At 38.0% G+C, this 251,191-nt stretch overlaps 6 protein-coding genes and 1 long non-coding RNA gene across 20 annotated transcripts; 6 read left to right on the top strand and 1 right to left on the bottom strand.

Annotated features, from left to right (window-relative positions):
* Positions 1-14,264: 14,264 nt before the first annotated feature.
* On the top strand, positions 14,265-21,325 carry LOC144030728 (uncharacterized). The gene is made up of 3 exons (XR_013287343.1): positions 14,265-14,406; positions 19,970-20,013; positions 20,613-21,325. It is a non-coding gene; the product is annotated as an uncharacterized LOC144030728 (long non-coding RNA).
* Positions 21,326-30,735: 9,410 nt separating this feature from the next.
* Positions 30,736-217,907, top strand: LOC144031002 (ephrin type-A receptor 6-like). 4 transcript variants are annotated; one of them, XM_077537683.1, is made up of 18 exons: positions 30,736-30,889; positions 46,808-46,935; positions 89,459-89,523; positions 107,259-107,922; positions 154,625-154,780; positions 158,363-158,698; positions 193,826-193,950; positions 194,356-194,518; positions 197,902-198,010; positions 201,738-201,808; positions 203,472-203,597; positions 203,953-204,138; positions 210,079-210,140; positions 210,254-210,463; positions 210,546-210,698; positions 213,725-213,918; positions 214,252-214,401; positions 215,875-217,907. In XM_077537683.1, exons 4-18 carry the CDS (start codon positions 107,277-107,279, stop codon positions 216,047-216,049), a joined length of 2,862 nt encoding a protein of 953 aa, XP_077393809.1. In that variant the 5' UTR covers positions 30,736-30,889; positions 46,808-46,935; positions 89,459-89,523; positions 107,259-107,276; the 3' UTR covers positions 216,050-217,907. The 4 variants fall into 4 exon arrangements, with proteins under 4 accessions (XP_077393809.1, XP_077393807.1, XP_077393806.1 ...); XM_077537681.1 differs by lacking the exon at positions 30,736-30,889 and adding an exon at positions 33,491-33,522 and having other exon boundaries at positions 210,549-210,698; positions 215,873-217,907; XM_077537680.1 differs by lacking the exon at positions 30,736-30,889 and adding an exon at positions 33,491-33,522 and having other exon boundaries at positions 215,873-217,907.
* On the top strand, positions 111,259-114,481 carry LOC144031003 (uncharacterized). The gene is made up of 2 exons (XM_077537684.1): positions 111,259-111,523; positions 112,083-114,481. The coding sequence occupies exon 2, from the start codon at positions 112,676-112,678 to the stop codon at positions 114,479-114,481; it is 1,806 nt and encodes a 601-aa protein (XP_077393810.1). The 5' UTR covers positions 111,259-111,523; positions 112,083-112,675.
* Positions 217,908-218,933: 1,026 nt separating the features above from the next.
* LOC144030646 (ADP-ribosylation factor-like protein 6) lies at positions 218,934-221,981 on the top strand. 5 transcript variants are annotated; one of them, XM_077537106.1, is made up of 9 exons: positions 218,939-219,276; positions 219,358-219,408; positions 219,498-219,559; positions 219,633-219,704; positions 219,780-219,874; positions 219,956-220,085; positions 220,388-220,443; positions 220,556-220,568; positions 221,602-221,981. In XM_077537106.1, the coding sequence occupies exons 1-9, from the start codon at positions 219,154-219,156 to the stop codon at positions 221,624-221,626; spliced, it is 627 nt and encodes a 208-aa protein (XP_077393232.1). In that variant the 5' UTR covers positions 218,939-219,153; the 3' UTR covers positions 221,627-221,981. The 5 variants fall into 5 exon arrangements, with proteins under 5 accessions (XP_077393233.1, XP_077393234.1, XP_077393232.1 ...); XM_077537104.1 differs by lacking the exon at positions 221,602-221,981 and adding an exon at positions 220,891-221,260 and having other exon boundaries at positions 218,940-219,276; XM_077537105.1 differs by lacking the exon at positions 221,602-221,981 and adding an exon at positions 220,891-221,260 and having other exon boundaries at positions 218,946-219,276; positions 219,636-219,704.
* Positions 221,259-226,171, bottom strand: LOC144030644 (F-box only protein 47-like). 3 transcript variants are annotated; one of them, XM_077537096.1, is made up of 11 exons: positions 225,914-226,171; positions 225,525-225,690; positions 224,980-225,141; positions 224,801-224,877; positions 224,652-224,726; positions 224,459-224,570; positions 223,645-223,818; positions 223,430-223,579; positions 223,198-223,340; positions 221,765-221,924; positions 221,259-221,690 (listed from the first exon to the last, which is right to left on the bottom strand). In XM_077537096.1, exons 2-11 carry the CDS (start codon positions 225,682-225,684, stop codon positions 221,593-221,595), a joined length of 1,311 nt encoding a protein of 436 aa, XP_077393222.1. In that variant the 5' UTR covers positions 225,685-225,690; positions 225,914-226,171; the 3' UTR covers positions 221,259-221,592. The 3 variants fall into 3 exon arrangements, with proteins under 3 accessions (XP_077393222.1, XP_077393224.1, XP_077393223.1); XM_077537098.1 differs by having other exon boundaries at positions 226,036-226,171; XM_077537097.1 differs by having other exon boundaries at positions 225,525-226,171.
* Positions 225,365-231,414, top strand: LOC144030645 (claudin-14-like). 5 transcript variants are annotated; one of them, XM_077537100.1, is made up of 6 exons: positions 225,365-225,627; positions 227,256-227,434; positions 227,528-227,655; positions 228,547-228,753; positions 230,268-230,520; positions 230,614-231,414. In XM_077537100.1, exons 5-6 carry the CDS (start codon positions 230,287-230,289, stop codon positions 231,103-231,105), a joined length of 726 nt encoding a protein of 241 aa, XP_077393226.1. In that variant the 5' UTR covers positions 225,365-225,627; positions 227,256-227,434; positions 227,528-227,655; positions 228,547-228,753; positions 230,268-230,286; the 3' UTR covers positions 231,106-231,414. The 5 variants fall into 5 exon arrangements, with proteins under 5 accessions (XP_077393226.1, XP_077393229.1, XP_077393228.1 ...); XM_077537103.1 differs by lacking the exon at positions 225,365-225,627 and having other exon boundaries at positions 226,987-227,434; positions 227,585-227,655; positions 228,553-228,753; XM_077537102.1 differs by lacking the exon at positions 225,365-225,627 and having other exon boundaries at positions 226,987-227,434; positions 227,585-227,655.
* A 1,545-nt stretch (positions 231,415-232,959) lies between these two features.
* On the top strand, positions 232,960-241,371 carry LOC144030979 (high-affinity choline transporter 1-like). Its single transcript, XM_077537647.1, has 10 exons — positions 232,960-233,447; positions 233,515-233,601; positions 234,783-235,003; positions 235,078-235,191; positions 236,377-236,532; positions 236,842-236,990; positions 237,083-237,226; positions 237,383-237,536; positions 238,226-238,443; positions 239,105-241,371. The coding sequence occupies exons 3-10, from the start codon at positions 234,820-234,822 to the stop codon at positions 239,753-239,755; spliced, it is 1,770 nt and encodes a 589-aa protein (XP_077393773.1). The 5' UTR covers positions 232,960-233,447; positions 233,515-233,601; positions 234,783-234,819; the 3' UTR covers positions 239,756-241,371.
* The last annotated feature ends 9,820 nt before the right edge of the window (positions 241,372-251,191 follow it).

Here is a 251,191-nt window from a genome sequence, read left to right as displayed (position 1 = left end):
AAGTTGATTTCGATGTGAAATGTCTGAGTTCTCGGGAAAAGCCCTCTGGGTCCGGGGTATTGTACTCCTTAGGCTCCAGTAAGTCCACTGAGTACTTTTGACAGATTTCAACTGACAAGCTCCCCGAAACCTCTGCGCTTTTTCAGCACGCCAAGCGACACACTCGGCTAAGCTGCTCCAAGTGTGGTGTCATGAGTTTGTGGATGAGACGAGTTTGGGGAGGTCAACACTTCTGTCTGGGTCACGTTAAACTTTGAAGGCCGCTTGCAATATTTCATTTTTTTTTCTTCTCCCTCTAGCCCCCTGTGTGTTCATAACCTTGCAGCAACCATATTGTTGGTGTGGTTGCTAAATATGCCTCTGAGGCAGTACATAGGTTAAAAGGTCAGTGAGTTAATTAACCTTAATGCATATTTTAGTCTGACTCTGAAGCTTAATTTACATTTTTTTTTTGTTGGCTTAATTGATTCATTTTTCCAGCACAATGTGGACCGATTAAACCTTTAAAAGTTTGGAAATCATCATTCAGTTCATTTCTAGTGGGTGGTATTGTTTTGCCGACAGTATGACAATTAAAAGACACATTAAATATATGATGACTCTGCCAAATGATCTTGGTGAAGATTAATTCCGCTATACCTCTGCGCATGTAATAAGGTTGCGTTGTTAGGTTAAGCATGAGTCAGTCGTCCCTAAAGGCAAGATATTATGACAACAAAGCAAAACCGGTTTTCTGAGCGTCAGAATTCACCATCATCAGCATCAGCTGTCTGCACTTCGTGTGAAACTCTTTGCTCAAGTTGTGAGCCGGATCCGTCATCTTTGCACATCTATAAGTCGGTAATTTAGAATAAATTAAGCCTTTCCCATACCTTGGGTCATAAAATTAAACCAAGTTAATTTTACTTTTGTTTGTTAGTTCATTATGAGCTCACACAGATGCACGATCAGTGGTGAAAGGCGGTCTCCAAGTGCCCACTTCATAGCGATCAACTTTACATCATCCCCAAGTAAAATCTCAATACTTTGAGCACGTGGATTTCCTACATGGCGAGTCAATTATGCTTTTTCTGTGTGGAATTCAAAAGGGAATGAAATAAGCAGTTTTAATTGGTCAGGAATCAAGTAGGTTGTGTTCACTCCCACAACGGCACAATTTCTACCGGAATGCATCTTTCAAAAATACCAAAAGAAAGAAAGCTCCACACATGCGCACAGTTAGACTATAAAACGACACTGCACGACTTCTTCAAAACATATATCCATTCACATAATACACCCCCTGGGCAGTTTTTAGTTTTCCATTTTCCCACAAGGCTAGTTATTTAAATAGGCTGCTCGCTAACCCTGTTGCCACAACATTGTAAAAAGGTCAATGATGTCAACAGCGTGTTTACGTCTTCTAAGACCTCATGCATAACTGCCACTATGAAACACCAGGGAATGTCTGTCTGTCTGTCTGTCTGTCAGAAGTGTTATGCTAACACGACCAAATTAGAGATGTCTTTTTTTAACTCATTCACTCCCAGCCATTTTCACAGAAGCAATCCCGTTCGCTCCCGACTGTTTTACTGAATTTTGACTGATTTTGCAAGGCCCACAGAATATTGTGTTCTATGGCTATAAAAGCATGGAACATATCAAAAGAAAGATTAAAGTCTCTTCTTTCATTAGGAAAAAAAAGTATGTTTCTATCTGTTTCCGTTTTGCAGCAATTAGCATTAGAAGAGAGCTAAGTTTCATCAGTTTTCACAAATCTATTTAAAATTCAAAGTAATTTAGCTTTTTTTTCTAGATGACCATTTCTGCAATCGTTCTTTGCAATTGAGAGGCTGCATCAAAGCGTTCTTATGCTCTAGCATAAAAAAAAAAAAAAAAAAAAAAAAAAAAAAAAAACAACAACGTATAAATACGTCTTTGGGACACTTAAAACATTAAAAAAACAACAACGTATTTACACGTTATTGGGCGCAAATGAGTTAATGAGTATGATAAAATGCAGACAATTGGCAAGCCAAAGTACAATTGCTCTATCAAAGTGAAAATTAACTGTAAAAAAAAAAATTATAATAAAGTAAAAGAATGGAAATGGACTGTCATTAAGCATAAACCTCTTCAAATTCAAAACTCCACCATCTGACCTGTAAGGCAGATGTGCTTGCCAGCTGGCTACTGTGCCTGAACTAAAAAAAATTCTTGCTAAAGAGCTGTTTTTGAAATCTTGCTTGAGTCAGACTACGGCGACACGGCACCAAAATGGCATCATAGCCGCTTCTAAACTTCACGTATGAGAAAGATGCGAGAGAAGATAAATGAGTATGGTGCTATAAGCTGGTCAGAGGGGCAAGGATAATGAGGGCAAAGCCACCGTCATTAAGCCAATGAGAGAGATTGATACTGAGGTTGTGGCCTTGCTTGGTCAAATGAAGAATTAAGAGTCTGTATAGATGTTCCCTTTGGTGCTATTTGAACTTATGACTAATGCAACTTAAGTAAGCAGGATGTAATTTTCTTACTTTTCTTTCCATATTAACCACTGTTGTACTCCAAGGGCCACAAATTTGGCGTATCCTGATTTTTGTAAAGTTTTACTGTACAGGTTTGCCAATTTGGCAGACAGCTCTGCGCCAAGACGGGCATTTGATGACAAATGTGGTAAAAACAAGAAAAAAAATGCCAACTAAAATTACGCCCGCTCATTTACACCAGTCACGAAAATTGAGACCAAAAGTGTCTGTTCACAAACAGACTCCTGTTTGGATGTGAGCCAGAAGATAGCTTGTGTAACACGATTCTATTTCTGGTTCATTTGCCGGGAAGCTGCATCGCTCATGGCAATGGAACACTTAACAAAATAAAGGCATTTCCTACAACATCATGCAAAGATGTAATTATAATACAATTTTGCAATGATCGCCATAATAATACTATTTGTGGGGACTGGGGATTTGTAATTTTCAGAAAAACACAAAACGGGTAGAGTTTATGAGTCTATGAGTTTCTTTATTTTCTGATTAATGACTCTTAATTGTAGGAATGCTGAAGCATTTTTTTGCCGCATAACAACTCCCATATAATACTTCCGATTTGTATTGTTCAAATTTCAACTAGCTTCAAACATTCACGCCTCCCGCGGTATATATCGTCTGATTCTACATTACTCACAGCGCAATTTAACATTTAATATCAACTTTTACGCATTAATTTTCAATGGGACAGACATTGAACTTTTTCTAAGTATCACTTTCCACACCCACTTACATACATTTAACTTATCATCATTACCAGGTATCTAATACTGCTCGGTGGCACAATTGGTAAAAGCACATTGTCCAGTAACCAGAGAGGTTATAATTTCACAATTTATCTCTCAAATGGCTTTATTAGCATTCCATATGCATTAGAATCTTAGCATTCAGCAATTAGCATTCAGCTTTCAGCATTCCCACGCAATTTCACTTAGTCCAGTTTGTAATGGAAAATGTACTGTTACGGTCACCAACGTCCAACATGAAAAACCACGAGTTAACTATGTAAATCATGATTACTTATGACATACACAAGCTATCTTCTGGATAGCTCACATCCAAAGAGGAGTCTGTTGTGAACAGACAATTTGGGATAATTTTTTGTGACTGGTGAAAATGAGCGGCATAATTTTATTTTTTTTATTTTTATTTTTTTATTTTTTTTTATTCTTACCAAATTGTCGTCTCCAAAGAAAAAACCTCGCTGTGATGAAATACCCAACTTGGCTCAGACCTGTCTGTCAAATTGGCAAACTCGTACAGTAAAAATGCTCTAAAATCAGCATACACTATATATATATATATATATATATATATATATATATATATATATATATATATATATATATATATATATATATATATGTATATATATACTGTATATATATAGTGTTCATAAGATTATTCCACACTATAACAATGTGATCGGTTAATTAATGACAAGAAATAAGAAGTGGGCGGTGTCACAGGACAGGTTAGCAACACAGTAGACTGCATCCCTGCATATCCCAGAGAAACACATACACATACACACACACACACAAACATGCCCACCCATACTCATCTCCAGCCAGCAGACCACCTCTAATCGAGATAGAGGCAGATCGAAATGCCTGCAGATGACAAGGTGCGAATGGATTGGCTTCCATGCCCTTGTCATGTTGCTCCATCTGCACCAAACAGAGAGGAAGACAGATGGAGCCTATGGCAGAAGTGCTGGGCGGTAAAGGAAGACAGGTAGGAGAAGGTAAAGTGATGAATTCAAAGACAAGATCAAACATTTTGTTAAATAAAAAATACATAGATCTTTGTTGGGCACAGTTGTTTCTTTGTGGCTTGTTTGGTCACATTTTCCTTTTTCACAATAAAATACTGTGTACAATGACATCATCACATTCCCCTTTGGAGATCAATATTCACTCACTCTTCCACTCATGTATCCTAATACCGGGTTTCCCAGCCATTTTTATGTAAAACTTGAATATTACGTAGTATATCTGGGTGTAGTAATAAAGAAAATATACATTTTAGCCAGTTTATTGAGTCATTTGCAAATGATTTTTATTTTCTGTGGATAGCCTAAACTGACTGGTTGAAATGTAACGTCACATACTCACTTAGCATCAAACCGTGGTCCATTTTGCACCCAAGCAGCCAGACTGATACTGCATTCCTCTATTGAAGTCACATGGCTTCATTCTTTGCCGTTAAACTGCATTGCATTTGTTCAAAATTAAAACGATTTGGATCTGTGATTCAACAAGTTTACCGATGATGTGAGCATTATTAGCTTCCCAGGTAAACATCATCTGTTTTTATTCGATAATTACAGTACTTGTACGTGGGAAATACCACAGAGCGTATAAAACCTTTATATGTGTAATTTACTGTTTGACCAATGTATTTTCTGCAAGGCGATGTGGTAGCAAATGCTGAGAGGCAGGTTAATGTTGTTTCCCCTCTCGGGCGGATTAATCACCTACCTACTACCTGCCAACATAATCTTTGTCAGGAGATAGGGAGACTCTGCCAACTGCTAAACTGCGAGACAGCAGGGGGAAGAGAGAGAGATGGCAGGGAAGAGAAATTAACCACATTAATTCACTTCATACTTCCCATAAACATTTTTGTCATCCTTGCTTTGTTATAGTGTTATAGTCTTTCTTTCTCCCTGTATCTGTAATTGATACCCTTTTTATTCGTAGCAAAGCCAAAATTTAGCATTATGTTTGAAGGTGTCTGACCTTTTTTGGGTTACTGTTAATCTTATGATGTTTGAACTTAATTTTTAGTTCATTGTAACGTCCTCACAAAAGCAATGATAGCATGATATTGTGTTGCAATATCATGTGTTTTTGTTACCTTTCAGTGAGCTTCACCAATAAACAACATTGTGTACAGATTGGAGGTCATATATGGGGAGACAAAAAGTGAATGCCAAGCGGAGCTTTTCGAAAAACAACACGTGAAAATGAGATCGAAGCAGTCCCATTTGTTCCTGTTAGCCGTGCGTCTCTCATTGACATCTGCTGATGGGAGTTTGTCTTGGACGACGTCCTTCATTTCACCTCCCGAGGTCTCTCCCCATTATTCCCTCCCCTATCCTTTCTTCCATACTCCTTTTTTCCTATGTTGAGATCATAAATTGCTGAATATAAAGCCTTGTTTCCAGTCCGTTAAACGCACCAGCCAAGGGCCTTCCATCCCCTGTTGCTCCTCTGAAGGCACTTAGGTGAAAAAAAAAAAAAAAAAAAATCGCTTTTGTCTCAGTGCGGTTTTGTCTATGGGTATGCGTCATTCGAGCAGAAAAACTAAACAATAGCCTAAACAACATCCCATCTCAAGGCCGTGCCACTGTTACATCCGCTGAGCAAGAAGGCCAGATGTATTGATTTTATTGCGCAGTTAAGATTCTTCAGATTTATTGTCCTTCTGCGGTCTACTAAGCCCGCTGTCCGCAACAGACAGTATCAATCTTCTGCCAACATTATATAGATTGTTATTACTGTACATGTACTATACGGTATGTATCAATCCATCCAACTATTTACTCATTCTATTCATTCTTACTCATCCTCATTTTGATTACTGTAAAAACAATATTTAAAAATACAGTCAAACCTCGGTTTTCGAACGCTTCCGTTCTCAACCAAATCAGTTTTCAACCAGAAAATTTGAGAGTTTTATGTCTCAGAACTCGTCCAAAAATTCGGCTCTCAACCAAACTGAAAAAAAGCCGAGCGTACCTGAACGCTACTCACTCGGGAGCCGAGCTAACTCGAATGCCCAGGATGCTTCCTCCGGAGCACTTTCGTGTTCAAAGTTCGTTTGGAGCAGACCTGTTCATTGTTATTTACGCAAATCTTTTTCTTTTTTTTTTTAGTTTTGCATCGTGTATGAGCCCCTAATCATGGGTCCAAAGAAAGCAAGTGCAAGTGGTAAAGCTGGTGAAGAAAAGAGCAAAGTAGTGCGCAGAACTATTGAATTTAAAAAAGAAATGTTTGCACTTTGTTTTTTGTTTTTTTTCATCATTTTAGATAGCATATCTACATAAAACTGTCTATTTCTACCCTTTTCTATTTATGGTAAACAGTACAGTGCAGTTTATGGTGTAAAATAGTAAAAAAATAAAATAAAATAAAAATTTAAAAAAAACTTGGAAAAAGTTTTTTTTAGACTTGGAACGGAATAAAATCATTTACGTTAATTATAATGGGAAAAATTGTTTCAGATTTCGAACAAATCACTTTTAGAACAGAATTCAAAAACTGAGGTTTGATGCCTGCTGAAATCTTATTTACACGTTTTTGACAAACAGGTGTTGGCAAATCCCCGCTTCACGCTGCAAACACAATGGAGTCAAACGTCTCTTTGGGACTTTTTTTTATGTCTATAGTTATGAAATTCACATTGCAAGGCAATTTAAGTGTGCCACTTGGGGACTTTGTCAGCTACTGGCTTGGTGGGCTTTGTTTTGAATATGTATCTATAAGTAAAAGGAGCATCTGACGTATTTATTTTTTTTCAAGTGCAGGCAAGTTAATTTAACCATCAATCCATCCATCCATCCATCCATCCATCCATCCATCCATCCATCCATTTTCTTAACCGCTTAGTCTTCACAAGGGTCGCCGGGGTGCTGGAGCCTATCTATCCCAGCTGGCTTCGGGCAGTAGGCGGGGTACACCCTGAATTGTTTGCCAGCCAATTAAAGGACACACAGAGACAAACAACCACTCATACTCACACACACAAGCCCACCTAGGGACAATTTGGAATGTGGGAGGAGACCGGAGTACCTGGAGAGGACCCACGCAGGCACGGGGAGAACATGCAAACTCCACCCAGGAAGGCCGAAGCCTGGAATAGATGTTGCGTCCTCAGTACTGGTAGGCGGACGTGCTAACCACTCATTCACAGTGCCGCCCCGTTAATTTAACCATGTAATATGAATGATATGTCTGTTACCTATTTCTTATCCAAAGAAGTCCCAAGTTAATTCAATTGTGTGTTACCAATTGAAGCATTTTTTTTTTTTTTTTTTTAAAGTTGGTCATCAATTCAGGTGGCAAAGTGGATGACTCGTACATCCGCCTCCCAGTACTGAGGACTCGGGTTCGAGTCCAGACTCCGTCCTTCCTGGGTGGAGTTTACGGGTCTGTGTGGGTCTTCTCCGGGTACTCCGGTCTCCTCCCACATTCCAAAGACATGCATGGCAGGTTAATTGGGTGCTCCGAATTGTCCCTAGGTGTGCGTGTGAGTGTGGATGGTTGTTCGTCTCTGTTCAGGGTGTACACTGCCCATTGCCAGCTGAGGTAGGCTCCAGCACCCCCCGCGACCCTTGTGAGGATTAAGCGGTTCAGAAAATGGATGGATGGTCATCAATTTACTTTGAAATCTTAAGTTGGTTCAACAATTCTCTTTTTAGACTGTTGCAATATTTACTGTACACAACTTTTGGGGTAGTTAGGCATAGATTTTTGCTTTACTTTTTGTTTTGCAGAAATCTTTTAAACCCTGCAGATGGTATCGTGGCAAAAAAAAAAAAAAAAATCTTCATCTTCCCAAAAAGAACAGCAGGTGAAATACAAATGTGTACCAGGTTCTGTCCAACCGTGGTAGAACTCCTCATCAAGTCATGCCTCCAGGCTATTTATGCTTCGTCTAAGCTTAGCAACAGAATGTCTGCAGCGCTCTGATTATTGATGTGTTATTTTGTTCGAGTAAGTTGTCATGCCCTGCATGTGAACTCCTGTAAAAGACAGGTGAAGAAGACAATTATTTGAAAGGAGCTTTGTTTGGGTTTTACTTACCCTCAGTAGAATACATGTACATGCCGTAGACTTTATCTGTATGCCGTTTGTGTTTGCAATTTCTATTAACCTCTCCTCAAAGTTAGACAGTGGTGTAAATGTAAGCAAGAAGACAATTAAAACAATTCTCCCTGTGAATGTACTGCAAATATATTCTTTTTGTTGTAGGTTAGAATCATGTGACGTGCCTGCTGGTTCACCTAAACCCGTTTCATTTTCAATCCCGGCGGAATTATTCATTTCCTCTCAATGATCGCCCCGCCGCTGTCATAAATTCTTGCGAAGAGTCTATTAAATTCATGTAGGACACAGGTAATTTAATTCATAAAAGAGACGAGATTACATCAGAGTTGTAATAGGCTAATGATGAAGCATGGTGTTTGAGTTTCAGCTAATAGGATTGCCGAATGGATGACAAAGGCCAGGCTATCGCCCACTCGGCTACTAAGGAAACACAAGACATTTCCAGTCACCTCTCGCTAGCATAAGAGCCGGGTGTAAGATTTACTGTCTGATTACAAAGGTTGGACATTGTAATTCGAAGGATGTTTGCCGCAGTTTTCCCCAGGTGCTGCGTTGATGTGATGGGAAGTGTGCGCACGAGGTGAGAGAGAGATTTAGAACTAAAATCCGAAGAAAAAAAAAACGCCATTGTTGTGCCTTCAGGTGTACAACGGTTATGGTCACTGGGGTGTTGTCTCCAAAGTTATTGCTTTTGTACCGCTGACGATTGACTCACTCTCCTGACTTTTCTAGCTTACCTGGTTTATATACTCTCTAAAAACGGAAAATGGATAGGTCTGTTTTTTTGTTATTTAAATTAAAATGCAGACTCCAAAACAACTGCCTTGTCACTCTGTGCTTTTTCTCCTAATTGGATTCATATCAGCTTCCTCCATTCCTATTAGTCCAACGTATAAGTAATAATTTATATGCTGAACAAATTAATTTTCATTCTCCCTCCTGCAAGTCTCTGCAATCCTTGCATACTTAAACTACTATGATGTTTCCTATGGGTCATTTCATGGAAATGACGACAGCTGCATTTCCAAGCCAGTCTCTCTGGTAAAAGCTAAAAAAAAAAAAAAAGTAAAAATAAAGTAAGGCACTGACACTGGATTCAGTCCAACAAAGTGTTGCCATTAAATGAGCAGTCTAATTAGTAGTAGTACAGTCTGACGTCGTATCCAAATAGACCCTTGAGAGGCAGCAATATGCCACAGTGCATGCAGACGGTCAATTCAAAGATTTAATAGTAGAAGATTTATTTTTATTTGTCTTTTTTTTTTTAGCTGTCGCATACAATATTATTGTTGTTGTTGTTGTTTATATGGAAACGTTAAATTGCCAATTTAGAGTAGACATTTTTTTGACTGAGAATTCATGTAATTACAAGTAGTCTACCATTGAACGTATTTGCAAATATGATTAAACGTACTTGTTAAAACGATTAAATGTATTTGAACATATGTTTGAACGTACAGTAGTTTAGGCTAAATGCTAAAAACCTTGCATTTGTTCCCATTATACCATTGGGTATTGATATTCACAAGTTTAAAAAATTGTACTTTTTTTAAGCATTTGGCATACATTATAGCAGCATGTTGGAAAGTTACAGTAAGTAAACACTGTTTACTGTACGTAGTTGTACATTCAAAAGTACTTCCCAGTCAAAAATTGGCAGTTCCATACGTCTGTGGGTTTAATACTTAGAGGATGCACTTTAAAAAATAAAAATAAATAAATGAGACTGTGACACCCTCATTGGCTGAATGGCATGGATGTGATTGTTTAAAACACATCAACAAAAGAGGTTTGAAGAAAGACATATTTTTCATCTACCAACCAAATAGATAGTAGAGTATGTAAACTGAAAGATTTTTCATTCTGGCTTGGACATCAAATATTCCAAGATCAATATTATACTATCCATCCATCCATCGTCTTGACCGTTTATTCCTCACAAGGGTTGCGGGGGGTGCTGGAGCCTATCTCCGTTGGCTTTGGGCAGTAGGCTGGGTACACCCTGAACTGGTTGCCAGCCAATCGCAGAATATTATACTATAAATAAAGAATTAAATAAATGGAAAAAAAATACCTCTATAAATAAATAAATATATTATACATATTCTGCGATTGGCTGGCGACCAGTTCTGGGTGTACCCCGCCTACTGCCCGAAGCCAGCTGGAATAGGCTCCAGCAACCCCCGCGACCCTTGTGAGGAGTAAGCGGTAAATACTTAAATACTCCATAGGCATGTTTTTCAAGCATTTACAGTACTTAACATATTTCTTTTTTTAATAGAAGCATTTAAGCACAATATATTGAGAGCAATTGATATCACAAAAATATTATACAACTGTAATAACTTAAAAAAGAATGCAATTTAGCAGGACTGTGAAGCGTGAACCAAAATATAGCTGGGGATTACATAACACCAATTTGTGTGGCACTTATAACGTTGATAGAATTCCAGTTATTTTTACCTTCTCAATTGGTATCAATTGCTAAAACACAGCGTACGGTAGCTATAACAAGCAATAAAGCTAATGAGAGTGATGCGCGACTCTATTACAGCGGGATGATGCGACTCGTTCCGGTGTCCTCTGTCTGAACCCTCTGTTTATCTCTGTACATTTCAAAGGAAGCAAGAGCTGCTGATTTGCATAATCTAGACCGTATTGGGCATGTGCTACTGTATTGGCAAGAGCGTTGACTTTTTCCCTGCATTCCCAAATCTAATTATCCCTTCTGGCCTGGGGACAAGGCCCACTCAGTGAGCAGGAGAAAGAAGTTGGTCTCAAAATGAAAATGAAACAGATATAAAGCCAATCCGGCGTCTGCACAGAATGAGAAAGAGTTTTTATCCGAACTAGGTCACTATTTTTAACAGCGCCATCCAATTTTGGAAGAGTCAACAGACTTGCTAACTTTCTCACCTAATTTACTGATGCCAAACAATCTATGATGTTTAGAATACAGCATTAGGACCCAAATGCAACATTTAAAAGCATTTCTAATACCGTATTTTCCGCACTATAAGGCGCACCTAAAAGCCTTCAATTTTTTGAAAAGCTGACCATGCGCCTTATAATCCAGTGCGCCTTATATATGGATCAATATTGAGCCGCAACAGGTCTCGCTAGCAAGACGCTATCGGTGACCCTGCACGATCGGTGACGCGCAGAAGATCCCGCCATCTTGGATCGCTAGCTAATACTAATACTTTACCTCAGAGAATATAATAAAACAGCTGTTGATTCATTTTGGGAGTGAATGGAGTTGTCAGAAAGCTGGTTTTAAAGTTTGACTGACCTTTCTGACTTTTGTTGACGTTTCCTTTAGCGCAGCACCATCTAATGGATACATAACGTAACCCCAGCCTCTACTGTAGCACCTTATATATGGAAAAAGTTTTAAAATATGTCATTCATTGAATGTGCGCCTTATAATGCGGTGCGCCTTATAGTGCGGAAAATACGGTACTCGTTTTCCAACATGCTCGTTGGTCTTAGTCACTAAGTGAATACAAGTGTTGTCAAATACAATCAACTTGTGTCACACATACTGTGTCAAAGTTCCAATTTAAAGTGCTCGCTAACTTCGTCCACTTTCAAACTTCCATTCAAAGAAGTTGTAAAAAGGGAGCACACGGACGACGCAAGTGCAAACTGGCAGCGACAGATAGACGGTTAGTCAGCTTTAAGCTGGAGCTTGGCAGCGTTTCGCCGCACATGAGAGCCTCGTAAGAACAAAGTCCTGCACTTAGGTATGCGGATCCACTCCTACCTCTCCTTTCCGTCACCAGAGCCTCCCTGTCATTAAAACTTTTAATTGACTCATTCACACCTGCTCATGCGCTGCCTCATTTGAGACATGCCACCTACATAGAGCAGATTATCTCTGCAATGGTGCGCTTAATCAAATATATTTTTGTAGTATCCTATTCATTATTATCATCATCAACATTAAAATGTGAAAATGTGCTGTCTAATTAGAAATTTTTGAAAAAGACGCTTATCTTGTTGCATTCTGAAAAAATTGTGTTAGACAAATAATATTTGCGCTTCAATTTACTTTACTTTACTTTAGTGTTTGTCGTGTCTCTTGCCTACTCAAAGGTAAACGTTTACCTTGACACTAAAAACGGTAGTCTTTCGAAATGGATTACAAAAATACGGAAACCTGGAACTGCCAATGTGGAGTGATTTAAAAAATAAATAAATAAAAACATTTGACTGGCAAATCCATTCAAAACTAAAGTATTTGCAGATAGAGTAAAACACATTTGCAATTTGCAAATAATAGGTTCAATTGTATTGGCAAAGTACGTTCAAACGTAGCATTCCCCCCCCCCCCCCTCCATAATGCTACGGAGTATAAAAAAAAAAAAAAAAATTTTTTTTTTTTTTTTTTTTTGTATTTTTCCTACATTGTTCCAACCCATTCCACAATTAAGTAGGTAAACAGTGTTCATTTAGAATTTTTATGATTTATAATTATGTGCAGGATTTCCATTCGGCACTTTTTCCATAATGTCACGGGGTACCGATTTGCGCATGTGCCTACCCTGTAGCATTATTGGAAAAAATGCAAAGTTTATAGCATTTATCCTAAAAGCACTTTTGAACGTATTTGCAATTATGTTTAAACTTATTTATGACCATGTTCAATTGTATTTGTAAGTTTGTTTTGAACGCACTTGCAAATATTGAACCATCTCAATGTGCATACTAATTATTAGACTGAAGCTATAAAAAAAAAAAAAAAAAAAAGATAATTAACTAAATATAGCCTATACCTGTAGAAGAAATGTTGTGACTTTGTTATGTACCGGTATATGTATTTATTTATCTTTATTTAAAGTATTGCTTTGCATGGCCTAAAACACAAAAGATTATTTGTCGATAATATAATCTAAATTAATTTAGAAGATGTCAGGAGTACTTAATTTATCATCATTGCTCACAGTAGGCCTGTTTTTTTTCTTTTCTTTTTTTTAAATACAGTATTTTGCATGAAAGTCCAGCACATTTATGGCACAATTAATAGCACATAATTAATGCAAGAAAAATACTATACCCAGCCCAGGCTTCAACGTGTTTGTGGTCTCCAAACAGACATTTTTCCCTTTTGGCCTGGCTCCTCCTTCATTAATAAAGGCTTAATCAAAATCACATTTCCTTTATGTAAATCATAACCTTTTGGAGCTGTCAGGAAATGAAACGTCTCCAAATTCACCACAGAAGCAGGTCAGTGGAAGCAAGTGGCCAGTTGTTAAGTGTCCAAATTGTAATCCATCACAGACAGACTGCCTTGGCAAGGCTTTTGTCAGCCATCATTATAACATTTAACTTTGGCGCTATTAGCAGCCATCTCAATGCGCACTATGCAGCTACTAATGGTCTTCCCTTCTTGATTTAACTTTTAATTCAGTTTTGTTTCCGGAAAATATGAATGGCCACTTAGAGTTAGACAGTAGTTATATTCCCTTTCCACTGACAGCAGCTATTCCATTACGTTTCACTTTTGCCAACCTTTTTCACAATGGTGCCTTTGCATATTGTGACTAATGAGACTTTGCGGTGATCCCTGAGTGTCAAAGGTCAGAATGCTAATGTTCAAGTGAATGTGTGTGCATGTATTTTGACAGGGAAGAGGAGCAAACTGCCTATGTGCGTAAAACAAGCTGCTCTCGAGAAAAAATACGCTCACTCTATAGACCAAGCAATATTTTGTAAGTATTTATTTATTTATTTATTTTTTTCTCCAGGGATAATCAATGTAAATGACCCTGCTATTATTTTTTGGTATTGCATTTTTGTACTACAGAATTGTTTTTGGTCCATTGTGAGATTGTAATATAAATGGCGCTTTTATTTTGAAGTTTACAGGAAATGGTGTCGATAGGAAGTGATGTAGCTAACCGACATACCGCCATTAGTAGCGTTGTCTTCCAGGGTCAAGGATGACGTGTGTGCGCCAGAGAGACAGAGAACAAAACCAAATAAAGTTAAGGATTCACTGACCGATTCATTAACCCCATGGTTGAAAAGGGAACGAGGTTCGTATCAGTCATGTTTATTGTTTATTAACTATTGCTACATTTTACGTTTTTTGTGTGAATTGCTGCATGGTGGGACACTCGTTTTCGTCCACTAGAGTGTGCTAACGCACATTGGTAAATGGCTAGCAACGCTATGGCTCAAGATTTTGTTTTGTTTACTGAGAATTTGTGTTTCTGTATGGTTTATTTTTGTTTTAAGGAAGTGACAAAGGGCAAGGCTAAAATTTCTCAAAGAAGATATTGTAAAGGCTATAAAACCATAATTTAAGGGAATTCATTTGTAGTATATAGCTTAAATAAGGTAAACTGGATGCACAGAACATGCCGTTTGTTAATGGCATTTTGTTTATTTTTTATTGTATCTTTTATGGTGTGTTCACACTAAAGGAAGGTAAAGGAGGAAATAAAGTTTGGAGAGACCACCTTTATTTCAACCCAGGATGCTACAATCAATGCAGTAGTAGTTTTACTCTTGGACCAATAACTTGATTGATTTACAGTCTTTAGTTTGCAAAATTACCCACTTATATGGAATAACATTTATCGACAACTCCAGTAGTTATTTATGATTGTTAATTTTGTTAAAAGGAGCAACAAAAAGTGAGGTCCGATAGATTCATATGGTATGTCTGCGATCTGATATTGAAGCACGTCTAACAATTCATCAAGCAGTTCAGTCATGTTATTTAAAATGAAATATTATTTACAAAATATGGAGGCATATCCCATTGCAAAAATGTTATCTTCTACAGTATTGCAAAGTGTCACAGAAAAGTTACTTTACAAAACTAATTGTTGTGCAATATCCACAACAGTCTTATATATTGAAGTCGTAATGAGACAAGACACGCTTTAATCAAGAATCGTTCGATGTCCAAAATATCAATTATCTCCATGTCAATGTATTATTTATGAGCAAAAGTGAAATCATTCAACGGGACGGGTTTTCCAGTGTGTACTGAAAGAGTACACTGTAATAATATTATATTTTTTAGGTGACTAAGGGTAAGAGGAAAGGAATTTTAATAATCTATTTTTGTAATAATGGGAAAACAATTTCAGCTGGAATTAAGATGGCTATTAAGACCGTACAAGCAGTATGTAAACATTATGTTTGACTGTGACTGTCTTTTTTTTTTTTTTTTTTTTTTTTTTTTAAGACATCTATTCTGTGTTCATTACTTTTCAGAATGTGTCCTGGTTTGCCTTTCCATTTTTCAAACTTTTTTGTTTTTGGGCTATTTTTTGCCTTCGTTGACTACGACCGTCTGCTTTGCCGCTCTATCCTCAAAGTGCCACTCTTTTTATCAATGCCAGTTTTGTGTTGCAAGGAGGGAACACCTTGTGAGATGAATAAGGCCCAGTTGACTTGGTTCAATCGAAAACCATAGGAATCCATTGCTACCTTAGTGTGCAGTTTGTTTTATTTATATGTATGTGGAATTGTACTTGTGATTTGAGGCACAGCATATATTGTTGGCTGTAATACCCGAGCCAGGTGTTTGTTTTTAACATTCAGATGTCTTGAAAATGTACTATGGATCTATCAAACCTTTATTTATTAATTATCATGAAATTATTCATAATAACCACTTTAAAATGATGGCTAAATTCAGTCTTTTGGTTAAAAAAATAAAAAATAAAAATCACAATGGTGTAGGTGCATTGTGGCAGTAGAAAACCTCATACAATTTCTTACTAAAGTCTTGTGGGGAAAAACAAAACAAAACAGGTGTGCGTGATCCTTCGATAGCCTGAAAGCAGACACAATCCATAAAAAACAAGAAGTCTTGCAGCCATTTTCCTACTCTCTGCCCCCTTGGACTTTCACACCAGAGATTAGTTCCCCTTGAGTGAACTTCGCTGCAGGAAAATGGCCTCATTAAGAGCCAGTGAAGCCACATTGAGGGCAATCTGACTCTGTCTGCGATTAGGCTGCACAAGACCCTTAATCTGTCGTGTGCATAATGGACACTGGCTGTGAAATTGAAACTGTCCATGGTGCAGTAGGTCAGCACAGTTGTGTAATATAAAGAACGGGAGTCTTGTAATATAACAGACGGCAAATATTTATCTACTCATGTACAATTTTCACATATCTCTACTGGTCTTGTAGGCGCACCGGTAGTATATCTTTATTCTAACCATACAATTAGAAAATAAATTGTACTTCAAGTACATTTACATTTTGGAAAAAATTACTTTTGTTTCTTAATGACCGTGTGTGAGCGGTGAACGTTAAATACCGCCAATGTCACAACTCGAGAATTGTCAGAATTATTACTTATTACTTTTCAAATGCTTTACACAAGACTGATGAACAATCATGGAAGACTGGACGTTTACAGAGTCAATTCTAAGCGTTGGGTTCGCCTGATTTTGTATAGAGTTTACTAGGGGTGTGAATTGCCTAGTACCTGACGATTCGATTCGTATCACGATTCACAGGTCACGATTCGATTCGATACCGATTAATCCCGATACGAATTTATAAGTCGATTGTTGCGATTTTTTTCATTCAAATTTAGAAAATACTAATCAGTAAGCTTGTAGAGTGTAAGATTTATATGAAAATGTATTATTTATTTATCTGAAATTTCAGTCTTATAGAGGTTGTAATCTGTTTCATGTTTGAACAGCATTAAAATAAAATATTAAGGCTTAATGTTCCGTTCATATAACATTCTTCCATGCTCAAGGTGTGAATCCTAAAAAAAATAAAAAAATAAAAAATCGATTCTGCCGATTATTGAATCGATTCGAGAATCGCGCGATGTAGTATTGCGATATATCGCCGAATCGATTTTTTTTAACACCCCTAGAGTTTACTAAATCTTTCCTAACCATAAACGCAGTTCCAAAACAACTGCGATTTGGAATTTAAACTTTTTGTGGTTATGTAACATGCCAGAAATTTTGTGCTTGAGCCAAATGAGAGAAGGTTTGCAGCAGAAATTCTTCCAAAAAATAGTTCATCTGGAGGTAGGGTGACCAGTATTCATACAATTAAAAGCAGAGACACTACAATTTAAAATCAAATATACAATAAATTGTAACCACAAACTATTTATAACAAATTAAATTTAGCAAATCCGTTACCTGTGTTTGTGTTATTGCTGTAGCCAATGCTAAATGCTATCTTGGTGGACAGTTCAACAGCGCTAAACAACCTTTTTTTTGCCCGGTACTGGCAGCTATTGGAAGATGACTGGGTCGTTTACTGGACCATGCACCGGTCCCATCGTTTGAATTTGAAACATTCGAAATATGCTACCAAAAAAGCTTAGTTTGTGTTGGGTCAGAATTAGGCTAGTAAGACTACATTTCCCATGATTCTTAGACACAGAAGCAGGAAGTGGTTGTAGTTCCAGTATGTCAAAAACACGCCTGTTTGCGAATACATACAGTTATAAAAGTTGTATTTATAAAAAAAACAACAACAACAAAAAAAACAGGACGAAACAATGGGGCTGTCGAAATCCCGTTTAAAACGGGATGTCTGCATGGTGACCCTATCTGGAAGTGTATGATATTATAAACCTAAAAAGTTGACATCCTCAGTGGCTCTTTAAAATCACAATCCTGTTAGAGTACATTATCCTCAAGGCTTTGGCAGTAATGTGCAGCATGCTATGGTCCCAACTTATCTGAGAATAGTTCGTTTAAGCCCCCTGCATCCTTGTGCCTTTTCAGATTGCTTAATTTGTCAACATGCCAAGGCCTTGCATGCAATGCATAATTATAAAATGATTAATGTGTGCAGCAACTGCCCTATAGAACCTTTCTTGCCATGATAAAATACTGTGTAAGTTATCGGGCTGTTGAAGATGCTTCTTAAGGTTGTCAGTCTGTATAGCAGTGACAGATTTGCTGTTGATCACCAAAAGAGTCTTACTCTCCCGATCAGAGTGCATCACAACGGTCACACTGCGTGATCGCAGATGAGTTATTGACCTCCCACAAAACAAAGGCTGTACAGCAACTGCAGCAATACATCAAATGCTCCGTGAACGATGATAAACATCTTGCAAGGCTTTGATGAATTAAACAGAAGTCAAACTTCCATTTTGCTTTTGCAAATCTTGAACTTGTTCTTTCGATTCCAAATGCATCCGTACAATAAATCCTACCTAAGTAAACAACGGAACTTGTAATCCATGAAATAAAATTAAATGGCATACTGTGAAGATTTTACACGTAAGCTATATTTGAAAAAATTTCTTTGTCATGGTGTTCGGCGTCAGGTTCTACTTTTGCTTACCGCTCTGGCTGATTTTTGATCTTCACTCATGACTTAAGGCAGAAGTTTATTGGCTGCCAAAGAGGTTCATCTTCCTTAGTAGTAACATACAATCTTGGCCAAAGTATTACATGGTATGTCAACCATTCACCCTGACCTGACTCTTTTCACAAACCTCCAAAGTCTGTATTGGCATAAGAAGCAAAGTGTGTCGTATAATAGAGGAACATTTACTTAGTTAGCCCCCCTAAAAAAAGAGGAAAAAGAAAAGAGTTTGCACACGGTTTTATTGTGAGATATACCGGATTTACCTTGATGCGAGACACCCGACTTCCTGTCCGGCTCGTGTCATTTCTTCAGCTTCATAAAAATCAGTAAAAAAGTTTCACTTGCAGAAACCTTCCGCATCGCCGCATCCGTTCCGCACCGTACCGCAGCTGGTGTCAATTGACACGCAGACTTGAATGTGTTCTATTCTTGTGGCATCCGGACGGCCACCATACGGAAAACGCACCGCGTCCGTCCCGAATTGGGCGTTATTTCATGGACTTCTGTGGTGCCTGTTCTACAAAATCCCCAGTTTTTATGTTGCTCGTATCATTCATAAACATTACCATAGTGACATCACTATATTAAAGTGTTTTGACCCTTGTTATGGTGTTTGTGCTGCTAGAAATACAAAGTGGATTTGTGTTAGTTGTAGCCTTTCTTAATCAGCCACTAAACAGCACGATACTTAAGAGACATAACACACATTTGGGAAAGTGTTTGCTTTGAGTGCGATACGACATGCAAAGATGCAGGTCCTGATGTGTCCAGAATTCAGATCCACTTATCTAATCTACTTGAAAACCCATTATTGATTATTACCACTATTTATTCAGAAAGTCGTGCGATTAACTCTCGCTCGTGTACAACATGTAAGCTCATTCACAGTTCTGTCAATATATTTATATAAGACAATAGTTTCTTCAGACCAATACACAAATATTACTGACGAATAATATTGGCTTCCGTTGTTTGTTGTTGCTTCCACAACGCTCATTTGGAAGTGTTTGTTTGTTTGTATACGCAAATACATGCTAGGATTAAAACAAGCATATACTGTATGCACTTTTTGCGTGTGTACATGCATGACGACTCCCCCACAAGGTGAACCCTGCTCAATTAGATAGAACAAATGAAATGTGCGTAATCCTCCCTGTTGGAGCGGGGACAGGTCCTGATCAATAGCTGCCTCTCTGGGCAGAGCTATTAGCAAACAGCGCCATGCCTAATAACTGAGCGATGACCTTTTAGTTTAATGCTTTCTGTCCTCAGCTCCTGCTTCAGCCGCGCTTTGTGCTGTGGGACAAGGAGAAAAGGTGAGTGTTGTTTTAGTAGTTTGTAAATGTAATGCAGATGGATCACTGTCTTGCAGCGGTTATTGCTGTTCGTCAAGGCTGCTGGGAATAAACGCGACAGGGCTGCAGGTTCTATGCGGAAGTGATTCACGGGCCTGGTTAAATTTATTTATATGCAGTCATGGTGTCTATAGAGGTGCTGGCATTTTTATATGTCACGTCATTTTCAGCTTTCACGCCTAACTGTGGGTCATATATCACTTATATATTTTTAGGGAAGACATTTTCTGAAGCCTGTTTTACCAACATTCATTCAGAATATACATTCTCAGAAACCTTTGACTCGTGTGAGGGTGAATTTTGTTTTACAATTTAACATTTACTCTAACTCTGTGAAGCTGCAACGTAATAACAGGTTGGTGTTGCAAATTAAAAAACCCCCACGTGCCTTCTTTGAATTCTTCTTGATCATCCAACTCACACCGTCTCCGTGGACGCTCTCCGTGTGAGCGCTTTGCATAACGCAGCAGATGCACATCTCCATTATGGACCCCTGACTGAGCCACTTCCACAGTCTGTCCATCAAGCTCTTGTTCTCTCTGATTCGCTCTCTCCTGCAGGGATGACAGAGGACGGTGAGGGCTGCAGTCCCCCTGCAGTGAACTCTTCTGCTTCCAGTCAAGCTGATACTTAGTGATGGTGTAAAACCCGCATTTATCTTTAGGATAAGTCTCTGAAACGTATTCGCTGATGTGAATCCCAGTCGAGGTAGTTCACAAAGGTTGAATAGAATGTCACCGGACTCCTTCTTGCATGGTTCCCTTTTATCCAAAAAACGTGTTTGTCTGGATTTAAACTCGATTGTCAATCTTAGATGAGGCTGGCGCCTACAATCTAATGTTCCAAAATGTCTCTGCTGAGTGTTGGTCAACTGATAAACTGCAAACAAACCAAAAACTGAGATCATCTTTTCCTTGTTTTTTTTGTAATTTGCATTTTTGTCCACTGTTGACAATATTATCATCCAAAATGTGTTTTGCACAATATGCAAATGAATGTTTGTTTTGATCTAAAGTTGTTGCTCTCCCATGTTTCTTTTTACTCTTCAGTGTAGAAGTTGCAGCATTTCACGTTGTCCTTTGGGTGAACCGACATTTATCTGAGGATGTTGCTAGGTTTCATTGTTTGGGATTTTGTAAATGTAGAAAATCCTCCCGTGTTTCTCTGCAAACCCAGAGGAACCGCGACATCATTGTCCTTCGATATTTTTGCAGGTTTTTGTGACATCTCAGCAAGTAAAAATAGCAAAATATAAAATACGGAATGTATTCAACACTTTTGTTGGGTCTTTTCTGTTTATCACACAATACATCACCAACGTCCAATCAGGTTGTGACTTCATGCATCTGTCTTTACTGTGCAGGCTGGATTGTGTGTGAATGCTAAGACAACCAAATCAAGTCAAGTCATCTTTATTTATATAGCGCTTTCAAACAGCCCTTAGCTGATTTAAAGAATCACAAATAAGAAAAGGTTTATGAAGTAATTTGGAAAAGGCTTTTTTAAAATGTTGCATCAACTTCAATTTCCATTTCAATTACACGGATAGTGTACACACAATAGTTTAAGATGCTTCATTATAATTTTTATTTTGATTTGACTTTTCTTTTTTTTTTAGTTAGTTTTAATTAGTTTTGAAAAGTTTGTTCATTTTTATTATTATTTTTTTTTAGAAAAAAAAAAGAAAGAAAAAAAAAGAAAAGAAAAAAAAAGATTATTTTTTTTTTACATTTTTATTTATTTATAGTTTTCCGAAATGGATAGCTTTAATAGGTTTAGTATTTGTTTTAGTTTTTCTTTTTAAATAAAATACATCAAATATTTGTTGAGTGTAAGATTTAAAAAAATAGTCACACAGTGTTACGAATAAAATACACTACAATTTTAGAACCATTGTTTGACCTTCCTTCTTTTGTACTGTACGTGCATACCGCAATATTGGAATAAATAATTATAAATTGAACCGGGAAAGCTCATGTATGATATTAACTGCCAAAGATAGATTGAAGATAGATGGATAGAAGAATGGACATGTTCGCTATAGTTATCGCTAGTTTTGTAAATATAAGATGTTGCTTCAGTTATTTTTTCATTTTTAAAAAGTATTGACACGTGCGTACACAAAGAATACATATTCCTGAATTGAGTAAAATGTTTGAGATAGAATTCATAACTTGCCTTAATTTTTCTCAAGTACAGTATGTGGAGCAGCAGGGCAGAGATTTAAAAAAAAAAAAAAAGATTAAAAGATAAAAAACTCTTCAACACTCAAAGTGTTAATAAATACACGTTTGTACTTCTAGAAAAGGCGCACTACAAAGAAAATACATCTAGGATACCCTGTTTATTAAGTTCATAAATTAAATTAGTCTTGAGTTGATAAAATCAAATCACTCATTTTGGCGGCACGGTGGATGACTTATTAGCACGTCCACCTCCCAGTACTGAGAACTCGGGTTCGAGTCCATGCTCTGGCCTTCCTGGGTGGAGTTTGCATGTTTTCCTTGTGCCTGCGTGGGTCTTCTCCGGGTACTCCGGTCTCCTCCCACATTCCAAAGACATGCATGGCAGGTTAATTGGGCGCTCCGAATTGTCCCTAGGTGTGCTTGTGGGTGTGGATGGTTGTTCGTCTCTGTGTGCCCTGTGATTGGCTGGTAATCAGTTCCGGGTGTACCCCGCCTCCTGCCGAAAGCCAGCTAAGATAGGCTCCAGCACCCCCCGCGACCCTTATGAGGAATAAGCGGTCAAGAAAATGGATGGAAATCACTCATTCCAAATATGGTGCATTTGTATTCTTGCATAGAGTAAGCTAATTTATTTACTATTTCTACTATTTAATAAAGCCGACTTGAATCAAAAACACAACAGGCAAACATTAAGTGTGTGATTACAGTTGACATTCACCCCTGAGATTCTGGCAGGTAAACAGCTCTTTGCCATCCGTGGAAAAATTTGTTAATTCAGCTCTCTTGCTTGGGGGACGCCTTGGGTTGTTTTCTGGTTTGTGGCACTAAATGAAAAGTAATTAGGCTTGGGCAAATCAGAGGTGTTCAAAACAAGCACAATCGCAGCAAATGCAGATGACCATTTCAGCAAAAACAGCAAAAGAGTGAGTACTATTTTGGGGGAGTTACGATTTATAAATCATACGCTGACTAAGAAAGAGAAGAAACATTTAATCTTGGGTGCATGTTGTGTACTGTAATTGCAGGTTGATTTTTTTTTTAAGGATTCATACACGTTTTTATTTTATCAAGACATTTTACGCAATGCCGTTTTGTCTATATGGGATTTTTTTTCATTATGACTGTGCCAATATGCTCAAACTCAACAAGGTTCGTAAAGGGCATGGTTGGGTGAATTTGATGTCAAACACGTTGAAATCCCTAACCTCCTCCCCATTAAACACCTATGGGATGAACTCGGAGATTATATGAAACTCTGACCTCACAAGTCACAAATGTTGATAAATGGACTAAAAGAAAAAAAAAAAATCCCCAGACACTTCGTAGGATCTTGTAAAAAGACTTCTCGGTAGAGGAGACACCGTTCCGTGCAATAATATTCCACTTTTTCCATACATTCTGGCTGGCGTCCAATCTCTTCCAGCCACAATTTACAGCTGATCTTCATGAAACGGCCACAGATTTTTCTTTCATGTCAAAGCAAGCGCTCTGTGGGTTATCTAAATAAAGAATCTTGAGGTTACTGAGGTTCGTGTATTGGTGCGCAATATTTTGTGCTGACAAATCAATTTCCTACACCGACAATTTATTTCAAATCAGCTCAGCACAACCAAACATTTTAAAGCTATTTATGTATTTATTTATTTATTTATTAGGTTATGCTGCTCATTCAAAAATACATTATATTCTTTATTCTACCAAATCCAAATTGAAGGAACATTCCATTCCATAAGAAAATTAAACAAACAAAAAAAAAAAACAGCTTGAGATTGAGTTGAGATGTCGAGAAGATGTTAGTGAAAAAATGCGAACATCCAAAAATAAAAAGCACAAACACAGCTGTGATAATCAAATACGCGCGTGAGTGTCTGTCCGGGAAGTAACGGCCAATGAATTGAAAGAGTGTCAGTTCAGCTGTAGTAGCAGCAGATGGGGATGAAAAAGCAGTGATAACACAGCTGGCCCTGTACTGCAGCGCTCATTGATCACCAGAAAGTGTGCTGTAATTTGTCCTGCAAGAGTCCTCTCTCTATCATCCTACCTTGGGTTTAAAGATAGAAAAAAATATCTCCTGATTAACATGTCAGCACTGGGTAATTACCGCCGTACTGGCTCTTGCTACAGCTGAGGCTTCGTTCGAACCATAAAGACTATAAATATGTTTGTGTTTAATTGTATTTCAAATAAACGTCCTAAATTGGTTATTTCTTTTTGGTCACGCCGCTTAATAATTAAAAAAAAATGGGCATCATCGGACAAACTTATCTATTAACTCATTTGCTCCCAAAGACGTATTTATACGTTTTCTATGTTGTTGTTTTTTTTATGCTAGAGCATACAGAAGGCTTTGACGCAGCCTCGGAACTGAAGAAAACGCTTGAAGCAATGGTAGTGATTAAAAAAAAACAGCCAGCAGGTGGCAGAAGAGTATAAGAGATCAAACAGAGCCATGTTGCAAAAAACTTTTCCCCACTGTTTTAAACAGATTTGGGATGAAACTTAGCTATATTCTAATGCTAATTGCTGCAAAACGGAAACAGATAGAAATATACTTTTTTTTTTTTTTTCCTGATGAAAGAAGAGATGCTAATTTTTCCTTTGGTAGATTCAATGATTTATAGCATTAGAATACAATACTCTGTGGGCCTTGCAAAAGCAGTCAAAATCCAGTAAAGGGGTTGCTTCAGTGAAAATGGTGAATGAGTTAATAACAGACATACAGTACACATTTTGAACATGTTCAAAATGTATCTGTGGCAGATAAACAACAAGTTGAGTCAACTGACAGGAAAATTAAATTTATCTCAGGCAGAACATGACATGGACAATGTTGTGAAATTTTAGTCAATAAACCAGGACAGAAAAATATCCTGTCACAACATTATCATAGCACTCATTTTACAAGTATCACCTCAGTCGGACTGATTAGAAATTATATTCAAGTACCTCAATTCAAGTTTGACATTCAGAATACTTCAACCGGTTTTCGTGTACTTAACCGCTCTTCTATATCCGCGTCATGAAAATCACCGCGCGTGGAATTTTTTTGCAGATGGGTTATTTAGGACATTTTTACACTGAAATGCTTCTGACCTAATGGCTCAGTTGTTGGTAATGCTGTTTCCCAGCAAGAAGTTTCTCGAATCACTCCCACAGCTGCTCCATTTGGAACACGCATATCTCTCCCACCCCTAACCCCCCACCGTGTCGCTGTATATTTGTTCTCACAGTCCGAGGGCACGCTGCTTGGGTTAATTAGATATTCTCCACAGGAGGGAATGTAATTGTGAATCATTTGTATTAGAAATGTCATAAACTAGCAACCTGTATCCTCGAAATTCTGCCGTTGCATCCACCGAGTGTGAACGTGGTTAGATAAATGAGGCCTGCTTACAAATTGACATGATCTATGATTGCGTGAAAAGCACAAATGGGCTGAAATATTATCTCCACTTTGAAGCGGGGGTAGGAGGGGAAATTCCACTTATTGTTCTGGAATCAGCACGGTGACAGATGGTGTGGTAAATGTGTGAATGCGTGATCAGGTATGCATGTGGGACAATGGATGTGAACATGTCACATCTTACAATGCTTTTGTTTTCGTTCACACTCTTTTGAAGTGCCAGTTTTTGACAACATGAATTATGTTTCTGTCCTAATCCAGATATGATATTCATCTGCACTAGTTTTCTGAAACTGTCTTCAAGAATGATGGCAATGTGCATAAATACAGAACGGTATATTCCATATGCATATTCCCCTTCTTTGTATATGCACAATGGTCAGCTGTCTGTGTCTGAAAACAAAATCCTGCCAAACAGCAAAATCTGCTCTGCCAGATTTTTTTTTTCTTTTTTTGCTTCCTTGCTCTGCAGATTCCTTGCAAATTATTCCACAATCCACATCTGGACAATCTGCATATATCCAAAGATTAAATCTGTGTTTTTCATGACTCTTTCATAGTAGTATATGCATTCTATGCATAGGGTTTGACCTCTGCTTTTTACACGTTATAGTAGTGAACACACGATTGTTGACACAGTGGAGGGGTGAGCAGCATGTGGAGAAATCAATAGTGAGTCCTGAAATTGTCGGTCAGGGAAACATTTAACACATCACACATCCATCGTGCATGGGTCAGGAAAACATGTTATAGTTTGAAAATTACTGTCACGACTTGGGTCATGTAAGGGTTATGTTTACTGTCATGACTAGGGTAATGCAAGGGTTATGCTTACTGTCACGACTAGGGTCATGTAAGAGTTATGTTTACTGTTATGACTAGGGTCATGCAAGGGTTATGCTTCCTGTCATGACTAGGGTCAATGTAAGGTTTATGTTATGATTACTGTCGTGACTAGGGTCATGCAAGGTTTATGTTTACTGTCATGACTCGGGTCATGCAGAGGTTATGTTTACTGTCATGACTAGAGTCATGTAAGGGTTATTTTATGCTTACTGCCATGACTAGGGTCATGCAAGGGTTATGTTTACTGTCGTGACTAGGGTCATGCAAGGGCTATGTTTACTGTCCAGACTAAGGTCATGTCAGGGTTATGTTTACTGTCATGACTAGGGTCATACAAGGGTTATGTTTGGGTCATGACCGTGAGGACAAGTGTCTGTTTTGAACTGATGTAATCTAGTTTCAACTGGTAAGACGCTATGTGATGTCAGGAGTTTTTAATCTATTTATCTGGTCAACAGCCAATCAGATAATTCCACGTCAGTCCTGTTACCCACATGTCTATGCACAACCAATCAGATCGATTCGCTGTCTATATATGCCAGGTCTGAGAAGGGTGTGTTTTTGTCAGATTACTACCTCTGTTCCTCTGGGCAACTCTTGTTGTTTCTCATCTAGTCAAGTTTGTTCCACGCCTCTCGATGTCAATAAGTTAGTCTTATTCGTGTCTGCGTTTTTCGGATCCAACTCCAGCACATAACAATTACTTAATTTCGAAATGACACATTTTGAGTGTTTTCTTAAAAACTCAAACATATCCAGAAATCTAAGAGATTCCTTTATAGCAGCGAGAGCTTTTTTCACTTGAGCTTGAGCCTCTTCCAATTTACTTTGGACAACAGGCCAAAACACACGGCACTACAAGATTTTCCTCCTCAAAAACTAACATTAAAAGTAAGTGCATGTTTAAAGCAAATAAATAAATCAATGTGCGTCATCATTCACCGCCATTTGCGGCCTATTGATTGCAGAAGGTCACTATTTTACCGTAGTTCCGCATGAGGAAAGCTATTGACTGCGTTGGAGCTGCTGTGTGTTGCGGCATTAAAGAGAAGCGATGAGTGTGTCTGTCTCGTTATGATGGATGTTTGCGGGCTGCGGAGGAGCTAATTGGACCTTGATGAGACTGGTGTTGCAGAGAGAAAATTTACCAGGCTAAATTAGCACATTAGCAGGGTTAATCAACGCCAGAATGGAGGTGTGCTCGTTCCCGTCTGCATGTTCGATCTCTTTCCGTTGTTATTGTCTGTCTTTAACCACATTGTTTCAGTTTATTGGGAACCCCTGTGGAATTTCATACGACAGGAGGAGTGATGTGTAATGAGAATTCTGCATTTACAAATTCACTGATGAGTGACACTGTTAAAGACAAATGTAGAAATGCAGAAGAAAAAAATGTTTAGCCTTTAATAATAAACATATTGGTAAATTAGACGGTGTCAATAATGAAAAAAAAAAAAATCTTTATATTGGATATAATTAAATTATGTAGCTGCACCTCATATTGCGCCATGAGTTTATACCTGCCAATTACGAACTGCCTTGTATGTTTATGCCCGGGTCCAGATGTCGAAGTTTGTAGCTAATTTTGCTGGTTTGCTTAATAAAACCGTATGCAAATAAGCAGCTGGTCCAGATTACGTATTTTACAACATAAATCAATTTAGTGTGGTGAATCATTTATTTTTGCAATGAATATTACACGGACCTTTGTCATAGTAAATCACGAGGGTGTAGTTCATATATTTTACATACACTTAGTGAAATAATACGGGTAATGAAAACCAAAAGGGCTCGGTAAAATAGAAAGTGGCAGATTTTGCAGTTGGTTGATGAAAGAAATGTGTCCTTGCTTTTCACCATTGTCTATACTGAGCCCCCCCCCCCAAAATACTGTCGCAGTATTCTGATTTCAACTCTGTGTGAACCCTGCATTGAAATTCTTTTGAAATCCTCTGGAGTCCTGTCATACAATTTTAAATACGCCTATAGTATAGTCGCCAACTTTCATGTCGATTTGCATATTCGCTTTTCCCGCACACCGTGGCTCATTTCAAAAGTAGATTTTGCTGAATTGTTATATTCTTGTCACATTCTTTCAGTGACTTTAACTATTTTCATATTTGTCGTGTACCCGTATGCATTAGAACCAAAAAGGTAGGCGCACATTTTTACGCTTTAAAATCAGCATCAACATGTTCAGCCCATGTTGTGGATATTCATATTTTTATGTTGTTATTCTTATGTGCTGATAATGTTCCCTATTTTGTTGTAAAATTGATAAAGTGTGTGCCCATTTTGGGACCATGAAGACATACTTTGTTAAGACGTTTACATTATAATATGTTGGGTGGTAAATGTTGTCTGGGGTATAAAACCTGACATTTTCACCATCAATTTGAGAATGATCAGTTAAGAGCTGGCAGATGTTTTGCTTGAATGCATCAATTTGCGATACCTTGATATGCAAATTTCAAAAGAAGTGGAAGCACGCCCCTGGACTCTGCTAGCTTTCCATAATCCTCAACTTTGTACTTCAGACTCTTTTTCGACTGTTTTATTCCCAGATGTGGATCAATTAGCTACATCAAAAAGGCCTTCATCATTCTGAGGAACCACCATTTGGCCTTTGGGACTAACCTTAGAATTAAGGTTGACCACGGATACGACATTTCTAAAAAGACATCGGTGAAAATCTGAGATGAATAAGGAAACTCCTCTGAGGCATTTCACTATTTTTTAAGCTATAGAATAGCGTGTGTTTGAAAGTTTTTAGTACAAGGTGTCCCTTATTTTAATTAAGCATGCTGATATTATGTGAACACTATTTTATTATCATTTATTTGTAATTGTAATTTACTATTTTTAAAGATTTTTTTTTTAGTTCATCCAAAAACAACCGATCAAAATATGTCTGTGGCCCAAGCAAATATTTGTTCCCAAATATTGGATCAGAAAGAGAGAATAATTGGTCAGATATGATATTGACACACATGTTGCAATTTTTGTGCTGTGTTGTAATGTACTAACCTCCACTAATTTTAGTGTTAAACACTTAACACATTCATTGCCAGACCAGCAAAAAAAAAAATACATCATTTGACGTCTTTTTCCGTCAATGGCAGTGAATGAGTTAAAGACCCTGGATTGGCTGGCAACCAGTTCAGGGTGTACCCCAACTGCTGACCGAAGCCAGCTGGGATAGGCTCCAGCACCCCCGCGACCCTAGTGAGGAAAAGCGGTTAAGAAAATGGATGGCTGGATGGATGGATAACACTTAAAGAGTAACTTTTAACATTGTGTCCGATCAACTCTCCCTCAAAGATGCTTTGACACTGCATTGAGTTATAGAAGATTAGCAATATGGACTAAAATAATAAATGTGTTAATTTAACACACTGCTGTATAGATGATTTAACTGTTGCAGTGGAGCGTCTTCATGTAATTCCTCCTTTGGCATTTCAACTCCGGAACAGCTTTTCCCCACATTCACACACACACAATTAACTCATTTACTCCCAATAACGTATAAATAAGTTTTTTTTATGCTCTTAGTGTCCCAAAGACGTATTTATACGTTTTTTTTGTTTTTGTTTTTTTTGTTTTTTTATGCTAGAGCATAAAGAACGCTTTGATGCAGCCTCTCAACTGCAAAGAACGGTTGCAGAAATGGTAGTTATTACACAAACGGCCAGCAGATGGCAGCAGAGAAAAGGAGATAAACCAGGGCCATGTTGAAAAAAAGCTCAATTACTTACAATTTTAAATAGATTTGCGAAAACTGATGAAACTTAGCTCTCTTCTAATGCTAATTGCTGCAAAACGGAAACAGATAGAAACATACTTTTTTTTTCCTGATGAAAGAAGAGACTTTAATCTTTCTTTTGATAGGTTCCATGCTTTTATAGCAATAGAACACAATATTCTGTGGGCCTTGCAAAATCAGTCAAAATCCAGTAAAACAGCCGGGAGCGAATGGGATTGCTTCTGTGAAAATGGCTGGGAGTGAATGAGTTAAGTGATTTGAAATTACTATTTTTTTTTCATGTTTAATAAATATTAAAAAGTAAGACAAACAAAACTTTAAATATTTTAATAAATGCAACTTGATTGATCTTGTAATGCACTGCATGTGTTGCAGCCGGGCCTGTGACAACCAAGTACTCGGTTGTGATTGGCTGCCACCGTACTGACTTTCTTTAGGGTTGACCCTTGTATGAACCAGCTGCTTTTCATTTGCATAATACGGATGACAGCCCATCAGTGCACCAGCTTCGTAAGCTCCCTATTTCCATCCTACATTGTCTCCCACGTGCAGTCTTTGCCGCCGTCTGCCTGCTGCCCCCGATTGTCTCACACTATACCGAAGGGCGGTATAATGGCTGCGGTGGTTGGCCTCATCAAGGTAGGAGGTATTCAATTGTGGTTTTAAGTTGGAGCATTGAGGAGTAATATTGGAAGTCTAGCAAATAGTTAAATTTGAGACAACAAATCTAATTATTTGCTGACGAAGTAGGCTCAAATTCAAGAGTTTTTGAGTTTATTGTGCTCACACAAACATTTTCAGATTAATTGTAGCCATTTAAAATGCTGCAAGGTCAATTGCAAAGTGTTTTCAGACAAATGCTTTGATTTTGTACGAATGGAAATGAACAGGGAGTTACTGTAAGTGATGCGGCAAACAACCAAGATTAATTTCACCCTGTACTGCATATTGTGCCAACACCTACAGCTGCATTTTGTTGTTGTTGTTAGAGTGGCCTTTAAAATGGAGGACAGGATGAGGGAAGAAAATACTTTTTTTCTCTCTCTCTCTCTTCATCTGTATTAAGTGACAACGGTAACTCAACTCAACTCAACTCAAGTTTATTTATATAGCGCTTTCAAACAGCCTGAGCTGTCACAAAGCACTTTACAGAAACACAGTTAGTTTTCATTTTTAAAAAATAACATTTTCATTTTGATTTTATTTCATTAATGAAACTGTTTTTTGAATGTTAGTTTTTTTTTTTTGTTTTTTTTTTTTGTTTTTTTTTTTTTTAGCTAAAGACATTTTTGCTGTAATTATAGTTAGATTTGTAAACGTAAAATTTTAGAGGGGCAGGTTGGAACACTGCACATTATCGTCTGCAATCATTTTGTGTGTACGTACATTTTAATCATGAATGTTGTAACAAAAGAATTTAAAAGTGATGCGCGAGCATGCACAACTGGCTTCAAATTGGTTGGCCTAAAGATCAAGTGGATCACAGCTGAAGGTCATTGTGAAGCTTTCCCTGGTTCGTCGTGCTGAATTCTATGCATTTTACAAAAATAGTGACAAAATAAAACTAATCTTCCACCAATGCGATACTGACTGACTGAAGTTTCCTGACGACCTATTTCTCTCGCACCCTTTCTCTTCAAGCGCCCTTTTTACTCATTCTTCCATTCTTTGCGTCAAATCAAATTGATTTTAAACTCTCCTGAGCATTCAAGTTGATTGACAAGTGGGAATTAGGCACGTGTAAACACTTCACGCATCCATTTGCATCCCATCATCCCGGGCGCCACGATCTCAAACACCCTCCAACCACATTGGCACATCATCTTTTTTTTTTTTCTGCTGTTTTCAACATTTTTCGAAAGAGAGGAGGGCAGAGGAAGAAATACAAAGGGAGATCGAGCGCTTCATTGTAAATAGGTGTTTTGACTTATTTCAAAATTATGGCATTTTGAAGTTGAAATAATAAGAACACTGGCACAGAAAATAGTGTGAACTGTAGCTCCAGTGCAGTGACCACTAGCAGTAAGCAAATACAGTGCAGACAATTTTTAACTTCATCAGCTAGCTGTCAAAATAAATAGGAAAGTTAAGTCTGATTGTTTCCGAGGCTAACTGTGGATTGAGTCTGTTGATTTGCATTCCATTGCAATAAATTGCATTTAATAAATGAAAGTAAGAGTAGAATATATTTTAGAACTCATTATTTTGTCAGCTTGTTATCGTCATTGCTTACTCATGCATAGGCCAGTAAAATGTTGTGGAAATGAGTAGGGAATGTGCAGTGATGAAATTAAAGCGATGTCCATTAAGATTCTGTATATGCACAAATTAGTGACTATGTCTCACAGCATAAATTAACTCGCAGATCTTTTGTAAAAGAAAATGGAAATGTCCACTTGAATGGTTTTAGTGATTGTCGCGGCGTCTTGTTTTGCCTTATTGCGTCAATGTGTAAATCATCCACATTTTTGCTCGGATACATTCTTTAATTTGCCTCATGATATTAATAACGTTTATCCCGACTGTAACTATGACCAACTGTTTCAGCGTCCGGAGTGCTGCAAGTCTGAGCACGTTCTAATGACTGACAACCGAGCAGCAGCTAATGCAAATTAGACAGTTGTACTAGAGATGAACCCATGCATCTGTCCTGGTGAATTTACGGCCGCGCTACTCAAAGTATTCATTTCCAAATGCCCTTCTGAGTGTAATCGTGTATGTCTGAGGTTTTAAGTAAATGAACACTTTAGTTCACTTTGTTTTAATGAACTAAGTGTCAACTACCCACTATTAGGAACATAATGATTTTATTTTTTATTTTTTTTTAACAATAACTGACAATAAAATACTATTGTCGCTGAAGTCTGATTTAATGCATGCAAATCGTAAGCTGGGGTCCACTGATAAACATTTGAAGTGTTTTTACAAGTTACACAGGTAGTTTTACCTCTGGCACAGGATTTCAGAGTTAGTGGGCTGCTCACAAATGTGTTTCCCGAGGCAGACTTGATGACTTGCTCTCGGGAACCTCCTCAAGGCTTAGGAAGTATACTGATGCTGTGAAAACCTGGACCAACCTGCAAGGCAAAAGCTGCCTGAGGATGGTGAATGCTGCACAATCATCAGTATTGATTTTCAGTTTCATCTATGTGGACAAAAGAAACTTCAGGTTGTATTTGGGGGGATGCTAGCCTGCTTCCTGACTGCATACTACCAAATGCCATATTTCTGAGCTGAAGGCCTTTCTTACCTTGCATGCCTTCGTTTGTATGGTATGTATATTTCCACCCTTGCTACGTCCCCGCTATTTGCCAAACTGCCAGAAAACTAATTCATTCATAGTACCTTCTGATGTTTGCTTGCATGACACGGCTCTAATAATGTATAAAAGAAACATTTATATGCTGGCTGTAGTAATATAAAATACTGTTACAGCATTTCTTATTTGCCTGCCATGTAATGAACAGTAGACTTAAGCTAGCATGCTAACTTTCGCGAGCTGACATGCTAAATGCTAGCTTAAAGGATAATCGCTAGCTCAATGCTAACTGCAACTTGCTAGTTATCTTACACGCCACCTAACCAGCTGCCCTTGAACATCACTGAGCTGAAAGCACTTTTTCCACCCCGGTACAGTATACAACAACAAAGATGTACGTTACATCAAATTTTCCCCTTTTGGTGAAACAATTTGATAAATTAAAATAACGTCTATAATATTGCAGGTGCTTGTGTAGACTATGCTTCTTTTGCCCTGGACATATGCTACAATACTTTACAAGTATTTGTTTTTGTTGAAATTCCACGGATACTTTCCAGCTCTAATCCCACATTGAACAACAAGCATCATTGCATCTGCACTTATGAGCCACTTACCGAAAATAACTATCAGCTCTAACAAGGATGATTGCAGCCAAAAAGTAGCCCCTTGTGTATCGTCTGCAATGTAAAGCTGCCATCTTATTGTCAACAGATGGCACACAATGCTCAGTATGACTGAATAGCAATCGCGCTACCCCATCTGTTTTCTCCTGCTTATATTATTTTTGATGACACGCGCTCAGTTTTTGTGAGATGTCCCGACATCCATTTTGTTGCAAATACACGACAAGGTATTTTCAGTCGCCATTTGTCATTTTTTTTCATCAGGTATGCACAGGTTAGATGCAAATAATAATCAGTGCTGCATGGAGATTCTTTGCTGATATGGTTATGTTGCTTGATGGCCTCCAAATGTGACTTGTGAACTTCTATAAAGGGAGAGGTTGGATATAAACTTGCAATAGAATCGCTTTTTTTCTGTAAAACTTTTAAAAAAAATCAATTTTCTATGTGTACTTAGTACAAAAACGCAAGTAATAAAGTATATCCTTTGACTTTTGGATTTTGAGCTGTGTACACCTCAAGGTCAAGGTAAAATATGATCTTTAAAAAATTTAAAAAAAAAAGTTCAGCACATCTGTAACTCTCAGCTTAATTCAGTTATTTATTTATTTATTTATTTCCAAGTGGTGCCATTTAGTTTTGGCCTATTTGGCCTAAAAATTAGTTGAGAAAAAAATCACAAATAATAAACGGATGCAAAGATGAACCAAAAACTATTGCATCACCTGTTGCACCGTTGATTTAATCTCAGTAGGGCAGTGGATGGCTTGGCCAGATGTGTTGAGAAATGTAGCTCTGGTTGTGTTTATTGGTTTGACTATATGGTCATATAGGCAATTCTAGTTCATGTAAAGTCAATGGGCAGGTAGCTAAACCTGCAATTGAAGCAGCCGGATGTGAAAGCAACGCCACAATGCGGAATACATTAACATGAAATTATGTTCATATCCATGCACAAACCAAAGACCACCTATCTCATCCATAAATGCACAACGGACATAAATGGAGCTGTTTCAGGGGAAGTGTCCCCACCGAGTATTAATGAGGGTATCATAAACCCTGAGAAGCCTCCATCTTCCAGAGTCCAGGGTCAGCACAGCCAGTCTTAAAGTCATGAATTATACATCAGTCTATCTGTCTGGCAGGTATAAATATTTCTGTTCCATTCCGACTGAAGTATTGTGATACAAGGTCACAGTCCTTCCACAGAGTCCCAACACAGTTTGACATCGTTGGGAATGATGATTGACAGGGTAATGGGATACGAGGTGAAGTGCAGTAGGTTTCCTATTAGGCACGTAGAATGATGTCCGACTGCAGAGGAGGGATGGACACGGCGTGCGCATCAGTGTTTGTGTTTGGAGGTGGCTATTGTGAAATGAACTTACAACTGCTCTTCAGCATGACAGCCTTTTAACTCATTCACTGCCATTGACGGAACAAGACGTCAAATGATGCATTTTTTGCTGGTCTGGCAATGAATGTGTGAATAAATAACTTTAAAAAAAAATCATTTTTCTGTATGTGGCCCTCAGAGGAAAAAGTTTGGACACCCCTGCTGTACATTATAACAACAATTTATAATTACTTCATTGATTTTTACTATGTTTAACTCATTCATTGCCATTGATGGAAAAAGACGTCAAATGATGCATTTTTTTTGCTGGTCTGGCAATGAATGTGTTATTAGTTTGCATACAGCACAGGAATGACAAACGTACTAAATCTAACTTCCTCAACATTGAAACTCATATTCATATATGAATGTTTCCTCACTTGTTATTTTTTTTTTATTTTTTACATTTTAAACTTATTTTAGATGAAATGCAAGTATAAACACTGCTAGCAAGACATGAATAGAGTCTCACTTCACTAATCTCTTACCTAACCTCTCTCTCACAAAGCCACGCCCCTCACTAACATGCACTGTATGTAACAGACGACAATGTGGTGGATGGTGCTCTTCAAGTGCCCTCTTGCGTTTGTTTGGGTATTTGGTTAATCTCTTAGCGCCATGCTGAGCAATTTGGTGGCAGAAAGTAGAACAAACTTGACGCCTGCTGGAACCATGTCTAAATATTGGCGCAGGTAGTGAAATGTGATTTTAGTGAATTTGATTATGGTGCAGGCAGACAGATTCTGAGCTCCGCGGATATGTGTTGGTGTAAGTCATTCTATTTGATTACTTAATATAACCGTGTGCTGCATCAAACCCTCTGAATCATTGGAGAAATCAATTCTGCTGTCAGAGTTCTACTCGAAGTCAGTTTGACTGCTAAATGAAGGGTCATTAGCAGTTCAAAAATCATTAGCACCAGAGATGTCAAACCAAACAACATGAACTTAAAGTATAATCTAAAAACCTATGGCCGGTATACGCTGTTTTGTATAATGACTTTTTTCATTAATTGGTCTCCTCCCCTTATTCCCTTCACTTCAAACATTAGCAGCAATCTGACACCTTCCTAAGGTCTGAGAAGAGACCAAAGGCCTTTGTTTCAACCCATGAGGTCGAAAAGGGGTCAGGCCAAAAGAGGATCAAAGCGTCTGTTCCCAGGCACTGAAGGGGAACCGTTCCCTTTGATCGCCACCTTGGCGTTGACAGGATGGTGAACTGCTGCTTGCCGCTTCGACCACTGTTTACTTTGCCTCAAATGTACTACCGCGGAAGGTATTTTTATACATACCGTTGTTAGTGGATGAAATGTGCTGACAGAGATTTGGCATGTAACTATACTATTACCAATATGATTATTTGTGCTTCTTTCACACATTTTCTTAATTTCTCCCCCCAGGAGATACGATTTGTATATTTTCTAAGTCGTCATTAAATCTGTAAGGGGACACTTCATGTCTGCCTGATAGCTTCCGCTCAGTATACAGGTGAGGAATGGTGTCAGATGTATGTCGCATGATTACACAGTCACGGTCAGTGTCACATTCCATCATCTGTTTCTGATCTTGAGGTTGCAACCAGTCGTTGTGATATTACTCTTGAACTGTTAGCTCACAAAGTTTGCCTGCTAAACACAGTTGTCATATTTGAAGCTTGATTATTATTCCAAACTATTTCTTTACATCTAAAGAGAACACAGTGATTCGACTGATAAGGTTAACTCTAAAAGTGTTGAGATAGTCGGCATCTCCCTTTCAAAGCTCAAATATGTGAATCACACAATACGCCAATGTTTGTACGACCTGCACACTGCCATAAAATGACATCAGTCATTGACATTCAAGTCAATATGCAAGAGACAGACTGTCAGCGAGGCTCATTCCAGATGACAATCATGATTGTGTTACGATGTTACAGAGTGCCATCTAAATATAACACGAGTTATAATTGCTCCACTCTGGTTTCACGTCAGGATTCACATCAGTGGGCTACAATAATGTCGCAAAAAGGTACCGTAATTATGTTCCATATCCATATATACGGTGTTGCCTTGATCTACAAGCTTAATTTGTTCAGTGATCACACTCAAAACACTATTTGAAATTATGTTTCTCCATTGAAATAAATAGAAGTGCTATTAATCCGTTCCAACACTAGACCAAAAACAAAATTTTGCATGCGTTTTTAACAATATTGTACTTTAGCTTAGTAAAATGTTTACCGGTACTTTTTTGCTTGTTTTACATATACAATTGCATTTGCAATTGTAATTGTCTGAGTTTTACATTGAGTTTGACAGTAAACTTCAAATACGAGTGGCATTAAACAGCTTGAGGCCCTGGGGGTGATTTTCCCAAAGTGCCCAATCAACTACTGACGCACATCTTTGTGCATGTGCGTTTGTTTTTTGAGCACCTATCGCTAAAAGCTATGTGGCTACGCCACCATTTTTCCAGCATGTGTGCATTCACACCCAATTCACACATCAAGAACGGTTGTTTTGCTTGCACCAGCAAACTGTCACCATCAGAAAGTGTGACATTGTAGGTGAGGTGAAGCCACGGTCCCAAAGCATCTGGTGCAAGAGGAGGAGAAACCTTGTTAAATTACTTTTTGTCACGCAAGTCACCACTGCGTTTCTGTTCTTGTCTTGTTTACAGTTTGTATGTTGCCGCAAATTGCTATTGTTACGAAGCAGCTCCTGGAAGTACTTCATATGATCTGGAGTGTTTTTTTTTAATACTGTACCATTTTAAAAGTACATACAATAACATTCAATTTCTATCCACTAGGGGTGTCAAAATTAGTGTGTTCATTTTGAGTTATTTCCTTTAACGCCACTTAATATTTTTAAGCCTGTACTGGGGGAATTCCAGTCTCAATGCAGCAGACACGTCCACGGCCAAATTTGTCAGTAATACATTTAATAATGCATATATTTGTGGAGACTGGGGACTAGTTGTATTTTACAATTTTAAAAAGGTGCAGAATTTCACAAGTTACTTCATGTTAAAGATTCGATAGCTCTCAATATGAAAAGAAAAATGCACTTGGCTGTCAATAACATTTTACATAATGCAGGTATGACATCTAGTGGCAGAAAAATGACCAACACAAATCAATATCACACCAATTTTTAACAGTACTGTATATCTTATTAATTTAAACTCAATTTTATGAATTTATATTAGTTTATAACATTTTTATTTTGCCTGACGCCCCTAATATCAACCAAATATTTGTTGGAAATGAAGGGAGCAGTCACTATTGGATAAAATAGAATGTACAGTCTTATATTTTATATGCTTTAAAAATAGTTATGAATAAAAATAAATCTGAAGAGCACAATTGGGAAACTGGCTAACCATCGGGCAGGAGTTTGTTTTAGTGGAAAAATGTGGAAAAATACCGTATATATATTTTTTTAACGCCTTTCCAGATGTGTGGACTGCCATTAAGATGTTCCCGTGTAACTGCAGTGACGCACGTGTCCTTTTTTTCAACTTCTGCCCCCTTCTCAAATTACAATATTCCTCAACTGATTAATTCGGTTGTATATATTACATATATTCATGTAAGAGGTTACATGCACAGGCTTCTTATAACTGCTGGGGGGAAAAAAATGCTGGAGGTAAATTCATTATGCATGCATAATTCCCACAGGGCTGAGACATATTTCCACATCCTCCTGAGAACAATTTTCTTAAAGCGAATTTCCGGAGGAACACTTTACAATTTTTGATTTAGGAACATGGATAGAATTCTAAAGTTATTTGCAGTAAGATCATGGCTTAAACGTGTTTCAAGTGTTTTACCACTTTTTGCTGGCCAATTATTAAGAACATTGTTTACAAGCATAATTAAACCTCCATGTGATGTGCGAGTTTTTGAGAAATCAGCTTTAGAAAAACAGTCGTGACCAAATACGGTTATATGCAAAACAGCCCTCTTTTGGTAAATGTTGTGGTCTATATATCTTCTTTAGATGCTGTTCAAAGTTAAACTTGCATTAAAGAAGCAGAAATACGTGTGGGGTATTTATATTCGTCAATATGGGGAGTAAACATTTTTGACTGGGCAATACGTTTACATATTTATGTACACGGTACATTTACATATGTTTCAACATATGTGCAAGTACATTTTAACATATTTAAATTTGTTTCAACATATTTGTAAATAGGTTTGAACGTACTTGCAAATTAAATATTTATTTATTTATTTATTTATTTATTTATTTATTTATTTACAGGGTATTTTAGGATTTGGCTTAAATTATACCAATACATTCTAAAATTAAGAAAGTACACATTGTTTATTTACACTTTTTCTGATTTATTATTTTGTCTGCAGTGAATGATTTCCGTTTGGCCTTTTTAACCAAGTATGTGCATGCACAAGTCAATGTAAATGCGTTCAAACGTGTTCAGCAGTCAAAAATGTTGACATCACATTAGCAGGTCCATGTTTGCATACAAAAAGGAATAACCTGAGGTGTAATTTCCTTTTAAATCACTGAACAGTTTAATATAATGGCCAACAAAAGGAAATGGAGATGTGGATTAAAGCTGCCATTTGATGTCAGAATTATTCCTGTCTTTCAATTTGCATTTATATTAGGAAAAGGAAAATAAGTAAGCTGCGTAGAGTTTTAAAGTATGATCTGGGGAAATTATCTCGTCATCTTACTTGACGAAGTCCAATATCGACTTCAGACATCTACTGCTTTTCACTACACATAAAATGCATTCATTTTTGCCTGATTGAGTGCATATCATTATACTTGAATACTAAAATCACCGGAATGCATTCACCAAGTATAAAGTCAAATTCCTTGAACACTGACCAGGTTGTTTCCTCCCTCTCGAGTTCTTTTCTCTCCGCTTTCCGCCTATCTGCACTCATCTGTCTCTGCTTTCACATGAGTGACTGAGTTGAAAGTGCAAATTATTCTCCCTGCATGTGCTTGCCCTTGTCGCCCGGTTTTGATTCTATCCTTCCTCTTGGACGTCATTCATTTTTCTTCACAATTTAGTGTTTAGTTTTGCCACTTCGAAATGAGCTGATCATGTGGCGTCGCTGGTACAAACCTCATTATAGCAATCAAGTGGCCTAATTGATTTTTTACAATGTTATTAGTCCTTTTTCTCTTCTTATTTAAGACAAGCCGCTTCTCATAGCTACATATTAAAAAGTAATATTGCCTGCAGCAAATATAAATCCAAATTAAAAGTCAAATTGTGCTCTCGTACTGCATAATATCATACAGCCATTTGTTCATTTTTGATTTTTTACGATGCTTTTGTTGTTTTTCCTCTGGGCAATGAATGTAGTTTTCCTATTAAGCAACGGCAATTTTGAGTTCCCTCGGTCATACTAACCAAGCACGCAAAATAAAACGGCTAAATATGTGCTGTGTTAGACAAAGTATAGTAGAAGCGGTGTGTGCGTGCGCGGCAGTCAATTTAGCGCCTGATGTTGAGCCTATTAGAACAAACAGCCATGGGGGGGTGTGGCTGTCAACATTCATTAGCGTTGCTGTCACTGTCGCCACTCGAATAATTACTCCCATTGTAAACGGTGCAGTGTCTCTAATCTCCGCAGCTACCTGAGGTGGCGTCAGCCTCGCACTGTACAGCCAGTTGGTCCGGTGCAACACAGATTAACGCGCACGCGATGCTCCTTTTCGAATAGCGGTCGCACTTGGAGGCCATTTTTTTTTTTTTTGGGGGGGGGTCAGCTTCAATTCATGTCAGTTGAGCATTGTGTGTGTCCATGTGTGTTTATATTTTGCTTTAAGGGAATCATCGTTTTCAATTAAATATTCAACAAGATGAGCTGCACTATTTATTCTTCTTTCACTTTAATTCATAGAAGGGATTGATAATTTTAATGGAAGAAACGGTCACATTATTATTATTTTTTTCAGTAAAGTTATATTAAATGCTGTGAGATAAACATGAAAGAATGTCAACCCGAAATTGACATGTAGGATCAGAACACAAGCTGATTTTCTTTTTTTGCTGTTATGTTTCCAATACATCTATTTTTTTTTCTTTCCCATTTGCCATTCTGTTTGGAACTGGCTGCATAGCAAATATATCCTATTAAGGAGAAGGTGTTTGACTTTGCCATAGCCTTTTTTTTTTTTTTTTTTTGGCTTCTCCTGTTATTGTTTTGCAAGGCATGCAATGTGCATTCTTAGTTTTTTGTAATCTGACATTTCTAATATGCGTGTTCTCAATTGTTATGGGATAATTGGTTGGCCCTGATGTGCAGCTTGCTCTAAATGCTTCGCCTGATGAATACAAATGTGGTATTTACAGCATGAGAAAACATGCAATCAGGGAGGCAATGTACTAACTTTATAGACTGGGATAGAATACTAGAAAAATACAGTACTATTTGTCATTCTATTCCCAATAACGTGTAAATACGTTTTTTTGATGTTCTAAGTGTCCCAAAGACGTATTTATACGTTTTTTTGTTTTGTTTTTATACTAGAGCATACAGAAGGCTTTGACGCAGCCTCTCAACTGCAAAGAACGGTTGCAGAAATGGTAGTTATTGCAAAAACGGCCAGCAGGTGGCAGCAGAGCAAAGGAGATCAACCAGGGCCATGTAGAAAAAAAGCTCAATTACAATTTTAAATAGATTTGTGAAAACTGATGAAACTTAGCTCTCTTCTAATGCTAATTGCTGCAAAACGGAAACAGATAGAAACATACTTTTTTTTCCTGATGAAAGAAGAGACTTTAATCTTTCGTTTATGTTCCATGCTTTTATAGCAATAGAACACAATATTCTGTGAGCCTTGCAAAATCAGTCAAAATCCAGTAAAACAGCCGGGAGCGAACGGGACTGCTTCTGTGAAAATGGCTGGGAGTGAATGAGTTAAAGTGTCCCAATGTTTTGTTTTGTTTTTTTAAGTAGTACAATATTGCTAATACATTTGAGTTGGATTATACAGACATCATCTCTGAAGAAATGCCGAGATCTGTCGGCCAATCAAAAGTCAGTGCTGTCACACATGTATGAAAAGAGATATTTGGTGTACACAGGATGGAAAATCTGCTGCTTTTGAAGCAACTACAGTATAAAAGCCTCATTTGGGCTCTGACATGTTTACCACCTGATCACAAAAAGATGGATGCTTTTCATTCCAAAAGCACTTTAGAATTTACATTTTTGTGCTTGTACGCAGGCTTGTTTGGAAACATACAATAGGCATGCCATTAACATTGGCAGCAAGGGGAACGTGAAAGATGGGAAGAAAAATGGCAGTTGGGTGAGTAAAACAGGCCAACAAGGTCGACTAAGGAAAACCAAGGAGAGGTCAATGCGGGGTCGCGGAAGGCCCGGCGGCCATGAATGTTTCTCTGTGAGGACAGTCACTGATAGGGTGCAGGTAGCTCACACCACGCTGAGGTTTAAGGGGGCACCAAGATAACAGCCTGCCGATAGCATGAAGCAACTCGGCTGGGCTGCAGATAAGAAGCAAGGACTTGTTGCCCTCAACGTAACAAGACTTTTAGTTTAATTTTTTTTTTTTTTTTTTTTTTTTTTTTTTTTTTGGAAAAAAAAAGTCAGCGCCAGCATCAGTATTGTGTTAAACATTACTGATTTATCACTATACAACATTACTGTGATTTCGGGTATTTTGTGAAATTGAAGTCTGAGTTGGTATTGTTGAGAGAAAGTGGAGATGATCAAAAAAATGTTTGTTGATCCATTTACAATATAGCAATCTATATTACTAACTAGCTCAATCTTTTCTCAATAGTGTGAAATTAAACATGTCTAAATGGTACGTTTATTCACTGTAAACAGTGAAATTGGGTGTCACTGTCTCATTAGTTTGCTTCTATTTCTGTTCCCTCCTGCCCTGCAGTCTTGTTGGATCATTTGTTTGCGTTCTCCAGTCTTTGTCAGTTGTCCTGTCTTTGCCCTAGTTAGACGTGTGCTTTGTTTGCTACTTTGTATCTGCTTTTGATCTTTTGTTAGTTGAGTAGTTGCAATTCCTAGTTCCTTGTTTGCTTTCTGTCTTTTTTTTTTCTTTTGGAAAGGAATCCCTTTTTTTTTTTTTTTTTTTTTTTTTTTTTTTGACATCCTGAAAACCTGCCTCGCCTACCAACTTCCTGCATTTGGGTCCTCCAAAAAAAAATAAAAATAAAAAGAAATATGGAAAGTCGATTTGTGAGCGTGTCATATGCATACTTAAATCCGCATAGTTAAGTCCATTTTGTATTCATGGTTGATGAAGAACGTACTCCAAAGAGTAGTTTTACACTACTAGTTACATCTGATCTATAATTTATGACAGTGCGAAGGTTTCAGCCAGGTGAGTCACGCGATGGAACAAGGACTCAAACTCAACACTTGATTTTAGTCGGCCAACGTTTGAATGAATCAGATGTAAATATGTCTCTTCAATGATAATGAAGGCTTGCGCTGTGTTTTCAAGTAAGATATTTAGTGAAGTAATTCTATCACAATATAGTGATATTGTATAAAATTATCTTCTACACAATAAGAACATTCTAACTGATCATGCAGATGTCCTGGTTATTCAAGGATTGTGAGTGGCTTTTCCCGAAATGTTATGAGAAACAGACAGCGAGACTAAGTGAGTTCCGTGTTTGTTTGTTTGGATATGATGCCCATAACGTACAAATATATGGATGTGGATTTTCTTGGCATTGCCATGCAGTGAATGCTCTGTGTTTGTTTGTGGTGTGTGTTAAGCTGCTTCGTCGTCTGTCATCTCCTTTGCTCTCTGATTGTTTCACCTCCTTTTGGATGCATGGCTGTTTAAATGAAAGAACTGATTCAGTATTACTTCATGTCAATTACACTACCAACTGCATTTACCATAGACTAATACTATAGTATAGATAACTGCTTATTTACATGTATCACAGTTATCATGTTGAATACAATTTATAGAGTTACCTAGGCTGCTGCGATTTTAAATCTTCAATGGAATACAATCACATTTCTGATAGTTGTGGGAATGCTGAAGCATTCCCACATATGTTATTGTGATTTTTATTCTCCACATTTTTTGCCGTGTAACAACTCCCTCATAATACTACCAATTTACACTGTCTTCAAAAATTCCCGCCTCCCGGGGTATATATCGTCTGATTCCACATTACTGACAGTATTTGCACAATTTAACATTTAATATCACTTTTTCACAATTCATTTTCAATGGGACAGACATTGAACTTTCTCTAAGTATCACTTTCTACACCCACTTCCATACATATAACTTATCATCATTACCAGGTGCTGATACTGCTCGGTGGCTCAGTAACCAGTAGGTCTTAATTTATCTCTCAATTTACTCCATAAGCATTCCACACGCATGCAAATCTTAGCATTCAGCTTTCAGCATTCCCACGCAATTTCTCCAGAAGTTGCACTTAGTGTGGTTCTCAGCTATTTTTTGGTGCTTTGCTGATCCCAAAGGAATGCAAACAATCATTAAAAGTCAAAAGGAAGTACCGTATCAATATCGAGCACTACTTAAAAGTCGGTTGTTGGCCTTGAGAATTGCTCCCGTCATGGTATTCCTCATATGACCATCTTCGTTTTTGTTCCTCCTCATCCATGCTGAAACCAATTTATCCATTACCGTTGTCACTTCCCTCACACTTCCTCTCCCCCCGGAGTCACCTTTACTCCTCCTCTTCTTCATCCTCATCCTCCTAACTCTGCTGTGTTTTATGAGTAAAAGCGGTTATTCCACCTGGCTGCAGACTGATTCCTCTCTGTACTATTTCATTCATCAGAATAATTAAAGCGGAACATTGGTTTCCCGGGTGATAATTAGGGTTTGATGAGTGAACCTGAACGGCACCAGGACAAGACAGCTTGATTACTCTCATTTGCTGGTGTCTGTGATATCGCTGGGTTATTATCCATTGTCTTGTCAAGCAATGAGATGATGAAAACAACCATGAAATGGAGAAAGGTGAACAGTAAAGAGATGTGTGCCGACGGAATAAAGTGAGGAATAGTTTGCTTGAGTTGGGAGATTTTTTCTTTTTGGGGTAGTGTTGCATCAACGTTGCATTACCTCTCCTGCAGATCTTCAGTATGAACAATCATGTCCTCTCCCTGAACTTGTCAGCACAATTAAAAATTTAGTTTGCCACTTCATTCTTTAGTCTGCCGATTAATTAGATTTATTAATATGTATACTGTTTACAGCTAATTTTGAAAACAAGTTAAAGATGGATGAGTTCAACCTCAGGCAGCCAGACACAGGGGATTTTTTTTTTTTTAAAGCTCAACAAGTAAGAATGTTTATCTTTAACATGTTCGGCATGAATTATAGGGATGGATTCTCTTGACTGGCAAGCTGCCAAAAAGTACTTGTAGGCTAAATGCTAGAAACATTTTTTTCCCCCCAGAATGCCACATAATTCCTTGGAATGCGCAAGTAAAAAAAAAAAAAAAAAAAAAAAAAAAAAAAGCTATTTTTAGCATTTGTATTACATTTTACCAGCATGTTTGAACATTAAATAGGCAAACATTGTTTGTTAGCAATTTATATAGGGTTTTATTATGACCACAAAAGTGCCATGGGCGCAAGTCAGTACCCCGAAATGCCGAATGGAAATCATGAACTGTGGACATAATAAAACTATTTAAAAAATGACCAATGAGCATTTACTTACTTAATTTTCGAATATATAAAGTAGGACAAATGCTAAGACATATATACATATATATATATATATATATATATATATATATATATAGCTTTTGTTTTACTTGCGCATGTAAAGTCAGAATGCCATGAGTTCATTATGGTGTTTTAAAAAAATAAAATAAAAATAAAAATGCTATATCATTTGGTCTACAAGTATGTGTTAAAATGTACGCATGTTCGAACTTACTTCCAAATATGTTCGAACGCCACAACTTAGACCTACCCACCGGTCCAATGGAACACCTAGCATTGTGCAAATGGTCATCCATTTTGTCAAACATGTTAAAGTAGCACAGACATTTATGATGCAGCAGTCTTTGCACGTGTGTGTGTCCAATGAGCATTTGAAGATTAGTGTTTTGTTTCCAGTTAATTTACGTAAATATTCCTTCAGATGGAATCACCAATCAGTTACTCAATAAGGTATTTCCAAATCAAGGTTATGACCTGGGGGGGAGGATAATACCATGTGAGAGTTGTTTAATCTTGACCTTCTCTATGATGAGCATCACTTTGTGTTCTCATGAATGGCAAATCTCTTTTCATTCTACAGGGAATGGAACTACTTCCTGCTTCCATGTCGAAGAATCTTGGGAAATGTCCTACTGCTGCGGTACCTGGTCAGAGCGAGCGCAAGCTTAGTTTTCTGGCTGTATGTTTCCACTGCGGGACTAACACAAGGTAAACTACACAGCCAGCTTCCAATAGGTGCCGGAACCGAGCAAAAACGGTAGAATAATGATGATTGCATTGTCTTGTTTAGTGCTGTTGAACTGCCAGACAAGATAGCATTTAGCATGAGTTAAAGTAGTACCTCCCTATTGAAGAAATGGATTTGGCACTTTTGTTTTAAGCACAGACCTAAAGGCACAGAAATAATAAACCGAAAGACTTGAAACTTTGTTACTTGTAAGACTGCAATATTGTTAAGGTAAGTTTTGACCAAATGTGACCAAAAAAACTACAATAGCTGTTATGAACCGTTTCAGACACCACAGGGTCACGCTTGGAATTATTGTCTTGGCGGAATTCTTTGTGTATATGTGTGCACACGCGACAGCTTTCCTGCCATGTGGAAGTAAACTGCTCCCAGAGCTTCTTCCGTCCTCTTTTTAGGGCAGCTGAGTGACATTTCATGGGGCTGTGCGTGGCACTTCCATCTCAATAGTAATCACTTCAAACTTGTGACGCTCCATTTGCTTCACGATTAAACAGAGAGGAGGCTGAATGAATGTTGCAACTAATTCAACGCTTTAATGAGCCTGGTAATTAGAGTTAAATGTTAATGAATACTAGCTACCGCAATTCCATGTCCAATCTGAATTTTGCTGCTAATTTTAAAGGACAAATGTTACTAAACAGTTGCATCCTGTGAGATAAATGGAAAACTGGAACGTGCCGTGATAAACTGTGTATTTTTATTGGGAGCTGATTGAGTAGAAAAGTGGTGGTAAAAGTTGTAGTGTACCCAATTGGGCATCAAAAGCTCAAATGGTTTAATGTTTTGTTTGCTAGCATGCATTGTGAGTCCAATCAAGCTGGTATTAACACCACATGTATTTATTTTTTTTCCAATCCAGAATGTAGGATACTTTCACAGGTCATTCTTGTAAATGTTAATTGTATTGTGGGGTCAATTAACTCTGAATACAGTAGCCAACCTTTCAGAATGATTAAACTGTACTCAACATTATCAGAGGCAGTAGGTTAAGAGGATAGTACAAAAGATGTATGGCAAAAAAATATAAATATAAAATTGTGTGGTCAGTAAGTGAAGAAAAAAAATGATGTGGATGATTATGCAGCCTGTGTGAATGTAGGGGAGACGGGGAGGGAGAAAGGAAGTGGTTCTCCCCCTGCAGCAGTCTGTCGGCTTGGCGTTCACGGTGGCTGAGCAGAGTGGAAGGCACAGCCAGCCCGCAGGGAGCACTTGGCACGCCATCAGCTCTGCACCGGGCACGCTCGCTCAGCCAGCGCAGCCCAAACACACAAGCACTGGCAATCAAAACAACGCCAAACAAACACACAGCAGACACACTGGATACATGCGCGCGCGCGTGTGTGGTGTGTAAGAGCGAGCGGAGTCGAGGGAAGGGGCTCAGGCGCAGCAGAGTGGCGGAGGAGAGTGTTCGCCGCCGAAGCTTCATCCTGCTCTAGCACGGGAGCAGCAGACATACAAGACAAATGAAGGAGACTGGGACTGTATTAGATGCAGTATTGAGATGTAGAATAATTTTGATGTCAGCAGTAAACTATGAAATAAAAGGCACGTTTGTTATTTCACTCTTACTTTGACGTCTTGAATAAGGGTATCATTCATACCATTTATTTCAATTTGACTTAACTAGACTAAGTGCAATTTCTGGAGAAATTGCGCGGGAATGCTGAAAGCTAAATGCTAAGATTTGAATGTATGTAGAATGCTGATGAAGTACATTGAGAGATACATTATGAAATGATGACCTCCTGGTTACTGGACAATGCACTTTACCAACTGTGCCAACGAGCAGTATCAAACACCTGGTAACGATGATAAGTTATATGTATGGAAGTGTGTGTGGAAAGTGACACATAGGAATAGTTCAATGTCTGTCCCATTGAAAATGAATGGGGAAGAGTTGATATTTATCATTAAATTGTGCAGATACTGTAAGTAACGTGGAATTAGACGATATATACTGCGGGAGTCGTGAATTTTTGAAGCAAGTTGAAATTTGAACAGTGTAAATCGGATGTATTATGTGGGAGTTGTAACATGGCAAAAAGTGTGGAGAATAAAAATCACAATAACATATGTGGGAATGCTTCAGCATCACCACAATTATGTGAATGCTTGAGCCTTCATTGTGTGAAGGCTGTTAATGGTTTGTCATTCAACTACTTGAATATTTCTTAACCAATTCTCAACATTACAACTTCATCACATTGCAGCAATTCATGCCTTTCGGGGCACTTTTTTTTTTTATTTGAAACTGTTCAGATCATTCCACGTCATTTTACAACATTCCATATCATTCATCATTGTTCAGTACTAGACTTTACACAGATCTGATCAGGATCAAACGACATTTAGCATTTTAGGCAAAATTGTTGATCCGCTGTAATGTCTTAATTTGTCCGATCGATCAACGACTTCATTGATCGGCTCAGCAAAAAAAGACTTTACTTTATATTTCATGTCTATTAGCTTTGCTTGAAGAATTTTTGGGGTTCATTGTTTTCTATGCATTTCAATTTGTGTAAATTATACATGATTTCCTAGTAATGTTGTAGATGAGACCATTTGAAAATGAATGTTGCTTTATTAATTTTTATAATGTTAAATCATAAGTTGACCTGTGTCTTCACATGCATGATTATTAAATAGCCTTCAACATAATTAATAATTAAACAAATCGTCACTGTCCTGGGAAAAACACTTATGTCCATTTTTTTTTCTCTGTTTTTGAAAGGTCTGCATTCAGTTTCATCCCGTAAATGTAAAAATGTAAAAATAAATAAATGAATGAATAAATAAATAATAAATGGACATGTTTTTCACAGGAAAGTGATGAAATGTTATTTTTATTTTTATTTTTAAGTGTATTTCAAACTGGTAGCCCCTTCACATGAACCAGTACCCAAGAAATGCCTCTCACTTTCAAATAGGCTGGTGACCCTTCGTCTGGAGACTACATCACTCCAGCTTTCAATAATCTTTACAAGCTTGCAGTTAGACACCAATCCCATTTCAAGATGCTCCTCATCACCTACAAGGCCTTTTTTACAATCTGGCTCCTGGGATTCAATATTTAATCATCAGCCTTTTGTGAGGGCTGAGAGAGCTGAATAAGCCTTCAAATGAATAACTCATTCATTTCATTAATAAATCACTGTCTAAAGGAAGAATAATGTATACACACGGAACAAAAGATGATCTTGAGCGTGCGCCACCACTTGTTAGAAGGTATAGTTCCAATTACTTTGACTACTAGTCAAAAGTTTAGACGCACTTTATTGTACTATTCACTGAGAAACTTCGTACATACTTTTTGACTTGTAGTGTTACCAGTGGTAAAGTTGTGACATGATTGATCTTCTCTCTCTCTTTTTTTTTTTTTTTTAACTCATTCACTGCCAATGACGACTATAGACGCCAAAAATCCAAGCAAACAGCCAGTGCAAATTTTGACAAGAAATTTGAATTTAGTTTTACTTATTCATTGTTTTCATTCATAGTTATTAATCATTGTTGTTATTAATAACAACAATGACAACAATTTCATTGCTAAGTGCTACCATTGTGCGTAGAACGGATTCCTGTTACCCTACAACACGGGCGTTGACGTTCTTGTGATCGGTCTTGGTCTTACTGAGACCACATACTGGGTCTCGGCCTCCAAAAGCCAATTTTAGTCGACTAAAATTGCTCTTTATTTTTGTTGACTAAAATTGGATTAAAACTAAAATACAATCAGGCGACTGAGTTATGACTAAGGCTTTAATTAAATTTAGTCAGAAGACTATAACTAAAACTAAATTAAAATGTATTTATTTTTTAATTAAAATTTTAATTTTTAATTTTCTTTCTTTTCTTTTTTTTTTTTTCCCTCCAAAATTAACACTGGCTGTTTGCTTGCATTTTTGACGTCTATAGTTGTCATTGGCAGTGAATGAGTTAATAACATTTGAACAGGGCTGTGTATACGTTTTATCAACTAAATGCATTGATGTGTACTTCTCAGTTCTGCTCAGAAATAAGAAAACACCTTTTGATTTTTAATCAGTGAAGTGTGATATATCTCCAATCAGGCCATCGTGCATTTTAAGATGCCTCAATTAAATGCAGTGGAGCTTAATAATGTTTTATAGTATATTTATATTCAAGCGCTTTCTTTAATTACCCTGGAAGCATAGTGTCCCTCCCTTTCCTGACACCCACGCATGACTTCTTACCAGGGACGGAAGGACAGAACTTATAGGATCTCCTTAGGTCAGTAAAACAATGTTTAGCCTCCACACAACCAGAAATTAAAGAAATGACAACAGAAGTCACATTTCAAAGGGTCAAATGTGTAAATCAGCCCTTTTTAATAAAAAATTTAATTAATTGAAGTGTAAAATGATTTAGAGTGATTGTACCATGCTGGTTTCATATTTATGAATAAAATGTGAACCATATGTCCGTCATAATCAGAATCTGTCTGCCTGCGCCACAACTTAGACCTGCTTTTTGCCGGTTCAAATACTAGTCTACTTTCTGTCACTAAATTGTCAGGTGCACTGGGGGTTGTTGGTCATGTTCCGAAAAATAAAAAAATAAAAAAATAAAAATTGCAATTTATACAGTAGAAAACGTTTTTGATCGGAGCAAATCTTTCTTAATGATTTAAATGTCTCATTGTCTCATTTTTGGTTGTGGATACAGAGACCACACTAATCCATTATTTATACAACTAAAAACTTCAAAATTTAATGAATTGATGGAGTTTAACCACCTTAAAATAATGTTAAGATGCTAACTCATTAGAAAAAAAAAGTAGCCTTACAGTTGATGACTTGGACAAATATGTTGAATAATTAACTCTTTGACCGCCAAAAACGTTTAATAACGTTTAGTGAAATCACAATGTATGCCGCCATAAACGTTAAGTGATGACAACTACTAACTATGACCAGCAGATGGCAGCGGTAGCTGCTCGGGCCCTAACTAGAGCTGCAAATTACAATGAAACATGACGAAATCTGATGAAATTGAATGTTTTTAAGGCTGACGTGAATGATTCAAAGCCTTTGTAACTTTAAACCTAATTTGACGGAGTGTCAACTAAACAAAAAATATTAGTATGAATGTCACTGTTGTGGAGAAAATGTATCTTTTCTTTTCAATTTTCGCTCAATGTCACTCAAATTACCTATTTTCAAATGGTGATTACTAAAGAACGGAATATGGTAGAAACATACTTTTTTTTTCTAATGAAAGAATGGAATGCGATCTTTCATGTGGTAGCCATGTTGTATATGTAGCAAAAGAACACAATATTCTGTTTGCTTTGAAAAATGAGTTAAAATGCTCCAAATTCGCTGGCATTGGGGGTTATTTTTATTATTATTATTTTTTTGATAACATGTTTCAGTAAAATAGTTCAAAGGGGTACGAAATAATAATAATTTAATAATAATTACCAATAATATCACAACCAAAAAACATACACAAATGTGAGTGAGAACAGGATTGGCCAGCACAAAGCTTCCTTTACTTTCAATGTTCATCACTGTGCTTCCTGAGTTGTCGCTATCCATGGTGCTGAATATTTGACGGTTATTATTGTTACACTGATTGTTTGCCTTAATGACTTTTTGGTGTAGGACATTGAGGCGAAATATCTTCTCCAAGCTGCCTTTAAAGAATAACATTGTGCACATTATGCTGTTCCTCAAGCCCTTCAGCATGTACAGTAGTGTGTGCTTTGACCCAGTCAGCATGTAGCGTGACCAAGAAATGCCATGAGAACAAGGGTGAGAAGTAGGAGGAGGAGACAAGAACACAAGCATGCACACGACTAACTTGATCAAGACAGAATACACATTGAATGGACCTATACAACTGTCAGTGACAGAAAATATAGAGTTGTTGCCACCTTGACAACTATAACAGCTTTCAATCCTCTGTGAATGATGTTGAAAGAGTAGCTCACAAATTCAGAGTTCGTTCCAACAGTTTTTTTTTCTTCTTCTTTTTTTATTTATTTTTTATTTTTTTTTATTTTTTATTTTTTTTATTTTCCTCTCCGTTCCAACAGTTTTTGAGGTTAGGGCTCTCGAGTTCTTTTGTACCAAACTCATTGAAGCACACCTTTTTTTTTATGAAGCTTACGTTTCGCAAAACGTTTTGCTTCAAAGGCAGAACTGAAATGTGCAAAATGTGAAACATCTGGACTCAATAACCTGTGATGAACCTCATCATTAATCACTTGATTAAGCGCTCCATCCAATCCGAGACTCGTTTCCCCTGAATTGTGCTGCATTGCAAAGTGTGACCAAAAACACTCCAATCAAAATGTGCAATAAAGCATAGATTTACATAAGAATATGAAATCGTCTGCGAAGTATCTGAATTCAATAGTACAATTTCATACTTTGCAATGCATGTAAGTGTTAAGAAAAATATGCTCTGACAGTTATTGACTCAGGCTGGACTGTAGCGCAGATTATTGACTGCACAGTCAGACATCTGAAGCCAAAGGCCTCTAAGTGGGAAGAGAGGGCACATTTCCTGGTGCTTTCAACTTGCCACATCACTAGGCTGATGCAATTTTAAAAAGTTCTGTCCCCGTCGAGCTTACTGTCTCCACCAAACATCTTGATCTGCGCTCTTCTGTTTGTATTAATTAATTCAGAACAATTTTATTGAAAGTGTTAGATTAGGTGTTTGGAATGTTACATTTATAATTTAGTTGCTACGAGTATATTCTTCCTACTTTTTCACACTTATCTGTGAAGTCCCAGTTTGCATCTACCGAGTGCAAATGTGCAAGGTTTCAATTAGACTCCTGTTGGCTCATTTGACGTTGCACGTTCTCTCTGTCTGTGTTTTGTGTCACTATTTCTGGGACTTTTCTGACAAACCTTACATAGGGCATACCATCACAAATGAGCTGGAACCTATGATATCAATAATGTCAAGTCCATCCATCCGTTTTCTTGACCGCTTATTCCTCACAGGGGTCGCGGGGGGTGCTGGAGCCTATCTCAGCTGACTCTGGGCAAGTAGGCAGCCAATCGCAGTAATGTCAAGTCATCTGTTCAATTAATTGCTTTGGGGGGTTCTGTTGTCACATTAATGAATACAATATAATGACATCCTCCACATATGTCCAAAGTACTCAGAATCTGTCTGCCTGCACCTGGATCAAATTTACAAAAATCACATTACACTACCTGTGCCAACATTTAGACATACTTCCAGCTGGTTGTAAAGTTTGTTCTACTTTTCCCAAACTTGCACATCGAGGCTTGTGCTGGATTTTTTTTTTTTTTTTAGCAGTTTACAAATAAACAGCCCCAGAAGTCAACCATAGTCAGATCAATGCATACTGTACATGTCAAAAGCCTGGTTTTAATTGGTTTAACGCAATTGTCCAGTTAGTGCTTGTAAAAGTTTTGTTTGTCCCTGTCAACATCATCACTACTGGTTTTGTAAAATGATCTCAGAGTTATGGTTAATGCCTCAAGGTTTGAATAACATGGACTTGTACCTGCATGGATAGCTTTTGGTGTGACTGCAGTTAAACCACAACTGTGTGTGTGCGTTTGTCTGCATGTGTCACTCAGCAGGTGGAGGCTTTTCCTGCTATTACCCGAAGGCTGTTATGTAGCCAGATGCCGACGCAGCAGGGAACAAGCGTCCGATGCACACTTACACACGTGGGGATGTCCTGACTCTCATCCAACTAGCTTCATTCGTTTTACACTCATAGGATGAGCCCATTATTTTTACATCATAGCAGACATGTACACAAAAATAAGACACACAACCACTCACACTAGTATAGTGTTAATTCAACACCTACAGAGAGTTACATTTTACATGCCAGTGACAAGTGAGGAAGAGGAGGAAAATGGCGCTTAATTTAACACTAGGTGATTGACGGTAAAATAGCACACACTCAAAAAATTGTTGCGTCAAAAATAACCCAATTTAAGAACAGATCAACCCAGATTTTCGAGTTATTTAACCCGTGAAGTTGGATCAAATGAATAACTCACAAATAACTGTATTGTGGGTTACTCAACTTTTTGGGTTAATTGAATTGGGCCAAAAAACGATTAACTTTCTAAGTTATTTAAACACAATAACTTGAGTCAAACTAAATTAATAACCCAACACAGAAACCAAATCTCTTTGGATTTTGTGGGTTATTCATTTGACCCAGTTTTTCTTTTTTTTTTTGGTTTAATTGAATGCCCCAATTTAATTGGGTCAAAAATGAACCGACCCAACTTTTTGAGTTATTTAACCCAAAAAGTTGTCTAATTAAATTAATAATCCACAAAGCAGCACAATTACAGTATATGTTTTTTTTTGTGGGTTAATTATATGACCCAACTTTTTGGGTCAATTGAATAACCCAAAAAGTTGGGTCAGTCACTTTTTGATCCAATTTGGTTTATTTTTGAGCCAACTCTTTTTAGAGTGTATACTCCAACTGCTGGGTCAAGAACCCAATTTGCGTCAAAATTTGAATGACCTATTAACTTTTTGAATTATTTTGTATTAAAAAACAAACAAACAAAACAACAACGAACAAACAGTTTGAAGTCTGTTGAAATTGACCCAAGTTAATTTCTGAATTGTTTTGTATAAAACAACCCAGTTTTGGGGATGTTTTGTGCAAGTCAACCCAAAGTTGGGTCAAATTGACCCAAGTTAGTGGGTCAGTCCAATTTTTGACCCGTTTTTAGAGTGCGTACACTCTGGACACGATTTAACTCTAAAAATTGTAAAATGACATTTCAGGAGTTAATTCTTCCAGTCGGCCGTGTGAGGAGTTTTTTTTTTTTTTTTTTCCCCTTCTCATAAAGTCAAGGGTAACTGATTGCAACTTCCTACACTTTCTCGAAATTCTTTCAGCTTCTTTTTTACTTTCTTCTGTTTCCCATTTCTCCCATAATTTAGTTACCTAGCGCCAAGACGAGACGAGCATTACTCTGGCTGCGAGAATTGCAAATTAGCTTTGAGTTAGCTCTTGAGGAGATGGGAGGAGACAGGAGTCGAAGGCGGAGGAGAGATAAGCTGATGAGTATGTCGGAATTAGACCTCGCTCGCAGTGGGAGAGACGCAATGCTGGCAATTTCCAAAAGGAGCTTTTGGTGACAATTTGCTCTGTTTTATTGTCACCAGTGACCGTTTCCATTTCCTTGCACGATGAGGACTTAAAAACAAACACATTACTGAGCATCTTAGTCAGACTGTACAATTAAATAGCTGTTGCACATCATTTCCAACACGTGTTTATGTATCATTAGTGTCTGTCAATGATTTCTTTTTAGTGCACATTGAAAAGAAAGTAAACACCGAATTCAAAAGAAATTTCTAAACAAATGCCTTTTTTATTCTAATCTTTGGAAAAACAAAACAAAACAAAACATGATTGTTTGGTTAAACACGCCTCCTTTTGATATTTGAACGTTTCTGCTGGTTGTTTTTCAGAAAGGCCAGATTAAATTTCAAGCATAAATAAATATTGTGAAAAGGTCACCTTCCATCTGTTATTTGTGCAACCTCTAAAAGTAATTACATACAGAATTGTGTCAGCAAAGCTGTTTGTGTGCTTTCCTTGTCTAAACAGCATATCTCCCAGAGCTCATTTCATATACAACTTTGGACTGCGCCATTGTAAACAGGTGAAGTCAACAAGGTTAAAAATGTGTGACATACGGCTTCATTTCCAAGTATTCATTTTAAAGTCACTGTGAGTTAATCTGGTTAAGTATTCACCCCCATAACCTCTTGGTGTGGCATCTTAATATTACCTATGCTTTTGAATTACAGTAGACCTTATGAACTTGGATGCAATAATGCATGTATTATAAATGACATAACCGGATGTGTCCTGGGCTGCCGCAGGATCGCGTGCGTGCCTCCTTTTTAGGAGAGGCAGCGGAAAGAGGTCAAACGTGACATGGGAGGAAGGCAAGTGATGCCACAGACGCGGCACTCCGAGGATGGAGAGAATGAGACAGACAGTGAAAGAGAGCGAGAAGGAAGCGAGGGGAATCTCTCGGGACAGCCTTTAAATGCCAGGAGACTGCGCAACTTTAAATTCAATTGCGTCGGCTTGTCCAGACTAAACAGTTCTGGGATCAAACTTTTTTTTTTTTGAAGTCAAAGCAATTGTACTGTCTATTAAACTCAGTTGCCCTGAATGTCATTAAATCCCAGCAACATTTTAGGGGTGGAAATCCCTGTCAAGATGGAAATGCTAAAGTACATAAAGTAGATGCAGGCTCCCAGGAGGAAAACAGAAGCAAATCTACAGAGGAGCAGAAAGCAACTCGGGCCTCTGCCGGGTACTTTCATCTGTGTTGAGGCTGAGAGACGTTTACTAAGCAAACTCCCACAAGAGAGAGCGCGCATCCACAATGTTTGTTTCTTCGCAACTCGGCACAGATATTAGACGTTGCACCACCAGGCTTTCGCCTCGTCTCTCTTAAGATCAACTACTCACACTGGAGAATTGTTATATTAACGTTATTTTTGATGTTACTGTTGTCACGTAATATACTCATCTTTGTGTGGTGGATTTACGATAGAGTACATTTTTTGATCCATACAGGAAATGGCTTTTTCCAAGAGTTACCTGTATAAACATTTCACAGTGCCTCGTTGTTGGCCATGAGTGCACGACAAGGCTCATTCCGAAACAAACTCTTTTTTTTTTTTTTTTTTTTTTTTTTAAGTTCATATATATATATATATATATATATATATATATATATATATATATATATATATATATATATATATATATAACATAAATACATACATAAATAAGTTGACATTAGGGTTAAGATGTGTTTATTGAAATTCAAGGTCTGTTATAAAGTACCTGTATTTGATTTGTGGATGGCTGTTTTGAATGTTTGTTTTTTAAATATTTTATTGAATTTTTCAACAATACATGATATTACATAAGACTTATATTATTACACAATCTTTACAGGTATATATTTTATAAAATCTTGTCCACAAAGTACACGTTTTTTGTTTTAAATAAATGAAAAAAGTAACATTATAACTAATTTAAACTAAACTAAAATGGAGCATTAAACTGCTTTTTTTTAATTATTTTTTTTATTGTATGTTTTTTGTTGTCTTTTTTGCCATATTGGAATGAAGTGCAATTACACATCCACTACAGTAGGTGGCAGTGGCAGTTTTTTTTCTTTTTTTTTTTTTTTAATCTTCTTGAAAATTGAGTTTTTGCTTTCTTTATTGTTAAGGATACAATGTTATGCAGAAGTACAATTTTAGAGACAAATGCTACTATTTATAGTCAAAGAGGAGAGTTGGGGTGGGGATGTGAAATGTTTGTTTTTTTTTGGGGGGGGGGGGTACTACTGGTGGGGGTACGCATAACAGAAAATAATTTAGATGTACTGGTGTATAGGCATAAGAAAGATTCCATAAACAGAGCTTTTTCCATTTTTCCAGGTTGAAGAATTGGTATTTGATTGACAAATGACAGTCGAGAGTGGTGACAGTCTTTTGTAGCCACATTTTATGTACATAGCATTTTTTTTAAATCATTTAAATTCGGCAGGATTGCTAACAACACTCTTCTGTGTTGTGTCAAATTCAGAAGACATTTTCACTTTCCAGGGACTTTATTGCAAAGTCATCTTGCTGTAACTCAGGGCGAGCACAATCCTTGTTAAAGTTGACTGTCTTAACAGGGGCCAGAGTTCAACCCTCAGTGATGTGAGTGGATCGACTCAGGCCATAGTGTAAAACAACATCTCAGATTGATGCTTTTGATGATGTGACACAACATGCGTGCACACACACAGTCTGCTGTTGCATCGTCGCTGTGCTGCTCGTCTGCCCCCCCCCCCTCGAGCTGAAACACTGTTAATGGGAATTTACTGCAGGACCTCTGGACCGCCTACCCCGTTGCTCACTTGTGAGATAAACAAGCGATTGATGAATCAGCCGTAATGCACGGGCTTACTGGCATAGACGGCACGCAGCCCGCAGTAAATATGCGCAGACGGGATCAGATTTCGACATTAGAAGCGAGGAGATGCATTTATTCGCCGCTCAGCCGGGCTCATAACAGTGCCGGACCTCAATTACCATGTCTGAGAGGTGTAGATAATACAAGCAATCGGCACCACTCTCAACCATTACCATCTGTGCGGTGTCTGTGTGAAGCTGCTGCACTTTTTTTTTTTTTTGGGTTTAACATCCACACTTTTGATCTCACCATGACAGTGTTTACTCAAGTCCTCCTAATGTTTGTTTTTACGTGTAAAAGGGTTCTTTCTAAATTGAAACGAAGACAAAGCAAAGTAAATGGCTCGTCTTTTAAGAATGGCATAATTACAGTATATTGGCAATCAAGGCAAGTGCCCCTTCATTTATGCAGCAAATGAATGTATTAGCATGAATCATCCATCCATCCATCCATCCACACAAGGAAGGCTGGAACCAGGATTCAAATGCTCAACTAGAGTACTGCGAGTCAGATGTGCTAACCAGTCGACCACTGTGCTGCCTCACATTCAGTCAGTTGCAGGAAAATTACGAGCTGAAAAAGGTTTTTAGAATATTTAAGAAATTAGGTTGGCTTTGTAACAAATTACAAATATGTTGTTCGGCTATTTCATTCATAAAAAAAGTGAACTCATTTCAAGGCAACAAACTACGATAAAATTTTAAATTTAGTGAAATATGGTGTTGCTTTTTTTATTGAAACGTGGAACTGACAATGTGGGGTAAACATTTCTGACTGATAAACTCGTACGGACGTATTGACTTGCGTATTTGTACATACCCTGTGGCATTATGGGGGGAAAAAAAATGCCAAAATGGATATCATGCACTGGCGCTTGCAATCATAATAAACCATAAAAATAAAAATGTTTACGTACTTAATTTTCATATTGATACAATGTAAACCAAACACATAAAAATAAATAAATAATTTAAAATTAATACATGGGCACAAAAAAAATGCTGTTTTTAGTGTTTAGGCTACAAGTATATTCAAATGTATTTACAATACAGCACGTTTGAACATACTTGTCAATACTTTGAACGTATCAATACATATTTCAATACTTTCAAAAGAGTTTTCCGGTCAAAAATGTTTTACTCCACATTGGCAGTTTCATACAGTTCTCAAAAAAAAAAAAAAAAAAAAAAAAAAGTTTACAAAAATGGTGTTCCTTGTATTATCCCCCCTACTGGAAGATACAAGTAAATGCAACTCGGCATTTTATTTTATTTTATTTTATTTTATTTTATTTTATTTTATTAGTTAGTTAGTTAGTTATTTTAGCAAAGAACTTGCTTGCTTTGTTGTGCTAACATTTTGGAATGACTGTTAATAATTTCTATTTTATAAGTTGTTTCAACCCAAATTACTGCTTTAGCCCCCCAAAAATTACAAGCTATGTGTATTTGTACAATTTCAAGCAAAAAAATTTAACAAAAAAAATCCAAGATTACTAAAGTGATAACTTGAACAATACAAAATATTTAACTGCACCTTCAAGTTTTTTTTAATGCCTCACTTGAATCTGGCTCTGAAAATTTGAATTACTCATCTTAAGTGTAAAATATCAAAGTTACAAGAATGACTTTTTCCACATTGCCTCTTTGGAAATCGTTGCCTTTTCATTCCAAGGACGCCCACAAGCACTCATTATCGAGCTCCAGGCCTTCCCGAGTCGGCATCTTTGCCCCGTGCAGTGCTTGTCGGCCGGCTCCTCTGTGAGCCTCCTCCCCTCTCTTTTCAACCACCCACTGGACGCAAGCCTTGAATTGTGTTTTGATGTTTTCACAGACCTACAATTGAGCCCGATTCCAAGCAGCCAAAACAGACATTTGTCAATTCATATGCATCAGAGCACAGTTTTCCTCTCCCTCACACCCACTCCCACTTTCTCGCCCCTCACTGTGTCTTCCCCTAGTTTTATCTCCGCCACTGCGCCCAGTAACATGAATCCAATATGAGGATGCCAGTGACCACGAGCCCCCCCCCCCCCCCACTCCCCGCTGCGAGTGGTGTCACATGCTATTACCATTATTTATAAAACTCTCTCAGGCTCGCTGGCGTTGTTGGCTCGGCCCAGCCCTCGGCCCTGCACACTACAGTCAATATTTGCACGCAATCCTGAACTGTTGAGAGTTTCCATGGTGGTGAGAGCCTCCATTACATGAAATATTCAGGACGCATGGAGGCTCCCGTGAGGCCCAGCGCAGGGTTTTTACTCCGATTTGATTATACGGCATGATTTTTTCATGAGCTATGACAGTCCTGTTGAATTAGAGTCAGCTTTGAATCCTTGTGATAGTCACGGAAACCAGAGTGAAGGAGGAGCAGGCGCTTCTCTTACCCGAGTCTCAGGGAAATAATGATTTCTTTTAAAACAAACAAGACGCGCGTCGGTGTGCTCATGTTACCAAGCAATGCCACGGTGTGATTTTTATCCAATAGTTTCTAATGGCAACATATGTCTCTGTTAGAAATATGTGTAACTGTGGCTTCTGGTGAATGATATCGTTATATCTTTGGCACATTTTAGGTTTATAAACGTTGGTGATATAGAAGTGGGATGGGCAACTTAATGCTGGATGGGGCCACAATTTTTCATCAGTGCGACTTGGGGGGCCACTTAGTACCACGCATTTACAAACCAAATGTTTGACAAAAATGCTATTTTAAATATGGGCAAAATACTGTATAATATGTGCGAAATACTACATATTTTCAATTTTTCACAATGCATTTCTCAATGCATACTATAAACATATCAACTAGCCAAACCCAACAGCAACAGTTTGAAGGTTTATTTTTTTATTTTTTTTATTTTTTATTTTTTTTACCCCCCCACCCGATAGAAAAGGCGCTCTTATAAATTTATAAATTACCACTGAAGGACGGCACAAAACTGCTGAACAGCAAACCAACATTAAATGAAAGAATCCATTCACTCAAAATGTTAATTTTTTTGAGGTGCTATGTTTGCCCTGCATAATGTTCAAAATCCACAAAAACAAATAAAATAAATAAAAATGAAATAAAATAAAATAAAAACAACCTCTCAGTTCAGCATCTGCAAACTCACATTCACAGATTTTTTTTCTTCTTTTTTTATTTTTCTTTTTAAACATTTTTCAATATTTTGCTTTTTTGTTTATTCTGGGTTATTTTTGTATATTTACCTCCAATTTGCATTAGAAAAATTAATATTGAATATTTAGCAGTGTTTATACATTTTCTAGAGAATTTATTGGATTTGCAAATAGATAAATAAATGTGAAATTTGGTACCCACAAATTCACATACCCAGAGATTTGATCCATTTAAAAAAAAAATATATATATTACTATTATAAATTATTACTATACTATTTTTGAAAAAAATATGTTTTGCTGTTATTCTTCATTTCTTATTATTTTTTTGCATATTTAGCACCATTTTGCAATAAAAACCTATATTGAATGTTTAGCAGCGTTTGTACAACATTTGATAGAATGCCTTTGTTTTGTATTAAAAAAGAGAGAGAGAGAGAGAAAGTAAATAAAAAAAATTGTTTAAAAAATATTTTTTGGTGAAATATTTTTTTATATAAAAATTAAAGAAATTTCAAAAATAGATTCCAAGAATTTTTGGGGGTGAACATTAATGAAGGGACCACTCAGAGCATTGGGTAGGTAAGACAGGGTAAATATTGAGTTAGTCACAGAAATAACTCTTCATACTTAAGGATACACTTTAATCTCATTACAACAGATAATGAAACTCACTATAGCAACTTCTTCATTCACTGAGTTAAGGTTTTGTGACATGCTAAAAAGTGTTTCTGATTTGTTTTGAAACATACAGCAAGTTGAAGTGTTTTTGGAAACATTGCGTGCATGAATACAGAAAGCGGTGCAAGTAGCAGAGGATGAGAGCGGGAGAACGCACGTAAGACATAATGAAGTATTTAACAGTGGTGCCTCAGATAGTCATGGTCTTATAAGCGTAAAATGATCATTAGGGGGCCTCTAATGGTAAAATCAGTCATGCTACCACACCCAGGCTGTGTTCAAGGAAGTTAACAATCTTGTGTTTCCACCGTGTGATGATTTTATGCTCCATAAAAAATGGGATCCATTTGATGTGATGGCCGTGAAGCAGAACCAGATCTCTTTTGGCACCTTGCAATGACTGAACGGCTTGTATCAAAACAACATCGTAAATTAAAAGGATGATGTCCAACTATTGACAAACTGAAAGATGTTTACTTAGCAGTCCATTGATAATGTGTAATCAGCCATAGCCGTGTTTTCCTGTTTTGATGTCAAGTCTACAATAATAGATTTGGCTGTCTTAATGTTAATGATACACGTTTCGTCCAGGGTGAGGAAATTATTTAGAACATATACAGTATTTAAGTGACTTTTTATCTATCTGACTTTGCTCTGTCTTATTATCACACCACAACACATGAGCCATCCATGCCTGGGTCGGAGGCGTGGTCCACTCTGAGCTTGTCACCAGCCAATTGCAGGTCACACATTTTTATACATATAGCCAATATGGGCAATTTCAAATCTTCAATAAACCTTTAACTCTTTTACTGCCGCACGTTATCAAAAAAATAAAAAATAACTTTGATATGACAAAGGCTTTGATCATTCACGTCATCCTTGAAAACGTTCTATTTCATCAGATTCCGTCATGTTTCATTGTAATTTCGTATACCGGCAGCCCATTGAAAAGAGATAAAATTCTGCCATCTGCTGGCCATAGTTTTTGATTCCACAATCCATTGAACAGGCAGTTAAAAAAAAAAAAAAAAAAAGTTGACGTCATTTACCGCTTATGGCGGCATACGTCGTGATTTTACTAATCGTTATTAAACGTTTTTGGCAGTCAAAGAGTTAATGAATGTGGGAGGAAGCTGGAATCTAGTAACTGAGTTTGGAATTCAATCGAAATGGACAAGTTTCTGAAAAATGAAAAAATATAACTTACAACAGATTAATATACAACCTTTTTTCACTCAATAGTCACAACATAGAAACATTAAGATTTTTTTTTTATTATATTGCATGCGTCTGTTCATTACATCCAGCATCTCCTTTTTTGTTTTTTTGTTTTTTCCACAATGAATTTACTGGAAAGACAATTCTTTGTATAGAAAATATTGCACTTAACCTTCCTATAATCATAAATGTTTTAATTGATTTTTCGTGGAAAACAAACTATCAAACAATCAACTAATTATGTTGTGAATATTTCTGCTAATGCTCTCATAATTAAACAAAAAAAATGTACAAACCTGAAGCATTAATTGTGAAAACAACATAATCCTTTGTGTATTATGTTCCTCAGTCTAAAACAAGCTAATTCTATTAATATTAAGACAATATGAACAAACATTCGCAACGTAGTCCCTGTTTACTATTCAGCGCGTTGAACGGCAACGTGGACTTGCTGTGCTTTCTCATATCTGCTGACACACGGATGGCCAAGGTCATTCCAGACACCTGCCTTTGGTTCAGTGCACCACATGATTGTCAGCTGAGTCCAACATTGTCAATTTGGCCTTTTGGATTCACACAAACACACCGAAGCGCGCACACACGCGTCCATACAGTGTGCCAGTGAGAGATAATTCAACTTAACCGGACTGAATTGGAGGCTCAACACAGAACTACTTATGTGCAATCCAGTTAAAAACAAAACATTGATCCAAAGCCAGAGCGGGTGATTGTGACCGCGTGTGTGTGTGTGTGTGTTAGTAAGAGTAATGACTGTGTCCACACAACAACACATAGTATTACCAAAACAATTTGATTTTTATTAAAATGCAATAACATAATTACAATAATGCAGCAACATTGCTAATGTGGATACTGAACGTGTTCATTCCCGGAGACAACTCACAGTCAGCTCAACGTGGAAGTTTTTTTTTTTTTTTTTTGCATTGAAGTCTGCATTTAAACAGCTATAAATGAATAAAATATGCATGGAAAGTTGTACATATTTGTATTTTTAATTCCAGCATCAATGATTTTCTGTAGCTGTTCTACTTATTAAGAGATGCAAGCGGCTGATGGTATATATACCGTATATATATATATATATATATATATATATATATATATATATATATTTTTTTTCCTGAATGGTTAATTTCCAAATAATGGTAAATGCCCACTTTTTTTGTGCAAAATTAGTCCTACAAAAATCATTAGAAAACTTTTTCCAACGTTGATATGACCAATAACGTTAAATAAATAAGTAAATGCATCAATAAATTAAGTGCTGGATCTATCCCAGCCGGCGTTGGGCCGTACACTGATAAAATAAATAAAATAAAAATAAATAAATAAATATAGATGTAAATAAAAATTAACTAGATTTTTTTTTTTTTACTTTAGAGATATGTGTTTTTCCTAAACTTGAAAACAAGGTTGAACAGGGTTGAACGGGGTGCATGTGCACTCTTACAACCACATTATGTTAAAATGCTTGTCCTCTCAAAAATATGATTTTCTCAGTTGAGTTGTACAGGTTATTAGCCAACTAAATGGTGGAAAAAAACTTTTGAGATGATTTATCCTTGGTCTTAGTTATTTTAGTAGCTGTTAAAGATGTTTCAATTTTAGTGCTCATTGAAATATTTCCTGGTGGAAACCAAATAAAAAGAGACGGTGAGGAGAGGATTGTTGACAGAGTGCATTAGTGAATTGTATCAGTAAGTTCCTCTTCCTCTCGAGCCTTGAACTGTCTTCTCTCCTTTTTGTGTCGCGTTTAATAGATGTCAAACAGGTAAACCTGACACTTCCTTTTCAATGAATGAAGTGTGTGAGGTTTAGTGTTCACCCAAATAAGGACCCACTATGCCTTCCTGAGGACCATTCAAGTGTTGCCCACTTGTCCATCACATACAGTATCATCTATCCAATGTTTTCACTGTGATCATCAGACCTAGCCATGCATATCTGAAATGAATCTATTTTGTCATGAGAAAAGGTCAGGTTTGCATATTTGCGTTTCTCATGTGTAGGAAGTCATCCTTACAGTTTAACCTCAAAGTGTAGTTGTGAAAAAGAAAAAAAAGAAAAAAGCATGCGTCTGTGGAACAAATCACTTTTATATGCTGCTCTTCCTTTATAAAAGTAAAGCGACCTCATTTTAGACCTCAAAATCCTCCTTTAGATGAATGTCACTTTACTACAGGGGTTTTACAACTACAATTAACCTTTACGATGAAAATGTGAAAAAATAAAATATATATATATATATATATATATATATATATATATATATATATATATATATATATATATATATATTAGGGTTGTTAAAAAATCGATTCGGCAATATATCGCGATATTACAGCACGCAATTCTCGAATCGATTCAATAGGTGGCCGAATCGATTTTCAAACATCCATTTTTGATGGAAAAATATTCAACAAAATGTCTGACTTATGGTTAGAGTTCACATCTTAAGCATGGAAAAATGGTATATTAATGGAACATTAACCCTTCATATTTTATTTCAATGTTGTTCAAACATGGAACTGTCTGTTAAATACAGTGGCTCATAGTTATAAAGCTGAAGTTTCAGATAAATAATACATTTTCATACAAATCTTACAGTGTGCAAGTTTACTGACTAGTATTTTCTAAATTTGAGTAAAAAAAACAAAACAAAAAGAAAGAAATCGCAACAATCAACTTATATCGGGATTAATCGGTATCAAATCGAATCGTGACCTATGAATCGTGATACAAGGCAATTCACACCCCTAATATATATATATATATATATATATATATATATATATATATATATATATATATATATATATATATATAGCATTTGCATCCACATGTGTTCAAGTGTTTCCACCTGCGTGTGCAAGCGTGTGAGGCTAATAATGACGTGACGGCTGCTGAGAGTGAGCCCAACTTGAAGGCGTGCGAAGAGGTCATAAATAAGGCAGGAGTACTCCAGACCGGCGTACGCATTCTCTTCCTGTGAAAAGCTGCAATTACCATGTCAGCTGTTCAAACGCTAACATGGAGGAAACTACCCCAGCTAATTATTCACTTGCTTGTTCAATCAGTAAAAAAGAATGAGGAAACTGTGACATTAGCAAAAGAGGACGATGGTACTCGAAAATATATCGTTAACTGTGGTCATTATTATTCAAGTTTTTACAGCTGTAAGAACTGGGGTTGTCACGATAAAGGCAATATCGTGATATTGTGATATTAAAACTGCCACAATATCGTCGTCGTCATGTTCACAATATTTAAAAGGAACACATCTGTTAAAAATAGTCAAGTTGATTTCCATTTGTGCAGTTCTAGCACCCTCTAGTGGCTCGTTTATTAGTGCAATTTAATTTTCATTAAGGATGTTTTGGCCTTCTATGTTTAAAATCTATGCGAATTGTCAGATGAAGGGGAACCTAATTTGCTTGTGATCAATTTTGATCAATGTGTGCTTGCATTAGCAAGTAAGTGCCTCAATATTGTTATTCGAGATTGTAGGTGGTTTATATGCATTGCTGTTATGAACAATCTACGTATCAAGTATGTATCCATGAAAGTGTACAATATCCACATCCACGGTTCACATTTTTGTGCCATTCTACTTAGTGTTAGAATAATGCTCATTTCCCAGAAGCAGTGCTAAGCAGACATTATAGCTCACCTGGTGAACTTGACCCCTGAAGCAGACATAAAACTGAATGTGGGCACCTCACTAGTCCAGGTGCTTTGGTGTCAACCATGAATCAAAATATCTCTATTTTTAGTTTGAGTGGGAACCTTTGCTGCAGTTTCTTCATTGCTGTTTTATATAGCGCAGTCTTTAATACAAGAATGCAAGATATGTGGATTTGAGCCTGACATTAATGATGATTCTTTAACTATAATGAAGTAAAAAAAAAAATATATATATATTTTATACAGGATTCTATCATTACATGACATTTTTGTCTAAATGTTTGTCCTGTTGAGAAATTGAGAGCTCTCTGTTTAGTTTTCTTGCCAAAAAGGGATCCTTGAAAGACTTTTTGAGCAAATACTACTGTTTGAAAAGTGCTTTTGTGAATAAAGTTGTGGGAGCGGTAACATTCTAAAATACATCTTTATTAGCACATGTGTCATCCACATAATACTAGATTTCACTCTAATATATATATTTTTTTGTTTCTTGACTTTACTCTCAGGAGAAGATGCTTCAAGTTTAACTGATCTCTCAATCATATCAAATCCTTTGTAATCTATTCTCATGTAATTTCAGTGAAAATACCTCTGGTAAAAAGATGGATGAACTACTATTAAAGCGTTATATTAGATTAGCTTCAACAAAATGTAAACGTAAATTTAGCTATCTAAGCAATTCCACTGAATTCTCTTTCCTTTCCAAAGTGTGATATGTTCCTGCTACCAAGCAATGGCCCAACATTCCGATGCAAGTTCAAGTACATTATTTATTATAGCTGCACTTAACTATGAGTGTGTTCTTTGACATCATATACACACACGTACACCCCCACACAGAAATGTGTGTTTGCATGCATGGTCCAAGACACGTGCAGATGCAGACACACACACGGTCGTCCACCTGTCTGCAACTGACAAATACTGCCATGTCATTGTTTATTGTGTTTCAAAAGGATATTACTGATTTTAATTGAATTGGACGGGCTCCCTTAATCCCCGGGGTTATTTGAATGTAGCGCACCAAAAATTGGAATGGACATGATTATTGTGAAGACAAAAAGTCTCTCACAATCCATCTTGTCATTGTATAAGCCGGCTGACATGTTTTGTGGGTCACACAAATACAAAATGGCAGGGGTATCATTTTTAAATTACATACACTTAAACTGATCACATTCATTGTCGCGCTATTCTGACGCAACAAAAGATAGTTCTAATATTGTCAAACAAAGAAATCGATGTAAAAAAAAAAAATATTGAGATGAGTACAGATGTCAACAGCATTTTGGTTTAAAAAAAAAACAAAAAAAAACGTACTTTTTGTCCGTCAATTTAAAATCGGTATGCTGAGAATATAGTCGGTAAGTTTTAGGTTCACAATTAAAGTGGTACTGTAATTTGAATTCAAAGATGAATATGGGAAATAAGTTCAAAATTCCAGCTTTTATGGTTTTTAATACTATAAAAACACACTATATAAATACAGGATGTATACCCATGAACTCCTTCTCTACACCTCTGGGCTTCTGTTAATGTGTGGTGGTGATTTTTTTTTTTCCACTACCCTCACACCCCCAGCCTGAATTTTGCCATTTTGTGTTTGTTTTGTCAACAGCGGGACGTTTCTGTGGACAGACAGTTGTTTACCCCTCCAGCCAATCGCAGAGCAGAGGGTCGCAGGGGAGGGGTGGGGGGGGGAGGTGGTCATGTCAGTCACTGTAGGCAGACGAGGCCGGGCGAATTTGGCGTGCAGTTTTTTTTTTTTCACTCACTCACTCACTCACTCACTCACTCACTCACTCACTCAAGTTTACTTCATTAAGTCACATGGTCTCCCAGGCTTGTGTGAGTGAGTGAGTGAGTGAGTGAGTGAGTGAGTGAGTGAGTGAGTGAGTGAGTGAGTGAGTGAGTGAGTGAGTGAGTGAGTGAGTTAAAAAATAAAAAAAAATAAAAAAAACAACAACCTGTGCGTGCTGTCAAGTTGAGGCGGGAGTGACATCATGCAGACAAAACAAACACAAAATGGCAAAATACAGGCTGGGGCGGTGGGGGTAGAGGAAAAAAATCACCACCACACATTAACAGAAGCCCAGATGTTTAGATTGAGAAGGAGTTCATGGATATACATCCTGTATTTATATAGTGCATTTTCCTGAGTGAAAACGGAAGACCCCGCCTTTAAGCCTCCAACTCACTCAGATGGTCACATTCTTCAGTTTAAATACTTTTTCAGGCCTTTATTGCAGCCTGTTTCGGTTTGTTTCTGGGAGATTTTTGCCTTCAATCTCCTCTTCAGGATGTAAAACGAATGTTCTATTGACTCCTTACTGACCCCTTTGCTGAGTACCTTTTACAAATTGCAATTTTTGAACACTTCACAATGTTTATTTCTGGAAAATGAAACTGACCAACTGAACCCTTATTGTATTCATCCATTCCCTTCACCATCGTGCTCAATGGCAACACCGCACAAGTGTGCCTCTCCGGTAATGCCTAAACACACATGCTATGAGCGTTTGAGGTCAACTATCTACTTGAAAAGAGATTCATGAGAACTTGCAACGAAACCCGTGAAGAGCCAAGCATATAAAAATAAGGGTTGTCAGACTCAACGGTGCTCTCTCGCCAAATTTAGCCTCAATGATGGATGGGTCATTTTATACACCATTAATCCATCCATTTGTCAATTACTAATGGAAATTTGGGGGTTAAGGATGGGAAGGCAGGATTCAGGAGCTGTCAAGTAGCTGTAAAGCCACCTTGCACTGCCGCCGAGTCGCTGACTGTGATTATGGTGTGTCTGCGAGCTAACTGAAAAGCTCCAAAAGAGGTGCAACGGGCGATAATGATGTTTATTACCCTTCATGCTCATTATCAATGCTGTCATTTCCTGTGGTGATTCATTGTGTGTTGTTTTTATTGTGAACAGCTTTGGCTGAGCGCCATGCATTGTTTTGCTGCCTAATGAGCATCCACTTCTTAACAAGTGCCTTGTTGATGACATGGAACATTACAATCAGAAGATAATACAGATGGATATGTTCCCAGACAAGTTTTAAACTAATAATGACATGAATGCCGGCTCATTTTGAGAGATTCTACCAATAAAGGTTTAATTGTGTAGACAGTGATTCTTTTTTTTTTTTTTTTTTTTATTGAGTCTTTGGAGAGTAAATTAGTGAGACGGAAGTATTTCAAAGCTCCCATGTTTTACTTTTTTTTTTTTTTTTTTTTTGGCTATTTGTTCAACATTAAACTTGTCAGCGGGCATTCTGGTCACCAATGCTAACATCTAAGTGTAGTTCAAAATAAAGATAGATCAAGAAAGAGAAACAAAACGATGTGAAGAAGGTTAATAAAGGGTTTATTATGACCTATTTGCTGTCAGTCCTCATGGATGACCACATAGTCATCCCATTTCCCGCGTTTCTGACTGATGGCCAGACATCTCTTTACCAGTCGGGGTTACTGGCATGCCCGCTTTCGGCTCTGATGATCTCCTCTCGCTATTTCCTCTGCTCACTCTCCCAAACACCGTGGCCATCCAGATTAAAGCCGACGGTCCATTAGGCACCTGGGGGGGGGGGGGTAACCACAGACATGCAGCTGGACTGCAAAGCTAAGGTTTGTGCGGTTCTCTGCACAGGTGGGCATTCAGTCAGTAGTGGCCGACTGTCCGTCACTCCGTCACTGATGGACGTCCATTTTGCTTTCTACTGATGAATGACAAGAAACTTTAACAAAATATGACGTACTAAGTCGTAGTATTGACGGAAGTGAGCGTAATCGTCACTAACCGGGTCAAGTACCGGCAGACTTCTCAGTCACTGACGGACACTTGTTTTAATGATTGACTAATGGAATGTCCAACTGTCTGTCTGTCCTAAAATAGTGGTGACGAATCGATGACAGAAGTGGTTAAAATATGACGGACTGATGATTACAGTTTGGTACGGTTTAAAAAAACAATGACGGACTGACGATGACGGGCCAGCAAAATTTTGTAAATTGCCCACCTCTGGTTCTCTGTTTCAATATTTGTATTGAACATATTTATCATTACCGTAATTTCCATGAATATGCAATGAATTAAAAAAACAAACAAAAATTACCCATATTATACAAACATCAACAAAAAATCCCCCCTCAAATTTGATAGTTGTTTACCAGTACCCTACTTTTTTTTTTTCTTTTTTTTTTCCATTCCAACATATTTAATGTCTAAAACAAATGTATGTAATGTAAAAATGTATATAATATAGACTGTCTGGCATTGCTGGAAACATTTTATTTAATCTTCCCGTTACAGTCACAGGAGTATACCTAAATAAGTGCTTACCTGTTGTTGCCTGTCCTTATATTGATGTTCTTCACAGCACTGGTTTATTGACCCAAACTAAGTTGATTTTCTGTGCTAGTATATTGTTGTTAGTCCATTATGCTCGTGCAACAGTTAGCTACATTAGCTTGCTAGCATTGGTCGTAAGCCGTTCACGGCATCTATTATGATCATGCGCATGTCGTTGGCAATTGGCATACTCTAGAGTCAACATTTTGGAAACCAAGATTTTAAAAATGCTTCGAATGACTATAATCATAGGTATGGTTAAAAAAAAAAATAATAACCTGGATTTACAAGCATTTGTCAGGTTTTTCTTAAGAATGCATTTTTAAAAAAATTATTTCTCCCAGATTCACTTCTCCTGGTTAAAGTGAAAACTTTCCAACAACCTGATTGATCACTCACCTTTTACTTCACTTAAGTCATAATTATCAAAATCATTTTAGAAAGTCATGATTTTAAAAAAAAAAATGTAAACGGTGTACATTATGATTCCTTGCTATGTTGAGGACTTTAGTGAACATGTTAGCGTTATAAAGTTTCATCCTCTCTGTCAGCTTTGCTGATGTGGTCTTGTTCCAGCTTTTTGCCAGTGATGAGTACAAATGGACGGTGCTCGTTCTATCGGCACAGGGGGAATAATAGCTCACAGTTAGGCCCTATACACAACAGTCACACCTCACTGGAAACCATTACGGCAACGGAAACCAAATCATTGCAGGGGGCAGCCAGAGAGGACTTCTTGTAAGTGGGTTATCTCCTTCAATCATCATTCTTGTGAGACTGCAGTCTTGTCACCAGTTTCACCTTCCAGAGGGATATAATCTGCTTTTATTGACATGTCTTTTTTTTTCTCCCTTTTTTTTTTTTATTGACCAAACAATGATGACGTATTGGAGGGAAATGTCGTTTTTGTGGAAGAGGAATAGCATCATGTTAGTTTAACTCTTTGACCGCCAAAAACGTTTAATGACGTATTCTGAAATCCTAACGAATGCCGCCCAAAACGTTAATTTACGTTTATTACTGTGTTTTTTTTTTTTTCTCTCAATGGGCAGCGCAATGTCTTGTGCAGCGCTGCCTTGTCAGTAAGCAAAAAATATTCGTGTCAAAGTCACTGTTGTGCAAAAAAAATGTATCTTTTCACAAAAAGCTTGTTTTTCTCTGAATATTTTTGTATTTTCGCTTATGTCACTCAAATGACCTAATTTCAAATGGTGATCGCTAAAGAACGGAATAAGGTAGAAACATACTTTTTTTTTCCTCATGAAAGAATGGATTTATGTCGTTTGCTTTGAAAGATGAGTAAAAATGCTCCAAATCGGCTGGCACCGGGGTTTTTTGGATAACGTCTGGCAGCCAAAGAGTTAAAAAGGGAAAAGGGAAAGTATCAGCTTTAGAAGACACTAATTAGGAAGGAAAGACGATTTTTAAGGTTTTTATGTCAAAATGTTGAATTTTGGCTGGAGCATGTACCTCTTTTTTTGTGGTTGCATTGAAAACGTCAGCTGGCAGTTCTTTCCCATCGTGTGTCGATTGGCTGGCAGCTAAGCACGCGAGACGACGGATCGTGATGTTGATGTATTTACCTTCGCTGTGCTGACAGCGAGCTGTTCCTATATGCCCTGATTGACTGGGTATCATCACGGCGGCCAACATAGCTTTGTTTAAGCCGGTGAGACGGCGGACGGTTTGCTTATTCACTCGTGAGCCGTCCATGAAGATGAGGGGAAGACCTTCGATCTTGGCTGACATTGCTGCCTTGGCAGTCCAAGCCGTTCACCCACCGGCGCACTGCATTTGGATAGAGAGAATTGATCGGAGTCGAAATGTGTACATTTGGATACTACTCTGCAACTATAAAAAAAAAAAAATGCTCGTGCAACTTTAACAATCATTCCCTGATTTCACGACATTGTGATATCTAAAACCATTTCATATAGAGTGGTAAAGTTGGACTCCATTCACTATCAAGATTTATTTATTTATTTATGTATTTATTTATTTATTTATTTCAATCTTATACGCCCTGGATGGCCTCTGTAACCAGTCGTGTTGTTCCGATACCGTTTTTTGGCCCCCGATATCGATTCCGATACCAGCTTTGCAGTATCGGCCGATACTGATCCCATAACGATACCTAAGGTTTTTGGTTTTTTTTCCTTTCCTCCACATGAAAATGCTGTCCTGCTATTGGTTCAGAGCATTCGAGGGCCAATAGGATATTTTAGATCAGCATGTAGTGAACATGTTACTTGTCACTGAATGTCGTGCGCAAGCAAGACACAAGATGCTGCATCCAAAATCCTATATTAGCGTTGGAATTAATGGTATCGGCATGTTACTTGTGAGTACTCACCGATACCACTTTTTTAATGCAGTATCAGGGCCTCTACAATACCAGTATCGGTAACGGAACAAAACTAGTAACCAGTCAATGTGACCTGGATATGCTAACCAAGTACACATTTCCAAAACTAGCTTCTGATGCTACCTTTTTTTACGCTAAAATGGTGCACTGACAGGCCAACATCTCGCTGTCAGGAGATTTCACAATGAGCACCTGCCAAACGGATTAATGGGCCGTGCTGGATAAGATGATCGGGTGTTCTGCAAGTGGCCTGCAACGTCAGCGGACCTAACGGGTTGTGACTTCTTTTTTTATAGAGTAAGGTTTATGCACCCCCCCCACTCCCTGAAACCCGAGACCAGCTGAAAAATTGTTCCATTGCTGTATGCATGATTATTTTGGGTATGCTGCAGAAAGTTGACAGAGTTGACAAATTGGGGGACTGTACGTTTAAAAAGTACATGTTATGTTGATAAATAGTTTTATGTCCATAAATCTTTTTTTTTTTTTTTTTTTTTACAAATAAAGCAACACTAAGGGACAGTTTTCGTTGATGATAGCGGCACCATATGGACAAAAGTGATAGTGTTTTGCCTAGGGGTGTGAATTGCCTCGTACCTGACGATTCGATTCGTATCACGATTCACAGGTCACGATTCGATTCGATACCGATTAATCCCGATACGAATTTCTAAGTCGATTGTTGCGATTTTTTTTCATTCAAATTTAGAAAATACTAATCAGTAAGCTTGTAGAGTGTAAGATTTATATGAAAATGTATTATTTATTTATCTGAAATTTCAGTCTTATAGAGGTTGTAATCTGTTTCATGTTTGAACAGCATTAAAATAAAATATTAAGGCTTAATGTTCCGTTCATATAACATTCTTCCATGCTTAAGGTGTGAATCCTAAAAAAAAAAAAAAAAAAAAAAAATCGATTTTGCCTATTATTGAATCGATTCGAGAATCGCGCGATGTAGTATCGCGATATATCGCCGAATCGATTTTTTTTTTTTAACACCCCTAGTTTTGCCTATAAGGAGACCACATTTCCCATGAGGACCAGTACATAGCATCGTTTTTTTTGTTTGTTTTTTTGTTGTTGTTTTTTTTCAACTCAAACCACGAGTGAAAAAGCTGGGCCAATGTTGATACTTGACTGCCCTTTTATCCGTTAGCCTCCTGTTTTCTTTTTTTGTCTCCTCAGATTAGGGACGTAACGATATCCAAACATCACGATGCGATATTATCACGATATGAACGTCACGATACGATAATTATCACGATATTTTGGGGGGTAAGATACACATACTAAAAAAAGCACACTATTGTGCTTTTGTACATAAAAGGAATGCATACAAACCACCTACAATCTCTAAGAACAATATTGAGACACTTACTTGCTAATGCAAGCGCACATTTATCGCTTTACAAGCAAATTAGGTTCCCCTTCATCTGACAATTTGCATAGATTTTAAACATAGAAGGCCAAAACATCCCTAATGAAAATTACATTGCACGAATAAACTAGCCACTAGAGGGTGCTAGAACTGCACAAACGGAAATCAACATGACTTTTTCAACACGTGTTCCTTTTAAATATTGTGAACACGACGACGACGATATTGTGGCAGTTTTAATATCACGATATCACGATATTGCCCTAATCGTTACATCCCTGCCTCAGATAAAACTTTTCAGTTGTTCTGCAGATTCTGCCATGACAGCATGACAACGCGGACTTGCATATGAACATTACGCAAGTCCATGAGCAGCAATCGTGCATAGACGTACAAATGGAATTTCGTCTTTGTGACAAATTGGGAAAGGGGGAAGTGACATATGCCATAAAGCAGTCCACAGGGTTCCTGCCACCCTCCTCAAAGTTGCTTAGTGGCAGTATAAGCGATACAGACCACCTCAAGGAATGACAACCATTCAACTAGCTGTAAGTCGTTTCATCAGAAAAGTTTTATATATGATTTTTTTTTATGAAGTTTGAAAAGTTTCTTATTCTTGCTTTAAATGAATTATTTTTGTATTTATATTTTTTAAGATCAGGAACTACAAATTAGAAGAATAGAAAATTGCTATTAATCAATGCAATTTTAAGGGAAAATGCTATATTGGATTATATAAGGCTTTCTTTAAAATTATCTGTCGTTACTTTTCTTTGGAAATTTCAGAATTACTAGTATTATTTACTGTAGGTATCAGTGACTACTCATGACTTAAGTACTTGTATACTGGTATCAGTCTGGGGGAAAAAAAGTGAATAAATGAAGAAAATTACAAGAAAAAAAACTAGTGCTGTCAAAGTTAAAGTGTTAACTAATTAATTAATCACAAAAAAAATTATCGCATTAATCATTGTATTACCACAGATTAATCACACTATTAATTTTGACCACAGATGATCCTTTTTAGCCGACAGTGGATGGTTACATTAAAGGTAGCTGTTGGAGTTTGAGCAATAAACATAACTACATGCATTAAAGTAAAGCATTCAATAAATGTTTACATATGCCGTAGGTCATTTTTTCCCCCATTTTAAATTATGATTTGACTTGATTGATTTGATTTTTTTTTATTTGATTTTTTTATTGAACATACAGCATAAACACACAAACAGAGAGACAGCAGAAAAGAAAAAATTAACATAGAAGAAACATAAAATCAGTCAATAACAATCTGCATGTTCAAAAGGGAGTAGGAAGAAGTTGAAAACTTATCTCGTCCTACCCCTTATTCATTATATCTTTTAACTTATTTCATTTATAATACAGTAGGTTATATTTCAATAAAAGAAAATATATGATCCTGCTCATATAGGGTATATACATAAAATTAATAGAAATAAACGATAATAATACATCCACATACTCACATATACAATTTTCATGACACTCATTCTGGTACATCGGGAAAAAAAAAATACATTGCTACAATTGTACTAGCTTATGTCAGACTTAAATAATGCTCTTGAACTTTTCTTTTAAACATTTTTTTAAACTCAGCAAGTGACTTGCATCTTTTCAGCTCATTAGATTAGAAAAAGCAGGATGAGCGTGTGCAGTGGTTATAAATTTTTGAAGACGTCCTCGTAACATTAAATGTCGAAAAAATTAACACATCTCTCTCAAAAAAAAAAAATAAAAAAATAAAAAATAAAACAGGTGAGCTTCAAATTTAGCGGGCAAAATATGTTGGGGGGGGGAAGCTTTTTTAAGTCAGTGATTAATCATGATTAATCAAAATTATAAGATGATTAATCTGATTAAAAAATGTAATCGTTTGACAATTCTAAAAAAAAAAAACACTTGTAAGTAGGCCCATATTTCAAATCACTGTCATTATATGTCCTTATTTGTGAAAGAGAAACTGTTTGTTTTTGTTTTAATGAAAATGACATACATCAATCATACACATTTTTTTTTTTTTTTTTTTTTTTTTCAACAATGCTTTTCAAAGTCACCCCTAAATTTTGAGAGGGTACGTGAGGCAGGCCTGAGTAGGGATTCAAACCCAAACATCAGAACTGTGAGACAGATTGTCTTAACCACACAATCATCTTTCTTCACGACTCCATTTGTGGTTTTAGTTATCTCGGCTATTCAGGTTGATGACATGACGCTAAGCACATGGCGTCAACGCGTGCCTCATAACGGTCTCCATGCAGACGGCACACAAACGCGCACACGCACGCACGCACGCACGCACGTTGCCTTGTCAGCTAACCCCCTCTAGTGCCGAGCCTTCTGTACAGATGCGCGCAGTCTCCGCCGCCGCCGCCGCGCGCTTCATCTCCTCCTCCTGCCTTCCTCCTCGTCATCCTTTCACAACCTCGCTCGCTGGCTTGCTGCAGCGGTCCGGAAGGGAGCACACCGGAGCACGATTTAGGGACCTCCACCGCGCGCGCGCGCGATGCCGCCTCGGGTGCGACGATTTTTGCGCAATGTTTAAAGTCATGCAGTAAACTTGAGAACCGGCAGGAAATGTGCGAAGTTTGTAGTGTTTCTTGACTGATAATTGATCTTTTATTTTTAATTTTTTTTTAAAGTTGCCCACACACGGCGAAGGGATGGATCACATAATGAGCAAGAAACGGAAGCAAATGTGATTCGGAGCAGAACCGGTGGTGCTTATTTTTTTTTTTTTTTTTTTTTTTTTTTTTTTGGGGACGACCCCGCCGCGCTTAATTCGCTGTCGGCTCCGCTGCAGCCGGTGACCGATGTTGCAGCAGAGATGAGTGTTGGACCAACATTTGTCCCTGTTGCACTTTTTCTTGGGATTTTCCTCGCTCGCCGTGGCCACTGCAACCAAGGTGAGACACAATACTTGATTCCAAAAAGTCACATCAACTCGCTTGCATGCCTTTCAAAAGAGCAAAAAACATATTAAATCTACATTTTGGATTATCTGTGCTTTATAAATCCAACTGCTGTTTTTGTTATAATAAATCTAAATATTTCGCCATAAACTGCTATTATGCAAAGGATGTCAAAATGTAATTACTTTAGAAGGGGTTTGTATCTCACTCAACTAAAATGCGTTCATTAAAAAAAATAACTTGCATTAAATGGTATAATTAAAAGTATACTTTGCATAAATATCATTTTGTTTCATTTCAAGCTATTCAAATATTGAGATTCAATATAATATAGAACATGTAAGACTTTTTAGATTTATTAGCAAAATAGCATGCTAAATATGACCAGCTTGACGACAAATAAAAATCACTAAAATAACTTGATGCGTTAAGAAGATGGCGTGCTACCTGATTTAATCGCATACACCGCAAAAGGACAAGCACAGATTGAATGATAAGTGGGTGACAGAGTGAGAACGTGCCGCGGGTGCAGGTGAAGCGCTACCAACAGGTAAAATTGCTCATTGGCGACATGCGCGTGCGTGGTTAACATCTAAACCTGTTTGCACGAAAGACGCATGACGTTTCAATGTGTTTCAGGCTGTGTGAATGTGCGAGTTAATGTGCAGTTTAAGGTCGCAGGCGCACGGTGTAAATTCGAGTGTCTGTGATTGTGTTCACACTCCCACACGTTCCTTTGTGTGTCTGCGTGAAAGTATATTGCCACTTCCATGCTCTCTTGTGGGTCGTCATAAGCACGAGAGCAATCAATCAGGTTATTGATGATTATTTTTTTCTCCTTATTTTCTGGCTTTACCCAATTTAATTTGAATGTGCGACTGTGCCCTGTTTGTCATAGTTGGGAAATAATCTATTAATTTTTCTGTCGACAATATGTCGATTAGTTTTGTTGGCGTGTCACTTCTTATCGAAAGTATTTCTATATTTGGTATTCTTCCAATATTTTCCAATGGGATGAGCATGATAATCGTTTGATTGTTAATAATTGTGCTGATTGCGTGGAAATGATTGTTGATGAATTGCGTCTTGAGGCAAACGTGACAAGTGCACCGCTCGCCTGCGCTGTCAGCACTGTTGATTCAGTCTCAATTAGTCGGCATGACATTAGTGAGCCAAGGCATCCATTCGGAAAAAGCTCGCCCGTACACCACCAAACAAAAACATCACAAAAAGCAAAACAATTAGGATCTCTATTTACCCACAAATTGAGCGACTGTGTGAAATCTGGGCCTGGTTAATTGAACACAAAGTTAATTCATTCGCAGGAAGCCATCACTTATTTTCTTTGTTTATTCTACCTAGGGATGTTCAATACCACTTTTTTTTTTTTAGATTGATACCAGTATGAGTACTCAACTCTTGAGTAGTCACCAATACCATGAACCGACACCACTATTACTAGTAATTATAAGGAAAGATCCATACAACAACATAACATTTTTTCTGATGAAATTAATGGCAATTTTCTATTCTTCTATTTTCTAGTTCCTGATCATAAAAATGCCACAGTTGCGAGCACTGAAATAACGGCGGGTATCGACCCAATATTGATATCTGGCATCTGTACTCGCCCACCCCTATTGCTTTCTAACAATACATAATTTTCAAGCATTTGTTGAAATTGGATAATTTTCCGTGGTTGCGAATCACTCGTCGGAGAAATTAAGCAACATTCACAGTCTCGTAACTTTTCCCGCCAGCGTAGTTTGGTTCAGGATGAAACTGCCATCAAGAGGCATTCGTAACATTCAGTGAGATTATTCTATTCCATTACATTGTATTGAAAGAAATAGGTCATTTGTTTCCTCCACAATCAAAAGCACATCACCTCACTAAGTATTGAATAATCATTATATTAAAAAAAAAAAAAAAAAAAAAAAAAGGGACATGGATTGTGTTTGACATTAGTTAATATTCTAGATCAAGGGTGTCCAAACTACGGCCCGGGGGCCATTTGTGGCCCGCCGTCCATTTTTCAGTGGCCCGCGACATATGCTAAAAATGGCATTTGACTCAGTTCAAATAAAATAAACAAAACGTAAAGTAAGAAGGGAGGGTATCGAAAAACTGGCGCCATTAAAGGTTATTTTAGTTAACTAAAACTAAATTTCAAAAAATATTGTTACCGAAATAAAATAAAAACAAAAAAAGCTTTTTAAAAAACGAAAACCAACTGAAACTACATTTTATGTTTACAAAACTAACTATAATTATAGCAAACATGTCCTTCGTTTTAGTCTTTGGTAATTAATTTAATGCATGAGCCTTTGGGGAAGATTTTAAATGTGATTTTTAGTAGATTTATTTTGATATAAACCGGAATAATGACGTTTGAAAGTATGTCACACAGAAGTGACGTCATCTAGCAGCAGCCAATAGACAAGAAACTTCAGATGACGTTGCTCCCATGGTGTTTTTTTAAATATTGCGCACAAGTAATACACATAAAAAATAAATTAAAAAATAATACTAATACTGAAACTAACAAATTACAAATTAAACTAAAACTAAGCACTTTTTTAAAGAACTAAACTAATAAAAACGAACAGAACCACCCTGAAAACTAATAAAAACGAACTAAAATGAAATATTCCAAAACTATAATAACCCTACTGCCATATTACAAATACATTGGTTTATATACTGTGGCATTTTTTCTAAATATGCAAAAACACAAATAAATTTTTGTACAATTATTAGTACTAAACAAAATTTCTCTTCACAACATTATGTGGCCCTTGCGTCCTTCTCATGTTCTGTATGTGGCCCTCAAATAAAAAAGTTTGGACACCCCTGTTCTACATGGTTGTAGTTCACTCTGGAATGTTATAGACGCCAAATGGTGGCTGTCTACTGCTTGCTGGATGTTATGATGAAGCCGCACAAAAGGAATATTTCCTTAAATCATGTTTTCCTGTCATTGGTTAGCTGTACTTTGTGCGCCTTTATGCTGATGGGGAAACAGAAGCCAACACTGTTCCACTCGGACATGCTTGTGTAAATTGATGCTTTTGAAATCAGCAACAAAGACTTCTGAAGGCCTGCGATTTCAAAGAAAAAAAAAATAAGCTGTTGGAGAACAATCAAAAGAAAAACGACATATAACAACGTCATCTGCAAGTTTAAACAGCATCGCCTTCACATAGGCAAACAGTCTATTATTGAGTCTCCGTTTTTTTTTTTTTTTTCATCCTCAAAAGGCGACAGCAGCAATCTTTCTCAATAATGAAAATTCATGAATCCAATTCACTAACCTGACTCCTTGAGAGCCTTTTGACACACAGGATAAAGGTAATCCAACGATGAGGTCTTTGTCCCTTATTTCCGGCATTGCCGCGGATGTGACTGTTCTTCGGGAGGCCGAGTTTCAGGAATTACAAATCAGAGATGTAATCCGTCCTTGGCCAACGTGTGAGTCATAGGGAAGATCTAACACACTGTGAGAAAGTCTAAAGGCGGCCACAGACGCATGCTGGGAATACTGTACGGTAATTTTCAAGCTGGCGGACCAGTATGAATTTTTGTAACAAAGAGCGCACATTCTTTTCTCTTTGTCGCCTCTTTCTTTACGTCCTTGACCTTGTATAGTATATACAGAAGGTGAATGCTTAGGAACCAGTTTTAGTCAGCTAGTGAACACTAAATCACACTTTATCACCGTGAATGTATACCCCTCTTTAGTCCAGGGGTCATCAACCGTTTTGAAAACGAGAGCTACCTATTTGACTCTTCGGAATTTGTTATTATTAACTCTTTGACCGCCAAAAACGTTTAATAACGATTAGTAAAATCACAATGTATGCCGCCATAAACGGTAAATGACGTCATCTACAATTTTTTTATTTATTTTTTTTAATCAATGTCAAGTGCAAGTGTGAAGTGCTAAGTGCAGCGCTGCCTGGTCAATGGGGTGTGGAATCAAAAATCAAACTAACTATGGCCAGCGGATGGCAGCATTGTGTCTCTTTTCAATGTGCTGCCGGTGTATGAAATAATCTGATGACTGCTCGTAATCGGCTGGCACTGTTTTTTTTTTTTTTTTTTTTTTTTTTTTTTTTTTTTTTACGTGTGGCAGTAAAAGAGTTAATAAGCAGCACCGATATTTCTCTATAAGTGAATACACTGATTAACTGGATCATTGTGATGATGTTGATGCTAATAAGTTGACCAATTAATTATAAAGATCATTAGGCAACACTTATTTCTAATTTCGGGGAAATAATTTCCTATCACTGGTGAGCTATTTTTAGAAATAGCTCACAGGTTACTTAGGTGGTGTTATTGTTGGTCCCTGCTTTAGCCTATATTAAATATTATTAAATGATTGATTTTATTGGCTGTCAAATGGCCTTTTCTATTCCAAAGCCTGCTAAGTGCTTTTATGTTGAACGGCATCTTGGATTTAAGCATTACATGACAAAATTGTTACTTGATAGTGTGCTGACATACTTAAAATCTGTTTCTTGTGATACCTTTTGAATTTGGAGTCGATTTTAATCACTGGATCAAGGCTATGCATCATATGACATCCTCTAAATTTCAGCCTTTCAGGGTAATTTTTTGGATTTCCGTAGACTTTAGTTCATTCAACTTTTTTGCATAAAAGTTTGCCATCTATTTGCATTCAGGACAGATTTTCTTTATGAGGACGCTTTATTCAAAAAGTATCATTAATATTGGGTGACGTGCTAAATTTACCGTAGACAGCACTGACCCGCAGTTTTCGGAATTGTGCAAATTTACATGAAATGAGAGCTGTAAGAGACTGCCGACGGATATGCTGCTATTTCAGGGTGTTTGCGAGGCATTCGAGGGCTCGAGGACAGACAGGAGATGTCATCATTCCGCTGGAGCTCCATTTATTTGCGAGTTGGCCGGCTCATGTTCTATTTATATCAAACCAGTGGAAGTCCCGACGGACCGTCCGCTCCAGGCAGAGGCTGTGGGTGCCCTCCTGAAAGATAACTCTATAGAGGATAGGGCAAAGTATTGATGGATATGTATTGTATGTCGAGGCATATCTAGTGCACGCTGTTGAGGTAATGTCCTCTTTCGGAAGTACAAGTGTAGATGTATGAAATACAAGTCATTGGAGAAATGTAAATCTGCATCCACAGAACAGATTAAGATTGTTACTGATATTGTCATTCTCTGGTTTCAACACCAAATAATTTTGTTGAACTTGATGAAGCCATTTCTGGAGAAATTGTGTGTGAATGCTGAAATGGTGAATGAAAGATAGAAATATAGAATGATGTTAAATGGGGTGGAATGTTGTTGAAGTATATGGAATGGTATTGAATGATTTGGACTGATATTAAATGGCATTGAACAATATAAAATATTTGAATGATATTTATTATGGAATTGGGTGAAATTATATTGGTGAAAATGTGCAAAATGACTGAAAAGTGTGTTTTTCTGTTATATAGGAATTCAATGATTTTAATAATATGGAATTAGGTGAAATTAAATTGTTTTGAATCAGAACAATATTGAATTATATTGAATAGGACTGATACGAGCCCCAACCCTAAAAATATTGAATTAGGAAGACTATGAATGTGCAGAATGATAAAACAGCTTGTGGAGCGTGAATTTTTGGAACATGTTAGAATGGTATGAATTAGTTGAAAAATGTAGAAGTAGTTGAATGGCAAAAAAAATCTGGTAAAATAATAATAATAATAATAATAAATAACTAGACTACGTGCAATTTCTGCAGAAATTGCTTGGGAATGCTTGAAGCTGAATGCTCAAATTTGAATGCATGTGGAATGCTTATGAATGTAAATTGAGAGCTAAATTATGAAATTATGACCTCCTGGTTACTGAGCAATGCATTTTACCAACTGTGCCGCCGAGCAGTATCAGACACCTGGCAATGACGGTAAGCTATATGTACGGAAGTGGGCGTGGAAAGTAATACCGAGAAAAAGTTCACTGTCTGTCCCATTGAAAATGAATGGCGAAAAGTTGATATTGAACGTTAAATTGTGCAAATACTGTTGGTAATGTGGAATCAGACGATAAATACTCTGGGAGGCGTGAATTTTTGAAGCTAGTTGATATGTGACCAGTGTAAATTGGAAGTATTATGTGGGAGTTGTTACGCGGCAAAAAAGTGTGGAGAATAAAAAATCACAATAACATATGTGGGAATGCTTCAGCATTCCCACAATAAAATAATAATAATAATAATACTAACAATAATAATAATAATAATAATAATAATAATAATAATAATAATGGTAATAATTAAGGTAGACTAGAAATAAATACATTGCAAACTGTCCCCAGGGGTGATTATTTGTGCCAGTCCAGTCCTGCCAACAAGTAACATTTACAAATGCGTTATAGTGTTCTCTTTCTCTGGAACCATGAATACAACCCCTCATATTCATCACATTTTTTTTTTTTAGTCAAAGAAATTGAAAGTGTCCACTGCAGTGTATGAGCAAGCGGGCCAACTTTCAGTAATCAGGCCATCCCCTTGAGGAAGTTACTGGACAGGTAAGCAGCACAACGTGGCCTAATGATGGCCAATTAAACAATTAGCTTTTGCCAGCTAGTCTGTTCAACCTGGCAGTGGCCCTGACGTGACATCCGCAGGCACGGAAAGACAGAGAGAGAAGGGAACGCTTCCAAATTCAGCCACCATGAAGCAAATATTAAACCGAGCTCAAAGAACACAGAGGAGAAAAGTAGAAGGGATTCAATTTTAAGGCTTACACGCCAGTCGAGATGCAGTGATTAATTGATATCATAATCTTACAGGGCATGTGTTTTCAAATGAATCAGTGCCCATTTATGGGCAAATTAAAAGTTTACTGCTAATTTGCAAGCCTGTTATTTGTTCTGTCATGATTAAAGACCCGATTGTAAAAAGTCTTCTGAATAAAATTGTGCATTTCAAGGTGAAATGTTACAATTAGAAGTTAGTCTTTTGAAATAACATGAGATTTGTTACTCTCTCTTCAGTGGCACCTCTAAAGGTGGATGATTGCGATGTTATGCATTGTAAGAGAAAGTCAAAGTAAATGACTACGTAATCACACAGCTGGCAGCCACTCTGTATGTTTCTGTTCCACTTAAGACCCATAAGTGTCTGTAGCAGACTTTCAAACTGTTTCTGACTGTCAAAACAACTCAAGATGGCATTTTCTCTGTGGACCAGAAAGTCAAACGCACGCCGACATGGCAGAAATGCATCCGGCCATCGTACGATCAGTCGCGAGCAGCCCGTCATCCCTCATATTCCCCTTTACGCCCGGCTAACAATTTTACACTTCAATCGGAATCAGATTTATTGGCCAAGGAATTTGTCCTCACAGACTACGTTTACATGCAGTCGGGTTAAGGTCAATATTCTGGTTGTTGATAACCCGTTTAAACGTGTGAATGGACAGTTACTCCCGTACACATAACTCGATCGAAACCGCGATGAAGAATGCTTTGCTCTGTTCCGACTCACATTCACATAGCCTGGCGAATTGAAGATGACTCAAGAAGCTGAAGAACCACAATATCTAATGCAGCAGAATGGTTCGAGCCAGTCTGCTGAGGCCGCCTGTTTTCTGTTAAGAAATGATTACAAACCTGACCACACGTACTGAGCAGTCTTCCACAAACAGGTTCACTGTGTTCCAACTCTGCCTTGCATTTGCATTTCTAGGGTTGGAACACCCATGTAACGGGGGGCGTGGCAACCAAATAAAAAGAGAGGGTGAGGAGAGGATTCTTCAGAGAGTGCAGGAGTGAATTGTATCAGTCAGTTCATCTCCTCTCTCCTCGCGAACCTTGAACTGAGTGTCTTCTCTCCTTTTTGAGTCGTGTTTAATAGATGTTAAAGATGTAAACCTGACACATGGACAATGAAATTACGTAAATATATTTAATTTCCGCTTTTAACTCTCTATAGTCAATCTAAAGACAGAACTAAAGAATGGACAGAACGAGAAGCCTGGTGGCATGTTAATTAGCACCACAAAATCAGCCTGATTAAAAAAAACAAAAAAAAACAATCAAGTCTGAACTGGACTTGAAACTGGCTTAATTTTATCTAATGTTACAGACCGCATTCATTGAGCATCAAAAAATGAAAGTTAACGGGGGGGAAAAAAAACAGGCAGTAAAATCATACCTCATTTGGAAAAGGAAAAATACTACATAAATAAATTGTGGGAACCAAAATGTAACAATATTCATGTCACAAAATCACATACGAGCGCAACCTAAGTTTGAGTAAAATGCTGATTTGTTGAAAACAAAACAAACATGTTGAGGCAGACGAGGGCTGATTTTTAAAATGAGATACAGATGCAGCAAAACAAAATGCGGGAAAAAAAGACACCCCTCTATTTTTTTTTTTTTTCCTGTACTGTTTCTCACATTTATAGATGTGGATGAGTTGGAGTTGCCAGCTGCATAAAAGTCAGATCAGATCCACTACAAATGGGCCACAAAAAGACAGTGAACAGTTTTGTCTAAAAGCAGCAAAGAAAGTACGACTGTGGAAACTTGAGTAGGGAAAAGTCTTTCCCATATCAGCATTTAAGAAGGTGAGCATACGTTGCACCACTCTTTAAGAGCTGGATTGGCTCATAACTGTTGCAAAAAAAAAAAAAAAAAAGTCCCATTTTCCTCTCTGCTTGCCTCAGTCTTGTCAGAGAAGCTCCACCAAGATGTAAATGTCACTTCCCTTCCACCCGAACGATAATAGTTGTTATTTGAAGCCCTGTCAGTTCCAATCCTGTAACACGCTAAGTGGAATGATTACGTGACTGGTGATTTTATACAGGAAATTTTGTCACTTAGAGAAGTTTGTTAGTATAATCAGCCGCACCCCTACAGGCCAGTTTCACAGCTCTACACGGACGTTGTTACTCATTAATGCTTTGACTTGCCAGAAGTGTGCGTGTGTGCGATTGTGCGTGTTTGTGTGCGGCTCGCAGTGTAATGTTATCAGTCAACGGTCGCTCAAGGACAGATTTAGGAAGTAAGCGGTCTGTTGCTTATCATCAGATTCTACATTGATGAGTCAAAATAGAAATTTGTTATTTGATTTAAACCACTTCAAGTTTAGTGTGCAGTATCATTTCTGCTATTTCTTCATCTCTCCCAGACCTTGACTTCAAAATATTTACCATCATTATTTGAAAAATACCAGAGTTGTTGCATACCACTTTTTTCAGACCGATACCAACACAAGTGTGCACTCTTAAATACTCACTAATGCTGATACAAGTACCCATACCACTAGTATTTCCAAGGATGTAACGATAAGCGCGATATCGTGATATTGTGATATCAAAACTGCCACAATATCGTCGTTGGCATGTTCACGATATTTCAATGCAACACATCTGTAAAAAAAAGTCAGGTTGATTTCCATTCGTGCAGTTTCACCCTCTGGTGGCTAGTTTTTGAGTGCAATTTAATTTTCGTTAGGGATGTTGTGGCCCTTCTATGTTTAAAATCTACGTTAATTGTCAGGTAATGGGGAACGTAATATGCCCGTGAAGCAAGCCATTATGTGGAGGAACTCAATGTGTGCATGCATTAACAACATAACATAATAATAATAACAATAATAATAGCGTAATAATAATAAAAAAATAACAATAATAATAGCATAACATTGATGTAATATACAAAAGCACAATATTGTACTTTTTTTTTTTTTTAGTATGAGCTCATTCCTTTTACAATATTGTGACCTTTTTTTTAAATATCGACCTCCCCAAAATATCGTGATAACTACTGTATCGTGCGTGAGCTTCATATTGTGATAATATCGTATTGTGATGTTTGGATATCGTTACATCCCTAATTTCCAATACATACAATTTCAATAAATTCACTCACAGATAATTCTGAGCAAAGATACACATGATCATTCACAGTTGTGTTAAATGGCCGCAGTGTTGCATCAACTACTAGCAAGTAAGACTAACTCAGTGGCAGACTTTTTTTTTTTTCTTCATTATTGGTGACTACTAGTATCAGCATTTATGTGAACCCAACACTTTGAAATAAGGGCCAATTTCAAGTTTTTATTTTTTATTTTATTTTATTTATTTTTTTAGGTGTCAGTGTAATGAAGTTCTGCCCCCACACGTGAAAATACAGTTTCTGATTTTACCGTCTGATAGTCTCATTTTTTCATCTGATTGTGTGACAAATGTGCTGTAATTCATGATCCTTGGGGTATTTTGATGAGAGCGTGTCATGTCAATTAAAACACATGGCAACTGTTTGAAATGATGAAACGATGCTTTTTTTTTTTTTCCATGGCAAGGTCGGACTCCAGCTGTATTTGTGTTTCTATCTCAGCCGCACAGCAAAGGCGGCAGCAGATATCGTGGCTGAAAATGACTAAAAACGGTGCACGGCGGCAGGAATGGACTGTTGACAGCAATTTGAGGGCAATCTATCAGTCCCAAAATTGTGTGGCAAGTGGCAGCACTGTTGTTCCTCGCGTTTGTGTTGCCACGCTGATAAATATTCATCCAAGAAAACTCATTCCTGTTATGATAAAATGCCTAAATGAACATGTTTATGACTGATATTTCAATTTCCAGTGTGAAAATGGAACTTTTGTGCGCTGACAGATGGATAATGGCTGGATTCCCCCCCCCCCCCCCCCCCCTCTTTTTCATTTCAGTTGTGCTGCTGGATACAACGTCTGTGCTGGGAGAGCTCGGATGGAAGACATATCCTATAAATGGGGTAAGGATTCCGTGCCCAACTATTACAGTTTCTGTATTTACTCTCAATGTTTTGTTTTGTTTTTGGGTGGGGAGGTCTTTGTTGCATCGACCGGATCGATTATAGTGACGTGTACGTCTTTGTTTTCGGTCAAACGCCTCTCTGGCCTCTTGGGAAATAAGGTAACTTGGAAACAAATAATGAGATAACATCTCTTAGGAGGCTTTTATAATGTGGTTCAATCTTTCCTTGTCAATTCCTTTCCGTTCCCGTCAACAGTCGAGCCACACAAATATTCTACTCCCTTAAAATGTGAACCGGTGGGAAGCAAATTGGGTGGCCATTAGTCCAAATGTCCAGCAGCAGTTATAATAATGTCATATTTTGAAGAAAAAAAAAAATCTTTAATACAGTATAAATACATACGGCATCTACAGGAGAGCATAGCAATGCTGAGTGAATAAAATTTCACTGTGCATTTGGACCTCATTTCACCTTTTGGTTGCCAGTGCTCCAATACAAAAGAAAAATGATTGCATGCACTGTGCCTAACACTGTATTTATGACAGTCTACTACTCAAAAATGATATTTCCATTTTGCTCAGACAGGGTGCCTCAAGCACAACAGCGGTATCCGACCTGACTGAAAATGTGAACACGAGTGTTATGCCATCTGAAGGTATTGCTATATTGAACTGTAAATGACAATTGAGACAATTTATAGTATACCAGGTCAACACTTAATATATATATTTTTTATTCTAATGAGTTAGATTTTTTAATATAATTGCAATTCGTTGAACATTTACTATCTAGGTCAATTATGGGTCCCTGTCATTTCTCCTCTGAACCTACAGCAACCAAAAGTCTAGAGGACTTATTTACGTACGTAAATAGTGCAAGTCTAGCACTAAATTGAGTTTACAGAGATGAGATTGATAGGTGCAAATTGCGTTTATACCGATAAACTGCAAGACCTCCCCTTGCAGATGAATGTAGTTGGCCGCACATGAGACGTGGTCAATTGGAGATTGCCTTTCTTGGTGACCAAACAAACCCCAACAACTCCCCCAAGACGTGACACAGTCAAGTCAGGGGGGTCATGTTCAAATATTTTTTAGATGTTAATCAAATTTATCAAATGCACCAAAATCTCATGACACCACCATTTAGACTTGTTTGTGCATGTCTAGTTTTTTATTTATTTTTTTTAATTTTTTTTTTTGTCAACAAATTGTGAGAATTGCCTCTGCCGGAATGTCCATCAAGGCACAATGTGTTCCCAAACATGACAGAATGAAGGTGAGCCCATTTTTATGCCAGGCGCATGGGCTCGATCTTGTTTATGCCCTTTTTAACATTTGTCATGTCACTGCTCTTCTGATGGTGCTCAATTCTCACAGCAAAAGTGTACCAATATAAATCATTGTCCCTTCAGCAGTACATGACATGTTTAGCCTCTCATATTTGCTGACAACGTTACTCGATGTAACAACAATTTATTACCGCTGTGCTCCCTAATTCCACTTCCACATTGTATAAATCTGTCTGTTGCAGTCCCCAAGTCTGCAAAATTTACTTTTAAGTACCCACCAGTTCTCAATAAATCTCAGTCTGTTTCGCTCCCCAAATTACTCTTACGTTTTCATTTGTTTTCATCTGTCATTCTCCCATGAGCCCTTGAAAAAACCTTTTGTTCTCATACCTCATTCTCTGTTTTATTTTTATTTTTCTGCCAGTGAGCAATTTTTCACATTTAAACCGCTACTTATCTTGCTGAGAACTTTTGATGAGGTAAACTATCACCTAAAAACACCAGCTTTCTCTCTGCCAAGTGGTAATATTCAAAGTTTTGACGGAAGAAGATATACGAAGGCAAGTTTCAAAAAATGCTACGCAAGTTCTTGTGACTGCAATTAGAACAATTTACTTCACAATGTTTTTATATAGTGTCTATTTAAATATAAAACTCAGTCTTGCATGCAGGCACTCCTCCCGCATCTGTAAGACCCGAGACGCTCTTTTTTTTCTCCCCGAGGTCCCCCCTTTCCTCTGTGTGCTCGTCTCCCTCCACGCGAGGTCCGCAGTAGCCCGTATCAGGGTTATGGGGGTGATTACATCATGTAGGTCGTGGTGACAGCCAGCCAGAGTATTGAGGAAAAGGCAGAGGGAGGCCACTACCTCCATGATTAAGCTGTCAGCCCTCTCCCCTCCTCACTCATCCACTATCCACGGATTTAGCATTAATATTTAAGGCATCAAGGTGAGAGGGCCTGAGGGAAGGTGTGAAGATCTTGGGAGGTAAAATAGTTTAAATCCCCTTCTCTTCCTGGGACCCGGCAAGAGGAAGTCAATCCCCACCATATTAGACACAGCCCGGTATCAGGCCAGTTGAGTAAGCCACCTTGTAGCTGCCTGCCGGGGGTGTTCCAGTGGTAACTTGACATTTAAACTGCGGCTCATGATTTGAAATGTATGAACATCCTTAGAATAAGAATACAGAGATAAAAAATAATAGTTCTGTCAAAATCAAAGAATTAACTCTGGAGATTCATTTTCATTATTTAAAGCGGAAAAAAAATAAACTCAATTAACTCATTTTTATTTACTTCCACTTAGCCACTGGCGTGAAGATGGACAGACACGGAATATAGGTACCGTATTTTCCGCACTATAAGGCGCAGCGCATTATAAGACGCACCTTCAATGAATGACATATTTTAAAACTTTTTTCATATATAATGCGCTACAATAGAGGCTGGTGATACGTTATGCATCCATTAGATGGTGATGCGCTAAAGGGAATGTCAACAAAACAGTCAGATAGGTCAGTCAAACTTTCTTAATAGATTACAAACCAGCTTTCTGACAACTCCATTCACTCCCAAAATAAATAAACAGCTGTTTTATTATTTTTTTCTGAGGTATAGTATTAGTATTAGCTAGCGATCCAAGATGGCGGGATCTTCTGTGCATGCGCGTCACCGATCGTGCAGGGTCACCGATAGCGTCTTGACAGCGAGACCTGTTGCGGCTCAATATGGATCCATATATAAGGCGCCCTGGATTATAAGGCGCATGGTCAGCTTTTGAAAAAAATGAAGACTTTTAGGTGCGCCTTATAGTGCGGAAAATACGGTAGTTTTACTTTCGGTTTTACTTGCTTGACGCTTGTTGGGGAAATCTCAAGTAATTTGCACACTTCACAAAACCAAATTCAAATAGCATATTAGTTGTACATCTTTGGCGAGATGTTTTGAGAATTGTTTTCTATGAGAAAAAAGATGGCCTGTGAAGCTGAGTCCATTTTGTTCAACAGCCGTATTTTACAGAAGAACTCTATTCAAGGATCAAAGAAAGCTTTTATTCTAAATATACTTTCTAGGTGATGATTTTAAATTAATTGCAAGATTTTACTCAAATATGTTACAAGTTTTGTAGATGAAAGTAGAAGCAGAAGTAGAAAAATGTGATTAATGGTGATTAATTATGGAAATTTGTGTGATTAATTAACTCATTCAAACCCCAAAATGTAGAAATACGTTTTTTAATACTTTGTCCTGCACTCCCAAAAACGGATTTATACGTTTTTTGTTTTTATGTTAGAGCAAGGCTTTTATACAGCTTCTGACATGAAGAGGACGCTTAAAGCAACTGTACTTATTACAAAAAAAACGGCCAACAGGTGGCAGAAGAGTATATGAGATCAGCCAGGGCCATGTTGCAACAAGCTCTTTTTGTCAGTGTTTTCAACAGGTTTGTGAATAATGAGGAAATATATTCTAATGCTAATTGCTGCAAAACAGAAAAATATACAAATATCATTTTTCTTTTCCTAATGTAAGAAGAGTTTCTTTTTTTTGGTAGGTTTCATGTTTTTATAGTGATAGAACAAAATATAATGTGGACCTTGCAAAATCAGTCAAAATCCAGTAAAATAGCCGGGAGCAAAGGTGATTGCGTCAGTCAAAATGGTTGGGAGTGGATGAGTTAATTAGTTTAGTTGACAACACTAAAAAAAAAATAAACAACAACAATAATAATAGCTATCAACTGTTTACAACCTGTACTTGGCCACTATTTGCAATGTAACATTCTATTTATGCTGATTGTCCATGTGAATTAAAGTGTCCCATTTTAATTTGCTGTCGGTAAAAACCATCAGCATGTCCCTTGTTGGCATGTTTATCAATGAAATTACTAAAGGAGGGTATTTCCACATCACTAGAGAACACATTCACCCGTGATGCTACAATGTAGTTTAGCAATTTAGTAGATTAGAAAATTCTGACTTTATTTATGCCTATTTGGTATAAATAGAGTGAAAATAAAGTTTACAAATAGGGACTTCACAAAATCAGTCAGGATAGAGATGTGTCACTTATTTCTATCACAGCAGGTGTTTCAAGAAATTATGCGCTGAAAATCTTTTTTTTTTTTTGCCAAGGTAATAATTGTACAAGTATGTGGAATTTCATAATTTTGGAGCAAATGAGGCGTATGACTCAAATTGCGGGTGCTCCCTCCATAATCAGAGCGATGACGAAAGTGAAGAAGCTCAGGGTGGATGGAGGAAAGACTGAGTGAGGTGAAGGCAGAGAGCTCTGATCTGGCGTCTGCATGGAGCCACATTAAGTCCCAGTCCGAATGGGCAAACACTCTGCTGAAATATGCATGAGTCATTTCCCATGTGCTGCTGGGTGGGTGAATCGTGAGGGAGGAGGGGGCGGGCCAGAGTGGAGCAAAGTCCGAAGCACCTTATTTTAGAAATGGAAGTCGTCTTTATGTAGGCAAATGCTCATTACTGACACCTTGTTACACTCATGTAAATATCAGGCACCTCAATACCTTGGATTTGTTATCCATTTGCATGCATTTTAACTCCTCCCACATGACAGGACTCATTTCTTCAAGAAAGCTTTGCAAGCAAGCGTATACAAGACCGAAAAGTGGTGCGAAAAGAACTCCAATGAGGCAAGTTCAGGGTAAACAGCAGGTCAAATTGTTTGCATGTTATTTCTGCAGCGGCATTCCCTCAAGAAAGTCTTTTTATCTCAATGTTTAACCAACCAGCATCTTATCTCAAAGCACTTTCTGCACACCTGACACGATTAGTGAGTGAGAGTGCAGTTCTTTGAAGGGGACTGACATATTTTTCCTCCGGCATATTGTGTGATGGCCAGCAGTGGGGGGGGGGAGAAAAAAGAGGAATAATCTGGAAACACTCAGCTTCCCCCAATGGAGGCTTTGAAAAAGGTAGGATGATTTAGCATGGCAGCGTTCATCCCAGTGACCTCTGCCATAACTGGGCTTAAGCAGTAGCGGGGGATTCCTTAATTGGCTTGTTTCTTTTCAGGGACACGCCGGGGCCGATAGCTAATGTGCTCCCATTCGGCATCTCGCTGACAGCTTTTTGGGCTAAACCTCACCACGTGAGGAGTACGGTGGGAAGTGAGTGGGAGGTACTGGAAAGAGTAAACATTGGCTTTTATTTAGGTTTGACAATCTACACAAATCTCTGATAACTAATTTTAATCGATTTCTTGTCCCTTTTGCAACCGTGGTTCAGATCCTGGCAAACAGAAGTTTTTGTGTTAGCCTTTGTCCCGCTCTGCTTTATTGTGAACCCTACGGTGTTCCACAGGGTTCAATTTTGGCGCCCCTGCATTTTTGGGTTCCATCTTAAGAAGGCATGCCATTTGTTTCCCCCCTGTTATGGAGATGATAGTCATATCTACACTATGTGCCCAAAAGCAAAAAAGGTGCTTTCTCATTTAAAACTATGTTTGTCCTTTCTGGAGGAAATGAAGGCCTGGATGGCACTGAAATTGTTTTAATTTAGGTGAAAGAAAAACAGAAATTGTGGTGTTGTAAGGTGTCCCAGTGACCATAAGAATGTGCTTTGCCACATGCTCACTTTTTTCCCCCTTTAAATAGGAGAGTAATTTTAAATTCTTGCTTTTGTTAAAGGGATACTTTACTTATTTCGCCATTTTTCTCAGTCAAACATTAATATTTTGCCTATAATAAATTTGATATTTTCATTAATTTTCATGTACAATTAATTAGTACTTTAAAAAGACATTTTGCAACTTGCTGTCGACTGAAAATGACATCACAAGGGCTCAGGTAACCAATCACAGCTAAGCTTGTGAATGTCACATGACCAAACCTACAAAACAGGTGAGCTGTGATTGGTCACCTGAGCCCTTGTGATGTCATTTTCAGTCGACAGCAAGTTGCAAAATGTCAGTCGAAAATATCTTTTTAAAAGGTACTAATTGTATGTGAAAAATAATGAAAGTTTCAAAGTAATTATAGACAAAATATGAAATTTTTATTGCTATAATGGGCGAAATAAGTGAAGTATCCCTTTAAAGAAAGCTTTTTTTAAAGTGCTCGATAAATAAAGTTGAGTTATATTTAAAAAGAACTAATGAAATGATTCAAACAAGCTAACTTTACAAAAAATAAATAATTAAAAATAAAACACTTAAGAGGGACAAAGAGGGTGCCCCACAAACTACAGGCAACGAGTCAGATGAAATCAAGCACTGAATATTTTCCAATGTCCTCATTCTCATTGAGGCCACAGTCTTCCTTCAATCGCTATCTTTGCTGTCTGAAACATCTTGTCATGTTTTCACAGATTAAGTGTGGTTGATTCAAACAGGATTTGTCTCTGCTGCCGCCTATATCGTCGAGTAATAGCCTTGCACCTAGCCGAGCAATCACAGCGCTCCATCAAGCTCTGACACATCCATTTGTCTCACTCTTTGCGGTCCGAGAGAAAACCAAAGGAAGACACTGGCAACGCCGTGGCTTTTATTGTATTTTGATTTCTTAAGAGAACAAAATGCTCAATCTTCACCTGTTGTATTGTTTTAACGCGCACATGTCAGGCCGCCAGCAAAAAAAAAAAGGAGTTTGATGAAAATGCAACCTGACACTTTCAAATGGGAGAGGAAAAATGGAAATATGGCAAAGCAAGATTGATCGATGCGATGTTGACGTTTTGTACCTGGTGGTCAATGTGATCAATAAAAAGCAAAATTGTGGATACATGGAAGCTGCATCATCACTCGCAGTCACTCCGAGTCATTGTTGTGCTATTTTACCCTTAATAATCACAGAAATTAAAAAACAAAATCTGGAATAAAGCAAAATGATGTGGAGTACTGACACTTTTTTCCTTTTTTGCCTTCCACATACGTAGCCTATTTTACAAGCAGTGACGGGAGTGAGAAACATCTTGTTTCCTTCCCAGCTCGCCGCTCTGACTTCTTGTGGGTCCTGCCTTCCACCAGGAAGTGGGCTTGGGGTCAGAGCGTGGTGCCTGTTGGACAGATACAATTTCACTGGGGTCGAACGATTAGTCTGGCAAGCTTTCTAAAATGCACTTAACATATTACATAGTCAGAAGATGCTGAAAGCTGCGCTTTACCACTTGTGTCTGCTGCTCCCTCTGGCCTAATTGATCGAATAGACCAGACAATCCCATATTGTCTGCAATCGTTTCCAGTCAAGCTGGTTTAGACACCGCACACTGGAGTCAGGTGGCGTCGGGAAGAAAAGACGTCTTATAATTTCACTAGAAAGACAGACGGGCATACGGTGTCACTGTAGGAAGAAAACATTTGTTAAAAAAGGGTTACAAATTTATCTGTTCCGTTAATATAAAACTTTGTAACGGTCATAACGGTCTCAGTTTTGTTTACTTCCTGGTAGATTTTTTTTTTTTTACATCAGCACTTCCAAATATGGGCATGCTGGCAACTAATTTTGCAATGCTAAGTGCAGGGTGAAAAGGGCTTTTATTGCCTTTTAACTCATTCACTCCCAAAAACGTATTTATACGTTTTTAGGTTTTTGTTTGCTAGAGATTTTGTATGAAGGCTTTGATGCAGTTTCTGACCTGAAGTGGTCGCTTAAAGCGATGGTAGTTATTACCAAAAAAAAACAAAAAAACAAAACAAAAAAAACGGCCAGCCGGTGGCAGCAAAGTATAAGAGATCAACCAGGTCCATGTTGCAACAAACTTAGCTACTTAGCTATTATTACTTAGCTAAAACTTAGCTAATTCTAACGCTAATTCTAACAGATAAAAAAATATTTTTTATTTTTTATTATTTATTTATTTATTTATTTATTTATTTATTTATTTTTCTAATGAAAGAAGAGACACATTTTTCTGTTGGTAAGTTCCATGTTTTATAGCAATATAACATGAAAATGGTTGGGAGTTGAATGAGTTAAGCACAATTTTGACAAGTCCCATCCACTGTGGCTCGGTTCAACTCTATTTGAAATACTTTCTGAAGAACCGATGGGGCAGTTTATTTCCAAAGCAGCTTCAAAGAAACTATCAGAACAACGGGTTGTTCTTCTGCCAAATTGCTGCACAACTACATATAAGAAAAATCTCGGAAGATGCCTGAAATTGCTTCATATTTTTGAACAATCTTTGGTCCTGTGATTGAATTTTTTTACATTTGTTTTTCTCCAGTATCGATTTTAACCTTCCGTTTGAATTGAATTCCAAGTAGCTTGTTTACTGTAACTGGAAAACCACTGTGCTTCAACTATTCAGCTTCTTAAAGCTTCACAGAATTTATTTATTTTTTTCCAATTATATCATTTTCTAAAAGTGTTTGTTTTTTCTTGTGTAATTATTTCCTCCAAAGAACACTTAGGCTTTTCACACACTGACAGTCTTGCGGTCTTTGGTTGCCTTCTGTGCCCATTTATCTTTGACTCTGTCCCTGTTTGCCTGCCACCTCCACATCGTTTTTTTCTTTTGTTTTCATTCCATCTTTCGCCTTCTCTCTGACTGCCTCTTCTCAACCGTGAGTGGCAGGTGGCGAGAACACAAAGACAGTACGCTGTGGATTTGTTTGTGTTGTCTTTTCAAAGCACTGTTGTAGTCAGGTGCACACCGAAGATACTGTACATAATGAGATGACCCTGAAACAAAGATACACACTGCGTCTTTAAAGATAGAACGTTGAATCAAAAGGTAAATGCCGGTATGAGATTTGGAAAGAGGGAACAATAAATTCAGGTAGAATGTTCATGTTTTTCTTATGGTCATATCATTTTAGAATGTGCGTCGCACAACCAACAGAACAGCTTTGACTATGAATATAATTTTGTGTCCAATTAAATTGAAATGATTAAGGTTTTAGAGGAAAGGAGAGAGAATGAGAAAGCAATGACCTTTTCAACACTTTAGGATGCCGAACTTGTCTTCATCATTGACTCTCGTGTTTGACTACACTTGCGAGTTACAAGTGCTGATTTGAAGATCTACTGTACATAAACGCTTTTTAAAGGTCTGCTGCAGGGTACGCTTGCTACGGGAAGTAGTCTCATATCAGTTTTTCTTGTTGTTTTTTTTAAATGCCAACACCATTAACATTCACAAAAAGCCCCAAGGAAACTTTTAATACGATACATGGATCCCTTTTTTTGTTTGTAATATGAAAAAAAAAGGATAACTCAACTTTTAATTAATGTTTTGTATCGACTGTGTGTGTTTGCGCTGCATGTTTTCCTCTACCTGGGAGGGTTGGTCTTATCTAAACTGTATAGTTGCACCCGCTCCTCCAGTGTGCGTAGCAGTTTGATCTCACATCAGTCAGAAGATGCTGAGCACACGTTGACATTCTTGCCTCTGCATTTCTGGCAAAAAATAGATATGTAAAACAATGAGCGCTTCCTTCCCATTTTTCCCACGCGTACTTTGTCAAAGCTGGTGGTGGGCGGGCAGTGGGCCGGGTGAAAGGTCTCTTGTCGCTATCCGCGGATGAGGAGTCACTCAGTTGGAGTGGAGATGAACGGCTCGTCACCGTTTAGGCAAATGAGATGAAGAATTCGCACAACAGTTGTGATTTTTCTGGAAGATTGGAATTAATGCAGTGATTGTAGCATGAATTTGTTCAGCAAAAAGCCTTTGTGTGGCTATTCCTGTTGTTAAATTATCCATTCATTATCATATGAACAAATTCCGCTCAGTCAAGTGGATCGTTTTGGTGAACGATAGGGCAGCTGTGATGTCATTGGCCAGGCTTTTAGTCACGGCTCATGAAATCATTGGCAATCTATATGGGAATCATCATAGAGGACGATCACTAATCATGATGCCATGTTAAAGTCCCTGTAAAGTGAAAACAAAATCAGTTCTGAATTGAACTCATTCACTGCCATTGACGGAAAAAGACGTCAAATGATGCATTTTTGCTGGGCTGGCAGTGAATGTGTGAACAACCCTGCCAATTTTTTTGGGGAAAAAAACAAAAATCATCTGTCAACTGTCATTAATTTAGACATTTTTAAGCAAGGATTGTGGTAAGTGGCTGTTTGGCAGCATTTTACAGATCGACTCAAGCCTTAACATATCTTTTACGATCTATGCGGTCAAAATGTGCAATGTGGTATCCAGTCCAGTTGTCGTTTGTTCACCGGATGCGGGCGCTTCATTGAATTTTGAGCGTCCGTCATTTGTCAACAGTCGGTAAACCCTTCCGTCATCCTCAATCCGTCAATATTTCAACTGGAACCGCTGTGTCATCGTCAATCTATCATTGGTCATTTGTCAACAAAATGGGCATTCCCTCATTGACGGACTGACGAGTTGATCAACGGGTTGCAATTAAATTGATGGATGTAAACCCACTTCCGGCAATGCTTAGCCTGTTAATTTTTCAAAGTTTGCCATCTATCATCAGCAGAACAGGCGTCCGTCATTGACGGATTTATGAGCCTTCCATCAATATGCCCTCCTTTGTTAATCGCAAAACTCGTCTTTGTCTTTTTATCGATATGCTGAAAAATCCACCCCCTCCAAACATAAACTTTTTTTTAATTCGAATTTCTAGCATTTACATTCAGGCTTATTTTCACATTTCTTGAAAATTTGAATAAAAATAGGTAGCTGGAAACCCACCTAGTCAAGTACTGCGACCTGGAACAATGGATGTACTTTTTCTAGCATCTTGCTTGTACACATAACTACATGTTTGAACTAGAGATAGACCAATATGTTTTTTCTCCAGGGCTGAGATCAAGGCCGATAAAGAATATTTGGAGCTGATATTCATTTTCAGTAAAAAGAGGGGAAAAAGGTGTTGGTGTCAATTTTTTTCTTAACTTTGTTGTAATGATAGAAAGCATGTTTATTTGACTTTTCGAAATGTAGAAGGTTTTTTTTTTTATCTTATACAAAATTCTTTTTAAATTTCTAGCAAAATGTTCAGTGAGTGCCTAAGATTATAAGTATGTGTTAAAAAGTTCTTTGGAAACCTAAACAATACCGTGTAAAGTGGCCCCACCGTCGTGAAATGTCTGTCTGGACACAGGCTATCACATCTCACTTCATTTTCTTTTTTTTTCCTGATTCTGGTTCTGGATTAATGAAAAAAGTTTACAGCTTTGTTAATCTTTCATTGTTTTGCCACTGTTGTCTTTGTAAAGTTCTGGGTGGCAACTTCCACTGGTTCTTGTAACTTAATGCTCACGATATTATACTAACAGTAATAACCAGACGGCTGCATTCTCTCAGTTGAATTGTTTACTGGATGCCAGAAAGATCGAGTACACAGCTGTGGAGCCCTCCTCCATTAGCATGCGGAAGAGGAACTGATCTATTCAAAATCGTCCCTGCACTTAATACTGTCTAGGTCGCCCGCCCACATGGGCGAACGGCTCAGCCTCGTGAGAATGTGTGGCCTGATGGCTTTAACTGGTCATCTAACTAGTCATCAAGAGCCCTAATCTAACATCTTGTTAAAGCATGTTTTTTTTTTTTCCTTTCTGGGTGGTATTGTAGCAGTTGACACAGAACTAATTATTTAGTATGAAAACTTGTTTTAATCAAGTACACAACGCAGTCACAAGGTCTAGCTGTCTAGCAAAGCCGCTATGCCGCTGTTAACTATGAAAGGGTACCTTGACTTGCTTTTGTTGTCATACTCCACAGCGTTTTAACTACGTCTGTGAAGCTGCAAGGCCAATTAATATTGAGTGGAATAGTTTTGCTGTGTAGGGATCAATAACATCTTGATAGGTGGTCGTGCTCATCGCCCTCGGCTGGTGACACACACTCAGCAGTGACCGGGCTTATGATTTCTTTTCTTGTCTCTGTTGTCTCTGAATGAAAACGAGGCGCAGAAAATGAGACGTCTGTTCAAATAATAAATTCTTTACTCAAGAGTTATACGCGGGAAGGTCGTTGGCAGGAACAAACCAGGACAGACAAAACAACACAAAAAATCCCTAAAATATGGATAAAGCAGTTAAGCTAATTTCCATAGATTTAACACCATAATCAAAATATGATCCGAGTGAAAATCATTTTTTCCTTGTCAGTTAGGTGCCATACAGCGAGAGAGGGAAAAAAACAAAACACTTAATATCAGCTCGAAAATATAAGTTCGACCTCAGCAGCTCTTAAAGCGTCACATGGGCTGAACTCTATCTTCAGTGCCCTTTGGAGGACGGCTGAGGCCTTGACCAACCAGGTGTCACTTTTGTGAGAACACTCTTGAGATCACCATGGCGATGACTGATGGCTGCTCCGGCTCCACCCTGCTGGCTAGCCATTTACGGTGATGGATGTTGGAATGAGAGGAGCGCAGGGTCTTTTGGATTTCATTTGCTCGCCGCTGTTCACTTGCCATTATTGATTTAGGGGTGTACTGGTAATAGGTAGTGGGACACCGCCTGTGTTTGGGTGTGCGGCCGTTTGTGTGTGTGTGTGTGTTCTAAAGAGAAAGTGATTTATTGATAAGCAGGATCCCTAAATGCCAGATCATCATCACATTTGAAACGCCAGACAATCATTTTACTGCCATTATGGAGCAGCTTTATTATTTTATTTCTTATTTGCAGTGTAGTTCTGACAGGGCTCAAAATCGGCCAGTCAAAACGCAGCGAGGGGCCATTTTGAGTTTCAGTTGAACCCTAACTCGTTTGGTGTAAAAAAAAAATCATTTAAGTCCGTTGATGCTGAAAATTCTTCTGATGTTGCTAGTTCTGTAGACGAGCACAGGCCGGTGGATCTGCGAGAGGGACGGGAGATCAACTTTATTGGGATCAATAATCAATAAATCAGTTGATTACTTTTGTTTAATCAACTCTTTATTCACAAATATTTTGAACTGGCAGTGCACAGAGGTTTCTGCATGAACATCCCAGAGGTCTTAAAGTAATCGATTATGAATCATTAAAAAGAAAAACATCACAACAAGCTTTACACAAAGTTTTTTTTAAAGCACGTTGGATTATTTTCATTTGCTGTCATTAAAATTGCATACACATTTTGTCTTCCTACCTCAAGGGGGCATTTTAGTTAACTCTTTTACTGCCACGCGTTATCAAAGAAAAACTTTGATATGACAGAGGCTTTGATCATTGACGAAAAAGAGATACAATGCTTCCATCTCCTGGCCATAGTTTAGAGTGTTTCAGATTCCACAACCCATTGACCAGGCAGCGCTGCACTTAGACGCACTGAGAAAAAAAAAAAAAAAAATTGTTGACGTTATTTAACGTTTATGGCAATATACGTGGTGATTTTACTGATCGTTATTAAACGTTTTTGGCAGTCAAAGAGTTAAAAGACTTCAGGGAGGTTCATTTGGTAAAATATTTAAAGGGATACTTTACTTATTTAGCCATTTTTTGACAGTCAAACATTAATATTTTGCCGATAATAAATTTAATATTTCATTAATTTTCATATACATTATATTAGTTCCTTTAACTCATTCACTGCCAGTCATTATAGAAAATTTGTACATTTCCAATACTCACGTGATATTCCATTCAATAATTATATATAAACCGAATCTACCAAATAACAGAATAGACTCCCTACTTTTTGTCCCGTCCCGTTCTTTTATAATTGACAGCAGAAAAATGTAGGTTTGCCAAAATACAGCCATTTCTCCCATGGACTCTGAAACTGTGTTTATTTCCTATAAAATGGGGCAATGATGTCATCTACCGGTGGTTGGGCATCAGTAAAGTTGTTTCCAAGTTTGATATTTACAGTGGAGCATGCTCAGATTCGCCCCCATTTCGCACCGCTCTAAAAAATACAATTGACAAGTATACTTGTCAAAGGCAGTGAATGAGTTAAAAACAATTTTTTTTAACTTGCTGTCGACTGAAAATGACATCACAAGGGCTCAGGTAACCAATCACAGCTCAGCTTGTGAATGTCACATGACCAAACCAAGAAAACAGCTGAGCTGTGATTGGTCACCGGAGCCTTTGTGATGTCATTTTCAGTCGACAGCAAGTTGCAAAATGTGTTTTTAAAGGTACTAATTGTACGTAAAAAATAATGAAAGTATCAAATTAATTATAGACAAAATATTCACTTTTTATTGCTATAATGGGCTAAATAAGTAAAGTAGCCTTTAAATGCAGTTAATATACATTGAATAAACAAGTCAAATATGGTATCTAATTGGCTAGCTATAAATTACGCTGATGTTTGTTCTTGACAAAGCCTTGTGGTAATTAATTTTTGATTCCACTGACTACATAAAAAAAAAATCTAATTCTTCTATAATATAAGTGACAAGTGATTCAAAGTATCTCCTTCCTTATGTCGCATATAGACAGCCATCTATCGAACATTACCAAGAAGTATAGCGTATCATCTTTTTACCATATTAATGGTTTTCTTCTATAGCACCAGTCATGTACAAGGTCACAAGGAAACGAGAGTCTGTCCCTACTGGCATTCCGCGAACAGATCATAAATCTACCACATAGGAACTTTTCACGCATGAGAGTGTCACCAGGGACTTGGGACCCCATAACAACATCTCACTTTTGCCCCATGCTACAAATTTACCGTTGCTGCGAGCCCCTGTCAGTCATCGGGTCTTAGGATCATGATCATCTGCAGTAATTGTGATCGTCCAGAAATGTGAAAAATGATAGCAAAATATCACTTAAAAGTCCTTTGTGAAGGTGCTCTGCAGACTCACATACGCCCGCATTTAATTCTCATTGTTTTTCTCATAAAGTCACACAGAGCTGACATCAAGTTCCCCAATGAGCGCACACTCTTCATCCATCTCCCTAATACCGATTACTGTACCGGTGGGTGTTTCCGTCGGCGCGTTCTAAAGGTTGCGAGTTTTTCATCCGTCACAGAGGGAGACTAGCGTTGAATAAAAATATCTCAATCGCGGTGACAGTAACACACATACACACACATCAGTGGGTCATGTGCGTGACAAAGACCGAGACTGAGTGAAGAAAGCTTCAGGTCGACACATGAGTTATGGGAAAGGAGATGAGAGAAACTGATGGATTAGAAAAGAGAAAATATATACCAAGGCAAACCTGAACATTTATACAACAATGATGATAATAATCCTTGGACTGGAACGGATTTGAAAATCTAAGGTCATAATTTGGAGGGTCATACATTCATGTGAACATTCGTGTGTGTGTATATATGAGGTGAAATTAACATGAAGCCATCAACTCACTATGCCAACAACACATTGTACTATGTGACAAAGAATTTGAAGATATGAAAAACTGGTTATCTATTTCATGCTCATGAATACACCTCAATATACACTGTACTGTATATTAACATGAATTCACGTTATTAGATATTAGGGAAGGCTTTTTACAGGCGCTTTTATGTGAAGTACCTGCCAGATGAAACGGGGGTAAAGAGGGCAGAAAACCATACTGTTTAACAAATGACTTTTTTTTAAAATTATTATTAAAGACCGCTGTCTAATAATAAGAATGACTCGACTTTTATAAGAACCTAGATGATATCCTCAACCCCCCTCTGACACAACCGTGATGCGCTATAATAAACTATTCTAAAGGAGAGTCGCTAAGGGCTCTGTCTGACATTGCTACATTGCTTTTTGGTTTGGGGGGGGGGGGGGGGGGTTTCACTGGCTTGCTCAGTTGTCCTTCAGCAACCGCTGGAGAACACACATTCGATTTACGCACTTTAGCGTACTGTGGACGTTAGTATCATGTCGTGGCGTTGGTTTGAAAACATTTGTAAAAATGTGTCATGTGACATTGCTCCTTTATCTGTTTTCAATTGAATAATTGATGGAGAGACTCAGCAAAAGCAAAAAGATGCAAATTCCTGTTATGGATGAGTGAATTTTTACAAGTTCCATGTCGTATGTTGTGTGTCCTTGAGTAAGCTGCCAACTTCCCTATATTATTTAATGTCTATTCATGAGTTTTATTAGCTTTTTTAAAAAGTGGATGATTGCATAGTTGCTTTTGAGTGTTCAAATTCCTCAAAGAGACAGTGTGTAGACATTTCTGCCAACTAGTGGTGAACTAAGAAAATGCGACGACCTAAGTTTGAAGCGTGCCTCATAGAGACCACATTTCGCAAGCCTGCCACCCATTACCACATTCGCTAAGTTTGTCTATTTGGGGTATCCGTAGCAGAAAGATGGCGGCAAAACATGTCAGCCTCCTGTAAAGTGAGGCACTGCCTATGTAATATAATTAGCGATTAATACTCAACTCAACTTTACAACTTAACTCAACCTTCGCTCCCGGCTGTTTTACTGGATTTTGGCTGATTTTGCAAGTCCCTGACAGAATATTGTATTCAATTGCTATAAAAACATGGAACCTATCAAAAGAAAGATTAAAGTCTCTTCTTTCATCAGGAAAAAAAAGTATGATTCTATCTGTTTCCGTTTTGCAGCAATTACCATTAGAAGAGAGCTAAGTTTAATCAGTTTTCACAAATCTATTCAAAATTGTAAGTAATTGAGCTTTTTTCCTACATGGCCCTGGTTGATCTCCTTTGCTCTGCTGCCACCTGCTGGCCGTTTGTGTAATAACTAGCATTTCTGCCACCGTTCTTTGCAGTTGAGAGGCTGCATCAAAGCCTTCTGTATGCTTTACCATAAAAAACAAAACAAAACAACAACAAAAAAACGTATAAGTACGTCTTTGGGACACTTAAAACATTTAAAAAAAACGTATTTACACGTTATTGGGAGCAAATGAGTTAATTGTTCATTAGCACGTCAGTGTCCAGCCCAGGTGAGCTATTTTTAGAACAATCAGTGTCCCACCACTGGTGAGTTATTTTTAGAACAGATCACAGTTACTCTACTCTCACTCCCACCCCTCCTTGAATGTGCACTGCAGGAGAAGTTAATTGAAGGCAATTAAGTCTAGTCAAGTCAACTTCAACGAGGCTTGTTTATGCAACTCATTAAGGTGACAGGCAGTATTAACAGTTATTGAAGGGAGGGAAAAAAACTTTTTTTTTTTTTTTTTTTTTTTTTAAATGACCTCTACTTTGTGAGTGGGCGTGGAACATATAAGACTGAAGTGAGGACACACTATCTGAAAAAATGTGCATAGATGTGATTGAACGCATTTTTTGCATATGATTGAAATTTATACAAGGTATTTAAAATTGGGGTGGGCTGACCAGCCCAAAAATTATGGAATTCCTCATGGCCAGTCCTCCTCTGGTGTTAAAGCTGGCCAATACTAAACAATATATGTGGACATAGGAGGTTTCCAGGCACCAATGGTAATAATATATCAAGGCAAATATCCAACAATATAAAATTGTCAACAAATCAGTCAATGAAATGAGCTCATAAAAATCAACATTTTATCCCCACATGACATTAGGGTGTGTTGTGCATTTAAATTTGTCATTTAAACAGTTTTCTTTTCATCTAACCCCAACCCTTTTTATATTCTCTCCATAGTGGGATGCCATCACAGAGATGGACGAGCACAATCGGCCCATTCACACCTTTCAGGTGTGCAACGTGATGGAGCCCAACCAGAACAACTGGCTTCGATCCAACTGGATTTCTCGACAGGCAGCCCAAAAAATCTACGTGGAGCTTCGCTTCACCTTACGCGACTGCAACTCCATCCCTTGGGTGTCGGGCACGTGCAAGGAGACCTTCAACCTCTTCTATCATGAGACGGACGAGGCGCACGGTGTCAAATTCAAACCTGCTCAGTACACCAAGATCGACACCATTGCCGCAGACGAGAGCTTCACTCAGATGGATCTGGGAGACCGCATTCTGAAGCTCAACACTGAGGTGCGTGAGGTGGGACCCATGACCAAGAACGGCTTCTATCTCGCATTCCAGGACATTGGGGCCTGCATTGCTTTGGTCTCGGTGAGAGTCTACTACAAGAAATGCCCGTTCACACTGAGAAACCTGGCCTCGTTTCCAGACACGGTGCCTCGCGTGGACTCATCCTCATTGGTGGAGGTGAGGGGGGCGTGTATTGACCATGCTGAAGAAAGGGACACACCCAAGCTCTTCTGTGGAGCGGATGGTGACTGGTTAGTCCCCTTGGGAAGATGCGTCTGCAGTGTTGGCTATGAGGAGGTCGACGGCTCCTGCAATGGTAAGTTGATTAACTCTTTTACTGCCAAATGTTATCCAAAAAAAGACAACACCTACAGTGCCAGCCATTTTGAGCATTTTGACTCATCTTTCAAGGCAAACACTGATATTGTGTACAATTATGCTATTATTTTCTGTCATGCCCCCCCCCCTAGTAAGAAGACCAACCCCCACCCCCACCCCCACCCCCCCGCGCCTATAAATAGTATTATTTGTCTATAAAATTGTTATAAGCACACCTCTGCATAAGACTGTATCCGTATTGACATAAAAAGATAATTAAAAAAGAAAGAAATATGGACCAACTTGCAACAAATAGCTTTATTAACGGTAACAGAAAAGATTTAAAGTGCATCTGAAATTCAAAAATAAAATTAAATCCTTAATTAAACTACAAACATTTTTTCACTGACCATGTCAAACCATATGATACGGAAAAATAAAATTACATAAAATCAATACACAATAATGCATTCAAACTGATCACCAACATTAACTCAGGAGCACAATATTAAAAAAAAAAAAAAAAAAAAAAAAAATCACTTTAACCTGCAAAACAAAAATATAAAATAATTATTTTATTTATTTATTTATTTATTTATTTTTTTTGCTGTGTGCAAAGCGCGCATGCTCAGTGCAAACAAAACCCCTACACCACCGAGCGAATACTCCCTGTGCACACTCTGCCAATAATGAGAGCGCCACTGCCCCCTAATGTAGTGGAGGTCCAATTGCATCTGATTCTAGTACAGTAAAAAAAAAAAATCTAAATAAAAAAAAATAAAAAAGCATGTTCCCCGAGGTCAACCCCTACTCATTCTAGGAGGCATTAGCAATTTAGACAGATAAATAATGTGGATCATTGACATAACCAGAAGGCTATATCCATCAACTTCATACAGGATTTAAAAGAAAGCTATTAAGATCATTAGATATGTGTGATTATTTTTTTATTTATATAAACAATTCTTCTTTAGCTCCAGATTTTTTCATTTATTTTTTTGGCATTATTTTTGTTTCAGCACTCGTTGCCTTCTGCTGCTTCTTAACACCCTTCCGTAATTTTCTTTGCCTCATTTTTATTGCTTGCTGCTTAGTCTCTCCAGATTAAGATGAGAGCTAATGTAATTTTGGCCCTGGTATGCGGTGGAGATCTAGTCTGGTATCGTTTCTTGTCTTATTAGTCTCTATCTATCTATCTATCTATCTATCTATCTATCTATCCATCTATCTATCTATCTATCTATCTATCTATCTATCTATCTATCTATCTATCTATCTATCTATCTATCTATCTATCTATCTATCTATCTATCTATCTATCTATCTATCTATCTTGCTAGCTAGCTAGCTAGCTAGCTTTCTATCTATATCTCTATCTCTATCTATCTCTCTTGCTAGCTAGCTAGCTAGCTTTCTATCTATCTTGCTAGCTAGATAGCTAGCTTTCTATCTATCTATCTATCTATCTATCTATCTATCTATCTATCTATCTATCTATCTATCTATCTATCTATCTATCTATCTATCTATCTATCTATCTATCTATCTATCTATCTATCCCTCGCTCGCTCTCTCGCTATCGCTATCTTTCAAGCTATCTGTCTGTCTGTCTGTCTGTCTGTCTGTCAAATAACTATAATAAATATTGTAAATATTGTCAGTGAAGTGAATGTGGATTTGCAGTTTCTTTGTTTTTCTCTTGGGTTGAATTTGTTTGCCACGCGTGGGTGTGTTCGGGCATCTGTACTGCGCATGCCACCTGCTACTCCAGGGGCGGCGCTGGTGTTGCAAATTACCCACACTGACTTGGTAACAGTTTGAACCACAGCTGTCTGATATGATTTTTGGATTATCCCTGGCACAATGCAATGGCATAAGAGACACATCCATCAAGGTCTACTGACAGTTTTTTGTCAAAGTTGCCAAAAATTCAACAATTAGACAGTTTTACATAATCGCATCATTATAAATAAGTATAATTGTATTCTACGACGACATCTGGATCACTACTTTCTTCTTACCCTGGCTTGTATTGCGCAGTCCATTGTTTACATTGTTATGTGTATGACATCATGGAATATCAAATGGGCTAAATGTAAAATAAATTACAAGTCAGTGCCACTATAGGAATAATGTTGTGCACTCATTTGTAAAATGTGTTTCACCAGATTCTTCTCTATGATTTATCACTTGTTACTGGTTGCACTGCACTGCTAGATCTGGAAAATTCCTCACATGCGTACAATAGCCGCATGTCAAAAAATGTTAAGTCCAAGTCAGTGAGGACTCTATTGAGGGTAAAGCAGATGGCGTTCACTTTGCGTTTGAGTTGCGTTTTCAAGCGTGCTGTTGATTCTACAGATGATAATGAAACGTGGTGCATCTCCACCATCTGCTTTTTATCATTTGAGACTTTTTTAAATTAACAAAATGTTGTGCTATGCAATCAAATGCTTATTTTGAAATGCATATCTTCAGGAACAAATATTGACTTTTAAAACATCATGCTGTGACAGTTAATGGGTGACGGCAACATGATTAGAAACCCTGCGCGATGCCTTCCCATCCATCTCCTGTCAGTCAATGAGCAACGCGTTTGGGAAGCTGAGTTCGCTGATGGCGTTTTTCCACAAGCTCAGCAACGGAATTGAAAGCATGCTCATTGCTGCCTTTGTAAGAAGGGCTGACAGTAATGAAGCAGGAAGACGCATGTCAATATTTCAAAGATGAATTTAAAACAGTGGTTCTTAGCCTTCTTTAATGAAAATTAAAATATTTTGTTCAAATTCATGACATATTAGTGAATATTTTTTTAAGTATCAAACTTCCAAATACTTATACTATTAAAAAGTTTTTTTTTTGTTTTTTTTTTCCCCAGTCGCTGTGTCCTTGCTAATGTAGCAGTGTTTGTCTTCCCATTTGATGTAGCATAATGATAATTGCAAAGCTGCAATGGAGCAAGTAAAACGCTTGAAAATGACTGACAATTACTTTCTTTTTAAATACTTACCCATTATCCGCTCATCTCCACTCATCTAATGGAGGTTACAATAAGTAATGTGAATGTCAGACGTATACTTGTGTAATGTGCTTCGGGGATAACATTTTATCTACCATAATGCAATTTATTATGAAGCATTACCGCCCTCCATTAGGCCTTCATTCATTGATTTCAACACAATGAGTAAATGGACACATTGTAATTGTAACCCTGTGAACAATTAAGGGTTAAAATACAAAAAAGATAAAAAACAGAAAAATAATTAATATCATTAGAATATTATTTCAATCCATAAAAGTATTTTTATTGTGTTATTTTTTAACACAATATGCCGTTGACGTTCATTTATACCGGAAGTCCCTCCCCGTAGTCACTTGATTGACAGGCAGAGAGTGAACGTTGGAGAGAGGGAGAGAGAGCGCGAGGAACGAGCACGCTGGACGGAGTCACCGCAGCAGAGAAACCGAACGCTCAGAAACAACTTTAACGTGATTAAAACCCATTTATACACAATTAAGTCAACGAAGACAACTGTTGAAGACAAGTGAAGTGATCAGGAACCGGGCGAATCCGCGTTTTTTGATTATTTTTGGCCTCGGTAAGCTAAACCATGCCAAGTTACCTTACATGTGCAGACAAGCTAATCGCTAAGCTATGCTAACGATTAGCCATGCTATGTTACCAGCATATTATTAAGTGTTTTAAAAACGTTTATTGATGCCTAAGCTGGTTGAGTGAAATTTTCGAAGTTAATGTGATGAAGGAAGCTTTTACACATGAGGAGAAATATTACTGAAAGTGATGTTTTTGTATATTTTGAAGTGTTTTTTACACAGTGCTATTGAATGTCATTAACAGTCAATTCTATTGCCTGTTGCATTTCGTTGAGTATAAATAAGTATTGCAGCCAGTAATAATAAGCTGTAATTAATTTGCACTATTGTGACCACCACTATTTTGCTTTGTTAAATAAGAAATGAAAAGATGCATCATACATTTTGATATGAGACTTGGCATTGTTTTGTTAAGTTACATTACAATTTAAAAATGCTTTAGCAGCATTGTTGAAATGGCTGAACAATATTAGAGGTGTTTTCAGATAGACAATAGTTATCTTAAGTTTTTAAGATGAGTAAAATCCTGTTTGTAAAAAACAGGTCAGGTCTTTTGAACGGATCAAAAACCTCGTGGAAGATTCTGGAACCATTGATGGCGAGCCACCCAGATTGAACAGTGAGGAATCATCATTCACGGATCTCTACAGTGTGGTAGGACAGTACCAACGAACAGAACTTGACACGAACTTTTGGAAAAGGATGCAAGCGAGAAAACAAGTGATCACAGACTTTTAGACTTGACTTAACGGACTACTTAAGACGACTCTTTATTTTTTAAAGGGCCCAATTTTATTTTTTTTAATGGTTCATTTTGTCTGTTATTGTTGTAATTGATGACATACTGTTACTAAAGTGTTTTGTTAAGTTATCTGCTCTGATGTATTCATTTATGGTCACAGCCCACTGCACTTAGCTCCGTAGTCTTACCTAGAATCATTTGCGTTGTTCTGTTAAACTGGTTACATCTTAAAAGTTGGCGAGCCAGCCAGGAGCTTTGTGTATGACTGTTTCCATATCTGAACACTGTTATTACGCCACCTAGTGATTGGTTTTTGAATTGCAAGAAAAAAAATCTATTGATTGAAATCTGATTTCTAAAATTGAAAATTAGTTTTGTGTGTTAGAAGTTAGAAATGGAGATTGTTGAAGCTGAAAACATCAAAGTTCCGAACTCTGTCATAGTTAGTGGATTGTCATATACTCATATAGATGAAGAGGTTTTTGATTTTTTGAAGCAGTATGGGTCAATTAGGAGAGTAATTGAAATTGATAACCCAGAGTCAGAATTCTATAAACAAGCCATCGTTGAGTTTGAATCGGGCGAGGCAGTGCAGTCACTTGAAACCCTCCTACCGATAAATAGACCAAGTTCTGAAGACCCTACAGTCATTCACCATGTGAAAACCTTAGCTAGTGTCTACAGTTGCACAGCTGGCACTGGAATAACTCACACTTTTTTGTCTGAGCTTAAAGACATTGCCAAATTGAGTGGAATGTCATTTGAAGATATCTTGAGGGAGGAGTTGACCAGAATAACGAAAACAATTGGAGAACAAACTTCAGAGAAAGAAGCTGTGACACTTCAAGAACAAACACCTCAGGAAACAACTCTTACCCGACCAGAGCGTGAAAGGTTAGTGACTCCACCACTCACTGCACCAACCCAGCCTAGACCCACTCCAGGTCCGCCTTTTAAAATCTTTCCACCCACTGACCCCAAACCAACCACTGGTCTAACTTCACTGAACTTTGCCGGAACAAACGCAACTTGTTTTGGAAACCAGCCTCACACTGAACCAGTTGCTCCATTCACCCCGCCTGTAGTGAGGGATCACATGAATAACTTGCCCTTGTCCCCTGATCAACTTAGCACACCCGAAGTTCAGCGTGTAGTGGTTGAGCACATTGTAAAAAGCACAGAAATCGCATCCCAGTTGAACTCTATGACAAAATTGAGACCCTTTTCAGGAAAAGTTCCTTGTTCCCAGTATGAGTTGGATTACGATACTTGGAGAACTAGCGTTGAATTCTACTTGAACGATCCCAGTGTTTCAAAATCACATTTGACAAGAAGAATTGTTGACAGCCTCTTACCCCCTGCTGCTCATGTAGTAAAACCTTTAGGTCCCCAAGCTTCTCCAATAGACTACCTGAATTTGCTTGACTCAGCATATGCCACTGTGGAAGATGGTGATGAGTTATTTGCTAAATTCCTCAGTACTCACCAGGACTCAGGAGAGAAACCATCCAGTTACCTCCACAGATTACATTCATCTTTGAGTGCAGTTGTGAAGAAAAAGACTGTGAATTCCAACGATGCAGATAAACAGCTCATAAAACAATTTTGTAGGGGATGTTGGAATAACACATTGATTGCCACCCTCCAACTTGAACAAAGACAAAATAACCCACCTACTTTTGCCGAATTTCTATTGTTGCTGCGAACCGAAGAGGATAAACAAGCCGCCAAGGCCAATCGGATGAAACTGCATCTTGGATTCACAAAGACAAAAGCCCAAGTTCACACCCAAGCTGCATCTGTTGACACCACTGAGAATGAAAACACAACTCAAGATGATAGCATCCCTTCTACCATGAAACAAATTCAGAAGCAAATAGCTGATCTTCAGGCGCAGTTGGCAGCATTTACTATCCCCAAAGTGGAAAAACCTGTGAAACCTAAAACACCAAAAACTCAGAACACCAAGCCAAAAGAAAACCATCCTCTTCCTCAAATGCAGAACTCTACTCAAACCACAAATTCTAGAAGGCCCAGGCCATGGTATTGTTTTAGATGTGGGGAGGACGGCCACATTGTCACGAGCTGCTGCAATCCAGAAAATCCAACCCTTGTTGACATGAAGAGAAAAGAGCTGAAAGAAAAACAAAAGGCTTGGGATGAGAAGAACACTTCAACTAACTCTTCACATTTAAACTAGAAGCGGCTCCTGCAGAGGGGCTATCAGGAACCGAAAACCAGCAAAGCCTCAAAAAGAAATCAAAGACAACGGCAACACTGAAAGGGCAACCAGTTAAACATTCAAGAAGAATTCCGAAAGGACTTATTGGACGCAAGTGTACTGCTACTGTTGAAGTTGGAGGGGTGGAGAGTAATTGTCTACTTGATACCGGCTCTCAGGTTACCACAATATCTCAGTCATTCTACGATGATTTCCTTTCAGACTACTTAATCAAGCCAGTGAGTGACATACTAGAGGTCGAAGGAGCCAATGGGAAACCTGTGCCTTATGCTGGTTATGTGGAAGTGAGCTTGAAGTTTCCAAAAGACTTTATCGCCTCAGAACCAGAAATTGACACACTTGCTTTGATAGTACAGGATACTCGTTCCAACAGCAGTATACCGGTACTAATCGGAACAAACACTCTTGATCCTCTCTATGAAGAGTACTGCGATGACACCACCCACAATTCTACCACATTCTGTGGGTATGCTCAAGTGCTGAAAACTCTCCAGCTACGACATCAGCAACGCACCAGTGGAAGGCTTGGCCTGGTAAAATGCAGAGGCAGCATACCTACTACAATTCCAGCCGGTCAGAAAGTTGTCCTGCAAGGATTTGCAAGTGAAAAAACAGTTGGCAATGAGCAATGGGCACTGCTAGAGTCACCAGCGATGTCATCTTTGCCTGGTGGAATCTTCACCGATTGTTGCCTGGTGACCTTACCGACTCAACACCCTTTTAAGGTACCTGTAGTGCTCAGAAATGAAACGGATCATGACATAACATTACCCATCAATTGTGTCATTGCTGAGCTAACAGTAGCTCAAGAAACTATCCAAGATTCTTACCAAGACAAAAGAGCTGCCCAACCATGTGATGAATCCCTTCAGTCAAACAACTTTCAAGCTAAAGCCAGTATATTTAGTCAACAAAACAATGAACCAGACACAAAGTTAAAGTTCAATTTTGGCGATTCCTCACTTCCAGAGGAGTGGAAAACAAGAATAACCAAAAAGTTAAATGACTACTCTGATGTATTCTCTCATCATGATTTTGACTTTGGGCATGCTACAAATGTCAAACATCATATCCGACTCAAGGATGAGACACCATTCAAACAGCGACCACGTCCTATTCATCCACAGGATTTTGAAGCTGTAAGACGCCATCTCCAAACCCTTCTCGATGCTGGAATTATCAGAGAATCAGAGTCACCTTTTTCATCCCCAATTGTGGTCGTCAAAAAGAAAAATGGTGATGTAAGACTGTGCGTGGACTACAGAAAGTTAAACCTCCAGACCATTAAGGATGCATACGCCTTACCAAATCTGGAGGAATCATTTTCTGCACTCAGTGGATCTCAATGGTTCTCTGTCATGGATTTAAAATCTGGATACTACCAGGTCGAGATGGAGGAGAGCGACAAACACAAAACAGCCTTTGTCTGTCCCTTAGGATTTTGGGAGTGGAATCGTATGCCACAGGGAATAACAAATGCACCGTCTACTTTTCAGCGCTTAATGGAAAAGTGCATGGGAGATATACACCTGCGAGAAGTGCTTGTTTTCCTTGATGACTTGATTGTTTTTTCCAAATCCTTGGAGGAACATGAATCCCGACTGATCAATGTTCTGAACCGACTGAGAGAAAACGGTCTCAAGTTATCACCAGAAAAATGTAGTTTTTTCAAGACATCAGTGCGTTACTTGGGACACATTGTCTCAAGGAATGGAGTTGAAACTGATCCAGAGAAGGTTAAAGCACTCAAGACCTGGCCGAGACCTCAGACATTGAAGGAGCTGAAGTCCTTCCTTGGATTTTCCGGTTATTACCGGAGATTCGTACAGGATTATGCAAAGATCGTGAAGCCCTTGACAAACCTGACTGCAGGCTACCCACCGATCCGGAAAGGTAGCAAACCAATTAAATCTGATGGCAAGTACTTTCACCCCAAAGAGCCATTTGCAGAGAGATGGACCCCTACTTGTCAGCAGGCTTTCGAGAACATCATTGAAAAGCTCACATTGTCCCCTGTGTTAGGGTTCGCAGATCCGAAGTTACCTTATGTGCTCCATACAGATGCTAGTACAACGGGACTCGGAGCTGTGTTATACCAGGAGCAGGATGGACGAAGTCGAGTCATTGCCTACGCAAGTAGAGGATTATCACGCAGTGAAGCAAAATATCCAGCACACAAGTTGGAATTTTTAGCCCTAAAGTGGGCTATCACCGAAAAATTCCATGACTACTTGTATGGTAACTACTTCAAGGTGGTAACTGATAACAACCCACTGAGGTATATACTCACCTCTGCTAAACTGGATGCTGCCAGTTATAGGTGGTTGTCTTCCCTGTCCACCTTCACATTTGACATTATGTACAGAGCAGGCAAGCAGAACCAAGACGCAGATGGGTTGTCAAGAAGACCTCAGGGTGAATTGATAAATGATGAGCAGTCGCAAGGTGAAAGTCAAAGGATACTTGAGTTCACGTCACATCACCTGACTCCTGATGACAGCAAATTCTGTTGTGCTGAAACATTCAAGGCAACATGCCAGAACCACATTGTTGCTGGTGAAGGAGATCTCACCCCTTCTTGCTTAGTAGAGTCTCTTGCTATCCATCCAGATGCTATTCCTGCTGAGTTTGAAGAGGAGGAAAGTCAAGGTCTTCTTACAATTCCCAAGTATACCAATGCAGAACTTGTAAATCTTCAAAGAGCCGACCCAGTTATTAACAGCATCATAAAGATTCTACTGTCCCAAGAGCCTGTACCTGGCAACCTCAAATCACAGTCACCTGAGTTTCAGCTGATGTTCCGGGAGATGAGACGGTTTGAACTGAAAGATAATCTGTTATACAGAAGACGACATTGTGACAATAGACCTGTATGTCAACTTGTTTTGCCACACATATTGAGGCCATCAGTACTTACCAGTCTTCACAATCAAATGGGCCACCTGGGCATGGAGCGTACACTTGAGCTGGCAAGATCAAGGTTCTACTGGCCAAAGATGTCGTCTGATGTTGAGACAAAGATTCGGACCTGTGAAAGGTGTGTGAAGAGAAAAAGTCAACCAGAGAAGGCTGCGCTGTTAGTTAACATCCAAACCAGTAGGCCCCTGGAACTGGTTTGCATGGACTTCCTGTCTTTGGAACCAGACAGCCACAATACCAAAGATATCCTGGTTATTACCGACCACTTCACACGGTATGCTGTAGCTATACCTACGAAAGACCAAAAGGCCAGTACAGTCGCCAAATGTTTGTGGGACCAATTCCTCTCTCATTATGGGTTCCCAGAACGCCTCCATAGCGATCAAGGGCGTGACTTCGAGTCTCAAACCATCAAAGAGCTATGCGTTCTGGCTGGTATCCGTAAGGTGAGGACAAGCCCATATCATCCCAGAGGGAACCCAGTAGAGCGATTTAATCGCACATTGTTGAGCATGCTGGGTACTCTTCAGGAAAAGGAAAAAACAAAGTGGCGGGAACATGTCAAGCCACTAGCTCATGCTTATAATTGCACGAGAAATGACAGCACTGGATTTTCCCCATATGAGTTGATGTTTGGACGTCAGCCAAGATTGCCGATTGACATTGCCTTTGGATTGCCAGTCAAAGACAGATCGTCTACCTCACATTCGCAATATGTAAAAAATCTCAAGTCTCATCTGGAAGAAAGCTACCTGTTGGCAGCTGAAAATGCAAAGAAAATAGCCGATAAGAACAAGAAAAGGTTTGATGTACGAGTAAGAGAATCTACTCTTGAAGAAGGAGATAGAGTCCTTGTACGTAACCTTCGTCTTCGGAAAAAGCACAAGCTTGCTGACCGTTGGGAGTCGAAGGTTTACATTGTGCAGAAGAGAGTGGGCGATATACCTGTCTATGTAGTGTGTCCCGAAGGTCAGGAAGGGCCGAGCCGCACATTACATCGTGACCTACTTTTACCTTGTGGGTTCATTTCAGGAGAAGATGTAGAAGCAGAAAGGCCAAAACCCACTCGTAGGCCCAGAACCCGGCAAACTCCTATTCAAACAGTTGAGCAACCACCATTTTCAGATGATGATGATGATGATGATGATGATGAGTCATCATTCTATCCAAGGAACATTTCTGAGGTGGAGACGAGACTTGTTGGACACTTACCTGCTGAAGTGGAGAACCCTACTGGAGTAGAGTATGACAGCTTACCTGAACCAGCTTCTGTAGGAATCAATCCCAACTATATAGAAAAGAACTCGATGGAACAGCAACCTGAGGAAACATTACCTGTTTTTGAATCGGAAGGAGATCCAGGACAATACAAAAAGGATACAGAAACAATTCACAATCCACTGGATACTGAGTCTGAATCAGTGGAACAACAGTCTGACCAAAGACAAAATTTTCCTGATGCTGACAGAGAATGCAATATCAAAATACCTGGAAAGGGAGAAAACTCAAAAGCACAGATGGATAAGTCATCGGGTAAGGAGAATGGAATAGAGAAGGAGAAAGAACCCTTGTGTCTTCAAGAGGAACTAATGGAGGGATCACAATTAAAATTTCAAGTGAATAACGCTCCATCAGCTCCAGATGTTGGTCGAGATTCTGTGGTCCAAGGTGAACACAGTGATACTGAGGAATGTAGTGACCATCCTCGGAGGTCCGAGCGATCCCGGAAGCCCCCAGGAAGGTTCACTTACCCCCAACTTGGAAAACCATTGATTACATTTGCCCAGACCATACTTGATGGTTTTAACCAAGCTTTGGTTGGCGCGTTTGAGAGTAATTATTCAGGGAGCAGTAGAACATGAAGGGACTCATGTCACTTCAGGGAGGGAGGATGTAACCCTGTGAACAATTAAGGGTTAAAATACAAAAAAGATAAAAAACAGAAAAATAATTAATATCATTAGAATATTATTTCAATCCATAAAAGTATTTTTATTGTGTTATTTTTTAACACAATATGCCGTTGACGTTCATTTATACCGGAAGTCCCTCCCCGTAGTCACTTGATTGACAGGCAGAGAGTGAACGTTGGAGAGAGGGAGAGAGAGCGCGAGGAACGAGCACGCTGGACGGAGTCACCGCAGCAGAGAAACCGAACGCTCAGAAACAACTTTAACGTGATTAAAACCCATTTATACACAATTAAGTCAACGAAGACAACTGTTGAAGACAAGTGAAGTGATCAGGAACCGGGCGAATCCGCGTTTTTTGATTATTTTTGGCCTCGGTAAGCTAAACCATGCCAAGTTACCTTACATGTGCAGACAAGCTAATCGCTAAGCTATGCTAACGATTAGCCATGCTATGTTACCAGCATATTATTAAGTGTTTTAAAAACGTTTATTGATGCCTAAGCTGGTTGAGTGAAATTTTCGAAGTTAATGTGATGAAGGAAGCTTTTACACATGAGGAGAAATATTACTGAAAGTGATGTTTTTGTATATTTTGAAGTGTTTTTTACACAGTGCTATTGAATGTCATTAACAGTCAATTCTATTGCCTGTTGCATTTCGTTGAGTATAAATAAGTATTGCAGCCAGTAATAATAAGCTGTAATTAATTTGCACTATTGTGACCACCACTATTTTGCTTTGTTAAATAAGAAATGAAAAGATGCATCATACATTTTGATATGAGACTTGGCATTGTTTTGTTAAGTTACATTACAATTTAAAAATGCTTTAGCAGCATTGTTGAAATGGCTGAACAATATTAGAGGTGTTTTCAGATAGACAATAGTTATCTTAAGTTTTTAAGATGAGTAAAATCCTGTTTGTAAAAAACAGGTCAGGTCTTTTGAACGGATCAAAAACCTCGTGGAAGATTCTGGAACCATTGATGGCGAGCCACCCAGATTGAACAGTGAGGAATCATCATTCACGGATCTCTACAGTGTGGTAGGACAGTACCAACGAACAGAACTTGACACGAACTTTTGGAAAAGGATGCAAGCGAGAAAACAAGTGATCACAGACTTTTAGACTTGACTTAACGGACTACTTAAGACGACTCTTTATTTTTTAAAGGGCCCAATTTTATTTTTTTTAATGGTTCATTTTGTCTGTTATTGTTGTAATTGATGACATACTGTTACTAAAGTGTTTTGTTAAGTTATCTGCTCTGATGTATTCATTTATGGTCACAGCCCACTGCACTTAGCTCCGTAGTCTTACCTAGAATCATTTGCGTTGTTCTGTTAAACTGGTTACATAATGTTTGTTTTTCTCACTGTGTTTGATATTGCTACTGTATGTTAAGACTGGTGCTTGGAAGACCTTTTCGGTGGCGTGAAAAAATTATACCGTGTAATGTTAATATTAATTGACTCATTCAGTCATTCTCTCACAGTACAGTGAAGTGTTTAACTCTGTAAAGCTTGAAACATGAAATATATGACAAAATTGGGAGTATTTATTGGTCATTTTGAGCAAATGTAAAAAATAAATAAATAAATAAATAAATCTACTTCTGCATATGACTTTTGATTTGTGTCATATTTGATGCATCCGGTCACAATGCTTTAAATTTAAAAATATAGATACATACAAACATATTAATTCATTTGCTGCCAATAACGTGTAAATACGTTTTTTTTCATGTTTTAAGTGCCCCAAAGACGTATTTATACGTTTTTGTTTCTGTTTTCTAATGCTAGAGCATACAGAAGGCTTTGACGCAGCCTCTCAACTGCAAAGAACGGTTGCAGAAATGGTAGTTATTACACAAACGGCCAGCAGGTGGCAGCAGAGAAAAGGAGATCAACCAGGGCCATCTGGAAAAAAAGTTCAATTACTTACAATTTTAAATAGATTTGTGAAAACTGATGAAATTTAGTTCTCTTTTAATGCTGATTGCTGCAAAACGGAAACAGATGGAAACATACTTTTTTTTCCTGATGAAAGAAGAGACTTTAATCTTTCTTTTGATAGATTCCATGCTTTTATAACAATAGAACACAATATTCTGTGGGCCTTGCAAAATCAGTCAAAATCTAGTAAAACAGCCGGGAGCGAACGGGATTGCTTCTGTGAAAATGGCTGGGAGTGAATGAGTTAATATTTCCAAAAATCAGAAAGAACATTACCCACTATTAGTAAATATTGGCGTCTCTCCATTCTCAATTAGAAAAGGCATCAGCTGGGTAATACTGCCCTCTAATGGATTATCCGTGCAATGCATGTGTCAGATCAAATACGTCAGGCTTTTAATGGGGGGGGAAATCACACTCATGAAATAGAGGGCTCAAAACATCTTGTATTTACTGTAATATGATATGTTTGGCTTTATAGGGTTAATGACATTTTTAAAGAAGGGATTTTGAAATGAAGAAGAGACAAAGAAAAATTAGCCTGTCTCTGTGATCTATACAGTATCTTGATGAATTTGCTTCATCTAGGCTATATAGCTCGTTTGGACACATCTCAAATAGTAACATAAGAAAATGTCCAAACTCTTCATCGCACTGTACAAGCTAAGAGATTTGGATAACAGCCCCAATTTACAGCATGTAGACAGTCAGGTCACGTGTCTGTCAATACGTCAAACCTCCTGATGAGAAGTGCCTCAGACACACACACGCTCACGCAGTCGCACACATATATTCTCAGATAAAGGGTGACGCAAAGGTACATCATCTCATCCATAAAGATGTCAAAACAACCTTCAGCAAAATGAACATCGACATAAAAAGAGGCCAAAATACTTCAACATAAATACGTGAAACCAGAACTACCTCTCAGCGATTATCATACACGTTCTGGAAAACAAAGCGGGGGGGTGCAAAAAAAGCGTTGTTTACTCACAGGTCACGCTGCAGGGACACTCTTACTGTGACATTTTCCAAAGGAACATCTTCAATTTAACAACCGCGGCCCCTCAGACTTAATTAGCAGTGAGGAAGAGAGAGGAGATGATGATGATGATGATTATATATTATCAGGTAGCAGACAAACCACCCACTTCATGCTGCATAAACAGACTCACAGTTTTGCATTTATTTTCTTTATCCTGACGCTCTCATTCCCTCAAATTTCTCTGCCTGTCCATTCATTGCTTTCCAAACATTATTAAATGAGAATATTTGTCATCACACATGGGCCCATTTGTAAATTACCAGTCATTTAGTGGAGCTTTAGAAATTACCCTCCTGCTTTTCATGAATGCAAATCGTACAGTATGACAGAATTGGAATGCAAAGCTTTTTGTTTGTTGTCTCTGCAGTGACTGCATTAGCATTTGCTTCTGCGGAGATGACAAAGAATGTAATTGAGAGCTCTTTGATTGCCTGTACAGTATTTCCCCTGACTTGTCATTCAGCTCGGTGTACCAACTCGGGTACTCTGATGCGGCTTCAGTAATGGCCCATGTAAATAGCTGCGAGCATATCTGTCTAAGACGAGAGAGAGAGAGAACTGACGTTAAAAGACGACATCGTTAAGTCACTCTGGCTGTTTGCATTTGACAAAAGCGTCAAGAGCCCAAGTGTTGTCGACAGCACGCTGCTGTTAGGCATAGCGAGTGATGTTATTTCAGAGCCGATATCATACTGATTATTAGTAGTAAATCTCGTATCCCACTGAGGGGCAAACATTTGTGACGCTCATGAACGTTGATTTCACGTCAGGGTTCGTTTAAGGGTGCAGCGTTTCCTGAACGTTCTCTAAACGATCTTAATGGTTTCCTAAACAGTCTTAATGGTTTCTCAAGTAGTCTTATGGTTTCTGAAACAGTCTTAATGGATTCTTAAACCGTCTTAATCGTTCCTTAAACAGTCTTTCTTGGTCGCAAGGTAATTCTTAAAGTTCAACATCTTCTTGCGACAATCAAGACCATTAAGACTGTTTAGAGAACCATTCAGACTGTTTTGACAACTTTAGGAAACGCTGCGACCTTGAACGAACCCTGACAACACCTGATGTGAAATCAACATTCGCTAACGTCGCAAACATTCATCCCTCAGTGGTATGCGGGCTTCAAGGAGCCCGTGAACAGATATTTGGAACAGATATTAATTTCTGTTAAAGGAGAAAAAATAATAATGGCATAAAAAAAAAATTCAAATTTTCAGATTTGCAAAATTCTTTTATTTATTTATTTTTTTATCTTAGACAATCGACAAATTTGTTTAAAAATTCTAACAAAGTACAGGAAGCCGTCAAGGTCATTAACATGTCTTAAAAGGTTAAATCAAGATTTAAAAAAGTAAATAAATCATACCTTCCTGTACTTTTCTACAGTAAAGACTTTGTTCAAAATTTTCTAAACAACTGAAATGATACATTTTTGTATATCTTTATTTTACTTTTCAACAAAAACAAATGGTGTAGAGTTCCCAGGGTCAGCAGCATCTTATTAACTGAAAATGTAAATAAAATATTTCCCTGAGGTTAAGACAGTTTTAAATTGATCTATTATTGACTGTCACATAAAAAATAAAAAAAAAAGACGATGCCAATATTTGTCAAAAATTATGAATATCGGCATCAATAATCCGCCTGGCTGATAATCATTCTATCCCTAGTTATTCTGATTATGTGTGTGGCAATGCTTTTAATAAGGCAAAAAGAACAAAACAACAAATTTCAAGAATTAATTGCTTTTATGGCTAAAGAGGAAAATACTGTGCAATTAAATGTATGCTGCACAGTCATAGTAGTTCCCAATCAGACCTCAAACATACTTTATGTGGGGGGGAAAAAAGAAAAAAAGGAATATATAAATATATATATGTAAACCAGTGGATGTGTGGTGCTACCCCGGTTGCCGCATGTCATTACCGCATATAAATGACGGATCGATGCTATAAAGTCCGTACATAGATCATGCTGAGCAGATGCCAACTAAAAAGCGTAGAGGAATGCATGCCAACTGAGGTAATAAAATGCCGGCTGAATTCAAATTCCTGCCAAATGCTTTTTTTTTTAGGTTGCAGAAAAGAGTCTTTTTACCCCACAATTGGATCAATGAAACATCCACAAAAGAAGTGAGAGGGTAAAGTAAGAGCGCCTTTGCGTCATAAAATGCTTTGAATCCAAATGTATTGGTAAAAAGATTTCACAGCTAGCTAGTATAGAAATGCATAAAATGAGTAAAATGGAAGTGAAGCGTTTTGTTTTTTTTGACTTGATGGACTTATGACACCTAAGCACTAGGTTGTTGAAACCCAATTCAAGTATCTTCTGGTATTACAAAATTTGTAGCCAACGTACAAAAAGAAGTAGTAGTCTATAACACCGCTGCACAATAAATATATTCTCCTGGGCAGCTGTCCTGCATTGTGCCTTTGTTCTGCTTTAAGAGCCTATGCAAATTAGCAAGCTGCCATCATGCCACATAAATAACATTTATTCTTGTTGTAAGCAGTGTTTGAGTTTGCTACAAGTGTGCCACAAAAATCCGGCAATGTCTTACAAAAGTATCCACTGAAATGATTCTCAAGTACCGCTATATACCTTCGCCTCTTTTATTCTGAATGATGCAATGGCCGTCAATCCGGTTTCTTTTACATGCAAATTGGCAGACTTTCTGTGATGTCGTGTTGTGCCACAGGCACATTCACCATTCACAGTTATAAAAAAAGGAAAAAAAAAAAAAGTGGGATTTGTACTAATCAGTGTCAGGTTCAAACTGAGGTCAAGTAAAAAGGTGCACAGTATTTTTGTATATTTTTTACCGGCATTGTATTTGAATGAGAACGTTGAGTTTAATTAATGAGGGCTTTGGTATCAAGATAAATAGTTAAATACATTTTCGGCATGTTTCTTTGAATGCGATTACTTCTAGGATTTGTAATTCAATAGAATAAAATACATACAGTGTTGTTAAATTCATCTCTGACAGTCAATCAAAATAAGTAACCCTTTTACTGAGTGTTGTAGTTCCATGAATTTAGCTTTGCGGCGCTTTACCATCCACGTCTATCTTTAAATCAGACACTTGATAAGCATTAGACGCTCTCATGTTGTCGCTCTTCAAGCTGTAATTGAGAACAAATGTGAAGAGTATTTAATTGGGCTTGTCAAGCAGGGAGGCGGGTTTGTTGGGCACCTCGAGATCGCTTCATCTTTTTGCATTTTAATTGTTTCGAGAATAAATTATGCAAATTGCCCGATTTTGCGAGTCCTAGTTGCGGCGTGAACTTTCCATGACTTCTGCTTGGCTTATTTCTGCCTTCACTGAGAGTTACTTCAAAGCTGAAAAGTGATCAAAGACAGTGGGAAAAATATTCCCCAGCGACGCAGCACCCTGCATACATACATTTATACAGCTTCTGCCTGTCTCGACATGGCGTACTCTCTCACTCTCGAAACAAAAGCATGTGACACCTTCTGATGTTTTGCAATTTTTTTTTTCTCCTCAAGGATAGTCCTGTCAGATGCTGCAACATTTCAACTGATTTCCATCTTCTCTGCTGCATGCGCGCGTGTGTTCTATTTTAGAACATCAGCCAAAGGACTGAATTAGTCATTAAAGTATATGTGTAGCTCATCGTGGCCCAGATAGAATATCATAGGCCTGAAATGAGGAGAAGACTTGTCATAAATGAAAGCCCACTTTGGGAGCTGAGACAGCTGCTACGCTGATTAAAAACGAAGCGAAAAACAGGGGTTATTTGGGGGTCACCGTCACCGATGATGGGGATTTGTCTCCATGGTAGTTTGTGTAGCTCGCAGATATAACGTAGACTTACTCATGTCCAGTAATTGACACGTTCATGAACATGTTTGCTGTCATGTAGAGATGAATGATTTATGGGCAGTCCTCATTAGTAGGACGTTGGCAGTGGTGTATGGGAAGGTGCTATTGTTACCACCAAGCGGCGGTAATGCATGTTGATGACCTTTTAAGCGCACACTTTCATTGATTACACGGCCCCTAACTACTCAGTTATGTATGGGCAAAACACTTCCTCTGCTTTTATTTTCAACTGTTTTGGGGTTTTTTTGTCTGTAAAAAAACTCTAAAAATTGTGTGCACATTAAATACTTTACATTCTTGTTGCACACTGTTTTTAAAAAAAATAAATAAAATTAATCATATTTATTATTATTATTATTATTATTATTATTATTATTATTATTATTATTATTATTATTATTATTTTATGATATATATTATTAATACATTGATTATAGGCTTTTACGATCAGGATTTCTTTGTCCGATCACTGATCAGGTTTAAAAAAAAAAAAAAAAAAAGACCGATCACTGATTCGATCAGAAGATGGAGCAATATATCTAATATATTTTTAAAAAATGTTTATTTTATCTACAGTCAACCGCGGCCATTTGCAGGGGATAGGGACTGGCGAATAGAAAAAAAAAAAGTATAATTAACGGCAATTGGAATGCATAATAATAATTTTAAAAAATAATCTTCGAAAAATGCTGATCAACATTCAATCTAACATATAATGTCTTACATTGGCTGGCAACCAGTCCAGGGTGTACCCCGCCTACTGCCCAAAGCCAGCTGAGATAGGCTCCAGCACCCCCCGCGACCCTTGTGAGGACAAAACGGTTAAGAAAATGGATAGATGGATGGATATAGTGTCTTATTTCGTGCCATGTAGAGCGCAAGCTTCGCTCTGTTTTGAATTTAAAGAGAATGTGAGGAGGCACTTGTGTTGGATGGCAAACAGTTTCCCTCCCACAACGGAACACCCCCAACAGCAGCAGTCTGGGCTTGCGCTCGACTTGCGCTGGGCATGAAAATTCGTCCCCTGGTGTCCATTTCAACTGAAGGTTAAGTTACCAATATGTTTCTTTGCTCTATATAGGGCTCATTCCAGTCATCACTTTTTCATCCAGCACCTCTGACTTCAGTGCCACAAGCCTGTATTGCATCTATTTTCAGTTTTATTTGGACACTCCTCCTGTATTAAATATTTACATGCTGCAACATGTCAGGTGGCTTTGGAGTAATACCACTCTAGTGTTGCCGCAAAACAAAACCTCAACACATTGGAAAGGTGAGTGCAGTGACAAAATGAAGTGTTTTTTTTTTGTTTTTTTTTCTCCAAAGTGGATCATACAGTGCTATTTCCAGACTCCATTTCGGATGAAACAGCACTACCCTGCATCAGCCGAAAGCTGCTTTTTAGATTTACCTTTTTTGCTGCTGCCACAAAAAAATGTCATGTGTGCACAGCATTATTGAGCAAGTTACAATAGTTTTGCGAAGTTCTTACGAGTTGATGTCATTTCTGATTTGGATTACAATGACTGTCATGTCACGTGACTGCCGCATTCATTTTGATGTACTTCCACCAAAATTACGATGAAATTCTAAAAATGGCATTTTAAATTTAATACACGGACGACTTTAACAACTCAACTTTATTTATAAAGCACTTTAAAACAAGCATTACTGTCTACAAAGTGCTGTACATTGAACAGAAAATCAGTCATGCAGTAAAGAATAAAATAAGAACAAAGCAAACATTTTAAGTGAATATTCTATATATTTTTTTTTTTACAAGTAAATACATTTTACATCAGTAAATTAATAACAAAAAATAGGCGAGTGAATAAATGAATATATACATACATAAATAAACAGAATAAACATCAGATTCATAACACAAAACAGCACACACAACATAATGACAAATTACTTTCTCACAAAAATCCAACATTTGTTTTTACTCCCACAAAATAAAATAAAAATAAAGTCAGCTGCTAAGAAAATGTCAATGTGCCGTTGCCTACCTCCAAATAATTTTTATTTGTTCTATTCAACATGTAGCCAGAAAAAAATTAGAACAGCATATCCATCCATCCATCCATCCATCCATCCATCCATCCATCCATCCATCCATCCATCCATCCATCCATTTTCTTAACCGCTTGCTCCTCACAAGAGTCGTGGGGATGCTGGAGCCTATCCCAGCTGGCTTCGGGCAGCCAGCCAATTGCAAAGGCATAAATGCCGCATAAATATTGATCAAATATCTTTAGCTATAACTACTCAGAACTACAGTAAGATCATGCAAAAAGGCCAGACGTCAACAAAACCAGTGAATTCACGGCAAGGCAGATGCATACTGATTTAATGAAATCTCATTTGTTATTAAATTTGCAGACAGACACTTTTTACAGAGCATATTGGAAAAGTGTACATGGGGGGGGGGGGGACATGTTTAGTCACAAACACAATAGGGATGCAACGATATCCAAACATCACCATACGATATTGTCACGATATGAAGGTCACGATAAAAAAAAAGCACAATATTATGCCTTTATACATAACAGCAATGCATTTAAACCACCTACAATCTCTAATAACAATATTGATGCACTTACTTGCTAATGCACACATTGATGGCTTCACAAGCAAATTAGGTTCCCCTTCATCTGACAATTGGCATAGATTTTAAACATAGAAGGCCAAAACATCCCTAATGAAAATTAAATTGTACTAATAAACTAGCCACTAGAGGGTGCTAGAACTGCACAGATGGAAATCAACCTGACTTTTTTTTTAACAGATGTGTTCCTTTTAAATATTGTGAACATGACGACGACGACGATATTGTGGCAGTTTAAATATCACAATATCACGATTGCCCTTATCGTGACATCCATATCACAAGGTGCAACGTAACATCCATTACTGATGTTGCTATCACATTTAGCAATGGCCAACACATTTCAGCAAAAAAAAAAAAAAAAAAGTGGTTATTATTGTGATTCATTTACTCCTAACACTGAAAGACAATGTTTTGGACTAATTTCACAATTCACGTTCTTTCACTTTCAGAGATTATTTTGTCATTTCTAAGCGAGAACACAGTTTTGTTTTTAAATTCTATCCAACATAAGATTGCCTTACCAAACTATAAACATTTTAACTAATACCTTAAGATACGTCAAGTAGCTGGGATCAAAAGTCAGACATGTCAGCACCCTAAAAAATCCAGCAATCTACAAAAATGTGGCATTTACAAATATCATCTGTAAAAGAGCTTTAGCCTCAAAGATGAACAATGTGTTTTGTCTCTTCACAAAATAAATAGCAAATACAAATACAGTGCATGGCAGTAGCGTTGCTAAAGCAAATTTGTTTTGTTGATGTGTTGGCTGCTTAAGGTCACAACACAATGAAAAAAATTCTCTCCGTGTTTTCATTTATTAATAAGTCTATTTAAATGCATTCAGTTTGTTAAGAGCTTTGCGAACGAAAATGGGATTTTGGCCTACGTATAAGTTGAAGTCGACCGGACTCTTCCTCACCCTACCCTTCCGTATATGAGCGGCAGCAGTGGAGCAAATGACCCCAGGGCACAAAAGGCTTTAACTAGCAGTAGGTGTCTCAGTCTGTCGGAATGAAACTGCCAAGCTTGTTAGTCACACTGGTAGAATTGCGGGTGCTAGCTCACACATATACAGACACACAGATACATGCACACTGCGGATAGACTTAATCCAGCTATTGAAAGCAGCAAACAGCGATAGCAAAAGTGGGTCAGGTTTAGAGAAGACTGCGGTGGCAATCCGTTCCCCTCAGATTGGATTGAGGCCTGAACTTTGGCTGAACCCCCAGAAGTAGAAACGAACAATGGCGCTCAGAACATACGTGATGATAACTGTATGAATTAATGCTGACAGCTTTCTTGATCAAGTTACATTGTTGGTGTCAGACATAAGAAAGACAAACTGGAAAACGTAGAGAGACCATAGATCACACTTGACTGTATTTAACTCATTCACTCCCAGGACATTTTCGCTGTTTTACTGGATTTTGACTGATTTTGCAAGGCCCATAGCATATTGTGTCCTATTGCTATAAAATCATGGAACCTACCAAAAGAAAGATTAAAGACTCTTCTCTTCTTTCATCAGGAAAAAAAAAAGTGTATTTCTAGCTGTTTCCATTTTGCATCAATTAGCATTAGAACATGGCTAAGTTTCATCATTATTCACAAATCTGTTTAAAATAGTGGGGAAAAGAGCTTTTGATCTCTTATACTCTGCTGCCATCTGCCGGCCGTTTTTGTAATAACTACCATTGCTTCAAGCATTCTCTTCAGTTCAGAGGTTGCATCAAAGCCAAAACGTATAATTACATCTTTGGGAGCATGGTAATATTTAAAATAGAACGTATTTATACGTTTTTGGGAGTAAATGAGTTAATAATGGAAAATGGTAGTGACATATTTGATGCCCAGTCACTGCTTTAAAATTTGGAATATGCTTACTTCATGCTTGCCACTGTCCAACTTTCAGGGGAAAAACAAACAAACAAAACAAAGCTGACAGAAAAAGCCGAAGGAAAAGTGCCGACTTCTACCATGATATGCTGATGTCACACATTTGTGACATTTACCCCAAAATGTTGGTTGACCTCCATATGTTATGAGCTTGAAGGCATTTGAGATGAGGCACCACTGTATGAGCAGCCCAACTACTCCTGTTGGGCCAACAAGCATCAGTCTGAAGACAAGATAACCAGTACGGGTAACCAGACGATTTTTGAGCCTTGGATACCGTGTCCCAGCAGATTTTGCCAAACTCATTGTTATGTTATGTCCCCAAATTCCACTTCTATAGCCGTGCGGATGGCAGTCACGCAGTTGTCATAGCGATTCATGTGATAAACCCATTAAAAGGGAATTTAACTGTTCAAATTCCTTCAAATTCACGTTCGTGTTCCCATCCTTAATCGGTAGCAGGCAATAGGCATTGTAACAATGGAAATATACAGCTAGAAAGCTCAGCTTGTGTTGTCTGAAGGGCAATTGGAGAACTAGACAGAAGTAGGACTACATTTCCCATGATTCTTAGATGCCAAAACAGGAAGTAATTTTCACAAACGTGATCGGGATAACTAGTGACAAAAACAATGAGATTGTGACCCAAGGCTGAAAATCAGGACTGTCACCCTAGGCACAGCCAGCTTCCAATAGCTTGTAACCCCCCGATTTTTAATTGTCAAAATCTGGTCAGCCAAGATGAGACCACAGTCAACAAATGCATTCCATCTATCCTTAAGTTGGTTGAACGTTGGCATACACACTGCAATATTTATAATGTGTGCCTTTCTTTACAAGGCAGTCTAATAGTGGTGATATACTGCTGAACTAATATCACTGGTGTAAACAACTCTTTCCATTTCTGTATTCAGATGGCGTTCAGTCGCTCAGCAAGGAAAATGGCCGAGAAAATATATTGCGAGCCAGTGAATGTACATGTACAGTATAAACTAATTTATATGAAACCGTATGTTGTTCCTGTTGTAAAACCGTATAAGGTTTTACAATCTGTGGTGCTTTGTCACAAATCAGCTGAGTGAATGTGAATGGGTGGCCATTTTACACAGTCATTACTCTTTGTAGTGCCACACAGCACCATTAGTCAAATAAGCTGGAATGTTTCATTACCCGCAATAATGTATGAGAGGCTGCTTTTTTTTTTACACGGTAACTGCCAATACTCATATATTCATTATATGTGAACATGTGTGTGACATTGAGGCCAACTACACGTGAGTCTGTGTGTGTTTATGCATCTTTATTACCTATCACCAACTGCAGCTGGCTGGGCATTCCTTCCCACTCCTTACATTACAGCTGATGTATGCTTATTGAGCAGCCAGAAGCAAGAGAGTAGAGCCTTGATTTATAGAGCAATATAGCTTATTTTATGAGGGATTGATCTGACTCTGCCTACATCACAGCAGCATTCGCTTCGTCTTTTACTCAGCGTGACGGCATACGATGAAGTCGAAAGCTAAAATTATATGTCATTTAACTTTCTCTGATATCTATACATTGCATGGCCAAAAGTATTGAGGCAGTGTGGGGATGTTGATGCTAATGCTGCATTCAAAGAAGGTGGGAAGTCGGACTTTTCCGACTTAAACACGGAAGTGTGGATGGGAATTCGGAAATCCCACTTGCAAAGTCGGAAAAAAACGTACCCCGACTTCACCGACGGACTACAAGTGACGTCACTCTACACGCTCGTTCTCGCTTGCACTCTCTCTCTCCTCTCTTTGTCATTTTCATTGTGAATTGTGATGTCATTTACTATGCAGTTGTTATGTCCCTTATAACGGTGATGTGTCACTCTTATTTTGTCTACTCTTATTTCTTAGTTGCTATACAGTTGCTATGTCCCTTATGATGACGTTGTTAGTTACTATGCAGTTGCTACGGTCCTTTAACTCATTTACTCCCAATAACGTATAAATACGTTTTTTTTTAAATGTTCTAAGTGTCCCAAAGACGTATTTATACGTTTTTTTTTTTTTTTTTTTTATGCTAGAGCATTCAGAAGGCTTTGATGCAGCCTCTCAACTGCAAAGAACGGTTGCAGAAATGGTAGTTATTACACAAACGGTCAGAAGCTGGCAGCAGAGCAAAGGAGATCAACCAGGGCCATGTAGAAAAAAAGCTCAATTACTTATAATTTTGAATAGATTTGTGAAAACTGACGAAACTTAGCTTTCTTCCACGGGTAATTGCTGCAAAACGGAAACAGATAGAAACATACTTTTCTTTTTCCTGATGAAAGAAGAGACTTTAATCTTTCTTTTGGTAGGTTCCATGCTTTTATAGCAATTGAACACAATATTCTGTGGGCCTTCAAAATCAGTCAAAATCCAGTAAAACAGCCGGGAGCGAACGGGACTGCTTCTGTGAAAATGGCTGGGAGTGATTAATAGACACTCTTAGTTAGTGCTTATTTTTTCACATAGGCCTTTATTCTGTCATGTTGAATTGCGCATGGCCCTAGCAATAATTACTGAATAAAATTTTCTCATGCTTTGAAGGTACCTTAGCTGTTCTTGCCTGCATTTGAGTCTGTTTTCTATTCATCCAATCAACATTTCTCGTCAAGGTTTCTTCATAGTGTTTTCTTCGAGGCTATCTGAATCCAGCCCTGCTCTCCGTTGTTACGTTGCGCTTTTTTGTATATAAAGGGTCTCTTTTCCCCAACTCCCATGACTTGACACAATTATTTTTAAATGGCATCACCTTTACTTACCAAAGCATCTTATTACATCGCTTATTCCTTTTTCTCATCCTTCTCCACTAAATCACATTCATTTTATCTCATGCAAAAGAGTCGTGACATTTCGCATGCCCCATGTAGTCTGTCTAGCCGCACAAATTTATATGTCAGCCCTTGAGACAGTTGTGCATGACTGCATAGCTTCAAACACGCTTGTCACAATGGCCCTTCCTTGTGAGTGTTAACAGTAGGCAGGACAGGATCATGGGCAGCGATTAACATTATGGGCGCCACAGGGCACCACAAGACCCCAGGGTGTCAGACCAAAATCTCTGCACCGCGAGCGCTGTCTGTTTGATGTCTCTGATACACACTGTCACACATGCAGTCGCAGACTCAATGGAAAGGCCACTTAACTGGCCACTGTTAGTCTATCTCCGTTTTTCTTTTGCCTCCTTTCTGTCGGCCTGTGTTAACAAAAATGGCACTGAGTGAAAATATGTGCTACCGCTGTGCTTTTCAATGTGCTTGACAACAGACAACATTGACAGCCTTAGCTTTACAGATGCACTGGTGCAGTTGTTTACCATGTGGAAAGGAATATTTTAGTCAGGCACAAATATGTTATTGTATTATTGCATGAGAGATCATCGGGGGTTATCAATTTGATTTATTGATTGGTTGATTGATTGAAGTTTATTTTGAACATGCAGTTTAACTTCATTATACGAAAACTAGATCATAATTAGATAATTACTAATATAGTTAGCTCTCGTACCAGTGACTTACAGTGACAGTCAGAACTAGCCTATTAAAACTCATTCACTCCCAGACATTTTCACAGAAGCAGTCCCGTTCGCTCCCGGCTGTTTTACTGGATTTTGACTGATTTTGCAAGGCCCACAGAATATTGTGTTCTATTGCTATAAAAGCATGGAACCTATCAAAAGAAAGATTAAAGTCTCTTCTTTCATCAGGAAAAAAAAAGTATGTTTCTATCTGTTTCCGCTTTGCAGCAAATAGCATTAGAAGAGAGCTAAGTTTCATCAGTTTTCACAAATCTATTAAAAATTCTAAGTAATTGAGCTTTTTTTCTACATGGCCCTGGTTGATTTCCTTTGCTCTGCTGCCACCTGCTGGCCGTTTGTGTAATAACTACCATTTCTGCAACCGTTCTTTGCAGTAGAGAGGCTGCATCAAAGCCTTCTGTATGCGCTAGCATAAAAACAAACAAAAAAACGTATAAATACGTCTTTGGGACACTTAAAACGTAAAAAAAAAAACGTATTCACACATTATGGGAGCAAATGAGTTAAATGTTCTTCAAGAAGAAGGCAGAAGGTTCACTAATCCTGTATATCACCTGTTGCCATTTATACAGATATTCCTAATGTATATTTAATAGTTGTCTTCGCTCAATAACGAGCACGAGCTTTAGGTCAGTCACTCAAAAATGACCAATTATTAAATAAAGTTAAAGTGTGGTTGACAGAAGCTGTATAAAATGGTATCATTTCAGTGACATTTATTTTCACCCTTAGTTTAATTAATTTTTCACCAAGAATTTTTATTGGTCGGAGTTGGACAGCTCACGAATCCATCTGTGAAAATTTCCCGTGCGTCCTCAATCACTTATTTGTGATTATAATCTTTATTAATCTCGGTTCTGTTAGAATTGGAACATATTAATGCCTTAAAGAAAGTGAAGTCAATAATTTATGGCCATAGTTTTCAAGGAATGAGCTGAGATCCAATTTGTGACTAACAGGCTGAAGCAAGGACAGTCTTTTGCAGTTGGCACAAGACGTGTGTACCTCAGTTATTACAATTCGTTTTTTCTTTTTTTTCCCCCCTGATGTGGCCAACAATTTGGAAAAGTGTACATTTGGACTTATATGACACTACTTGACCCATTTCTGTTGCACTCACATCCAATTTTTATGCTCTCTTTGCTACGGCAACATACTGGAGAATAGATGTTCAATCTCTTGAGTTTTTTGTTTTTGTTTTTTTGTTTGCCCCGCACAACAAAAGTGCTTACAATTTTAAAAATAAACCCGAGTTCTATTTATTTTTTCCATTTCCAGTGATTTCAAAATTCAGTTGTTGGTTTTTTTTTAGCCACATTTCCTAGTTTATCATAATCATCAGAGGTTTAAATTAGGGGTGCACCGATAACAATTTTCTGGCCGATCACCGATCCCCGATCTTTTAAAAAGTCTGACCTGCCGATCCCGATTATTGCCGATACCGATTATTGCCGATACCGATTTTTTTTTCATTACAAGCAGCATATACCTTCTGTGTTCCAATCTTGTTTTATAGGAAAACATTGAACAATATCGTCAAAATAAAACAAACGAATTATTCACTCAAATAAAAATGAAAATCCTATTAATCGTCTCAGCAGAAGAGGACAATGGCTGACTTTTTTGAGATGAGATTGGTGGAAAAGATCGTCTTATTTTTAAGAGATCGGCCGATCACCGATCTTCCAAAATTAAGGAAATCGGGGCCGATAAATCGGTGCACCCCTAGTTTAAATACATTTTTTTTAATGTAATGATTTTAGGACAGTATTTGAGTGTTTGTAGTTATTCCTTTGCTTATAATGCAAAAATATATATTAGTTTACTGATCCTTTGAAAGTTGAGACAAACAGACTGGTACAAAAAACTCACACGTGACTTTTTTTTTATTTTTTTACCTGAGCTACTTTAGTCATTTGGATCAATTCTTCAATAGATATCTGACAGCAATCCACTTGCCCGGCGTGACACTTAGGTATGTCGCGGACAACTTCCACATATTTGCAGTTAGCTCTGCAGTGGAGAGGAATGTGCCTTCCATCACGTGCCTTAGGGGACAGAAAGGGTTCCAGTTATTTCGCTTCACTGTGGGATGCAAGCAATAAGTGTTTATCTGAAGAACAGAAGAGGCAAATTATATGAAAAAAAAAAAAAAAAGAATAGTGAGACACAAGAGAGGCACTAAAGAGTAGGTGACACAGGACAGAATCTTGCTTTGGATTGTTTTGGTTGTTTAAGAGCTCAGAGGGACCAGCAACAGGGAAAACAGATGTTCCACTCATTGTTGCAAACAGGATTTTTACACTGGATATGGACACAGACAAAAGGTGCTTACATGCAACAACAAATAGGACTTTCCAAAAGAAGACTTTACTTTTGTCTCTACTGTAGATGCTGCACGTAACAGTAAGAGGACTATCACGTCCACCATTTTGATAGATGTTCTTCTCGAGGCTGTGTCTCAACTTCTTTTTGGCAACCAGCAAGAAGCCCCTCAGTGATCACTAACCCTGAGGGACATATCTACCTCTGGAGTCTCGGTTGCCAGGGACTACAGACTGCTGTCCTTCCGTCGAGAGCGATGAAAGCGCTCAATACGGATAATTATGCATATAGATCTGTAAAATGCCATGGACTGTCTAGGGAGACGACTGGTTCTTCTGTGATGAGGAAAATAATTGCTTTTAGTGACCAAACATACTTTTGAAAATGGGAAAAAAAAGTCAGGATTTAGAACTTCCCTAACATATCCACTTGTTGTCATTAAGAATCCTTTATTCGTTGAAAAATTAAGGAACTTGCAAAAAAAAAAGTATTTGCCTTAAAGTCTGGGGTAATTTAAGAAAAGCATTAAAAATGATCAAAGAATCAATTGTAGACATGTTGTGTCATTGAACCAGTTATACTGGTAAGTCAATTATGATGTTTGACACATTTTCTAATTTTTCCTCTAACGATCAACAGGCTTAACAGTGGACATGCAATTGAATGTCATACAGTTGATGGCTTGAGTTTTCTAATAAAATGTCTAACTAGGGCCCAAGCAGTGACTGCTGTGAGATCCCAATTGTTTCTCTGGTAATTCTTCTTCTTCTCTGCAAACAATTTAATTTTTGAGATGAAAACTCACCAGAATTCGAACATACATCGGGACTGGTGGAAAATGTGCTATTTCAAAGTTTTCGTCCACGAGAACAAATAAATGGGTTTGTAGCGCCCCCTACAGAGGTTTCAATGAATTTGGTGTGCTAGTATAGAGGTAATATTTTCAAGAACTCCTCCTAGATATTTTTATCTGATTGTCTTGAAATTGTGGGTGTTTCACGTAAAGATGTTAAAGATAAAAAGTAAAATCAAAGCTTTGTATTCTTTTTTTTTCCACTGTTGCCATGGCAACGTGCTGTTTGCCATGAAGATTTATGCTGTTTTGGTGGTCTAAACATGCGTGAAAACTAATGATCATTACATCAGACCTGGCAAAAAATAAAAATACATATGCAAAGGTTTTGGTGTCATTAAAAAAAATGAATTTCAATGTGCCAGTAGTCCATAGTACGCCCCAATGCACCTTCATAGATGTTTGCAGCTCTAGTTGTTTTTCTTGATTACAAGTTGAACATTTCTCACGCATTCAAGAGGATACTGTGTTTAAAAAAAACACCACTTTGAATATCTGACTGAGCAATTTCACACTTCTCATATTATATAACCATTTTCTTTTTCTTTTTAGAGTAGCACATCACCAAGAGACCGGCAGGAACTGGAATGTGCGGTGCAAAAATTAAACCGTCTCGTCTCTCATTTCTAAGCGATCATATTGATGTCTGCGGTGTTCAGAATATGCCATGCTGAAGGTTCAACAGCCCACACAAGTGCGCGCGCACGCATATACACGCGCGGCGTTCCGATGGGTCTGTCTGATAGTGCTGTCAGTGTCACTGGATGCTCAAGAGAATGAATCTGTTAGTAGATCCATCTGGCCATGCAATTAGCTGGCAAAGGGATTCTTTTTGCTGGCATTTTATATTGTTTTTCTCAGTTGCAGATGCGGAATAAATATGCTGTGACAGGTCTGTCAAGAAGTCTTGACGGGGGTGCAACATTTGGGGAAGGCTGGTCTATGGATTACCATAAGAAGGGAACTCATCCTTCTGTGTGTTTATCATATTAGATTTTTTTTTTTTTTTTTTCTCCCACCATGCAATATTGCATCTTGCTCACTAATTGTCTCACCTGAAAATGAATCTTGATAGCGCTGCTCCTTTTGGGATTGCTTTTTTTTGCAAATGGCTTTCCTGGAAAATAAATACAGACTTTGTGACAGATGCTCAAGGTTACCTATAGAGTCAGATCATTTCCTCTTATAATCACAGGCATTATGTGGGCTTCCAACACACCTCTCTGCAATCTCTCCAAAGGAGAAGCTCAAATGGATTGCTTCCGCAGACGTGCCAGAATATTAAACTGCTTAAACTTTTTTTTTTTTTTTCCCCCTTTTCAAAACTTTGAGATTGAACTGTGAGGCTTCGTTTGTAGAGAAACCGAAACTGTGAACACTTAAAAAATAAAAATAAAAAAGAATGTAGAAGTATTATGACTTAACAGTTTTCACGTCTTGCTAACGCTAGCTTCTTAGCTTAGCATTAACAAGCATTACAGTGCTCTATGACCCTCTTGCCAAAGCTTTACCAAACTATGTGGAGGCAGATTTACAGTTATGATTTTTAGTGCCAGCTTACTCTCATTTACAGTAAGTTTACACAGTAACTCTGGTGCTTTGGTCACCCCGAAAAGGGCAAAGCAGGTCAGTAGACATTTAGCTCACTTTGCTGTCTGTTATCCAATAAGAGGACGCTAGGAAATGAGAATGCAAGTCCAAGTTTATTTATGACCAGGACAATCTTTTCAGTCAAGTTGAAGCCTTTATTTTGATAGATTCAAAAGTAAACACTATTATAGACACCTGAAAATTTTGTGGAACTTCTATGGTATGAATTGACGGAAACATTAACTGGGGCATTAAACACGTCTAATCCATCACTTTTTATTTATTTTTTTATTTCAGTAGTTACAATATATCATATTTTTTGCTCTGTCACAATAATTAAATATTGGCAGTTAGGCCTATGTGCATTTCATTTTAGAAATAATATTAAATGGTCATCAAATCTAGCAGTTTGGTATTCACATATTCTTCTTAATTTAAGTGTAATACCAAAAAAAGAGAAACATTTTCCACCTAAATGCTACTTGAAACAGCACATAAGCTGCATATACTGCACCGTATTTAAATGCATATGCATGTGAATAAGCTAATAGGTTTTGGCATCATCCACTCACACCAGGCATTTTTTTTTTAATATGTTTGAACTGCTGGAAGACTCCACTGGGGTTTGATTGCAAGGGAAACACAAAGCTATGTGCTTAATTAAATCCCTTTACTGGGCTTCATTTGCATTTTATTTAGAGGCGGAGCAACATACTTAATGATGTTTTGATTTACAGAAGAACTCTTTTGTTAGAAATCAGAAGCTGTTTTTATTTATTTTTTTTCTTCTTCTACTTTTATATATAGAAGAGACGAGCTGGCTTGAGGGAGCTTTTGGCTCTGAAATTATTTGAGAGCAGCACAGTGAAGAAGTTAAACTGATTTCAATATATTTTTGTTGATATAGTGTCTGCGTGCGAGCGGTGGACCCCGGGGAGTCTTGTGAATGTATTATGCAGGCTTTGAACAACATCATAGCCGCATTATGGCAAATGCGCTCAACTCAAATAAAACATATAGCCCTCCGGTGTGAAGTAAGCTATGGTTGGTTAACATAAAAGCGCAAGTTTCACGTATGGACGCCAATGTTGTCAAAACAATCACGAACATACACAGATGCCATGACATGAGCTTCTTGTCATTTCAGTTTTAATAAAGTGTTGGTAATCTTGGATATTGAACATTTTGAGGTGACGGTTGACGGTTGAATTTTGCGCAACTTCATGATTGATCTTAGGGATGTTCAGACCGATACCAATACTCAACTCTTGAGTACTCACCGATACCAGACACCCATACCTCTCGTACATAAAATCATTCCCAAAAAAATGACAGAAATTTTGAAGGACTAACCTACATATCCCAATATAGTCTTTTTGAATTTGTATGCAATGGAAATTTTCTACGGCCACTAAAATGGCCACTAGAAGATAATGGATAGTGGTATCGTCCATGGTGGGAGAACTGATACCTTAATTAAAATAAGGCTGGAATCGGCACCGATACCTGGTCGGTGTTGGTATCGGTTAGTGTTGTTCCGATACCGATACTGGTATCGGCAGAGGTGCCGATACTGCATTAAACCAGTGGTATCGGTATCGGTGACTACTCAACAAGTAACATGCCGATACCATTAATTCCAACGCTAATATAGGATTTTGGATGCAGCATCTTGTGTCTTGTCCGTGCACGACATTCACTGGTATGTGACATGTTCACTGCATGCCGATCTAAGATATCCTATTGGCCCTTGAATGCTCTGAACCGATGGCAGGACAGCATTTTCATGTTGAGGGAAAAAAATAATCTTAAGTATCGGTATGGTATCGGTATCGGCCGATACTGCAAAGCTGGGTATCGATAGCGGTATCGGGAGCCAAAAAAACGGTATCGGAACAACACAGTATCGGTACTCTGTATGTCGATCAAAATTAGGTGCTCTATTAATTTTGCTGAAGTCATTGTAAAAAATACAAACTTGTTGGATTTATTTATTTATTTTTAATGAAATTGATAGTCAATCAACAGTGAGCTCTTCTTTTTTTTTATTGGTTCAATTAATGTCAGCCTTTGATCAAAAACAAAGCATGGCGATTTATAACGATGATCTGTTCGCTGTTACCATGACACGAAAGCCAGAATGTCTTAATTTATTCATTTTTCCACCTTTGGTACTTTCCATCACAAGAACAGCCCCATGCGTTTATCTGATGTCGACGTGCTCAAAGCCACGCTGCCCTGACCAGTGGTCTCCAGCAGTGGTGGTGACAACTTTAATTTGAATGCTGGTGGTCAATGTGATTAGAGAACTGCAGGAGGCTTTTAGAGTGGATCAACTACCCTGGAAGATGAGGACTTGGCGAATGAACAATTAGAAAAGAAGGCAGTTGCACTGTGGGGGGAAATAGGGAAATGGTGATGGGGTATATTTAGGGATGCACTAAATACATTTGAGTACTTGGCGATACCACAAACTGATACTTTGAATATTGTTCAAAAACATTCACATAGCAGAAATTCCAAATTTAGCTTTACTAGCATTTTAAGAAACAAGTGCATGTTTTTCTCACATTCTTGCCTCATACTTGACCTTGTAACACAAATATTTTAGCTTTATATAAAACTGTCAGGACAATTGAGATGATACATAACACCGTCATGGATTCATCGTTTAGATTATATATACGCTACACGCTACTAGCAGGACCAACTAGCTAGCCTCTGGGGCAAAATGTTGCCTACCTGGTCTGACATGGCCCTTTTCCACCACAGCTTCATGATACGAACAGTCGGCTAAAAGTGAGTTCATTGGTGTTTACCTTCACAGCTAACCCGGAAGTTATATATCTGGCTGGTGAAGTGGTATCTGTGTAGTAGTATCAGAGCATTTTTACAAGTTAGAGTTACAAATACAGCGGTACAGCATTGGCAATAATACCCGATTACTGTATTTGTTACATTACCCACTCTAAGGAATATTGTTAACATTTCCTTTTCATCCATAAAACTGTGCATTAACTACAAAACTTCATTACATGTTAAACAATAGAAATTACACTGCACATATTATTACACTCTTAATTTCAATTATGAACAGAGGACCAGTCACTAGTTCATTTTCCAGTTGGAGGGGTGCTGATGTATTCAGATATGATTTATTGATCACGTTGCGCGCATTTGTCTCCCCACTGTGTTCGGTTAAAAAGCAATAACACGTTTTACACCCTCCGTTCCACGTGAACGCAATAACACTAAACTAATTACACAAACTGGGGACAACAGTGTGATTTGTAAAAGCCACAGCTGGTTGTCGACTAACAGCCAGAGAATATTGGGAGTATCCCACCACAGCATAATATTTCATGAATTCATACATGCCTTACTTAGAATGAGGGAAGTCAGCCACAAGACAGATGTGGCTTTGCCTGTGATTATATGAGTAATATCCTTATCTTTCTGCATGTTAGGGTGACTCATCCACTATGAAAGCCCAAAAGTGTCCAAATTCAATAAATAAAAAGGTCATTTTGAAAAAACTATCCTGTCGATAAATAGCAGAGAATTATGTAATCTGGCCATTAAATTTTAAAATGATGTGTTAGTATTACTATGAAAAGTGTTATACTATTCTTTAATATGTAACAAATATTTTATTTTGATTAAATATTTAATAATGATTATTTTAACAACGTCATACTTTTTTTTTTTTTAATAATTTATTTTTCAAGATTTTATAAGATAAGAAAACTTTTTTTTTTTTACAAAGTCAGATTTTATTTCATAATGTCCTTTTCCACAATGGTCTTTTTTTTTTCTTTTTTTCTTTTTTTTACAAAATGGTGAATACTAACACCTCATTTTACAATTTAATGGCCATATTACATAATTGTCTGTTATTTATCAAAAGGATAGTTATTTCAAAAAGGCATTTGTATTTATTGAATTTTGACACTTTCGGGCTTCCATAATCCACATGTCGTTCTATGCTAATGCTAAAGACAAGATAGTTGTTGCAGGCTAACAGGTTCACATCAAACTCCGCAAGTCGTAACAAACACAACACAGATTTTCCAGCAATGATGAGTTTTTTATACCACTGTTGGGCCACGGTAGCCAGTAAAGTAAAATTACTGTAAAATGTCAATTTTCAAAGTGGTTCGCGCACTCAACTCACAGTGCTAATGGTGAGGGTTTGAATCCGGATTCTGGCTTCCCTGTGTATCAACTAACTAATCTATCTACTCACTCCCTTACAGCTACCCGGGCAGTGTCTCCCATGCTATTAACAATATTTACAACATTATATACAACAGAGGTCAGTCTAAAATAAGCAACACCTTGCAATGCGGCACCTTCTGGGGGCAAGCCAGGTCGCTGAGAGGGATGACGACATTGTAAATTAGACACCATTAGTATCCCTTGCAGTCAGCAACAAACACTACATGATAACGCCACGTTTGAGAGGTGTGCTAAACCAAAGTGTTCTCACTTCACATAAACTGAATTTTTGTAAGGACTCATTGAGCCATTTTCAACTGTAAGAAGATATTTTGTGATAACGTCATTATTTTTTCATGAACAATTAATACCCTAAAAACTAATTTTGCCACTTGCTGACGACTGAAGATGACATCACCTGTGCTGAGGAAATGACCAATCACGGCTCACCTGTTTTCTGGGTTTGGTCAGCAAACTGAGCCGTGATTGGTCATTACACTCCCAGAAATATTTCAAGCCTAACTTGAGATATATGTAATTTTTTTACATAACAAATTCCCATCTACTTTTTTTTTTTTGTTACATAATTTTAACACAAACCTACCAACTAAAACTTACATGATGCATATTCACAATACTTTAATAAAGCCTATTTATTTGGAATGCATAATTCTCAGATGTATGTAGTATTAATAAAGTATACATACTTTTATTATTTATACATTTTTGGGAAAATCTATGTAAAAAATATGGGGGGGAAAATGCACAAGTATTTTTCACATAGTATATTTATCATGTATCGGTAACCTGATTATTATGCAATTCAAACAGTATACTTTATGCATTTTATATAACTACTTATACTCTCATTTTTAATTTACAGTAATTGTACTTTATTAATACAAAATACATAAACCTGAGGACTATGTATTTCAATTAAATAGGCATTATTAGACTAATATATACATATCATATAAGGTTTATTTGGGATTTGTGTTAAAATTATCTTAAAAAAAAAAAAAGTAAAATATTAAATAAATCTTAATTTAGGCTTGAAATATTTGTACGTGAAAAATAATTGAGTTATCAAATTAATTCTGGCCAAAATATTAACTTTTTACTGTTGAAAATGGCTCAATGAGTCAAGTATCCCTTTAAGCACTGAATTTAGGCAGTAATGTCATTTTTCGGGTATACCTATGTCTTGAATTAAAAAAAATAAAATAAAAATCATTTTATTTTTCAGTTAGGGTTGAGTGAATGTGCATAGGATGCTGGTGGAGTTCAGTACCCACTGCTCTAAACATAATGATTTATACTAGGATGCTAAAGTTATGTTTCAGTTATGTTTTTCATTTGACATATTACGGTGCCCTCTGTGGAAAAAAAAAGAGCAGCTTGAACCAACAAATATGAGACAGAAAAAGGAAAGTTCCTGCACGGGTGTCACAAAAGATACATTTCAAACGCAATTGATTGTTTTGCTCTGTGTACGTTTTGTTATAAAAAAAAAAAAAGCATATTCAACAAAATCTGAATAGAATACCAAAGGATTTAAGGAAAGAAGCATCCATCATCTTTCTCTCCTCATTCATAATTGATATTTGAAGCATTTTTGTTCATTGAAATTATCTTCCGGAGCAGAAGAGAAAACAGCTGAGCCGATGGAAATGGAATTGGTTGTGTGTCGGTGCATGACAGAGTGGGATTATACCAATGTAATGTCAGCCTTATTAAACACTATTAAACTCCATAGATCAGACAGGAACCAGAGAGGAAAAGAATATACCGACTACTCATCTGTGTGTAAAAGTGTACGCTTATGTGACGTTAAATGAGAGAGGAGCTACGTTAAATTTTATATTTAGATCAAGCGAATGATGTGGTCCACCTCTAATAGAATCCAATAAGTCTGAGGATAAATGAGTCGATGTAGTCAATGTCATTGTTGGCATATGACATTGGGAGCTCAGCTGTATGAGATTTCATTTGGTTTGGCTCAGCATCGTGGTCCAATGTAACACAATGCATAAACTGGGCACGTGGATTTTGAGGTGTTTAAATTGATCATTCGTTCAAACTCGGTCAAATGCATCACATTTGTTTATGTTTGGGTCAGGTTCTGTGTTGCAGAGAGTCTCATGATCAGAGTTACACCATAACAGAAAAGAATGCAGCATCCAATACTTTGAGATTCATTTTCTACTATTTTTTGGTCTTCCATTTATTTATTTTATTATTTTTGTGTGTGTCTGAGTGTGTCTGCAATTTTATTTTTCATACATTTTTCTTTCTTTCTTTTTTTCTTTTTCCTATTCTGGACATTTTATGGTAATATTTGGGATTTCTTCTGTTTGTTTTTTTTTTTGGTTTTTTTACATTTTCTGGTTCATTTTTGAACATTTTCTGCCTTTTTTATTTAACTCCCTGACATTTTTGGCAATTTTATAGACATTTCATGGTAAATTTTGTGCTTTTCCTCTTCTTTTTTGACATTTTATGGTCACTTTTTGGACATTTTAAGTTTTTTTTTTTTTTTTTTTTTTTTTTTTTAAGAACTTTTGCATGTACCTTTCATCTTTTTTGTGACAACTTAAAAATTTGAACACAGACATTTTTTAACTCTATAATTATTCATTCTTTAAATCATTTAAATACGTTATCTAAAAATAAAAATAAATATGTAAAAAAATAAAAATAAATATGTAAAAAAATAAAAATAAATATGTAAAAAAAAAATTATACATTTCTACTACTACCTTTTTAGAGGTCCACAGGAGAGGGACTGAAGAGCCACATGTGGCTCCAGAGCCGCTGGTTACAGACCCCTGCTTATACAACTGCCGTACAACTACAAAATAGATACACAGCGTTTGAACTGCGGAATGAATGATCGCGGGTAGATTTTTCTTCAATAAGACACTTGCTGCGCTGCATTAATTTGTACTTTGTGTGTCATCAGTTTGCCATTAAAAAAAATACACTGTGGGGTGTTGGGGAATTGGAGGCGTTTCCCAGCACAATTATCACATTTGACTGTGTTATCATGCGTCTTTAACATATTTTGTAAAAGCATGGTGGTAATAGTTTAAGTGGCACCGTATACAGTGGCGAGTTTTCTCTAGGGAGGGTGCTTAATGAATGAATGGATGTGTATATGTATGTGTCATTTTCTTATAATGTGATCTGTTACTGGATGGATGGATGGATGGATAGATAGATAGATAGATAGATAGATAGATAGATAGACAGACAGACAGACAGATTGTCCCCAATGCAAGTGGACCACAACAAAGAAAAGTGAAAACCGCAAGTTTCATTAAAATCGCTTATGTATTTGCATAAACACTTCTGCACTGTGTGTTTGTGATATCGTGATATTAAAACTGCCACAATATCGTCAGGGTCATGGTCACAATATTTAAAAGGAACACATCAGTTAAAAAAGTCAGGTTGATTTCCATTTGTGCAATTTTAGCACCCTCTAGTGGCTAGTTTATTAGTGCAATTTAATTTTCATTAGGGATGTTTTGGCCTTCTATGTTTAAAATCTATGCTAATTGTCAGATGAAGGAGAAACTAATTTGCTTGTGAAGCGATCAATGTGTGCTTGCATTACCAAGTTAGTGCCTCAATATTGTTATTAGAGATTGTAGGTGGTTTATATGCATTGCTGTTATGTACAAAAGCACAATATTGTGCTTTTTTTTTTTAGTAGGAGCTCTCTTATTTACAATATTGCGATCTTTTTTAAATATCGCCAACGCCCCCACAATATCGTGATAATTATCGTATCGTTACCTTCATATCGTGATAATATCGTATCGTGATGTTTGGATATCGTTACATTCCTATTTGTACCCGTTGCATAACAATAGAAATGGCAGCATACCATAATTATATTGTTTCACTGTCCAAATATTTTCTCCTTTTACAATCCCAACTGAGTTGAGGTTGCACATAAATTACATAAAACATTCTTACGGGTTTGTCCTCGAGGTTTCCTTGTTGTATAACATTGCCAGTTATTCTCGTCATGACATGACCTAAACAGGTGTGTGAATTGGTTACCTTAAAGTCTTGACTCTGGCACAGGTTTTCCGGCACTCCCTTGATCACAGTGACACAACGTTTGTGTCAACCGCCTCCAACAATTAGCAGTAGATTTATGGGCTATTTTTTTATTATGGCTTGTAGTCATACATTTGAGCTACAAGTCAGGGCTTTCAAACTGTCAGACAATGTTGTAAAACCTCCTTACAATCCATCCCAAAGCGATCATCAGGCAGCATTCACTCGACTGTAGATAGAAACGCTTTTGAGGATGTGTTTGTGGAGTTCATGAGTGTGTCAGTTGATTTAGCAAAGTGTTATTTGGATGTAAATGACTGAAATTGGCTGTATTAATAGATTGTTTGGAATGTGCCACTTTGTAGTACCTTACACCTTATTACAATCATTAAAACATCATGTCTGCGAGACTGAAAGCTGAACTTGCATTAACCGTTATATTATGGTGGCTGAGAGCTCAATGTGCGACTGCTTGAATCTTTTATAGAGTCGCTTACACTCTCAGTGCAGTCAATGGCAGAGATAATTAGCTCTGATTATCCTCGTGAATACTGTTTCTTTTTAAAATAAGCAGAATTAAAACAGCTTATTGCCTCTCTTACCTTTCCAATAATGAGCCTGCGCCCGTTTTATCTTAGCCAAGCCCGATTAAATTCAACAAACCACCATACAACAACGTTGTAGCCTAATTAAACTGGTGAAAACTAGTTCTATAAATCAAGATTAAATAACTATGAAGGGATGAAACGTTCACCAGAAAACTTGCTATTAAAAAAATAAAAAAAGAATATAAGTTTCACATTCTCAGTCCCTTATGTCAGCCTATTTTTGTTCAAAATGAAATTGTTATTAAAACAGCGGCATATAGGTTCTCGGTATGAGGAGGCGTTAATTGGGCCAGTGGCGCAGATGAAGCATGACGACAACAGGAAAGCGAGCTCTGTTGGATATGAACAGATGAGAAAAGATCCGTATGGTTCAAACTATGACGCATATTTTTTTTTTTCCCACACCATCGGAAAAAAATGTGTGACAACAGCATACCAGATGATAAATCACCAACGTCATATGCAATTAATAAGCCTTGCATGACGTTTCTATTATTTTCAATTGATTTGCTTAAATGTCACATTAACTACTGATACCTTTTTGCTACATTTCAGTGTTGTATTATATTCCTTCATCCATGAATGCTATTATGAATAATATTGATCACGGATAAACTGCTATATATAAGGTATATTGATTTTGTTTCGTTTTCATTCATTCATTTTATTTAACAGGGACATTGCATCATAAATGTGTTGCACAAACCGGAAATAGCTACAAGCTAACACTGAACAATAGGGGACTTAAAATGGAGCCTTGTGGTACACCACTGTCTAAACATGTCGCCCTTGTATGGTTAAATTCATTCTTTGAATCGTGTCCTATCTATGAAAATACAGTCGGCTTTCCAATTACTTTCGAGCCTGTGAAAATTAATTAAAGATGGTTGCAATCTTTAATTAGTCATTGCTATACACTACCAGACAGTCAAAGCTGTGGACATGGATTCTTATTCAATTGCATGAGAAAGTGCGTCCAAACTTTTGACTGGTAGGCTAGTACTTGCTAAACCCTTTGTTTCAATTATGTCCTCTTGGTTTACTTTCAAATCCATCTTGGGTGTGCAAAGATCCAAAATTACAAAAATTGCGTCACTGTCCAAATGAATATCGACCAGGTTGTGCTTTCAGCTTCTGGCTGCTGTTTGTGTCCTTTACCCGTCCTCATCCATCCCAACAAACCAAGACACCGGTTCAATACTCATTTACCTGCCCTGTGATCACCAGCCACTTTGCAGAGTAACTCATGATAGACACTTGAATGAGGGAGCCAGCGAAGGGAATGATGTGTAAAGGCAGTAAACAAAAACAAGCACATTGTACACAAATATTGCAAGTGCTACACCAATGACATAAAAAAAAAAAAGACAGCAGGTGACCACATTCTTTTTCATGTGTTTCATGCAAAGAATAGACAATATTGGATGTAAGTTTTCAAGCTAGCGCTAACAAACGGTTTAACGACATCAATATTCATGCAGAGGTGAAGTTGCCCAACTTTTTTTTTTTCCTCCACAAACTACATAACACCATTCCCAACACCTTGGCAGAGATGTGTTGTGAGGCAAACTAATCCTCAAGTGCAAATCAGAGCTTGCACTCGCATCACTTAATGAAGATAGCGAGAAGGGGGGGGGGGATGTGCAGCAGAGAGGCCCAGTCATTGGAGTGTTGAGGGCATCGGTCCTGATTGCATGAAAAACTATTAAAAGGGTTGGTTCCAGAGTGCCACTTCTCAGGAGATTCTACAGAATATGAGAGATATTTCATCATCTTTTGGGTTTGTTGGCTTCATTCCACAAAGCATACAAAAACAGATTAATTCAGTTGATTTGTCTTGAACAGTCATTTTGCTGTAGCTCCGAGATAATTATAAGGGATTTGGTATTGTTTAAGTAGAATCCTGATTTGCAAAATGATTGCAAGTAACGAAGTACTTTATGTAAGAAAGCAGGGGTCATCAAATTTTTTTGAAATTGAGAACTACATGGGTACTGATTAATGTGAAGAGCTACCATTTTGATACACACTTCTGAAATAACAAATTTGCACAAATTACCTTAAATAATGGTATTATTGGGGCCTGACCAATTAAATCGCCCAATATTGGCTGTTTTACAACATTAAAAAAAATGAGCAAAAAAAATTTGGCTTTTTTTGGTCTTTTGTTTTATTATTATTATTATTATTATTATTATTAGTAGTAGTAGTAGTAGTAGTAGTAGTAGTAGTAGTAGTATTAGTATTATTATTATTATTAATGTTTTTTTGTTGTTTGTTTTTTTTTTTTTTACATTTGTTTAACACATTAATTACCATGTTTAAACCCCCGACGAAGGATTTTTTGGCCTTTTTTCTTTTTTTAAACAAAGTATTGTAAAACAGTAAAATATTCTGCCTCTTAATTCACATCTTTACTTTTGTAAACATTGAGGTAGCAAAACATACGTTATTTTATTCATGATATATTTTTCAAATTAATCGGCCACTTAATTGCGGATGAAAATTGTATTCAGCCAAAGATTGTAATCAGCATGGGTTTAAAAAAATATTAATAATAATCACTTGGGCTTTAGTTATTTGATTTTATTAGCAATAAATAGTTTTAATTTGTTAAGACAGTGACCATGTTATGATTTCTCATAATAATTGGGAAAGTGATAAATACTGGATTAATATGTAACATTTTATTTCTATAAATAGCTGCCTGTGTTCACATTTTCACTCATTTGGTCCTTGGCTACCTGGTGCCCACTTGCACCACGTTGGTGACCCCTGCAATAATAGCACAGTGTACTTTTGCTACAAAAGCTGTAATTATTGTCGCAAGTTACATTTCATATTGTTTTTCTATAGTTTGAGGCTTTTCTCAGCTTCTGGCGCCGCCATCTCCGTCGCGATCTCTTTATCATTTGCATCGCCTCCTCACCGCACTGCTTTTGATTTCAAGAGCTGAACTATTCTGCAACATTTGTTGATGTGGTTCTGCAAGTAAATGCTGCAGAATTGTGCTCCTCTTGGAATTGTTCTCCTTCGCTGACCACCGGGAGAAGAATTCACCACCCATCGGCTGCAAAAGACCGCTCATGCTAACAACAAAGCTGCATATTATGCATGCATTTTTAGCAGTCATGTTGGAACTTATGAAAATGCTCATTGACTTTATAGAAACAATAAACGCATCAGTTTAACAACGTGGGAAGAATGCTTATTTTCGTTTTTGCCAAGACTTCGAAAATCGATACCACCTACATGCATGTCAAAAAAAAGAAATGTAATATTTATTTTTTCACAGCATTGGGTATAAAATATAAATCCTTGCATTTTCAATAACTGATTACAATAAGGAATGTCATAAATAGCGAATAAAAAAATGTAAATATATAATTTTTTTTATTCCTTTCATTTGTGAGTTACAAAAAGATGTATTTGAGTTGCATGGCTTATAATGTATAATAGCTTCTATGGAATTATGCTATTTCTTTCATGTCAGTTATTTAAAGGCCAATCCACCAACGTGGGTACAATTTGTGAGGTCATCATGCTACTGTGTTACCAGCGAACACCAAATTGAAGGGCTCACAACTACATCTTACGGTCCACGACTTAGGGCTGTGAGGATGTTCTGGATGACTTCCAGATCCCATTAACCTTGGGCTGAGGGCCAACGGTTGACCGGGGGCCCCAAAGGCCAGTGAGTCAGAAAACTATTTTCTCGTACCCAGCTCAAATGTGCTCACCTCCGAGATGCGCAGCTGCCCTCTAAAAGTCAGTTATTCCATTCATCAGTCAAGAAGCCCCCTCGAGCTGGATCTCATTTTGTCAGATACAGACCTGACAGCCAAGATCTGTACCCACACAGATAAGATACTCTGCTTGGACTTAATGTAAACGGGAAGGGTGGTTGCTCAAAAAAATCAATTTCAAACCACAATTAGGGCCCGTTAACGCTGCACTTAGAACAGTGAAACGCGCCATCGATCAACCTATTCATTGTGGATGCGCTAACGACGGCTGGTGGCGCGCAAGGTGGGCGAATTGAAAAGTGTTTTGACTGAAAACGGTTTAATTTTGACAGCGGCTCATTCAGACAATCTTGGCGCAAGCAATCAGAGAAAGTGAGTGTGTTGTTTTTTTTTCGAATGAGGACAGCAAGGGATGGTAAAGTTGTACATTGAAAACAGCATGAAGAAAATCCTCTCTCTATTTTGATGGCCTTGACTGAGGTTTTGTAAGTCAGCCTTACTTCACAGAATTAAATACAAGGGCGCCTGACTTTGTGATATTTAAGTGTTATTTTTATTGACTATACTTGGGCTTTATTCAACCAGGTAAGGCAGTTGAGAAAAGTTTCTCATTTACAATGCCAATCTGAGAGCAATTTAGGGCTCAGTGCAAGACCAAGGGCACTTGACGGCAGACAGTCACAGCAACTCTGAACCACTGCACCGCCTTCGGTCACTTGACGACCTTGCACTGTACCATTGTTACTGCCGCACAATTATTTTCACACATTTTTATATCAGCCCTCAAATATAGCCTATTTTGTGGATTTCTTTTTCCCCTCAGACACAGTCTCCTCTCTCAATCGGATCTTCTTGCTTAGCGTGGGGCAACACACATTAACAAAAACAATCTAAAATGGAGACATTCCGATATTACGATTCGCTCTTTAACTCATTTGTTCCCAAAAACGTAGAAATACGTTCTATTTTAAATGTTTTAAGTGTCCCAAAGACGTATTTATAAGTTTGTTGTTTCATGATAGAGCATACAGAAGGCTTTGATGCAGCCTCTCAACTGCAGTGAGCGGGTGAAAAAAAATAGTAGTAATTACAAAAACGGCCAGCAGGTGGCAGCAGAGTATAAGAGATCAACCAGGGCCATGTTGCAAACTAGTTGTTTCCCCACAATTCTAAATAGATTTGTGAATATTGATTGCTAATGCTAATTGCTGAAAAACTGAAACAGATAGAAATATACTATTTTTTTCCTGATGGGTTTCCTGGGAGGTTCCATATTTTTATAGCAAAAGAACACAATATTCTGTGGGCCTTGCAAAGTCAGTCAAAATCTAAGGGGGTTGCTTCAGTTGAAAATGGCTGGGAGTGAATTAGTTAATTTGTCAATTTATCACTTATTGATGATTTTCTGCAGTTTAATATATTACTTGCACAATTAAATGTACTTAAAAAAAAGTCAGTGTTTCATTTTAGCTACCTGCCTGCATTTCTTGAAACAATTTATGTATGTTTGTCTGCATGCATGCGTGTGTGTGAGTTCCCAGTTGCTGCATCGTCAGCCACAGCGTAGCGCCACTGTGGCCCTGGAATAGAGTCTGACCAGACAAATTGAGGCAGAATGTTGTTACAAGGGCTTAAAAGAAACATTGCCTCGGTTCATGAAAGGTCGACCAGAGGCCCCATTAGGCTGACAGAGTCAAAAGGACCTCGTATAGAGCGGGTCGGAGTTGACAGACGGATTGCGACTCAAGGACGCAGAGGTAGACGAGGTTAACGATGTCAGCGGCCTCGGCATGCCATAAGTCACGACACGTCTCATTGTGATACAATCTTGTGTTTGTGTGCGCATTTCGTCTCAGTAATTAACTTCATTTTGAAAGCCAATATCTGTTCTACGCTAAAAATAATTGATTGCTACATGAAGGTAGGCCATTCTCAAGCTTGTGTTTTTAAAAGATGAGCAAGACAAGGACAAAGTCAAGTAAAAGAGTTAATCAATTTAAGTAAAATTAGCCCTTCTTTCACTTTTTTTTTTTTTTTTTTTGTCTGTTAATTGGCGGCGAGACATGTGCACCAGCTTAATTGACCAATCGTGAATGATTAGTATTACTTCAGTTCAAACTGTCAAATGGATTTTTAGTGCGGACTATGCACAGGATTTGTTCTGGAGTCTCTAGGTCAGGTATGATGGTCTGGAAATATCACACAAGCAGGTTATCTTTTGTGTCCAGTGAATACACTTAGTCCATGCAGGTCTTTCTCCCACCTCACAAGTCTATCACCTTCTCCTCGTTGCATTTTCTTTTCTTTCACTTCCTGTCAGGCTACTCAAGCAAGGTAGCTTCCCATTCCTCTCCAGTTCTTCTTTTCTTGATAGTGACTCCTGACGTCTTAAAATACTTATTCTTTTAACTCGTATTACTTTTGTTCAAATCTCATTGACATACTTGTTTGGTTTAGTGTGAAGCACTTGGTGGTAGTACCCTGCTAGGCTAGCACCTTTACCTCTTTTGCTTCTACTTGGTCAATGGCTGACAATGTGTTAACTTAATGGACATACAGTAGAAGGCCACTTTTTAAAGTTTGTTTTGGTTTGTAAAGCTTGAAAGGGATTGTGGGAGTTCTACGCAACAATTTACTCGTCCCCTACCTCCAATCAAGCATTAAATAAAGACGGACATCAACAAGCCCATGATGAATTGTCTTTGATGTATGAAGTACTTTCAAAATCAACTACTTTGGATGAGTGTTCAACTATATGACTCTTTACTGTGTCTACAATAAGATGATCCCAGACTGTTTTTTATTCTTTAACTAATAAGTTGGTTTACCAGCTTGTTGCATTGACGCTGTTATCATATAGCCAACTGTATGTTCCGTCTTTTTGTCATATCTCACTCATGACCTTATTTTGCTTGTTTTTTTTGTTTTTTTTGTCGCACCCAGCATGCCAGCCAGGCTTCTACAAGGCTTTTGCCGGAAACATCAAGTGTTCAAAGTGCCCACTAAATAGTTTCAGCTATGAAGAAGGTTCTGCAGTCTGCCGATGTGAAGTGGGATATTTCAGGGCCGGAAAAGATCCTCCAACTATGGCGTGCACACGTGAGTATATGCTGTACTAATGTGGTCAGAGTGTTGCAATTTTCAACAACAAATAGCTTTTGAGTAGTGAAGGTACTTTTGTGAATAACATAGCATGGTTGCATTGAAGCTACATTTCCACAGGCACTTCTAAACCTTAAAAGCATCTCTTCTGTTTTACGTCACTGACTTTATCCTCCTGCTGATGCCCGCCCAAGACGGTGTAAAAAAAAAATGAAGGCAATACTACTTACTATGAATCGTCACCACAGTTTCAGCAGCAAGCTTTTTTCGATAAAACAATTAACATAATTGCCGTTTCAGCTAGTCATCACAACTTAGTCAGCAAATATCAACAGCTAAAATAGCAGTAGCTAGCAACATATTTTTGCCACCAGTTGAATAAAAGTACATTTATTTATTTATTTCTTTATTTATTGTATTATATTTGCACAGGTAATTTTGTATACAAACAAAATTGCAGTGGCAACTAATGGCAACTAAAAAAAAAAAGCTATATTTAGTAGAAGAATGATGACCTCATATTGTTTGGGACTCACCATTTAGTTACATCAATAAGAAATAACAGTGCTGCATTTTCTCAGATATTGCCATTGCAGTAATAAGAACATGATTATCTTCGTTATGTAGTTTGATGTACTTTAGCTAATTTTACATTTAGCATTTTGGTAGCTTAGCTTGCTAATTTCTTTGGTGGGTAGTGTCAGTGTAGTGAAGCTACATTTTAATTTAGAAAATTTAGCTTATTATCGCACCACATTTTTCAAATATTTATGCAAATACTCAGCACTACTCACTGGAACCGTACTGTATGAATTTAACAGCATATGTATGCATTACAAACATTGCTGTGTTTGCATCACAACACATATTCACGTTCCTCTATACAGCTGTGAGTCATGCCTAATACTGAGAAAAAAAATTTAGCCTACCGCTTTACACGGCAAATTGTGATTGACGTGAAACATCCAAACTTGTTAACACCTGTGACTCTGGATGAACCTTGTGGTGTTTAATACGCATCTGTTGAGAGTCAAAGTGTACAATAGATAATCAAATTAATTGCAAGTGGATCGGCTGCCTCGTCTTCGGCGTTGATTCACGGACAGTAATTACAAAGTAATATTTGCATTAAATTAAAGTTTAATTAGACTTATTCCCCTTTAATTAAAAAGCCATTTAGCTGTCATTTAGATAGACGGGGAACCATCATTGAAATCTTTATATGGATGGGGATTGTACGAGTTGCACTATGCGTTGTGGAAAAAAAGGATTCTGGGAGTTTAACCCGGACGGTGTAAATGTGCAGAAAATTGTGGTTTCTATATTTACTCATTCACTCCCAGCCATTTTCACAGAAGCAATCCCGTTCGCTCCCGGATGTTTTACTGAATTTTGACTGATTTTTCAATTGCTATAAAAGCATGGAACCTATCAAAAGAAAGATTAAAGTCTCTTCTTTCATCAGGAAAGTAAAAGTATGTTTCTATCTGTTACCGTTTTGCAGCAATTAGCATTAGAAGAGAGCTAAGTTTCATCAGTTTTCACAAATCTATTTAAAATTGTAAGTAAGTAATTTAGCTTTTTTTCTAGATGGCCCTGGTTGATCTCCTTTGCTCTGCTGCCAGATTCTGACCGTTTGTGTAATAACTACCATTTCTGCAACCGTTCTTTGCAGTTGAGAGGCTGCATCAAAGCCTTCTGTATGCTTTAGCATAAAATTTGAAAAAAAAAACGTATAAATACGTCTTTGGGAGCAAATGAGTTAATATTGCACCTCTAAAATCAATCGTGCTGGTTTTTGGTGGCGCGCCACAAAATAATGTTGCTTGGTAATTATGTGGTTGCCCACATCTCTATTGCCTGTAATGGTGGACCAGCCAGGAGAGCTCTCATGTCATCGGGTTTACAGTTTACAATTAAAGACAACTGCAGTTTAAAAGCTGAATACAGGAAGGAAGAAAGTTAGGATATGACAAGAGAAGAGATAAAGGTGGAGGAAACATGGGTGGAGCAGACATTGAAGGAAGAAAGGAAGGAGGATACTGATCCCAATCTCCCTCTAGAGGAGAATAGAGGCTGATTGATGGCAGTGGGGTTGATCCACAGGAGGGCAAGGTGGGTGGATTCTGCTCGGCGGAGAGAATAGAGGAGGTGCGATGATGGCCGATAAAGCCAGGGGCAGATAAAGCCAGGCAAAGAATGGACATATACGCTGACAGAAGTGGAGGAGGAGCATTGCGGTCTGCTGAGATTTCAAGCAAAGGTAGAGAGGGATGGAGGGTTGCTGAGGGAGAGGGAAGCATCGCATTGTCTTGGCAGACAGTGAGCTTGGCAGGAAAGGAATTTTCAAATCTCGCAGGCCTTTTAACTCCGCCCTGTTGACGGCTGACTGCCTGCTACAGCACAATGCTTACTCTGACGCACAAGCGCACGCATCCATAGGGAGCACAAAAATACCTGAAACACTTAAATGAGAGAGGTTGAAAGAGTGTAATGGATGGAGTTGTGCTGTACAACATGTTAAAGGGAAAGTCAACCCTTTTTTTATGTATTTATTTGTTAACAATATGTTCTATGCAGCACCACTAGCCTAAATATTCTGTTTGATATTGTGTTAGTGGAATATGAGTTATGAAGCAAAATCTAGCCATTTTTATCCATCTCAGGGGGCGGCCATTTTACCATTTGCTGTTGACTGGAGATGACGTCAATGTTGCTCAGGGCTCATGCAACAACCAATCACAGCTCACCTGTTTTCTGATGCTGACCTGTGATTGGTTGTTACATGAGACCTGAGCAACATTGATGTCATCTTGGCAAAACGGTTGGATTTTGCTTCATAACTCATATTCCACAAATGCAATATCAATCAGAATGTCATGTTTAGAATAGTGAGGTCACATATAACATATTATCAAGAAATGTTGAAGGTTAACTTCCATTTTAACCTTTTAACATTGGATTTTGGGGAACTAGCCATAATTATAACTTTCTTTTCTTGTATAGTTGTTTTTCTTATGTATATATATTTTTATAAGCTACAATATATGGCTTCTTGTTGTTTCTGCTGTTGTTGTTGTGTTTTTGTTTTTTAATGTCCAAGGGCAGGGTTTGGATTGGGTCAGATGTTTATATGTTAAGTTGTTGTAATGTCTGTTTGTTGTTGGCTAGTCTTTGTTGTCAGTTTGTCTCACTCTTGGTGTTGTTTATATAGAAGAAAATACAAATAAAATATGTGATTTAAAAAAACAAAAACAAAAAAAAACATTGCGTTTTGGTGCAAACTGATTCTATGGTCTACACCTTTAAATCTGCCAAGATGGTTGTCTATTTTGTGGCCCAGTATTTCTTGACTTTATGAAATTAACCAACATTTTCCATTTTCCATGTATGATCCAACTAAAACTCTAGAATTTTACAATCATCTCTTATTGTGCTACCCACCAAGTCCCATTGTCATCCAAGATCTGAGTGTACTTCCAACGGCCAGTCATAAATCTAAATTGTATTACCTAACGTAGAACTAGTTGGATGTTTCGATGACTCATTAGTCCTAAATCTGTTCTCTTCTTTAAACAGGTCCTCCATCCCCTCCACGTAACCTACTTTTCAGCCTCAATGACACGTGTCTGATGCTAGAGTGGTCACCCCCGAGTGACACCGGGGGTCGCCGAGACCTCACCTACAACGTCCAGTGTAAACGCTGCGGCCCGCAGCCCGGCCAGTGCCAGCTTTGCGAGGAGGAGCTGCGTTTCCTGCCCCAGCCGTTAGGCCTGACTAGCGCCTCTGTCACCGTCACGGACTTCTCAGCGCACGCTAATTATACCTTTGAGATCGAATCGCTCAACGGGGTTTCGGACATGAGCTCGTTTCCTCGACAGGTCGCCATCATTACCGTCAGCACCGATCAAGCCGGTGAGTGTGAATCATTTCAAAACTTTTTTGACACCATTATTGTGACCTATAACTTTTAGAACTTCATTGGGAAGAAAAGAAAAAGAAAAAAATAGATCTGATAATGTGCAGGCACAAGTGTGATGAGTGGGATGTGCAGTCCCATTCAGACTCATGCTAAAGGGGAAGTCGACCTTAAACATTTCTTGACAATATGTTACCTCAGTAGTTCAAATATGGCGTTCTGATTAATATTTCATTTGTGCAATATGAGTTATGCAGCAAAATCCAGCCATTTTTATCCGTCTCAGAGGGCGGCCATTTTGCCACTGGCTGTCGCGTGAAGATGACATCACAATTGCTCAGGGCTCAAGCAATGACCAATCACAGTTTACCTGTTTTCTGAAGCTGGTTGTTACCTGAGCAACTCTGATGTCATTTCCACTTGGCAGCAAGTGGCAAAATGGCCGCCTTCTGATATGGATAAAAACTGATGGATTTTGCTGCTTAACTCATATTCCACTAATGCAATATTAACCCATCCATCCATCCATTTTCTGAACCGCTTACTCCTCACAAGGGTCGCGGGGGGTGCTGGAGCCTATCTCAGCTGGCTATGGGCAGTAGGCGGGGTGCAATATTAACCAGAATACCAGATTTAGAGTAGTAGTGTTGCTTAGAGAACATATTATTGTCAAGAATTTTTGGGAAGTAAGCACACGTCACAAAAACATGCTGTTTGAACAGGGGTGTGTAGACTTTTTATATCAACCTTAGCGTCCCTTCACCGCCCTTGTTAATAGTTGTTATTATCAAGTTAAATACTGTTTGTTTGTTTGTTTGTAATTTTATGAATAATTTTGGCGATCGGTGCCCTTTTTTGGGGGGATTACGTAAACTCCTTCCCCAAAAAATGGTTGTGCACGTGCATCGTTACATACATTTCCTAATAGCCTTGACCCACTTCCCCATTGTTCAACTTTCATGACAAAAGACCCAACAAGGATAATTTCATCCATTATGTTCAATATGGTATTTTCCACAGCATGATGCGATCTCTTTCGTAAATGCCATTTTAAACCTTTATTTTCCTTTGAACTACACTAATCACACCGCTAACTCTAAAAATCTGTTGCTTTCTGAAGATAAGTGAGCAGATGTTCAATTACAAAGCTTAAAGAGTGAGATCTCAGTCTAACAAGCTCTTAGTGGCATGCTAATTTAATTAATTTTGACAAAATGCATTGATTAAGTACCTTTAACCTTTTAGTAGTAGTTATGTTATTGTTTGTTCTTATATTGCAAGAAGACATCATGTCTTTACCAATGGAAAGAGATGAGTCTATTGCCTCAGGTATAACTTGATGGGAAAGGATCAGTCGAAGATCGGGCTGACTCGTGGCATTGTAGACAGATAAGTTTTCGTCTCAAGCCAGGAGGGCCTGTTTCGGTCCAGTCTATTTGTTGGTTTTCAGGAAAGCTCAAACATAAATCTTGCTCTGGGATTTGATGGATTGCCCAGACCTTGATCCAGGGAAACACCTCATTAGCTTTTAATGGGGATATTGCCACTGCAAGGCCGTTTGATTGGTTGGCTCGCTTCTCTGCAGGTGAATGTCCAACTTTATTTTCTGTCCCATTCACCTGTTGTGGTTTCTTGGGTAGAGCAATCTGCCTTGTGAATTTGTTTCTACGCTTGAAAGATTTGATCCAGACATTATTTTATATGAGCAAGGAAGATATTTAGTGTTTGTCTTGATCTGCTCAAGGTTTCTTTCTTAAAGGGGAATTTTTCTTTGCTGTTTGGGCTCTTGAGTATATAAAGAAGTATGGCTAAACTGGCTCCACATGAAAAGTGCCTGGAGATGAATGTATTGTCATTCAACAACTCATTCACTCCCAGCCATTTTCACAGAAGCAATCCCGTTCGCTCCCGGCTGTTTTGCTGGATTTTGACTGATTTTGCAAGGCCCACAGAATATTGTGTTCTATTGCTATAAAAACATGGAACCTACCAAAAGAAAGTTTAAAGTCCCTTCTTTGCAGTTGAGAGGCTGTCTTCTGTATGCTTTAGCATTAAAAAATAAATAAATAAATAAATAAGAAATCATTAAAAAAAACATATAAATACGTCTTTGGGACACTTAAAACATTTAAAATAGAACGTATTTTTACGTTTTTGGGATCAAATGATTTAAATATATTTAAAAGACCTTAATCAACAATAAGACAACATGACCTTACAACAATCAGATGGGCCAGCTCATTAGTTAAGGATTTTGCAAGGCCCACAGAATATTGTGTTCTATTGCTATAAAAGCATGGTAGCTATCAAAAGAAAGATTAAAGTCTCTTCTTTCATTAGGAAAAAAAATATGTTTCTATCTGTTTCCGTTTTCAGCAATTAGCAATCGAAGTGAGCTAAGTTTCATCAGTTTTCACAAATCTATTCAAAATTGTAAGTAATTGAGCTTTTTTGATCTCCTTTGCTCTGCTCCCACCTACTGGCCGTTTGTGTAATAACTACCATTTCTGCAACCGTTCTTTGCAGTTGAGCGGCTGCATCAAAGCCTTCTGTATGCTCTAGCATAAAACAAAACAAACACAAAAAAAACGTATAAATACGTCTTTGGGACACTTAGAACATTTAAAAAAAACGTATGTACACGTTATTGGGAGCAAATGAGTTTATGTACTGAGAACTGACTATTTTGCTTTTTACAGTCATATTTTAGCCTTATGATAATTAAGATCATAATCATATTACACACAGTTCCTAATGTAAAATGTTGGCAACCTAGAATATGTACTCTCCAGTACTCAATTTACATCACTTTTTAAATACATAATTATTGCTACTGTTGATTGTAGTTTCACGCTAACAAGTTTTATTATAGTTGATTCAAAAAGGTAATGCAATTTGTTTAGCAGGACAATCTCCTTTTTTTCGATGCCAGTGCTGTAAATAATGGCAGAAATTAATGAGAGTTTTCTTACTACCTGCATTCTCTTAATAAGAGTTTTTGTTGAAAGGACCATATTTCCTGTGGGATAGGGTATGCTGTGTAGAATGTACAGCCTTTTAATTTGTAATTTGCAAACACCGTTTTTTTTGTGTGTGTGCGTGTGTTCTCCCGCCTCGTGTTCTTCTCCAGTGTACATTTTTCTGTCGTCTTTGTTCTCTGGCTCCATCCCACCCTCTGCTCCTCTGTTGTTAAGGGAGTTTGGGGAAAAACACATTTTCTCATACAGCCACAACACATTAAATGCATTATTCTGTGTGTGTCCAGGGACGGCTCGGCAGTCTTTGCAGGTAAACACAATGTCACACCTAGCCTTTTTATTTCATTAAGATTCCCCAAGTTCAATGCATAGACACACAGCAAGTCCCCTGGCTACAAGACAGCGCTAATATACACTAGGTTAATATACTCAGCTACAGCTTTTTAAAGTGCTTTAGGGAGCTGGAGTCAGGTTGCTATATATATTTTTTATTTATGTATTGGTTTTTTTTGGGGGGGGGGGTTGTAATTTTTATGGATGTTTGTTTTGATTTTGGCTTGATTGAATAGCTGTTTGGGGAGGGGAAAAAAAAAAGGTATTTGATCCCAATGGAGTCAGGAACCTGAGGCACCTTCTATGCTCTTAAGTGGCTTGGGACTGTTCCCACTGGGTTATTTATTTTATAGCAAAGTTGTTTATAGCCTATGCATTTACATCATGCACCGCAAAACCCACAACTAATACATAATTGTGTGATATCTGAAACTATATAATGTGTGGCACTATCATGAAAGATTGTTTGAAAAAAAAAAGTGACCAAGCTCAAGAACAGAGCTCATGTTATAAATTATTTAAACTAACCTAATGAATTAAAGGCTAACTTAACTGTACGTGTCTCCTACCAATATGTTCATACACATGCTTCCCGAGACACATCTACATAAAAACTCTATTGGTGATTTGGAAAGGTGAAGAGAAAACAACATTAGCATAGAGTTAGCATCAGCAGAAAACAGGCAGGCATGTGAATGCATGCGTGTTGAGAGCAAGAATCCTGTAATAATGCACTGCAGCCAAAAATAAATTAGTCTTAGGTATTAAAATGCAGATGGCACTGTTGGTAAATGCTTTATGCCAGTGAGGTTACTGTATATGATTTGTTATGGCTGTGATGGGTTTCTTTGCAAAGACATACACATACGCAAACCATCCTTTAGTCCTCTCCACATGCATCAGAAACTATATGGCCTGTGATAATTTCCTGCCAACTGTAACCTTTTCTGTATTCTGTGATTTATATTTCTATATATGCACAAACATCAATCTCCATCACATGCAGAGAAAGGTAAAAAATAAAAAATAATCCATCCATATCATCCAAGAACTTAGAGATAATATATTTTAATGCAAGAAAAACTAATCTGCCATATGACCACAACTACTTGGTCAAGGCTGCAAATTGCAAAGACCATGTCCACTTGTACATTTCCCAACTTTGGCATTCAAAATAAAATCTATATTGAGGCCACACAATACAATTGTTGTACCATAAAATCTTTACCCTGGAAAACTCTCCTATATTATGTTGGCAATATTTCCAATAGTCAATTTAATAAATGAACAAAGGCAAAACAGTCCTTTAAACTTGACCGGGACTGTCAGGATTATAACCTGAGAACAGGCGATGCTGGTGTGAATTGCATAGCTGACTTTCATAATGCTAACTTGAAAGAGTGATAAAAGCAAGGCGGACAGGTGGGTGACTGTTGAAAGAGGCGGCAGGAGCCGAAATGGAGATGTCCTAGAAACACGAGGGTCTTTAATCATAGGAAGCAGCCTGGTAATTGTGTATGTCACCGAAAGTAATCAGAGACAGGTCAGGTTCTCGGTTGCTGTGTCACATCAGAACAGCGACTTGAGACTCCAATCAGACAGTCCTTTGTAGATGGAAGGAAATTTAAAATCATAATAATAAAATGGTGATTAAAATGCTTATGAAATGATGTGGGAAGAGCTGGCTTTTGGAGTGCCATTCGTTACTGACACCCTGACTCTGAAGGACCTGATTTACTGAGATCTCAAATAGTGGGCGAACAGTGTTGGGAAGATCAAGGAACTTTGAAAATGTAGTAGAAGTTTAACTACTGGATTTCAATTACTTTATGTAACTAAATACATTTGATTACTTTTTAAAATTACTATTCTTAATTTTCAGTGAATACTCAACTGTTAACCATTTTCACATTTTAAGATGTGTTGAAGTCTTTCAACATTACTTAAGACCACAAAAAGAGAAATTCAGTTTGTTTTTTTTACCTACCTTTATACAGTGCACTTCCTGTAACATTTTTATCTAACATATCTGTAAACCAAACCCCCCATATCAGCCATCCAAATTTGTCTACGGTTTGAAAAATCACAGTGTGTGTGGTGTATGAAACCATTTGCATATAATTCTCCCAGAACGCAGAAAATGAACTGTGCAGCAATTTACGGTTACACGTTTGGCAGACACAATCTCAGGTGCGCCACATTTGTTAGTGTGAGCAATCATGTTTCAGGCCCTTAGAGTCCAGATCATCTTCATTTGTCTCACTCGCCTCAGGGACAATTTTGCACCCACAAATTATCAAAGACAAGAAGACTTTATTGTGAATGGCGACCTTATGAATGAGTTTGATAATTGATTATCATTGTATTCATGGTTTAAAAAAAAGTTTTAAAACCTTAAATAACATACAAGTGTGGAAATACGCTACATAAGTCGTATTAATGTTCCAGCTGTCAAAAGGAAATCTCAAATTATGTTTCATATCCACCTGTTAATGTCTACATTATAAACTGTTGTCAACTATGCAAAGTGAATTGGTAATTGGAACTCCAAAATCATTACTGTCAAACTTTATTAGATTGTTAAAGTCAAACTCAATTAAAGATTACGTCTTATCATTCTTGACCTGTGATGGCCTTCTGCCTTGTAGCCCAACAGGCGCCAGAATCAATTTGCAGCTCTAGTTATAAACGAGTTGAATGCATGGAAGTAGCGGGCCTTCTAAGCCACCATTTTCCTTCCAGGCAGCACCTCTCCCGGCATCGCACCGTGCTCTAACTAACTATGACAAATTATCCCCACACTTAATTACCAGCCAGGGAAAATCCCAATGATGTTTATTAGGCGCGGCATCATAAAGCGGTTTGTCCGTGGCCCGAGACCAAAGCGCTGTGCTGCAGAAACACTAATAACAACAGCAGCCATACAAATTAGATGACTTGAAAGACCGGGGCCCTCGATGAACTTTGCTGGGGGAGGGAGGGAGGTAAGGTGACAGTTTTTGAATCACGTTTCCTCTGAGCAGTACATCAGTTTAGCTTGAGCTCTTGTTCTTATCTGGCTAGTGGCTAGGGAAGAGATGTCAGCCATATACACAGTGTGATATCGGAGCAAAGTCAAGTCTTTTCCACTGCTTGACGCTTCTCTGTTGGCTGTAACCATTTACAGAGGTGGATGCATCAATGAATTTTGAGCATCCATCAGTGGGGACACCTTCCGTCATCGTCAATATTTATAGCCAAACTGCAATAGTCAATCCGTCATGCCTCAGCGAAATGGGTATTCCGTCATTGAAAGATTGACGATTACATTGATCGGCAAAAACCCACTTCCGGAAATGCTTAATCCTTCAACATTTCGAAGTTTCCCGTCATTTGCCGGCGCCTCCCAACCTGAGAAAACGAGCGGTGCTCACTTTATGATGTCATTATGTGCGGACCCACCCCCATAACGCCTATGCAGACCTTCTCTTAGCCATCCATGCTCTCAAGATAGTGATAAAATGTAAACGTTCTGTCCAAATGAATTCAAAGCAAACAATTATCCTTGTCAAAGTGCAATGACAATTGGCCTTCTTAAAATCCCAGTCTGGCTGACACGTGTGTAAACTACAAGTAAAACTTTTGCGCTGTCGAACCTAACTAAACGAATGGTGTAGTGGTTAGCTGCAGGTTTGTGACTCACTCAGGGATTTTTTTTTTTTTCCTACTTCTTTCCTGTCACTTTTTCCCTCTCCTCCCCTCCTTCCTCCACTACGATTCATGTGACAAGGAGACGTTTTGTTTCAAATGTTTATTGAAGAATTGATGGCTTGCGTGGCCATTCAGAGGAGTGCTCGAACGCAGCGCTCCAGCAGCAGCCGGCTCAGACAAGAGGGGGGCCGGCAACCACACGAGGAGAGGCGGGGTTTTACTAAACTGGCCGTTTTACTTCCGCATTAGAAACATAACCAGCAAAACACCAAATATTTTATTTAAAAAAAAAGTACATCGCCGTGGTATCAAGGGAAAGATTTCATCATTATATACCTATAGTTAACTGTGGAAGGGCTTAAAATACCGTAGTCTAATCCCTTTAATGTTTAACGAATCACAGCTAGAAATTACAAAAGAAACCGCACATGCTAACGTTAGCATGTGTGGCTGATGTGAGCTAACCTGAAAAGATTGGCGGGCCACCAGGCTAATAAAACGCTGGGGGAAACCCGGATCGAGTAACCTGCTTCTTAATTCAACAAGCAAGGTAAATTCCTTCCAGTAAACAAAGGGGAAGTTTTCTTGTCATGTGGCCATTTGTTGAGAAAATATTTTCTTTTCTCTCATTCTTGTTGTCAAACAGTCACATCAAGGGACAACATTGTGTCCAATTCAGTGTGAGTGCTACTCCATACCCAAATGGCAACGATCAATACAATTTTCAATATATATTCGCCATCTGCATGTAAATACAATCCACAGTCTCGCAAGCACGTGCATGTATGCATGTGAGACAAGAACCGGACTCAGGGCATTGGCCTTGGGGAGTAGGCGGCCGTAAATATAACCTCCATGCTAGCTGGCTTATTAGAACTTGATTTATCAGCCTCTCTCTGTAAGGAATACACGCCCTTGGCAGCTAAAGTGAGGAAATCCACCCTCTAAGGAAGCCCCAATTACCAAGCAGCATATGGAAATATACGGGAATTATTTAGCGTCAAGCCATGAATGTCATGTGTCCACTTTGTGTTGGTGTGGACACAACTTATCAGACCCGAGTCATCATTGTCACATCTCTCCCACGCACACACGTAAAACACATACTCCCTCTCTCGTAAACACACACGCACACACCCCTTAAGCCTTCTGTTAAGGCAGATAGAGGGAGGAACAATCGGGCAGGATGAATGTGTTCGACAGTTCTCTGCCTCTTTAGCGATTTATCAACGTATTTATCCTGGTAATTTGCCTTATCTCTTATTCCTTTCGTTCTCTGTCCCATCCTTCATGTTCTCCCACATACATTTATGATGAAGCCATGGGTGCGTTTGAGTCGTTTAAGTATTGTAAGCATACACTCCTTCCGATATATTTTACTGCAACATGACAGCGGTGTGGCATTGACTTAAAGCGGTAAGGATAAAGGTTAATTTGCTTATCTCGTGTTATCCAGAATTATTGCCTTTCCTTTCATAATTTTAAGATATACTGTCATGTTTCTGGTGTAATCCTGTCAGAAACATGGAATGATGATTATGAACGCTTTAGAAATATACTGCCTGCCCTGCAAAAAGGAACAAAGCTAATCATTCAGAGGATTGGATATTGGTTGATGAGGTAATTACTGCAATGAATAACATTTTTTTTCTGTCAGATGTTTAAGGCAAGGTAATACGTTGTTGTTAACTGGGTCTTGCATCAAGCAACTAACTATGGGTATCATAATTACCGGTACTGTGTTAATGTTGAGTTATTAAAGTTCCTTTAACAGTACTAATTTTTTTTTAACGCACGGTGAAGGACCGCCCCTTACTTGGAAAGCCTGTACTGGGGAAATTCCAGTCGCAACACATCCATGTGAAAATTTAGCAGTAATAAATTAATAATAATAAATATAGTTGTGGAGACTGGAGTCAAGTTGTATTTTACAATTTTAAAAATGGGCAATATCTCACAAGTTACTTCATGTTAAAGATTATATATCTGTGAATATGAAAAGAAGAATGCACTTACCTGTCACTGTCTTACAAATGCAATTATGCCATCTAGTGGCAGAAAATTGACCTCAACACAAATCAATATCACCCTCAATTTTTATAGTACAATACATCTTTTTAATATTAACTCAATTTTCTGAATTATTATGAAATTACTGTATCAATAACTAAAATATGCAGCCATATTTCTGTGTAACATTTTTTCCACTTTTATGTTAGAGTATGAAAACTTGGGGGAAAAAAATAGTTTATTGTACATTTAGAACATGTAAAATTTGCGATTAATCGTGAGTTAACTATTAAAGTCATGCAGTTAATTATGATTAAAAAATGTATTTGCCTGACACCCCTAATTATAACTAATGTAAAACTATTTCTGACATTAATATAGTGTAGTTATAAACTTGCCTAACTGCGGTGGCTTCAGTTCCTATTCAGTGGCAGCGTGAATGGTTGTTTTGATCTGGGCTCTGTGATTGGTCCGTGGTGTAGTTGACCTTTCTCTCAAAGTCAGCTGGGATGGGCTCCAGCTCCCCGCGATCCTGAACAAGATAACATGTCTAGAAAATGGATGGAGGGATGAAGCGCTTGTTTTCACGCTCGTCCAGGCCTAATTGAAAGCTGCAAGCGTCACTATGCCAGCAACCACAGCACGTTCAATAAAGACAACAAAGACAAAGAGCGTCTCGTGGTTACCTGGAAGATGAACAATGACCCTTTGTGCGAGTCACCTTTTGACGAAAGTCAAGGCTTTCGCCAACAGAATTCTGTAGGGAGGCAATAGTGGTTATTGTTGACACTTTACTCTGAGTTTAAAGGGCATAGAAGTACATGAAATCAATGCACAAAGTTAGTTGCCGTAGCAACGCATGGAGCACAGACATAGCGGACGTGCACTTTGTATGTGTTTCACTGTTCAGCATATTCTTTCTTTCTTTCTTTCTTTCTTTCTTTCTTTCTTTCTTTCTTTCTTTCTTTCTTTCTAAAGGCATGGTATGTTTTTGCGACATAAAAGTAGATCTTGGCTTCAATATGATCACTGTTTTAAACAGTCATAGCAAATATGTGGGCATTAATTAAGGCTAATAGCTAAAGGCAACCATCCAAAATGCTCCATGTGGAAAAGAATCATGATACTCTTTATTCATTTGTTTATTTTATGGAGTATCAGATTTCACATCTACCCTCCTGTTGCATCAGTAATTATTTTGTACCGTCGACTTGCCAGGGCACACATGCTTCAGCACATCTATATTTAATAATTCAAACTCATGGCTTTAATAGGATATTTTTATATCAAGGATTTTTTTGGAGAGAAACCAACAAGCTCCACTATAGCTTTAGGGAAAAAGTTGGATATAAAAATTGTGCCTGCTCCAGTGTTTGATGCACTTGTGAAAGACCCAGTGAGCATTTTTATTTATTTATTTTTTCCCCAAAAAGTGTGAGAGACTGGTGTTGGGTTCCCCTCTAATGGATCCTCATCTTTGCTTGTGACTGTCTGCGACAACTAGTGACAAGGCGCTCACCGCTCACATGCAAGCTGCCAGAGAACCAAAGATGCTTACGAGCTTTGGTGTTAAAAAAAAAAAAAATCTATGCTACTTTGAAGGTGTTCACCCTCAATGTGACCTTGCTCTCCGGCACGACCCCTTTCCCTCTTCATCTCAAGGGCGCTGTCCCCGGCTGCACTGTACATCTCTCTGCACCTGCAATCACGGCGGCCACCTTTGAAGCTGGACACAAACACATGAAAGTGAAAGTAAAATGAGAGTGAGAAAGAGGAGGGAGGACTGCTAAATGTAGTGAGCGAGCGAAAGCACAATTATACTTGTCAAGTGTATGCAAACAAACATTTGGATGTATTTTGAAAGATAAGGGATGTTAAGAATTAGAGCAAGCGAGGAGCTCTCGTGATGGAAGAGAGTAACGTTGTTACTCTTGTCTCAAGGTATTTTGTTCGTCTTCTTGCAAAATGAAACATTTAAATGAGAAAGCAATTGGAGCACTCACTTTCAGGGTCCCAAATCGTGCAATTTGATTTGGCCCTGATGATACTGTGCTGTCTGAATGATGACTGATCGGCAACTCTCCGTTCGGCCTTTAGGAATGTATGTATTCTTTCATAAAAGAGAAAGCAAAACAGACAAAATGATTTGAAAAATGCACATGTACTGTACAATGTTTGTTCTTGCCCTGTGGCATGTTTTTATAATTGCTTTAGCTCCAATTTAAGATATAACATTGACAAAAAAAAATAGTGATGTGAGTGTTGTGAAAGATGAACTCTTCTGCATTTAATGCAAATCTGCTTACTTCACTTCATCTCCGGTGGATTCTCTTCTTGTCTTAACCTTCCTTGTTGAGGTCAAGAGTTAATCCTTGGATGCTTGCTGAGCTGAGGTCTTGTGAGGTGCACTGCATTCTAACATCGCTGATGATGTTCCATCTTTTGGAATATGTTTTAGAAAAACAGAAAAACAGCCACAAGGGCCATAGTTTTTTGGGGTTTTTTTTTGGCCATAATATTTTGTATTTTGAACTTTGGCTTTGCAAGATTTCAAGGTGGGGTTTTCCGTTTTCACTCAGGAAAATGCACAATATAAATACAGGATGTATACCCATGAACTCCTTCTCATTCTACACCTCTGGGCTTCTGTTAACGTGTGGTGGTGATTATTTCCTACCACAGGCTGTATTTTGCCATTTTGTATTTGTTTTGTCAACTTTTGTCACTCACTCAAGCTTGTGTGAGTGAGTCAACGCACAGATTTTTGTTACACTCACTCAAGCTTGTGTGAGTGAGTGAGTGAGTGAGTGAGTGAGTGAGTGAGTGAGTGAGTGAGTGAGTGAGTGAGTGAGTGAGTGAGTGAGTGAGTGAGTGGGAAAAAAAAATAAAAAATCAGTGCGTGCTGTCAAGTTGCCGCGGGAGTGACGTCATGCAGACGACCAATTTGCCCGGCCCCGTCTGGCGACAGTGAGTGACACGCCCCCCCTCTACCCCCCGCTCTGCGATTGGCTGGAGGGGTAAACAACTGTCTGTCCACAGAAACGTCCCGCTGTTGACAAAACAAACACAAAATGGCAAAATACAGGCTGGTGGGGGGTTAGGAAAAAATCACCACCACACATTAACAGAAGCCCAGAGGTGTAGAATGAGAAGGAGTTCATGGGTATACATCCTGTATTTCTATAGTGTATTTTCCTGAGTGAAAACGGAAGACCCCCACTTTAATGGTTTGAGATTTAATGTTTTATTTGTTTTGTTTTGTTTTGTTTGCAAATTGTGCAACCTTACTGTTCAAGTTAAGAGATTCACAACATTTCAATTTATTTGTAATTGAGAAATAATAAATAGATAGCATATCAGCAAAGCCTCCAAGCCATTAAATTGTCAAATTTCTGCTGTAATTAATTTTCATCAACAAAAAATTTGAAATAGAATTGTACAGTTACAAGTGCTCTCTCTCTCTCTCTCTCTCTCTCTCTCTCTCTCTCTCTCTCTCTCTCTCTCTCTCTCTCTCTCTCTCTCTCTCTCTCTCTCTCTCTCTCTCTCTCACTTCCTCCGTGCCGCTCCCCACGAAAATGACGAAGCCAAGGCTGGAAACCAAATCACCAAAAGAAGAAAAAAAATGCTTGGCCGCATCATTTTCTGTACTTTGCCACATTTGTCTCAGTGCGAACTCTCTCTTGTTCCTTCCGAGTGATGCACACGCTTTCACGGCCGCCGGAGAAGCAGTCCTCAGCAGCCAGGCAACCTTCCTGCCGTAGCTGCCGCGACAGGGGATTTTTCAGCTCATTTCCCCGCCGCCCACCTCCACTCGGTTCAACAGGCCTTCGGACCATACGTGGCCGACTAAGGTGCTCTATGGGTGGCCGCGGAGGTGTGGCGCATCGCTATTCCCCAGCCAGATCTTTTTTTTTTTTTCTCCTGTTTTTCTAGCAACCGGCTGCAAAGGTTTTTGCGAAACATCCTGTTTCAGCCATATTGTTACAGTACCCACAATGCTCTTTTAGGTCACATCCGTCCCCAAATTTTTGACGAACGGATTTTCACTGCATTCCTCATGCGTACACGAGAATACCCGCAGCTACCTCAAACGGGCACGATCTGTTGAGTGGTAAGCTAAATCGTTTTTGGCATTGCAGCATCATTGGTGATTACCATTGAAAGTCGGGTGATATATAGCCGCTATAAACAGACTGCAGGACGGCACTCTGCTGCACGGAGCTCCAAGAAAGTAAAGCTTGGCAATCTGACACCATATACATCCATCATTCAGCACATTGAGTACACAAACTCACATCATAAACTCCCAACGTCACTATTTAACCTGGAACTTACTCCACGATTGCACTATGACAAGTGGTTTATATAAACAGGCCAAATAGTGAAACTCATAAAATGGAAAACTTTTGCTTTCCTTGCTACCGTACATCTATTTTACGATCAGGCTATTGGGCAATAATGCATCAAAGAACTTGAAGGGCACATGTTAAAATGCTAAATCGAATGGTTTTATGCTCTTTCCAATGGCGTAGATAAAACCAACAGTTCCTGAAGTGTATTTTCAGAGCGAGTGGCACTCACATAGTGATGACAGCAACACTTCTCACATGTGGCCACATGACCTTTAGAACAGAAGTTGTGCCGCCATAACTGATGTCATTGCCATTGTAAACTGGTCCAGTCAGCAGTTGTAATGTAGGCTTGTGTTGAAGGGCACCAGAAACTTGTGTACTGGGTGAGTGTATGCAGATAAGAGGTGAAAAAAAATGCCACCATTTTACAGTTTTTGGAGATTATTAAGATTTTTTTCACACTGAATAGATGTGGATTGGAGATGGAAAAAATTACGAGGCGGTATCTGTTCGGGCTCAAATCGATTTTCCTTTTTGAGCCAGATAGTGATTCATAAAATCATGAATCCATTATTTTAATATATCATTTTCTCATAAATTCATGATAAAATTAAATTAAAAACAGCAATTGACCTTAAGGACACGCCCACCGAGTACTGCCAATAACGTCAAATCACGTCAACTATGTTTTGTTTTTTGTTTTGTTTTTGTCAATGGGCAGTGCAACGTCTTGTACAGCGCCGCTTTGTGAATGGGGCGAAAAAATAAAAAAAGACCCACAAACTATGGCCAGCAGATGGCAGCATTGTATCTCTTTTCAATGGGCACGTGTGTAAATTACATGAAAACATGGCGGATCTTAGCAAATAGAACGTTTTCAAGGATGACGTGAATAAAGTGTTTTTGTGTCTTTTGACAAAAGTTGTTTTTTTTCCCCATTTTTGCTTGGTGTCACTCAAATTATGTATTTTCAAATGGTGGTTACTAAAGAATGGAATAAGGTAGAATTATATTTTCTAATGAAAGAATGGAATCCAATCTTTCATATGGTATCCACCATGTTTATGTACTCATAGCACACAATATTTTGTTTTGCCTTGAAAGATAAGTGAAAATGTTCGGGTTGTTTTTGTTTTATGTTTTTGTTTTTTTATAACGTTTTGGCAGTAAAAGAGTTAATAATGTGGAATGTGGAAAAATGAAGGTCAAGACAAATAGTATCCATTTGTGGGGGGGGGAAACTGACCAAATTTGGACATAAGCGGTTTCCACCTGAGAGCAACAATATTAATTACAAAAACTTTCGTCCAAAACTTGACTTTCCCGAGGCCCTGGCAAGCAATAACATAAAACTGGCATAAGAGACATAATCCTCTTTCACGCCGCCTCTCTGGCAAATTGGCACATCAGCGGTGTAACAGTAGGGCCGCATTTAATCGCCCGTGCCTTTCAGACAGAACTCACAGAAGCGGGATATTGCTGTATCCGCAATGTTTTCACACAGCTGACGCGGTTTAAAGGAAATAATTAGACGTGCGGTGACCCTGCCGTTAGCGGTTATTGCTTTCAATACAAAGACGCGAGGGAAGTTCATTGTTAACTTCACTTCGGCTTCCCAATATCCACCTTAGTTATGCCTCTTATATCAGTGGCTCCCTTTGCCGCATCTGTACCTTACACGCACAAAAGCGAGCCGTGAGAAAGACAGCTTAGATGGCCAGTGTGAAATGGGTGCAGCAGGACTTCCAATCCTCAGACAGTTAGAACGAGAGGAGGGAGCAGAAACAGAAATATGAGGGGAATTGGAAAAAAGGGCGTTGAAGGATGAAAGGTCACGTTGAAGATAAATGGATGCATTGTGGTGTTGATTAGGCAGATGTTGAAAGGCGAGGTAGAAGGAAAAGCGCGTGTCCTGTTTTTGAAGTAAAAATGCATGACGGTTTGAACAGGTCAAAGGAAAAATTGTGTATAAGGAAAAAAAAAAAAAAGATTTTACGCTTAATTGAGTTTTGATTTGCAATTTGGCAGGCAAGAATCAAACGGCGAATAATACTTCGTCTTCGACTTTGTTGTTCTTTTGGCCTTTTGTTTTCCTAATGCAATCGGAGTAATCAGCGAATTTGGAGCAAAAGCTGTGATGTTGTGGTATGAAGCTTACCTCGCAGATATTGAAAGGACGAAAACAGAACAGAAAGTCATTAAAACATTTGTTTACCTTTTGTGCCCTTGGTTTATGGAGAAACTTTTGTTAAATGACTCTTGGACTTATGTGGGGGGTGCGCACAGTTTTCACACCGGTGTGTTTATTTCCATTTAGACAACTTATACATTATTTATTCCCGCACGATTAAAGCATTAGTTGGCCGGCGGTCGCGTAAACCGAATACATTCTCACGTCGAAAAGGCATTACTTAGTTCTTGCATGTGTGTTTGGACATTAAATGGCCATCAATTTGGCGGTGTGTGCTTGTGCAACAGATGGATGACACACATAACTCACACACAAACGCACGCCGCGTGCTTTGTGGGCAGTAAATCCCGACAGACGACGCAGTCTTGTTAGCAGAAGGTTTCACAGTCAACGTGTCCTTGAGGTTGACAGTCAACCTCTGCCGATTCACTCATCACAAGCCGCGGCGTAACACTTCCTGAAATATTTATTCTCATATTATTGTCTGTTTATGAATACGAGTAGGTGCAAAATAACCATTTATATTATGCTAAGTAATGTTGAAAATGTATTCAAATGATGGCGCAGTTCCGTCGTTGATATCAGAGGCCGTAAATTGTACATTGCTTAATTATTTATCATTTACTATGTATTTTTAATGGCTTTATACATCCATTACGGCCGATAAGTGGCTAAGCTGCATTTACTAGAACGCTGTGGCTACTTCATGAGATAATGGAACAACCTGTTCGAGTGGAAACACTTTGCTAATGCACATCACATTGCATTGGCCATAAACTTAATAGCAACATAATTAATGTAACATTATGTTTGTTTATATTTGGACTGAATGAGCAAGTAGGCAAGGCAATGTGCTGTGTATTTTATTTCATTAATTGTCGACAAGGGTGTAGATTATTCAGTAGAGTAGGAATGATTCAATTTTAACTTAGAAACTGAGAGAAGGGTTGGTTTGATCTGCTTTTTCTCCTTGTGTAGTCCTAATTCTACAGCTGTTGACATTTGTAGTTGTAGTAAATATTCTGAACTCCTGTTTTCAGGCACACATTGAGCAGAATAATGTTGCCCAGAGTACTTGTGCAATAACGGAGGTCTGCGTTGACCAGGGTTATTATTATAGTTTTGGAATTTTCATTTTAGTTAGTTTTGATTTTGTTTTGAATTTTGTTTTTTTAAAAGGTTTATTACTTTGCGCAATATTTATAAAAAAATAAAAATTAAAAAAAACACGGTAACATTTGAAAAGTAATGCATTTCTTAGCTAATGTTGCATTTTGGCAGAGTTAAAAGGAAAAAGCAGGCAAGCCGCGCGAATGGAGCCAAAAGTCAAGCATGGAAAAATCAAAGTGGAAAAACTGTAAACCCTCCTTTCAAAGATTTATGGCTGAAAGAAGCGGGAAAGTAACAAATATGCAAGGAAAATAAGTGACAATATGAAGCAGCATTTATTGTTTTGATTTTTTGTAGTGTTGTACCGATACCGATACTGGTATCGGCAGAGGCGCCGATACTGCATTAAAACAGTGGTATCGGTATCAGTTGGGTTACTCACAAGTAACATGCTGATACCATTAATTCCAAAGCTAATATAGGATTTTGGATGCAGCATCTTGTGTCTTGCTCGTGCACGACATTCACTGATTTGTGATATGTTCACTGCATGCCGATCTAAGATATCCTATTGGCCCTTGAATGCTCTGGACCAATGGCAGGACAGCTTTTTCATGTTGAGGAAAAAAAAAATTAAGTATCGGTATCGGCCAATACTGCAAAGCTGGGTATCGGAATCAGTATCGGGGGCCAAAAAATGGTATCGGAACAACACTAATTTTTTGTATACATTCCTCTTTTACTTTCAATGATATGATGTGCAAGAATCCCCATTTGTTTTTTTGTTTATTCTTACAATTTTTTTGTTTTTTATACTGTTGCCATGCTCAGGCGTTGCATTCTCTACTAGCGTATGTCTATAGAAATGTTAAATAAAGAGGGGGGGGGGGGGGGGGGTGAAGCACGGAAAAATTGGCGCCTAGGAGCAACGTCATCTAAAGGTGCTTTTCTATTGGCTGCTGTGAGATGACATCACTTCTGCATGACACTCTTTCTAACGTCTGGTTAATATCAAAATAAATCTACATAAAATCACATTTAAAATCACCCCCAAAAGAGCATTTATTAAATTAATTACCAAAGACTAAAAATGAAGGATATTATCGCAATAATTATAGGTTTTAGTTAGCTTTGTAAACATAAAATGCAGTTTCAGGTAGTTTTCATTTTTTTAAAATGCATTTTCGTTTTTATTTCTTTTTTTAGTTTTAGTTTTACTTTTTGTCGTTAATTTTTAACTAAAATAACTTTGCCGTTGACATAGCTCAACTTCCCATTGGCACAATCTATTTTTCGCATTAAAATAGACAACAATTTTAACAATCAATCTCTTATCATACCTAATCGAAATATTGGATTTCAGACCCTTTTCATATCGATCTATACCGTATTTCACTTGGCATGTTGGAAGCTAGTGGCCAGGAAGAATGGAAATACGTGAGGTGGAGACTTGGAATCACTGGTGTGGAACAACAACTTGCCCATGTTGACAGGAAGTGAAAGGTGCATCCCTTTCCCAAAGCAGCTTATCTCGCTGACCCCATGGGGGGCAGTGTGTGTCTATATATGTGAAGTGGGCTGTCTGGCTTCCTGTACTCGTTCTCCCCCACAGGTGAGATGAGGGCAAATTGTCTGAGACCTCAGCGTAGATAGACACAATGCAATGATGACTTTTTTTTAAGTGTTTTAATTCAGTCGCCCTAGTAACATAACTGTTGGCTAAAATGTTAAAAAAATAATAAAAAAAAGGAAAAGGAAACTGTAGGGAAATGAATGTGCCACCTTAACACATACGTAGATAAGATGTGAAGAGATGGAGGTAACGAGATGAATGATGATAATTGGGTTCATCACCTTCCGAAAATTATTGGATGTGATTAATTCAGTTGAGATGCAAATGGACTCCCATGACTCTCCATTAGGAGATAAAAGTTCTGGAGAGACACGGGACAAAGTTTATCTGTTTTTTTCACTGCAGGGACTTTGTTGTTTCTTGCGAAACAAAATCATTTTTAAATCAGTCGATTCTACCCTGGAATAGTTCCGATAATTGATCCCTGATCCCTTCCTGCTCTGTAGACAAGTGAATGGACAAGAGCAGCTTATGTGTATCTTAATTGTGTTCTATATCTTACTTCATAGTTACATCGCAGTGCTAAGCTCAAAAACAGTTCTTTAAATTCGTGTACCAGCAAAATAACTGCAAACTAGACAAATGAATGCAGACCGCACTAATGAAGCAGCCGTACGACAACGGCAAGGGAAATCATCACACCTACACAGCTGAATAACTGTTTAACATCTGTAATTATGTTAGATTTATTCCAAGCCCAAAACCCATTATGGGTAGAAATGTTGTAGCTTCCAATCATTGTTGGAATGCATCCAAACAGCTGTACGATTAATTTTGATATTCAACCAGAATGTGGAGGAAGTTGTTTGTCCTTGAACAACTTCACAGATGTTAGACAAGGACACAGTAAATAAGGACACACAATAAGTATCGTGATGAAACGCATAACGTGACACCCAAAGACCCCAATACTGCATTCAGAAATTAGGATTCAATAATGCAAGAGGCAGTATGAAAGATATTGGTTCCAGGACCCAAGCTAATAATCTAATAAACTACACGGTAAAAACATGTCCACGACCTTAGTGGAGCTAATGATGCATGAAATGTTCATGATTTAAGAGGAAATGCTTCAGTAAGCCATAAAATCACTTGGGGACAGTGCCAGCATACAAATCCCACAATGCAATGCACTAGCCAATATATGAAAGTGGACATCGGCCAAGGGGGCTCGATTGCATCTGGTGACTGAAATGAAAAATGTCGCACTATTATTTATCCACCAAAAAAAGGTACATTGATTTTGTACACATGGTAAATTGTGATATTTTTTTTCAGAGGAAGGATAACAGACAGGCCGTGTAATAAGATTTCAGGTTAAGGTTATAGATAAAATACTTGTGAGGATTGCTACAATATCGAGCATTGGAAAACAGATCTTCATCTTTGTGTTTATTTAAATACTATGAAGCACATCATATTGATCTGGGAGTCTGGGCTTTGTGAATACACTGTATACATATGATATTGTTGACGTTATTGTGTGAGGCAGTGAATTGCTGCCAATTGTAAAATCAAGTGTGGTGAAGGCCCATTAGTTCCCATGAAAGAAGGCAGTGCGACACATGGTCAACCAACCACTTTCATCTAACATCAGTGACCTCGCAAATGTTCTTCCGTGTAAATGGGCAAAAATTGTGAGACAGACTTGTGGAAATTCTTCACACGAAAGTGGAAGCCGTAAAGGTTTTTTAGTTGCTGTTTTGTTTTCGTCAAGGCAAGCTTATTTCTATAGAACATTTCACACACAAGGCAACTTGATGTGCTTTACGCGAGGAAAGAAACAAACTCAGCAGCTAACAAAACAAAACTTGTTTGCAAAATTTACTCACAGAAAATTGACAATCTTAATAGACAGCAAATTTTAGAGTAAAAACTTTTTCTAAGATAATACTCATTTACTCCCAGCCATTTTCACAGACGCAATCAGCTTCACTCCTGTTTTATTGGATTTTGACTGATTTTGCAAGCCCACAAAATATTGTGTTCTATTGCTATAAAAACATGGAACCTACCAAAAGAAAGTTTAAAGTCCCTTCTTTGCAGTTGAGAGGCTGTCTTCTGTATGCTTTAGCATTAAAAAATAAATAAATAAATAAATAAGAAATCATTTAAAAAAAACATATAAATACGTCTTTGGGACACTGAAAACATTTAAAATAGAACGTATTTTTACGTTTTGGGGATCAAATGATTTAAATATATTTAAAAGACCTTAATCAACAATAAGACAACATGACCTTACAACAATCAGATGGGCCAGCTCATTAGTTAAAACAAAAAGTAGTGTACGTAAAATTTGCATATTTAATAGTATAATTTATTTTCATTAACGTCATCATGTACAGTTTTTTTAATTAAAATCAATTAACCACTTGCTTAGTGAAATACATTTTGTACATCATGTATTATTTTTTTATTTTACTAATATTTTTGTTTTATTATTTACAATATATCAATTAACCAAGTATTTACTAAGATAAATACAAAAACAAATTAATTTTATTTGGCCATGTTTAGTGGTGAAACTGCCAAATTAATGCATTACTGGACTTTTTACGATTGAATATAGATGTTGAGTGGGGTGGATTAAAGAACAGAGTGAACCGTGCTTAAGATGTCACAAGCAATTTTTGTATGTGTGCCCACAAAAGATCCTAATACATAATTTATGTTGGACACTGAACTTGCGGTTGAATGTCATCTTTTCCAAATCATTTTTATCCCCTAAACACTTTCATCAAGTGCTTCTGGAGAGAGAATGAAAGCTCCAGTATGTAAAAGCAGTGGGGGAAAAAGAAATATGTCTTTGTGTGAGAGAGTGAAAGTGAACGCATCAATATGACTGTTTTCACCGCCGCGCTTCTCAGCCAGCTGATTCTCACCCATCTGAGATCCCGAGCGAGGATTATAAAACCAATCAGCGGACAGTGATTGCTGCTGCTAGTCTGTGATTGGATCACAAACCGGGTTCTGCCGACGGCGCTGGAAGAAGTGAGAGAGAGAAAAGACGCTTGATAACCCTGAAATGCAAAGGTTTAATAGAAGGGAAGAGCAGACCCAGACGGAACAGGAGATCAAGAAGTCTAATATTTCTCATCAGCCTCAATTTTCAAACACATGCATACCATTTTATTAGTGTTCGTTTTCCAAAAGTGGGTCACAGACCCGTTGTGAAGTGGCGTGGACAGAAAGGCGATTAAAAATGATTCAACGTGCATGTGGCTTTTTGTGTTTGATTTCTTTTTTTTTTTTTTTTTTTTTTTGGTTTGCCATAAAATGTTTTTCTATTTTGTGATTTTCACATAAGCTAGACGGCAAGGAAACTGCTGTATTGCTTCTCAGCTTGTACAGAAGTACATGTGAAATATAAAATTATCTAGCCGTATTTATTTTTTGCAATTTGGATTTTGTTTTAATACTCACTTTCTTAATTATGTGCTCTGAAAAGCACTTTGTCTTTGTGTTCATATGTTTATTTGTGGTGGATAAAGACTGAGCCTTGGAGAAAGTAGTGACATTCTGCAAGTACCGTATTTTCCGTACTATAAGGCGCACCTAAAAGCCTTCCATTTTTTCAAAAGCTGACCATGCGCCTTATAATCCAGTGCGCCTTATATATGGATCGATATTGAGCCGCAACAGGTCTCGCTGTCAAGACGCTATCAGTGACCCTGCACAATCGGTGACGCGCATCTAATACTAATACTTTACCTCAGAGAAAATAATAAAACAGCTGTGTATTCATTTTGGGAGTGAATGGAGTTGTCAGAAAGCTGGTTTGTAATCTATTAATAAAGTTTGACTGACCTATCTGACTGTTTTGTTGACATTCCCTTTAGCGCAGCACCATCTAATGGATGCATAACGTAACCCCAGCCTCTACTATAGCGCCTTATATATGGAAAAAGTTTTAAAATATGTAATTCATTGAAGGTGCGCCTTATAATGCGGAAAATACGCATAAAATAAATTGTTTGTAATTCCTATTTATAATTTTGCCGTGACATCACACACTTCTGGACACTCCAAATACTTTTTTAATTGTCCAAATACTTTGATTACTGTCAAGTTTAAACACCATCTATGACATTTTTAAAAATACACAAATGAGGAGACATAATAATAATTAAAATTAGAAAACAGGGGCTTTTACTCGTATACGATGAGAGATAGGAGAGCGTGACAGCTTACTGTGCAAAAAATGAATAAAAAAATGTTGATGTGTGTGCGTGTGTGGGTGCGTATTTGTGCAAACGTAATGAATTTATGCAACTGTGATATGTTAGCAGGTGTTGGCCCTCAGTACATGTTGGCAGTTTAGGTGCTCATCCCATGGGAACACGTTTGACCTGGGGCATCTGTTGCCCTCTTCCCATTCCCTGCCCTTCAGCACCTTTTCTCATCTGTCGATGACCTGTTGATAATACCCACTTAAAAATAAATAAATAAATAAAGTGGAGTGAGTAATTTGAATTAAAAAACGTTATTTGGCAAGATTTTAATCAAGTTTGTGGAGTTGAGAAGGCAAAGAAAGTCTGGAGGAAAACCGATGTGAAAGGAGATAAATTAGCACAGCTGCGCCTGGGAGGGAAGCCTTTATCTATGTTGCTCTTCTTACTGTTTATTAAAATTCAAGTTGCAGCACATAAATACCCAACAGATTATCATGCGTCCCATCAGATTAGGTGAGCAAAGTCAAACAGTTGGCACAAACTTTTCGGGACAAAAAAAAAAAGAAAAAAAAAGGGTTATCTGTTTATCAAGAGGAAAATCAAGATAAAGGACAGTTAGCACTGACCTTATTTTGTTAATAGATTTTTTTTTTCTGTATGTGTTAAGTAGGGGTGTGAATTGCCTAGTACCTGACGATTCGATCCGTCTCACGATTCACAGGTCACGATTCGATTCGATACCGATTAATCCCGATACGAATTTATAAGTCGATTGTTGCGATTTTTTTTCATTCAAATTTAGAAAATACTAATCAGTAAGCTTGTAGAGTGTAAGATTTATATGAAAATGTATGATTTATTTATCTGAAATTTCAGTCTTATAGAGGTTGTAATCTGTTTCATGTTTGAACAGCATTAAAATAAAATATTAAGGCTTAATGTTCCGTTCATATAACATTCTTCCATGCTCAAGGTGTGAATCCTAACCCGAAGTCAGACGTTTTGTTGAATATTTTTCCATTAAAAATGGAAGTTTAAAAATCGATTCACACACACGAAAAAAAAAAAAAAAAAAAAAAAAAAGGCAATGATGATAAGACGTTGAATCGGTAAGACTACCGAATGAACAATTCTGAGCTCTTAAAAAAAAAAAAAAAAAAGATTTTTTTTTATTATCGCCGAATCGATTTTTTTTTTAACACCCCTAGTGTTAAGCATTACAGGAGGGTTGCAACAGTGGACTTCCCACAAGTTGTATCCTGTGTGGTCTTCTATATCTTTAGCTCGGTCCTCTGAGCTCCTTGCACCGACACCGTTTCGCCAGTCAGCATAACGAGTACCTGACCCGCCCCCCCCCAGGATTGCTATTCAGCAGTGTTCAGAACAGGTGGGGAGTTTTGAAAGAAACGAGATTAGCTGTTTCTACCCCACAAAATGATTTATGCCCAGACTTTTATCAGTAGGCTTCCCCCTGCAAAGATAATTTCCCCTGACTTCACCTCACAGCAGGAACTATTTTAAGCATTGGCTCATTAATGCAGAGTGATTGGATTCATTGTTCCGCGCAGCTGACGGATGTTCTCTGAAGTTTGGCCGTCTCAACCCACACCTCAATCCCCTCTTCAATCTTTGGCTTGAATTTCCTCCCAAGAACGCGACCCGTTGTCTTGTGACCGCGAGATAAATCAACTGCAGCGCGGCTTTTGTCGCGTCTAATTGAAGCTGCGTGAGCCTCACTTGATCAAACCGTTCATAACGGCTGTCGCTCAAACGTTAAAGACGCCTCAAATTGCGTAACATTTAACAACCTTCGAGGACACGAGCGCATCTCATTGATTATTGTTTTGTACTCGTATCTCAACATTCGTTGAAATACGTTTTCAAGGAGCGTACTCGTCATTTTTGCAGTGATGACTGATTTCTGTTCCATGTACAGCACTTTGTATACAGCAATGCTTGTTTTAAAGTGCTTTATAAATAAAGTTGAGTTGCTCTGACATGGCTCCATGGTAGAGGGTTATACAAAAAGCAATCAGTTTACTATTTTGTTGTTCATGCTTTATGTGGTCAGTGTACCCAAAAGTGGTTTGATATGGATACTTGAACCATGACGTGCCTTCAAAATTGAGTATGGTATACTGTTTGGTGGAAATGTGCTGCTTTCTTTCATGCAGTACCACAATAATTTACCCAATTGTAGATTCACACAAAAAAAAAAAAAAAGTGTGGTTGCAAAAATGTGCCATACAAGCTGAAACAGCTAAAAACTGCTTGGTGGAAACACTCAACAAAAAATATAAACGTTCACATTTATTATGAGGTGAACTCTAAAATCTAAAACTTCCACATACACAATATCACCATTTCTCTCAAATATTATTCACAAACCAGTCTAGATCTGCGATAGTGAGCACTTCTCTTTTGCCAAGATAATCCATCCCACCTCACAGGTGTGCCATATCGAGATGCTGATTAGCCATCATGATTAACTCAACTCAACTTTATTTATAACACGCTTTAAAAACAGGCATTGCTGTATACAAAGTGCTGTACATAAAACATAAATCAGTTGTGCAGTAAAGTATAAGGTAACAAAACAAGAACAAAGCAAACATTTTAAAGGACGTATACACGTTTTTTGTTTTGTTTTTGACAAGTAAATAAATTTCCATCCATCCATTTTCTTGACCGCTTATTCCTCACAAGGGTCACGGGGGTTGCTGGAGCCTATCTCAGCTGGCTTTGGGCAGTAGGCGGGGTACACCCTGAACCGGTTGCCAGCCAATCACAGGGCACACAGAGACGAACAACAATCCACACTCACAAGCACACCTCGGGACAATTCGGAGTGTCAATTAACCTGCCATGCATGTCTTTGGAATGTGGGAGGAGACCGGAGTACCCGGAGAAGACCCACGCAGGCACGGGGAGAACATGCAAACTCGGAGAATAAATTTTACATCAGTAAATTAATAAGTAGGCGAGTGAATAAAGAATGCACAGGTGTGCCTTAGACTGCCCACAATAAAAGGCAAGGCAGTACTGACTGTTTTTCTGAATTAAGCCCCCTCCCCCAAAAAAATGCACCTTTCATTATGGGTAGTCTAAGAGCATCTTGATATGGCACACCTGTGAGGTGGGCTGGATTGCCTTGGCAAAGGAGAGGTGCTCACGATCACAGATTTAGACTGATTTGTGAACAATATTTAAGAGAAATGGTGATGTGGGAAAAAAAGTTTGAGTTCATCTCATAGAAAAATTCTTTGTAGTTTTGAGTATATAATCAACTTAATAGTTGTTCTCATCAGAGACTGTGAAAAGGCTTTTTTTTTTTTTTCCTGCTTGGCAAAAGATGATTTTTTTTTTAACAGAAAATAATATACTTGCATCCATTGTATTATATTGTATGTACTGTATTGTATATAGCAGGTACTATTTCAAGCAGGGAAAGAGGTATTTGACAGCAGGGCTGTGTGCAGATTGCCCTGTTGGAAATAAGCTCCACAGGAATGCATTGCCTCTCTGCCTGCTGTGTGATCTGCTGCAGCAAGTCTGCAATGGCTTCTATAAGAGGCCGCTCTTATTGCTGTATGTAATCCTCACCGCACTGGCTCGCGCCTCCTTTTTTATCAGACGCACTTTGATGCTTAGTCCGTGTTTGTTCTGTCTAGCTATTTAAAGTACATCAGAGAGAATGTCGAACATAATAAAGAAATCTTAACCACTTCCAGTTGATGTAAAGGGATTATTAGATTATAGGGTTTCCACGCTCCTCATTTACTTCAAAATTGAAGGCTATGCTTTGATTTGTGTGATGGTCTGCGCTAAACACATTTTCGTTGGATTTGAAATAAAATATATTAAACTTATATTACGGTAAACGTTTTTCTTTCATCCTCAGTTCTGCAAATTCCCTGAACTAATTACTCAAATTTAACTGTAAGACAGCAAAATACGGAAATGACTAATGTCCTGTGAGTTAACTCATTCACTGCCAGCCCAGTAAAAATGGATTTTTAGGGCTGCTAGATTATGGGGAAAAATAATAATCAGGATTATTTTCGCAATTATTCAAACGGTTATTTATGTTTTGGCACAAAACAAGAAAATGGTTAAGCGTTTAAAAATATTAGGACCAAATTAAAATAAAAAAAAAAAAAAATAGAAACACTATAATTAAGTTTTGGACCAAACAGAATTTATAATAATATATATTTATTTAGGTTGGCAAAAACGTGAAAGTTGGAGTGCAACATATGCACTGTGCAGTAGGGCAATTTTTTTTTATTATTTTTGGTACAAAACAGGAAAATTTTTAAACATAAAAAAAAATATTAAGACAAATAAAATTATTTGAACCACTATATTTATGCAAGTTCCTTTTGGATGAAACAAAATTGATCAAATTAGTTATTTTAAAATTAAAAAAAAAAATTGGTGCAAATGTATAAATTTAAACAACTCAATAATCTTTTTACTTTGTGATTATGCTGATTTTGTAATTGTGGAGCGTAATAATTGAAATTATAATTGAATTTCAATTAATTGCACAGCCCTACTTTGACGTGTATAGCCGTCAATGGCACTGAATGAGTTAATCATTTAAATTGAGAACAGCGATATATTTTAATTCCCTCCCTTTTGAAGAGCAAGAAGGACAAAAACAAGTATTTGAACTAGTCGCATGACAATGTGAACTTGGTGTTAGCAAGTCAGCTGTCAGTAGCCAAATACTTTGCTTCTTCTCATTAATTACCTTTTGGGGGAAAACAGGGTGGAGGACAAATGAGTATTGATCATAGCGGGCTAGTATTGGTCCGCTTTACTGGCCTTTCCCACACGTCATTTCTTCTCCACATCCCCATTAAGTGGGAACAAGAGAGATCAGCGGCAAACTGGGACTTTATTAGAGGCAAGGGAGACCCTGGAGTGTAAAAGGCTGGCGAGCAGACTTGATCTGACATGAGCTGTTGCATTAAGGATTTTCCAAGTCAAAAGTTGCCTTTTAATCTTCCTTCCCTATTTTCACATCTTCTCAACAATGTGATTTTTCCACACCCGCTTTCCCGATTTATTGATTGTGTAACCTGACTTTAATTACCTGTAAACTTCACGTGTACATACTGTATAATCAATTGTTTAGATGACTGTTGTGGTGACCATCTGCTAGGTCAAAGTAATATAAGAATCTTCCCTTCACGGTCATCCTTGAGACAGCCACCACAGCAGGAGGGGACTGCAGGTGTGCAAGAAACTGTCCCAGTTTCGATCCACTTGACAGCTCGCTCGTGTCACTGGGGTCACAGCCAATTATTCTCTTGTGGATTGCTTTCAACGGCAGACACATTTGGTAGATATATTGTTGTTCGCGGTTGTTGCTTTATGGAAGAATAAGTGTATTCTTGGGATATTTATGTCAGTAGAATTAATTGAATTCGGTTAAGAGCTGATATGTCGGTCTTTTTCAAATTGTGATGCTGGTGCCTGGGAAAACATGCTTTATACATATACATATATATATATATATATATATATATATATATATATATATATATATATATATATATATATATATATATATATATGTGTGTGTGTGTGTGTAAATGCCAGAATAAAGTGTAATTGCACACCCACTACAGTAGATGGCAGTGGTGCTCTCATTTATGTATTTATTTTTAATATCAGCCAAACTTCAAATCTTTTTTTTTTTTTTTTTTTTTTTTTTTTAGAGACAAACATTTTCATAAAGTTTTCTCTTTGTTTTAAGTGGATCTAGTTCTCTCTCTTTTTTTATGTTAATAAGGATGCAGTTTTATGCCAAGGTATAATGTACTTATATAATCTAAACTTATATAACACGGCAGAGAGTTGGAGGTTTGTTTTCTTTTTTTTTTTAGTTGGCAGGAATACACAAAGGATTGGATTTATGATATGTACTGTAGCTCCTCTAGTTGTTTGTTTGTTTTGTTTTGTTTTTTTTGTTTTTTACAAGGTCAAATAACTATTAAAACTAGGGGTGGGAATCTCTGACATGAGGCCGATTCGATATGTATCTCGATACACAAGTTGCGATTCGATTGAAAAACGATTATCTTTCAGAACAGAACGGTTCGATACGGTTCGATTAAGTTTGGGAACGATACAATTTTCGATTCGATACGATTAATTTCAATATTCAAAACTTATAGTGACATTTGTTGCTTGTAAACATTAATCTTAAAACACCACAAATTTTTACAGTATCTACAAATGTGTTAAAACAGAACAACAACAAATATGTCTTCTATATTTTCTATTAAATCTATTATTTAAATGGACCGGAACAAAGGGCTGGGCGATATGACTGAAAAATGTATCAGTTTAAATATTTATTAGTTGTTATTGACAGTTATAATTGTTTTTTGGTTTTGTTTTGTTTTTAATTCAAAATAAGGATCGGGAAAACAAAAGGCTGATAATTCAATTTGAAATATAAATATTTAACCTTTAAAAAGATACCAACACAATTAAACAGAATATGTCCACATTGTGAAGTATTTCAGAAACATAAATTTAAGACATGAAATAAACCTACCATCCAGCCAAAAGAAATATGAAGCCACCTTATGGAACAATGAATCTATCAAACACATTTTAACAACTTAATATATCCAAAAATATTTCCAAAAGTGGCCTAACCTTTTTATCAACAATTTTTGTTTTTAACAATTTTTGTTTTTCTTTGCCATCACATTCATTTTTGGTTAATGTATGACATCTTTTTTGTTTTTTTTAATCTGAGACACGATGATGACCACAGAATCACCACTGTTTATATTTTGTTTTTTGGGCTGTCGTTCATTTTGAGTTTGATGACGTAATCGCGGGCACATCTCAGTTCTCCTATCTGCTGCTCATGCTAGTTGTGTACATTGACAGGGAGCCACAAACTGAGAAATTAGATACTTGCAGTGTGCTTTTAGCTTAGCTGGTGTGTTGGCTGTGGGACATACCTGTGTCGTTTGAATCCATGCATTGGATCGTCATGGGAGTTATTCTTTTTGGCTCGCGCGCAGTACCAACGCCGGCCCGGGACATACAAGTGCACCGAGAGGACTCGATAGCAATGGGAAATACCGAGATGTGAGGCACCGGCTTCTGCTAACTGTCTCCATTTTAATGTTGTCACTCGTGCGCGACTGCGCGCGAGCGCGCGTGCCGTGTCGCGAGCACGGCGTTGACGGTAGGCGGCCCCCCTCCCCCCCAAAAAAGGTGCGGAACGTCTTTGCATTATGTTTACAACATCCGGGGAATGAAGCGTCTCTGAGCGCTACTTTGTAGCTCTCTGTAAACACGGAAGTAGCTTGAATAGTGCTGCTACTGAAATGTAAACAAAACTAGTAGAGCACGGTGCAGAACTCTTGCTATTGTTATGAAAACCATAAAGCCTCACTCGCAACCGATTCACAGCAACGCGATATCCGGTCCACAGCTTTACAAGCAATGTATCTAAGGATTCCCGGGGGATTTTGTATCGGTTGACAAGTCTGCTACCGATACGGTCGTTTAGCTCCCGTTGACGACCGATGGTTCGGTCGAATCGGTTTTTTGTCCCACCCCTAATTAAAACCAACAATTGTTTCCATTAGGAACAGGAAGCATAATTTCTGGAGCTTTATAAAGTCTCTTCAAGACATTGTGCTAACACACAGCAATTGGGCAGCACTCTAAAAATAAAAGATGCCCAGAATGCAGGAGAAGGACACGAGAAATTTTTTTAGCTTGCAGTTTTCACACTGCGAAATGTAATGACAATATGACAGTTTTTGGAGAGGTTTGGAGTTTATGATGAGATCTAGAAGGGGTGGGGGTGGGGGGGGGGTACATTTTAGAGAGGAACTGCTTACCGACAGTCGACAGAAATGCTTGCACAAGCTTGACCTTCATGGATGAATCGAGGGAAAAGAAAACCTTGTTCGACCTGTGAGGATGGTGTTAAATCTCACTTCTTTTCCAACTCACCAAACCAAAACGTTTTGTTTTTTGTATGTTTTATTTTCGGCTTTACTACCAAATCTGGGGTTATTTACCAGACTGCAGAGATAATGTTTCAACAAAATTCTAACAATACTAAACTTTTTCACTTGAATGACGTAAATTGTATTGTCCAATGGGAACATGAGAACTGACTGGCTTAAATAATGTGCATTAAATCAAATAAAGGTGACATAATTGTAATATTATTGTAAGTTAGGGCAGCACACACATACACACATATTTTCACCAATGAAGATTATTAAAGTGTCGTCTGGGATGGCCCCAAGACAAACCTGAAGCAGACATCGAGATAGGAGACAGACAGACATTATCAATATGGCTGCTGTAAACAACAATACCAATAGTGCGACGTGCTGATTTCTGCTCACTCGTTCTTTCTATCAACAGTGAATCAGTGAAGTGTTCGGACATCGTTTAAACTCTCGCGCTGCATCAATAGCGGCTCTATTGATTTTTTTTTTTTTTTTTTTTTTTTTAACCGTTAATGGAAGCCTTTGGGGCAGCAAAGCTAATTAAAATCATATGCAGGTCAAGCTCATTTAAAGACTCCCCATTAGTTTATGTTGAGCTTAACCACGCCTGACTGCAAAATCTATCCATTGGGCATTGTAATTGACTGGTGTTTCTAATGGCTTTCCGATGCTCCTGCTTCTCATAGAGGGAATGATGTCCTCTGGCAGGTTTCGTGCTGCAGCTCTAATAATACACAATCATTAGAGACAGCTGCCTTGTGTCCCGTTCTTCAAAGTGAAACTTTCACATGTCCGCATTTGCCAATTAACATGTATAGTAGTATCACTTGGACTCACAAACAAAATCTGCGTTCACATATTTACAACTCGAATGAGTTACCTATTGTACTTTTGTGAAAACAACATCATATTCCAAAAAAATGAAAATCCAATTTGATAATGATCAATGGAGCACACTTATATAAAGCTTTATCTACACTATATGTTATCCAAAGCGCTTTACAGAATACATCGGAGTGGACCAAGACTGTTGGCTATGTGGCCGATGCGCTAACGCAGCCACATCAACCTACGAAAAGGTTTTTATTTTTATTTAAATACCGGTAACTTTCCTCCAGGATCCCTCACTGCACAATGGTCATCAGCATAACCCAGGGTGTTTTTTTTTTCCTTTTTCTTTTGGTAAAGCTTCAAATCCATCTATGCTCTGTCGTACCAGCTAGCTAGCGCTAAGCTAACCTATCTGCCAGCTAGCTAGCGCTAAGCTAACCTATCTGCGAGGGTTCGTCTTTCCGACCCAGTGGACAAGTTTGCATACTCCCTTAGTGCTAAAATAGTGTCATAGAGCAACAGTAACAACAAAGGTTTTGATACACTTACATTTAATTTAATGTTCATTAGCCGGATAAACATTCCGATACATGTGGTAGCCTAAGGGTGTCATTCTTGTTGCTAGGTGCGTTGAGAGGTCTAAATGTTGTGCATTTCTTAATTGGGTACACATAACTGTTATATTTTGTTACCATATTTCTTCAGTCACGCAGTACCTGCTAATGAATTTATCTAGGAAGAAATCACACTAAAGCTGAAACTGAGCTGTGACCATCCCGGATGTGAGAAATGTACAGTAGTTGCCTGATTAATGTACATACAAGTGATTCTGGTACGATTTGGCAAGATTGGAAGGTTGGAAGATTCTTTATGTTGGACAATAATTCAGTGGCCAAGTTATTGGCACCAATTAAGAGAGCTTACTTTCAGATGGGGGGCATTTAGTGGCATCTAAACAATCAATAGGGACTTAGTTAGTTCAGTAAGAGTAGATTTGGCTGAGAAGTATGTCTGAGTGTACGTGTGCATTTAACACTCGCAAGCTAATTGGAATCTCTCAGTCAGGAGGAATATTGCGTTTGGTTTGTTTATTGCTTTCTGTCAGGGCCAATATACCAGCCCGAGATGCCAAACATCTTGCCGCCTTAAACCCTGTTATTCAGCAGACACATTCAGACCAGATATGATGAATTTTATTTTCCCACTGAGGAATAAATGCAATATGAGAGAGGTTCTATAAAGTGATAACATCTAGAAAGATGTAAATGTATCAAGATGCTCTGTCATTTCTTATTCTCTCACATGCTACACTTTGAGTGTGCTGGCGGGAATGTTATTGACCATAAAATAGCTACACCCATTAATCTTATGTTGGTGATCACTGTCATCATCTTATCTGGATTTTTATTTATTTATTTATTTTCTGTAAGATTTTGTATTCCGTGTGCGATTTTATAAGTCGAGGTTCATGGACTCTGTAAATTTCAAAAGAACCAATTTTAACCAAATAACCAATTTTGGTATGTACTAATTTTTGCAACATGAAATGAAATTGTTGAAATATGTCACTTGCAATCAACTGGGCTCATTGCAATTGTTGGTACATTAGGGCCTACTTATCTGTTGCACAATGAGTGACGATGTTAGAAAATTAAACGAGTGTGTTTTAATTTTGAGTTAATTTAAAGTTCGTTTAACTCCATTAATTATTTTTTTTAAACGCGCGATTAATGACCGCCCCCGAATTCCAGTCGCATCATCCACATCAAAATTTAGCAGTATTAAATTTAAGAGCAATGCATATGTTTGTGGAGACTGTGGACAAGTTGTTATTTATGTGTGTGTGTGTATATATATATATATATATATATATATATATATATATATATATATATATATATATATATATATATATATATATATATATATATATATATATATATATATGTTATTTTACAACTTTCAAAATGTGCAGAATTTCACGAGTTACTTCATGTTTAAGATTAGATAGCTCTTAATATGAAAAGAAATGCACTGTGCTGTCACCACCGTCTTACAATTATGCCATCTAGTGGCAGAAAAATGACCAACACAATTCAACATCACACTTGTTTTTTACAGTACAGTACAGCTTCTTAATTTTAACTCCATTTTATGAATTATTATGAAATTACTGCATCAATGACTAAAAGATGTGGCCATATTTCTATTCTATTCTATTAACATTTTTTCCACTTTTATGTTAAGAATATGAAAACTTGGGGAAAAAATATGTTATTGTACATTTAGAAAAGATACAAAATTTGCGATTAGTCGAGAGTTAATAACCTAACGTGGGAAGAATCAAGTAAAAGGGTGGCAGTTTGTGGGTGAAGACTGATGGGTGAAAGATTCAAAGGTGGTCACTTTGAGCTCAGATCACCAGCAGTGAGTCTCTGGGTGCCTGTTTTAACAAGCTCAAAGCCCTGCAGTTCTCATCTGGTCTTAGCCTGTTCCAAAACGCCAGGTCTCGAGCTCTTGATCAAAACCTCAAACATTCAGTAATGATCCCTCATTTTCCCCTTGAACTCCGAGCTTCCTTGCCATTATAACCAGCATCACTGTGGAATTGGAAACTCTAGTGTTCCTATAAAAAATAAAAGAATCTTCCTATGTAGCATGTCATCTTTCACTTGGAATACCCGAGAGAAAAGCAAGCCCACCTTTTATATCCACATAATGAGTCGGCTGTGTAACACTGTGTGTAATATATAATAATGACTCTCAGGACAGCTACATCTGCTGACCTCTCTGGGGAGCTGAGTACAATTATTTACCCAGCCAAAAAAAAAAATAATCATTGAACAAAGCAAATGCAATTTAGTAGAGGAAAACAAGATGCATCTTCCTCCGCTTGTTTTCAATTATAACTAAGTGATCTAACAGGATTCTAAAGAAATGTTTACCGTTTTCCCAGCAGATTGTAAGGACTCGAGCTTATTATGATGTACTCTCATTGAGTGTGTGCATGGATGAGACACTGATTGGATGGGTGTTAGTTAATCAACCATTTGTGTATCATGTCCTTGCACCTACGTCAGCTACATATTTTTGTCCGTTCTTAGTACCATAGAATCCCGTGTATAATTTTCATTGAAACAGATTTGCCTGGTATGTCGTGATTTTTCATTTAAATGAATAACTCATTCACTCGCAGCCATTTTCACTGAAGCAACCCCCTTCGCTCCCGGTTGCTTTACTGGATTTTGACCACAAAATGCGCTGTTCTGTCGCTATAAAAACTTGAAACCTACCAAAAGAAAGATTAGCGTCTCTTCTTTCATCAGGAAAAAGTATGTATCTGTTTCCATTTTGCAGCAATTAGCATTAGAATACAGGCATAGCTAAGTTTCATCATTATTCACAAACCTGTTGAAAACACTGGCAAAAAGAGCTTGTTGCAACATGGCACTGGTTGATCTCTTATACTCTGCTGCCACATGCTGGCTGTTTTTGTAAGAACTACCTCTTCCTGTCAGAAGCTGAATCAAAGCCTTCTGTATGCTCTAGCATTAAAAAAAAAAAAAAAAAAAAAAAAAAAAAAAGTATAAATACATTTTTGGGAGTGCAGGTCAAAATATTTAAAAAAAATCATTTATAAAAATTTTAAAAAATATCAAAAACGTATTTATACGTTTTTGGGTTTGCATGATAAGAATATCAAAACATATGTTTATGCAGCAAAATGCTGTTGTAAATCTCATGTACAGTACAATTATGCACATTGTTGTCACGAACGGAATTTGAATGTGAATTTATTGTGTTAAACCAGGTCCCTCACTGGTGGGGTCTCTGAAGAAGGACTGGGCCTCTCCCAACAGCATCGCTCTCTCCTGGCAGCAGCCCAAAGAAGCAACCTTGCCCATCCTCGACTACGAGATCAAATACTATGAGAAGGTACTGTGTTGGTCTGGCACCAGTAAACAATAAATAAATAAACACTCAGTAGCCAGGATCAGACAAATATTTTGGCTGGCTATTAAACAAGTTGAGTTTGGTCCTATTTTTGTTCTAACAATATACAATTTCATATAAAGAGCTCAGATGTATTTATTTTTTTTAACCTGTGGTTAAGAAATAAACAACATGCTGTATCTTAAGTGAGTATTCAAAAAGAACTCATGCAGAAGAATGTTTGAATTTCAATGAGCTCCTTATGTTAACTGGAAACTAAAAATGTTTTTTTTTGTGCAACGTTGCCTGTAAGATATTAATAGATATGGAGACAGACAGCACTTATACATTGCTGCGTAGACAATCTTTGTTCAAAACCTTGACCAAGTCACCTTCTTGCCAACATAGGAACACGAACAGTTGAGTTATTCTTCCACAAGCAGCAAGGATCCGAGCGTGATCATCACAGGCTTGAAAGCAGCCACCTGGTACGTCTTCAGTGTCCGCACCCGCACGCCGTCTGGATACAGCTCCTACGCCACCAGATATGAATACAAAACTACTGGAGATTGTAAGTTATCATATCCTTACTACGGTTCTAACAGTCCAATAACATTTTTGTGAAACGGTACGTGTTTGTTTGGGTGTAAAGACAACGCTCCTCACCTTGGTAACATTCATCACACCTGACACATCAGATGGTTTATTTAATAATTCCATTCAACTGATAACGTGTTCTTTGGGAAGTGCAGTTTGAACTTATAATGGAACAAAGTTTGTTTTGGTCATTTGGGACCCCAAAAAGTGTCACACAGTAACTCCAGCCAGGGCTAGGTTCAATTCTACATGACAGGATAAAAGTCTATATGACAAAATAAGTGTGACAAATACAGGATGATAACTGCATAGCAACTGACGACATCAAGGACACAAACAGTCACAACACACCTCTACAGGAACTCATATTTTACATCTGAAGTTATAATCCCTAATGCAAAAAACACATGTGCCTTAACTTGTCAAACTAGATGCCATGATTAATTTCACGTTTGAAATCAGGTGACCTTCTCCTTTGACTGTGTGTAGCCTTTTACGTTGTTAGCGTCCCCTTATCTTTTTGCCTTTTGTGTCTTAGCCAACAAGCTAATGTTGGGTTCTTGCCATGTGAAGATGTTAATTGGCTGGTTTGTAGCTTATTGTTTATTTTCTGTGCTTATTGTGGTAAATTCAAGTCAGTAGTGTAGTCCAGTATATAGCGTATATACATGCACGTCTTTTTCAGTCAGCATTCTGTGTTTTGTCTCACGATAAATATGTTTTACAGTATTTCAGGCTGTTTGTGTTATGAGTAATAATTACAAACTTTGCTCTTAATCAAGCCATGATAGTTTTATGACTGTGAGCAAGTACAAATGACGTATTTTTCTTTCTCACCGTTTCTCATGTTTTCTAAAATTATTTAAAAATAACTAAATAAATAAATTCATTAAATAAAATTTTAAAAGGGGGGGGGGGGATTGTTGTTTTTTTTTTTTTTGTTGTTTTTTTTTTGTTGTTGTTTTTTTTAATAAATAAAAAAAAAAAAACGCCCACCACTTCACTACTGGTAGGGGAGACCGGGGCCAGTTGCATCACGTTTTATACTTTCATATATTGCTTGGAATCAATACATCATATATAAACAAAAGTGCAAAGTCTTGGGTATATTTTTTGTGTTCATGTTATTTTCGTACTTTGCGTCAGTGCAGAGTTATAAGCCATCAAATAGAGGGAGTGAACATGTGACATGTTGCCCGACCAATGGGTAAGTTGTCACACTATATGGGGTAAGATGTCACATTGGATTTAGCGACGAATAAAACAAGGACAAAACAAAAATATCCTTGTTCTCCTGTTTTTTTTGTTTGTTTGTTTGTTTATGTTTCCAGCCAGGGTAAGTTGTCACACTATATGGGGTAAAATGTCACATTGGATTTAGCGACGAATAAAACAAGGACAAAACAAAATTATCCTTGTTCTCCTGTTTTTTTTTGTTTGTTTGTTTGTTTATGTTTCCAGCCAGATAAATTGTTAGATGGATGGCGCATTTTTCATTGACATATTCTTTGCATATGTGACAACAAACCCCAAAATGAAGTAGACAAGTTGCCCCAAACTGCCATGTTGGCTAATACTTGCTCTAGTTTAAAGTTAGCTTTAAACAGAGCAGTGACTGAGGCATGACAAGATGGCCTAAATCTCTCCTCTAACGAGTCCACTTTTTCATTGCGCCCTCTGGTGGAGAAGGAAATTGCAATGTGACAACTTACCCGTGATACAACTAATCCCGGTCTCCCCTACTAGTTTGAACAAAAAAATACCTTTTCCTCCACCACTGGCAGCCCTCCTGCATTTGCTTTCGCAGCATCAAAACCACAAGCGATCTAAAGACCGGTATCAATTTATAAGATTACATCGTAGTTACTCGTGAGGACTAAAAAGCTTGTAAATGTCAGGATTGTTGCTGGTCTATCGATCGACAAATTGAATACAGTGGGCAAAGGTGCGTGACGACACAGCCTTGATGTTTAGTGTATTTGAAATCGATATTTGTTTGTGTCTTTTTGAGACAACGCAACAGCTTTATTGCAATTCTAATCATAAAATACAAAGAGTCCAGCTGCCCTTTTGTGCGGGGTCATGCATTGTTGAGGGGCTGATTTGGCACAGTGGCTTTCTCCTCCCCGTCCAAAGCTGCAGCGCAGGGCTTTATCTGTGGATCATACAGCGCTTGGCCAAGCCTTTGTACTTCCTGGCCTTTTATCTGAAAGTGAAAGCAGATTTGCCCCCTGTCGCTGGCTCTGTCTGTGTCAGCCTGTCTGTCAGTCAGAGACTCATACTTTTTGTTTTTCCATCAGTCTTTGTCACGTCTACCTCTTCCCTTTCAGTCGTATTTGTCTTTATCGCGCCGCTGCCATCCTGTTTCCTCATCCCTCACACCGCATCCTTCATCCTGTCCTCACCTCAATGTCATTGTCTTCTCGCACGCACCTCATTATAGCCGCATCAGTCCGCCACGTCCTCGCCGTTGTGAAGAATATGTGAAGCTGTGACAGTAGTCTGGCGTGGGCACTTAGAGTCCCTCTGAGTGGTCAGTAATGGCTGTAATAGGGCGTCCTGGCTGAGGCGGTTGAGTGGCTGTCAAGCAATGAAAAAAATTGCAGGTTTGACTCCGGCTGTCACGGTTGCTCATGATACCGTGTCGTAATTCAATTTCCCTGCTGTGAGATTAATATAGGATTGAGCAATTTTTTCTATTGTTTTTTATGTATTTATTTTTTTGAACATCAACTTCAATCTTGCAATGCTAGATATCTTTGTTAGCATGCACTCACACAGATACTGTAAAAAAAAAAAAAAAATCACATGGTCCTCTCTCGTGAGGTGTGTGACCAAGCACCCTGATCTGCAATTCATAATCATTAAGCATGAAATATGATCGAAATAAGTTAGGTAAGACTAATCATCTTTCAATTATGTGGCCTATGTCAGCCGCGTGACAAGACACCGAAAATTGAGAAAATCATGAATATCAAATGGGTCCAATTTAAGCAAATGATTATGGACTAAATCACAATTTAATGAATGAATAATATTAATTAAACAGAATCAGGCCGACGAATCATTCCAGTAATAGGACTGATGGAGGGCTTTTTGCATCACAAAGAACTGATCAAACATCTCTATATCTCCTTTTGGAGGAACAACATGGTCTATTTATAGTACCTTCAGAGAAAAGATCTATGATTCATTTTCAATGACGTATTTTTGATGATGCATTTTTTTTTCTTTTTCCTCCCCTGTCAACCCGCCCAACATCCCATTTTCTCTATTCACCTGCATCTTTATTTTACCTGTCTTCTATATGTCTTCCTTTGCTGCATTCTTTTCTAACCTAAAACGTATCACCTCTAGCATCAGACCTGGCCTCTGACCAAGGTCAGGTTTTGGTCATCGTTACGGCAGCAGTGGGCGGCTTTACCCTTCTCGTCATCCTCACCCTCTTCCTCCTCATTACTGGAAGGTAAGATGACTTTACCGCCCCCGACTTCAATTTGTGCACAATAGATGCAAGCATTTATTTATTTTTTTTCAATAAATAGAAGAAAGACTAGACAATAGTGACAAATCTTAGTTTTATTACCACAAGATATGAGCTCTAGTATCTACTGAATTCATTCTTACTAGCTTTATGCCAAAAATAAAATGTTGGTCTTCGCTCCTCTTTAGAATCCAGTATGAGTTTTATAACAGTTTTTTATGTGTTCAAATTCTTCTGCACAAGTCATAAATACACCTTCGCATAACTTTGCTACATAAAAATGTTTATATACCAATCATCACGTTGTCCTGGGTGTGTTCTGGGTAGTAATGACACACTTGGATATGAGTCCTGGTCATGCTTAAAGGTGGGGTCTTCCGTTTTCACTCAGGAAAATGCACTATATAAATACAGGATGTATAGCCATGAACTCCTTCTCAGTCTACACCTCTGGGCTTCGGTTAATGTGTGGTGGTGATTTTTTCCTAAAGCACCAAGCCCTCCAGCCTGTATTTTGCCATTTTGTGTTTGTTTTGTCAACAGCGGGACGTTTCTGTGGACAGACAGTTGTTCACCCCTCCAGCCAATCGCAGAGCGGGGGGTGTGTCACTCACTGTCGGCAGACGGGGCCGGGCCAATTTGTCAGCTGCATGACGTCACTCCCGCGGCAACTTGACAGCAAACACAGATTTTTTTTTTTTCACTAGTGAGTGAGTGAGTGAGTGAGTGAGTGAGTGAGTGAGTGAGTGAGTGAGTGAGTGAGTGAGTGAGTGAGTGAGTGAGTGAGTGGGTGAAAAAAACAAAATCCGTATGTGCTGTCAAGTTGCCGCGGGAGTGACGTCATGCAGCCGACAAATTCGCCCGGCCCCCGTCTGCCGACAACCCCGTGGGGGTTTCGGAAAAAATCACCACCACAAATTAACAGAAGCCCAGAGGTGTAGATTGAGAATGTAAAACTATGTGCCTTGGATGAAGGGATCTGCTAACATCCAAATAACTTTTGAACTCATGAAGGTGTTACTAGCTGAAGATGAAATCATCTGATTTGCTTTGTGTTTTGTTTTGTTTTTGTTGTTATTTTAATACCAACCTGACAAGTGGCAGTTGATTTTGTGGAGTTAAAAAAAAAACATGAAATGTGTACTTCCAACACCTCTACAATCATAAGGGAAAAAAACTCAGTTGATTACAAAAGTACATGACAAGTATTTTTGACATATCGTCTTTGAGAACCATTCGCAATTTTGGCCCACATGAGCTTGATTGTGGATATTTTTAACTGAAAGTTGTTGGCTACGCGTAGCAGGGGCTCGTCGAGTAGTAGATGAAATGAAAGACTGGAGGAAATATGGTGAGAAATAATAAATTTACACTGTTGTTGACCAGATTAACGATCACCAGTTTTGCATAAAATTTCCCCCCACAAGGCTACTTTTTACCTCAACTAAAAATCATTACTCCAGACACCCATCACCTAATTTCAATAGTTAATGAGTTACTGAACTTTCTGTTTTAATAACAATATGTATTTTTTTTTGACAGTTTCACAATGATTTTGGTGAAATAGCCCAATAGCTGTAACTGTATGAACTGACAGTAACTGTTGATCAGAAATTCCCACCTAGAAGTGCAACCCACACTATTATTTTCATGACTAGGGTCAAGCAAGGGTTATGCTTACTGTTATGACTAGGGTCATGCAAGAGTTATGTTTGCCCTGTCTGAGAAGTGTGGGTCTTTGTCGGATTATTACCTCTGTTCCTCTGTGACACTCTCGTTGTTTCTTGTCTAGTCAAGTTTATTCCACGCCTCTCGATGTGAATAAAGAGATAAAATCTTATTTGTTTCTGCGCTTTGGGATCCAACCTCAGCACATAACAGAATTATTCTTATTTATTTATTTATTTCCTTATTTTATTCCGTATTGACGTGAACAGATTGCATAACCATGGTTGGCTGCACAGTCTTTACTAGTGTCATAAAAAAACGAGGAGCTTTACTTCAAAAACTGTTTCTTTCTAAATGTGATATTCTCTGGTTGGCCACTGCAAAGGGTGAACTCAGTCCATCACTTCACATGGGATGTTTTTTTTTTTTTTTTTGGTTTGATGATAATAATGAGAGATTTCCTGCAAGGTTTTTCATGCTTTGCTGGCTTGTCTGTCTTTTTTTCCCCCCTCATTACACAAACACATACTGAGCAGCAAACCACTTGATCGCAATATGTAGTCCTCTTGCCCTGAGTAGGAGGGACTTTTGGTCTTTTTTTAATGTTCTCGAGCAACTTGACAATGTTGAGAGCTTTCCTGGTGCTCTTATGGAAGGGAGGGAAGGATGTAAGAGGAGTTGACACGTGAGGAGGTGGAACTTACTGTTCTAAAAGCTCTGAAGCTTTTTGTGTATTTTTTGTGTAATTGACACTAACTTCTTTTACCTCTTGTATTCTTGAAATCTTGGGTGACCTCTGTTATGATGATGTGACTGTTGAGGTTGTTGAGGCAAGAGAGGAGTGGTTGGACTCCCTGTTAACGCTTTGATTAGCGCTCTGGGCAAAGTGCTTTAATTGAAGTTCCTGTTTTTGAGCGCTTATGCAAATGTGAGTGCGTCCTGCAAAAAATCACGTCTCATAACAAGTAGTCATGTCGGTGTCGGCGTGTGCGGCCCGGACATGAAAGCCAGTCAGGGAGCGGGCGGATAAAGGGGATCGGAGGAAAGGACTGGAAAGCACTGATAACGGCACATGACGCCGTTTCTTTAATGAACAGCTTGACCCCATCAACAGAGGTCAACAATGGCTTTTCCAAATCCCCTTCTTTCTTCTTCCTTTCTGTGTCACCTGCCATGCTATCGGCGCTGTCCATCAGTGTCCAGGGACCCCACAGACTTAACTCTGTCAAAGCGCACGCTGGCAACCTGTGGTTCCGAGCACCCTGACACCACTTCTGAGCTGGTCACCCAGATTATGTAAAATTTGTACTGACACACTCGCATATAGTGCTTCATCCAGAATGCTTAAAGCAATTGCCTTGCATTCTTCCTTGAAATCAATGGCTCGTAACCTAGCATTACAAATCTACGACTGCACGCCATCAACTTCTCAATGGAGTTGCTCACTGTAAAGTGAGCTGTCTATTTATCATCTTTAACTCATTTGCTCCCAATAACGTGTAAATACGTTTTTCTTAAATGTTCCAAGTGTCCCAAAGACGTATTTATACGTTTGTTAGTTTTTTTTCTAATGCTAGAGCATACAGAAGGCTTTGATGCAGCCTCTCAACTGCAAGAACGGTTGCAGAAATGGTAGTTATTACACAAACGGCCAGCAGGTGGCAGCAGAGCAAAGGAGATCAACCAGGGCCATGTAGAAAAAAAGCTCAATTACTTACAATTTTAAATAGAGTTGTGAAAACTGATGAAACTTAGCTCTCTTCTAATGCTAATTGCTGCAAAATGGAAACAGATAGAAACATACTTTTTTTTCCTGATGAAAGAAGAGACTTTAATCTTTCTTTTGGTAGGTTCCATGCTTTTATAGCAATTGAACACAATATTCTGTGGGCCTTCCAAAATCAGTCAAAATCCAGTAAAACAGCCGGGAGTGAACGGGATTGCTTCTGTGAAAATGGCTGGGAGTGAATGAGTTAATCTTGCACTGTGAGCAAAAAAAAACAATTGGAACCCTTGAACTTTTTTTGTTTGTGTTTTGCAGGTGTCAGTGGTACATCAAGGCCAAGATGACCTCCGAGGATAAGAGGAGGACCGATTATCAGAACGGACATGGTAAATGAAGTGTGATCTGGCATGAATATGCGTTTTGTATTTTGGGGCAACACAATGGTTAGCATGTTTTCCTCATAGTCCTGAGTGCGGAGTTTGCATGTTCCTTTTGCTTCAGGTGCTCCCTCCCAACTTAATGAGTACTGTAGAAACTGGATGGATGGGTGTTATATGTCATAAATTCAGCTGATGATCTTCCATTGTCTATTTAAAAAAAATAATAATAATCAAGACACAAATTAAAATAAGAGCTGTGCGTTGGGAGTACTCGTGAGGGAGGGACAACCTTGGGATAAAATTGAAATGGGAGGAGAGAGAAGAGGATGATGATAAAGGTTAAACAATAAAGGAGATGACACATGGAAATAGCTAAAACTTTTGGGCTGGACTAAGTTTCTATTATTTTTTTCTTTTCTTTTTTTATTATTACAATACAATATTGCTTTTCTATTGAAGGGAGAAAAGCAATATACTTGCTGGCCATTTCATTAGGTACACAGGCGTAATACCAAATTAAAAACAGAAAAATCAGTAGGTCTAAAAAAATTTTTACAAAAAGTATTATTTCGGCCTATTTCAGCGAAAATTCTGCTAGTTAAGCCTGTCACACACCGACTGACATGGCCGAACCCAACTGAATATGAACCTGTGGCTAAAAAAAAAAAAAAAGGTACATTTCTGGTCCGAAGCGACGTCCAGCTAGCAAAATCTGACAGTGGTGCGACGTCTGTGGCGAGTTTCTGTTTCTCTCTGAATTATTATAATATAGCTACAGCATTCAGAGGCCTTTGGAACCATAAGGGTTTTTTATTTTATTTATTTTTTTAACAATTGTTGTCCAAGTCAATTGCTTTTGGCCACACCAACGGCGGGGCGTGCTTGGTTAGCCAAGATAGGCAAGTAGTGTAGTGACCACCAGGATCCAGCAGATGGCGCTGTGGCGGGATGAAGACTCATGTCTATTATCTCCTAAAAAAGACCGGAGATGAACAGAATGTGCGACATATCTCTTATATTCAAATAAAATGGTGCCTAAGGTTAACTTCATGGTGGCCAGTGAAGGTAAAATGGTGAACCTTTTGTGTCTGTTATTATCAGTACTGGAAATGGAGTGTTGCCTTTTGAGAGGAGGACAGTGTCCTTAAGGGTTTTGCGGTTGTTGCTTCATGCATCACAGGCAACTGATAGCTATTGTTTTTTTTCTTTGTTTTTTTGATACCGTATCGATCTCCCGAGGCGAAGCGCAGCTTGCGTCTGGCTTCCCTCCTGCAGGCAAGTCAGGCTCCGCTAAAGATTTACCGACTTGCTCAAGGACACTTGTGCAAGCATGGATGCTTGCATTAAACAAGGCTTAAGCAGGTTATTAAAGTTCTGTAATACAGTCAAGATGTTTCTAGATTTTATCAGATGATAATTTAGCAAGGATCATCTCGCCGCTTTCCTGTAGAGATTTTCAATGAGATTACATTTTTTTTTTTTTTCCACTGGCGTAATTTCGGTTTTTAATTAAAGGAGCTCAAGAGTTTAATTACATTTTTCTAAATGATGATCATCTCTGTTTAATTAATTTCACCCTTCAACTTAATCATCATATTAAAGAGTAGTACAAAAAAAAATAAAAAATCTACCACTTCATACTATCTTTTTTGTCATCCAAACGGTGCAGTTCCTTTCCCTGGGATTAAGACATACGTGGACCCCGACACTTATGAAGACCCTTCGCAGGCCGTCCATGAGTTTACCAAGGAGATCGACCCATCCCGGATCCGTATTGAGAGGGTGATTGGAGCCGGTATGCATCCACCCACAATTTGCTGTGTGGGTGATGATTTGATGATGTTCACAGCACACATAATAAGAATCACTTCTTAGCATCCCCAATGCTAATTTTATGTAAACATTACGTTAAAGAGTGAAAAGATTTACAGAGAAAGATCAAGTATGTCTTTTGTTGGAAAGAGACATCATTTGAGCCACTGAGGCACTCATTCAAGGTGAGTCAAAACTGCAACACTGCCCCCAGGTGGAGCTTAAAGGTACTTGCTGTGAGTGGACTCCTGCAGTTGTTTGCCAACCAACATTTTATATTAGAAAAAAAAAGATAATTGTTAGGAATCACTTCCTGAAGGTTTTTGTGTGCTCTCCAGGTGAATTTGGAGAGGTGTGCAGCGGCCGCCTGAGAACACCTGGCAAGAAGGAGATTGCTGTGGCGATCAAGACGCTGAAAGGCGGCTACGTGGAGCGTCAGAGGCGGGACTTCCTGCGCGAGGCTTCCATCATGGGCCAGTTTGATCACCCCAACATCATCAGGCTGGAGGGGGTCGTCACGAAAAGTAAGAAAAAAAAAAAATGATACTACCTTTAAATCATCTGTCGGTTGGCTTGTTTTGCTCGTGAACTTTGTATACATGTGTTGTCTGCCAGCCTCTTATGTTAATGTAATGTGAACATTATACATAGATTATCCTCTGGCGCGCATGTGAGCGTGTAGCGCCAAGTGTCGTTTTTACGGAGGGCTAAGTTTTATGCATGCAGAGTGTGTGTGTGGGGGGGGGGGAAGGGGGTGTGCGTTGACTTGTTAAGGACCTCTGTTTTACGGGGCTCACCCAGCACAACATATGGTTGTTTTTACACAGGCTGTATAAAGAGAGACGTCTTTCTGAATATAAATACGTTCCTTGAAGAGTTCCGGTCGCTCACTAAGACCAAAAACTGTGACCTGACTTCTCTAACACAATATTCAGGGCCGTTTCTAGCTTGGTGGGGGCCCTAGGCAAGATTCTGTTTGGGGGGGCCCCGAGTTTGCCAAACTACAATGAAGAGATTCCTAACACTTTATATCAGGGGTGTCAAACTCATGTTAGCTCAGGGCCCGCATGGAGGAAAATATATTACTAAGTGGGCCGAATCGGTAAAATCATGGTATATAACTGGTATAAAAGAATTACCGTCAATTATTAGCAGATTTTTGCGATTTTTGGGCCAGCCCTAAATTACGGAGCTCAACCTTAATCTATTGTTTAAAAAAATAACACGAATGCAAATGAAACGCGGCAACACTTTGCCTGTATGAGTTCCGGACATGTTAAATCTACCTGTTTAGCATATATATAGTTCCCAGAATGCATTGTGTGGCACAGTTAATGAAGTTATAATGACGTTAATCCCTGTCATATGTATTCGTATTAACAGTAATTTAATTTTTGTCGTATTTAACATGTTTATTTTGGTCTATGATTTAAAAAAACAAAAATGTAAACAAACCATAACTTTAAGTTGTGTGTAAAATAATGACTTCCAGGGCGATTGCGTGTACACGTTACGTTACTCAGCCGCCCACTTCGCCTATAGCCAAAAATGGCTCTGACGATATGGAGAGTTTTATTGTAAGATGCTGGTTAGCTACGCCAGCTTTGGGATTCGGCACAATTCAACTGTTACAGAATATTTAATAGGGTTTTTTTGTTTGTTTGTTTGTTTGTTTGTTTGTGTGTTTGTTTGTTTGTTTTACATTTTTAGAATGTCTGCATTCGGTTTCAAACTTTCATCCCCCCCACCCCCCCCCCCAAAAAAAAAAATTGGACATAAGTGTTTTTCAAATTTGCTAAAATGAAAAACCATTTCAATCAAAAACATCTCAACAAGTCAAGTTATATATGAACATTTTATTTGATAGCAGCTTTGCAATTCTTGCATCCATTGGACTTGAGGTTGGTTTTTTTTGGGCAGCTTCTGCTTGAATTTCTTCCCAGGAAGCCAGAAGAGCCTCCCAGAGCTGCCGTATGGATGTGAACTGCCTGCACAAAATGAACTACGCTGCAAATTTTGTGCATTTGGCAGACTCAATTCTTCTACATCTGTTTGTGTTCGCAAGCTTTGAGTAAATCAGGCCAAAACTCTAGAACGGAGGTGTCCAAACTATGGCTCGGGGGCCAGTTTTGGTCCACCGTCCCTTTTTAAGTGGCCCGCGGCAAATATTAAAAATGACATCTGTTACTCATATATTTGTTGTTTTATACTGTACAGCTTTTATAAATATGCAAATGAATTATTCTAAAATGTGCTCCTATGGGGAGCATAGTGTGGGGAAAACAACACTTTGGCACATAGTGACATAATAATAAAAGACAATAAAAGCTAAATCAAGTCCGGCTAACATTAACTCATTTACTCCCAAAAACGTATAAATATGTTCTATTTTAAATGTTGTAAGTGTTCCAAAGATATATTTATTCAATTATTTTATGGTTTGTTTGTTTTTTTTATGCTAGAGCATATACAATGCTTTGATGCAGTGAACAGGTGAAAAAAGGGTAGTAATTACAAAAACGGCCAGCAGGTGGAGCAAAGTATAAGAGATCAACTAGGGCCATGATAAAAACGTTGTTTCTCCATAATTCTAAACAGATTTGTGAATAATGATTAAACTTAGCTATATTCTAAGTAACTAACTAATAACTAACTAACTAATAAATTTGCTCCTACGGGGAGCACAGTGTGGGAAAAAAAACACTTTAAAAAAAAACACATAGTGACATAATAATAAAAGACAACAAAAGCTAAATCAAGTCAGGCTAACATTAACTCATTTACTCGCAAAAACGTATAAATATGTTCTATTTTAAATGTTGTAAGTGTTCCAAAGACATATTTATTCATTTATTTTATGTTTTGTTTTTTTGTTTTTTTTATGCTATAGCATATACAACGCTTTGATGCAGTGAACAGGTGAAAAAAAGGTAGTAATTACAAAAACAGGTGGAGCAAAGTATAAGAGATCAACTAGGGCCATGATAAAAACGTTGTTTCTCCATAATTCTAAACAGATTTGTGAATAATGATGAAACTTAGCTATATTCTAATGCTAATTGCTGCAAAACGGAAAAAGATAAAAATAGATTTTTTTTAAATTTTTTTTCTGATGAAAGAAGAGACTCTAATCTTTCGTTTGGTAGGTTTCATGTTTTTATAGCAAAAGAACACAACATTCTGTGGACCTTGCAAAATCAGTCAAAATCCAGTAAAACAGCCGGTAGCGAAGGGAGTTGCTTCTATGAAAATGGCTGGGAGGGAATGAGTTAACAATGGGACTCGAACGTTGACCTTCAGGTCACATTTATGAAATGTGTGATTTATTTACTCACAGTGAAAGTGCGATTGGAGCGGGTATACCGATGGTTTAGTTGTCTGACATTGTAACTGGGGAACAATTTACACAAGCCATTTAAAAAAAAAATGTCTGTTTCACTCTGTGCACACATATAGCACCGTGCAATCAGGCACAATTTGTGCTTGGCAGTATGATCCATCCGTCAAGGCCTTTCATCAAAATATCCCTTTTTCTGCCTGTCTGTATGTCTGTCCCACTTCCTCCCGCCCGTCTTTTAGTCCCTCCATCTGTTGTTGTTCTTTGGAGACTAATTATGGCAAGTATTGTGCTGTGACTGACAGCCATACCTGCAATGAAATAACAGGTGACACACTAGACTGCGATAAACAGGTGCATTTGTTTGGGCTTTAATTTGTTTGTTTGTTTGTTTTTGCTCGTGAACTGTACTGCAGAACTTCTACGGTCCAGATCCTGCTAATTAGTCCTGCTGAGCCAAACTTGGCAGAACAAGAAATATAATAAATATATTGCTTTGTTCAAATTGAGTTGCTCTTCATTGGTCCGCATGCGTGTAACAGGTCACCTTGCGACGTGTCCCCAGTTGCCACCGTTTCCTATTTTTTTTTGCAAGAAGTCATAATGGCACAGCGCATTTTAATGTGATGAAACAGGAGGTGGAAATGAGCTATATTAACATTTGTGTCCTCTTTCGGATCATATTTAATATTTTCTCGCGCGTGCTGTATCACAGTTCGATTTGGGTTCAGGGTCGCCGCCAGGAATTTTGGGGCACGTGGTGCGTTTGTCGCAAGTCGCTCGAGGCAGACAAAGTCGACAACGCTGATTAAATGCCGCAAGGGGGCCCCGTCAATCATCGGGCCTTAAAATCGTTTCCCGCCTTAACCCTTCTTATAGAACCGCTGTTGAGGCTGTTTGGCTTTGAGTTTTCTGTTTTGGTAAGGAGGCATTTCATTTTAAAATACAGTAATTCCTCACATTTGTGATTTAAATTCACCTATTAACAAATTGTGTTTGGAATCTGTTTGCTGTTATTCACTGAAAAATTCGCCCTGTTTAATATAAACAGTGCTGGGAACGTTACCTCCTAAAAGTGATTAGTTATAGTTACTCATTACTTGCTCAAAAAAAGTAACTGAGTTTGTAATTGAATTACTTCATAATAAAAGCAATGCATTTAACGTACAATAAAAGCAGTGTTTCAAATAAGGGGAAAATAAATAGTTAGAATTACTCCATTTATGGAAAAAAATATGGAGTTACCTATTCCCAACATGGAATATATAAGTAGTGCATCGTAAAAGAGGAGGAGCTTCTATCAACCTCGACAAAGTTCTGTCTTAATTAAAAATTAGTACTTTGACGCCATCTTGTGGCATCGATCAACAATTTGAAACCTTTTTTACGAAAGGTGTCAATTATTTGCAGATTCTTGCTATTTGTGACAGGGCTTGAGCTCGATTCCTTGTAAATAGATATTTGGCCTCTTAAGTTGAAATTTGTCACAATGGCTTTTGTTGCCATATTGTGACATCTTAAGTCTGTTTGACAGGGCTTTGGCGCCACCTTGTGGCATTTAAGGGCGTCTCAGTACACAAAAACAAATAGGTGAGTTTTTCAGTGAATAATAGATTTAAAAAAAAAAAAAAAGTGCTAATAGGTGAATATGAAAGTAGCAAATTGCAAATAGGATTTTTTTAGCTGGTTATTTTTATTTTATCTAAGTGCACATCATGTATTTATTTTAATGGTTCACCATCTTCGATTGTGTATTGTCACGACTTAGATTTACTTCCCGGGACGACTTGTCACCTGACTTCACCAGATTTTCAGTTTGTGTGTTCTTTTGTGTTCTTTCTAGTGCAGGGGTGTCCAAACTTTTTCCTCTGAGGGCCACATACAGAAAAATAGAAAGCTGCAAGGGCCACTTTGAGGTTGTTGTTTTTTTTAAGTTATTTATTAACACATTCATTGCCAGACCATCAAAAAATGCATCATTTGACGTCTTTTTCCGTCAATGGCAGTGAATGAGTTCAACATGGTAAAAATCAATGCAGCAATTATAAATTGTTGATATAATGTACAGTTACTTATTGAAAACTGCTAACCGTCACAAGGCAAATCGTGACACCTGTGTGCCACTGTAATAGATATGCCTCTCCACTGAGCAGCAGCTGATCCCAACTTGACATTCTGAACCACAAGAACAATCGGTCGTCAACTGACCACACTTAACAACCATTAATGTGATGTTTTCACATTTTTTTTCATTAATAATTAACCATTAATTAATGTGATGTTTTCACAAATTGGACGTTGACACTAAGAAACAAGTGGATGAATATATTTTTATTTCTGGAACTGAATTTTTAGCTGCAAATTTGTGTCTTTGAGTAGCTAGAAATGTTTAATCCACCCTCTTTTTTTTTTTTTTTTTTTTTTTTTTTTTTAATAAACAACATTGAAAAATGAAAAAAAAATTATGGCGGGCCGCAAATGGCCCACAGGCCGTAGTTTGGATAGCCCTGTTCTAGTGGGTGGTGGTGTTCACGTAACTTCTCTTTTTCACTTTGTTTAGCCTGTCTGGTCTCTTTTGTCTTGGTATTTGTTATTCTAGAAACTTTCAGTTTTCTTTTAATGTCATTACTCAAGGCAGTGGAGTCAGACAAAGTATTGTTCAACCTGTTGTTGATATATTGAGTGTTGGAATGCACTTGTTGTCATTACACATCGTGTACTTGCATCATGAAATGGAGAACATGTTGCTTGTCAGTTTCTTGCACACCGTCTTCTTCATTCAGATTGTTTTTCCACATTCTCCCGTGAGAAAACACTGGAATAAGACATTATGTAAGCGCTTGAGACTTTTTCTTTTTATTTCACTGTCACGCAACACCTTTCTCCAAGTTGTCAGAGTTGATCTCTAACTCCAAAGGGATCTTTGACGGAAGATATGTAATCGTGGGAAATGTTATCATATTTTCAAGTCGCTGTTGAAATCATGGATGTGCCTTTGGTTGAACTAACTGACTTATTATTGCATCAGAGGTTTTGAGAGTCTACTGTTCACTATTTTGTGTGACTTTTGATAGATTTTGGGGAATTTTGCACTAATGAAGGATATTTTGTGCTCGTGCATATGCAGGCAGGCCTGTGATGATCGTGGTGGAATATATGGAAAACGGATCATTGGACTCATTTTTGAGGGTAAGTGCCATGCAAACTGTCTCCATTATTGTCCCTTCAACCTTTATTTTCTTCTCCTGTCTATCATGTCCACCCCAAATTGACTTGTGTGTGTTCTCTCCTTTCGGTGTCAGCAACACGATGGTCACTTCACTGTCATTCAGCTGGTGGGCATGCTGCGGGGCATCGCTTCAGGAATGATGTATCTGTCAGACATGGGCTACGTTCATCGAGACCTGGCAGCTCGAAACATCTTAGTCAACAGCAACCTGGTGTGCAAAGTGTCAGACTTCGGTCTGTCCAGGATCCTGGAGGACGATCCCGAGGCTGCGTACACGACAACGGTAAGGGCGCTTATAAAACGGTTGTTTTCGCATACTATTGAATCGATTTGAGTTTGCATTCATTCGTATTTGTACGTTGAAGCAGGGTGGAAAGATCCCAATCCGATGGACTGCCCCAGAAGCCATTTCATACCGAAAATTCTCCTCATCCAGTGATGCGTGGAGTTACGGCATTGTCATGTGGGAAGTGATGTCTTACGGGGAGCGGCCATATTGGGAGATGTCGAATCAGGACGTGAGTACTGTTTGTGAAGTAAAATTGTTGCTCTTTTCAGTGAGTAAAAGATGATAATGATGACATAAAAATTGTGACTCGTGTTGAGAATGAGGTCTGAATGTGAGTGTGAATGGTTGTTTGTTTATACCAGCCACGTGGCTCTTAAAAAAAAAAAAAAAAAAAAAGTAATAGATTTTTTTTTTACGTAGCTTTATTTTTAGATCAAATAGTTTTTTAATAAATTATTTAGATTAAAAAATGATATTCAAAAATTGTCAGAGTCCAATTTCTAAAGTTGACAGAAAAAGAGAGAAGAAAGGTAGATGAAAACTTATTACTCTACTGATTATTTATTATTACTAACCTGTTAATTACCTATGTTAGAGGAAAAGCAGAAAATTACCATAACATGTCCACAACATTATAAAAAAATGAGTCTGAAAATTGATTTAAGAAAAGGTAGGAAAGAAAGTGTTCAAACGTATACACTGTACTATAAAATGTCAAAAAATATGAAGGAATCCTGAAAATGACCATAAAATGTCCACAAAATTGCCAAAAAAAAAAAAAGTCTGAAAATGATGCGATTGGCTGGCAGCCAGTTCAGGGTGTGCTCCGCCTACTGCCCAAAGACAGCTGGGATAGGCTCCAGCACCCCCACAGCCATTGTGAGGAGTAAGCATGGATGGATGGATGCCTGAAAATTGATTTAAGAAAAGGCAAGAAAGAAAATGTTCAAAAATAACTATAAAATGTCCAAACACAACAAGGAATCCTGAAAATTACCATAAAATGTCCACAAAATTGCTAATAAATAAATAAATACATACATACATACATACATAAAAAGTCAGAAAATTGATAGCAAAATAAAGGCAGGAAAAAAAAATAAAAAAATGAAAATAAAATAAAACAAAACATTTCCAAAACAAAGGAAGGAGAGGCAAAAAAATTACATAAAATGTCCATAAAATTGTCAAAAATGTAAGGCATTTGACAGAAAGACAAAAAAGTATGAAAAACAAAGTCTGAAAGAAAAAAAAATCCAAAAACGGAAGATTAAAGTTAGAAAAAAATTACTCTCAAATTGGATGCTGCTATTTTTCTGTTATGGTGTACCTCAATTTAGCACCGTCTTGGGCCTTCAGTACATTAGACTAACACTAACACGCCGTTTTTCAATCACAAGCTTCAAATGTTTTGTGGCTCCAGACAAATTTTTAGTTATTTATTTGTCCAAAAATGGCTCTTTTGACAGTAAAAGTTGGCGTGCAACCAGTCTGGTGTACTCTGCCTCTCACCCCGCACCAGCTAGGTTAGCCTCCAGCTCACCTGCGACCCTAATCAGTTCAAATAGTATGGAAATAAAGATGGATGGAAGTTAAAAATACGCTGACACCTCACTTCAAGATTTTTGCGTGACTTCAGAGACCAATTTCCCCTAAATTTTCCATTAGTTCTGTCTCATTAAATATTGTTGGCACTGCAAGAGGAAGAAGGTGAGGGTCAAAAACGGAACATGAGATATTCGCCGAGCGTTGATCGTGAACTGTCAGCTGAAGGAGGGAGTGTAAAGGTCAAAGATTTATCAGACTTTGATCCAGTTGAGGGGAAGTTTAAAGCTGTGGCTTCTGTGTGCCTGAGTGACCCGCTGATCCGGGAGCTGCGGTTTCGGGGATTGGAAGGGCCATGGAAGCATATCCATCACTCACTCAGATGAATGTGAAAACTGCGCACATAATCCCTCTAGTCTCTCTCTCACACATACACACACATCCATGCGCTTACGTTACACACGTATACTGGCAGGATTTGTGTTGTTTGAGAATTGCTTCAAAGTGTAACTTGCAGTTTTGCAGCATCAACTTACCGAAGCTCCGAACGCTGCAAAAATATTCGTATATAGAGTGCAACATTGCTTCTTGTAAACATGATACAAATACTAGTACAGTGTTGAACGGTTATAACTAGGGGTGTCTGGCGATGAAATTTTGATCACATGACTTCAATAGTTAAATCACGATTAATCACAAATTTCATATCTATTCTAAGTTTCCAATAAAATGTACAATAAAATATATTTTCTTTCTGTTTTCATACAATGTTAAACTAATAGAAATATGGCTGGATTAAAATTTTTAATTGTAATTAATTGCATGACTTAATTTGTTAACTCATGATTAATTGTAACTTTTATATCTGTTCTAAATGTACAATAGAATTTTTTTTCTAAGTTTTCATACTCGTTAACATAAAAGTTGAAAAAATGTTAAATTAATAAGAAATATGGCCACATCTATAATTCATGAAATTGAGTTAAAATTAAAAAAATGTGCTGTACTGTAATGAGTATGATATTGATTTGTATTGAGGTCATGTGTCTGCCACTAGATGGCATAATTGCATTTGTAAGACATTGGTGATAGCTCAGTGCATTTTTCTTTTCATATTAAAGGTGCATTGTGCTGTTTAAAAAGCGTTTTCTATGTCATACATGCTCCACCAACGCCCAGATGAGTACAAAGAGCCCTGACTGTTATTATCTTCCCTTTATAGTAGAGTGTGCGGACCCCCGCACACTCCACAGTTTCTTTGGTGAAGGCAGGGGCGGAGTTTTTCTTACCTCATTTGAAGTCATGTCTTTGTTTGTCAACTGTAGCTGACATTTTATGATTGTGCACGTACTCGCTGCAGTTACACTTTGGGCCAGAGGCGGCAGTCGTGAGTAAAAAAGAGACAAACTGCACAGTGATCCTTTAAGATCTATCTAATCTTTAACGTGAAGTAACTTGTAAAATTCTGCACATTTTTAAAATTGCAAAATACAACTTGAACCCAGCTTCCACAAATATATGCATTATTACTAAATGTATTACTGCTAAATTTTGATGTGGACATTGCGACTGAAAGTATAGGTTTTCCAAGTAAGGGGCGGTCCTAAATCGCACGTTTAAAAAATTTGCGGCATTAGAGGAACTTTAAATTAACTCTAAATTATCGCACTAATTTTGACACCCCTAATTATGATCTTTGTTCGTGTCCAGGTGATTCTGTCTATCGAGGAGGGCTACCGGCTTCCAGCACCGATGGGCTGCCCCGTGGCCCTCCACCAACTGATGCTGCACTGCTGGCAGACGGAAAGAAGTCATCGGCCCAGATTTGCAGACGTCGTCTCCTTCTTGGATAAACTCATCCGCAATCCCAGCAGCTTGTTGCCACTGGCAGAAGACATTCAGAGGTAGCTACAGAATTTTTGTTGCTAGTATACCCTTGACAACTGACTTGCAGCTTGGGGACATTTGTTTACATTACGCACTGTACAAACAGTTACCTTGGAGTCCAATAATTAGCTTGATTAGCTATTAGTTGACTTTACCATGAGGAATAGCAATGGACACCTGCTATTTTCGGAAGGACCATGATGATAATATTAATTCTAACAATTAGATTCTCAGAGCACTTTTCTGAGCGGTGAAAATCTGTCATGCTGGGAAATTAATTATGTTCCAAACGCAAGATGCTGATAAAAGGCAGGCAGTATCTGATCGTACTGTGTTTCTGATTATGTCAGTCTACCGGAGTCTCCTGTGGAGGAAATGGACTACCCACTGTTCATCTCCATTGGCGACTGGCTGGACTCCATCAAAATGAGTCAGTACAAAAGCAACTTCATGGCGGCGGGATACCACACGTTGGATTGCGTAGCGAGGATGAGTATCGAGTGAGTAGCCAAAGCCAAAAATCATATATCGCGTCACAAACTTAACAGGAGTTGTTAGCTGTGCAATAATGACTACTAGTCACAATTGTTTTACTCACAACGTATGCACATTTTGTGGGAAATAACTAAGTTGCGTTAGAACAGCCGTTTACCTTGCACCGTTATTAGACGTGGTCTGAGCAGGTGTAAGGTTTAGATCAGGGATGGGCTAGTTATAAGTTTTGGGGGTCACAATTTTTCATCAGTGCTACACGGGGTCCACATCAGACCACGCACTTCCTAACCAGATATTTGACAAAAATATTATTTTCGATATGGACTAATGTGTGCTCTTAATATATTTCGTTTTTCATTATTCAGTTCTCTGCATATATCTCATTCACTGCCATTGACGGCTAAACACGTCAAATATCCATTTTTCCTATGTTGGCAGTGAATGTGATAAAAAAAAAGATCAATTATTCTGACCCAATAACAGGCTCTCTTGTATTTTTTTTTAAATAAGGAAATGTAAATACAAATATTAAGAAAAATATAAAAAATAAAAAAACATTTTTAAAAAAGGCATTCAAGGACACCACAAAACTGTACAACTAGTGGTGATATAAACAATCGAAAAGTAGAGTTGATGCATATTCACAGTTTGGCACCGGCAAATTTATGGGGGGGGGGGTTTCTTCTCCCCCCCCGCCCCCCCCCCCCCCCCCCCCCAATATTGTGGTTAAGTCCGTTTTTCTTGGATTTTGTTTCCACATTGACTGAATATTTATCATTTTTTGAAAAATTTGGGGGGGGGGTTGTAAATAAATTAAAAAGTAAATTAAAAATAAATAAATAAAATTGTAAAAATTAATTAAAAAAAATTTTTTTTAATTTTTTTTTCCTGCCCATTTACCCGTTTTCATGGAAAACGTATACTGTATTTAACTACAAAAATAAATAAATAAATAAAAAAAGTGGGGGGCGTTTGTAAAAAAAAAAATAAATAAATAAAATTGATATTTGATATATTTTTATTTGGAGGTGGGGGATTAATCGAAGGAACTTCTCGGAGTGTGATGTAGGTCTACATGAGGCCAATAGTACGTCGGTTGCCTTGGCTTATTTAGATTGAATTGAAAAGGACATCTACCAGTCTGCCCAGATTGGCAAATGCGCCACCAGCCTAAAATCAGGATCTACTGACATTTGCGACACGACACATTTGCACTGTCTCCAAAAATACAGCCCAAAATGTTATAGGTTTGAAGTAGTATTTTTTTTTTATGTACAGTCAATTAAAAAACAAAAAGAAAATGGAATCCTCTCAACTGCCTGATATCCTCTACTATCGTTTGCTAACCTTATGCCCACTCATTAGCAAATAAAGGGAACGCCCCCTCAATTTTCAATAATATCATCTACATTCTCCATTTATAAAACAGTACGTGTTTTTTGTGTCCACGTGTGCATGCCCCCCCCGTCCGCCTAGAGATGTGAGGCGTATCGGGGTGGATCTGATCGGCCACCAACGGCGGATCATCAGCAGCGTACAGGCCCTCCACCTCCAGCTACTGCACGAACAGGAGAAAGGCTTCCACGTATGAGGTCGCCCATTCATCCGACCTGGGAGGGACACATCGACGGAGCGGATGGCAGTGAAGTCTAGACTGTGAAAGACAAACTTCACAGCCCTGTGCCTGAGTCTTAATCCCTTCGATGGTCTGCAGGAAGGACGTCATTCGAGTGGACAGACCCCACCCAGGCTAGTAGTTTCGGACTGTTTTTCTACTACACACCCCCTTACCTAATGTACGTGGTCTGGCCAGACTATTTTTAGACCGCCCAATAGACTTTACAGTCTGGCCCAGGCTCTCACTTAGGGGAATGTAATGCCTTGTTACAGCTGCGGTATTTTCTGTGTGGAGGTAAATTATCTTAGACATGTAGATTTACGGACATAATCTACTGAATCTTTGGAAATGTTCTTTTCTTGCTCATGTAGCTGCTCCTTGGTGTGCAAAGTATGTTTCTACCCTCAGAAAAAAAATACCCTCACCACTTTTCATTTTGTAATATGATCATTTATCATGAAGGTATGTGCATTACTTGACTCTCTCTCTCTCCAGAGAGTCTGGTACTCGAATACTTGAAGTGGTGAGAAGCAAGTCAAGGAGATTTCTTGAATGTTAAATTGTATAGACAACTAATCAGTAATTATTATCATAACCTTATATCTATATATGTGCAGATCTATATGTCAAAGCCCTAGTGAATCTGAATCTTATTTTATTTCAAATTGTATTTATTTATGTCAGATCAGCAATAATCATGCAGTCACCTCAGTGTCTCACAGAGATATGAAAAATTGTGCAACGGGAGATGAACAAAGATGGCGTCCGTATGGATGGTTGCCTTCACATGAAAAAAACAAAAACAAAAACAAAACAAAAAACACATACCGTTAAGTCAAAATTATTTAAGAGTTGCCCGACAGAAAACAATCACGACTGTCTTAACATGTGAATGTTCACATCATTCATAAATAAAGTATATTATTTCCGGTTAACAAATATCTATATAACATAGACTTATATGGTTCTTCAGAATTATAATAAATACTTTTAGTTAAAGATATCATTCATTTGCACACACGTGATAAATGGCATTCCGGTCTGCATTTTCCAGTCGCTCTGCTAGGCCACTTGTGTGCTTACCTTCTGATTATGTAAAGGTTGTGGAATTTGTGGCAGTCTAGGAATCAAGTGTACATACAAAGTAGCCTGAAATGAAAACTTTTGGAACTGCAGTATAGTTGATGTCATGTAGTCAGATGTTTGCCATTAAAATTATTTATCGTCATTCTGGAAAATAATGGTCAACAGGCGGTGGTATAGAAAAAAAAAAAAACTGAAATATGAATATAAATCAGCTTTCTTTGGTGGGATCATGGAAGTCAGCGAGACTGGCAGCTTTTCAAACTTTTGACGAAGTTAGCAGAGAGAGCACGAACATAAACAGCAGCATCTTAAGTTGTCTCGTCCTACTAGCAACGGTAACATGCACACACATGTATGCCTTACAGTCTGTTCACACTTTAGGAAATATGTTTCAGTGGAATCTTAAGGACCTAGACCTTAAACAGAGTTATAGACCATATCCATAAGAGTGAAAAATAAACTGGCTACAGAGAGCTGCTCCATTCAGTCATGGTACGCCTCCAGCCATCAGGTATAACTTGCACGCACACATACACGTACACGCAGTATCTACTGTCCATTACATGCACTTTCACTGTCACAAACCCGTCTTACAGTCAATGGAGAATATCAGATGCTGTTTGTCAAGCATGTTCTACTGCTGAGCAATGTTAGAACGTTCTTTTGTACAAAGTACAAGTATACTAATGATTACAATTCTTGTATTTTATTTTTTTATAATTTCCAAAGAGATGTTGTAGATCACACTGTAAGAGGCAGTTAACTGCAGATATTTATTTGCAAAATAAATCTGAAAAGCTCTGTGGGTTTGGCTCACTGTTTGTTTTGCTTTTTTTTTTTAGTTTGAATAAGTTTGTATCAGTATGAATAGTTTTTATGTGATTTAACATATATATATATATATATATATATATATATATATATATATATATATATATATATATATATATATATATATATATATATATATATATATATATGGAATTCTGTTAAAATTCAGTTATTATTTATATTGATTATTTTATGTTTTATGTGATATTTTAACGTGGTATAAAATTGATCCCCCCCAACATTAAATTCAACTACTCTTAGTGAGACTAAAACGAATTGTAATTAACGTGAATAATAGCAAAAATGTCCTTGTTTTTTTTTTGTTTTTTTTTCTTTTTCTTTTCTTTAATTAATATGAGCTTTCGGCGGTCATTTTAAATGCTTGAGAATTGTAGTACTACTTTACCTTACTTTATATTATTACAAAATATTGAATGACCTTGCAAATGGCACATATTCCAAATATTTAAAAAATAATAAGAATAAGCTAAAACTAATACTAACACTCACTAAACAAAACACAAAGTATTAAAAAATAAAAAAAAAATAAACTAACAAACCTGCTCTAGAACCTACCGTAATTAAAACTAATTGATGTTAAACACCAAAAGTCAAAACTATTGGATCCATGGCAGCATTAGCTCAGATGTTCAGTCTACTGATTGGCATTCGAACTACCGTCCAGTAAGTCCATTTAACATAAATTTTTTGTAAAATGAAAAGACAATAATCAGCCTAGAGGTGGAGCTGTTGCTCCACTGATCATCTCCAAAGTTGATCTGTTGAAAAATTCAATCAAAAATCGTCACTGTTAACTTTGTGTTTGCGCCACTATTCTTGACAGGTGACTTAAACAGGACGGTCAAGAGCACAGAGCGACAGGCTTTGAGTGTAAACAGGCTAAAGATCAGCTGCGACAGCAGCTGTTGTTTTTGTTGTCGCTGTTGTCAAGCAGACCTAATGAATCAAATTCATTAGGAAGAAAGGCCTGGGAAGGTGCGCGCTACCATGATGGGGGTCACCGGGTGGTTTGCAGATCTTAATTCGTCCTAATAGGATTAGCTGTTGCAAGCTGGGATGCACAGGCAGCATCTCAGCACGTTGTAGTATTCACTCCAAGCAAAGGGAACAAACTTGTTTTCCTCAGGTTGTGATTTTTGTCTCGTTGGATTTACAGTAATCAGACAATTCATGGGGTGATGCGTAACATCAATCAGGTTTAATGGGGCTGCTGGATAAACTGTCGGGCTGGCTCGGCCTGAGGAAGAAGGAAGTCAATGTTTTGTGTTTGGGACTGGACAACAGCGGCAAAACGACCATCATCAACCAGTTGAAACCAGCTAATGTAAGTAGTCACGACTCATCTCAACAACCTTTTTGGGACAAACAGGGCAGTAGTGGCAAAAGTCTGATTGCTTGTTTTCAGCATTCCAATTGTTTAGGCCCATTCTCAGAGGAGTGGAAACATGTTAGTCAGGTAAAGCTTATCATACTTGAAATATAATATTTCCATGTTGATATACTTGTCATTGCTTGTCTGTTTTCTGTGTGATTGTGCGCATACAGACACCGGGTCAAGAAATAGTCCCGACAATTGGCTTCAACATTGAAAAGTTCAAGAGTTCAAGGTAAAGTCAAAAACAATTTGAACGTATAAGAATTCCTAACATCATAATTGTGTTCTCTCTCTATCTGCATAAGCAGCCTTTCCTTCACGGTATTCGACATGTCTGGCCAAAACAGATACAGAAACCTGTGGGAGCACTATTACAAGTAAGTACAACTATTGCTCATTTCTTACAATCATTACAACACCTCAATGAAATCTGTCTTTTGCTTGCTGCTCAGAGAAAGCCACGCCATCATTTTTGTCATAGACAGCAGCGACAAATTGAGGATGGTTGTTGCCAAAGAGGAGCTTGATACTCTTCTCAACCATGGAGGTATGATACGAAATCCATACCGGTTGTTGTGCTTTAAGTATGAGTTGAATACTAAACCGTTTTCACCGTGTTACCACACAGATATCTGCAGTAAGAAGTTACCCGTGTTGTTCTTTGCAAACAAGATGGATCTACGTGACGCCATGTCGTCCGTCAAGGTCTCCCAGATGTTGTGTTTGGAGAACATCAAAGACAAACCTTGGCACATCTGGTAATGCTTCACATTAAACTCCCGTTCTGCTTATTAGATTCGACATTTTTTTTTTTTTAAAGGAAATGCCCTTGAAATGGAACGGCTGATCTGAGCAATCTGCTTAAATATAATTGGCAGGGACAGCAGCATAAGACTTGAACCTGAGTGACTCTTTTATACTTGTTTGCCACCTTGTTTACTCATTAGACAGATGGAAGGCAGATGGATGGAGAGCGAGGCAGTTTGAAATGTTCAAGTTGTGAAAGTTAACGTGCGCTATGAGGTGATTAAATGCGCAACCTGCTCTTTTTGGCCCTCAGTGCTAGCAATGCTATCGAGGGAGAAGGCCTGCAAGAAGGGATGGACTGGCTCCAAGGTAACGCATGTGTATATTTATAATGATACTGTATGTTAGTTTATTTCAGTGAATAATGTCATCTGTATCCTGACAAGTATCCTTACTTAGACGTCTTTTTTCATACTCATAGAACAAATTGCACAGTAAGTACACTATCACTATTCTTTCTGTATGTTGATTGTTGTAGTAGTTTTATTGCTGCGTGCTTTGTCAATATTTTTTTAATATCTTAACCCCCCCCCCGCACCTCCAAAAAAAAATAATAATAATATTTTGTCTCTTCTCTCTTTATTTTATCTTTTTTAATGGGTAATTATTTCCAGGCACAGTTTATCCTCACCCACTTCCTTGCATCCATTTTAAATGTTGCTTTATTAGAAATTCCCATTGTGTTAGTACATTTTAAATAGAATTAGGATCTTTAATTAACTTCAAATGTTTTGGGTTTGTTTTCCCTTTGCCTAGGTCATATCAAAACAATAACCAAGTGACTGAGTGACGGACATTTGGATGTGCAACATTTAATCAGAAGTTATATCAATCCAGTTTTATGTTGTAGGTCAACACTTATATTACCATTTAGGTTAACCTCAGTAAAACTGTTTTTGTTTTTTATTCTATGTCAAGCACTTAACATGTTATGAAATGATATAAACATACTGTCTTTTGACACCAAGGACTTCAATACAGATTGAATGACGTATTGACCAGTATGTAACTATATCAGTACCATCCTAGTGTTTATAAATGTTTGGGGGGTTTTCCATGCATTTTTTTACCTCCTTTTTTCCTATACATGTTTTATGATGGATGACAATAAAAGTCTGGTAATGTATTGTATAATGTATAAACTTTATTTTTCTTGTAAGAAGCCCTTAAATAATACAACTTTGAATTCCAAACTTTCATGTGTCAAACAGTAACTATGGAAATGGCCCAAAATGAACAGATGCCACAAAGCACCATTAAACACATCAAACTGCATTACAACCTCAATTACATTTTTGATCAATGTAAATAAATACCAGTGTCATTAAATAGTTTCTTTTGTAATAAATATAAAACAAAGATTAAATACTTAGTAACCAATTAATCGTTGAACTGTAACCTACACAAAATCTCTCTGCTTTGTGTAATATTCTCTCAGCAACTCACTTTTCATCGCTCCTATTTCAGCAACATGTGGAGGAATTTTGCATGAAATCGAGCGCTGGCGTCCAGGAGGATGCACATGGGTGTGAAAATGTCCCTGTTTGGACGGTTCCCTGCAAATAGTAAACGCGTGAATATAATTTGAATGTGCTGTCACCTAAAGACGAGGCGTGCTGACCTAACTTACCATCTAAAAACACGTAAAGAAACTCAGCGATGACCTCTGAGAACATGGTCTCCAGATGGCGGACGAAGGTGAACCTTTGGACATCCGAGGCCAAGCCCGTGTGGAGCTGATGGACCAAATGCACTACCCAATTCATTTCATAGCCATCCTTTTCACACACCTAAATATTCGGGATACAGAAAAACACGTTTTAAAAATGACTGACAATTACAAGAAATGTGCAGCCTTGTTGCCTCTGCAGTGGGGTTGAATTTTTCTGATAGTATCTAGCTTGAACAATTACGAAAAGGCAGTTTGTGTATACTGTCCAACTCAACAGACATATAGGGAAGAGCAGGGTAAGTAAGTACCGGTAGTGCCAATTTTTACTTAGTGTCTTTTAAGCAAGGGGATTACATGAATGTCTCCACAACTAAAATATATTCAGATAGTTTAGGATGTTGTGCATACATGAGAGAAATCACTATGAATCTTTAATAAACTGTTTACGAAATATAGGTTTAGAAAAAAAATGTTTTTTTGGCAAAACTTAGCCCCCAGTGCGGGGTCAGTTAGTGAGAATTCAGTGGGGTAAATTGTGCCATTGACAACTGAAGTAAAAAAAGATCATTTTAATCTCAAGATTATGTTCTATAAAAGGAAGACAAATTCAATACAAAACTTTGATTTGCAGGTTTCAGAGGCCTTTTCTTCTTTCATGCTTTTCGCTTTTCCTGTTCAGCCTTTTTTATCTTCTTCTTTGTGAGCCTTTCCAATTCCATCTTCTCAGGTGTGTCAGTCACAATCGTTGTTTTCACTTTATTTTTATTTTTACAATTCTATTATTTCTTTCTGTGGATTTTGGCAAGGGTAAAATAACTTGTGAAGTCACATAACCCAAGTGAGTAGAACAACCAGATTTGTCACTTGGTGAGCGCTTGGGAGTTTTGTTTTGTTTTTTTCTTCTTATCCCTATATTTTTTTTTATGGGCACCCTGCATATTTTTATCTCCTTTCTAACCTTACATATGGTCTTCCCCTCTTTCACTGCTCTTTCAAACTCCTCAAGAGGAGCTGAAATCCTGTCTAAAAGTACTAAAGCACTAAAACAAGTGAACTGTTTTGAAAGTTGTCTGTAAATGTTCAAACACAGCCATCAAAAAACATTAATTATATAAATTTTACTTTGGAGGGCAAAAAGATGTGTCCATGTGTCTCCTTTTTTTAACCGGATGAGAAAAATGGATGTCTCTTCAAAAATATGTGGTCACATGACCAACTTCTTCTATGCTTTTCTAAATAACAGGGGTGGAACTACTTGCCCCTTGGCACACATTACCCCACTCTCACCTACAGTAATTTACCTCCATCAAAACAAATCCAAATGGAATTATTCACTTTTTTTTTCTAAATGTCTCTTTTTGCATGAATGACACAATAACATGTGTACCAACCAGAATAATGTAGACAATGATTTGAGCAATGTCTCTGATCAGTCCAGATTGGGCCCTGCTTGCCAACACAGTGTAGCACAACTTATTGCCGCATACCACCAAAAGACGAGCAACATTCTCCAAGTGCCATGGCTGAGGAATGACTGCAAATACAGAACACAGCTTTGTTTGATGTACTGTATATGAACATGTTTCATCCATACATTCATAGCATTCAAATGGATGGAGTTACTAATGATCTCCTCAAAGACTGCCAGCGTCGTTTGTGTCGTCCAGTCTTTTAGTCCGGGTGTGTGGAAGAGCAAAAGGATGGTTCTGGCCAGGTTCCACAGAGCATCCTTTGGCAGCTCCCGTTCCACCAGATCCTGCCAATTGATGGGGCCTGCAAGGAGGTAGGAAACCCCAGTAACTCGTTTTACACCACAGGCCGGGCTGAATGAAAGTTACCTTCAGACAGCTGTGGCCCATAGAGGATTAACAGTAGGTGTGCCTGGCTGACCAAGGGCCAGGGCTTCAGGAGCTGCAGGAGCCAAAATACACAGTCTGACTGATTCGGTGACAAGTCCAGCAAAACTTTGCGGCAGAAGTAGCGGAGCTCCAGTTCTTCAGAGGATTTCAGGCCTGCAGTCACAGATAGAGAACCAATGGATAATGTTCTTCTTGTGACAGGATACAGGTCAGGTGTCAAGACTGTCCATAAATGGTGGCATTTTGGCCCTAAAATTTCAGACATTTCAACTAAAATTTTGATCTGCTCCATCAGTGCAATGAGTAAATTAGTTGACATATTTCAACAGATTGGCATGGATAATCATAAAATACATTTTAAATTCAAAAAGTGTTGCTGCAAGTATTCTGGAGCAAAGAAGTTGATAAACACGAAAAAAAAAAAAAAAAAAAAAAAAAAGACCTTAGGGCCTTATCCCAAATTGATGGCTTCAGTATATAATTACCCCAACCACTAGATGATAAAGTTAGATTGAAATAGTGTTTGTTTGTTGAAGCGCTATTTAGATGGAGACTCCAAGATCAGCCTTGAACTCTACATTAAACTCAATAGATTAGACCCCAGATAACAATTACTCGACTCTTGGAGTAAATCGCCCCATTGAAGCTGTAACAGCCTCCAACAAATTTTCTGGAAGACTTTCCACAAGTTTTCTACAGAATGTGTCCACAAATGTGAGGACAAGGATCCAAGTCCAACCCAACCCCCTTACTGATAAATTTGAAGAAAATTTGATTTGTTTTATACCCATACCAGGTTTTCCAGTAGTAGTGATTGCCTCAATTTTATGCAGCAAATCTGTGACTTCACACAGGGAGGTGAACACTCTTTGGCACTCGAACTCATCCCACCCTGCAATTATGGCCTGGAAAAGAAATCAATTTAAAAAAAAAAAAAAATTTAAATACAAAAGTTTAATTTATCCAGCCACCATTTAAGAGTTCACCTGCAAAAAAATTCCATATCTAGATAAACCAATGCAATTTGGTGCTGAGCAAGTCTCCCGCAAGAAGCATGGAACCTGCAAAGATGTTAAAAATTCAAGAAAATTAAAATGTATTACACAATAATCTCACCCTTTTTACCTTTTCTTACCTGTGAAAACTTGTGCAGGATGCATTTCAGCCTCTCCTTTGTGGGCAGTAACATGGTGCATCGTTTGAACAATACACCTGCAACAACGAGAATAACGTTACTTACAAAAACTTATTATGGGTTCAAAATAGATACTCAAAAAACACACACAATACACTGATATTTCCACAACTACTTACCCAGGTCTCTGAAATGTTGGCCCAAATATTCCTGCTTGCAGAAATTGGTGCCATGAAAGTTCCGGTGCATCATTTTACGCTTCCATGCCAGGGTGCCGATATAGTCCACTACAGAGTTATTCATCTGCTTGGATGCCAAGCAGAACACACTCACCTCCAGCACTGGAAAATATATTTCAGAGAGAGAGAGAGAGAGAGAGAGAGAGATTGAATTATACATTTGAAAAGTTAGTACTTGGAAGTGTAAGCAATAATAATAATAATAATGATAATAATAATAATAATAATTATTATTATTATTATTATTATTATTATTATTAATAATAATAATAATAATATGTGAGCGATAATGTATTTAAAATTGTGGCTGTTTGTAACTTTGCAGTCCTGTACGTTGTTCCTGCTCATACTTTTACATGTCTAAATCAGTCTCCCAGTATATGTGATATCGCTGCTTTAGAGTTACTTTAGAGTTAGTTAGTTAGTTAGTTAGTTAGTTAGTTAGTTAGTTAGTTAGTTTAGAGTTGCTTGTTAATGCACCTTACCAGACAGGTTGTCCAGAATGAGATGAAAAACCTCCAGTGGAAGTTTTTGGAAAAAGTTTCTGCTGTCCTGCATCCGACTGCGAGTCGAGATGGCTTCCCGATGGTAAGTCCAACTGGACGGATTCGGCCGATTGTACCTTCTTGGTTTTCCTCTCGCCATTATTCCCTATAAAATGTCAAATATGTACGCAGTCTACCAGTATTTGCTAGCGTAGGTAATCAGTGGAAATAGTGGTTGAAATGTATCAATTTAGCTTGCTAGCTAGTTGGCTAGCTCACCGTAGTTAAAGAGCGGCAAATTGCCACTCTTTGTTTCTTTCTTTCTTTTTTTTAGTTACACAACTATACACTTACTTATAGTTATACGTGGTACAATAAAAGAGCCTCGCCAATTTGTTTGACAAGTTGCAATATCAGCACAAGAGTTTTTAGTGAAATGTCACTCGACTGTGGCGCGAGACGTTCAATAGCTTAACACCTGGTGGAAACGCAAACATTTAACAGAATTTACCTTTATAAATAAATGAGCCCTGTGAAATGCGTTACTTTGTGGTGTTTGGTAGCCTCAATTAATTTTATAGCTGAGAGCTAAGCAACCGATCGATCGACTGCGTGGTACTGTACAGTAAAATTTACATTTAAGTGCCGTAAATAACTAAGTACTTCACTCTCCAACTACCAACAATAAAGCACAAAGTACCTACACACAGTCGTCTAATTTTGTTTTTCTAAGCCTTATTCTAATTTTATACATAGTTTGAACATTTATCACTCCATGTAAATGATTCAATGTTTTCCTTATTACATATAAAAAAAAACATATTTTTACTTAAACCTTTAAAAACGAGCGGTCATTGAATGCATCTGAATTGCACTTGAAGAAAAAATGTACATGAAAACTTTTCATGTATATTTGTCATATATTTTTTCCATTGAAAAGTAAAATACTGTACATTGCACTGGATTTTAAAAACTTAAACAGGCAGTTTTCATATGTACAATCTGAATTGTAATATTTAATTCTATTTCGTATTTTAAGTGTGGTACATTTTGGATAAAGGCGCCTGTCAATTCAAATTACTGTTCAACTACTGGAAGAAAAAATGTGGATCAAGTGTCCCCCTCCTAGCTAAAACTTGTTCTAAATGTGACTATTTCCCTTGTCTGCATACTTCATTTCATTAAAAGACAAACTGGTGATTATTTTTTCTCATAAAAATTGGTTGTTTTTTCATTAATGTTTTTTTTTCCTCCGCAAAATGTTAGCAATGCATTTTGTTTCCTTTGTTTAGCAAATGTAAACTGAACCATGAACTGTGATTTTTATTTTATTTTTTTCATACTGTTACACCAATTAATTTTACATGTGGTTTCACCGATTTAACTGGCCTCCTGGAGGCAACCATCACTACAAAGTGATTAAAAACAGTCATCACGCCCCTGATCGAGACTGTCTGTGGGAGTGTTGGTTCGTAGTGTGCAATTGTGAGGTCTGATTTACAATCTTAAGAGGATGTGTCTATACTTGAGTTCATTACACAGCAAGACAGTATGACAAGATGTGTGGCATGCAAGACAAAGTATTTATGTGACTCAGGACACCCAAATATATTGTGTTATCGCCGAACACGTTGCACAACAGCTACACTCTCAGCTGCTAATCACAGGATTATTCCGTCGAACTAAGACTATTAGGTGTTCCGCATTTATATGGCGTCTCCCACACCACAGGCACGCTTTGCAGAGGATCATCGCCTCAGAATTGAGCATTTACAGTGAACAGAACAGAATTCAGAGAAGAGCTGGTCAACTTTTCCAGCAGGTTGTGTCCTTTGGTTGCAGATGGACTACGAAGGGCACTGGATGAGAGAACAGCTTTTTTTTAATGACTACGCGGGGCAGACCTCAACGTATGTACTGCATTGACACATGTTCAATAGTCACATGTATGTCCAGTATTGGTCATTCAAAACAGAACATTTCCAATTATCTTTTACAACAAGCCATCACAAAGCTGCGCATGACCTCTTGTCTAAGGCCGACGTGTGGATTGCTTCTAGGCCAAATGTACCATCTGCACCCCTGTGACCATGATCTCACAAGCAGTTTTTACCACGTGCCGGATGTTCAGGTGTGTCTTTACTACAGTCGCAGTCTTTTATTCACAGTCCTTTTCTCCATCTTGTCTTTTGTTGTCTAATTTCACATGGTAGTAAAGTAAACTTAGGGCAACCTTCAGAGTTGATCACAATCTATTCCAGGACAGATGTCCTAAGATTTGTATCCAACAATGTTTTAAGTAATATTTTAACATTGTTATCTGTCATATACTGTTTATGTAAAGAGTAAACCTCTGATTTAAATGAAGCAATACGTTTTTTTAATGTGTTTATCTTTTGGGTAAGCTCATAAAAAACAAACTATGTGCACAGAACCAGCGCCACAAAATGGATTGTCTCCCAAATTAAAGCTTCCGCTGTAATTGTAGATGTTTTCGTTGTGAAATTAGTGTACAAATGTGTTTTACAGCATTTTAACTAAGTACAATGAACTTAATGCACAATGTGTTATTCGTGTAATGGAAATTCTGGTGGGTGCCAAATTTAGCTTGCCATTATTATGAAACTGCCGAGTCATCTCTCAAGATCCTTTTCCCTGTTGACCTTTTGTTCAAAACACGCACCAGGAAAAAGACTGAGGAAGTAAATGCTTAACTAAACAGATAAACTTGAGCTGGTGTGAAATTGCCACAGCAAGTGCTAGGTGAGCTCAAGTCATATCACATCAGAAATTATACTATTAATCAGATTATTGCAGAGGTCATAATGCTCAAACACAACCTTCATAGTGTGAGCATTTTCAAAGTTAGCGGTTTATATCAGTACAGTATTCCACACTTGGCTGGTTTCTGTCAATGTTTAATTTCTTCTTCTCTCCTGAGGGGCGGTGAGGATGTTAGCAAATAGACCAGCGCAGCGTGCCCTCCTGAGAGAAGCTTTAAACTCAACACTGCTCTCATTAGTTACAGATGCAGACACCTGCCACTCAGCGGAGACTGATGCCGATGAAGTTTCCGCTCCTTTACTTCACACTTGAGGAATAGCTTAAGAATCCGTGACAAAATGTAAGCTCGTTGGAATTCACCATACTACTGGGGACAGTGCCCTTAACTGGAAGAATCAACCACGGCTGCAGCCCGAGGGACTCAAGAATACATCTGTTGTTGAAGGTACTTAAAAGGCCATAGTGCTTTTTTTTTTTTTTTTTTTGTATATTAGGTATGACAACTGTATAAATAATCAAATGGCATTTGTATCAAACATTCTACAGAATACTCAAATTAGATTTATGTTGTCATAGAGGTGTTAATTTAGCACTTTTTTTTTGTGGTTTGTTGTGTACGTGAGATGAAAATGAATCATAATGAAATGTACCGCTAATATTTTGTTGAGATTGTTATCCAGTGACGGATTACAGATCATTGAAACCCAAGTACACTCTTGATTTATTTTTATTTATTCTGACGTTGTATTAAAGGCAGAACAGTGGACAAGTGGTTAGCAGGTCTGCCACTCAGATCAGAGGTTCGAATCTGGTCTCTGCCGTTCCTATGTGGCGTTTGCTTGTCCTCCTCCTCATGCTGGTGTTTTTCTCCCGGGCTTCCGCTGACATTCCAAACACGTGATTGCATGTTGTTAATTGAATACTCTTAATTGTCCTTATGTGTGAGTATGAATCTGAATCATCTTTATTAGCCAAGTATGTAAAAAAAAAAAAAAAACACACACACACACAAGGAATTTATCTTCAGTCACAACCCATACAAGAAACATGAAAAATGACCAACAGAGGAAGACAGAACGGGAAGCCTGACGGTTCGCTAATTGGCACCCCAAGTTTCCTAGATGAAGGAAAAGGAAAACATGAGGAAACGGGAGAGGGAGATGACTAATTTATTTATTTATTATTTTAAGTCTATATATGCCCTGTGACCCCAAGGAGGACAAGTGGTATTGAAAATGGTGGAAGACAGCCATAGTGCCAAAAAACGTTTAATAACGATTAGTAAAATCACAATGTATGACGCGATAAACGTCAAATGACGTCAACCACTTTTTTTTTTTTTTTTAATCAATGGGCAGTGCAACATCTAAGCGCAGCGCTGCTTGGTCAATGGGTTGTGAAACCAAAAACACCCACTATCTATAGCCAGCAGATGGCAGCATTGCATCTCTTTTCAATGGGCTGCCGGTGTATGGAATTACAATGAATCATGACGGAATCTGATGAAATCTGATGAAATAGAACGTTTTCAAGGATGACGCGAATGATCAAAGCCTTTGTCACATTAAACCTAATTCACAGAGCGTCACTAAACAAAAAATATTAGTGTCAAAGTCACTGTGGAGAAAATGTATCTTTTTTTTTCAAATTTCGCTCAATGTTACTCAAATTACCTACTTTCAAATGGTGATTACTAAAGAAAATACTTTTTTTTCTAAGGAAAGGATCTTTTATGTTCATGTAGTAAAAGCACATAATATTCTGTTTGCCTTGAAAGATTAGTTAAAATTCTCGAAATCGGCTGGCACTGTGTTGTTTTTGTTTGTTTGTTTTTTTGTTTTGTTTTTATAACGTGGCAGTAAACGATAACCACGTTAGATTTAATACCTCTCTAAAACTATTGTGAACGTACAGTTTGTAAAGACAGAATATTTGATTCAGACACCTTGTTATTTGCAGCTTGGGACTCTTTCCAAACATGGCCAGCACTGCAATTCAGCTCCTTGGTTTCTTCCTGAGCCTGCTGGGGTTTGCGGGAACGCTGGTCGCCACCGTGCTCCCACACTGGCGCAGCTCAGCCTACGTGGGCTCAAACATCATCACGGCCACCGCCTACATGAAAGGCCTGTGGATGGAGTGCGCGTGGCACAGCACGGGCATTTACCAGTGTGAGTCGTATCGGTCTTTGCTGGCGCTGCCACAGGACATGCAGGTACAGCGTTGAACATGCATACTTTTGTTTGAACTTAGAATAGAAGTGAAAAAGAATCATGTTGCACTAAATATCTTTCCTCTTCATCATTAGGCTGCCCGTGCGCTCATGGTGCTCTCCTGTGTCACCTCCGTCCTGGCAATTGTGGTTTCTGTCATGGGGATGAAGTGCACCTACTTTGCCCATGGCTCATTCATCAAGTCCCCCCTGGTCATGAGCGGAGGGATATGTTTTATCTGTGCCGGTTTACTCTCCTTGATCACGGTGTCCTGGACCACCAATGACGTCATTATAGATTTCTATTACCCTTTCGATGGCACGAAGTACGAGATCGGCCTGGCGGTGTATCTCGGTTTTGCGTCATCCTGCCTCAGTTTGAGCGGAGGATTAGTGTTGTTCTGGAGCAGCAAAGGTGAGCGGTCGCAGAGGCGTCCCCAATGGCAGCCTTCATCCCCGCCTCTTTACATCAACACCACCTACCCACCGGCTCCTCCATACAATCCTCCAGAGGCCCTCAAGGGCAATCACGCACCCTCACTTTGCTCCGCCTCCAGCAATGGCTACAGACTGCATAATTATATCTAACATCTTTGTGGAAGTGCACAACTAAGCCAAAAACGGTCAAGTGAACTGTTCTAATAACTCACAGAAACTCACTGCAATTTGGACAAAGCACCACTAGAGGGCGACAGTTATCAGTAAATAAAAATAGTGGCGACAACAAAGGCTGTTGTAACACGGTTAATGCAGACCAGATGGCTCAGTTTTGTTTTGTTTTGATTTTTAAATAGTATTAATCATATTGGAATATCATGTAAGATTTGTTTGGGTGGTTTATTTAACCATGTCAATGAACAACATTACCGGTAATTAAAGTGTGCCCCTTAAATGCCATTGCCATCATTTCATCCATCATTTTCTTCATGTGTATACTGTACTCCCACACAAAGCATTCATTAGCTGCACCTGCAAAACTATATATGTACAAGGAACACTCCCAATTAGAGTCTCACTGTGCATGTCAGCTGTCACCTGCGTAGCAGCTAAATTATGGTACCTGTCATAAGTTATAACAATGTAGCTACAGCAGCTGTCACACTTTGAATATTTACATTAAGCAGTAGGTATGAAGAGCGTGGCAATTTATTTCACGTTTTATAGAGTTTTTTTTTTTTTTTTAATGAACTTTCAGTCTTTAGCATATCACTAGGTACCTATTTCAACCTTCACATAAAAAATAATGTATTTTAAATCTGTGATAATCATACTGAGAACAAAATACTGTTTTACAATTGCATTTCAGTCTGTTGATCAGTTCTACTGTAAAACTATAAGGGTCGTGGTAAAATTGTTTAATAATGTGATATAAAGTATTATTCATAATAATAATAATAATAATAATGCACCAGTTCATAAGAACGGAGAATGGCCTCCTTCACAGCTTTGTGATCAGAACTTTGATCAACAGATGACACATTAATAAGTATAAAACAATTTCATTGTAATTAAAGGTGCTATAAGGTGTTGGTTACGAGCTAAAGCAAAGTCTGTTGACCTGATTTAATATGTAGCTCTTCAAGCGATGACGCTATCAAACAAATGAGCTGCTCTTTTTCACTTTATGTGAACCAATAGTACTCTCATCTGCCGTGACTTTAGTTGCTCTAGCTTGAGTTTTACATTTCGTGGCTCAATATCTGTGTCTCTCTCAGTGTCAGTCTTTTTACCCCACGTTCTTATTTAGACTCATAATCCCCCAGAAAGTATTTGATTCTCTCAACAGACCAACAACTTTTTTTTCCCTACTTCCTTTACTGTAAGCAGTGTGATTTTTTATTTATAGTTGGCTAGAAAAACAAGTAAACAAACTTGCTAAAAATAAAATAAAATAGAGTTTCACCTCAAACTTTTCATCACCAACAAGTCCCTTACCTTTCTCCTTTGACCGTTTGTCATCTTCAGTTTTCTTTTTCTTCCGTTTTTCCGTGCCGCTGAGATAGCTTCTTTTTGATGACATTACGGTGTCTGTTTTATTAAGTAATACTCTCGCTAACGGGAAGGGTAGATGGGTAGATTTCAATCATTCTGACACAGTGACGTTGCTGACGTTACAAACTGACACAAAAACACCAGCCACTTCTTAACATCACAGTTTATTTTATTTATGTCCTGTTTGTTTTTTTAATAAAAAAATTCATGTAATAAACAAATATTAGAGACAGAATAAAGACTACACATAGAGCTTGGGGGCCCTCTGTTGGCTTGGGGGCCCTAGGCAGCCGCCTACTTCGCCGAAAGCCAAACAGCCAAACGAGACTAAACAAGAGTCAAGCTATTGTTTTCTCCCATCACTACAACCTCATAAATCCACTTTTACCTGACGTTTGGTGTTCTGAACTTGAGTGTTAAAACCTGAGATTTAGTGGTACGGATCGTAACCGAGTGATTCACACTTGCAGACCTGAAGTGGCCCACAAAATTGGGAGCGCATGGACGCACAAATCATTCAGCGTAACCATCTTATAACCAGAGCATCGCGAGTGCTTTTACAAAGTTGAGCAAGCAAGGCCAGTACAATGAAACAATGATTATAAATCGAGGCTGAAAAGTAACCAAGTGAACATTTCATCCATTGGCAATATAATGTCCACATATTGGAAAGCTTTGCAGACGGGGCTGTGCGTCACGCCACTCTCTATTAGGTGCTATTTTGGTCCTGCCCTGGAAGACATTCATCCAGCATCTACCCACCCTGACAGCATCCAATAAACCCACCACTCCCATTCATCTCCACACCCACGACAAACCACCCCCCACCCACCTTTTCCACTCTCTCGCTCTCTGACTCTCTCTCTCTCTTTCGCTCCCTCTCTCTCTTGCACATACTTTCCGCAGATGTGCCAGGGATTTGGAGACTTAAAAACACTGTAAGATAATAATTGTGTTTGGATTTTCAACACCGCTACAAGGTGAAACATAACTTCTATTCCACAGGCATCTTCTTTGATACAATTTTGGAAGCTTCTTATTCCTGCTTTTGGCTGTGGTTATCAACTCATTCATATTCCTCCAAAGGAAAAGGTGAGATAATGTTTTCAATTCATATTTTAAACTTCCCGGTCTATTATGTGTAGCCAAAATGACAAATGTTGATTTAAGCATGGATCAATAATGTTTAGCAGCCCCCAAGAAATCATGATGTCAGCGCAACAGGGAGCCCCGAGGTCTGGTTCTTGGGATGCGGCACATTTGAGTTCAAACTAAAGCTTACTTATATTTGACTTAAACTGTACACAGTAAAAGAAAAATATATGTGACTTTTCTTTAAAAAGCTAAATATTTAATGTATTCTGAATTGTCCAATGCCACAAGGTCTATTTTGGATTTTGCTCATAAACTTATGGGTGGGAAGAAAAATCTTAGCTCTGGAACTGCAAAAGAATATACAATTTAATGACAAAATAAATATTTTTGTAGTCTCATCTGCAGCATATGAGAGTTGTGCGTGTTCAGTTTGGGGAGCAAAACATGTTAAACTTCACCTTTTTCAACAATATGAAGGTTATAATAGAAAAGCAATGTGTTATGTGGAGGGCTATCTGATTTCATTGGAAAAAGTGGTTGTAAATAATGTGCATCATATCTTCGTCAAATAAATAAAGGATTAATTTTATTCAGTTTATTATTTCTTAGATGCACTTTATAATTCGGGATTATATACACAGTGTGCAACATAAATGAATACATCCCAACAGATGTTTGAAAAGCTAAATTTTCCTTTTACAAATATTCAAATTAAAAATCCCCCCATTGATTCCATTTTTTTTTTTTTTTTAATAGATTAATGTTGCAAAAACGAGTACACACTACTGGAGAGCGAGGATTGAAAATGAAATTTAACTCACAAACCAAAAAGAGAGTCTACTCATCAGCAATTTGTGGCTTTCCAATCTGCATTCATGGTATTATTCACTGAGAAATATCTACCGTAATAATAGCTTACTTTTCACATGGGGTTTTATAGTTAATGTGAACACTTTGTGCAGTTGATGTTCACTTCTGATGTGAAGATTATTATTCATGTTTCTGTAAGGATCACTTATTTGAAAGCAGATTTGGTTTCCTTGCTACTTATTAAGAGAACTTGTAGATCTTGTCAATAGGTTATCCAAAACAACTGTTCAAGGTGACCTCTACTTTTGCACAGATGTAATTTAGAACTGCCAATTCATGTTTCTTCCATTTCTTTCTCTGTTGTGTAGTAGTTTTCTCAATGAGCACTTGAAGACAGGAAACAAGATGACCATCCACGTCGAGGGTCTGGTGGCCATTGTGGTTTTTTATCTGGTGATTCTCTTCGTGGGCATTTGGGCGGCGTGGAAGAACAAGAACTCCGGAGTGGGTGATGGCGGGGACCGGAGCGAAAGCATCATGGTCGGGGGCCGGGACATTGGCTTGTTTGTGGGTGTATTCACGATGACCGGTTAGTAGTCCCACTTTGTTACCAGAGAAATATTTAGGTGGTTGATAGGTGACGTGTCTTATTTTCTTCTTCAGCTACTTGGGTAGGTGGTGGCTACATCAATGGGACAGCTGAGTATGTCTACTTGCCTGACTATGGCTTGGCTTGGGCCCAGGCACCATTTGGTTATGCTCTCAGCCTGGTACTGGGTAAGAAGTACTGTCCATGTGTAGTTCATTAAGTTTTGTTGTTGGAAAGGACATTTTTGACCATGCTTAACTGGCTTTAAAGTGCAAAAAATAATAATACAATAATAATAATAATAATAATAATGATAATGGTGTAGTTAAACATTGTCAATGCTACTCTAAAACTTTATTTAAACCATGATAATCCTGAAGTTAATGTAATGGGGTTATGTTACCAAACTTACCATCGTTTAGCGATATGGCGACTGTGGCAATTTCTGCCTTCATATAAACTCAGTTTACGACATTATTCTCTTAAAGACCCTGTAAAGCTTCTAATCAAGTACATTTTTGATGTAGTGTATGGCTTTACCTCAAAAATTTGGATTAACTTAATTCAATCGTGTGTTACCACTTGAAGTAACTCAGTTAAGGTGGTCAACAATTCTCTTTTTAGACTTAAGTTGGTTCAGCAATTATCTTTTTAGAGTGTAGGTGTCATTTTAATTTCTCTGTGTTATGTAATTCATATTACCATATTCATTCGGGCTATCATAATACGTTGTAACACCAAGCACTGTGGTTATATAATTAGCAAGAAGTACTGGTAGCCTACCTGTATGTTCTCAAAATGTCATGTGACCCACTAATTGAATGATGTATGCTACCATGTTTAGTAAACAGTTGCCTTTACCTAAAGTGTCTCTGTTTTGCGAACCAACATACGCCAAGCAAAAATGACACAAAGTGATAAAACACGGTTAGCTCGCAAGCTAGCTAGTGGCTAGCGGCTAGCGCCTCTTGTTGTGCCATGGAAAGCCCCGCGATGACCCGGGTGTGATATATTCCAGCCACCAGAGCTTTAATCAGAAATGTTTTTGCAGCTCAATCATGTTGAAATTTGTGGGAATAAGAACAATGCTAGATGAAGTAGCATCCATTTAGTGCTGTTAACACTCTTCTCTGTCGTGCGACTAATTTACAAGACATGCATGTCCTTGTTTTCGCAATGGTTTTGTATCGCTCAGTGTAGTAAATTTTTTTGCTGATTGGCTGAGATAAATAAATGCAAGGTTCTGCTAACAGTGAGGCATGTGGCTTCCTTTTGTACCAGACCATTAGTTAGTAAGGTGTTACTGTTGTCAGATCCTATGAAATAAATGTTGTGAAATGATCTGTAGTGACATCATTTCTGACTTCTTCCAGGTGGCCTTTTCTTTGCCAAACCCATGCGATCCCGTGGCTATGTCACAATGCTGGATCCTTTCCAACAGCTGTATGGAAAGAGGATGGGGGGTCTGCTTTTCATCCCTGCTGTCATGGGTGAAATCTTTTGGTCTGCAGCCATTTTATCTGCCTTGGGTAGGTGATTGTTAAATACTATCTGGCCAAGCCATTGATTTCCAACCACTGTGCCAAGTCCCAAATGATTTATTTATTACAAATTATGTAATTTTGTTCATTTAGCTATGCTAGTGACTTATAGTGACAATCAGAACTATTAAATCTCTCTTCAAGCTCTTCAGGTAGATGATAGAAGGTGGAGCTTTGTGATTAAAACATACCCAAATTTTACACTAAGTACATTGTGAAGTTTCTCTAAAAGAATATGAATGTGCCTCTGCACAATAGAAGTTGGGAAACACTAATCTAGACGAGCTTGTCCGACAGGGGCCACTCTGAGTGTGATCGTGGACATAAACATCAACATGTCAGTGGTGATCTCAGCCCTGATTGCTATCTTCTACACTCTTGTGGGAGGACTCTACTCTGTTGCTTACACAGACGTAGTTCAACTCTTCTGCATCTTTGTGGGTTTGGTGAGTTTCACAATCAAAGTGCCAAAAACATGACAGCCACTGATTTTCATTGAACGACCGGCGATAATTTTATTCTGTCATCTGACCATCAGTGGATCAGTGTGCCTTTTGCGTTGTCCAATCCTGCCGTGTCAGACATCAGCGTCACAGCCAGGGAGGCGATCCACCAGTCACCCTGGCTGGGAAAGATTGAGCCTGCAGACAAATGGCTCTGGGCAGATAATTTCTGTTTGCTGGTAAGTTATACCTATCTTGAGGAAGGTCCATCATACAAACTAGTAAATCTGTCCGTTTTCATAGGTTTGATTTTTATTTGGTGGCGGGTGTAAGTGCAATTACTTCATGTGCTAAAACTCTATAAGAAGTAAATACAATTGTATTTCTGTTTCTAGATGTTGGGGGGGATTCCCTGGCAAGTCTATTTTCAACGGGTTCTTTCTGCCTCTTCAGCTACCTACGCCCAGGTCCTTTCCTTCCTCGCTGCTTTCGGCTGTTTGGTCATGGCAGTTCCCTCCATCCTCATAGGAGCTATAGGGGCATCCACTGGTAAATGCACACTGCCATTCGTGCTGGGTCCTTAGTTTGCCTTCTTCCGTAATAAAACAGGGATTCTCAAATGATGGATTGGGCGTTTGGCTAAATTATGAAAGCGCTATATAAAAAGCAGTCCAGTCCGGTACCCAATGGAGCTGTAGCTCATCTTCCCTTATCTAATGTCATGTTGTTCTTTAGATCGCAAACTTCATCACAAGACAATTAAAACACCTTTTCCGAAAAATGACTTTTTAAAGGAAAAAAGATGCCACGCAGGTTTTGTTTACAGCATCCTAGCTTTTACCAGATGTGTAAATGTGGACGCCTACTGTGACTCGAGTGTAAACAAGCGTCAGAGCCACCAGACTGCGCACATTTAGTGAATATTACATCTGAAGACGAGCTAATTAATCTGACCCATCTGAAGCTGTTTCATGTACTGTGTAACCATGCGGCGTTAATCAACCTCTGCTTGTTTGGAGATTGTAAACCTCTAGAGAACAGTTAATTTTTCAAATATGTCACACACTTGAAGAGGAAAGAGAACAAACCGACTGACACAAAAACCAAGAGTACTAGTTTATTCAAACATACAGCGTATAAGCAATGCAATGTACTGGAACCAGTACACCACACAAAAACCCACTTGCTGAATCCTAAAAACATAGAAATGCATTTCAAATTTCCATCTTCATCTGTAGACTGGAACCAGACCTCTTATGGGGCCCTCCCTCCAAAGGATAAAGACGAGTCCGATATGATCCTTCCGATTGTGCTTCAGCACCTGTGCCCACCTTACGTCTCCTTCTTTGGCCTGGGAGCGGTGTCAGCTGCCGTCATGTCATCCGCAGATTCCTCCATTCTCTCGGCCAGCTCCATGTTTGCCAGGAACATCTATCAACTTGCCTTTCGACAGTCGGTAAGACCGCGATCAGTTAATTAAGAATTGCCGCATTTTGCACCAAGTCGTTTGCATCAGTCAGCATTCATATAGCAGTTCTCGTTTAACTCGTTCAATCGCAGCCATTTTCACTGAAGCAACCCCCTTCGCTCCAGGCTGTTTTACTGGATTTTGACTGATTTTGCCAGACCCACAGAATATTGTGTTCTATTGCTATAAGGACATGGAACCTACCAATTCAAAGATTACAGTCTCTTCTTTCATCAAGAAAAAAAAAAGTATAATTGTACCTGTTTCCGTTTTGTCGCAATTAGCATTAAAATATAACTAAGTTTCCTCATTATTCGCAAACCTGTTGAAAACACTGGGGAAAAGAGCTTGTTGCAACATGGCTCTGGTTGATCTCTTATACTCTGTTGCCGCCTGATGGACGTTTTTGATAATAACTGCCATTGCTTTAAGCGACCTCTTCATGTCAGAGGCTACGTCAAAGCCTTCTGTATTCTCTAGCATAAAAAAAATAAAAAATAATACCTTTTTGGGAGCAAATAAGTTATTTATTGCTACAGTACTTAAATCATCGTATATCAATCTAAACGACAAACCAAGATAACCAAAATATCTCAACGAGTATTTGGTGGATGCGGATTCCAATGATCCTTCTCTAATTCTCCTCTAGGCCTCGGACCGTGAGATTGTCTGGGTGATGCGTCTTACTATCTTCGTTTTCGGAGCCCTCGCCACAGCCATGGCTTTGTTAACAGGAACAGTATACGGCCTGTGGTACCTGAGCTCGGACCTGGTCTATGTCATCGTCTTTCCCCAACTTCTTAGTGTCCTTTTTGTCAAAGGAACGAATACCTACGGTTCAGTGGCTGCCTACGTCTTTGGTCTTTTGCTACGAATTGGCGGAGGTGAGCCCTATTTAAAACTTCCTCCCTTCATCTATTACCCTGGATGGGTGATCCAAGAGAAGATCCACCACCTCACTGGTGATGTCGAGTATTTCGTCCAGCAGAGATTCCCCTTCAAGACAGTGTCCATGGCGGCATCGTTTTTGGCAAACGTTGCATTTTCCTACCTGACAAAGTACATATTCGAAAGTGGCACACTCTCACATAAGTACGACTTCTTAGATGCTGTGGTCTCCAAACACAGCAAGGAGATCATGGACAAGGCCACACTGGTGAGCCACGATAATATCATCCTTTCAGAGATGGCGCCCGTCAAACAAGCACTGGGTGCTTCCCTCGCGGCGACCTTTACCAACCGAGAGGTCCTAAGCAACGATGAAGTGTCGAGTCCTGAGGAGTTTCCGGATGAAAACTAGGCATAAAAAGGCACAACGCAAAGAAAACTCACTACTGCCACACTAGGAGTCAAAGCAGTAGAGATCTGCGATGGCTTCCATGTGATCCTACATATTTAATTTCATACTAATGATGTTAAAGGATGTTCCCAAAGTCAAAAATGTTTCCAAGAGTGGTCGTTCCAGATTGGATGCTTCAAAGGGAAGACTTGAGCCTTAGGAATTGGCGATTGGAACTTTTAGGTCTACAATTCCAATGGTCAGATGGCCAATTTCAGTGTAAATGATACGTGTTGTTCCGCTGTCTGTAATCCTGTTGTGTGTAGCAGAGAATATTCCATGAAGCAAAATGTATTGTCCAAACCGAATGGTGGCTTTTTCTAGTGTGGTGGCTCCCAATCATTAAGTATATCTGATGCCTCCGTTTCGAATATTCCTTGCCTAGAACCTGAGAGTTGACTGTTGATCAAGCATAGTGTTATGTTTTAAAGGAATATTCTCACAACAATCATAGTTAAGTGCCACTACATGTAATCGAAGAGAGGATTATGACTTTTTTTTTTAATAGAATGTATACGTGTAATGAGAATAGTGCAATACTATACGAAGGAATTGGCGTTATCTGGTAGTGTGTAGATAAGGTCCATCTGAAAAGTTCCATGAATGGTGTCACAAAAACTATTTCAAATCCAAACTACGAGTCTTCCCATTCATTGTGGGACAGAATCTAATCCAACAAGTCTAAAAAGAGATCCAAGGTAAGCTGAGGGTGGTACAAGGAAAAGTCAGCATTGACAACACGTCTGTTCATAATGCCCTGAGCATCCAACAGTTCAAGGCTGAGAAGTAATGGTGGGGCAATGGCAGAGAAGTGATGGCGCAATCTCCATGGGATTGTAATCTTTTTTTTTTCCCCCAAGCTCAGTGGGATCCATTTTGCAAATATGGACAGCATCAAGAAGGCCGTGCTGCCAACTGTGAAGAATCCAAGAAGAATCCTTCCAGTCGTGCCTGAAAAATGTGGTGGCGAAGGCTGGGAATGTGCGTTCGGCTTTATTGACTTTACTTTGAAGCGGATAACCAAGGTTGGATTTGAAATATATATTTTATGCCACCAATCCTGGAACCTTTATGACTTTTTTATTTTCACCAGGAGTCATTACAAAATACAGTACTGTGCAAAGGTCAGGCACCATTAATATGTTGTTTTAACAATTTTATGAAGTGTACTCTACAACTGTGTAGGAATCAGACTTCTTTGGGTAATCCAGCGACCACATCATGATTGCTGATAATTAAGTATAACATGTAATATTTAAAACAATGGTCTCTAGTATATCTTTTGCACAGTATTGCATATGAACTTGTCCCAAGTCCTATTTGCATAGAGAAGTTTATGAATTGAGCAATAATATTTTTAGTACCGGTATCCATGTTGTACTTATAAATGTAATATTGAGCGGAAAAGTCACAGCTGATGGATTTTAATTGCATTCACAATGCTCTTAAAACACCAGAACATCACATTTGCAGTAAAAACCTCATCCAAACCTCATATGGACAAACTTGTACCCAAAGTAGACTGTTAGATATGAGATTACATTTAGTTACCAAATAAATACCTGGTGTTAAACTTTTCTGTGAAAGAAAAATAATGTATGTGATATTTTTACAATATTTTTCAAATGTTTTATTTTGTAGCCACTTCAGTCCCTTAGAAGTGTAACCCATTGACAACAATGATATCTGTAATTATCACTTAGTTTGATGCAGGCTACTAATATGGTTGGTTCCAAATATCTACATATTAAAAATAACAAAGCATAGTAAAATATTATTCTTCATTAATATGCAATATTTCGCTGTTGGACTAGTATTTTTGTTTGTTAATTGTTAGGTTTGTTGTGGCCTTCTTGTACGTTGTATGCTTAGAATTGGCTTAAAAAGACATACTGCCATCCATTTGTTTCTCTATGCTGACCAGTACTCTCCAACCAACATCTAAGTTAAATATGCATTCATGTGATAAAATAATATTGCTTACTCCTTAATAAAATACAGCAGTAGTGTAACAGAGCAGCCTACGGGGTGTTAGGAATGACAGACACATTGACATTGTGTTTATGATTGCAGGATTTATTTTTAAAAAGGATGCTAGCAGCATCAAAGGTTGGGTAAAGTGGTATCAAAACCAAATCATGCGATGATGAAAGAATAGAGCACTATAAAATTGGTGGGATGACGCATGGAACCTCTTTGCTGTCACAGACAGATAATTTTATTGGTAACAAAAAAAAACCCACTAAAACTCATCATGGCTGTTTTGGACCATGATTATTATTGTTTCAAAGTCAGATATTCATCTGATAGACACTTCTTACGTGTACCTGTCACTGATCCTTTGTTTAGCTTCGAGCAGTCTGCCACTGCAGGTTAGCCGACACAGGAAAAGATTGTTTCTCCTGCAGGATTGTTTGTCAGCACCGGTCATCATTGATCCAAACAGGCCATCAATGAGTCCTCAGGATACTTGGTTAATTATGTGCAAAAAAAAAATATGGATCAAGGGGTAGAACACACAATAACGTTTTTTTTCCCAGTATTGATCATCTCTAATGTTTCACAATGTGTTTTTTTTTTGTAAGTGAAACTTCATCCTGTTTGAAGAATCAAGAAGTTTTTGTTATTATTTTGCAATTGTTCCTGTTGTATGTCGCTTACGTATTTGTCTCCTGTGTTGTACTCTGCTGGTGTCTTCTATGACTATTATAACCACTTTAATCAGGTGGTAGCAATGACTGGGTTCGAAACGATTCTACTTACTGGCAACATGGTAAAAGGAAAAAAAAAACTTTTGTCAGAGTGAAAAAAAATGACACTTCCAACATTGGTGCAAATTGCAATGCAGCCCAAACAAGTAATACTCTCAGCACAATTCCAACATGTCTCTGAAAATTATTAGATTGATGCAAGAATAATTCAGCTTCAAATTGGTGGGTGGGGGTGGGGGGTGTTAGATAAATGCTAGTGCTGTGCAAAGTCTCCAAAAATATTGTGGGACTTTAAAATAACTATTTCTCAATTAATAACCCTGCGATGGTCAAACTAAAAAAAAAAAAGAAACAAGTTATAACTCAATATAAACTGCAATGATACTGTATTTTTGTGTGATGTGTTTACTGTAACACTGCCTTTACTTTTTACCAATTCTTTATGTTTAAAATGTTCGAACTTAGCAATAATAGGACGGGGCTTATTGCCCTTACGAGCTCCGAGCCGGTGTACACGGTGAAAAGAGATATTATTTACCGTCTCCTGAGGGATCTTTAGCGATAATGTCATACATTTTTTTATCTCGCTCTCTGGATTATCTGGGATATTTTCGGATATTTTCTGAAAATATTAGATTTTCCCGCATACTACGGGATTGAACATCTAAGACCGTTTGCTTTAGCATTTTATTCTCCTTTTTAATCGTCTCCAACTCGGCTGTGACAGCGACGAGAGAGGAGCGTAACTCGGAATTATCTCGTTGGAGATCGCTTACCTGTTGGCTAACGAATTCCAAACTTACCTTTAATTCTTTGACGTCCTCGCGGATAAGACAGAGGACGTCAAGTTTTTTATTTATGGAATCCAGCATACTCACCGATACGTCAGCGGTTACTAAATCATCCGTATCTGTTGACGAGTCATTTTTCCTTTTTTTCGAAGGATTATCACGACTAGCCACCAGATCATCCATCGCGCAGCTATAAAAATAATCGTCAATAAAGCGTTCGAGGTCGTCCACACTGGATAATATATCAGATCTTTCTTAGAAAAGAAAAAAATCGAATTTATCTAGTCGTTAAATTCGGGTTTAATTAGAAATATAGAGCTAATTCTATTTTAGCAGCAGTCTTCTTTGATTATGGGACTTTTCTTCCTTCGATCGATCATTTTTATCGTTCCTTTCATCCTACGTCATCAAAGCGAATGAGGCCATCAATCAAATTTTGATCGCGACGAACTAAAACAGCATTCACTCCCTCTCTATGGCCCATCACAAGAACAATTTATGGCATCCATGTAAAGTTTCAACAATCAGGACCTTGACAAATCTGCCATCTGTCTGAAGGTTGAAAATGAATCATTAAAAAAAGATTTGTACTATGTCACTCTGACTTTCAGCCTAACACGATTTATTTTCAGAAACATTTAAACAATCATTATCTCAAAATTCAAAACATTGTAACTAATCCTTCTACTGTTAGTGGTTCAAATGCGAGTGCGGGCACACACTTGCACACGGCCAGCTGTAGAGAAAGGCTGAGACAGAGAATAGCCATTAGTGTAACTGTCAACAAATCCTGCCACAGCACCAAATGATTTTTGCCTGCAGGTGACAGACATGAAATTGCTGCAATAATATAAAAATAGCATGTTAAATGTTGCAGCTAGCGGAGACAAAATGGATCAGTGGGCAACTGGTAAATGGGAGCATGGAACAATTCACCTTCGTAATGGCTCCCATGTCAGGAATTTAATTGAATACTATTTTGTCTTTCTATGAAGAAATATGTGCATAAAAATTGCATGTGTGATTGAATATTCCATGGGTTTATCAGCATTATCCTTTATCTGAACTCTCGTATAGTCAAGTGCATTGAAAATAATCTCCACTCCTTACACTCAAAGCAAAGCCGCAGGCTCCAACACTGAAACGCTGTCCTTTTGCTGCTTCCTTAATGTGGACAACCATGCATGCATTCAGCCCTGCGGCACAGCTCATGATTTATTCTCACATTATGACAGAAAATGCAGTGTTATGTAAAGTTAAGAGATTTTGTGTTTTAATTACACACACTATGAGCATGTATTATGAAACATTTTAGGTTTTAATTAACTAATGTTACTGTCCCTTAAAGATATAAAGGGTACTAATGTCTGTCTGTCTAACTTCTGTTGTCATCTAGTTGTCGGATGGATGGATGGATGGATGGATGGCTACCTATCTACCTAGGCTGCTAACTAGTCATGTAACAATATCCAAACATCACGAAATGATATTATCACGATATGAAGGTCACGATACGATAATTATCATATTGTGGGGGGGTGGGCGATATTTAAAAAAGATCACAAAAATGAAAAAAAAAAAAAAAAAAAAAAAGAGCTCATACAATATTGTGCTTTTGTACATAACAGCAATGCATATAAATAAACCTACAATCTGACAATTATTCATCTGACAATTAGCATAGATTTTAAACAGAATGCCAAAACATCCCTAATGAAAATTAAATTGCACTAATAAACTAGCCACTAGAGGGTACAATCTGACTTTTTTAACAGATGTGTTCCTTTTAAATATTGTGAACATGACGACGACGATATTGTGGCAGTTTTAATATCACAATATCACGATATTGCCCTTAGTGTTACATGCCTACTGCTAACTACCTAGCGATCTACTGCATCCAAACCATATTTGAATAAGGAGTTCTTAATTTTTTTTTTTCAATATTCTGACAGAGCCTCTCATTTCTCCCATTCTCATAACTTTGCATACCCTTAAGTCATCACTTCTTGAAATGTACCCGACTTTTCCTTTAAATGAAGGTTTGGCCTTTTCTGCATTCAGCCATGAGATTTTAACAAAACAAAGAAGTTTGTTTCCAGTTCAACTATGATATATAGACCATGCTTGCTAAAATGGGTAGTGGAGGTTGCTGGGCGGGGACTCATGATTAAAGTTGTCCGACCATTCCCATCCAACAATCTATTTTATGCCACATGTGCAGTTCAGGGTCAAGGGGGAAGATGTCGTAGCCTTGTCTGCTCCAACCATGGACATTATTATTATTTTTTTTTAAATAACCATTCACACTCACATTTGCAATTACTATTGAGTCTTCCATGAAGCTAACTTGAAGTCATAGACCTGATGCCTAATTAAAAACAAAAGAAGCCCAAGAACTCTGTATGTTCCAGTACGCTGTATCAATAACACAACAGTACTTTAGCTTGCTTTGCTAAAGAACGTAAAACAGCTCTTTGATTAAGCTCCAAGAAAATAACATGGCCATGTTATTTTCTTGGAGCAGCTAGTGCCACCCCTTGCATCAGTCCTTCACCGTCCAAGTGCAAATGGCCGTAATGGAAGCAAATCACATTTCTTCTGGAATACAAGTAGCATTTCTTGGCAGTAAAAAAATGGCAGTCTCACTTAATTTAATGGCAAAGTGACCGCAAAGGATGATTTTAGGACACCGAGTGTGGATAGAAAATGTTAAAATTGCGAGCCAGTTGGGAAGGACTTCCCACAAATTCTCAAATCTTACAGAGCATTCATAAAAGTTAAGGTAACCTTCCTGTGAGTGTATAATTTAATAGAAAGACGAGACAAACCTTCCAACAAAGATGGTGTCTGGTAGTCTTCATCTGTAAATCAAGCTCATTCCAGTGGCAGTGACTGGTTGGCTGCTAAGTGTATGCAAATAGACTTTACAGCAGATGGAATATAAACGCACACAGACACACAATTACACACACCAAAGAGTTCCCAGAGCACATTTTATTAATGCTCTGTAGACAGGCACATAAATTCTGTTAGGATTTATTGCAGATAGGGTTATTGGGAGAGGAGAGTGTTAAAGCTCGGTAACAGACAGTGCCTGGAAAAACACGTGTCAGTGCGTAAACACATAATACTGCTGTGCGCGTGTACGCTACAAATACATTAGTCAAACTGATTATCCCACACATATTCCACATCATGTTTATGAATAATTTGTTCATGAAATATGTCTGCTTAATCCACAGATTAATTTAGAATTCATTATTTCTAATTTAGTTTATTAGTTGATTTCATGGAGTTCTTTGACATGGAATTTACATATTCTTGAATGACAACATATTGCTACATTTCAAAAGGTGATTCAAGGCAGCTAATTGTTTAGCAGTCAATTTAGCGGTGAGCAAGATATTTTTTTGAGATGCAGATTATTTAAATGAGAAAATGTTTTGAAAATATTGCATAGTGTACATGGACATTTGGAAAGACTGTGTTGTCACCATGGTAACCACAATACAGCACAATGTGATAATGTTCCTTATTGCCAGATTTTAATGTGATGATATAATAAAATTGTTCTTGATTGTTCTCAACATAATATCGATGACATGTACAGTTGTTTGGATTGCATTGAAATAAAAAAAAAAAAAAAAAAAAAACTAAAGCTAAACGAAAGCTTTGCATTTTCAAAAAAAAAAAAAAACTAACAAACTTGAATAATTAAAAGTAACTGAAATGTGTCCTTGGACTTTAAGAAAGAGAAGTAGTCAGACATATTTTGTAATGTTTATATTATAACATACCCTCCATCCAACCATTTTCAAAGGCGCTTGTCCTCATAAGTGGTTATCTCGGTCGACTCAAGTTCCACACGCGACAGGTTGCCAGCCAATCACAGTATATCTTACCAATAAATGTGAATGTATAACATACAGAATGGATTCATTCAAAGCTGAGTGTTTTTTCTTTAATATAAGTAAAAGGCTATTTTATTGATCATCATTATTGACCATTGGCTCACTTATGGAAAATTATAATCACCAATCTACTTTGAGGAATGATTAGCGAATCCTGTGGCAAGTTCTCAGCTTTCCTTAAAACAACTGATTGCTGAGATGGCTTCCTCTATTGAACTGTGGTAAGTAATGAAAATGGTGTCTCCGCCATTTGTTCTTTATATCGATCCTGTCAGTGGTAAGTTACTCAGCTTCAATTAAGCCTTGTTAGGCTCAAAGGAAGGGAGAAGGACATTGTAAATGTAGCAAATCTGAAATCACCTTTTAATGTTTAGGTCATGTTGAAATGATGTACATGGCATGTGACTGTAAATATCTGATGTTGTTTTGGCTAGTAGAGATGGTCTTAAATTTAATCTGTCTTCTCACCACTAGTTTTGGTTGTATTCATTTATTATTCTGCAGGTGCGGGGGCACCTGTTGCAACAAGCAGGCACCGTTGTTGATTAGAAGTGACACAGGCGGCAGGCAAACAGGGCAGAAACATTTATCTGGCTAACAAAGCTCTGGCAGGGCTCCTCCACTCGGCTCTCCTAATGCTTTACGACGCTGTCATTTAAAGATGACTTATTACAGGCGAAAGATTTCGCTTGCCAATATCCCCCTTCATCACACTGGCGCGCGCGCGCACGCACACATACACACACAAGATGGCTGTACAAGGCAGACTGTCAAAAAAAATGCTTTGGCATACTTCATCCATTACATCTACCACAAATGTCCGACTCTGGTAGCTCACCGATCAGTTATGACTTTGTGTTTGTGTGTTACAACGAAACACATACAGGAAGTAATGTCTGGTGAATCTTGTGGCCTCATAACTTCTCAATAATTGGACACCCACATTACTTATTGACAATCACGATTAATAATGGATTCATCAACAAGAGAAAGTGAAACCAGCGTGAGCTGCTTATTGCTGACATCAGTGGTATGTACTGTTTCTGTGGATGCACAAATTTTGCAATGGAGGGGAGTCAAGTTCGCTTCACTAAATTGTAACAAGTTGGGCCTTGTTTTGTTCCCCTCCCTCCTTCCTTATTTTTCCCTTTTTTTCCATCTTAGAAACTCAAGGGCGCTATATAGCAAACCACCAGGCTTCCTATTCTGTCTAGTTATTTTTCACTTGGCCAATAAATCTGATTCTTGACAATAATATGTTATATGTGACCTCACTAGTCTAAACATGACATTCTGATTGATATTACAATTGCGGTGTAAGAGTTATGAAGCAAAATACAGCCGTTTTTATCCATTTCACGGGGCGGCCATTTTGCCACTTGCTGTTGACTGAAGATGACATCACAGCTACTCAGGTCTCAGGTAGCAACCAATCACAGCTCAGCTTCAGAAAACAGGTGAGCTGTGACTGGTTGTTACCTGAGACCTGAGTAACTGTGATGTCATCTTCACTCGACAGCAAGTAGCAACATATTGATATTAGAATCAAAACAGCTGGATTTTGCTGATTATCTCATATTCCACTCATGCAATATTAATCAGAATACTATTTAGACTATTGTGGCCGTCAAGAATTTTGTGGGGGTTGACTTCACCTTTAAATTAATTAAAAAAATATATAATAGGACGTATATTTAAATAGAATCCTGAATGTTATGAAATACTTTTAATAACCAGCAGCCAAAAGAAATTCATGAAGTCAGACATCTTTCCCCATTCAAATGCAGACGTCAGTGAACAATGTATTTTTACAGTACAAAAAAAATATAAACAGCGACCGCTAAGATACTGCTGCTTGCAATACTGCTGTAATTCCAGTTCTCCCTCTGCACAGGAAACGGCGAGCAAAAATCAAATTACACGTTCTGAATGGGGAATGGTAATGAAATCTAAACATGAGCTAATCCACTTACCAATTGATTGGTCCTGTGGGTTGGAACACCCCATTTAAATGCAGAGGAATGGTCGTTACATCAGGATCAGTTCGTATGTATTGTCCTTTATGTCCTTTGTTACAATTCATTAAATGAAATATTGAAAAATGCTTGGGGGATAATTATAAGGAGCTATTTGTTTTGCTTTTTGGAAGGGTTTGCATCACAGGTTTTTTTTTTGTTTTTTTTTTTTTTTACAGTCCATGTATGTCTGTATGCTGAACTTACTTCAAACAAAGTGCATGATCCATGTCGCTCAAGTGAGTTTTGGTTGAGGGCAGTGAGAGTGTAGAATGCATTTAGCTTATTAGAATAAAGCCCTGAAGACTGAGAGCTTTGAATCTTGAAAAACAAAACACACAAAAACACCAGACTAGCTGAGACAGGCCGGTTTCTAAAGGATGGTCTGCTCGAAATACAAAAGCTGACCTATATTAGCAAGTTGACTGTGTGTCTTGGTGGTGCACCTGTTTCCTGATTTTATGGGACACTACGGATAAAGACTGTATGAAAATGCCAGACCAATAAGGATTGAGCATGGAATCTGATTTTAAACAGCATCTTCTGCTTCTGTAGTCCAATGTGGTCACTGTATATGAGTTAGGGGCAATTTGTGTTGTAAGTCATCCTACAGGTGTTTGGATGGAATGAGGTCAGTGCGATGAACAACTTTCACAATAAAAACTCCCACAAAAAGCCCTTAAAGTGCCTTTGCCAAAATGTTTCCATATCCTCCTGACTAACAGGGAAACAAATATTGTCCAATCATATTTGTTTTGATATTCCACAATCTTTGTGAAGTAACTGGAATACTGCAAAATATTTTTTGGGACAAAAATACGTTTTTATTTTTAAGCTATGATGTGTCCACTACAGAGGACATTTAAAACTTAAATGCTCGGCACAGATACAGTTAAAATAATTCAAAAAATACTTTAATATGTTCTTAAGAGTCTTATCGAAAACATGCTAACATTTAAAGCCTAAATTTGTTCAATAAAAAGTGTTATACACTTACTTTTCCTCTTCCCTAAAAACTGCTTGCACTGAGGGTAGCCATTTTCTTTTATGATGCAAACAAAGGTAGCAAAGCCCTACACATTTGGTACCATTGGAAAGCTCTGAATGCCCTCTATAGAGCACAAAAAGTGTTCAATTGTATTCAGTCGTATGCACTGGGTGGGAGATATTCAGGTTTAAAAAGGTCCACTACAGAGGACAAATTTGAATTGCTGGTAGTCAGGAGGATAAGAAGTATAGACTTTGTCATGTTGCTAAATTAAGGTAAACCAAAATATAAGGCATTTTCTTCTTTTCTGTCATATTCATCTTTTGAAAAGTGAAGATTCCTAAATTGCTCAGTCAAATCAAGATGCAAGATTCATAAAAGAATATGTAATAAATGCCACAATTAGCATGGCAGTTTCCCAGCTCGCCATTTAACCACCGCGGCACTGATCCAATATGACAAAGCGCAAGTATTTTTTTATTTGTATTTTTTTTAATGGATAAAATAGAATTGATCGCCCTGCTCTTGAAATGGGAAGGAAGCCATTCTCACATATTGGGAAAAATAGTTTTTCATCAGTGTGATGGATACTCTACTTGTTGCATTTTGACACATACCCAAATCAGAGGCATGAATGAATCCCTTTGGCCTGTCAAGTCCTTTAGCACTCATACAGAATAATGGCATGAATGACGGAGGAAAAGCGGTCCTGTTTTCTTTCTGTATTCGCCTCACATTGTCATTCAGCGGACGTTTAAGAATTACAGCAGCAGCAGATGCTGAAGAAATGACTCGTTCAAATGAAATGGGTTCCTTGAGAGAGACAGAGAGGCTATTTGTCTCCAACTTCAAACAAGCCCAACCTCACTAGGAGATCAATACTGATATCTTTAGGCTTCTAACTGCTCTACTAATATATTATCGATGTCTGGGTCTCTGGAGATTGAATTCGGGCTGCACATAGTTGTTCATCTTGAT

Source organism: Festucalex cinctus, chromosome 11, assembly GCF_051991245.1.
Source record: "Festucalex cinctus isolate MCC-2025b chromosome 11, RoL_Fcin_1.0, whole genome shotgun sequence".
NCBI classification, from domain to species: Eukaryota; Metazoa; Chordata; class Actinopteri; order Syngnathiformes; family Syngnathidae; genus Festucalex; species Festucalex cinctus.
Note: the sequence above shows the minus strand (reverse complement) of the source record. Positions and strands in the feature narration are given on the sequence as shown.

Excerpts from the sequence above, each read along its gene's own strand:
- LOC144031002 (XM_077537680.1), top strand. Across the intron at positions 158,699-193,825 it reads CGTCAGCACCGATCAAGCCG|GTCCCTCACTGGTGGGGTCT; the intron begins GTGAGTGTGAAT and ends GTGTTAAACCAG. Across the intron at positions 213,919-214,251 it reads CTGGCAGAAGACATTCAGAG|TCTACCGGAGTCTCCTGTGG; the intron begins GTAGCTACAGAA and ends TGATTATGTCAG.
- LOC144031003 (XM_077537684.1), top strand. The coding sequence starts at position 112,676 with ATGGAGATTGTTGAAGCTGAAAACATCAAAGTTCCGAACTCTGTCATA.
- LOC144030646 (XM_077537104.1), top strand. The coding sequence starts at position 219,154 with ATGGGGCTGCTGGATAAACTGTCGGGCTGGCTCGGCCTGAGGAAGAAG. Across the intron at positions 219,277-219,357 it reads ACCAGTTGAAACCAGCTAAT|CATTCCAATTGTTTAGGCCC; the intron begins GTAAGTAGTCAC and ends GCTTGTTTTCAG. Across the intron at positions 219,409-219,497 it reads AGTGGAAACATGTTAGTCAG|ACACCGGGTCAAGAAATAGT; the intron begins GTAAAGCTTATC and ends GTGCGCATACAG.
- LOC144030644 (XM_077537097.1), bottom strand. The coding sequence starts at position 225,684 with ATGGCGAGAGGAAAACCAAGAAGGTACAATCGGCCGAATCCGTCCAGT. Across the intron at positions 224,878-224,979 it reads CCAACATTTCAGAGACCTGG|GTGTATTGTTCAAACGATGC; the intron begins GTAAGTAGTTGT and ends TCGTTGTTGCAG. Across the intron at positions 223,341-223,429 it reads AGTCTTTGAGGAGATCATTA|TCATTCCTCAGCCATGGCAC; the intron begins GTAACTCCATCC and ends CTGTATTTGCAG.
- LOC144030645 (XM_077537100.1), top strand. The coding sequence starts at position 230,287 with ATGGCCAGCACTGCAATTCAGCTCCTTGGTTTCTTCCTGAGCCTGCTG. Across the intron at positions 230,521-230,613 it reads CGCTGCCACAGGACATGCAG|GCTGCCCGTGCGCTCATGGT; the intron begins GTACAGCGTTGA and ends CTTCATCATTAG.
- LOC144030979 (XM_077537647.1), top strand. The coding sequence starts at position 234,820 with ATGACCATCCACGTCGAGGGTCTGGTGGCCATTGTGGTTTTTTATCTG. Across the intron at positions 236,533-236,841 it reads AGCCATTTTATCTGCCTTGG|GGGCCACTCTGAGTGTGATC; the intron begins GTAGGTGATTGT and ends CTTGTCCGACAG. Across the intron at positions 237,537-238,225 it reads AGCTATAGGGGCATCCACTG|ACTGGAACCAGACCTCTTAT; the intron begins GTAAATGCACAC and ends CTTCATCTGTAG.